Here is a 284,902-nt window from a genome sequence, read left to right on the forward strand (position 1 = left end):
GTGGAAAGTAAAACCAAAAAATGTTTAGCATCTTCTGAATATATTAAAGGATGATACAACAGTGCAAGGTCTACCTGCTTTTGAACTCAGTCTTGTGAACAATTGCTCTATTGTCACTCCTATCAGCAATAAATGATTTATTATTATTATATTTCTGTCACAAGATATTTATGACAACAATTAACATTTACTCCTATAGAATATCAAGTATCTTTTTTATGTCAGCTACTTAAAAAAAAAAAATAATCCAACAGTTTTCGGTATTTTTATTTAAATGCAATTTTAAACTACATCTGAAGAATCCCTATTGAATTCAAAAGCAAAATCTGGGAAAAGTTAGTTTTAGTGTTAACACTTTACAATAAGTTCTCATTTGTTAACATGAGTTAGTTAAAAATCCAGTTGCCCACCGATTGGTTACGTTAGTTCACAGTGCATTAACTAATGTTAAAAAATAGCTAGTAGCCCATAATATATTTGTTTAATAGCCCATAATAAATATGTATTAATCAATATTGGAATAAGGATTCTAATTCTAATCAATAGTTAATCAAACTGAAAAGGATATTTACTTAACTAAAAATGGTATACATACATATGGTATAGCATACATATAACACTGTAAAAAAAATCCAACTTATGTCTTGTATGACAAATTCAGCTTTTTAAGTTTATTCAACTATTTATACACACATTAGTTTGTAACTAATTGACCCTAAGTTGAGATAACTCAAAATATGTTCTGCAGCTGGTTGAATTAAACTTTTAAGTTTTCTCAACCTTTTTTTATGACATTTTTTGAAGGACATTGTCTGTTTATTAGTACTTATAAAGCACATATTAATGACTTATTCGGCAGCATGACCTTATTCTACATCCCTGTACAATACCTAAACTTAACAACTACATTACTAACTATTAATAAAGAGTAATTAGGAGTTTATTACTAAACCGTCATAGTTCTAATAATTGTACCCTTATGTGACCTCAAAAATAAGTATAGGCTTCTGCACTGATACAAAATATTCTGAACATAAGTAAATACTACAGAAAAATCGGATGCAATTTCTACATGAGATTAGTTAAGGCAAGAATAATAATTTAAAAAAAAGTACATTCTATAGTGCTCAATTCAAGCTTGTAAATATTAAAGCTTAAATATCAAAATTATAAAATGAAGTAAAACTACTCAACTTTTCTGATACTTCTGTTCCCATCATGCATGGGGCTTGAATTATTAATAAGGTTGATTTTGCAGTTTTCCAGCAGTATTTGCACACTGCCTTTGATGTTAAGTTTAGTCACTGACACATGGAGTTTGTTTTCTACTCAGAAAGACACATTCATACTCAAAAACAATCCATTGAATGTTACCGTCACTGTTTATCTACTGTATTATTTACTTAGATGTTTCTGAAGCATACACTTATTATGTGTTTGTTTGATTATTTCAAAGGACACTTTAAATGGGTATAAATTACTCAACATTCTAGTGGCCAAGTTAAAGCCATAATACATAATTTTTAATACATAATACTCTTATTCAAAACACAGGCGTCGTTTGATGACACCTTGATTTTGCAGAGCTATTCTGCCGCAGACGAGCGCTTCCGCTTCTTCCGCTCCTGTGTATGTTGAGTATAACATTTCTAGTGTTTTTTGTTTTGTTTGTTTGGATAATCCAAAAATCTTACATAGGCTATTGTGCCTTTAAAACGACGTATTTTCTTTGTTAATTTTACTTAACTTAGTTAAGTAGAGTTACGTAATTCCATTTTACCTCAAAAGCAGTAATATTAGGCAAAAACTTGATTGATTGATTGATTGATTGATTGATTGATTTTTTCCAAGAAGGGTTAGCTGGTCTGACTTTTTTTTTTTTTTTTTTTTTTTAAGTGAAATTTGTTTAAGGCAGTATGAAGTCAGGACAGTCCAAACTCCAGAGGCGAATGAAATCTGATTCTGGTCCGCAACCTCGTGCTCGACACAGCTATGGTCCCTCCGCGCGCAGTCTCTCTCTCTCTCTCTCTCTCTCTCTCTCTCTCTCTCTCTCTCTCTCTCTCTCTCTCTCTCTCTCTCTCTCTCTCTCTCTCTCTCACACACACACACACACACACACACACACACACACACACACACACACACACACAGAGTAACTACAGCAGACTGATGAGTGACAGAGCTTCACAGTAGCAGTGAACGCTGCTCTGGAGAGGAGGGGTGACGGGGAGCTGTCTACTATACTCAACAGTAATGAGATTAATCAACTCCTAAAGCTTCTTCTTAATAGTAGTAGTTGTGCTATTTCTCGCACGCCGCACCACATGTGCTCGCGTGTGCGCAGTCGAGGACTCTTCTGCTCTCCTGTTCTGCCAGTTCTGTTCAGCGCGGCGTTTGTTGACATTATTCTTCGGAACGAAGCTGCTTGTTGGAGCCTCTCTCGCCCTTTGCGCACATGACTTTTCTGAAGGAACGGAGGTGGTCGGTGGTTGCATTTGCTGTCGTTTGCGACTTTTAGGGCTGAACTTCTATTGAGCGAAACAGCCATGGAGAACCACACAGATTTGCAGAGCAGCACCGAGGACGTCCGTAAATGCGGTTATCTCCGCAAGCAGAAGTCCATGCACCGGCGTTACTTTGTGTTACGGACGGCTTCAGAGCGCGGCCCGGCCCGACTCGAATACTACGAGAGCGAGAAGAAATTTCGAGGTAAAGCCCCCATGCCCAAAAAGGCTCTGGCGCTGGAAACGTGCTTCAACATCAACAAACGGGCCGACTCGAAGAATAAACACATGATAGTGCTCTACACACGGGCTGAGAGTTTCGTGGTGGCGGCGGAGAACGACACGGACCAGGAGGAATGGTACCAGGCGATGGTGGAACTTCAATGCAAGAGTAAGTCTGGGAAATGCGAACCGAGTGGGGAAATTAGGTGTTAACGTGGCAAGCTTCGTTTAATTGCATCTGGCGTGCCAGCACATCCCAATTCGCCTGGGTAACAAAATAAATAGTAGCTACATGTGAAATGGTAGATAGTGCACAACGTTAATAAAAAAATGCAGAATGATGGGACTATTAAAGGTGTAGTTCACCCAAATTTGTAAGTTCTCTCATCATTTGCTCACCCTCAAGTTGTTCTAAACCTGTATGAGTTTCTTTCTTCTGCTGAACACAAATGAAGATATTTTGAAGAATATGGGTAACCAAACAGTTGATGGACCCAAATGAGTATTTTTCTGCATACTACAGTATGGAAGTAAAGGGTTCATCAACTGTTCTGGTTACCCATATTCTTCAAAACATCTTCATTTGTGTTCAGCAGAACAAAAGGAAAATCATACAGGTTTGGAACAACTTGTACGGAGCCCTGCACATGACGTGCATGAAAGAAAGAAAAAAAAAAGTAAATTGTGTGCGCAATTTACTGTTTTTCCTGCATGCCATGTGAGGGGCTCTGTAAACTTTAAGGTGGTAAATGACAGGATTTTCACTTGTCATTGGGTGAAAGTACATTATTCTACCAGACAGAAGTCAAAACAGATCCCTAGTCTTAATGTTGGTCAAACTACTTGGCTTGTATATTCACTGTTTTCTGCAGGGGCATCTACCCGGAAAAAAAAGATATATTGTTGGTTTAACTTAAAAAAGTAGCCTAATTTACCTGGTTGCCTTAAAATTGAGTTAATTGAAATAAAAAAAAAAGAGTTACAATGGAGTTTAATAAATAGAAACTCAAAATATTATGCTATCTGAACGACATGAATTATGTAACTTGATTTGACCAAAGATAACAAGTTGTGATAATAATGTTTTTTACAGGCATTTGCCTGTTGACAGTGGAGAATCTCGTACAACAATGCTAATGTATGAACAATAAAATCAAAGAAACACAAGAACTGTCTGCCAAACATAATGGCATAACGAGGACAAACTATAAATTAAACATATAGACATGTCTTATAATTCATATAATATGGATTTAAAAAAAGAATGAGTTTATATCACATCTAGTGCCATCTATTTCCATACGGTCTAATCTCTCTCTTATTTTTTCATTAATATTCAATGTATTAATATACAGGTATGAAAGCGAAGCACACCGTGTTTTCAGTGGCATATTCTGTAAAAAGCTGTATAAAAAATACTACATCACTTACATTGTTTCACACCTTACCTTTTCTGGAGTTTGTCTACTGAAATGTCTTGGTAAGATACTTTTGCAGTGTTTCATCAGCAGAACAATCCCAAAACGCATGAAATACCAGTACAACCCACTGAAGAGATTTATGTCCATCCCTCACAGCCTCACTTTTATTCCCAGTATAAAGCAAAGCTGGTGCTGATGTGAATAAGGTCTATATTAAGCAGATACATATAAAAACTATTAAGTTAACCATCCAAGAGATACAAAATCTATGAGAGTAAAAAAGAAACCTGCAGACAAATCCATATTAAACCCTGCGACTCGTGGCAACACATTGAGGTCTTAAGACACAAAACGATCTTTGCGCGAGAAACCCTAACAGCATTTATAATTTTTTTACCTCTAATAAACAACCATGTCCAACAGCCTTCAGTGCGCTATCACTTCCGGTGAGTGAGGTAAATGTACATGATATGGCATAGAGATACATGCGAGTTCACTTTCGGCGCTTGTGTAAACTACGCCAGATCGTGTACAGGCCTCAATCGCCAGAAGTGATCACGCACTGAATTCCAACAAATTTTTACTGAAGAAACAAATTCACTTACTGTATTTTTCCGGACTATTATGTCGCGACTGTTATTATGTGACTTTGTTTTATAGTTTGACTGGTCCTGCGACTTATAGTCAGGTGCGACTTATATATCAAATTTAATTCATACTGACAAGATAAAACATTTAGCTAAGTCTACAGCCGCGAGAGGGCGCTTCTCCTTTAGTAGGGCTGTGCAATATATCGAAATTATCGAAATATCGCAAATGTACATATCGCAATATGCATATCGCAGTTGCTTGCAATATCTGAATGATTTTATTAGGCTACATATACATTGTGAAAAGTGTAAGTTTTAGGTCACACATTAGGCAGAGAATAGACTGGGCACACGACTGTTATTATGTGACTTTGCTTGACATTAAAAAGAGTTATTAAACGCAATAATTTGCGAAAAACAATAATTTGCAGTCTCGCGCTGTTTGACACACACACACACACAAACGTGAACAATTTGTGACACCATTTTTTCTACAACTGTGCTGGTCACTTTCAGAAGTTGTAGCGTTGCTTTCTTTTCCCAGAAAGAATGTGAAACGCAAATTATTTCACTCTCAGTTTTTAAATATTTTTTAAAAATAAAATTTAAATTGATTTTACACACTAATTGCAATATCGTATCGCATATCGAATATCGCATTATTTAACAAGATATTGCTCACGCATTTTTCTTCAATATCGCACAGCCCTATCCTTTAGCCTACCCCTGAAGACAACAACTGAAAACTGAAAAACACTGTTAACTGAAATGCTACCTTAAAGACAACATCTGAGAAAGACTGAACACTAACAAAATGCCCCTCCATAAAGAAAATCCTATTCAGCAAATTACAAACTGCAGGTAGTAAAATATGCAACCGAGGCGAGAACGGTAAATGGTAATCGACTGGCGAAAAGCAGAGGTTACTTTAACTGTAATGAAGAAAAAAAGAAAGCTAATCGCGGACGGAAAGCAAGATGGCCAGAGCTGAAGAAACGAGTCCACAGATGTGCTTGAACAACACTCTGCCGGCGCGAGGCAAACGCTGCCCGTGTGTGAATCATAGACGGTGTGAATTCATAAAATGCTCATTATGACATTTCTGACAATTCAAATTGTTTTCAATATTTTTATGGATTTTGCAAATTGTAAATTCATAGCGAGCGAGCGCTCTCCGCGCTGCTTCTGACCTGCTGATGCTTGCGCGTGCGCTGTGAAGATGGCAATATAGTCCAGTATAATGCTATTTATATGTTTTTTCCTCTTCATGACGCATTTTTTGACTGATGCGACTTAAACTCCAGAGCGACTTATAGTCCGGGAAATACAGTATATCTTGGATGGCCTGGGGGTAAGCAGATGAACATCACAATTTCATTTTTGGGTCAACTATCCCTTTAAGTATAATTAAATACTAGACACTATTGAAATAAATACAAGTATCTAATAAATAAACACTTGAGGTAAAGGTTCTAATACCTCAAAAAATAAGCAGTAGTAGAAAATGAATAGGTACTAAAGTACTAGCAGCATGAAAATGGAGTATGTTTTAATGATTAAATGTAAAATAGCTTGCCATACATCCTCCAGACTTTCTCATTGCATTAGTAGTACAGCTGCTGGTGGTGTTGAAACGACAGTTTTTCTTCCTCTCCAGCAAAGTAGTTGCCCCCATGTTGGGTAGAGGGGCCTCCTTTGCTGTTGAAGAAGGGAAAGACTGTTACTGAAGTTCAGCTTATCCACACTACCCGAGCATGTGTTATCGTGTCTTCTCACGAGAGCCGCTAAACTTGCACAAACAGTTGAGATACACCTCGTTCATTCTGTTAACGCAATGTTACGGGGTAATGCTTTACATTTACATCTATTATTTAGAATAGGGACATGTTTTGGCCTGTATTACAGACACTGTGTGAATTATTCAATGACTTTTCTAATAGTCAGTCATTTTCAATCGGCTTGAGATTCAGTTCAACGTTTGTAATTGTTACAAATTTTAAATCGGTTGACGTTCCTCTTGTGCAACCCAAATTAACTAAACGTCATGGCGGTTTAAAGAATATTGTTGTGATATATAATCTGTTATAAATTATAAATAATGTCACAATGTCACGTGTCACAATATATTGCAATACAAAAATAGTGACAATCTGTATTGTGTATAGTTCACCCAAAATAAAAATGACTGTATGTGGGGGAAAAAAGTTTACAGTTTAAGTTTAAGCTTGCAATACTTCATTACTTCATTAAACTACCATATATACTGTTGAAACTACTATATTAAAGCTACACAATGTGATATTTTCCACCATCTAGCGGTGAACAGGTATATGACAATGCAGTGAATATTAGTTTCTGTTCCTCTCAATTCCGATTTCGTTTGAACACCTACGGTGGCCGATTTAGTCCAAGATTAACACGGCAATCACGCTCTTCACAATCGACACGGCCATGTCGAATGTCGAAAGCCGAAGCTTGAATTTACGGGTATGTCCCTCTTTGGCTAATGTACTTTCAAGATGGAGGGGCAACATGGCGACCAGCATTCGAACCCCTCACCCGTATTTTTTCAATGGCATATTAAAAACGTACTTATTACTTGAAAGAAGTATATATATATATATATATATATATATATATATATATATATATATATATATATATATATATACACCTAGTTAGGAACATATTCGTCTAAAACAATTCTGTATTTTTAGCTCATAATTTCAGAATCATATTTTAATTCTGGTTAAAATCACCAAGTACAAGCTTATTAATTTCCACCCCCCAATGAAATATCAAGCTTTTACCATGTCTTGGAGTAAACGCAATAATATTGTTTCGTGATATGTATCTATTTGTGACATAAGGGTATCATTACACCCCAAATAATCATAGTACTTAATTTTTTTTAGCAGATTTAATATTTATCTATCTCGGGTCCTGATTAGGAGACGAGCGCATGAACCATTATGCCGTGCTGCTTATATTTATCAAACTGTAAAAAGGCCCCTTCCCGCACACAAAATAAAGTGTCTGTGGATGATAGTATGTGAGGACTGATGGGAAGTAATTTCTTATTTTATTTAACAATATCAGTTCATTCCAAGCGCCATACATCATTAGGCCACTTCTACGTCAAGTAACCACATACGCAGTTGTTTCCAGTTTCGGTTTTCAATCCGATTAAGTGTTTACATGTTCTAATCACGCTCGATCGGATTAGAAAAGGAATAAACCACCCCTTTCAATCAGACCGATATTTAATTCAGATCGAGCTCATTCAGATTGATTAGGGTGTATACGCGAAGGGTTTTCAGTCCGATTGAGCAGTTAATCTGATTACTAATGGATCAGCCAGTGTATCTAGCCTATCCCAAGATCTTTCTTTGACCTCAAATGGCCTTCTTTGACCCTGCAAATAAATTAAAGACAAACCTGCAAATAGCAACGTAATGCAAACAGGTTTCTTTCTTGCTTACTATTGCAAATGATCAGCATTTCTGTATTATTCTGCTTTCGTGACACCAGGGTGGAATAACCCAAATAAATAATCTCTATTAATGCCTGCTGAAAGCTGCAAATTAAATCACATGGGCAATTGGTATTAAAAAAAAATAAAAAAAAATACTGAATATTATATAACCTGTCATTCTGAACTGGCGAAAGCAGGTACACTTGCAAAGAGTAAACAGACAAAAAGGGCAGTGACCGTGACTCCTCCAGCAATTACACAGCCCCGCATGTTCCTTGGCTGCAGGAGATACCACTAACAAACCTAACATGTGACGCAACCCTTGCAAACCAATATCAAGAGTCCAAGGTGCTATTACTGCATTACATAATGAGTGCATAATGAACGGACCAACCATATGCCATACCATATGTACAGGACAGGTCAAAAGTTTGGAAACATTCATGTTATTGAAAGTAGTGTCTTGATCTCGCCAAGGCTGCATTTATTTAATCAAAAAATAAAAACAGTAATACTGTGAGATATTATCACAATTTAAATGAACTGGTTTCTATTGTAATATTTTAAAATGTAATTTATTCCTGTGATTTCAAAGCTGCATTTTCCAGTCTTCAGTGTCACATGATCCTTCAGAAATCATTGTAAATAAAATAAATAATTTCAATTTTTTTCCCTTTTTTCCTTATTTAGCCCAAACTTTTAAATGGCAGTGTATCCAGATTTCTAAAAACAAAAAACAAAACAAAACTAAATCTTAGATTTTAGGGTGATTTTTGAATGATCATGTGACACTGAAGACTGGAGTAATGATGCTGAAAATACAGCTTTGATCACAGGAATAAAATACATTTTAAAATAAAAAGTACAACAGAAACCAAATCAGTTAAGTTAAATTGTAATAATATTTCACAGTAATATTTTAGTTCGTTTTTTACTGTGTTTTTGATCAAGTAAATGCAGCCTTTGTGAGATTATGGGCCAGATTTACTAAACAGGGCAAATTAGCATGAGAGCGCAACTCCAAAAAAACGCAGATGGAGTGGAAAGTTCAGTTCGTGATCTACTGACGTCACACAAATGACAGAAAACAGACGCAGCCGGATCATTTCCATAATGACCTGCACAATCTACCAGTTTGCGTCTTGTTTAAGACATGCTTTTTTTGGGCGGTAAATAATGGCGCAAACACCAGTAAATTGACGAGCACAAACCTTAGTAAATCACCTTGCGTGATTCATTTAAATATAGCCTGACAAGCCAGACCCTCATCAAGATGTTTGGTCTGGAAACTCACCATTGACAGTTCAATCCGAGGGGCGGGATAAACGGTTGTCTTTCAAACTCCCTCTGCACGCGATAGGATAGCGCTACACCAACCAGTGCAACGAAGGTGAAGCAGAGCTCGTTGAAAGATTAATCTTTCGCCGTATCCAGTCGGCAAAACTCCAAACACATCTTCCCTTTTTAAGAATGACTTCAGTGCCGTTCTTTGTTCTTTTCTCAGAGAAAAGCTTAACTCCAAGTCTTCCAGAGTCGCGGTCAAAGCTGATTCGAAAGACCGCCGTTCGCCAGTTTCTGCGTTTACTAGAAGCACGCAAACGCAACTCGGCCGTTGTCATTATGGCCCCGCCCGCCAACTCTATACACGATGTGATTGGCCCGGCAAGAGTTTGGCGATTACAGCTCAGAAGGGTTTTGAGAGTTACTAGACGACACTCGCAGATTAGCAAATTAGATTTGCTGCCGCTAGGGTGCGTCTAGATTTCTAGGCTAATTTAAATACCCTCCTTCCATGCATTTTGCATCTGAAAGGGAAGCAAAAATATCCCTGTTCACGCCTTTTCAGCGCTAATTTTTCACTGCATGTCTTTAGTAAATCCTGACAGAAGAGGGTTTGCACGAGCGCAAGCTGCACTGCAAAAAATGATTTTCTTACCTAGTATTTTTGTTCAGTTTCTAGTCAAAATATCTAAAAATTCTTACATTAAGAAACATTTACTAGACAAGTACAAATTATTGTCTTGTTTTGGGAAACAATAACTCAAAATTAAGAGTTAACATAATCTGCCAAATGGGGTTAGCAAAATAATCTTGTTTTCAGATTTGAATTAAGATTATTTTGCTCATTTTTAGCAAAAAATCTCTTAATTTTGAGCTATTTTGTCCCCCAAAACAAGGCAATTACTTTTGCTTGTCTATTAAATACTTCTGGTTTTAAGAATTTTTAGATGTTTGGACTAGAAACAAGACAAAAATACTAAGTAAGAAAAGCATTTTTTTGCAGTGTGTCAGTAAATCTGGCCCTAAGAGACTACTTTCAATAAAAATATCTTAATGTTTCCAAAACTATCGACTGGTACTTCTCATATTTCATACACACAGAAACGTGTGTCGATTCTGAAAAAGGTTTTGTTGCAACCAAAGGGTGGACCTTCATATATTTACTCTGAATGCAACGCAAAGCCTCTTTGACTGTACATGGGATAAGACAGTGACAGAATGTGTGTGTGTGTGTGTGTGTTAAGGCAGGGATGAAAGGTGAGTAAAGGAGATGATGCCGTAACAAGATGTCAGGGTCAGGCACCCAGGCTAGAGATGACCCTCCAGTTGTCGTCCATAAACCAGCCCGACTGGAACAAGCTAAACAAACCAGTCTACTGATTGGCTGTTAAAACATTTGACATCTGTCTTACCTCCATAACTTGCTCTCTGCTGGGGTTGACCTGTTGATGGGCATGACAACTGCAAAATGACCTGTGGGAATGTTGTCCATACTCACTTTTACACATCTTAATGCCTTTACTCCCTGTCCATATTCTTTACAGACATTAGGCATGATGATTGGGAATGTGTCCAACAGTAATCTGCACCTCCGCCCCCCTGCTGTTCAAATTACGCTGGGGATGAAATTTCAGTTGCCGCTTTCATCCGCTTTGATTCATTCATATGCTATTCATCGAATCTGGGGTCTGACCTATTCCTTTAAACATTTGTTTTCTTTCACACTGATTTATTCATTCATCAGTGTTAGTTATTAACGTATTGACATAACTTTAATTGTCACACATTAGATACTCTTTTATTACATTTTACTAGGCTTATAAAAACCTGTGCTTTGATGTTTACATACAACTGAGATTTAACTGGCAGTCATAATCTTGGATATTTACTGACAAGCACAAGAATTTGCACCCTGAACAACTATTGCACTAGGGAGTAAAGTGGGGCAAACAGCTGAATATTTTCCCTTTGGTGAAGGTTTTGGACCGGCTGTTGTCTATTTTGCCAGTATATTCCTCCTTAACCACGAGCTGAACATGGAGACCACAGTCATTAGAAGCATCAACCGTTGAACGTTTGTTGAAAACCGCAAAGAACAATGCTGAACAAACAAAGCTAAAGGCAGTTGCTGCTAACTACTTCTTCCATAAAAAGAAAATGTTTAGAAGAGTGTTTATCAGATGGGTCAAATAAACATACATTATCGTGCAAATGTTGGGGTCAGTAAGAAGCAAATTTATTCAGCAAGGATGCATTGAATTGATCAAACGTGTCAGTAATGACATTTATGCTGTTTTGAACTTTCTATTTATCAAAGAATCCTGAAAAATGTCATGGTTTCCATAAAAATATTAAAAGGGATAGTTAGATAGTTGACTCATTGGTTCCTGCTGAAGCTCAGACGTGATGCGTAACACAAGAACGAACCTCATTGGTTCTCAAACATTAAGAAAACATGTTTGATCTTCTGTTTACTACAACTACCACGCAGTTGATCAATATTTATATGTGAATAAAGGCCTAAATTCAATCTGTTCATCATATAAAGCGATCGAGTCTCTTCAGAAAATTTAGACTAAACCGCTCAATTCATATGGATTCGTTTCAGAGTGGTAGTTGTGTATAGCTGTCAATGGAGGGACAGAAATTGCTCAGATTTTATTAAAAATAATCTTAATTTGTTTTTTGAGGATGAAAGTTTTACAGGTTTGAAATGACATTATTTTCATTTTTGGGTAAACTCGCCCTTTAAGCTGCACAACTGTTTTCAACATTGACAAGAATAATCAATCATATAATAATTAATTAATAATATGCATAATAAAAAGGGTGTCTTAAGCACCAAATTAGAATGATTTAGTAATGACGCTGATCACAGGAATAAATTACATTTTACAACATTCACATAAAAAACTGTTATTTGGAATTGTAATAAAATAACTGTATATTTGATCAAATAAATGCAGCATTAGTGAGCTCAAGAGTCTTCCTTCAAAAACAACTAAAAATCCAATGCTACCCCAAACTTATATGTAGTGTATGTGTGAAAAAAAGGAGTGTCCTGGGAAACTCACCTGCATTCCTGGTGTCGTGTGGATTTTTAATGCCAAATTCAATTGAACAAATACCAAGCAGGCTCGCCGCTGTGAGCAGATATTTCATGTTTGATATTTGTGCAGCTGCAAAAAGGGAGAAGAAATCAGGTTGGAGGAACTGATTTTCTCACCATTGGCACCATATCTGACTGCAGGTGAAACCCACTTTACTATACAAGCTGGTGTTTTATAGAATCAAATGCTACTTTGTTCAATGAATCAATAAAAGGCACTTTATTCATTTAAAATACTTTGTTTAGTCAATTGCAAAGATGAAGCCATGTCACGCATGTAGCCTATTCTGACTAAATGTTGGAAACAGACATGGCCTTTGTGAAATCAAACAAATTAGGGCTGCACGATTATGACAAAAATCTGAATTGTCGATTATTCCCCTGAAATTGTAATTGCGGTTATAAAATATGATGCTCACAATTTACATTGAATGAAGTTTTGAATAGCTTGATATTTTTAGTTTGAAGCGACTGCATGCCATATTGTTATATCAAAAGAAACAAGCTGAAAACAGTCCATTGGTTTGGTTTTTTTAAATAAAAAAAAGTAAAATATGCATGGTATATTATGGTATACTAAAAATAAAAATGAAACAATGGGGAAAAAAACTTAAGATAACATGTAGGAAGGAGAAAAACTGTTTCTGTTTTCCTAGATGGCACCTGTCCGTGAACGCGTAATGCGCTGTGTTTATAAAGTATCTTCTTATTAAACTGTACTCTTACCAAGTTGTCAATGCTTCGGTTTGCATGTAGTGACCATCATTATGCTACCGTGTTAGTGTGGGGCTATTTTGAGCCTTGTTAGTGGTATTAACTAGCGATTTAATTTCACTTACCCTGTGCCCCATAGACTAGTGTTATAAGCTAATCTGTTTTTAGAGATAAAACTCTTTACATTCGATTTTCATGAAAACGCATCGCAGAGAACGATCTACTCGGTAACCATGTGTTAATCACCCCCAGGTTCATTTCTCACCGGAGTTGTCCTTTAAGTACAGAAGTGGATTTTTTGTTTTTTGTAATTGCGATTACATTTTATTGAACGATTACATAATTGAGACATCCGTAATTGTAATCACGATTACAAATTCGATTAATTGTGCAGCCCTGAAACAAATCTTTCTTTACTTTATCTCAAGAAAACACTGAGTTTGTGTATTTGTACAGTATGCGGCGGCTGTGATGCCAGTCTGGCTCGTGGCTGATGCTCAAAGGTTAAACTTCCCTAAGCCTCACTCATCTCCTTAATGTGCTGGTAATTATTGTCTCTGTGAGATCTCGGACACACATACAAACACAGCCAACGGCAGAGCTTGTTCTATTTTAATGCTAAATCTGATGTAATGAAGCAGATCACAGGGGGCTTGAGTCTGCTATACAGATGCGAGCTCACTACTGTTTGACCCTCATGCACCTCCTTAACAACTTAAAGCCTGTCCTTAAGTGCTGCTTAAACATGACCAGATCCTGAAATGTAAGCCTGTGACAAAAATATCCATTAGGCTCCTCACTGTACAGTTTATAAAGCAGTTCTCAGGACTAGCCCAGCAACAGCTTCTTTCTGGTTGTAGGCTCACTGTAAAAAAAATAAAGATAATTCGTAAAAAATAAAACATTGCCAGTGTACGTCTTACAAGAAAATACTATTTCAGTCTTTCTAATTGCAACATTTTGCATTTAATTAAATGTTGCAGTTGCCGTTTCTGTGTAATTATTTGTTAAACTTAGTAAACTTGTTAAAGTAAAAGGAAGTCCTACACAAAATTATTTTCAGTGTTGCTTTGGACACAAAGTCTGCTAAATAAATACATTGTTGTTAAAGGGCAAATGAGAAGAAGCACATTTGTGTTATCAGTGGTGCTGGTCACACAAGAGACTTAAGATTATTTAAATCATATTCATGTTAAATTATATTTTATATATATGTGTGTGTGTGTGTGTGTTTGTGTTGATATTTACATTAAAAAGTATTATATATTTAATTAGACCACATTTGAATTAATATATATATATATATATATATATATATATATATATATATATATATATATATATATATATATATATATATATATACATATATATATATATATATTTTTTTTCATTTACTCATTTTCATTTTTCCAGTAATGATAAGGACATTTATAGGCGGACATTATCATTCTCAGATTCTAGTCAGGATATGAGTCTGATACTGCTCCATTGGGCTGTGATTATGGGGTGTATTTTATCCGAAACAGGAAAGAAAATGCCTTCTGGGCTCAATTGGATAGACTTACAACCAAAAGAGCAATGGCTTTAGTGGTGTATGTTGAGCGACGCATAGTTGTCAGCAGAACTCGGCACACTGGAAGACATGTTAGAAGAAGAAGACGAGTGTAAACGATCTTTGCCAATGTTGTAAAACATGGCCGTCGGAACCATTGTGTGTCGTGTGGGACAAGACCCACCCACTTTTTAAGACCAATGATATTGGACCCACTCACTTTTATCATCTCTAATTCAACACATGTCTGTTTACCTACCCTTAAAGGACAACTCCGGTGAGAAATGAACCTAGGGGTAATTAACACATGTTTACCGAGTAGATTGTTCTCTGGGATGCGTTTTCATGAAAATCGAATGTAAAGAGTTTTATCTCTAAAAATAGATTAGCTTATAACACTAGTCTATGGGGCACAGAGTAAGTGAAATTAAATCACTAGTTAATACCACTAACAAGGCTCAAAATAGCCTCACACTAACACGGTAGCATAATGAGGGTCCCTACATGCAAACCGAAGCATTGAGAACTTTGTAAGAGTACAAACAGTTTAATAAGAAGATACTTTATAAACATAGTGCCTTACGCGTTCACGGACAGGAATTTCCATCTTGGAAAACAGTCTCAACGAATCGATCCACGAGCGCTGCTCTAAGTGAGCTGGTCGATAGGAATTAAGTTTGTGAAATGTAATAACATGGACATTTTTATTTTTATTTATTTATTTTCTCTGCTGCGTTCAGTGTTTTCTTCCGGAAACAACGGACCATATGAGATTCCAAGTCACAGTTCATCACTTAGCAGAGCGCTCGTCGCTCGACGAGTCGAGACTGTTTTCCAAGATGGCGACTGTCCGTGAACGTGTTATGTACTGTCTTTATAAAGTATCTTCTTATTAAACTGTTTGTACACTTACAAAGTTCTCAATGCTTTGGTTTGCATGTAGGGACCCTCATTATGCTACTGTGTTAGTGTGAGGCTATTTTGAGCCTTGTTAGTGGTATTAACTAGCGATTTAATTTCACTAGTGATTTAATTTCACTTACTCTGTGCCCCATAGACTAGTGTTATAAGCTAATTTGTTTTTAGAAATAAAACTCTTTACATTCGATATTCATGAAAACGCATCCCAGAGAACGATCTACCCTGCAACCATCTTTTAATTACACCTAGGTTCATTTCTCACCGGAGTTGTCCTTTAACCGAGAAACACTTTTCCACTTTTCTAATATTTTCTCCACTGTTATCAAAAACAAATGCCTTTCCGATCTGATATGTGATGGGAAAGGGAGTAGAGCGAGTGTGGCAAAAGACGGATTCGAACGTCTGATCGATTTGCTCCAAATCTTGATGACGTGCGTCTTACCCCTACACTATTGCCGCGGTAAAAAATTCAGATTTTCATAATTTTTTCTGGCCCAATCAATTGTTTAGTAAATGTCGGTATATTTGTATTTAATGTAAAAGACAAATAACGTTACTCCAGTAAAATTTTTTTTAAAAAACTATTCTGAGAGAGGGGACCCACCCACTTTTTATTTGCTTCCGACGCCATTGTTGTAAAAGGAATTTAATGATACACTGAGTACTTACCAGCACGATCATCATATTTTTTGAGAAAAATAGTAAAGGTGAATGCATATACAAACAAATTCTCTGTTTAGTATAAGAACAAATTCAATCCGAGCGCTCTTTGGTGACGTTACTGTTGATCATCTGTCCATCATCGTATAAAGCCCATCCTGACAATTTGATTGGTCCGAACAGCTCTGGTTCGAGGATAGTCGCTCCACAACAGATCAAGTCCAGACCGAACTTTCTGACCTCGAATGTTGTGGGCGGGGCTAAGTTCGACTGGCATCCAGACTAGGACATTTATATATATATTTGTCAAAAAATATAAACATTAAATATATGAGAAGACTCAAATTTGCTAACTTCTCTGTAGATTATTTAAACTATAAACCATAAATGTGTATCATTATTTTCACAGCATTATATTTGGTATAGTACGGTCTCTGTTCTGTTTTTTCCCCCATTGTTTTTCTTTAGTGAAGTTTAAAAAAGACTCACGTATGGTAAAGACAAACAATTTTGCATAGTGAAAATGTGTGTTCAACAATATCTTTTTCATGCTATTGTTTTCTTTTTTCCATTCTTATCCAATGTGTGACCACAAGCAAGAAACCAATTTGATTTCACCCTGAAGCTTAGACAGGAAACCTGTAGTTACTTTTATCCAGCTTCTGTTACAAATTAGCGGGGACCAATCATAAACCAGCTTATCCACCTGGCACACTATTGGTGGGTTTAACGCAATGACGGATAGAGAAGCGATGGATCATTGGTCTGATTGGTTGAAGGACTATCCAATTGCGTACAGAGTCATTTGAACTATGCCCATTGATCATGCCTCTTGTGCAGTAAAAATACAGCACAGACTCTGCTGACCAATGTTCAATCTTAAAAGATTGAGCTTGGTCTGGTGATAGCCATAGTCATGCAGATTGATGATAACACCATGCATCAATGATACATAAGCCTAATAAATAAGTATACAGAACTAAATGAAGATAGCTCAGGGATTCGCATGTTAGCCATTTTGGTTGGTTTTCCCACACTATATACAGACCTTCACACATATACACACAATTTGTTGACTTAATTTTCTCGTTTCCTGATTTTTTTTTTTCCTGAGTCGAGAATGTATTCTTTGTTTCATTGAGGGCTGCAAGACATGTAAGGAGTAAGGTTGTTGGGTTCACTTGTGTAGGACCAGAGAGACATTTCTTAAATATATAATTCTAGGCTGAGTCTAAAGAGAATGGATTAAGACGTGACAGCAATCACTCACCCGCGGGAAGCTCCACTTAGACTGAATAAACTTCTGGGAAATGATTGTACTTCTCCAGGCTTGACCAACAAAGCAGTTCTTTTTGTGGAAATCTGCTTATTTTTTCTATTGCTTGTTTTTTGTAAATGATGAGCGTATTGCTCAGTTCACAGTGTAGGAAACAGGAGAGTGGCATCAATCGTAGGTGTCGTTTACGGTCCATCTTCCCTCCCTTCCCTTCCCGTCCTCTTTGCATGACTGATTTTGTTGTCACACTGTAAATGTCTTGCAGCAGAAATGTATAGCATTGCTGGAATTAATTATTTTTAATGTTTTGCTGAATGATCTTCACAATTCTTATCAGTCACAGAAAGAAATTTGCCAGTAGTAAAATCACAAAACTTTAATGAAACATCCACTGATGTATAGATTATTAAAATAGAGTTAAATTAGGGTGGACTACAACACAAACCCCCTCATAGTAACAACACAACATCACCACTGACAAACAATTATAGTAGCTGCTTCTCCATGTATAGCAACTAAGTTATCAAATTAAAGGTTTTTTATGGAATTTTATGGAAAATTATAATCAGAATTGTTTAGATGTTCAGAAATAAGCTAATATAGAAATGAAAAGCTGATCTCCCTGTACCAATACATCACATAAAATATTTATTTATGGTCCAGTAAGGATTGTTATGGCCGAAAACATATTGGCTACCAATATATATATATTTTGTTGCTATCTGATTCTCAAAAGAGATGTTCAAAAGAAAAACAATACATATAATTATTATTTAAGCTTTTATCCAACTTTTTCTGCTCATGGTCACCGTGTAACTCCAGTTTTTGTTTACGAAATATTGTAGGTTGGATAGTTTGATGATCCAAATGCACAGCACAAATAAATATTTTAATACACTAACATTTGTCTATATTAGAATGCATAGGCTTCTATGGATTTATGTTAAATTGATGTTAAACTAAATTAGATTTTTAATCATGAAATAATATAATACATTGGAAATTTCCATAGGTTTTTGGGATTATTGCAGAAAATAAGCTCTCCGATTGACAAAAGCTTATGATTTATGATCACAAATTAATATATTTTATGAATCTTGAAGCTTAAATACAATCGACAGAAGTCTTTAAAAAAAGCTAAACGGTTATAAACACACTACACCACGGTCGCGTGACTTCAACGCCATGGCACCTTCAAGCTTTAACAACTCTTTCAGTCGGTTTCAGTTGTGTTTAAGTTTAAGAAATCTAAAAAAAGGTTACTTCTATACACCTACACCAGTGGAAAACACACAACTGCAATGGAAGAAACTTCACAGAAGAAGAGACAACTACTTACTCTTTAATGGTGGCTTGACTTCTGCACCAAAATATATTTTAAAACACTTACATAGACCTAAAACATGTCTTAAATCTAAAAACCAAACATTTGTCATCATAATTCCCCATTAGCGATCAAGCTGAACATGCTCAGCAGCCTGTTTTAAATTTTGTTCTTGATGTTTATTATTTTGAGTAGCTTATACCGAATTGACTTTATTTGATCTCAACTTTTGCTACATTTTACAGTATTATATGCTAGAGGTGGAATTGGCTTGTAAATGAAATCTGTTGGCGTAAGTGTGTGTGCTGACTGGCCAACATCAGCTGCTGGTGTGGACAGCAGACTCGTCCTCTCGCTTGTTCCATCTTTCATCACTCCAGCTCTAGTTTGGCTGAGTGAGAACCACTAATGTGCTTCCATGTGGCACTGAAACTGAAAACCACAAGCAGATCTGGAAAGTTCGTGATATAATGCTGACCAGCAAAGGGTTCATCTGGGTTAACATGGCAGTGCCAGCATTTGTGTGTTTTTGTGTGTGTTAATAGAAAACACATGTGTGAAAGGAACTTAGAAAGATGTTTGTGAGTAGAGGACACTTGTGAACTCCTAGTGGAAAAAACACATAAACTATTTAAAAGTTCCCCTTTTATGTTGTTTTAAAGGTTCTTAATTTTGTTTTGGAGTCTCCTACAAAAGGTTTACATGCATCCAAGGTCAATAAACACGTTCATTTTCTCATAGTATACATTTCACATCACCTCATTTCTCAAAGTCTGAAAAAGGTTAGTTCGAAGATTCTCTATAATCCCTTTTTTCCTGAGAGCCTACTCTGCTCTGATTGGTCAGATGGCCCATTCTGTTGTGCTGTAGGTATTAGGAAACGAAAAGCTCATTGCCATATCTGAATGTCAGCTCTGGATGTTCATCAGCTCTTGATACAAACAATGGCATTCTTTTATCTCATAGTGAAAACCATGTAGCCTACCAAAATTGCATTAACAGTAACAGTGAATCTGAAATCTGGGTACTGTAAACATGACAGTCAGGCAGCTCTTAGATGGTAAACTTTTCTCTGACTGTTAGCGTTTTTGTCTTTTTGTGCTGTAGAAGTCAACTCTGAATATTAGACAACTCAGTTTTTTTAGATGTATTTAGGCAAGGCAAGGCAAGGCAAGTTTATTTGTATAGCACATTTCATACCCAATGGCAATTCAAAGTGCTTTACATAGAAATTAATTAAAACAGTGGTAACAAATGCATGAGAAAAAAAGAATACCACATGGACGAATAAAGAATTAAAAACAAGCATAGTTAAAACAGTCGTAAAGATATAGTAATTAAAAAAGAAAAAAAAAAAAAAAAAATAAATAAAAAAAATAAATAAATAAATAAATAAAAAAAATAATATAAAATAAAATAAGATGGTCAGATCCACAATAATGGTCTGATATAAAAATAAACATTCTTCAGTTTACTGCTTACATACATGTACCATCTTAATTAGAACACCTCTCATTCATTTCTTTCTCAAACACGTTCATAACATCCATTTTAATCACTATTCCCTGATTTTTACTCAGAAACCTTCTTGTTAAAACCCTTACTCACTCATCATACCCTCCACAGATTTACACATACTCAAACCTTATTGTCAAACTTACTATTTCCATCAAACCCAGTTTTCACTCGTCATATTCAACTCAAAAGAACATATAAAATAAACAATAACCAGAGATAAGAACAAAGGTAAACTCAAACAATTATAAAAAGAATAAAGAGATAAGATAGGGTGCAATCAGTCGGACGTACAGCGGCTCAGAGCTCATTCAGTAAATGCACAGCTAAACAGATGTGTTTTGAGTCTGGATTTGAATGTGGCTACTGTTGGAGCAAATCTGATCTGTTCAGGAAGCTGGTTCCAACTGCGGCTGGCATAATAGCTAAAAGCAGACTCTCCTTGCTTTGAGTGAACTCTTGGTATTTCTAACTGACTTGATCCTGCTGATCTGAGTGATCTGTTGGGTTTGTATTTAATCAGCATATCTGCGATATATTGGGGTCCTAGCTCATTGAGGGATTTATAAACAAGTAATAGTACTTTAAAGTCGATCCTAAATGTAACTGGAAGCCAGTGTAAAGACCTGAGGACTGGTGTGATATGGTCATATTTTCTGGTTCTGCTCACTATCCTGGCAGCAGCGTTCTGTATGAGCTGCAGCTGTCTAATGGTCTTTTTAGGAAGGCCAGTGAGAAGGCCGTTACAATAGTCCACCCTACTGGTGATGAAAGCATGAACGAGTTTCTCTAAGTCTTGCCTGGAGACAAAACATCTAATCCTTGCAATATTTTTCAAATGATAGTATGCTGATTTAGTTATTGCTTTGACATGACTACTGAAACTCAGGTCGGACTGTAAAATCACTCCAAGATTCCTGACTTGATTTTTTGTTATCAGGCCTTTAGCCTCAAGATATGCGTTCACCTTGAGAATTTCATCTTTGTTTCCAAATGTAGTGATTTCGGTTTTGTCTTTGTTTAACTGAAGATAGTTTTGGCACATCCAGTTGTTAACTTCATCAATGCATTTGCACAGGGAGTCAATGGGGCTGTAGTCATTAGGTGACAGTGCTAAGTAGAGCTGGGTGTCATCAGCATAGCTGTGGTAAGCAATATTGTTCTTTTTCATTATTTGGCTCAGTGGCAGCATATACAGGTTAAACAGGAGTGGTGCAAGAATGGACCCTTGTGGGACTCCGCATGTCATGGATGTCCACTCAGACTTATGGTCTCCTATACTCACATAATAACCTCTCCCTTCTAAGTATGATCTGAACCATTTGAGGACCATTCCAGAAAGCCCAACCCAGTTTTCCAGCCTGTCTAGAAGTATGTTGTGGTCAACAGTGTCGAATGCGGCACTGAGATCCAGTTGTACCAGAATTGATGTTTTGCCTGTATCAGTGTTTAAGCGAATATCATTTATAATCTTTATGAGCGCTGTCTCTGTACTGTGATGTGGACGGAAACCAGATTGAAAATTGTCAAAGTATCCATTTGAGCGTAAGAATTTGTTCAACTGATTGAAAACAACTTTTTCAATGATTTTGCCTATGAAGGGGAGATTTGAGATTGGTCTGTAGTTGCTCAGTATGGAGTTATCCAGATTTCTCTTTTTCAGAAGAGGCTTAACTATTGCAGTTTTAAGGGCGGTTGGAAAAGTCCCATAGAGAAGTGAGGAGTTTACCACTTCTAGGAGATCTGCTTCTAAACAGTTAAACAAACTTTTGAAGAAAGAAGTGGGGAGTGTGTCTAGGGCACAGGTTGATGTTTTAAGATGCTGTACTGTGTCTTCTAAAATTTTGCAGTCAATAGCGTCGAAATCTGACATGGTAATTTTCCGAGGGTTTGGTATGATCTGACTGACCCCAGAGCAACTAGAGGATGTGCTGATCGCCTTTCTGATATTATTGATTTTCTCTGAGAAGTAGGAAGCAAACTCACTGCACTTACTGTCTGAGAGCATTTCACTAGGAGTCTGACTCGGGGGGTTTGTTAGTCTCTCGACAGTAGCAAAAAGAGTGCGCGTGTTGTTTATGTTTCTGTTTATAATATTTGAGAAGAAGGTCTGTCTAGCTTTGCCTAGTTCAACATTGAAAGCATGAAGGGTGTCTTTATAGATGTTATAATGGACTACAAGTTTTGTCTTCCGCCACATGCGTTCAGATTTTCTGCATTGTCTTTTCATTATTTGAACTGCTGTTGAGTTTCTCCAAGGTGCTTTTTGTTTGGTACTCTTTTTCCTGACTTTTAGAGGAGCAATATCATCAATTACACTCTTAACTTTTGAGTTAAAGGAGTCAAGGAGAAAATCAACAGAGCCTGCAGATATGCTTGGTGTTAGAGATAAAGCCTTCATAAACAGCACATTAGTGTTCTCATTTAAGCATCTCTTTTTGACAGAGACAGATCTAGCTTCAATGGCAGGAGAGATTGATATATCAAAGAAAATACAGAAATGATCAGACAGTGCCACATCCTTAATAACAATTGATGAAATGTTTAGACCCTTACTGATAAGTAAATCTAGAGTGTGTCCACGATTGTGTGTGGGTCCATTTACATGCTGTGTCAAATCAAAAGTGTTAAGAACAGTCATGAGCTCTTTTGTTGTACTGGATTCAATATTGTCTATGTGAATGTTAAAATCCCCAGCAATAGCAAAACAGTCAAACTCTGAGGAAATTATTGATAACAGTTCTGTAAAGTCCTCAGTGAAGCCTGCAGAGTATTTCGGAGGCCTATAAATAATGATAAGCAGGATGCGTGGAGAACCTTTTAACACAATACCCAGATATTCTAGAGACAAATAGTCACCAAATGATACTTGCTTACATTGATAGAAATCTTTAAAAAGAGCAGCAACACCCCCACCTCTCCTAACAGATCTGCAAACACTCATAAAAGTAAAGTTAGGAGGGGCTGCTTCATTGAGGACTGCTGCACTACAGTTTTCTTCTAGCCACGTTTCATTTAGAAGCAGAAAATCTAGGTTGTTAGTGGTTATTAAGTCATTGACTAGAAATGATTTGTTCTTAAGTGAACGGATGTTTAAAAGCGCTAACTTAACAGTAATAATTTTTTTCTCCACATTAATCCTATTTTGGCAGGTAACAGGCAGCAGATTATATTGGTTTATTAAACGGCCTGACAAGGCCTTAGACTTTCTTTCACGTAACAGAACAGAGATAGAGAAAGAGGCAGGCACACTGGGTTCCCACTTGTTTTGTAAACATTTGATAAAGTTACTGTTATCATAGCGGGGACCCAAAACACATCACTGAGAGCTGGAATCAGTTGTTTTTGGTTCACCTACAACAGATGGAGGCGGGTGTGGGCCCTGACGTTGTGACCGAAGAAATCTCACAGGAGGAGGGCGAGGACGAGCTGGGCCCACAGGCTTTGGTGTTTGTGGGGCTCCACGATTTTTGGTCGATATTTGGGGGCTCATAGCGATCGAGTGTAATAGTCTGATTCCAGCATGAACCAAGTCCTCCATTTTCTCTGAGAAGCTCAGATGCGGGGATGCTGGAGAGAGGAATGACATGTCCGGTGAGAGGGGCTGTTGCTCTGGTGTTATCGGAAGTTGAAATATGTTGTCCTGGCTTCCCTGTCCATTTTCCAGAAAATCATCCTTGGGTGCTGAATCTTGGAGCAGATCTAATCCTTCACAGTCAGTCTGTGGTGAGCTCTGTGGGCAGGGCTCAGCTGGGAGTGTGTCCGTTAGCAATTGTTGTTGTGGGGGCGTGGTCTTATCATTGTCCTTGTGGGATGTGTCAGCCACATGTCCATTCAGCTGCTGAAAAGAAGTCCTGTGGTCGTCCATACTCTGTATCAGGTTGAGTGGGTTAGAACACACAGCTGAAGGATGATGAAGGGAAAAATAAATATTGTCCTTTAACACTCTTGCACCAAGTTTGTTTGGGTGGTGGCCATTTGATGTAAACAATTGTCTCTGGCTCCAGAAGAGATTAAAGTTGTCGATGAAATTCACTCCCTTCATCATGCAGGTTTTTTGCAGCCATGTATTAAGCCCAAGCAACCGTGAGAATCTATTTGTTCCTCTTGCTGGCAGTGGTCCACTGATGAACGGCTGAACTTTCAGTTTGCTAAGTGTTTCAAAAAGTTCATTGAAATCCCTTTTAATGAGTTCTGACTGCTCTCTCTGAATATCGTTCTTTCCTACATGAATGATAAGTCGATTTGCGGTCTTATGTTTTATCAGGATGTTCTGAATTTCTCTGTTTACATCAGAAATGGTTGCTTGTGGAAGGCAGCATGTAGTTGAATCTCTGCTGCTAATGTTTCTGACTGTGGAATCACCCACTATCAGAGTCCTTGGCTCGGCTGCGCTCTGAGCTGAGGGCCGCTGTCTGCTCGACCTTGAGCGCCTGTTAGCATTAGTGTTAGCTGTGGGCTGATGCAATCCGTGTTCAATCACATTCATCACGTTTGGGGATTCATCACCCTCATTCATTAATACTTCAAATCTGTTTTCGAGATGTATCGATGGTGGTCGGAAACTAGTGTTTGCAATCCTTGTGTCTGGGGTAGAGCATGCTACTGCAGCAATATATGAAGCTCGTGACAATCTGACGTCTCGAGTGCGTTTGGGTCTTGCCCCCTGTTTGTGCCATCGATTAATGTGTTGATCAGTTACTTGTTTCTCTATCTGTTGAGTAGCACTAAATTTACGGGACTCACCAGCTGTGTGCAGAGGACGTTCGTGATGAAGCTCTGCTGTGTGATTCGTCCGGTTTGGTAGTTGCGCAAATAACTTTGTTTCAAGAACTGCAATCCGTTGTGAAAGTCTGTGGCAGTTTGTGCAGCAAGTAGATTCTTGAACTAAAAGAGGCATTTTCTTATCCTTTCGATAGTAGCCAGCTGTGTTTTCCCTTCCGGAATGTAAGCTGATGGAAGGGAGAGGCTGGTCAGATGAAGTGTTCGCTTTTTTGTAGTAATCCAGTCTCCAGAGTTTCAAGTTTTATCAAAAAAGTTAAGCTTTGTTGTTTGAGCGCTGTATTGATTTGCTGAAGTTGAAGTTATGAGATAAAATATAGAAGCGATAGAGCAAAGCGCGGAGCAGTAAGCAAGAGCGTCCGAACAGTAGCGAAGCAGGAAGCAGGAAGAAATAAGTTTTATTTATAATAAAAGCAATACGGTTTTGTACAATGTAAACTGCACAGACCCATAATGAAAACACGTTCTTTTTAGGGTTGTATCTTGTGACATCATGTCCTGTTTTTGGTTAGTTTACATGTCTTTGATCTGTGTTACGTTCATATATCATTCTAACCGCACCAGAGTTCGTTCGGAAGCAGACAGAGACCCATGTTTTCAGCGGATTTAAACATGCCAAGTGTGAACACACCCTCAGTCTTCCGGGATTGTCATCATCCCAGCACCACTCTATAGATATTTTAGCTATATTTGGTATTTTTGTAAATGTTAAGGGGGGGGGGGGGGGGTGAAATGCTGTTTCATGCATACTTTTTACACTGTTAAAGACTTGGATTCCCATCCTAAACATAGACAAAGTTTCAAAAACTAATGTTGGACGTTTGATGGAGTATTTCTGTGTCAAAAATACTCCTTCCGGAATCTCACAAGTTTCTGAGAGTTTTTTTTTCGGTTATGGCTCGGCTTGACATTAATAGACCGGAAGGTCCTTGTTTGGGCCGTACGGGCTCTTCTCCCGGAAGGGTGCGCGCGCGCGTGACTAGAGCGAGGAAATGCACGCCCATAAACACTCTCAGATGCAGATCCAGTCGTCTGTGAACACTTATGACGGGCCGTGCTCCACTTTATTCCTATGGGTGACGTCGAGCGACTTCAACGCTTCAGCACAGCATTCCGGGAAGGCAGCGCTGCATTTGAACCGATTTGAACGCAGAAATGACGGGAAGCTTCACAACATCGCTTCAGTCGCGTCGCAAAATGGATCTCCACCGTTCACTGCTGTCACAGGACTTCACCAAATCATACCAAAGAAGTGTGTTTTTGACGGAGCGGTCCCAGCGATAAAGGTTCGGTCCTGCTTTGGAAGCAGCCTGTGAGTAAATCTGCTTCAAATGTCTCTGCTGTTGGCTACCGTCGCGTGACTAAACATTAGTAAACGACGCGATTGCGTGCTTCGTCATTCAAATGCGCTAACGGTTACTCCATTGTTGTTCTATGTATAACGTTACACTAGTCTGATGTGCAAAACCGTTTTGCTTGCTACTGCTAAGGTTTAGTCGCATACAATAGTCCATAAACCGAATCATGTCCTCATAAACTGCGAGTAAAGACACACAAATGTTTTTCAGGCCACTAAATACAGTACATAACACAGAAACGGACGTCCTGCTGTTGCTGTTTCTCCTGTTCAATTTATTTCAGCCTCCGAATGATTCTGGATCATATCTATTAGCTGAGCTCGATAGCCATGAGTTTCTCCACGCTTGAGGACGTCACCGCTTTGCGCATTCGTCATTCTTTAGCTCCGCCCAAACGATACGCCTCCAGGCGCTCGTTTTTTTTCCGGAAAGACTCGGTACAGCCCATATTTATTTTATAAATATAATAAAACTAAAGACTTTTCGGAGATATGAAGGATGCAATACTACTCTATAGGTACTCAAGATTAACATGAGATTGACTGAAACTGAGTGTTTCACCCCCCCTTTAAATAGTTCTGTGTGAAGTCACTAGTGCTCCCTTTGGTGAGTGTTGAGTAATACCGGGACAAACAAAATGTGCTCGAGTTGACAGACCATCCTTACCATTGACATTCTAGTTACCAAAACATTTTCTGAAATGTCATCTTGCAGTAAGAGTCGTCTACACATAGAAGAACGCATAATGAAGTAACTTAAAACCACAACAGCTGCTTGAATTTAAGTTTGACTGAGTTGGTTTTTATATGGCAAGTTTGGCAACCAAAATATTCACAATAGTGTAACTTAGAAGTCACCTTGACATTTTCTAGAGTTTACATGTGAATACTTCTTCTGTTTGCTGAGGGAAAATGCAGTAGGGGGAGACTTGAGACAGACAGGGACACTTGGCTGCAAACCCCGGCTCTCATACACACAGCTGTTTCTGTACTTTCCTTCTGCTTATCTTTCAAAGTACTAGGACAATGAAAGATCAGGACTGAACTTTGGTCCTAAAACAATGCAATAAGGCCTTATTTTAAAACCCTTATGTGCTCACATGCACTAAAATCTCAGTTTAACAGCTGTGCTTAGAGTGGTAGTTTACGTCACTGGCTATCATACTAGTTTTAAACCTATAAGTTTACAGGATAAAAGAGTAGTGCATCTAGTTACCTCATTTCCTGACTCAACATTACTTTCATTTCAATAAATGTAGATTTATATATATATAAATTATGTATTGCTTGAATAAAACAGGTCATTTAGATTCTTAGGTTGCATTGTAAATATAGTGATTTGCTGATCCTAGCTTAGTACATTATTTGAATTTTACGTAAATATGTTCATTTATTTACAGACAGCTGCGATTTGTGCTGCATCTACGCTTCAAAACAAGGCTTATGTAACAGTTCCTGTTCCCCTCAAATCCCCTGAACCCCCCACCCCATCCCATCCCTCTGCTGGTGTAAGGTAACACGCATACCGCCAGCGCTGCTATGCCTCCTCCTCCTCCAAAATACTGAGCGATTATGATGACGGCAGACTTAAGCTCAGCTAGAGCCACAACATTGGATCAAATGTGATGCATGGTTCCAAATGAATGAAGACTTTTACTAATAAATGTGAAGCTGAATTTAAGGTCATTCCATTGATTTGTGCCATAAACTTCCACAGCTGCATTGACCTTGCCAGACTTAAGTCCATTTTTTTTGTGACCTAATTTCTTAGTGTTTGTGTGTTAAACAATTATCAGTGTGTTATTATCCATTCGGCCTGTGCAAGAAAAGACCTTACACTGCCAATAAACATTGGCGATAACAGTGTGGGTGTATGTGTGTCTGTTTCAGTGGTTGAAAGTACAGTATGTGCAGTGTTGGGGAAAGTTACTTTTAAAAGTAATGCATTAAAATGCTGTGTTACTCCCTAAAAAGATGTTACTTAGTTTTTTGATGGAAAGTAATCCATTACTTGGTGGTTTGTTTGTTTTTATGACAAAAAATAAAAAAGTCTCAAGCCTCGTGCACACTGGGACGATTATCTCACACACTTATCGCCACAATTTTTTGACACGTCTTTGACTCAAGATTTTCACTGCTGATGCGCCGTCTAAATGTACTCCCTGACAGTAGATTTAGATTTGATTGCAGATCAAATAGGATTAAATGGAAACTCACCATAAAATACTATTTAATCTGCAATTCCTCTCCATAACAACTTGCTCTTATCAAGATTTTTGTAGTTGCTGTGGTGTTTGTCATAAAGACACCAAAGAGACCAGCAGCTCTACATTCATCTTGCCTCATTGCATCTTCTTTGAATTTAGGGCATTTTTTGCGTTTCTTCGCCTGTTCATGACGGATCGCTTCCTGTACTCCTCAGTTGTAAGTCGCTTTAGATAAAAGCGTCTGCTAAATGCATAAATGTAAATGTAAATCTTCTGATTTGTCTGCTTACTTCCTCTTCATCGTCTTCTTTGGTATCAAAGACTATTTTGCGCTTGAGTGCCACCAAGTCATGTTTTATTGTCACATCAGCAGCTCCAGGCATGTGAACAAAAGCCAAGCTCAGTGGTCAGCCAGTTTTTAACACAGCACATCAAACCAAAAAAATAAACCCGAGGCTTTCACACCTGCCACTTGTTCACGTGTTGGTGTGCACACTCACATTGGCTTCCTTTGTGTAGTCGCAAGGCTTTAAACAACAAAAATTCACCTTTGCATCACAGGAATCAATGACATTTTCTGCAAAGTTACAACGATCAAAGTTTAAAGCAAAGGGAGATATTTGCTTTAAAAAATAATAATTTCTACTACAGCAAACGGCCGGCAGGGACTACAAACTTTTCCTCCAGGGTTGGTGACATCACAAGCCTCAATATCACCATAAATTATTTTTATGTTAGGCCTTTTTTTTTATTGCTGTGGAATAGTTGGCTGGAGTGTTGTGCAATGCCGACGAAACGCTGTTATTTTCATCTGGATTGCAGGTCCACTTTGTTCAGCCTTCCTAGGGACGGGGGAGTTAGGGACAATGGTTAAAACATTTTTTTACTCGGTCCCTCATAATTATTACCCAAATCTCGCTCTCTGTGCTGAACATTTTACGGAGGAAAGCTTCCGTAATCTTTGCGAATATTTCACAATATAACTGGTTTTACTCTATTTTTTTATATAAAATGTTGATTAGACATTCAGTCCCATAGTGTTTAAACTCCTTCATAAGCTCAAACTACAAATAACTTCTAGTCTGCGTATTAAGCTGAGTTAGGAGGAACCATTTTAATATTTAGGTTCTGCTTTAACTGATATACACACGCACTGAAGGTAATAGCTATTTTTAGTCTCCCCATAAGCAGATCCTGAAACTGTGTTTTTCTTCACCTGTCTTTCACAGACTCATGAAAGCTTTAGTAAAATTCTGATTTATGTATGACCCTACTGCCTTGTTTTTTGGAGACGTCACGCTAGTGTTTAGCAAGGCCCTCGTAATTGTAGATGTACTGTGAAATTCTGTTCTCATGAGATCAGCAGCCAGTTGCTGCTACAATAATGCATGCAGTCCCACCTATTCTGGCACAGGATTGCTTAAAGTTGCTATTAAAATGTTGATCGTGCTCAGATGTGATTTATTTATTTATCCCAATATCAAATGGAGGGATTCAATCAGGACGGCACGTTATGTTCAAAAGATCAAAGGTACAGGGACTAAAGCCAGCCTCATGTGGTGTGCGCTTGTGCAGAATTTGAAGCAAGTGCTGGTTATGAACTCTGAAGGGGTCTTTGAAATAATGAGGGGTGGCTGTCGAAGCACTTTCTGAGACCTTTTTTTTCTTGTTTAGTCTCATGTCAAGAAAAAGGACTGCACTGAAGGAGGGACTAAATATCTAGTAAATATCACAGAGACTTGCGGGTAAATGTTTTTTTTTTTTATCTTGTAAGTAACCATCTAGCTATCATCCAGAACAATGTAGAAGCCCACAAGCAATGGTTTAGCAACCACCCCAAACATTTGGTTATTTCTGTCGCTTTAAGCATCTTAATTTCTCTTATTTCCTTGCGTCATTTTAAAATGTAGACTGTCTACCTTTGAAAGCAGTGAGAGAGAGAGAGAGAGAGAGAGAGAGAGAGAGAGAGAGAGAGAGAGAGAGAGAGAGAGAGAGAGAGACTATCTTCATATGGATAGTCATTAAAAAGTCATGTGTGGCTTTGTCTATGACTCATCTAATGCAGGCTACCAACCTCACTTAAGTTCGCACAAGCATTTAGGGGGGCCTACATCACATAAAATCACATCAGTTTAAGTGAAAGAATGGAAGAAAGAATACACACAGTTTTTGTTACCACAACAGAAATATTCTGGAAACGGTAACGGATATGTTGGTCAGATAGAAGAGGAGAGTGATCCTTCTTATGCCTGCTCTGTGTGCTGGTTGTGCATATGGATGTAATTGTCTCATTTGTGTTGGAAGCATTGTGATTCTCAGATTCACAGCAAGAGACTGGGTACAATGATGTGTTGTTGTGTGTGTACTAGAGCTAAGTATATCCAAACAATATTTGCAAGCAGTCAAGTAGGGTTTGAACACACTCAATCATTTTCTAACATGCTCTTCTTTGCAGGGACACTAACATACTGACGCTGGTTTAGTGTCACAAACACTATGCAAAATAGCGTATTTTGCATAGTGTAGTAATGAGAGCTCCGCTATTTCCAGATCATAGTGAGGTGTTGATACAATCAGTAAAATGATTCAAACTTGTGACAAGCAAATATTATGCAAACACCGGAGAGTAATGATTTCGACAAGCAGGTTTTGGGGGGCGGGCAAGCTGCAGCAGATTAAGTCTTCAAATTTGAAACAGACTTAAAGGGTGAGTTCCTACAGGATTAAGAACATCTTGTGTGTTTTCACAGAGCTGTTGGTTGTAGGACTTCGCCAGCACTTGTATTAAAAGAGAGTGAGAGAAAGTGAACCTTTAATAACTATGAACACCTCCTCAATCTGTCAACTGATTTTCACTCTGTAACTTTCTGTTATTAACTGGGTGCTTCAGGCCTTACCTTTCAGAGAACAAACAAAGGTCTTGTTGGAAACTCATGCAGAGGAACACACTAGCCTGCAGAAAGAAGAGTTGATATATTAAAGATGGCATGCTTTCTCAGTAGGAAAAATCGAGAAGTAACCAAGCTAATTGCCTTAATGTCAAGGTTCCCTTTCAGTCGGTCACGTTCGACGTACGTCAGAACTGAACCGACGAATGGGATCTTACTTTAGAGACCAATCCTACTTCGAGCATCTAACAACGAGCCAATGAAATTTGGCATGCGATCACGCATTCCACGCTCCGCCCCGCAGCGCGGGTATAAATAGGAAGTGGAATGGTAGATCAGCGCTTTCTACTTCGGAGCCGAGCAGTGCTTACTGTTTCCTACGAAGAGTGTCTGACTACGAGTCAAAGAGTGTTGAGTGAGAGAGTCTGCCAGTGCGGGTGATACGGCGCGTCAGTGAGAGACCGTCTGATCAGTGATCAAGCGATCTAAAGGAGCTTGTTGGTTCGCTGAGCGTTTCCCATACAAACTGTTGGTTCGCTGAGCGTTTCCCATACAAACTGTTGGTTCGCTGGGCGTTACACACACAAATAGACATCACTGAGAGCTCACACAGGCTTGCGGAACGAACTGTGTGGAGCCGCGGTCATCTCCCTGAGTGCTTCAGCACACTAAAAGAGCAGCTTTCCATTCACAAAAGAGCAACACGGTTTGACCCTGCGTCTTTTTCAAGATGTCATTCAAACCGTGTATTCCTGGTATGCAACTGTTTCCTGTCCTCTTTGACGGCCACGAGCGCATGTGAGATTGCGATCGTGGGTGATTCATGTTCTGCTAAAGAACATGGTCACGTCGGCGCGTTGTTCGTCTCCCCCTTCTCATAAAGGGCTCGAGTGTTCAGCGCGCCGTGTGCCGTCGAGCGACCGGCTGACAGCGGTGGTTGTCACAACAACCGGCGCGCGTCAGTCGGCGCTCTAGATGCGCGGTCGAGACTATGAAACCTCAGATGGGGTCGAGTCCCTTCGCCTATCCCCCGATCTAGTTCATTTCTAGTGTTACTGGAAAAGGGCTACTTTGGCTGATAAGCGCTGGTGGCCTGAGGATTACAGTGGGGATTCCCCGCCGGGTAAATCCCCTCGGGCCCCCACTCCTCTATCGCATCAAAAGCATGCTGAGACTCTGTTCGTGGGTGGTACGGATTCTCTCATGAGAACACGACCACGTCAGGGCATTGTTCGCCTTGCCTTCTTCATAGAGGCTTGAGCGCTCAGTGCGCTGTGTGCCGTTCTGACGGCCACGTTCACTGTCTCGCATGCCTGCTGGTAGTTGAAGGTGGAATCGCTGATCCTAAAGAAAAAGGGCTTAGCGTTTCATTTTTGGCTCTGGCAGAGGACAGATGTCAATTGCTGCATCGGAGAGAGGGAAATATGGAGGGTCAAAAGGGCCAAAAATGAGACAAAAAAAAAAAAAAAAGTGTCATTGTTTTCCCTCTCTCACTGCCCTCTGCCCTGCACGCACGAGGGTAGTCCCAGCCCAGGGGTTGTGCAGGAACTGCGTGCGGTGTTGGACCTCGCCCTATGGGCGACGAAAATCACTGCACGCTCCCTGGGTCAGGCGATGTCCACACTAGTGGTCCAGGAATAGGGGGCTAACCTGGCAGATATGCGCAAGAAAAGCCTGTCTGTCGGGCTGGCCTCCTCGGCGGCACCATCGAGAACTTTGCCCAGCAGTTCTTGGTGGCCCTAGAGCAGACGGAGGCGTTGCACCAGGGTGCCGACGACCAGCTGCTCGGTCGTCGGTCGCAGCGCCTCTGCCGGCTCGCCGCCGAGGGCATCCCCTCCTGCGTCCGCCTCCACCCTGCTAGAGCCGAGCAGCAGCCTCCACTGGAGGAGCAGGGTGCCGGACGCGAGGGACGCCCAACCCGTCCAGGGCCCGCTAACCGGCAGGCAAGCGCAAGGGGACGCGGCCCTGAGACGGGCCGGCTAGGGAGAACAGGAGCTGCTCGGGGGAGACGATGTTCGCATCCCTCCCCCACCCCCCCGGAGGAGGACCGGGGGGCCCTGACTGGTTTCGGTTCTGCCACTGGCTCTCCGGAGTCCAGCGGTACCCACATTTTAAGAGCAGTTTCCTCTCTCTCTGGGCCCCAAGAGGGTCAGGTTGGCAGTGTGCGACGCCCACGGGCCTTGTCACTCCTTTCCTACCCTCCCGTCGCCAGGGGGCAGTTGTGTGGGCCTCGAGGACGCCCCCGGGCCTTCTCACCCACACACTTCCTCTCTCGTGAGCACTCAGTCAACACTCCGGGCCGCCCACGGGCCTCCCGGGTCGGGGCTGAGTGCTTCACTTCCCTGCCTCCGGGCAGTGGGCAGCAGAGTGGGCTCCGAGGACGCCTCCGGGCCTTCTCACCCACTCTCTGTCCAAACCAGGAGTGCTCAGGCAACACTTCGGGCCGCCTCCGGGCCTCCCGAGTCGGGCCAGAGTACTCCGCTTCGCTGCCCCACCCCGGGCACGTCTGTGGTGCGGTTGGTCCCGCTTGCACGGTCTCTGGGGGCCTGGCTAGGTCTCCCCGGGCCGTCTCGCTGGCTCATCCGTACCATCAGACTCGGCTACGCGATTCAGTTCGCGCGCCGGCCGCCCAAGTACAGGGGCATCCTCTTCACCTTCGTGCGAAGCAGCGATGCTCAGGTCTTGAGGTCAGAGATCGAGGTCCTACTGGCGAAGGACGCGATCGAGCCGGGTCCTCCAGCCGATATGAAGACGGGGTTCACAGCCCCTACTTCATTGTGCCCAAGAAGGGGGTGGGTTATGACCAATCCTGGACCTGCGAGTTCTGAATCGGGCCCTGCACAAGCTCCCGTTCAGGATGTTGACGCAGAAACGCATTTCCAATGCATCCGTCCCCAGGATTGGTTTGCAGCGATCGACCTGAAGGATGCGTACTTCCGTGTGTCTTTCTCCCTCAACACAGACCGTTCCTACGTTTGGCGTTCGAGGGGAAAGCATATCAGTACAAGGTCCTGCCCTTCGGGCTGTCCCTGTTGCCCCGCGTCTTTACGAAGGTCGCGGAGGCAGCCATTGTTCCACTCAGAGAACGCGGCGTTCGGATTCTCAACTACCTCGACGATTGGCTGATCCTAGCCCAGTCGAAGGACCAGTTGTGCGAACACAGGGACCTGGTGCTCAGTCACCTCAGCCAGTTGGGCCTTCGGGTCAACCGAGAGAAGAGCAAACTCTGTCCCACACAGAGGATCTCTTATCTCGGTATGGAGCTGGACTCGGTCAACCGGACGGCGCGCCTCACCGAGGAGCGAGTCCAGTCGGTGTTGAACTGCTTGAATATGTTCAAGAGCAGGACAGCGGTCCCACTGAAATTCTTTCAGAGGCTCCTGGGGCATATGGCATCTGCAGCCGCGGTCACGCCGCTCGGATTGCTTCATATGAGACCGCTTCAACGCTGGCTCAATGGCCGAGTCCCGAGGTGGGCGTGGCAGAGCGGTCAGTACCGGGTCCCAGTGACTCCTTACTGCCGCCAAACCTTCAGCCCGTGGTCCAGCACTTCGTTTCTCCGGGCCGGGGTGCCCCTAGAACAAGTGTCCAGGCATGCTGTGCTATTCACGGATGCCTCCACCACAGGCTGGGGGGCCACGTACAACGGGCATGCAGTTGCTGGTCTGTGGACGGGGCCGCAATTGCATTGGCATATCAATTGCCTCGAGTTACTGGCAGTACATCTGGCACTCCGCCGCCTCAAGGGGCCGCTGCGTGGCAAGCATGTACTGGTCCGTACGGACAGCACCACGGCCGTTGCGTACATCAACCGTCAGGGTGGTCTACGCTCCCGTCGTCTGCTCCAACTCGCCCGCCACCTCCTCCTGTGGAGTCAGAAGCAGCTGAGGTCGCTTCGGGCCATTCATGTCCCTGGTGTGCTGAACCAGACAGCCGACGAGCTCTCTCGTCAGCCGACACCTCCGGGAGAGTGGCGACTCCACCCCCAGGCGGTCCAGCTGATATGGGACCAGTTCGGAGCCGCACAGGTCGACCTGTTTGCCTCTCCGGACTCGACCCATTGCCAGTGGTACTATTCCCTGACCGGGGGTACCCTCGGCACAGATGCACTGGCGCACAGCTGGCCCCGGGACCTACGCAAGTATGCGTTTCCCCCAGTGAGCCTTCTTGCACAGACTCTGTGCAAGGTCAGGGAGGACGAGGAGCAGGTCTTGTTAGTTGCGCCGTATTGGCCCAACCGGACCTGGTTCCCAGAACTCACACTCCTCGCGACAGCCCCTCCTTGGCCGATTCCCCTGAGGAAGGACCTTCTTTCTCAGGGACGGGGCACGCTATGGCACCCGCGTCCAGACCTCTGGAATCTTCATGTCTGGTCCCTGGACGGGACGCGGAGGTTCTAGATGGACTACCACAAGCTGTCGTAGATACCATCGCTTCAGCTAGAGCCCCCTCTACGAGGCGCCTCTATGCTCTGAAGTGGAACCTGTTCGTTGAGTGGTGCGCTTCCCGCCGGGAAGACCCCCGAAGGTGTTCGATCAGTGTCGTGCTTTCCTTCCTGCAAGATGGGTTGGAGAGAAGGCTGTCTCCCTCCACCCTCAAGGTATATGCTGCAGCAATAGCAGCGTACCATGATGTAGTAGAAGGTAAGTCCGTGGGGAAGCACGACCTAATCGTCAGGTTCCTCAGAGGTGCGAGGAGACTAAATCCTCCTCGTCCATCCTCGATACCCTCTTGGGACTTAGCTCTAGTGCTCCGAGCACTTCAGAGCCCTCCCTTCGAGCCCTTGGCGTCTTGTGAGTTGAAAATCTTGTCAATGAAGACAGTGCTCCTGACGGCATTGGCCTCGATCAAGAGGGTAGGGGACCTGCATGCACTTTCGGTCAACGAATCGTGCCTAGAGTTCGGGCCAGGTAACTCTCACGTCGTCCTGAGACCCCGGCCCGGATATGTGCCCAAGGTTCCTACCACTCCCTTCCGGGATCAGGTGGTGAACCTGCAAGCGCTGCCTTCGGAGGAGGCAGACCCAGCCCTGGCTTTGCTGTGTCCGGTCCGCGCTCTTCGCGCTTACGTTGACCGGACCCAAAGCCTTCGGACCTCAGAGCAACTCTTCGTCTGTTACGGAGGCCAGCAGAAGGGAAAGGCTGTCTCCAAGCAGAGGTTAGCCCACTGGATAGTGGATGCTATAGTCTTGGCCTACCAGTCCCAAGACGTGCCTTGCCCGTTCGGTGTAAGAGCTCACTCCACTCGGAGTGTTGCTTCTTCCTGGGCGCTGGCTCAAGGCGCCTCGCTGACAGACATATGTAGAGCTGCGGGCTGGGCGACACCTAACACGTTTGCTAGATTCTATAGCTTACGTGTAGAGCCGGTATCTTCCCGCATCCTCGCCCCCAGGGGCCAGGAGCGCTAAGTGCCCGTTCTAAGTGTCGGCTTGCGAAACGCCACTCCCGCCCTCTGGGCCGGATACGTGCGTCTATTGTCTCCAGTTGTGTTCCCCGGGAAACCGGCTAACCCTGTCGAGCTCCTCCGTCACCCCTCCGGTGTCAGACGTTGCGGACCGTCTGACGCCAGGCCTGCACCCGTATGCTTGTGAAACGTGGCTGTAGGCTGGGTCCCATATGTAGCGGTTCCCTCACGGCAACCCCATATGTGTATTCTTCCACGGTTCCAGCTACCCTTCGGGCTAGCCCCGTGTCTTTCCCTCGACAGAGCCCGCTCTGTCGTCTCTGGGCGTGTTCTTTCCCCCCTTCAATCAGGCTGGAACCACCCCAGAGACTGCCATATGTTGCACTACCCTGCCAGGTTAGTCCTTATGTGTATTCTGCCACCTCTCCTTCCCTGAAGGACGTGGCCCCGCAGCGTACCCTCTCTCTCAAGTCGAGGTAGGCACGCTTTCCCAGCGTTATCCAATAGTCATTCTGAGTGGGTCTTGCAGAAACAGCAGTGACTGTACTCCCTGCTTGGAGCCCTGACTTCCGTACCATACTAGACGGTGCAGTGCGCTCAAGCAGGACGCTGGAAGGGCCAGCATCCTGGCGTTTTCCATAAGGGATCCCATTCGTCGGTTCAGTTCTGACGTACGTCGAACGTGACCGACTGAAAGGGAACGTCTCGGTTACGTATGTAACCCTCGTTCCCTGAAGGAGGGAACGGAGACGTACGTCCCGTCGCCAGATGCTGTGCTTCCGCTGGGAGTCCGGTCACCTTTCGGCTCCTCAGCAGAAAAAGCGCTGATCTACCATTCCACTTCCTATTTATACCCGCGCTGCGGGGCGGAGCGTGGAATGCGTGATCGCATGCCAAATTTCATTGGCTCGTTGTTAGATGCTCGAAGTAGGATTGGTCTCTAAAGTAAGATCCCATTCGTCGGTTCAGTTCTGACGTACGTCTCCGTTCCCTCCTTCAGGGAACGAGGGTTACATACGTAACCGAGACGTTTTTCTAAAGAAAATCAATGGGCCTTAAAAAAATATGGCACTGTCCACCACTTTGGTCTCATAGCAGTTTCAAGGAGGGATTGTGCATCTGTGCTGCAAACCTTTAAAGGCTTCTATGATATTTGATAGAATGTTTCCTTATCTTAAATCTTTATGACTGTACATCCCAATAGATATAGGCCCCGTCCCTGACTTGTCCACAACCTTGTATGAAGTATGCAAGCAGTTTTAATCCTAAATGTTTAGGGGTACAACATTTAAAATGCTAAAGGACCTATAAGTGTGGTGTTTGGGAGTAGATGGGTCATGTGGAGTGTTTGTTTGGCAATTTGCAGATTTGGAAAGTGTATGTACCAAGCTTGTTTGTGTGCCCAGCATGCAATATACTGTGAGTAACTACTTATTTTCACTTCATTTACTGAGGGTTATGTTACAGAGAGGACAAAATAATGCTGAGAAGAGGATGAGGAATTGACTCACGTTGGACTATGCAACTGTTCTGGCACTGTCGATACGGATAACAATATGTTCTTTTATATTGACTAATGCTGGAACTTTTCGAAAGTGAAGTTGTTTTTCTCTGCTAGCAATTTTAAAAGGCTTCTTTTGTAGCATAATTCGTTTTATTGCATGCTTCTGTTGTAGGTCACAAATTGTTAATTTTTTTATTCCTTGGGACACATTGTATACTCTGCAATATTGATTGTTGGCTGATAGGAAGTTGACAGTGCATCTCATATGAGTATCAAGTGTTCATTTGCAGTTGTATTAGTAATGGCCCATTGACTTCAGTCTTTATCAGTGACCTTTGTCCACCTTGTTTGCACTTGTTAACAAACCACTTCTAGTTTTAAAAATGAAGCTTTTTACTTACTCAGACATTTCTGGAATTTAGTATATATATTACCTAAAATGCCTTTTGGTCACATTTTAGGTCTTTGTGTTACATAATGCATAATTACAAAACCAGACTTGAGTATTTGTAGGAGTGATGCATGACTTTTTTGGTTTATTTAAACTTTATATTAAGATGTGCTTTGAGTTTATATGGTGGATTGCAAAATTTACCAGATTGTGTAAGGTTACACTGACATGTTTTTTTCTTTCTCTTTGCAGGTAAAGCACTCTGTGACAGTGCAAATGGGGGAGACTATGGAATACCATCCCCTGGCCCTGCCTTCAAGGAGGTCTGGCAGGTTAAAGTTTGGCCTAAAGGTCTTGGCCAAGCCAAGAACCTGGTTGGCATCTACAGGCTCTGTCTGACTGAAAAGACAGTCAACTTTGTCAAGCTGAACTCTGATGCAGCTGCTGTCGTTCTCCAGCTGATGAATGTGAGGCGTTGTGGTCATTCTGAAAACTTCTTCTTTGTGGAGGTGGGTCGCTCAGCAGTAACTGGCCCTGGAGAGTTTTGGATGCAAGTGGAAGATTCTGTGGTAGCACAGAATATGCATGAGACTCTGCTGGAAGCCATGAAGGCTCTCAGTGAGGAATTTCGCCAACGTAGCAAGTCACAGTCAGCTGCTGCAGGAGTTGGAGGTGGCACTACTGCATCAAATCCTATTAGTGTTCCATCTCGACGGCATCACCCTAATCCTCCACCCAGCCAAGTTGGATTCACAAGACGTTCACGGACCGAACCACCAGGGACAACTGGAGGATGTAATAACACTTCTCCATCTTCTCGCCACAGCTTCCCCCGAACTCGAACATCCAGTGATGGTGGAAAAGTTGATGATGGAGGTGGTGGATCAATTGGAGGACTTGCTTCATGCTCAAGCCCAACGACCAATGGGTCATGTTCCAATACCCCGATACTGAGATCAACATCTGTTCGTGCTGCAACCCCAGTCAAGGCACAGCATGCACTAATGAGATCCACCTCATCCCCAGCTCCTTCAGCTGCACCAAGCCTGCCTTCTGGGTCAGGACATGGGTCTGAGTTTTGTGCAATTGGAACTGCGACAAACAGCAGTGTTGGGGGTGGTAATGGTAGCGTGTACAGTCGAATACCTCTCAGACAGCCCTCTGTCTCTGGTTCTCTTAGCGACTACGGATCCTCGGATGAATACGGCTCCAGCCCTGGTGAGCACTCTCTGCTAACCCCAACAATGCAGGCAGGGTCTGCAGGTAGCTCAGGTGGCCATTCTCTTGGGGACGAAGCATCCAACTACATCCTTATGAGTCAGAGAGGAGCTTCCAAATCTCAGTCAAGCCAAACTGCATTGCCACAGACCAGGAGGGTTCTGAGGCGCTCTTCTAGCAGAGAGTGTGAAGCGGAGCGCAGGCTAATGAGCAAGCGTGCCTCCCTCCCACCCATGGCCTTAGAGAGACTTGCACCGCTCCATCGAACTGGAGAAGAAGCTGCTGAAGAGGATGACTATGCAATTATGACTCACACCACCAGTCGAGAATCCTTTGAATCAAGGCAGGATTCTGGAGCAACAGCAAGTGAAACAGGATATTTGGAAGTTGCTGCAGAGGTTAAAGGAGATGCTGGTAGCAGTGAAACGAGTGTCCCTGCGTTCATTGGAAAAGCTAATGGAGCAGTAGATAATGGCTACATGTCCATGTTACCAGGAGTTAAAGCTCCCCCATTGTCTCTTACTCACTCCCTCTCAGTAACCGTTTCTGATCCAGACTCAAAATCGGCAGATGACTACATGGCCATGACCCCCAATAATAGCATTTCACCCCCACGGCAGATTCATCCACCACCTTCTGGTACAGATGGCTACATGATGATGTCTCCCAATAGTAGCTGTTCACCAGACCAACGAGGGGTCCCTACTGCCTGGGTTGTCAGTAGTAGTGCAGACAGCCGAACGGGCAGTGACTATATGAATATGTCACCTATAAGTGCCCGCTCTGCCAATAGTACTCCACCACCACCTGAGCCCAACACTCCTTCTGACCAGCATCCTCAGCAGCCTCCACCCAAAATGGTATATTCATATTATTCTCTACCCCGCTCATACAAACATAATGCTTCAACACACTTTGAGGAAGGGCCAGGAAGAGGGAAGCATTTAGTTAATGGTGGTAGAGGTCTGGGTGGAGGTAGGGGGCTCGGTAATGACAAGTCCAAGCATCAGGAACCCCCTGTTGGCCGACATCTGTCCCTTTCGTCGTCCTCATACTCCTCCAGTTCTGCTAGCAGCGAAAGCCTGGGTGAAGGTGAAGAAAAAGTCGTCAAATTGACAGGAAGAGCAGCAGGTTCTACTGCAAAGGACACTGAGCAAGGATCCTTGCAGCAAAGACAAGGGTCTGGAAGGATAAAGCAAGGGCACCCTGGTCAGAGGGGCCGACCTCTTAGCCTGTTTGTGGATGTGTCTAAAGCCAACACTTTACCCAGAGTCCGTGAAACACCCCTTCCTCCCGAGCCCAAGAGCCCTGGGGAGTATGTCAGCATTGAGTTTAAGGGTGAGAGGAACCAAAAGGCAGGAGGTAATGGAAACAGAGGATTTCGGCAAGATCATTCTCTTCCACCCAATGCTCACCGCCTCTTACCCAGGCCTACCTCTTGTGTTGCTGGATTTTTGCCCTTCTCACATAGCTCCTCCACCCCCATTTCTCCATTAATTGCTTCAGAGTATGTCAATATGGAGCTAGGAGTCTCACCTTCCCCCTCACCTATATCTCTCGCATCACTTGGGTTTCCCCCATTCCCTACCCCTCCTGTTACACCTGCAGCAGCCCCTGAAGCTCATGATGAGCACAGATCGTCAATCCTAAATGAGGATGATGCAGAGAATGAGATGGGACATAGAAAAAGCAGGCAGGTGTCAGTACCACAGCCAGGAGACCCACCCACAGCCTGTGGTGACTACACAAAGATGGCCTTTAGCTTGAACTCAAGCAGCACGTTAAGTTCTACATCACCAAAAGCATCTTTGCCAGACGAGCCTGAGTCAGTAGTTCCCGCCCTAGGTTTGGGACTGGGACTAGACTTTCCTCTTGCCAAAGTCCTAAACCCAGATCACGGGGCTAAAGTAATCCGAGCCGATCCACAAGGTCGTCGACGCCATTGCTCGGAAACGTTCCAAGCTCCTTCCTCACTTCTACCTTGCTCTGCAACATCCTCTTCCACTGCATTCCCTGATCATGCTCAAGTTATGGGCCGTCGGCTTGGTTTTGAGAGTATGATTTGGGGGAACAGTGGTTCAGCAGACATGTCATCTCAATACATCAACCCTGGACTACCCAGTCTATCTGTTTCACAGACATCATCCATGGAGCAAGGCCTCAATTACATAGACTTAGACCTGGCGAACAAGGAAAACTCCCATGCTGCCACAGATGGGCAAGCAGCTGTCCACACACCTGCTGCCCGTATCTTTTCCTCTGTGCTGGGTGGAGGAGCTGCAGGGAGCACCGTGGGAGCTGGAGGTTCAGGCGGGAGTGCCTCAAACCTCAACATGTATGCTAGCATTGACTTTTACAAGTCAGAGGAGCTACGAACACACCAAGGTAGCAGCAGCAGTAAAGATGGTACAGGTAAGATTAGCTCTAATATCTCAAATTGAGTTTAGTCTGAAAAGTATTAAATCTCACATACAGTGTAAGGTTTATTCATATCTTCAGCAAACTAAACAGATTCAGAATACAAGTGAGTGCCTAAGTTTGCATACTTTGTCTGCTCGGTTTATAAATCTCTTGCAGATTTTATACAAATATATGAGATAACGTCTTTTGTTGTTTAGTTCTGCTTTTCAGAAGCTAAATATTTCATAGGATATTTCCCACGAGACAAAATAACATTTTACACTGATCATCATGTTCAAAAGTTTACACTCTTCTTGTTTTTTAATGAAATGTTGTCTTTTCATAAAACATACAAAACGTCACTGATCATTGCAAAAGCTTAACTCATAAGATACCTTGGATGCAGTGTAAGTTTCTGTGGATAAAAGCCTCTTCCAAACGCATAAAATGTAAAATTCATCCTCTTATTTTTTAATGACAACTCAACTGTAACTTACAGCTGAACTGTAATATATTAGCACCCTATTAACACTCCTGATGACAGAATTGTGTCTGATATCTTTTCAATGTGTCACTGTATTTATCTCATCTTCAGTTCCGCTTTAGGCAATAACAGATTGTGATGATACACTGGAAACAGTACAGCCTGTTCCATAACACAACTTTATGAGGCCATGGTTCACTTTTGTTCTTTATTCATATCCACCTGGTGTCTCTATATACAGGAGCCACCTGTCTACCAGGCATTACAATGCCCACAATACTGATCAGAGACCAATGGAAAGTTGCCTTTTGCAAATCTCATAACCATTGGTTTTGTCTGCCGCCTCTGTCATTCCCTGGGATCCCAAATTTGATTTACCATTTGAATTGTATTTTAGAGTTTTCCTGTGTTTATCTTTGAGCTAAAACATTAAAGTGTCTGCAATAGTTATGTTTATAGAAGGGTTAAAATGACAGGGTAAATGGCTAAATACAGTCTTTTCATTCTGTTTGAGTTACCGTCTTTTTTGTGTTCTCTGCGTGTTTTTTAAATGCGCATACGGGTTTGTGGCTAGATTCGGGTTTGCCATTCAGTGATGGGATGTTTGCATAAATTGTCTTTTTGTACAAATATCAGCAGAGCGGGCAAACCACATATGTCTGAATCTCCGTGTTCAGTTTATGTTATGCAAGAAAACAGTGACTCTTGTGGAATAAGAGAAAGTGTTCAGTGGTTGTGTGTAGAAATCTCTGATCTGAGAATGGCTTTCTTAGTTTTTTTAGCTGAAATGCGGATTTGCTGCCTGATCTTAAATCAGATGATAAGATTTTCACAGAGTGTGGAGTTGGATTGAAAACTAGAGAACGAAGAGAGAACGAAAGCGAGTTGGTGAGTGAACAGCATGGCATTGGCACTGGGGGGAATGTGGCATACTGGCTGTGAATGTTGAGAAGGGGCCAACGTTGTGCTGGTCCAACGTGGTCGCAACCGCAAGCCCCCCTTTTCTGCATGTAATAAATGATCCTTTTGTTTGTGGCTTTTCTCCCTGGCTGCTCTTTATGTGTGTGTGTGTGTGTGTGTGTGTGTGTGTCTATGCCCTTGCGTGTGTGTTTCAGCTCCAGTAGGCTTGAACTCATCGCTCCCTTGCTCCGTTTTTCTTTCTTTTTTTTTCAATAAAATGTTTCAGTCCGAGTAGAGTAAGAGAGCATAGACAAAAATAGATTTTTGGGAGAGAATGTGGAATGGGAAGTCCCCCCCCCCTCCTTAATTTGAGGAAGGATTAAAGCGAATGAGAGGAGGAGGGAGAGATGGTACAAGGGTGAGAAAGAAATGGCACAATGGGAGTGAAAGAGAGAACGTGTGAGACAGACAGACAGAGAGTGTGCGTATGGCAGATGGAGAGAAGATGGGAAAGAAAGTGAGAGACAGACAAAAAAAGAGAGCTGGATTGGGTTTTCAAGTTGTGGGAGTTCAGGAAATCGTATGAACATTTCAGGGTTCATTTTTCAGTGCTTTTGAGGGAACAACGATGAAAGCAGTTTCTCTGGCTGAACTCCAGATTGGGTCTCACTGGCCACATCCAAACTCCCACCAGCAGTCGAGGGAAAGAAAATAGAGAATGAGAAGAATTAGAGGTTGCGATACTGGAAGAAAATGGAAAGAAAGCAGTGAAAGTTGAGGGCGGAAGAAATGGCATCAGAATGCCTGAGAAATGTATCTTACTTAGGATGCTATATAACAAGGCTTTATTCTTGTATGTGCATGAGAGGGAAAGTATCCTTCTATTGGCAAAACCTCTTAATATATGCTTCTCAAAGTCTCTCAGACACACACCTTCACACCCATGCACATGTTGAGGCAGTTTGAAGCTCTGGCAGGACTTCATTCTTGATGTGTGGTAGTGCCACGTGTATCTGGGTGTGCTATAGAGAGCAGTGGATATAGACTAGCGCAGCCACTGGCACTGAGGGAGGTGAATTCCTCTACTGTGCCAATGTGTTAAAAAGAGAGTGAGAGAGATCATTCATCCAAACCGTTACCACAAGATAACATTTATCTAAATGGAGAGTTATGGATAAAGTGAAGCTGAGATCATTTTCAAATCTCCTAATCCCACAAAAAAAAAACAAACCTCTAGACACACACCATTTTGTAATGGTCCCCTACACTGATATAGTTGCTTCACTGTGTAATAAAGAGGGTTTTTTTACTACTCATGGGGTTTTTGCTTAACTGGATCATAGTTTAGATTTCCACCACAGTCTGCACACATGCACACTTTGGGACATCATCCATTTATTCAGAGAATGTTGTTCCTTGTGCACTCGTGCACCCTTAAACCTATGCATACTTGTAAATGCTACTCTGGGACTTAATTTACTCTTTGCAGTGCATGTGCACCCTACCACGTCTGGCTGAGGACAAGATATTTAAAGGGATATTCTGGGTTTAGTACATTAGTAAGTTAAATCAACAGCAATTGTGGTATACACGTGTGTACATATATATATATATATATATATATATATATATATATATATATATATATATATATATATATATATAGGTTAACACATGGGATTCATTTTTTTCAGTTAATGCGTTAAAAATATTTAATGCAATTAACGCAGCATCCGTTTTTTGTTATTCTTTGGCTAGCGTTACATTATGATCACGCTCTTATTCATGCAAATGATTTTAAACCATTCAAGCGTGACAAGTCAAAAGAGAATCTGCTGTCTGTGAATGTCCCGACACACACACGATGCACAAATAAGACACGGCCAGTATCGAGTGCACAGACAGCGCGCCAGAATCAAGTTTTCTTTCACACTTGAACGAACAGTAACACAGAATAATGCCAAAATAGCCCTTTTGGTGAGTGTTATCATAAGAGCTCAGTATTTAAATGAGTTAAATAACATCTCGAATTAACTTAAAGGGTTTTGTGAGAGACGTGACAGTGCGTCAGATCCGCATCATGTTTGTTGGATCTTAAAGTCACAGCAGCCTAATAAACCAGTTGCTGTGATGTCTGTCATTAATGTGAATCTTAGAACAAAGGTTACATAGAAAACTGTAGCTTTAATAAGAATTAATATTTAATTTATAATTTATGCAGTGCAGACTGTTTGATAACTTTATTCCATTTCTGTATGTCTCCTACATCCAGGCTATTCAAATCTTGCCCTGGAGGGCCAGTGCGCTGCAGAGTTTAGCTCTAACCCTGATCAAATTCACCTAAACATGCTAATCAATGTCTTCAGGATCATTAGAAAATCACAGGTGGGTGTGTTTGATCAGGGTTGGAGATAAAGTCTGCAGCGCATTGGCCCTCCAGGGCAAGATTTGAATAGCCCTGTCTATGTTAGACAGGCCACAGGTAAATATGACATTTATTATATGCTTAAAAAAAATAGAGACACCAGTAACAGTATTAAAATTAGTGATACTGGCTTTCTTTCATAAATAAATGCCATTACAATTAAATTTCGAGAATGTATGAGCACAGATCATATTTGTACATGTATTTGTGTGTTGAAAATAGTTGTAGTGCTTAATAATTTTTTTGGAAACCAAGATTTTTTCCAGGTGTCTTTGATGAATAGAAAGTTCAAAATAACCATTTTTTTTGAAAGTACATTTTTTGTAACACTTTATGTCTTTACTGTCACTTTTGGTTAATTTATTCCATTTTTTAAAACATTTTACAAACATTTGAACAGTAGTGTGTATATTTTCATAACGACACTAATGCTATTCAATTGATGTTAACTTTCCTTTGAACCTGGAATATTGCTTTAAATAATCTGATCCAACTTTCACAAACACTGAGTCTTTATATTATACAACAGACACTGCTCCAAGAATCTGTCTCTGATTTTCCCACTCACGTCTGCATTGGAAACCCGTCGATGATAGTCCAGCTAAATGTATAAATCCATGAAATGGCCAAACATTTAGATTCCTAAGACAACACAGCAATGCTTCGCTTTGAATCTTAAAAATTCCCCACTGATTCACTTAGGTCTTACCAGTATGTTTATCAATGTCAATATTTTCCACGTTTATTTATAGCATCCCTTATAAATGAATTGTGTAACTACATACAACTGATAAAATCTTCTATAATTATTGGTTTACGATATCTGTCATAAAATGAGTCATCCTCTAGTAGCTCAGTAGTCCTGAAGGACCCAAATCTGGTTGTTGCTGGTTTGATATGGTCAGCCAGAAAGCGAAAGAGAGAGATGGAAAGTGTGGGTATACATGAGAGAAAAGGAGATGGAAAGAAAGATATATCGAGAGGCTGAGAGGGATTAAAGTTGACAGTAGGTAATCTGTGGTTATTTTTGCACGTCACCGGGGCGGAGTAATGTATGGTCCCGTAGGATTCGGTGTCCCAGCACACCCTGTGGAGCTGGAGAGCGGACAAACGAACGCGCCAGCAGATCTTGTGGAACACAGAGTTCCTACTGAATAATCCGAATAGGATTATAAGCTACTCATGCAGCTGCAAATGTGCCTGTACTGCTTTGACATAAAAGCTGCGTATCGGAAAGTTGAGTTTTATACGTGATTTGAAGTGCCTGAGATGCCCTAGGTTTAGTCTGATTAATTTGAACTATAAACGCACTAAATTCTGTAGCTATAGTTGTTAAGTAGCACTGGTCCAGGAGGGCAGAAAGTAGGACAGGCCTGGTAAGGTAATATTGGATGTCCTTATAGAACAGATGTAGCTGAGAGACGAACAAAGGTGTCTGTTTCTGTGGAGAAGCCCACACCTGGGCTCTATAGCTGCTCTTTTCCTCAGGGCTGTTCTTATATCAGCGTGGGTCGGCTACCCTGAGAAAATATGGGCTAGTTGTGCAATTTGAATACTTTGAATAGCAAGGTGAATGAGAATTTGAGTATTGATGTGGGCTGTTGAATTGCTCAGGTAGCATCTTATAGAACTAGGTTTTATTTTATTTATTTTTTAAGGTGTGGTCATTTTTTCCAATGTTAAAATATTTACTCCACTCCACCAGTTTTATATGCAGGGGGGATGGCCATAAATAAGTCACTTGTAGGTAGACTTCCCTAAAGAGTGTGTGGCACTAGCAAAACATTGGCTATATTCGAAATGGAACACTAACATATAAATAGTATGTGAAAACACCCATTTTAAATACTACATACATTGCTTTAATTGTTTATTTCAACAAGTGGAATCCAGGGTAACACTTTAGTATGGAGAACACTATTAACTATGACTTTTGCCTCAATAAACTCCTAATTTACTACTTATTAATAGTTAGTAAGGTAGTTTTTGAAGCATTTAACTTTAGGTATTGAAGGGTTAGTTCACCCAAAAATGAAATTGATGTCATTAATGACTCGCCCTAATGTCGTTCCTCACCCGTAAGACCTCCGTTCATCATCAGAACACAGTTTAAGATATTTTATATTTTAGTCCCAGAGCATATGCAGTCAATGCACACTATACTGTCCATGTCCAGAAAGCTAATAAAAACATCATCAGAGTAGTCCATATGTGACATCAGTTGGTTGATTAGTCTCTTGAAGCATCGAAAATACATTTTGGTCCAAAAATATCAAAAACTACGATTTTATTCAGCATTGTCTTCTCCATGTGCCTCCAAAAAGAATCAAACGGTTCATGAATCAGTGAATCGATCAATGATTCGGGTCACCAATGTCACGTGATTTCAGAAGTTCAGTTCGCGCCAAACTGCTGAAATCACGTGACATTGGCGACCCTGAACGAAGGTCTTACGGGTGTGGAACGACATTAGAGTGAGTCATTATTGACATCAATTTCATTTTTGGGTGAACTAACCCTTTAAGGGATGTAGAATAAGGCATTAATATGTGCTTTATAAGTACTAATAAACAGCCAGTATCCTACACTGTAAAAAAAAATTGTTGGTTTAACTTAAACAAGTAAGTAACCTGGTTGCCTTAAAATTTTGAGTTTATTGAAATTAAAAATTTGAGTTGATACAATGAAGGAAATTTGTTTAATAAATAGAAACTCAAAATATTTTTGTATCTGAACCACATAAAAAATTTGATAAATCACGAAAATAGCATCTTCACTGCGTGGGTTGTTATCATGGAAATAAAACACACACAATTACACAATATGCTTACAAAATCTTTTAATAATATTTAAATAAAGGTTGTCGAATCTCAAAACATTTTCATTGTATTAACTCAAAAAATGTATTTCAATGAACTCAAAATTTTAAGGCAACCAAGGTAACTTTTTTCTAAATACATTTTTACAGTGTAGTAATATGCATGCTAATAAGCAACTAGTTAATATTTAATAACTGAACCTTAAAATAAAGTGTTACCAAATCCAGTTATCATCTCAGAAATAAATGCGGTTAATTACATTTTTGGGGAATTTTTTTAATTTATTTATTCAAAAATGAAAATTCGGACATCATGCTCACGTTGTTCCGACTTTTCGTCTGTGTAACACAAAAGGAGCGAGTAGGCAGAATATTAGGGACTGACAGCCTCAGTCACCATTCACTCTCATTGTATCTTTTTTTCCATACAGTGAAACGATTGATGACTGATGCTGTCATTTTGCATTATATCTTTTTTGTGTCCCTCAGAAGAAAGTCATCATGCAAATGGTGACAGATTTTTTTTTATCACTATGTTTTTAAAACCCTTTTATGTAAGCTTATTTCCACCACTGAATAAAAAATAAAAAATGGTAACTGCAACTTTTTTTCCTTGCAATTCTGACTTTTGAACTTGCATGTGTGTGTTATAAAGCCTAAATTGTGAGATATACCCAAGTTAAAACAATAAATATACCAAAATGTATTTTAAATACATTTATTTTGTGCTAAGTATACTACAAATACATTTACATATGTATGTGTTTAATATAAATACCCTGCAATTGTACTGTTGGTATACTAAATTGAAGTCTGCTAAATTGGAACAACTCATTTTATACTGAATGCACGTTAGTTATCCAGAAATAGTGTTGAAATTCACATAAGTATATTTGATTGTGTTAAACTATTGTGCTGGTATGCTAAACTATTTGGTTGCATGAAATAGATCAAAACTGGCCAGTTAAGACAATTATAAAGTTAGATTTCCCATTGAAATCAATGCTTCCTTTTTATCATATAATCATTGATAATTATTAGAGATGTTTCTTTAGCACCAAATCAGTATCAATATTGATTTCTGAATAATCATGTGGCATTGAAGTCTGGAGTGATGGCTGCTGAATATTCAGCTTTCCCAACACATATTAAAGTATTTTATATTAAAAACACTATACTATACTATACTATACTATACTATACTATACTATACTATACTATACTATACTATACTATACTATACTATACTATACTACAGGGGCGTAGCCACCTTTTCAGGAGTGAGGGGGACAGAAATGTCGTAATACCAATTATTTATTTTTTTGGACCGATATATTTTATAATTTCGCATCTCTTGCTTTTAATTTGGTAAGATATCAAATACACTGCTGAACAATAACCTCTAATATCTATAATATTTTTCTCCTATATTTTTTGCCAATTTTATGATTGGTTTACTACTACAAACACTTGTGCATTAAGTCTCCATAGATTTTATGCAAAGTAAAAAAAAAAAAAAAAAAAAAAAAAAAAAAATATATATATATATATATATATATATATATATATATATATATATATATATATATATATATATATATTCTGATATAAACCAGCTGTTCTCTATGTGAATATATAGTAAAGTGTAAGATGGCTTTAAAAACACAAATAATATATTGTCGCAATCGCTGCAGCTCCAGCGTGACAGTATTACTTCTACGAATCCGCTTTTGGGCTTTCTATGAGAGCGCCCTCCTCATATTTAGATGAGAATAAAATGACAGGTCATGCATAGATTTTTTTGTCTCTGAATTTAAATCTTGATGTATTCACATTGGTTTCTATGTAAATACATTTGACCGTGACGCGTGAAGCGCGCTATCAACCGAGATTAGAGAAAGCTGTCATTAGCGTCCCTGTTAAGTTGCCCGCCGCTGCGCATGGTAACGTCGGTCACAATCCCGTTCGGAGCGGGTTGACTAGGATCGGTGAGACCCAGTAAAAGTGCGGGGGACGAAAATACATTTTAGTAAAAGTGAGGGGGAAACACATCCCCCCCGTAATCTACACCCATGCTATACTATACCATACCATACTATACTTTACTAAATGGTTATTTTAAATTGTAAAACATATGATTAATTTTGATTAAGTAAATGCAGCCTTGGTGAACATAAGCATTTTTTAAAAATTACCAACCACAAACTTTTGAATGGAAGTGTGTTTGCAATTTCGTTTGTTGCTGCTATTGGTGGAAAAAACTGCACACTTCACTTTTAAGATTCAAATACTGAATTAGATGTTTGTACTGCATGTGAGTGAAGTGAAAGGGCTCAGTGCTCCTAATTCAAAAGACTAAAGCTTCAAATCTCCTTACAGTCGTTGTTGTGTGTGTGCGTGTGTGTGTGCATGTGCATGTGCGAGTGAGAGAGCGAGAGTGTGTGTGTGTGGGTGTGCGAGAGTCTGTGCGAGTGAGGGAGATTGTGTGTGTGTGTGTGTGTGTTTGTGTGTGTGTGTTTCAGCTCTATGAATGGAGCTGTTATGTTTGGGTTTTAGTGATTAGAGACTGAACACTCTGACGAAGGTTTCAGATTTAAGATCTGTTGATGTGCCTTACAAAACCTACAACGCTATCCTTCAACAGTCTATATAACATCACACAGGTGTGTGTATAATATCCAGGATCATTTACTGCAAATAACATTTTAACATTAATCCACTTTTGCACTCATGTCAGTAATATCAAAGCCACATGAAGGCAAGCCTGCAAGCTTAGCAAAAAAAAGCACATTACCTGCTTACTATTACATACATATTGTATACATACTGCTGTATGTATGCGGGGAAGAAGACAAGAGGCTGTTTTTATTAATGGATGTCAATGGAGGAGAGGCTTAATTACACTGAATTAAGTACTTCAGTCAGGTCCACTTCAGTCAAAAACACCAGACACACTTTTATTTCAACTTTTTTGTATTGGCATATTGTGTAAAATGTACATTTGCTGATATGGTTCTAAATTCCCAATCCTTTTCAAGAGCTCCATGAAAAGCCAAGACAGGGAACAGCTGGAGCTTCTGGGGACAACATCAATTATTTTATTTTTTTTAACTGGGAGGGCAGGGTAAATCCCCCATTGAGAACAGAGCATGCATCAATGACAACAATAAACTGAAGCTACGCTTAAGTCAGTCACCCTGTTTGAGAGTTGCCAATCGAGTGCATAGGAATTGGATCAGCTGATATGGGCGAGGTTGGAATTTTTCCAATCAGCTGATAGCAGAGCTTGACTACCCTGGCCTGCCTGAACTAACGCAAATGCTTGATTTTTGTAGGAAAACACCTTATCATAGGTGCACTATGTAGTATTTTTGCAGTAAAATATCCAAAAACCACTAGGCCAGTGTTATATATTGTGTTCAGTTGAGTACTTACAATATCCCAAATGTTTCCAACTATTTGTAAATTGTGAGAAAATTGCTATTTTAACCAAGGACCGGGACGTTTCAGCATAGCGTTTGAGGGAGTTGCCTGTCAATCGTGTCATATCTGCGTTACCCTCGGTTTTATTGGGCAGAAGCGCTTTACTCTTAGCTCCACAACACTCGGTCCTGCTCTGCTTTACACTACAGTAACGTTAATAAGCGCATCCATGAACATGATTTCTGCCCCGAGTCCTGTTTTCCACCGGCTGTGAGGTTAAGACCACATCCCAAGATGCTGCGCTCACACTTGGCGTCATCAAACTACGCCTTTGTTTTGAAAAGGTGCCCTCTAGAAGACGGAAAGTTGCATAGTGCACCTTTAATGAATCCACAGCCGTCGGGTAATCTTCAACATTTGTTTTGGATTGATCTAATTTTAGAGTTTACACTGGGACAAAATTGCTGTTTTATAAGAGACATGGACAGTTGCGCGACTTCTCGTTCATTTATGGTATTTGCAAACAGTTGCCTGTCGCTCTACTCGTTACGAAATTCTATAACATCAAGGCTGTAGTGTGATTGGTTATCAAAGCAGACGTGATTCAAATTAGCACACGTTACACTTTCTCGAGGCACGTATTGCCCAACAATAAGACCATCTCTGGTTATACCGACCCCATTCCACCAGCAGCTGTACCTACAATCTTTAGACGCTTTGTGCCAACGCTCTTCCCCCACCCGCACTATGGGTGCCTCCACATACGGTGGGCCTGCTTAACTCAGCAGAAGTGATTGTAGAGTTGCACTTTTATAGCATCAGGGTGTGCGGCAGAATAAAACGAACAGGGTAGAATTCAGGCCCGCACACACAGATTGTGCAGAGTGTGTTTCTGGGTGCATGCCCAGCTGTAAATGTACTGTATTATACAAGTGCCCAGCTGTGAGTTTATTGCATGGTGAGAGTGTGTGAGAGAGTGGCATCAGTAAAGAGTCCAGGGCTACTGCCTTTCAACGCTTAATCTCCCATTGACTGCACGGAGAGAGAGGAAATGGGAGGATTTCAGAGCGTCAAGGATGAATAGACCACTCAATCCCTATTTTAGACAGAGCAAGGGAGAAAGAACGGGAAAAGGAGAGCAAGACTTAGGCCCAGAACATATGTATGCAAGCATGTGATTGCAAACGCTTCCAGCTTTGCAAGCTTTATTTCATGCGTTGTTGCAAAATATGTCTCCGTTTTTTTACACAAGGAACACGGTGTCTTCTTCTGTGTCTGTTTTGTCATTTAGGGCCAAGTACTGTTGTGGTGAAGCAACAGTTTGAATTCACAGGCTGCATCCGAAATCACATACTTCCCTACCCTCCAGTAGGCGTTGTATGTCTGAATTCACAGTACTCACAGTATAAAGGAGTACCTGGATGAGGACTTCCATTGAGATTCTGAAGTATGCATACAATGGGCATTTTACTATCCCATGAGGCCACAGGAGAGGATTAATGAATGGCAGTAAAGCGACATAGCAGCTGTTGGTAGGTCACATGATAATGACAAATTTGATTACATTCATACTACACAAATTCATACTATATGGAATATACTTTTTTTAGTGATAAGTAGGTACTTATTAAAACATTGTGAGCAAGTACATAACCAGCCAGTGTTCAAAAATATCTTCTTAGCCGACTCAAACAGTAAGCTTAAGTTCTAATTTGAGAACTAGTGGTACTGTTAGGTTCTGCGTGATATACGAGCTTCCACGTTCGTCTTTGCGTCATTACTAAACATTTATTAGGGATGTGACGGTGAGGATATTTTCCCACCGGTTAATCGACGTGTTAGCCTAGAAATCTAGACGCAACCTAGCGGCAGCAGATCTAATTTGCCGCGAGTGTATTATAGCAACTCTCCATAGATTTCCAAGCTGGAAAAAACAAACTCTAGTTAGGCCAATTACATCATGTATAGAGTCGGTGGGCAGGCTTAACATAATGATGACTTGTAAATAAAGAAGCTGGCGAACAGCTGTCTTTCGAATCGGCTTTGACCGCGACTCTGGAAGACTTGGAGTTAAGCTTTTCTCTGAGAAAAGAACAAAGAACGGCACTGAAGTCATTCTTAAAAGGGAATATGTTTTCAGAGTTTTTTCGACCGGATACGGCGAAAGTTTAATTATCAACTAGCTCCGCTTCATGTTGCTCTGGTTGGTTGTAGCGCTATCCTAACGCGTGCTGAGGGAGTTTGAAAGACGGCCGTTTATCCGCCCCTCGGATTGAGCTGTCAATGGTGAGTTTCCAGACCAAACATCATGATGTGGGTCTGGCTTGTCAGGCTATCGACGTGTGACAACACAGATAAAACCAGTATCTCTGGCAGGGGCTTTCCAAAATTGCTAATTTTGAACCGAAAGTAAAATGCTTAACCCACGTAAAGAAGATAACTCTGCAAATAACTGCAATTTCAGGGTTTAGAGATGGTGACAAAGAGGTAAATCTTGTAGACTGCAGCTATAACCAACACAACATAGGTGTCGTTTTAAAGCTTAGAAGCTTGGCTTTACACGTACACAACATAAGACAATGTGTAAATCACAGAGTGACATAACATGCTGCTTGACTAAAGCTATAGGACGTCCAGGATCCAAACGCATCACGTCTTTTGAAAGTTTAACCAATGGAAAATGGAGCTCGAGTGGATTGGTTTGATCACTCAGATTGACAGGTTTCGATTTACTGTGTGCCATAGAAAAGGAGCACACAGCTGAAATAGTCCTGAAAGATCATCACTCATCAACCAGGATCTCATTACTTATTGTTTATTCCACATACTTTTATTGGTGCTGTACTTTTTTAGATTTGCTGTATGTGGATCACCGTATGTGGATTCACATATTGTGAGAGGTGTGAACAAATGTTAGTAGTTCTTATGTTCAGTAAAATCACTTGTTTGGAGGGTTTTGGACCCTTGGCCAGTTGTTTCATAATAAACAGCTAGCCTACCTAATCCGTTGACAGACACAGACGAGGACACAAATGGATTAGTGCAAGTGCAAAGTTTATTATCAGAGGTAACGGACACAGGTGATACTTAGAATGTGGGTGACACTCAGACGAAGGACGATGAAGGTGGAGACGATGATGATGGTGAAGACGAAGATGATGATGACGATGGAGACGAAGATGGTACAGGTGAAGGCTTCAACGAAGGACAGATAGTCACGGGTGGATCGGTGCAAGACCAGACAGTGACTGTGAAGGTGAGGAGTGTTTAAGTAGTGTTGACTGGTGATGGTGCACAGGTGATCAGAATGCCGGTGATGGGGAACGAGTGGGTGTGGAAGTGTCTGATGGCTGTGAGGGCGTGACATCCGTTGCATAGCTTGAAGACATTAAAGGGGTGATGAATTGAGAAATCAACTTTCCCTTGAGCTTTTGATATATAAAAGGTCATGGTAATATAAGAATATCTTGTAAGTTTCAGAGCTGTAAACGTCCTTGTTAGTCAAAGAAAAGCTTGTATTGACACCAGGCACAGAAAACGATCGTGTTCGCATCTTTACATCATCGACTGACAAAACACGCCTCTACAGCACGTCTAATTCAGTACCCCGCCCACCGACTCATGCAGCTGCGAAGAAGATAGAAAGATATTGCGCTATTCCTGGTTGTGGAAGAACGCAGTTGCTGCATAAGCTTCCTTCAGATCCTAATATTAGGAACGTGTGGTTGATCTTTATTTTTAAATAAACAGCTCACGCGGGGAAGACGTTGTGCGTGTTCGCTTCATTTCACTGCGGAATCCTTTGTAAACAAGTCTCAGGTCGATGCTGGATTTGCAGACTTATTGAGATTAAAACACAATGTTGTGCCTTCTATATTGGATCCGACAGGAATGGTGCAACACACTTATGTGAGTAAAAAGTGTTTTTTATATGTAATAGTATTGCATTGTTATAGATCGTTTTGATTATGTGTACGTGTCTAACATACCTTTAGCACACTGTCACAGGCTGAAGAATCCCTTATTTGTTGGTTTATTGTGATTCGGGGTCAGACTCAGACATGTATGGGCCAGGACTCGCAAAGCCCAACGTCCCGGGGCTGTGTGTTTTCCAGACGGGGTACCAAAACATAAACTCTCATATTCTCATATTATTCCCTTTTTGTTCTGCGTTGTTATCTCTCTCTTGACTTGACATTTGAAGAGCGTGTGCGCGCGGGGTTTCGCACTTATGTCGACCGTTTGTGCAGGCCATGTAATACAAAAATAATAGTCCTATCAATTGCGTGGGTGGATGAAAAATAAATCATTGTGTTTGTTTGATAAAGACGTTTACGAGCCCTGTGATCGAGAAAATCATTTTGGTTGCCGCTTCAAATCAATTCCTCCCTCATGTGAAATGACAGGGGAGCTGAAGCTCATTAAATATTCAAATCTTATCCAATCCTAGCCGTGGGCGTTTACTTCCAAGTCTCCAGTGTGGCACGCCCATCAAAACCCAGCGTTTTAGAGAGAGCCTTAAAACCAGTGTAGAAAATAGCCTATTACTTATTAGTCATGATGTTTTTGAATGTAAAATACACACGAACGCCATTAGTTGACCGCAGACAATAGTATAAAAATATAAAAAAGCCAGTTCATGACATGTGTAATACATAAATACATTATATATACAGTATACTGCATTTTCATATCACTGCACTCACATTAAGTGTTTTTAGAATAGTTTCAAGTGATTGAAATTCTGCATCAGGTGCTGTATATGGATTACAAGACCTAAAAACATGCCAATTGTTCATAGATTTTTGATTTTCTTCTTTTGAGCGGGGATCTAAATGTTAGTGGCTGGAACCAGATGGAAAATTCACAGGCCTGTGCTGCAGTTCTTTGGACGTCTTGCCCTCCAGTCACATGACTAAAAACTATGAATAGAATCTTGCTGAGCAAACTGGTTTACGATAATTAAACTGTCAATAACACATCCGATTTAATAAAACGGGTAACTCTATCGCCCTCTTGAGCTCTGAGGTTTGCAACCACAGTAATGCAAGGAACACGTTTTTATTTTGTGCAACAGGCCCATGTTCTTGCTGAACAAAGTGTTCACATTAAAGTGAATGAGCAAGCTACCTGTGCACAGCTGGATGAATCTTATCATATAGTCGCCATTCCATGTGTTAGTTCTGGAACCGAATAAGTCCTTTACCCATGTGATACTCATTCAGCTTTATTTCAATATAGTTCTATTGCACAACGCAGACCAAGGCCAAACAATGACTCATGATACAGGCAGCAAGGAGCCAGTATTTCGATGGGGAGCCAGAGAAAAAGAACAAGACTGAGAGTGTTGTCAAGTTTGATCTGCCATCTTATTGCGTCAAAGAAACAGAGATTCGCATGGTTTCCATAGTGACGCATAATAAGACCATGCCTCGGTTTTTTCTTCCTCTGTGACCTTACAGAGAGTTCTTCCTACAAGTTTTCACTGGTGTTTTATTGCTTTTTTTCTGAGCATCATGTCTGTTTTTGTCAACCTTTTTCTCAGGCACTTTTCTTCACCTCATTTTCCTCTTTTTTGTCATCCATCCATCCATACAAGGTCTATTTTATTATCAATTTCAGGGATTGTTTCGGCTGACCTCATGAGGTCATTAGTTCAGATTTATTTTTGCCTATATGTTCACTGGCCTCACCACAAAAATTGTAAATACACTGTATTTTTGGAGTATCTTTTTTTATGAGTCAGAATCACACTAGAGATTGTGGAAATCGTGGATCGTAGAGACTTTCTATTCTTTTTTTGTTTTGGTTCTTTCTCGTACGCACCTATCCATTACCTACAGTTGTGCGAGGGCAGGGGCGGCGTTTACGTATGGCAGAGTAGGGGAAACATAGTTTGAACATTTCGCTTTCAGTAAGGCTGTCTGAAAAGGTCACGGAAAATTATATTCAGACTCACTTTGAATTCTTTTTACATGAAATAAAGCACATAATCTGCGTTTGTCATTTGTGTGTTGTTCTTCCAGCCACAACACCGCATTACCAGCAGGTGTGGAGCGTAATTGTTTATTGATATGAGTCAGAATTAAATACATTTATATTGGGCTGTAACTAACAATTATTTTGATAGATTAATCTGTCGATAATTTCCCAGTTAATCTATGGGTAAGCCCCGATTAGTCGGTTAATCTGTCGATTATTTTCTGGTTAATCTATGGGTTTTCCCCTGATTAGTCGGTTCATTTGTCGATTATTTTTCTGTTGATCTATTTAATGTTTTCTCTGATTAGTCGATTAATCTGTCGATTATTTTCGGTTAATCCATGGGGTATTCTCCCCAATTAGTCGGTTAACCTGTCGATAATTTCCCGGTTAATCTGTGGGGTGTTTTCCCCGATTAGTCGGTTAATCTGTCGATTATTTCCCGGTTATTCTGTGGGGTGTTTTCCCCAATTGGTTGGTTAATCTGTCGTTTATTTCCCGGTTAATCTGTGGGGTGTTTTCCTCGATTAGTTGGTTAATCTGTCGATTATTTCCCAGTTAATCTGTGGGGTGTTTTCCCCGATTAGTCGGTTAATCTGTCGATTATTTCCCGGTTATTCTGTGGGGTGTTTTCCCCAATTGGGTTGGTTAATCTGTCGTTTATTTCCCGGTTAATCTGTGGGGTGTTTTCCTCGATTAGTTGGTTAATCTGTCGATTATTTTCCAGTTAATCTGTGGGGTGTTTTCCCTGATTAGTTGGTTAATCTGTCGATTATTTTCCAGTTAATCTGTGGGGTGTTTTCCTCGATTAGTTGGTTAATCTGTCGATTATTTTCCAGTTAATCTGTGGGGTGTTTTCCCCAATTGGGTTGGTTAATCTGTCGTTTATTTCCCGGTTAATCTGTGGGGTGTTTTCCCTGATTAGTCGGTTAATCTGTCGATTATTTCCCGGTTATTCTGTGGGGTGTTTTCCCCGATTAGTCGGTTAATCCGTTGATTATTTCCCGGTTAATCTGTGGGGTGTTTTCCTCGATTAGTTGGTTAATCTGTCGATTATTTCCCAGTTAATCTGTGGGGTGTTTTCCCTGATTAGTCGGTTAATCTGTCGATTATTTCCCGGTTATTCTGTGGGGTGTTTTCCCCGATTAGTCGGTTAATCCGTTGATTATTTCCCGGTTAATCTGTGGGGTGTTTTCCCCAATTAGTCGGTTAACCTGTCGATAATTTCCCGGTTAATCTGTGGGGTGTTTTCCCCGATTAGTCGGTTAATCTGTCGATTATTTCCCGGTTATTCTGTGGGGTGTTTTCCCCAACTGGGTTGGTTAATCTGTCGTTTATTTCCCGGTTAATCTGTGGGGTGTTTTCCTCGATTAGTTGGTTAATCTGTCGATTATTTCCCAGTTAATCTGTGGGGTGTTTTCCCTGATTAGTCGGTTAATCTGTCGATTATTTCCCGGTTATTCTGTGGGGTGTTTTCCCCGATTAGTCGGTCAATCCGTTGATTATTTCCCGGTTAATCTGTGGGGTGTTTTCCTCGATTAGTTGGTTCATCTGTCGATTATTTCCCAGTTAATCTGTGGGGTGTTTTCCCTGATTAGTCGGTTAATCTGTCGATTATTTCCCGGTTATTCTGTGGGGTGTTTTCCTCGATTAGTCAGTTAATCCGTCGATTATTTCCTGGTTAATCTATGGAGTTTTCCCTGATTAGTTGGTTAATTTGTCGATTATTTTTCGGTTGATCTATTCAATGTTTTCTCCGATTAGTCGATTAATCTGTCGATTATTTCCCAGTTAATCCATGGAATGCTTTCACCAATTTGTCGGTTAATCTGTCAATGATTTTCCGGTTAATCTATGGCTTGTTTTCTCCGATTAGTCGGTTAACCTGTTGATTGTTTTTACATTTGGGCGATTGGTTCATTGATTAATTTGCGACTAGATGATTAGTCTATCGCTTATTTTTGTGATTATCCGATTAATCCATCAAAAAAAAATACCCAGTTAGCCAATTAACCCATGGCTTGTTTTTCAGATTAGGTGGTTTATCTGTCAATTCTTTTTCCCTTTTTGTTTTTTTATCCTTTATTTTGCAGTCGATAAATCTGTGATTTTTTTTGTGTGTTTGTTTGTTTTTCAGTTTGTTTATCGATTAATCTATTGATATTTTACTAAAGGTCAATTAATCTGTAGACTGTTTTTGCTGTTAATCTGATTATTTTCTGTCGATTAATCTTTTACTTAACCTACCAATAAATAATAACCATAATTTCTGCCATTTAATCTTTCATTGTTTTATTGAAACATTTTCTCATAAAATAAAAAAATAAAAAATTAAGTGCCAAGAATTTAAATACATCTAGTAACACACAAGACCAATCGAGGCACGAGTAAATCAACTTTGATCACTTAAGTCCAAGTAATTTATATTTAAATTAGAGTTGGAGTAACATCTATTAATTCAGGACTGCTACAAACATACTGCATATTGAAACTGTGGCATACAGTGATTTTTTTTTTGGAGATTTCAGTCCATATCTACTGAAACATTTCTTTTGAAATGAGCAGAATTCGCAACTGTGTTCACAATGGATTCACAATATACTAATAATGTTCATAAAACTAGTGCGACATAAAATCACATGTAACTGTACAAGATCGACAGATGTTATCGCAACATCTAGTGAAAGCATCTGTCTTGAGCGTTGTTTTTAAATCAGCTGACATTTTCAAATCAACCGATCATCATAATCTCAGAGATCCACAGTACATTTCCATTATATGTGTGTGTGTGTGTGTGTGTGTGTGTGTGTGTGTGTGTGTGTGTGTGTGTGTGTGTGTGTGTGTGTGTGTGTGTGTGAGAGAGAGAGAGAGAGAATAATCTCTTTATCTTAGACCTGACAGGGCTCATTCCGTTGAGAGTGAGGGTGTCAGCTGAGACCGCAAAGACAGAACGATGACCAGATAAGAAAAGGAAAGGAGGAATAAGGGTACATGGCTCTATGAGGGTGTTTTTTCTCTCCATTTCTTTTTTGGTTTGGTGTTATGGGTACAGGAGTGCATTGGAGGGTCAATGACTGCGTTTCTCTATGACCTATGGGTATGTAGTGTAGAAAAAGCAAGTATAAGTGTGCTTGTTTCTGCTGAAGCTGGTGTACACAAAGTCTTCTTGAATTCTAGTTTCACAGGTTTAAGGCAATGAAAAGACACACTCCCATTATCCTTTCCAGGGCATTTTAGAGTGTGTGATCAGTGCCGTTCTTCTTATATTCTTAGTTATGACTCTCTTTAGGTCATGGGGTTGTTCAGTAAGCTTGGCAAGTTTCACAGACCCTGAGTGAAGAAAATACAGGAGATTAGATCTCTTACATGCTGCATTTGTAGACATAAGTGTTTTTGCATTAGGAACACATATTTTCAAAATTGACTAGTTTGGGTGTGTTGCATGCAGGATAACAAGTGAAGTTGACTACTCACTCAGGGGTTCACCTGACTACAATCAGATGTGTTTCTTCTTTACAACTGTTTTAATTATCCTTGTTTTTAATGTTTAATTCTTAAACATGGTTTTCTTATTTCTCATGCATATGTTATAACTATTTTAATTAATTTCTGTAAAGCATTTTGAATTGCCATTGGGTATGAAATGTACTATACAAATAAACGTGCCTTGCCTCGCCTTTCAGAAACAAAGTGCAATAGAAATAGAAAAGAATTGAAAGGTTTAACTATTCATTTAACTATTAATACACCGCCTTGCATATTGCATTTATGAATGATATTGTAGCAATCTCAACAGCTATGAGAACATTTAAATCACTAAAAACTATTTAGCTAGTATAAAGTAGAGCTGACCATTATAACCTATTAGTTTGTTTGTACTTAATCATTTTTTAAGTCTCTTCTGCTCACCAAGGCTGCATTTATTTGATTAAAAATACAGTAAAAACTGTAATATTGTGAAATTATTTGAATATATTTTAAAAAGGAATTTATTTCTGTGATCAAAGCTGAATTTTCAGCATCATTACTCCAGTCTTCAGTGTCACAAAAGTTAATTTCTTTAAGAGGAAAAAAGAAGTTTGACCCCAAACTTTTGGAAGGTAGTGGGCCTTTTTTGCTTTAAAGATTATGTTCTTCAGTTGAAATAGTCTTCGCAGCAACAAACTGATTCAGCAGTCAATGGGATTTCAACAGCGATCTGGACAATCGGCTCACTTATACCCTCTCTGAGATGTGCTGTCTCTCTCTTCTCTGTATATTTTCTTAATCTTGTTAAATGGCTTAGAGCATCGTTTATTCCTCCAGACTTAGATAACCTGTGCTTGTGTGTCTAGGTGTGGGTTTATAGGTCTATAAAAGAAAACTAATTCGATTATACGCACCTTCACAATTAGATTACTTTAAAAATATGCTCAAAATAATAAATTGGTTTGAGTTGGTAAACTTAAATTAAACAAATTAGCTCAATCAACTTAACTTTTATGAGTATTTAAAACTTTCTTTTTTCTTTTGAGTTAACAAAACTGACATATTTTAAGTAATCTGAATTGTTTCTTTATTTTGAGTTTAAGGACTCGTTTCTTTTTATTGTGACAAACCTAAATTTAAAAGAAACTGAGCTGGGGTTTCTATTTCCCAGCATGCTTTGCCATGACACTTGAAAAGGGGAGAGTAAATGCTAAAATTAAGTGTTATATAATGTTTTAGTGCAAGATTAATGTTAAGTTGTTTTGCTAAAGTTAGAAGGGTTTCTGATATGTTAGGTTTTTTGGGGGGTTGGGTTAAAGGTTATGTTAATGTAAATGTAAATGTTAAAGGTACTATATTGACCTATTCAGCTAGTGTTATGCTATCAAATCATTGTATTACCAATCAATTTAGCATTTACTGAATTAGCTAGTTAAAGTTTACAATACTAAAGTTGAGATTACATGTGATTTTAAGTTAAAATGTATGAATCTTCAATTAAAGAGCAATTAAAAGGTATGAGTTTAAAATAAAAACCTGCCAGTTCTGCAAACTTAAACTTTGAATTTATTAACTTATGAAATTTGTTACGAATTTGTTAAGTTTTGTCAACTTATTTGTGTTTACAGTGATACTTCTTTAAACTCAAATGTATCCTGGGAGGTTGTTATACTACTTGCTTTTGACACCTTAACTCTAGCTTGAGATGCCAATGAAAAAAAACAGCAAATCTTTTAACATTTCTGCAGTTATATTTGTCAAGCATCAGTTGTTTTTCTCATCTGAGAAGGGCATGCTGGCTTTTCAGAAACTTGCCACCTAATGCATAAAATTAGTGCTGACAAGATTTTATGATTTTTACGTTGTCTCCAAAGAGTCATGATTTGACTGACAATAAGAAATGAATATGTGCGGTTATAACATGAATACAAAGAACTACAAGCCAGTCCCTGTCGGACCTCACTGTGAGAAAGTGTTTGCCTTTATGAAACAAAAAACAGCATACACAAGTCTAGGATGCTTAGCGAGTCTCCCATCTCCACTGGTCTGTTCATATAGGGGTTTTGAGCACTTGTCAACTATCTTGGGCAAGTTTTTGTAATGAAAATCAGTATCCCATGTGCATCATGACACATGAGCGGCTCTCTTCTGCTTTAGCAGTTTTTCTGTTCTTTTGCAATGCTTGATGTTGCTTAATGTTTCTAATTTAGTTCAGTTGCTCAATTGTTTCTTTGTCTATGACTGCCCTCCTCAAACGTGTGCTTACCCTCTAGAGATGGGATCTGGCCTTCTCAGCACAAACACACAAATGTAAACACCAAACACATGAGCACACATACTAAAACACACACGCACACACTATAGACTTTTTCTTGGTGTCCAATTCCACGGCTAACTAGGCTTGTGTGTAAAGAGCTTGAAGTTACTGCGCCCTATGGGAAACAAAACTGATTAAAGTTTGCTAATTAATCATTTTTCCCACAGCTTGGAGTTCAGTGTGTGTGTGTGTGTGTGTGTGTTTGTGTGTGTGTGTGTGTGTGTGTGTGTGTGTGTGTGTGTGTGTGTGTGTGTGTGTGTGTGTGTGTGGCCTGGTAATCCCTACGTTATGGGGACAAAATGTCCCCACAAAGATGGCAATATCCGAAATCCTTGTCCTTGTGGGGACATTTTTAGGTCCCCATGAGAAAAACATCTTATAAATCACACAGGAGGAGTTTTTTTGAGAAAGTAAAAATGCAGAATGTTTCCTGTGATGGGTAGGTTTAGGGGCAGGGGCAGTGTGTGTGTGTGTGTGTGTGTGTGTGTGTGTGTGTGAGAGTGTGAGAGTGTGTGTGTGTGTGTGTGTGTGTGTGTGTGTGTGTGTGTGTGTGTGTGTGTGTGTGTGTGTGTGTGTGTGTGTGTGTGTGTGTGTGTGTGAGAGAGAGAGTCCACTATGCTCAGAGAGGAGGACATGGCAGCCAAACTAGCTGCAAAATATTCCATACACCCCATAAGAAATGGTTACTCAATTGTATTTGTTTGCTGTAGTTTACATATTCTTTTTTGTATATAATTGTAATTGTTTAGAATTAATATTAGGATAGCGATATAATCTGATGTGTTTTTCTTTCTTTTTTTCTAGAATGACTTTGGTGGTGTAATTCTATTCTGTATTACAATATTTTTAAAATGCTTTGGCAATATTATATTCCAAATGTCATACCAATAAAGCAACTTGTAGTCGAGAGAGAGAGAGAGAGAGAGAGAGAGAGAGAGAGAGAGAGAGAGAGAGAGATGCAAAAAGTACTGACGTACTATAGTATTGACACAGATTTCACAATTTGATTTCGATTCAGTTCATTTTTATAGTGATTGATTGATTAATAAACGATGCAGGAAACCCCAGTTGATAATTGAAGCCAAATTACATATAATTTATATTTTATAATAATAATAATAATAATAATAATAACATTATAATAAAAACTTTTTAATGACAAAATTATGTTTCTGCTCATTTCTTAAAATATAAACATGTAAGTTTTTGACTGTACTAAAGCAAACAAAATACCATAATATGTTTTCAGATATTTAGGAATGTCTGTTTTTGTTTTGGTCTGTGTCAGTTTACCCAGTAGTGTTTCGCCACCACGGGTTGCCAGTTGCGGGGCAAACTATTTTTTTTAATTCGGACTGCAGTACCAATTTCAACCACTAGCTGTTATACCACATTCAGCACCTTTTAATAATGGCAGTCATAACTTGACAGATTTATTCAAACATACTTTAAATATTGAAGATTATTTAATGTAAGAAGAAAACAATTATAAATATGTAATATGATGCATATATTTAGCCAAACACTCCACTCTTAAAGTTATTTTTCTAGCTGGCTAACGAGTTTATCAGGATTTTCTGAGGTAAATATAAAATTATGTGACATATTGTTCACAAGCTGTGTTATTAACGTCTTTCCGTGGTTGAAACACAGATTGAGCGATTACATGAGACATGATAGGGATTTTCGGTAAGTTGTACTCTATCTTTCAACATACCTTCTGATGTTCATTCATGTTTATTTCGTGCTGTAGGCACGTGCTTGTAGTAAAGCGAAGAGATGATCAGCTCAAGTGAAATCCACACTGGCGTTCGACTTGAACTGAGGCGCAACAGCAATCTGCCAGGCCACATTAAAGAGCGCCAAACTGTAATACAATTTGTTTTATTTGATAAGTTAAAAGTGCACTATGCAACTTTCTGTCTGCTAGAGGGCCCCTATTTAAAACAAGGCGTAGTTTGATGATGGCAAGTTTGAGCGCAGCATCTTGGGACATGTGATCTTCACCTCACAGTCGGTGGAAAAGAATCGGGATAGGACTCGGGCAGAAATCATGCTCATGAATGTGATTATTATCGTTACTGTAGTGTGAAGCCGAGTGTTGAGGAGCTGAGCAAGGCCACTGGAGCAATTGTTACACAAACACACGCATCGCGAGCAGCGGGACTTTTACTATGACGGGCCCTCATATTATATTAGATTCATTTAAGAGTGTTTAAATGATGTTATGACGTTACTCTGTGTGTACACTCAGCGGCTGCTGTGACTCTAATTCACACTGCTCAGAGTAAAGCGTTTCTGCAGAATAAAACCGTAAACTGAGAGTAACGCAGATACGACGCAATTGACAGGGGACTCCCTGCCAGTGGCCTAGTGGTTTTTGGATATTTTACTGCAAAAATACTACATAGCGCACCTTGAAATTTTTTTAAAAAGAGCTTGCGATTTATTGTATGGGAGGCACTACAAAGTTCTGTTCATTCATCAACTGAAAACAGCACAGACACACACACACAAAAATGATTCTTGGGATTTAAAGAATCGTCACTCAAAAATGAAAATGTGATGTTTATCTGCTTTCCCCCAGTGCATCCAAAATGTAGGTGTATCTGTTTCTTCAGCAGAACACAAATGAATATTTTTAACTCAAACCGTTGCAGTCTGTCAGTCGTATAATCATGTGAATTGTAACAAAATCTATGAGAGTTAAAAAATAATAAATAAATAAAAACATGCACAGACAAATCCATATTAAACCCTGAAGGCTGTTGGACATGGTGGTGTATTTGAGGTAAAAATTATATAAATACTCTTCGGTTTCTCGCACCAATTAATCGTTTTGTGCCTTAAGACATCAATGTGTCGTCAGGAGCCACAGAGTTTAATACGGATTTCTTTGTGCATGTTTTTTGATTTAACTTTCATAGATTTTGCTACCATTGACATGCATTATACGACTGGCAGACTGCAACAGTTGGAGTAAAAACCTTCATTTGTTTGACTAAAGAAACAAAGTCACCTATACAGGGCTTGACATGAACTTTTTTTTGCTCAACAGCCACTGGGGCTAGTGGTTTTTCAAAGTTACTAGCCACTCAACATTTTCACTAGCCACAACTTTGCTGATGGGAAATTACATTTTATATGTCTAAAGTTAACTTTGGCGCGCTTAAATGAGATATACTTGATTTATAAAATTTAAAACCCTTTCAACCTTTCAAATGGAGAGTGACCCCCCAAATCAAGACTACATTGTATATCAGCTGGGATGTGCAGGTGGGCAAGGGGTGGGCAATATGAGAAATCTAAAATGATATGAGTTATTTTAGTTAGGCTATAAAAAAAAACTAATAAGCAAATTACAAAAACAAATAAAATTAAATTAAAATTTAGATACTAATACATATTTATTTAATATGTATACATGTATTTAACATCTGTAGTTGTTTGATTAACATTAATGACAGACAGGTGTTTAATTGGGCTGCTGAATGCATGGACGTGATATTCTGACACATATCCAGTTATTACCCTCCTGTTTACGTACACTGAGCCATAACCGACTGTGTTCAGGCGAGATACCCCATGTGATGGATATTTTGACATCAGTGTGCGCGTGTATTTGACTATTCAGAAGCAAGGAGAATTGATCGCGCGTGCGACAGAGCGCACGAGAGAGAGAGAGAGAGAGCACGCTTTTGTTTTTTCATTCAGCGCGATTCCGCCTATCTCGCCTTCACTAACTGCAAGTGAATCGATAAAGAATTGTAGTTGAATTGTAGCGTGTGCATGCTCATTAGATCAATATGCACATTGTTCATTGTGTATTTGTGAGAGAGTTTATGTTGTGTGAGTGTGTGCCCTCGAAGACTGGTTTAAGCTTGTTGGGAGCTGATAAAAGAACAGACTGGGCCTCGGGCTGAATTATGTAACACTCTCATACATTCAATTAACTAAATCAACCTGTCTCCCCCCCCCCCCCCCCCCCCCCCCAGAGTCTCTCACACAGAAGCTGCTGTTTTCTCACAACTCGGGCTGTTTGACCTGTCAAAGACTTAAACGGATAGTTGACCCAAAAATGAATTCTGTCATCATTTACTCACCCTCAAGCCAGAACAGATTTTTCTGTGGTGTACACATCTCTCGCCTCACGGTGACAGTCCACAGAGACCAGGGGTCTGTCGTGCTACAATAAAGGAAAAGAAAGATAGAAGTATTAGTGTTTTATCAAAGGATTCGGAAATTATAGGACAACTTTGTGTGAGGAACAGACTTATTTTGGCGAATTTGCATAACACTGACAACCATGGAGCTATAGTTGCTGAAACATCTCATCATATCTCTATATTTTTCTCATAAACTATCACTATTGGTCACCCTTTACATCTCTCTGGTTTTTGCAAATATTTAACCAATGAAAAGCTTTTGACATCTAGTTTTGGACATACAAGGCTTTAGCCAAACAGTGACCACACACACACACACACACACAATAACATACATAGCCATTTAGAGTAAAGAATGAAAAATTAAGTGCTGCAAATGGTGGAAAAAGTATGAACATGGGACAGACAAGAAAGTGTTTCTTATCCTCACACACACACACACACACACACACACACACACACACACACACACACACACACACACACACACACACACACGTCGTGTTTCCATGTTTAATGGGGACTTTCCATGGGCGTAATGGATTTCATACTGTACAAACTGTACATCCTATCCCCTTACACTGTCTCTGCTCCTAAACCTACCCATCACACACACACACACACTGCCCCTGCCCCTAAACCTACCCATCACACACACACACACTGCCCCTGCCCCTAAACCTACCCATCACACACACACTGCCCCTGCCCCTAAACCTACCCATCACACACACACACACACTGCCCCTGCCCCTAAACCTACCCATCACACACACACACACACACACACTGCCCCTGCCCCTAAACCTACCCATCACACACACACACACACACACTGCCCCTGCCCCTAAACCTACCCATCACACACACACACACACTGCCCCTGCCCCTAAACCTACCCATCACACACACACACACACTGCCCCTGCCCCTAAACCTACCCATCACACACACACACACACACACACACACACACACACACACACACACACACACACAATAACAGCAAACAGTGCTTGTTTAGAATGACATGAGGGTTGGAATATAACAGATTTTTTATTTTGAGCTGAACTGTCCCTCAGTTTCGGTTCTTCACATCTTTTTCTGTGTTCTACATTCTCTTTCAACCCTCACTTCATTTCTCTGCAGCTCTTTTAATCTTCCAGCTGTCTTCGTTCCCCCTCATTCAGCGTTTTATCTCCATTTCTGTCTGTTCCTCACTTTGCTCTCTTTCCCCTTTCTCTGGTTTGAATATGCAGTGGCGGAAAGGCTTGAGGAGTGACGTACAGATGTTCAAAAACATCAGCTAGCTGCTTACCTCAACATCTGCGTCAGCATCGCTCATCCCTTCTTTCTTTCTGCGGGCTCTCCATCTTTATAATTCCCTCTACAATCACTCTCCGTGGCTTGTTTGTGTTTTTCTGTGCAAGTTTTGTTTTTTTATTTAAAAGGGAACAGGAAGGCTGGATTTTTTTCAGACTCACAAATAAACACAGGCACACACACACTGAAGCGCACGCAGGTTTAAACCTGTGAGAGGGACGCATGGCCTTGCAACATCTCATTATTGCTTGCAAAATGAAAAAAAGTGGAGATTAAACCCAGTGACCCAGAAGGTGTGTGTGTGTGTGTGTGTGTGTGTGTGTGTGTGTGTGTGTGTGTGTGTGTGTGTGTGTGTGTGTGTGTGTGTGTGTGTGTAAGCAAACCCTCAGCTTATACATATTATATTATACATGCCATAACTTGGCTGATTCTGTCCAGCGTGTTTTTAATCTGATCGATGTGACAGCGTCTCTCTTTTTGTTTCTGTGAAAGATGTCTTTGTCATTCATCAAGTGTGCATGTCTGTCTGTGTGTGTTTGTGTTTGTGTGTGTGTGTGTGTGTGTGTGTGTGTGTGTGTGTGTGTGTGTGTGTGCGTGTGTGTTGGCAGGTTAAATACTGCAGGGCTCCTATGACATGCTTTATGAGCCACCCTGACAAGACAAAAAAGGTTCTTGTATTACTTCTCAGTCTCTCTCGCTCTTTTTAGCTCAGCTTTCCGCATACAGCTGCCCCAATAGTATTTCAACACTTAAAGTCCCCCTGCAGTCAATAATTGTATCCCTAAATACTCATCTTTGATAGTCAAAATGTCATATTTAAATGTTATTTTCATGAGAAAATGTTGTTTTAGTGCCTTAAAATTGTTTGAATGTGACTTTAAATCCTTGCTTCATTTAGTATATGCGGACTCATGAATATGCTAATGAGCCCCGCCTCCACTCAATCACAGCAGGTCACAATAACTGATCCACTTGCTCAACTTTACTGTAGTAAACTGCACAAGGTCAAGTGGAAATATTGGTCATTTCAGCCATATCGTTGATGTTATTAGAATGGTAATGCGTTTTATATCACTCTCTACAAGGTCGGACACATAACGGTAATTAATATATGTATTTATGTATATATATATTTATGTATATATATATATATATATATATATATATATATATATATATATATATATATATCATATCTGAAGGATTTCTGAAGGATCATGTGACACTGAAGACTGGAGTAATGATGCTGAAAATTCAGCTTTATTTTAAAATTATATTAAAATAGAATGTTTTAAGTTTTAAATTGTAATAATTATTCACAATTTTGTTAAAGCGACTGCAAATTTGCATGAATTTAGTATTTGTACATAGCACTTGTTTAGGTAATTCGTTAATTAATGAAATTAAGTGTGACTTCAATATAATACTTTCAATTAATTCTGCATTATTTCTTATAGCCCCTTTCTCAATGACTCTTGGTTTGATTCTACGGCCATCTCATGCCATACGCGAGACTGACCATGATTTTTACAGGGTAGGTTGCCAGGTCTTTCCCAACCCTCCCCATGGTACACACACACACACATACACACATTCACACATACAGACAATTTAGCACCTCCAAATCTGCGTATTTTTCGAAATTGGAAAAACTGGAGGAAACCCATGCAGACACAATGAGAACATAGAAACTCACACAGACAGGACTCCTTATTTGCGCTGTGAGGCGACAGGGACATCAAAGACATCCATCTATTCATCCATACATTTTCTAAACCGCTTGACCTGTGTAGAGTTTCGCTGGGTTTAACACCCTGGACGCAGGGCCAGTCCATACCAGTGAAATCATGGCAGAAATACAAGATCTTTGTCTAATTGTGCAACGGCTGTTAATGTGATAGATAGGTGAAAAGAAAAGCGCAAGTGGCGGAAGGAAGTGAGTTAGTCTCGGTTGTTCGTCCTACATTTAGAGATGAGCCAGGGAGGACACAGTCTTTTCTCTTTCCTTGTCCATTTTTGGTCCCGCATGAGGAAAATGGCTTATAAATCACACTAAGTGATAATTTTTGAAAATGTAAAAATGCTGAAGGTTTTCTGTGATTGGTAGGGTTAGTGTTATAGGATGGTATAAATAGTTTGTACAGTATAAAAACAATAATGTCTATGGAAAGTCCCCATAAAACATGAAAACCCAATGTGTGTGTGTGTGTGTGTGCAACTATACATGTGAAAGCCAAATGTCCTCTTATATAGCGACAACCAACTAATGAGGACATTGTGTGTGTGTGTGTGTGTGTGTGTGTGTGTGTGTGTGTGTGTGTAAGAGAGAGAGAGAGAGAGAGAGAGTTGTGTGTGTGTGTGTGTGTGTGTGTGTGTGTGTGAGAGAGAGAGAGAGAGAGAGAGAGAGAGAGAGAGAGAGAGTTGTGTGTGTGTGTGAGAGAGAGAGAGAGAGAGAGAGTTGTGTGTGTGTGTGTGTGTGTGTGTGTGAGAGAGAGAGAGAGAGAGAGAGAGAGAGAGAGAGAGAGAGAGTTGTGTGTGTGTGTGTGTGTGTGTGTGTGTGTGTGTGTGTGTGAGAGAGAGAGAGAGAGAGAGAGAGAGAGAGTTGTGTGTGTGTGTGTGTGTGTGTGTGTGTGTGTGTGAGAGAGAGAGAGAGAGAGAGAGAGAGAGAGAGTTGTGTGTGTGTGTGAGAGAGAGAGAGGGAGAGTGTGTGTGTGTGTGCGTGAGAGAGAGAGAGAGAGAGAGAGGTGTGTGTGTGTGTGTGTGTGTGTGTGTGTGTGTGTGTGTGTGTGTGTGGTGTGTGTGTGTGAGAGAGAGAGAGAGAGAGAGTTGTGTGTGTGTGTGTGTGAGAGAGAGAGAGAGAGAGTTGTGTGTGTGTGTGTGTGAGAGAGAGAGAGAGAGAGAGAGAGTTGTGTGTGTGTGTGTGTGTGTGTGAGAGAGAGAGAGAGAGAGAGAGAGAGAGAGAGAGAGAGAGAGAGAGAGAGAGGAGAGAGAGAGAGAGAGAGAGAGAGAGAGAGAGACCTGGTAAACCCTTATGGACAAAATGTCCCCACAAAGATGGCAATATCTAAAATCCTTATCTTTTTTGGTCCCTGCATGCAGACAACTGCTTATAAATCATATTTAGTGATATATATATATATGTAAAAGTGCAGAAGGTATCTATGTAGGGTTAGTGTTACGGGATAGAATATACAGTTTGTACAGTATAAAAATCATGACACCAATGGAAAGTCCCCATAAAACATGAAATCACAAGTGTGTGTAATTGAGAGACAGTGTGTGTGTGTGTGTGTGTGTGTGTGTGTGTGTGTGTGTGTGTGTGTGTGAGCCTTTTTATGTGGTTTATGAGGACACAAATTTGTATAACTACATGGGTATTACACTGGTATTACACTATAAATGTGGTTTATGAGGACATATCAAATGTCCTCATAATTCAAATGGCCTTAAAAACATACTAAATGATGTTTTTTTGAGAAAGTAAAAATGCAGAATGTTTCCTGTGATGGGTAGGTTTAGGGGCTGGGGCAGTGTAGGGGGATAGAAAATACGGTTTGTACAGTATAAAAACCATTACGCCTATGGAGAGTAATTCATACACATAGACCAACATGTGTGTGTGTGTGTGTGTGTGTGTGTGTGTGTGTTCGTTCACCAGGCAGGCACTACACCATAAGTTCTCACTGAAGCTGTGCAGAATAGAGTTACAGAGTGTAACCTTAAACTTCCAGGGGAAAGGGGGAATGACAGTGAAAGAGAGAGAGAGGAGGATGGAGGGAAGGAAAAAATAGAGAAGTAAACTCCTATTAATAATTAGTCATTTGATCAGGCAGCATTTTGGATCTGTATTTTGGCCTGGTTTCCAAGAGTAGCTATGTGCGTGTGTGTGTTTACTTAGCTTCTTTAGGGACAGATTGAGCTAAATTAAGCTAAATCTGACAAAACCTCCCTTTCAGGGTCAACGTTTGGAGAAATGATAAACAAACTTACTCTATTATCCTAAAAATGCAAAAAGATTTATGGGTTAGTTTTTAGTCATTCAAAAGTATATTTCTTTTATTATACATAAAACAACAGTCTATGGAACTCTGTCCTTTTTAGATGGATAAGTAAACGTGTGTGTGTGTGTGTTTGTGTGTGTGTGTGTGTGTGGGGGGGGGGGGGGGGGGGGGTACATGGGTAAATTCAGTCCAAAACTGAAGCTCTGAAAGGGCTCAGTCAGCATTACTCAATAGATGTACCGCTTACTCTTGAGTCCTCTTAATATCCAGAGCAACACTTTACCTAACTGTGAGCACCCCGCACACACACACACACACGCACACACACACACACACACACACACACACACACACACACACACACACACACACACACACACACACACACACACAGGGGCGTGGGACTGGGGGGATAAAGGGTACTGAGTAACTAGGGCCCAAGGCAGGGAAGTCCGTTTTCTATACATACACATACATGGTACGGGGGCCCAGCAAGATGGTTTGTACCCAGGGCCCAAAATTTGGTGCTACGCCCCTGCACACACACACACACACACACACACACACACACACACACACACACACACACACACACACACACACACACACACACACACACACACACACACACACACACACACACACACACACACACACACACACACTTGGCTGTCTAAATAAAAACTTACAGTACCATAGACTTCTATTGTTTTTTATTTTAAGCTACTTATGTTTACTAGTTTTTAAAAAGTTATCAAGTTCAATGTATCAATGTGTAGACTACCAGTCAAAAGTTTGGTGTGTGTGAAATTTGCAAGTCTCTTATGCTCTCAAAGGTTGCCTTTATTTAATTTAAAAGGTCAAATATTATTGTAATAATTACTGTAAACGTGCACTAATCTGCAGTGACTGTCTCTGTGGATCAGCCAGGGTTAAATGTCAAGCCCAGGGGAACTGAGATCTCAGATCACTCACTTCACAAGACGCCGAATGTGCTGTATGTGATAGATCATGTCATTTCATTTTAGAGGGCTGCGTGGAATAATGTAAGATATTTTAATTATATAGTGACATTATTGCTGCTGTATATTATACTTTATTATGCCTGGAAAGAGAGATATTCAGTCTATGGTCTATGTTGCATGTTTCTGCAAGGACGAAAAAGTGGTTAATCCTGAGGAGCGAGAGAGAGCGAGAGAGAGAGAGAGAGAGAGAGAGAGAGAGAGAGAGAGAGAGAGAGAGAGAGATAGAGAGAGAAGGGTAAAGATGAGTCAGCAATGTGTGTTTGTTAGTTTAGTGCTCATTGTTGGGTTTTCACCAGGCCCTGATGGAAAATGCAGACTTTTTTTCACGTTTTCTGTGTTGATTTTGGGGGGAAATCTGCAGCATTCTGTGGCGTAGACTTAAAGAGGCCATATTATGCCCTTTAACAAAGTCTTGATTTTGTTTTTGGTCTCTACTAGAATCGGTTTTCATGCTTGAATGTTAAAAAAAAGTCCTTATTTTTTACATATTCTACATTGTTGCAGCTCCTCTCTTCCCAGTCTGTCAGTAACACTGTGTTTAGTTCCTGTCTCCTTGAAGCCCCGCCTTCTGAAAAGCACACTGTGCTCTGATTGGTCGGCTGGATCAGTGTGTTGTGGTTGGTCACCTGCTTCGAGCATGTTTCTTAAATGCCACGCCCCTTACTATAACCACAAGTTTTAACCAAGTGTTCCGCGCATGTCCTGAAAAGTAAAGCTAAAGCGCCTCGCTCGCCCCCAGGTGGTTGGTCCCAGTATAACTCATAAACCTCTCCATGTATTCTAATGGGACGCGAGACAAACTAAACCATCAAATTACACTTCAAAAAACGTTTTTCCCAAAGATGGCTTCTGTCATTTTAGGTCGTTTTTATCACGCTGATGTAAGTTCAAGTGTTCCTTGAAAAGTTCGGTTTTCGTTACACTGTAAAAAAATGTTTTGGTTTAACTTAAAAATGTAAGTAACCTGGTGGTTGCCTTAAAATGTTGTGTTTATTGAAATGAAACGTTTGAGTTGATACAATGAAGGAAATTGGTTTAATAAATAGAAACTCAAAATACTATTGTATCTGAACCACATAAATTTGATAGCACAATTTGGCATGTTTCACTGCGTCATCACAAATAAAACACACAATTACCCAACATGCTTCTTTAAAAAAATAAAATCTTTTAATAATATTTGAATAAATGTTGTTGTTGATTCTCACAAATGTTCATTGTATTAAAGGTCCTGTTCTTCGCGATCCCATCTTTCAAGCTTTAGTTAGTGTGTAATGTTGCTGTTAGAGCATAAATAATACCTGTAAAATTATAAAGCTCAAAGTTCAATGCCAAGCGAGATATTTTATTTAACAGAAGTTCCCTGTCAAAGCCTACAGCGAACGGCCGATTTGGGCTACACCCCTGCACTTCCTGCTGTAATGACGTCACTAGAACCGTTTGTTGACTAACCCTCCGCCCACAAGAACACGCAAAATAGGGGGCGTGGTCTTGTTGCTCTCCCACGTGGAGAAGAGCGCGCGTTCAGCGCTTGCATCTCCCCGTTATGGTAAGAGGCGGTATACAGATCAGTAAATTGTGTGAAAATTGTGTTTTTTTTACACGCAAAACATGAACTCATGTTATATTGCACACTGTAAACATAATCAAAGCTTCGAAAACACGCAAAGAACGGGACCTTTAACAATTTTTATTTATTTCAATGAACTAAAAGTTTTAATGCAACCAGGTAAATTATTTTTTAAATATTTTTTTACAGTGTAGTTATTTGATGCTATACAAACAGGAGTGTGACGTCATGACTGACAGCTGTGATTGACGGCTTCTCTGAGCAAAGTTGTCACTGAGGCACCAACACACTTTTTTCGGGAGGAGATTGGAGGTTTAATTTGGATTTCTACGTTTACATAACTGTTTATTTCACACCGACAGCAAGTTGTTCTGCAGTAAACTGTACAGATACTGCAGGAGTGTGGACAGGCTTTTTGATATCGTGGCTCTATTTCCTGCTCTCTACTCACAGACTCAGCTCCAAAATCAGCGCAAGATATCAGCGCCATATTCTGGCATTAGCGGCTTCACTTTTTATACAATGGAATATAGTGAAGAGACGTCGTCCATCTTTTTATACAGTCTATAAAAATTATACACACTATGGAAGAGAACTCAAAACTACAGTGGAGGTGTTCAGGGAGTTCAGAAACTCTGGCACTGATATAGAGAAGAAATCCTGCTGGAGTGACTTTGTAGATTTTTTTCATGCTCAAACAGAAATATTACACAAAGAAAGTTGGACATGTAAAAAGAAAATGCATAATAGGTCCTCTTTAAACATGGTCAGATGAGTTCAGAAGAGCTACAAGCACGACACTATTATGAACATTTGAATTTTTATTCAAAGGTATTTCAGAAATAGTGAATAAATGAACACCCATGATATGTAAATCTTTGCTCTGATGGAGTGCTTCTGATTCTTTTCATTTACTTTACATTTCCATTACACACACACACACACACACACACACACACAAAACACTGACTCAAGACGTACTTGTTACCTATTACACACATGCACTTTGATTAATAAACCCACATCACTTTCCACTTTCCTTTTTGTCACTTCATCCTGCTCTTTCTTTCAGTGAATGATGCTACATACGTTCCCTGAGGACATTCTCTATAAAGTGTGTGTGTGTGTGTGTGTGTGTGTTGAGCTCCTTACAGCTGTTGTTTTATGTCAATGTTGTAAGATCCGACTGAATGGCACATACACACTCCTGAATAAACATATCATAATGTCACTCTAAAATTTGATGTGCAGCTGGTCAGTGATTGACAACCTCCAGGATTAAAAAGACAGAACGCCACTCATATACTATCAGCAGAGGACAGATCAGTGTCACACACTCTCTCGCGACACACATAGCTGTCCATACATGCTTTCATACACAGGAGGCATTACATACTATACGCCACTGAGCTATTTAAGGCCTCTCATCAGCCTTTATTTCTTAGTCTCTTAAAAAGCATAAACACATGCTAACACACACACTGTAAAATAATTGTAATGTTAACTAAAATGCCATCTAGCAGTGCCTGAAATATTCGCACAGACACACACAAGGCCCGCAGACACTCTCCCCATGCCAACCTACTCGCACGCACGCTTAACTAATGTATGCCGACCCAGTCAGACAGACAAAACATAAAACATGTCACAGTCCAGACGCAGAGAGAGGGGGAAGAGAGGAGAGAGATGGTCCCAGAGGCATTATTAAATTGATCAGTGTACGGATGGTAGGATAAGTGATGAAATGAGAGAGATGGATGGATCTGTGGTCTCATCTCATTATAGCTCTTAGTGCAGGAAATGGGCTTCTATACCTGCAGCTCTGCAGCTGTTGTGTCTGTCAGCATGAAGCAGTTGTTGAGATTAGAAGTATTTTTTAGTTTTTTTACGGCACAATTTTCTACTTGACTGTTGCCATGCCACTGAGAAATGTATAGCAGTTTAAGACGGTTTTGTCCAAACATTTTTGTCATGAGAGCTCTTGGAGAGTTTGGCATGTAATGAGTATGAAAATGTTTAAGGCTTTGCTTAATAGATCTAGACTTCATTTTCCTTGATGATCATTTTTCTGCCGTTTTGAATTGTCCAAAAAACCTACTTAGCGCCAAAATTGGCTCATATCATCATCGGGCTGACAAAAATAATGTTTTTTTTGACAAATCTAACCATTCTTGAATAATGCATGAACTAATTTGATGAAAATCACGTCAAATTGGATCTCCCTGCAATGCTTAGCATATTTAGACGAATCTTGGTACATCACAAGCATGACCTGAGGCTACATGCAGAATTTCAACACAGCGCCACCTACTGGTCAGAAGATATTTAAAAAATTTGCCATTTGCCCAAAAATGACAAAACCGCTCTCTTTTCATTCAGTCTGGCAAACCAAGTCGGATGATAGCCAATTTTTCATATCACCCATTTAAAATTTTGTCAAAAGATACAAACGTATTAGAGCATCATTACGAAACTCGGTTTGTGTCATAAGGACCATGACCTGAAGGTACTCAAAAAGGTTTTGGAACAGCGCCATTTTCTGGTCAAAATGTATAATTTAAAAAATGATAATAGCTTTTGATACATTTTGCCTATTTTAATACAACTTGATAGACTCCTCGAGTCATAAACCAATGGACCCTTTTCACAGACTGTGATGATGCGTTTTTAACGATCATCAGTATTGCAAATCCTTCAACGTTTTTTGTATTTTAACTTTTTTAATGTACCTTTATAACACTAATAGTATGTATTATATTAACCTTTGCATAAAATTACACAAAAAAAAGTTTCTAATACAGCATCTATGGGCGTGATGGTAAAATTCACACCCTTCTCTCTTTTCACTGCCGTTATCAATATCACTCTTTTTATCCTCTTTTTGAAAGTTGTGAAATGTGAAAGTTGGGGACACAAAAAATATATATTTAATGTATTTTCGACTTCCGCTCTAAGAAACCCAGAACTGTGAAAAGGGCCTATTAAGCCATATTTGATTTAACAAACCACTCTCGAATAACGCGTCAACTAATTTGATGGCTTGGTGCCAAGCTGATTCTGAGGCTGTAGCGGTTTTGGTAACTGCGCCACCTATTGGGGAAAAGTGATAAGAAATGTAATATTACAAATGATTGCATTTGTGATTTTTTTCAGCCATTTTGACTAAAATATTCTAAAATTGTCTTACACATTGTTGCAGTTGCTTTAAAGCTCTCAGCCATGCTTGCATAACTCATTGTGCCTTTTTTGTGCTTGGCCCACTAATTGCTGCTTGTAACGTTACGGTTATCAGAACACAAATTAATCAAATAATCTCTATCAGACATACAAAAAAGTAATAGTGGGAAATCTCAATGTGTTGCTTTCCGCTCTGAAAGGACTGGCATGACTGGTCACCAGCATATATGCTATGTTTTTTGGATGCTGAATTTCCAAATGTTTGTGCATTGATGCTCAACTGATCTCTTCATCCCTTCTTCTCTCTCTCTCTCTCTCTCTCTCTCTTTCTGATTGAGTCTGTGTTCTGGTTGGAACGACTTGTTCTGACTAAATATAGCTGTGCTCAGCGAGGAGCAGAGGTGGCGGGGGCAACCTTTTTACAATTAGAGCAAAGACTAGGAAATTGAGAGCAACAACGAAAAGGAACATTGGTCAATTTTCAGGACATTAAGAATAATTTTGTTATTTCCTTCTTGTCAAACCTCTTGGTTCATGCAGACCTTTTATAATCATTATTGTTTGGGCTGCAACAGTTAAGACTAGGATTTGAGTACTGTAAACATACTCAACCGCGTATCCTTTAGACTATATTCAATTCTAGATGGAAATAGTTTTATATAATAATAATAATACATTTTATAATCACCTTTACAAATCCCAAGGACGCTTCACAGAGATAGGTTTGAGGAACAGAATCAAATAAACACAAATAACAAAGCACAATACACATACCAAGAGCTGACGTGTATAACTTAAAAAAGTTAGGTTAGGGATACAAACAAACAGCAGGAGACAAACAGGACTGAGGAATGCAAACAAATGACATTCATAACAAGGTACAATTTACAGACCGAGAGCTGAAGCGTAAAAGAAAAAAAGCTGTTTTTAAGAGGTTTTTGAAAGAACGAAGGGAGGATGCTTGATGGATGTTTTGAGGAGTAGCATTGCACAACCTGGGAGCCACAACACTAAAAAACCTGGCACACATAGTTACCAAACTAAACTTAGGAGTGACTAACAATCCCACACTAAGATCATAAGGAAAGAACAGGAGCCTAATGTTGAAGTCAGTCTGATAAATATGAAGGACCAAGGTTATGAAGAGCTTTGTAAGTGAGAATGAGTTTATACACAAGAAAACCACACGCCAGAGAGGACTAGAGTAATTTGCTCATTCTTTCTTTTGAGAGCAATCAAGCGGGCTGCAGAGTTAACATATTGTAATTTTTGTATCTTTTTATCTGAAAGGCCATAAAGAAGTGAGTTACAGTAGTCAAGGTGCGATGTGACAAAGTTTCAGCATCCTGCTGCCTAAGAGAAGAGTGAATACGGGAGATATTATGTAGGTGGCAAAAAGCTGTCTTTACTAATGTGATCATTAAACGAAAGTGTGGAAAGAAGTCATTTTGGAAACAAGAGCTGTCGTAGAGGGCATTATCAAGTCACCATTGTTTAAACTCATCAGATTTAAAGCCAATCAGTATTACCGGTCCAATCATTTTCACCCGAGTTCATTTCAAAGTGCTTTGCCTCCAGCCAAAGCTTGAGTTCCTTTCATGCAAGTTGCTAATGTAGTCTGAGGTGCTGAAAATAAATCTGTATGTCATCGGCATAACAGTGGTAATTGAACCCATAGTGTCTAATTATTTGTCCAACTGCTAACATTTTTTGGGGGGAAAAAGGGGCCAAAGACAGAACCTTGAGGGACACCAGAAATGATTGGGTGTGGTAAACTTGGGATGTTAAATATTGTGTAACATCTCCACTAGCACTATATCAGCCAGGACGATTTATATATTTGGCAGTCATGAGATTGTGTCTCCATATGGCCCATAAACAGATTGTAAAATCTACTGGCATTATCAATACTTAGTACTGTAGGTTGAATGCCAAATTAGTGCAAAAGTGTCTAGTTGGTGCAGCTCTGTGCACTGTATTTGATTTAGGATGTAGTATATTAGTTTAGAAGAACATTCAAGTGTACATTTTTTTCCATTGGCAGGCACTTTATTAAAGTAAATAGGTCCCGGTAGTGCATTTAGGGTATACATTTGATCATTTTGTGTGTTCCCTTAGAAACAGAAACGCTCATTAAATCTGCACATTTTCAAATGTTTTGTGTTCCCTCTAAGCGAGTTGTTTCTGCTGTCACTGTGTGTGCTCATCCGGATTACTTTTCACAAATTGCAGAATAATGGGTGGAAATGAAAGGATGTTGGGTAGAGGAAGAGACTGAGACTGGCTCATCTGCTTTTATGAATAAAGACAATCAATTTGCTATTCTTCAGTGATTGTTCTGTTTATACCGGGGTCCATGTTTGCAGACCGGCCGGTGACGCACACCGGATTGATTAAATGACTCAAACATGCATTTTTTGTCATATGCATGCATTAACAGGTTAACAGGCCAATATGTGAGTTAAGTGTGATCTCCAATAAACACGTTTACATTTGCAGTCTTATTGTCCCTCATTATGACATTAAGGGCATTTAACCCAGCACGACTCAATGTACAATGCATGTACAAATAGTTATTCTGATAAGAACAGCTCCAGTAGAACATATCTATTGATTTCCTTGCAATGGCACAAGTCACTGCCAATGAACAGCATGTGAAGTAAGACCTTTAAGTTGCCTTCTTACACTGCAAACGTATTCATGTTAGACCTCAAAATCTAATCAATGTATTTTATATTTATACTAGAATACATTTGCTTGGCAAAGGTTGCACTTCATTCAGGATTTTTCTGAAAAGTTTTGTTGGTTTTTGTTGGTTTAACTTAAGAAAGTAAGTAACCTGGTTGCCTTAAATTTTTAATTTCAATTAACTCAAAATTTTGAGTTGATGCAATGAAGGAAATTTGTTTAATAAATAGAAACTCAAAATATTATTGTATCTGAACCACATAAAAAAAAATATAAATCATGTTTCACTGCATCACCAGAAATAAAACACACACAACTACCCAATGTGCTTACAAAATATTTTAATAATGTTTTTAAAAAGGTTGTCGAATGTCAAAAAAATGTTCATTGTATTAACTCAAAAATTTAAGTTCAATGAACTATTGCAACCAGGTAACTTTCTTTTGCAGTGTATTGAAAACGAAAATCATTTTTTTTTTCTTTTTTGTTTTTGTTTAAAGTGCCCCTGTCATGTTTTGTTCAAATATTACATTTCATTCAGTGTGTAATATCACCGTTTGTGTATGTAAAAGGTCTGCAAATTTTTAAAGATCAAAGTGCAACCGCCTCCTAAACCCACTAAAATTCCCTGTTCTCTACATTAGTCCAACCAATAAAGGAGTGAGTGAAAACAAGTGAGTGAATTCAGACACTGTGTGCTGCCACTTTTTGCGTAGTTTTAACAAAAACTAATGGTATATCAATAGGTAGGGTTGCCACCCGTCTCGTGAAATACGGAATCGTCCCGTATTTTCAGGAAAAATGACGCGTCCCGTATCAAAGTAATACGGGAAGCGATTTGCCCCGTGTTTTACATAGGTCCACCCGCATTGTGTGAAGATACGTCCTATTCTGCCCCTAATTGGGACGCTGCCGTCGTTGGCTTGTTTGATTGGTTTGTTTCAGGTTCACGAGCCGTGAATCACGGCCAATCAGAGTCAGAAGAGGAGGGGACCCCGCCTTGCCGGTTCTTTTCTATATGGGCAGACTCCACTTGAAACGATGGCGGAGGCAGGTCCACATTCCCTATATCAAAATAATTTTTTGATTGATAACGTTAGATTTCATATGCTGCCTATTAAGAAACAATGTTAATAATGTAGGCTACATTCATGATGTTATGGTATGATTTGTTTATTAAGGTACAGTCAGACACAAGCATTACTTTAATAAGAGATAAGATATATATATATTTAATCAAAACAGGACCTTTTAAGAATAAAATAAACAACTATTTGTTATGCTTAACAAATTTAAATAATTGCATCTTCCAATACTATAGAATTAACAATAGACTGGCCTATATAAAAACGGAATAATACATAAATATATTTACTTAACTTACCAAAAATAAAAAATGTTAAGTGTTTTATTGAAATAAGAAATGATTTTATATGTAGATATTATCATTTACAGTTATTTATGTGTGGTTTCACTGTTTGGATGGTGTTACTGCAAACAATGACAAATATTTTAGTCAAATCTTTGTTCACAACACTATAAAATTACTCGAGTTAATTAGCAATTTCTTATCCTACTCCCCTCTAGGTTACAGCAGCTGAGTTTGTTTTTTATCGTCATAGCTGTGTATTATACTGAGTGCATCTGTTCACACTGATTTCAATAGCAGATATCCTATTATAATGTCCATTGGTATCAATCTTAATATATATACAAATTATGAAAACATGTTTTAAGTTATGATGTACGACCACTGCACTGGCACACCATCGGGACTGTGGTCATCGTGGCCCCGAGGGGTGTGGCCACCGCTGCGGCAGGCGTCCCTTATTTTTCTGTATTGGCTGTACTGTAGTGGCGACCCTATCAATAGGGGTGTAACAGTATAATCGCAAAACAATAATGCAACAATATGTATTGTGGACAGGGACAATCAGTATTGTGTTTAGCTCAGCCAAACTGAAAATAAATGCGAGAAACAATTCAAGTTCACTAGTCAGTACAACATTAAATGAACTAATGTATAATAATGCAATGGGGGGATATCTGTGGGTCCGGATAATGCCAGATGTCTTATGTTACCAGTAGAAAAGAGACCTACATTATTTTTAATATCTTAGTCAGTGACAGGGTGCATATTCGTCTAAATCAGGGGTGGCCAAACTTTTTCCAATGAAGGGCCAAAAATCAAACTTGATTGAGAGCCGTGGGCTGAAAGTAAAATTTTTTTAAATCATAAATCAAACTGTATTACATTAAAGTGGCTATGGGTTTATTTATTTCATAATGTTTAAAATAAATATAAAACAACTTTAATCTAATTAACTAATGCAGTTTTATTTGTAAACTGTTGCATTTTAATGTACAATTAAATGGGCAACAATCCCCAAGTGTTCAATGCCAAATACACAATGATACAGATTCATAATGACGACGGGTATTGTACTTTTTAAAAAAATGAACAGACTGTTTGCAAACTAAACACACTGATTGGACTTCTGTGAATAAAAACTCATCTTGCCAAGCTTTTTAAACATTTCTCGTCTGTGTGCCACTGCCTTGATTTCTCCATTATTGCATTTAATTTGTTGACGTTGTGTCGCAAAGCACACTTTAATTTAAACACTAAAAAGTGCTTTAATTGAATTTAAAATCATTTGAAATTAATTTACATTTAATGTAAACATTTCATTTCAGTTTACTCTGTTGTAGTTTAACAATAAAACAAAGAAAATTATGTCAAATTAGAAATGACAATCTGTGTTGAATCTCTTTGTGCCATCTTTGTGAGGACATTTTGTCCCATAAGGGTTTACCAGGTCTCTCTCTCTCTCTCTCTCTCTCTCTCTCTCTCTCTCTCTCTCTCTCTCTCTCTCTCTCTCTCTCTCTCTTTTAATAAATGTTTTATTTGGGCAAGCAAAACTGGCCATATGGCTTTCACGGAAAAATCTTTTGAGAGGTGATGGATCAACTGCTGTAGTGGCCATTTTAAAGGGTTTACTAAAATCACGGCTCAAAATAGAATTTACTTACTATAGATTGGTTAATTACCTGGATATGTTCAAATACAAATGGGGAGTAAATCACTGTATTTGTGATGTTGATGATGATGGCATATTGCAAATTTATGTTTAAATGGTTTATGTCCCTCCCCCCACCCACCCACCCTAAGAAACATTATTGTTAATGTTTAAAAATATATTATGTTTTTTTAACCTATTTTGTAAATAAAAAGACCTTTTAAAGTCAAAAGTCTCTCTCTCTCTCTCTCTCTCTCTCTGACGGTACGGTGGGGCAAATCAAAGGTTAACACGGGCCAACTTTGGCCCACGGGCCCTAGTTTGGGCATCTCTGGTCTAAATGAATTCTGTATTTTCATCTTCAGAATCATGAATATTTTTATTCTGGTGTCTCCATTGCACCAAGTTCAAGCGTATTAGTTTTTACCCCCGGTGTAACACCAAATTTAGCATTTTAATGTTTTAGAATATGGAATGTTACATCTCGTTTTTGTCTTTTTCAGAATGTTGATGCCTCAGCGGTGTGGAATTCTGGGAAGCGGAATTCTGGGAAACGGAATGCCGGCGCTCTCACTTGAACGATGCACCTGCCAGAGCAGAGAGAGAGAGAGAGAGAGAGAGAGAGAGAGAGTAAGGTGTGTGCACAAACCAAGCCAACTTCGCAAGCACTTTCGAAAGACTATTCTGCAATGATTGGCCGCTGCAATCAGTGGGAACAAGTGCCAAAAGAGACAAGCAACATCTATCTGTGCTGTTCGGACTCTCAGCAGACAAGCACAGTAACCAATCAGAGAGGAGAATGGAGCCAATGACCGTTGACCTTCAACAGAAGCTTAAGCAGCCCACAAAAAAAGACTCACAATCGTCAAACATTATATAAAAATGTGCCTCGTTGTAGCTTTCTATAGACTCTCAATTCTTCAAGCATTGACTGATGTGCTTGAAGAGAAAGGTTGCTATTATATTACATAACCGATACGGAAGGTATAATCGCCAGGAAAAGATGAGCGTTACGGCAAGACGTCAACAATGCTGGTACTGCTTCTGGTGATAGTGATGAAGATGATAGCATCACAGATGTGTTGATTGACTAGCTCATCATCCTCGCTGTCCCTTGTTCGTTTCTCCACCCTCTTTGCCCCATGCATTAGTACTTAAGTGCCTGTCTCTTTCCTGCTACTCTTTTTTCTGCTCTCTTCACAGTAGTGTCCTGAAAGGAACCAGTAACAGACATTTGGCTCAGTGACACTAAGCATCTATTTTTACTCTAAGGGTGGGGTGCTTCTGTGATGGTGTCCTGCGGTAGCTTACCTCAACTGGCACGCAAGGATGCTAGCTGACCAATCCACACTGGACTATACCAATGATAGTCCGGAATGGGGGGGTTTAAAGGATTTAATTTGGGAATCGTTCCCACACACTGTATCACAGTGACACCCTTTGCTGGCCAACAGTGGTAAAATAAAAACAGGAGTGTTTAAAACACGATTCTCTCCTATGATTTCTATGCCCTTTTTATTTATTTGAAGAAAATAAAGTGCTTTTTATTATGCTGAATATGTGTTATAAATGTTTTATAGTGATAGTTGACCCAACAATTAAAATTCTGTCATTTTCTCACCTCATTAAAGAAGATATTTTTTGTCAATACACTGTCAGAAAAAAAAGGCACATTTCTGTCCTACATGGGCGGTACCCTAAGGTACAAAACCGAAAAGGTACTAATTTAAGGTTCTACTATGTACCCTTAAGGTACTAATTTGCACTATTAAAGTACTAATATGTAACATTTAGGGGTTACTAAGGTACAAAGATGTACCTTTTCACTTTTGTACCTTAGGGTGCCGCCCCAGTGACAGAACTGTACCTAAAAATATCTTCTTTTGTGATCCACAGAAGAAACTCAATTTTGGCACAACATGAGGGTGAGCACACGGTGACAGAATTTTCATTTTTGGGTGAACTGTCCCTTTAAATAAGGACACACATTCTGCCTTGTCATGGGCCTCTGAAAGACCTCAGGCGTTGAATATTTATGATTTTCGGAGTGTGACAGTTGTGTTTGCACTAGTGTACCTGTGTTGGGTAAGTTACTCTTAAAAAAAGTAATTTATTAATAACAACGTCTAATTACATCTTAATCCGTGTAATTAGATTACTGTAATACTCTCTAAAAAGTATACTAGTTACTTTCTAAATCCCGTATCAACCTCAACTAGTTACACGATTCAAGCATAGACATTAAACTGCTGTTAATTCTTTCTAATAAATAATATAAAATTGCATAAATTATTATTAAACTGCCCAAAGTGCTTAAAGGGAGAAGATTATATTAAAACATTTACATTCAATTTAAATGTTGAATCCACTATTGTTTTAGATAGAATTGTTGTATAGTTTATACAATAATTAATGCAATTACATCAGTAGTAACTAAGTAATTACAGAGTAATCGATAACTTTTAAATGGAAAAGTAATTGAATTACAGTAATTAGATTACTTAGTAATTAAGTACACCCAGCACTGTCGTGTACACATATGTTTCTTCCTAATTTCTTGGATACAAAAATTAACAATTATTGTTCATTGGATCCAGACTGAGCTGGTCTAATACACACTGAACAGAACAAGTTCCTCCGGTCCTTTAAAAACGTATATGATCAATAAGTTATGACAGCATATGTTTAACTTTTTACTCATCAAAATAAGCAATTTTCACCTTTTTTATAAGTTATATAAGAATAAACTATTTTTTTAAGTCAGTTTAATGTAATTTAAGTTTAAAGGACTTACATTTTTAATTACAATCAACTTGAATGTTTACATTATACATTAGTATAATTAGTATACATTAGTTCACAGGCAGCAGTGTATTTTTTATTTTTTGACAGTGTAAAATCATAAGGGGAATCTTGTTCATTTAAAAGAATGATACCCAAACTCGGCTTTAAACCAAAGAACAATACTGAAAAAAATACATTCAGAACATAGAGTCGAGGTTGGAGTTACAAGGAAAAATATGGGGTGGTTCATCCAAAAAGGATAATATTTGGAAGAACATTGGGATCCAAACACCGTTGAATCTCATTCCATGGACAAAACAACACAGAGATTTCTCAAAATATCTTCTTTTGTCTCACGTCTTTCGCAGGGTCTCACGAGTGACAGCATTGTAAAAGCTCAACTTAAAAAATAAAATAAAATAAAAAAGACGAATACAATCAGAGTTATATTAAAAAATGCCCTGGCTAACCCAAGGTTTATAATGGCAGTGAATGGCAGCCCAAAAAAGTGCATCCATCCATTATAAAAGTTCTCCAGGGGGTTAATAAAGGCCTTCTGAAGAAAAGCGCTGCGTTTGTGTAAAATATCCATATTTAAAGGACTACTCCGGTGAGAAATGAACCTAGGTGTAATGAACACATGGTCACCGAGTAGATCGTTCTCTGGGATGCGTTTTCATGAAAATCGAATGTAAAGAGTTTTATTTCTAAAAACAGATTAGCTTATAACACTAGTCTATGGGGCACAGAGTAAGTGAAATTAAATCGCTAGTTAATACCACTAACAAGGCTCAAAATAGCCTCACACTAACACGGTAGCATAATAAGGGTCCCTACATGCAAACCGAAGCATAGAGAACGTTGTAAGTGTACAAACAGTTTAATAAGAAGATACTTTATAAACACAGCGCCTTAGGCGTTCACGGACAGGCACCATCTTGGAAAACAGTCTCGACTCGTCGAGCGACGAGCGCTCTGCTAAGTGATGAACTGTGACTTGGAATCTCATATGGTTCGTTGTTTCCGAAGAAAGCACTGAACGCAGCAGAGAAAATAAATAAATAAAAATAAAAATGTCCATGTTATTACATTTCACAAACTTAATTCCTATCGACCAGCTCACTTAGAACAGCGCTAGTGGATCGATTCGTCGAGACTGTTTTCCTAGATGGCGCCTGTCCGTGAACGCGTAATGCGCTGTGTTTATAAAGTATCTTCTTATTAAACTGTTTGTACACTTACAAAGTTCTCAATGCTTCGGTTTGCATGTAGGGACCCTCATTATGCTACCGTGTTAGTGTGAGGCTATTTTGAGCCTTGTTAGTGGTATTAACTAGCGATTTAATTTCACTTACTCTGTGCCCCATAGACTATGGGGCACAGAGTAACTCTTTACATTTTCATGAAAACGCATCCCAGAGAACGATCTACTCGCTGACCATGTGTTCATTACCACTAGGTTCATTTCTCACCAGAGTTGTCCTTTAAACCTTTATAAAGTAAAAAAGAAAAACGTAAAAAAAAGACTGCCTTACGTATTTCACTTTCTTTTTAAGTTGAATGTAGAAAGCGGTCCGCCTGAAGACTTGACTTTATAAAGTTTTAAATAGATATTTTTCTTACACAAACCCATCGATTCGCTTCAGAAGGCCTTTATTAACCCCCGGAGCCGTGTGGAGAACTTTTATAATGGATAGATTCACTTTTTTGGGCTGCCATTCACTGCCATTATAAAGCTTGGGTTAGCCAGGACATGTTTAATATAACTCCGAATGTATTCATCTGAAAGAAGAAAGTCATACACACTTAGGATGGCTTGAGGTTGAGTAAATCATGGGGTAATTTTCAGCTATCCCTTTAAGATGATAGAGGATGTTTCTACAGGCTTTGCTGCTGTTATATAATTTGGAAGAAACATTGAGAACTTTACTCAAGCTATTCAAATGCACTCTGTGTTTGGTTTCTGTTGACAAACTATGTATAGGCTCCATACACACACACACACACACACACACACATACACACAGATGTAAGTATATAGGCTGTAATGTTGAGAATTTCAAGCTGCTTCACAAAAGGGCAGGCAAGCCGAAGTTTATATTATGCTACTCATGTATTTGTGTTCGTGTCTGTTAAAAAAAATAGATGTATCTGAAATGTGGGGCTTATTGAAAAGTAAGGATTTGCTCTATTTTTTTGCTCCGTTTCAGGCAGTCAAGACTAAACAAAACACAAAAATTTGCACAGCAATTATACACTAATGCAAGCACATATGGCTTCTATCATTCAGCCTGTATTTCTCATAATTATGACATTTTTTCTCAGAATTTTGTCTATTTCTTGTAATTGCGGCTTTACTGTACATCTCTGACAATCTATATCTCTGGCAATCATGTAACTTTATCTCAATTACCTAAAAACCGGCTTCCATAGTGTGTGCCCTGCCATGCATTGCCTGTCCTCTCTCTATAGAGCGGCGGTGTAACAGGAGCTCGGCCTATACGTCTATGAATAGCAAGCTGTCTAGCTTTACTCAGAGCTGATACCATACAGTATATACTGAGTCTTAATGTTCATTCCACGCATTTTTCATGCACGTTTCACCGGCACAAAAGAGATCTTTATGTGGAAGGTCTGGTTTCAACTTGTTATGCGCACACACTGACATCGGTAGAGGGCTGGGCGCCTAGGACTGGAAGTGAGGGCACATATTCATGGGTGGCCTGTTACCACAGGAGTACCTGTATTATTCAGAACACACGGTGGCCCCCGGGACAGCTCTTCTCAAGGTGAATTAAACCTCAAACTCTGCAGCACTTACAAACACTTGCAATGCAGCAGCATTTCTATTCTTGCACATGCAGGAAAAACCTGATGGCCACAAACACTCTCACCTCCAGGAGAAACACAGATGTGAAGTTGTGCTCCACCCGTGACCTGATTGCGATTCACACGTGTGTGTATTTCCTCCGGGGGTCTGAGGCTCAGCACACCAATGAAGCCTACCGGGGGGAAAATACATGACTCTTTTGAACTTTTGACATGAAAAGAAGTGACAAAAACTGTCATAAAGATGCTGGCGTGTATCTGGCAGCAGATACTTGTGAATTTTATTTGATTTCTTTAATGATGTGCACGGATAAATCATTTATAATATATACCACAATATTCCATAAAAAACAAGAATTGTCCATTTCGATTTCATTGTGACATTTTTTTAATGTGAAGTATCACATGCTCATACATGCTACTGGATAATGTTAAAAAATAACCAAATATCTATATAAGCTGTGTTTTATAAAATCACATTCAGGTCTGAATCCATTCTGCTTTGTTCTGATCCAATAATTTCCCAATGTATAATTTTTAAGTCATGCACAATATATTTTTCTAATAAAAAATATGTTTCACTTAGAAATGTTGTATTACAGAAATAAAATGGGTTGTGAATGTTTGAATGTTGTCTTCATACATGTGATATGAATATATAACTAATATTTATAAATAAGCCTACATAAAATGTGCATTGTAGAAAAATACAGAAAATATAAAAAAAATACAGAAAATATAAATAAAATAGTAGCCTAAATATGTACTCAAAAAAGGATAATGTTTTTAAAAGGGTGCATTTAGCTCATCAAAAGCAAAAGCACTAATAGTCAAAGCCCTAATATTATATATATATATATATATATATATATATATATATATATATATATATATATATATATATATATATATATATATATATATATATATATATATATTCCTGTGTTGGTAAAACTGAATTTTCATTATGATATTATGATTTGATGCTCAAGAAACATTTAGTATTAGCCTTTTAGCAATGTGTGCTTCATATTATTTTTTAGGATTCTTTAATAAAAAATAAAAAAGAACAGCATTTATTTGGAATAAAAATCTTTTATAACATCGTAAACTTCTTTAGTGTCGCTTTTGATTAATTTAATGCTTTTTTGCAGAATCAAAGTATATTAATTTCCTCTTTCTTAATTAAATTCAGAAAATAGGCTACTATTATGAACGTGAATATCCCTTTACCGTCATTGCTACCCGTTGTCTGCATCATACGACCGCATACGACGCATTAGATTAAAATAATAGGTAGCCTATCTCGTTTTTAAAAAACGCTAAAACTGAGATGAAAAAAAAAATCACTTTCCATATTCAGTTAGAAATTTACATTTGCTATGTTAAACTGCCTGCTTGTGCTATCGGAATTATCGTAAATACGAGAATGAAAGCGGATAATCTAGCATCGTCTATTTTTATGGTTGTCAGTGCGTACACTACATATAATTTGGTATATAAGATTATGGTACATAAGATTTTCCTAATAAATATGCAAAAATAAACCTTGTTTCCACGATCCGTGTTCATTTCGAATGCAACAAGCTCTTGATTACGACTTCTGCAGTTCTTGAAGTATTTAATTTCCGATAGCACGCATTCACTTCCGTTATCTCATGCAGTGAAAAAAAAAAAAACATCCACAAAGAAAAAGACAAGACAGTACAGGCTACTTTTGATTTTTAACAAACTCTCAGCTTTCAAACTGTAGGTAGGCTATTACGAAATTCACATGATGAATATTGTCTTGGCGCTCTTTAATGTGGCCAGATTGAACTTCCTCAGGACCATCACTTCCGCTTGAAAGAGGTTATGTTGAAACAAAATATTGATATAAGGCTACTGAATTAGGCTATATGTCTCGTGTAATCCTCAACCAAGGAAATAATTAAATAAAACAGCTTGTAAACAATGTCACATAACCCTAGGCTACATTTATTTACCTCAGAAAACCTATTCAAGTGTCCATAAACTAAAGTGGGGGGAAAAGGCATTTTTTGCAACAAAAAACACTATATTAAACATTTATTATATTTTTACTTTTATAGCCAAGTTAAGCAAAACAAAAAATAAATCCAAAAAAAGACTAAAGTCTAGAAAAATACATTTATTTGATCAATTGCATGCTGCAAAAAAGTGCAAAGTGCAGGTGACGTATTTGCAGCATGCAATTGATAATATTGATATATATATATTTTTTTCTTCTAGATTTTCCTTTTTGGATTCAGTGTGCGGTCAGCCATTTATTTATTTTTTTCGTTGGGTTTATTTGGTTGGGTTTTTTTTTTTTTTTTTTTTTTCCAAGTTGATTTTTTTGGTTCTATGCACCTGAAGGAAAATATATTTTTTTCAACTGAGAGGCCAACAATCTTTGACCTACTCTTTTATATTTAAAACGGTCTAATATGCAATCGTATACAAATCAGTTGTTAAAGGTTCAGTGTGTAATAGTTATGTAGTCTGACAAGCCAGACCCACATCAAGATGTTTGGTCTGGAAACTCACCATTGACAGCTCAATCCGAGGGGCGGATAAACGGTTGTCTTTCAAACTCCCTCTGCACGCGATAGGATAGCGCTACACCAACCAGAGCAACGAAGGGGAAGTAGAGCTTGTTGACAGATTAAACTTTCGCCGTATCCGGTCGGCACAACTCCGAACACATCTTCCCTTTTTAAGAATGACTTCAGTGCCGTTCTTTGTTCTTTTCTCAGAGAAAAGCTTAACTCCAAGTCTTCCAGAGTCGCGGTCAAAGCTGATTCGAAAGACCGCCGTTCGCCAGCTTCTGTTTACTAGAAGCACGCAAACGCAACTTGGCATTCTGTTAAGCCCCGCCACCAACTCTATACACGATGTGATTGGCCCGACCAGAGTTTGGCGTTTACAGCTCAGAAGGGTATTGAGAGTTGCTAGACGACACTCGGGGCAGATTAGATTTGCTGCCGCTAGAGTGCGTCTAGATTTCTAGGCTAATAGTTATGAGGATATAGTGAAAGAAATGCAATACAATATGCATAACTATGTTTTCAGTGGTGTATACACAATGAACTGTTATGTTTTTAATACCTTAGAATAAGCCATTTCTATCTCCATACAGGACAGGTCCCCTTACAGTGAAGTCGCCATTTTGTGCCGCCATGTTTCTACAGTAGCCCTAAAAGGACAAACTTCTCTACAGAGCGCTAGCTACTCTCTGCTGTCTCAGAGGACATCTTTGTCCTGTGTCAGCCACCGAAGCTTCACTTTGTGCTTCGAAAGCAAAGTGAGGGATGAGCGAGGGCGGTTGCAATTCACAACCTCACCACTAGATGCTGCTAAAATTGTGCACCTTTAATTTCAGTGCACCTTTAATTTTAACCTTTAATAAAAGGTTACCTAGTTTAAAACATTGGAGGGGAAAAATCCTTGAGAATAAATAACGTACTAAGCGTATATATTTATGTAAATCTCAATATGAATCATATTGAATCGCAAGCTTATGAATCACAGGTTGGCAGCCTTGATGTCTTCCAAAAAGGTGCAATTTTTATTTAGTTAGGCCTACTTTATATAGTGTTGATATGGCAGTTAGTGAATACCTCAAATTTTGTCACAATATCATGTGTGGAAACTTTTAACTGTGTGTCACAGCTAGCCTCGCTCACCCCGGCCCAGTCCAGCCTCAAAGATGTTAACTTTAACCTTATGCTAATTTTATACGGCTGCTAATAGCTCTAGCCTTGCAACATATACCTACTCTCTCACAGCTGAGCTGCAGCAGGAAGTCTTCCTGCTTTATTACTTCCCTTTTGGCTCAGCGAGGCAGGAAGGCCAGCGAGTATGTGCACATGAGAAGGAGAGTGACAGAGACGCAGTACTAGTCTTGGTTATCACAACAAGCTAATTTAGCATTTATGTTCTTTCTTACAGCCCCCTGTTTCCTCTCCTGTCCTCACAGATTTAAATCTGACACAGTTGTAATGCGTTTAATCCATGAGCCCCATTGATTGCTCCGTCGTTTGAGTGGAAGGTCCAACCAAAGTTCAGCAGACGCAGGTCGATGGGGAACAGTAGTTTTGCTGTGTGTATTCATCGCCCACAGCATGAAGGGTAATTATGTTTTAACGCGTTTTAATACCCTGTCATTATTGCTAAACAAAAACAGCTTTCTTTTTTGACCCTTTTCTCCTGCCAGTATCTCTCCTATCTGCTAACAAGGTGGCCATATTTAGCATATCAACATGTTTATGTGCTACTCTGAGAGAAGCTAGTTTAGACAGTCAAACTGAGGACGCTCAGATGAGATTTAGAGGATGTTTCTGAATGGCTGAGACCGAAGCGTTCAGAAGTTGGCTTCACTTCTGAACAAAAAGGCTCCCTGTACCCTAAGCTGTACAGAGTGTGAATAGCCGAGCGGTGCGAGAGCGAGGAGGGGTCACGTCACCGCGGGGCCTCTATATTTTATTTTCCCCAAGAGCTGCCTGAGATCCCACAGGCACATGCTACAGAATTCCCCCTCAGAAAGAGGGAGGGACGGATGGAGGGAGGGAGACCAGAAGACTTGGGTGAGAAAACGACAGAATGCAACGTGTTCACACAGTCATTTTTGCCTTTTAGCCTGCCCTATATGTTTACTTGTTTTCAAACTGGAAAATCATTAAAAAAATATCAAACCTTGTCATACGGAAAAGCTTCAGATTCTCACTGCAAACTTCTTAAGAAAATGGAATGTTCCATTGTTGTAGCATTTTAGGGGGGAAGTGTGGTAATCCATTGTACAATGTATGTGGTCATGATTGACAGAAAACCCTTTATTTTTTTTTTTGTCCCGGGCCTCATGCTGGGCAGTTCGCATGGGGTGTAGACAAGGGGATTTTGTTTTTGCTTTGGCCCCTCTAATGGGAAAAGGTTAGGGGTCATTTTTCAAAATGTGGCTGTAAAACTTGCCATTAATGATTATGTTTGTTGATCAATCCGAAATTATAATGTTGATTGATTCCAGTAAGTAATTATAATAAAAAAATTGCATGCTAAAAAATGTTCTTCGCACATTGCAGGCTTGCTCAAATATATATGCATTTTCAGGTGCTTTAATTTTTCTTGTGTTACACAAGTCCTGATTAAAGAAGAACACACACAACCCCTCAATGAACTCCAGGAACCCTGTGAGATCATTCTGACGGCACACACATCCCATCTGGTGGCCATCTGAGGCACACGCACTGAAAAAATATTGCTGGATCAACCTAAACTTCCTGACATATTGTGGACCAAATCTAAAATATTCAGTTTAAGAAGATAAATATTCAGTTTTGATTAGCTTTGATTATCTTTGTCAACCAATCAGATTTGAGGGACACGTTTGTCAAGTTTAGGCTAAAAGGGTTACATAAACTTATGTAATTAATGACTCACCCTAATGTCGTTCCACACCCGTGAGACCTCCGTTCATCTTCAGAACACAGTTTAAGATATTTTATATTTAGTTCGAGAGCGTATGCAAGTGTATGCACACTATACTGTCCATGTCCAGAAAGGGAATAAAAACATCATCAGAGTAGTCCATACGGGACATCAGTTAGTTGATGAGAATCTCTTGAAGCAGCAAAAATACATTTTGGTCCAAAAACCACAAAAACTACGACTTTATTCAGCATTGTCTTCTCTTCTGCGTTTGTTTTCAAACCTCAAATAAAGATTCAAATGGTCATGAATCAGCGTATATTGATTCATGATTCGGATCGCGTGTCAAACTGCTGAAATCACGTGACATTGGCGATCCGAATCATGAATTAATACGCTGATTCATAACCGTTTGAATCTTTATTTGAGGATTGAAAACAAACGCGGAAGAGAAGACAATGCTGAATAAAGTCGTAGTTTTTGTGGTTTTTGGACCAAAATGTATTTTCGATGCTTCAAGAGATTCTCATCAACTAACTGATGTCCCATATGACTACTCTGATGATGTTTTTATTCCCTTTCTGGACATGGACAGTATAGTGTGCATACACTTGCATACACTCTCGGACTACATATAAAATATCTTAAACTGTGTTCTGAAGATGAACGGAGGTCTTACGGGTGTGGAGCGTGAGTCATTAATTACATAAATTTCATTTTTGGGTGAACTAACCCTTTAAAACCAGGGTTAAGTCCCTCTACATCAGTGTGATTCACCCGTCATTTCCCTCTGATTTTAGGTTTAGGTCTTAGGGTTAGGACTACATTTTTGGACAGGAATTTTGTTCCAGGATCAACATGTCTGACTTGGCCAAATCGCAATATAAAAATTAAGTGAACGTGGGAGTGAATTTTAAATATTTTCACTTAGTTTATATGTTGCATTTTTGCCAAGTATTCATTAATTCCATTTTCTCTATTCTAAATATTTCAAACAAAACATGATCACTTAAGAACACTGTTACCCAAGTCCTAATTTCAGAATTAAAGTAATAATCATACTAATACTGCAGGACTATTGTTAATTAATACTATAGTAATACTATACTATAGTAATGTATTAGTATTATAATTAATACTAATACATTACAACTTCACAAAATAGTAAGTGACCGTAAGAAAATAAAGCATTGAAAACCACCATCAGGGCAATAATTAAAATTTGAATCAACTAAAGATTTTATGAATCTGCCAGGAAGAGAATGTATATCATCCTAATGCACAGCGAGGAGGATGTTTGAGTTGACAAAGACTCTCCAGGGATCACAAATGAGTATCGCAGAGGGCTCAGAAAGCTTACAGAAAAATTATCAAACAGCCTCTACAGCACCACATGTTTTTATCAAGAAAAATCCTCCTCAATCACCCAGAAAAAAACTCCAACATATTCAGTACATATTCAGCATACAAACATCTGAAACTTCAGACACGACTGGTTCTGTGGTCAGATTAAAAATAAATAAAAAAATAAAATAAAATAAAAAGAGCTTTTTGTATGAAAAGCATTTCATAATGCGATTTACCCCCCAACTTTCAATTATTTTACTTCAATGACAGGTTAGATTTTTGTGAATGGGGGTTAACCAATGCGGAAATAAACAATTATTTGCAATGCGTGATTAAGTTTAGCTCTGCATTTGCCTAAACAACTAAAAATCATAGTTTTTCAGTACCACTCCAAGGCAACTTGGAAATTTCAAGGACATTTCCAGGAAACGGACCCCAGAGCTGGGGATTTTGGTAACTGAACTATTAATAGTAAACAGCGTGTTCGCATGAACAGTTTAAGCTATTCTCCGCATAAGTAAACTAATATGTTTAGTGACAAAAAATATATAATTTTGAAGGCCTATGTAAAGTTACTGTAGACTCATTATATTGCTATGCTTGAAAGGATCATGTGAATGAAATAACCAAATTATATTTGATAATTTTTGACAAATTATTTGACACATGTTTATCAAATGCAAGTAACGAGAAAACCGAATGAGACTCAGAACTCAAATTTAATGTAAATTAATTGATGACAGTTCTGGCGCCATCTGCCTACAGAAGAGAGAAGCAGTCTGTCGACGTCAATGACGGCTGGCGTTGGATACAGTTGAAATATGAAGGAGGCAGATGTCATTCTGAGGTAATTGTGACCAACATAGTGGTATTGGGTATCGATGTTACCTCAGAAAATGGATCAATACCCTCTGCTGTAGGTGTAGGATCCAGCTGTGGCTCAGAGGAATTGACAGTTGGTTGAGGTACAGTATATTCTTCTGTGAAGGACAGCTGAGATTCTGTGGTGAGGTCTATAGCAGCTGTTGTCATAAACTCAGGTCCACTTAAATCCACCGTACTTTCATCGGTTTTGTTTTGTAAGGCTGAGGTTATAGAGGAATTGTCTTTTGTTGAGGAGTTGTCTTTTGTCGAGTCAAAAAGCAACTCTTTAAAGCTTTCTTCCATCAGTGGGGTTGAAGTGGAGGTGTTTTGAAGACTTCCGAGATCCACTTCTTCCTTTGCCTTGCTGTTAGCAGAATGTAATTTGGTGAAGGTGGCGCTACCTGCTATATCTGAAAACCGAACTGGTTTATAATTGTTAAGACCTGTCCTTGATGAAGACATGTTGGGGTTTAGTTTGGCTTCATTAAGCGTATTAACCAACCTTCCGACAACAAAGCTGCTTGTGGGACTTGATGCCTGGGACACACCAACAGCACTGAGGTCGATATCCATTTTTGAGATTTCAGTTGTTCCATTCGTCCAGGCTGAGGGAAGGATGTTAGCTGTAATGTTTTTTACATGGTTATGTTTTTTAGTAGGTCTGTATATAATTGACGAGCTATTGGTTTTAGTACTATTAATGTCAGCAGCTCTTTGTATTGCAGACTGAGAGGTTGGGATTGAATAGATATCCTTGCTTGAATTTTCGCCTTTTTGAGTCACTTCAGCCGGCCTACCACCAGTCACAACGCTGCTTGTTGGTCTTGATTGTGTGCCACCTCGTTTTTTGTCCTTCTTACGTTTTTTTACCAGACCATTTTCCTTGAGTTTATACCTCTGAAGTGGCTGGATAACAGCAGCATTGCCAGTCATTTTGTTCATAATAGAAGACTTAAGAACCGGAAGAACAAGCTCTGATGTGGGATTCTCAGGACTGTTGCTAGATTTAGTGGACGTGGAGTACATGTCGGGTCCAACAAACCTGCCGTTTGAGGATATCACTGTTGGGATTTCACCTTGGTTCGATTCAGTCTGAGCTTGAGTGTTTTGGGCTGAAGTAAATGGTGTTTTTGACTGAACTTCATTCAATTTTAATCTGTTGTACCCCATTTTAGGATATTTCTGAATAGAATCTGCTCCATTATTTGTATCAAGACCTGCTGAAGTATTTGTGCCGGCTACTTTCATTGCTAAAGCATTTGGCATGCCAGACATGTTACTTACAACTTCAGTAGAAGAGACGGTTTCACGCTGAGGTCCATTATCAAAAGAATCTGTCTGATCCCGATCAGGTTGTTTTTCTTGGCTTGTTGCAATGTCCTTGATCTGGAAAAGTGTTTTTTCATAACTATTAAGTGTCAAGGGCTTTTGTGCACGTACACTTAGGGCGTTACGAGGATAAGGATGGGCATATTGCACATTAGATGAAGAGTTTAGGAAAGTCTTTTGGGCAAAGTGCATTTCTGTTTTTTGTAGAGATGTCTGCATTGTAGGGGCAAATATGAAACCTCTAAAAGCAAATGGCTTTTTAGAAGTCAGATAATATGGTTGGATTCGGCTACTAGACATACCTGAATTTTTAGATGTGGCTTGATTAGCAGACACAGATGGACTAATGCTGTGGACGTTCTTCATTTTGTTATCTGGCACGAGACTTGGCACTGGATAATTTTTAGTGACTAATACTTGTGCTGTACTTTGGCCGGAGGATTTCAGATCTGTCCTATTTCCTGCATTATGCTGACTCGTCTTCCTAAATGAATATGTTGTGTCTGGCAGATCAAAATGTGCATCTTGTTCCGCAAACAAGGTGTTCATTGGAAACTGCATTCGTGGGGTCAAATGTGTGCCCCGTTTTGTCTGGTTGAATAGTGCAGCCGTTGGACTTCGGATGCCAATGTTTTGATCTGATAAGAACCCTTTGTAAGAGCGGGCAGCGTTGGTCTCTAAAGGCCGGATGGCAGACATGCCTGTTGCCAAATTATCATACTTCTTTTGACTGGGGAACCTTTGAATGGGAGCAGAATTCTGACTACTTTGGTAGCCATTTTGTGTCGATTGGATGTCCTTGAATGTGTAGCTGCCCATGCCATACTTAAAGCTACTTCCCGGATTTGCTTTCACACTGGCAGCCCTTTCAGAGTTAGACTGCTTGACCTGATCATCTTGAGAAAAAAACATCTGAGATTTTATTAAGGGAAAGATGCTTTGACCTCCCTTTGAATTTGACTTCTTAATAACAGGAGTTATTCGGGGTTGAACTGCTGGAGGTTTGGACACTTTGGAAAGAGCTACGTCCCTCATATTCTCATAGGAAGTTACTTCGGTCCCATCAGAAAAGGCATGTGGCAATGATTTGCTCGCTTGCTGATTTGCTCTTACAATTGAGAGAGACGTACTTGATGGAACAACTTTTCTCAGCCCTTTCTGATGCTGGCCATTGTTTTGAAGGAAGTTATCAAACAGGACGTTTCCCCCACTCGTATCGTACTTCACGGTTGAGCTACCAGACATGAAATTAGTTGGAATTCTTTCAGCGTGTGCTGGTCTGAAGACCGGCTGGGCAAAAATGGTTTCCCTCAAATAGGGTTCATTGAGTCCTAATGGTCTTGAACTGTCTGAATACATCTCTGATTTAGATTTTGAAATATGCTGATATCCAAATGATCCAGATCTAAACTCATTTGCTGTATGCATTCCATTCGTCAGACCTTTCTTCATCAGCCATGGGGCCAGATTAATATCACTAGAGCTTTTTTGGTTCGCTGTGAAGTATAAAGGATTTGGTTCCCGTTGGACCGTTTGAAAAGCATTGCTTCTTTTGGCATCAACTCCATTATTATATTTGACAGTTAACTCAACAGGATCATTTCTACTATTGACATGGGATGAGATCATATTTGGGACTGAACGGTAATAGATATCTGCTGAAGCTCTTGCCTCAGTGGGACTGAAGCTTGATTTTTTGGCATTGGCATCATTTCTCTGGCTGAATAGAGAGGAGTTCATCCTCAGCAGCTGAGATCGGTTGTTAAATTGTTCTATGTTCCTTTGAAGATCGCTTCTTATTGAATTTTGAATGGCTGGTTTAACACTTCTGAAATTTTCCAACGCTTGTTTTTTTATCTTTGGATCATTTTCTGTGATGTCTCCTAAAGATGTGAACCAAAAATATACACAAGTTTTTTCTAAATAGATATGGCCATACATTTAAGACAGTTTATTGCAGTATGTTTTCTAAAAAACACACCCATAGTTATGTGAAATATTATGTGAAATTATTTGTTGAACTAAATCTTACCTGATGACAGTTCAGGAAAACATCCCACAACAGAGAGAATCAAACAAACCAATGGCAGTCTATAAAAAAACATTTCATTCTCAAGAATTGCAACAAATCATTACAATAATTGAAAAATAAGAAAAAAGTCTATGTTGCACTGAATGCTTACCTCAGATAGTATTGAAGACACATGTTTGAAGGACAAATGAACTTGTGCTTATGTGCCACTATAAAGTTTTTTTTAAACACACCTGCTAAAAATTACCCTACTTCTTCTTCTATTGCTTTTATTTGGCAAACATCTTTCAGGTGCATTACCGCCACCCAGTGATCTGGAGTGTGAACTAACGCTCTATATAAACAATGAGAAAAAATATAATACAAAAATAAACATACATAAATACAAATAATAATAATTAAATAAGTTATAATTCTCAAATGCTATTCATTAATCGTGTTGATCCTAAGTACTCTAGGTTTCCAAACCTTGTCACCTGCAGATGTTTTAAGAATATTACAGGTATTTTCCTCTAATTTTCTCTTAAAAACTTCACTTTGAATCAAACTTCTGGCAAAATTACACTACTGAATTTTGATCAGAATCATACTGATCACTGACGAGGCTCACCTGAATGCATTTGCATATTGCAAATGCATATTCTCACATGGGTTCAAAAAAATATGATGATATTGTAGGACTTTGTCCTTTTTTTACAAGACAAACAGTATGCTAAACTTGTCATAAAACTTATAAAAAGTTTATTTGGTACACATGTAGAAATATAACAGTAATTCCATATAGTCTCTTAATAAAATGTAAAATACTGAAAAATAAATACATAAAATTAATTTGTGGTCATGAAACATGTACAATACAAACATCATTTAGGCTCGATCATTTGATACAAATGTAACACTGAAACACTCCTTAATTACAATAATTAAAAAGGATACAACAAATACATTCATTTTAACATCCAAGTCATTTAACAATTCTTCGATAGGCTACAAATAAATTACCATTACCATTCTTTCCAAGCCATATGGCCTAACATGAATGATCTTTTGGCAATGTGGTTCATTTCAGCAACAAAAACAAAAAAAGCTTGTTGTTCTTATGTTTAGGCTATTGGTTGCTCTGGGACGGGCAACCCTAAATGTCTGTTATGGCAACAAGGCACACCCAACCACAAACAGTCCTCATGTGTCCCGCAGGCGCTGACGTTCCTCCTCTTCAAACACAAACACACAATCATGACAGCCATATAGGTTCCCACTGAGAGGTGTCAGTCATCCACAAGCTCGAGGCGGGGAACTCACAGACATTGAAGGAGCCATGTCCACACACATCTATTCAGATTAGCAGTAGGTAAACCAGTATGTTTTTCAATAGCTGATTCTTAAATGATTACATCTGGTCCCTTAAATCTTGCATGTGTGGTTTCATCTTTTGGTTTAATAAGGAGTGTCTGAGAACTCAGAACTCTTCACATCATGAGGCAGGACATCATTGCCAGGTCCCTCAAGTCCACATCAGTCAAGCAATCTGAAAACACAAATGACAATTAGTTCTTTATGCACGTTATGTAGGCTAGTATTAAAATGACAGGTTACAAAAAGCACGTTTTCCAGGTGAAATACTCACTTGTTCTCGCCACATGATCCCCGGTGACTTTTTTGCACAGGCGCCTCATCCATTTCCTCAGGTGTCCTTTTCGGGATCTTGGCGGCGGTGAAAGGTCCTCTTTTGGTGGGCTGACGGCGTCCTGCTCGGGCTTCTCGGTGTCGTCGTCATCATCCGTACATTCCCCCGAGCTTCCCGCGGTTACTAGCAGCTCAAATATGTCCTCGTCCACCGGCAGGTTATCTTGGACTCTCGCCGCCGACAGCGACGTGGGGTGACGGCACAGCGGACACGGTAACCGGGGCTCGGCGGGACTCTCCGCGGACTGCGCGAGCGTCAACAGGCAGCTCTCGCAAAACGTGTGTTTGCAGCTCAGCTGTCGAGGACACCGCCGACTGAGGTTGTAATTTCGGTAACAAATTCCGCACTCCGTTTCTGGAACCATTGTGTCCTGTTTGCTTGTTTCTTGTTGCGAGCTCTTCTTGGAGTAGGCTAATTGATAGTAAAGTGTGGTGACTCACGTTGGGGATTCTTATATAGCCTAGGCTAGTCTGTTGTGTTGGAGGCGGATGGCAGCACGTAGTAGGGAGGAGGGTTTCGGCTCCGGCTTACTGTCATGGAAACGGCCTTGTTTAGCAACCGGAAGCATGTATAAACAAAGTGATGTCATAACTCCAAGTGCATGACCTCACCTAACATTATCAAAAGTTAAGTAGCCTACGTGTCTTGCCGTGTCGTGATGTGATCATTTACTAGTATCCCTAAATAGAAATGGGGTGAATTCAGGTTGATTGTGACACATTTTCAAAGTCATCTCATGGCAAAAAGAGTCCCATTCATCCTAATTAAGTTGGCTTGAGAGAGGCAACTTACTGAAAATCAATCAATCAATCAATCTATCTATCTATCTATCTATCTATCTATCTATCTATCTATCTATCTATCTATCTATCTATCTATCTATCTATCTGTCTGTCTGTCTGTCTGTCTGTCTGTCTGTCTGTCTGTCTGTCTGTCTGTCTGTCTAGACCTTATTGCCTTCAAAATGTCAAACTTTAAGCTTTAAAAAAGTTGAAGAAGTTTTAAAACCTTGAAGTTTGAAGAAAACCTTTAAACTTCAAGGTTTTAAAACTTCTTCAAACTTTCTAGTTCGGCTTAAAGTTTGTCTTGAAGAACTTTTTTGAAATCTAGTTAAGGCTTGTATTAAGTCGGAATTCCCCATTTAAGGATTTTGCCAGGCATTTTTGATTTATGAAAACACATGTATTCCCTTCAAAGGGAAAACTGAAACCTTTCTAAAGTGTGTGTGGGTGGCATAGATCCAACTGATATAGGGTAATTCTGGTAACTCTAGTAAATCATTGTCCAAAAAACAGGGGGTGGGATAAGGTGACATTCAATCTCACACTCAGAATGATGTCATGTTGTTAAACTATATTTAAAAATATTATAAATGCCTTTATGAAATACTGTGTCCTTTTTTATTTTTTTCCCTATAGTTTACTGGAATCAATGTCTTTATGAAAAAAAGGGGTGGGATAAGGTGACATTCAATCTCACACTCAGAATTATGTCAGGTTATTAAAACTAGGCTATATGTAAAAATATCATATAGGTCTTTGTCAATTACTGTCCTTTTTTATTTTTTCCCCTATAGTTTACCGGAATCAACGTCTTTATGAAACGCTGAGTGCCACTATAGGCTACTGTCAGATTGGAGGAAACAACTGTTTCAAAAAAATAAACAAATGATTATAATAGGGGAAATACACCAGAGCTGGGAGCCTTGTCCAAACAAAGCCACTCTACCCCACTGTGTGATTTCCCAGAATGCACTACGCTCCCATTTCTTCCTCCCTCCCTCTCGGCATTCCCTTACTTGGGCTTGGGTGTGCCGCTTGGATTGTAAACTGGCTTCAGCCGGCTGTCGTTTCCTCAGGGTTTTTTTTTCTTCAGAACCCACATATGTAATCTAATGCTTTTGTGTTTAGATCGAAGTTCAGAGTTAGTTTGTCAACATTTTTTTTACAATTCCTATGAAATGTTTTGTTCTTTTCAATGTGGCCTTAATTATGCCTGAACTTTTTTTTGAACGGCATTGAAGATATGGACTTTTTCCAGACTCATAAACCCAATTTAAACACACACACACACACACACACACACACACACACACACACACACACACACACACACACACACACACACACACACACACTGGTTCACTATCTTTCTGGGGACGCGTCATAGACATAATGGTTATTATTTGTACAAACCATTCTATCCCCTTGCACTACCCCTACCCCTAAACCTAACCATCACATGAAACTTTCTGCATTTTTACATTTTCAAAAGAACTCATCTTGTATGATTTATAATCTTTAGTACTCATGGGGACATCAATTTAGGTCCCCACAATGACACGAGTCCCCATGAGTCTCGTTTCACTATCTTTGTGGGGACTCTCCATAGATGTAATGGTTTTTATACTGTGTACATCTATCCCCCTACACTGCCCCGTCACAGGAAACATTCTGAATTTTTACATTGTCAAAAAAACATAATTTAGTATGTTAATAAATCCATTTACATTGTGGGGACTGCTGGCTGTTCCCTACAATATAGGTGATCTCAGGTTATGCTCCTTATGGGGACATTTAGTCCCCACATTGTAATATAACACACACACACACACACACACACACACACACACACACACACTGTATGTACAGTAAATGAATGTATTATGCAATAATAAATTATTGTAGCAATACCCAAAAGTATACAATCTCTGTTTTCCAGTAAATCCTGAGAGAGGAGTCTTGACGTGTTATACGTGACCAAGACGGAAAAAAAAATAAAAAAATCAAAGGAAGTTGAGAAAGTCAACCATAAAAAAAGGCAGCGGAGGATATGTCACTGCCAAGTTCAACGTGCTGTTAAACACTCACTACAAAACAAGACCTGTGACTGTCTGCACAGTCTCGTGAGTTAGAAGATTCAAGGGGGAAAAGATTAATCCAATCTTAATCATTTACTTATGCAACAACACCGAAATGCCAATCAGTAATTTCCCATGGGCTTTCCATGTTACAGTGCCAGATATGATCCGTCTGTGAAAAACTTAGTGTATACTATGAAATGTTCTGTCCTTTATCAATGTATGTGGGCATAATAATGCCCCAATTTTATTTGAACAGCACTGATGAGTGAAAGTATTGACATTTAATGTCTTTGCCGATACATTAACCTTTCTCTTTTGGCTTTTGCATGACGTTATTCTATATGCTTTAAAGAAATGAGACAATAATGAAAATATTTCCTGCAGAAAAAAAGAAAAGATATTTTGAATAATGTTTCTGTCCATGTATAAGAGTTAATATAGTCAACATTGGACCCCATTGACTTAAATTGTATTGACATTTTTTTAACACGAGTTCAAGCAGTTCACTGAGGTTTAAATAAGGTGTATAGTCACTTTGAATTGTAATAAATAGGGGTCTAATAACGTTTCCCATCAAGAAATTGGCTCTTCTGTTCATCTAAGCTTCACAAATCAAGCATTACAAAATGTAAATTTGCGTTTGACATAGCTTAATTTTATGAAGTGTGCATGGTTTTTCACAGCAATCAAAAGTACATTTGAAAAGTAGAATGATGTAAAAGTAATATTTTGCATAGTGGCAAATCTATGAAAGCATCCCAGAGCAACAATAGCCCTTGTGCTTTTCTCTCTCCTAGTAACCAAGTCATCTCTTGATAATAAATGTCAGTGAAACCAGCTCCCACCCCAGCGATACGGAGCATGGCATCAGGGGACGGAGGAGAGAGGCAGCCTTCAAAAACACACACGTGCAGCGGAAAAGCAGCTCGTGTTAAACGGTGACAGAGTTTGTTTTCTGACCTGTGACTTTACACTGACTGAGAATGGACCCTGCGCTCACGTTTGAAAAGGCACAGACCGCTTCATCCTGAAAGAAAACAGAGCCGTACTGGTGAGTGAATCTTTCATCCTTCGTTCATCCACTCAGCTAATAGAACAACCAGCCCTATTTCGCAGAGTGACAGCAATCTAGTTGAGCTGTCCTATGCAAAAAAAAAACAAAAAACCTCACGGTCAAAAGAGATGAATATACTTTTTTCTTAACCAGTTTTCTTGAATAATTATCCCAAGTGTCAAATGTTCAGTGTAACTACATTTCACTCTGGCTGAAAACACTATCAGTGTGTTGTTGTGTAGTATATTTCAGCTGCAATTGTACATTGCCACTAGACTAAACAAAATACAAATAAATGCTTTTTTCATATTTAGATGTGCAGCACATTTTAATGCATGTTAAAGCCCAAGTCTGCTCATCTAAGATATTGTTGCTATAATTCTATAGAGACTTGCATTGCTAGGCAGCCCGTCCTGTGAGTGATGGTTGCTCGGACTATATTTCCCCATCGAGAGTTGGATTGAAACTGCAACACTAATAAGAAAACAGACAGGAGAGTTTATTAGAAGCTGTCTCAATAAACCCTGCTGTGTTTGTTGCTTTTCTGTATGTGCAGTTATCATACATGTGTACATATTTCATGCATAAAAATGCATCGCTTAATATTTTCCATTCTATGTGCACGATAAAGCTAAATCTGGTGAAATCATCATGGTGACACCAAAACCAAAGACGACACGACTTTTCTATTTATGTTAATGTATACATGTACGCATTTAATAATCATGAGATCTATGTGACACTTTGGTTGTGTTCTGTAATGGTGCAGACAGTCTCAGTATTTCAGCATGAATGTGATCTCATGAGCAGGAATATAGTAAGAGAAGTAACTTGTGAAACAGTATCAGTTCCACTTATTTATAAACTAGATGAGTGCTGATTGAGCAGGTTTAATCTGGTGAATAAAAAGTAAAATGGTTAAGGACATACCAACTATAGGACTTCAAAGTTAATTTTTTTAAATACATTAATAACGTTGCACTGTAAAAAAAAAAAAAAAAAAAAAATTATATATATATATATATATATATATATATATATATATATATATATATATATATATATATATATATATATATATATATACATATATATATAATTATTTTATTATTATTATTTTTTTGCAATTTTTGCAGTAAAATACTATAGAAACGCTTTAAAACGAGTTCAAAACCTGTTGGTTTACCAGTAAGTTTACTTACTAAATGTGACCCTGAACCACGAAACCAGTCGTAAGCGATTTTTTTTTTTTTTTTTTTTTTGAAAGCTGAATAAATAAGTTTTCCATTGATGTATGGTTGGTTAGGAGACAACTTATTTGAAAATCTGGAATCTGAGGATGCAAAAAAATGTAAATATTGAGAAAATCGCCTTTAAAGTTGTCCAAATGAAGTCCAACGCATATTACTACTAAACTTCTGATATATTCGCGGTAAGAAATTTACAAAATATCTTCATGGAACATGATCTTTACTTAAAGGGATAGTTCACTTTGAAATTAAATGTTGATATGTTTTAGCTTACCTCATGGGCATCCGAGATGTAGGAGTATTTGTTTCCCCAGTAGTTTCAATTTTGATCATTTTAGGTCAAACCGTTCTTGTCTGTGCCTCACATAATGCAGGTCTATGGTCACCACCTCAAAGAGCATACATAGAGAAGTCCAAATTAAACAATCCCCCATCGTAAGTACACACTGATGCCCTAAGACACGAAACCAGCGGTTTGTGTGAGAAAACCAACAGTATTTATATCGTTTTTACCTCTTGTACTACTGGGGAAACAAATACTCCTACATCTCGGATGCCCATGAGGTAAGCTAAAACATATCAACATTTAATATCAAAGTGAACTATCCCTTTATATCCTAATGATTTTTGCCATAAAAGAAAAATCGATAATTTTGACCCATACAATGCATTGTTGGCTATTGCCACAAATATACCTGAGAGACTTATGACTTTTGAGGTCCAGAGTCCCATATATGCTGAAAACTGTAAAACCGTAAAGTACAGTTAAAAGTAAAGTTTTTGAAAGTGAAAAAGAAAAAGTCATTTACATTCCCAGAATTTCCTGTATGTGTGACATTTCATATTTGATAGATTTTCATTTTTCAAATGGAAAGAGTTTCGTTTTCATCAGTTGTGTACGTGTTAAATTGATGTTTATTGCATTTGTTAGTGTTACCATGATGGTGTTTTGTGTTTGTGTGTATGTGCACCTTCTACATAATAGGATTTATATCATTTTGTGGGAAACTTAAAGTCGATTAGATTTTCTTCAAAATAATGCAAATGCCTTTCCCTTTTTGCCCATCTGCAAAAATGTTCACTGTTTCTTATGCTGTCTTCACGTGATATCAGAATGATCACCATAATTATGAATTTCCTAGTTACAAATTGGACATGAATGACCACTTAAGTCATATTTACCTCTGGGAATCGCTGAGATCATTTTGATACCCAAATTCCAGAGTTAGACGAGCCATAAAGTTTAAACATGGGAGAACAAATGCTGCTGTGACTGCTATGCTTTATTAGTTTTTTCCACAACAGCTACATGGCCTTGTCTTGTGATTAAAGTAATGCATATTTACATAGATGAAGTTTTATACACAGCAAAAATAGCCTGTATTTGACATAAATTGCAGAATTGCCTGCAAGATGATAGCACAGTGAATGTTTATATGGTTGTGAATGAGACGCTAAATATGATTTTGGCTTTAAAAAGATTTGCCCAATAAATAGGCAAGAATAAACCTGGTGTCCTCCATGATTCCTGTTCTTTCCGACAACAACAAAGCACCTGAATGCGATGAGCTTGTAATCACGACATCTGAAGTGGGAAGTATCTGATAAATATGTGAAGGCCTGCCAAATAAAAGGTGTTTTAAATTTGTATGTTTATATGAAAGTGTTTAAAGGGATACTCCACCGCTTTTCCATGTTAAACTATGTTATTCCCTTAACTAAAACGAGTTGATACATACCTCTCTCTTCTCAGTGCGTGACTCCTCAGACTTATCGATTCGTGTAAAAAGTCCCGGCTGAAAAATCTCCAGTGAACAGTGGCGTTATTTTGTTTTAAAAAGTGGGTGGGACATAAAGTGCGTATCATATGCCCGCGAAAAACTTGCGTACTATATGCACGCCAAAGCTCATTTTGACGTATTGTCGTGCATTTGGTAGGCAGTTTTTCGCGTGGATATGATATGCACTATATGGCGTATTAAGGGGGGTAGCATTGCTGATACAATGTTATATCAGATGTAAAATATGTACAATAACAATTGCAGAAAAATTAGTATTAAGATGTCCGGAAATCAATTAAATAGTTCATTTATTGATGTAGATCTCGTTTAATTATTGCATCTAAACACAATATAGCGTTGTGCCAAGATTTTTCACGTGAATAAAGGCATATAGATTTGCACACTTTGCTTATAATCCCTGGTCTAGTCTGTTAAACTTGTTAGAAATTCTCCTTTCTAATCTGGCCTTGTAGCCTATTTTTTCTCTCATCAAAACCGAATATCATCAGTACATCAAGAGCAGGGACAGTTTTTGTGCAATTTGTTTAGTGATCTGACCGGAACAAATAGAAAGTCTCTGCAACGGCGTTAAGCGTTAGATTAAAGCGCTCGTCTGTGTGAAGACTGCATGAGCCGCGAGAGAAATCTGCTCCACTGATAACAGCGGCAACGAGCGCCTGATCACCTCTTATTTAACAAACGAACTAAATGATAGTGCCTACTCTTCTAGTTAACCAGAGATGTTTTGTTTGTATTAGTTAAGTTCATCCATGAAGCAAGATGTTTTAAAAAAAAAGTGGTGGGGACATGTCCCACCCGTCCCACCCGTAAATTACGCCTATGGATGTGAGGGAGGATTTTTCAGGCATGACTTTTTACTGCGCTGAGTCGAAGTACTCTCAGAAGTGCTATTCCGCCATACATTATAGTTCTCCATTTTAATCCGCTTAGAAAAGCGCCACGTTTTATTTTATGTCACCATACTTGATCGTTCAACTATTCGTGTAACTGTATTTAAATAGGGGAAAACGTGGAGGTGTTTGGTCGCTTCTAACTTGATCTCTGTTTGGTTGGTGAATGAACTGGGCTTAGTGGGCTAAGCTAAATGCTATCAGATCGTCAGCGCGCGTCAGAGCGATTAAGTGCACGCACTAAGGCGAGAGAGGTATGTATCAACTTGGCTTAGTTAAGGGAATAACATAGTTTAATATGAAAAATCGGTGGAGTATCCCTTTAAGGACACACAAAGTATAGCACCAAAAACTAACATTCTTTCTCACTGAACAGCTGTTGAACAGCTTCTAAAATAACTTTTTTTTTCCTGGTTAAATTAGAAGACGACGACTCTGGAAGTCCCAACTGAAGTTTACAAGCTTCCTCCATCATGTCAGAGACTGCTCAAGCTGAGGTGCCTTCAGAGTCTCCAGAGGTGGAGTGTCCAGTTTGCTATCAGGAGTATGACCAGGGCTCCAAAATCCCACGCATGCTGGAATGCCTTCATGTCTTCTGCACGGAGTGTCTCCGCAAAATCCAGCTCACTCCTTTGCACCCGCCTGACCCTAACAGCGCCCCCTCAATCTCCTGCCCCCTGTGCCGCCACTCCACCCCGCTGCAGGGTGGAGACACACACTCTCTACCCTGCAACTCACGAATTCTTGCCCAGCTCCCTCCCGTAGCCTTCCGCCTGCCTGCGTCGGTGTCTGCCCGGCTGGCCACGGTGACCCAACGGTTGGTTCTGTCCCTGGGGGAGAGGGACACCCGCTTCATAATCCTGCCCACTGTTAGTCTGAGGGTGGAGCAGATGGGAGACAGCACAGAACGGGTAAATGCACCTGGGGCGCTGCATCAAGAGATGGAGGTTCTGAGGAGACACAAGAAGAGCCTGATGTGTGTGCAGGTTCTGGCTATCATCTTCTGGATTATGTTTGTGCTGACTTGTGTTTTTGGGGTTGTGTTTGGGCCAAGCTTTTTTCACAATTGAGAAATTAAGGACATGGGTGTATATATTCTATATGTACAAACCCGATTCCAAAAAAGTTGGGACACTGTACAAATTGTGAATAAAGAGAAGGAAGTTTCAAATGTCAATATTTTATTCAGAATATAATGACATCTCAAATGTTTAAACTGGGAAAATCGATACTTTTAAGAGGAAAATAAGTTGATTTAAATTTCATGGCATCAACACATCTAAAAAAAAAAGTTGGGACAAGGCCATGTTTCCCCCTGTGTGGCATCCCCTCTTCTTTTTATAACAGTCTGCAAACGTCTGGGGACTGAGGAGACAAGTTGCTCAAGTTTAGGTATAGGAATGCTGTGCCATTCTTGTCTAATACAGGCTTCTAGTTGCTCAACAGTCTTAGGTCTTCTTTGGCGCATCTTCCTCTTTATCATGAGCCAAATGTTTTCTATGGGTGAAAGATCTGGACTGCAGTCTGGATATTTCAGTAGCCAGATCCTTCTTCTACTCAGCCATGATGCTGTAATTGATGCAGGATGTGGTCTGGCATTGTCATATTGGAAAGTGCAAGGTCTTCCCTGAAAGAGACGACGTCTGGATGGGAGCATTTGTTGTTCTAGAACTTGGATATACCTTTCAGCATTGATGGGGCATCTCCAGATGTGTAAGCTGCCCATACACTCATGCAACCCTATACCATCAGAGATGCAGTCTTCTGAACTGAGCGCTGGTAACAACTTGGGATGTCCTTGTCCTATTTAGTCTGGATGACATGGCGTCCCAGTTTTTTGATTCGTCTGACCACAGAACAGTTTTCCACTTTGCCACAGTCCATTTAAAATGAGCCTTGGCCCAGAGAAAACGCCTGCGCTTCTGGATCATGTTTAGATTTGGCTTCTTTTTTGACCTATAGAGTTTTAGCCGGCAACGGCGAATGGCACAGTGAATTGTGTTTACGGCAATGTTTTCTATAAGTATTCCTGAGCCTATGTTGAGATTTCCATTACAGTAGCATTCCTGAATATGATGCAGTGCCGTCTAAGGGCCTGAAGATCGCAGGCATCCAGTCTGGTTTTCCGGCCTTGGCCCTTACGCACAGACATTGTTCCAGATTCTCTGAATCTTTGGATGATATTATGCACTGTATATGATAACTTCAAACTTGTTGCAATTTTTCTCTGAGAAACTCCTTTCTGAAATTGCTCCACTATTTTTCGCTTGGGGAATTGGTGATCCTCTGCCCATCTTGACTTCTGAGAGACACTGCCTCTAAGGCTCTTTTTGTACCCAATCATGTTGCCAATTGACCCAATAAGTTGCAAATTGGTCTAATAAGTTCCAGCTGCTCTTTATATGTACATTTAACTTTTATGGACTCTTATTGCTACTTGTCCCAACTTTTTCCAAAATGAGCCAATATTTGGCAAGACATCTCAAAATGTCTCACTTTCAACATTTGATATGTTATCTATATTCTATTGTGAATAAAATATACGTTTATGAAATTTGTAAATTATTGAATTCCTTTTTTTTATTCACAATTTGTACAGTGTCCCAACTTTTTTGGAATGGGGTTGTACATCCACTGAAAATGTACCTTTTGGTTAATTGGTTAAAGTTACATTATGTAACTTTTTGGCCTCTAGCAGTTAGAAAAAAAACAAAACCGCATGCCTTCTGCAGAAGAACATTGTTTTGTTTCTGCTTTGTATGTATAAAATTTCCCACAAAAACCCGCCTGACAGGTCTAAAATATAAACACTTATAATACGCTTACCATAGTGAATCAGACAAAAATACACTTTGGAAGAAGGATTGATGATGTATTGACTGAAGATTTAAATATAGTTCATTTTGAAGAAAAAAAAAGAAGAAGCTACATTTCAAAGAAATGCCAAAATTGTGAGGTTGGTTCTGAGAATAGCTCTACTCTTGCATCATTGAGATTTTATTTGATTTAATATTTTTGTGTTCGGTAATACTTTACAATAAGTTCTCATCTGATAGCATTAGTTCATGTATTAACATGCAATACATTTGTTAATCTTTGGTAATTTAAGTTAATAAAAATACTGTCATTCATTGTTTTTTAATGTTAGTTCACAATGCATTCACAAATAAGCCTACAACTTTTGATTTGATAAGGTATATGTAAATGTTGAAATTAATCAATCAGTGATGGAACCTTATTGTATGGGCCCATGAATTAATCTTATAATTAATCTTATAATTATACCTGTCCTTGACTGTTAAGTGAATATTTATCTACATATTTTGTAAATAATTTATTATATTCTCTCCTTTCTCTTTGTGTCGTTTTTAAGCAAACATGTAGACTAGAAAATAAAACATCATTGGTTTTGAAGAAAACAGCAACAAATAGAATTTGAATGAAAGATTTTTGAACTGGAAGTGGCTGAATGCAATGCAGCATCATTGGAGACGGTCCAGAATGGGCTGTTTCAGAAATGATATGAGTCCCTCTTGTGGATGATACACAGGGATACATCTGTGAACGGTTTTGATTGCAGGTCAGGGTGTGCTTGTACTTTATCAATTCAGATGATTTAAAATATTTGCATATAAAATCAGAGATGAATACTGTTATCCTTTTTTGTCAATTTCTGTATACAAAACTTAACATTTTGTTTAAAAATAGTGAACATTACCACCAAAATTGGCCAGAAAAAGAACATAACCCTGATATCAGGGTTTGTTGTCACACTACACGTAGCAAGTTGTAATTTTAAAAGTGTGAAACTGAAGTTTATTGACAACGATTTAAGAATAATTTGTTAGAAGATGAAATAGGCCTATCTACAGTAAACACATGTGTATTTACAATGTACTCTGTAAAAAAAAAATCAGGTCTCCAATGGACTGATCCCATCAAAAAATCTAATAATTTCTTTGAATTAAATTGCATCAATTCATAGATATTCAATTTTTTTTTTTTTTTTTTTTACAGTGTATTATAGTCTAGTAAATAGCTTTTCATTATTATTTAAATTCTAAATATAAAGGAAAAGACATCATTAAACATATAAAATAATATTTTGATGTTTTTAAAAGGATTGTTATAATTTATATTCATGCTCTGATCCATTTTTCATATTGGATTCTTATAAATTGCCTTTTTTAATTGTGACTTGCTAACCAAATAATTGTACTCTTAAATGCTCTGAACTGAAATGATTTGACAAAACTGTGCTTGGATGTATGGGGTCACCGTGATTTGGCAAGTCAACATGTTAACATATTTTGTTGATCCTGGAACCACATTCCTGTCTAAAAAACTGGTCCTAACCCTAACCCTAACCCTTACCCTTACCCTTACCCTTACCCTTACCCTTACGTTATCACTAAAACCAGAGGGAAATGAGAAGTGAATCACACTGATCTAGAAACACCTAACTCTGGTTTTAAGCCTAAACTTGACATAAACTATAAACTACCTCAACTAAATAAATATTCTGTCATCATTTTCTCACCCTCCTGTCAATCCATACCCATAATACATAATACTTTTTTTCATCTTCGGAACACAAATGAAGATCTTTCTGAATAAATCTGAGAGCTCCCCGCATTGACACACAACTATCACTTTGACACTTCAAAAAGTGTTATAAAGTCATCTCAAAAGTTATTCATATGAACTGAGCGGTTTAGTTCAAAATTTTCGGAAGAGACTCGATCACTTTGTGTGATGAACAGATTTAATTTAGGCTTTCACTTTAAAAAATGCTGTGTTAAAAACAACCCAAGTTGGGTTGAAAATGGACAAATCCAGAAATTGGGTTGTTTGAACCCAGTGAATGGACCCATTCAAACCACTCAATTTATGGGTTTGTCCATTTTCAACCCAACTTGGGTTGTTTTTAACACAGCATTTGTTTATTGAGTGTTTATTGAAATGTAAACATTCAACATAAGAATGGACCTCATTGGTTCTTGTGAAACTCAAACGTGATGCGTAACGTAAGAATAAACCGAATTGGTTCTTGCTGAAGCTCAAATGTGATGCGTAACATGAGAATGAACCTCATTGGTTCTTGTGAAGCTCAAACGTGATGCGTAACACGAGAATGAACCTCATTGGTTTGTGCAGAAACATGAAAATAACCTTCATTGGTTCTCCCACGTCAAGCGAACATGTTTGATCTTCTGTTTATTACAACTGATGTGTGAGTTGATGATTGTTTATATGAATAAAAGCCTAAATTCATTCAATCTGTTCATCATTTAAAAGACGACAGAGTCTCTTCAGAAAATGGACTAAACCGATCAATTCATAGTTTTACGATCTCTTTATGAACTTTTTATGTCAAAGTGGTAGTTGCGTAGCTGTCAATGGAGAGACAGAAATCTCTTAATTTGTGCTCCGAAGATTAACAGAAGTTTGGGATGCGAGGGGGAGAATTTACATTTTTGGGTGAACTATCTACAACAAAAACTCCAGTGTTAAATTAACTCTCCTCAGAGTTTATTTGACTCCAGACTCAAGAGTGTTAACTCTGAAGAAGTGTTAAATATAAGGAGATAATTAAGATATTAAGTGATGATTGACCATTAGTGAAGACACCTGGTGATAACCAGCAGAATCACTGAAGGAAATAGTCACCATTTTTAAATCACCATTATGGTGATCAGTGTTTGCTTTAGTTGGGCTCTTGAACCCTTGACTTCATAACATTAGTTTTTGTCTGGCTGCTTTATAGCAGTCAGACAAGTCCAGAGAATACGTGATCAGGAGTAGTTGGTTATGTTTTGACATAATCATCATGAGCTGAATCACTGATGTCAATTAGTAGGGATGGACGTATCGATATGAAGTATCGATATATTGATACTGATTTGAGCATTGAAAATTATCGATACGCAACTAAAAATAACGATACCAAGGTGTTTTTTTTTACCAGTAATTTTGGTTTATTTAAAAAGATTATATAATGCATACAATATGAATAACCTATACTGAATAGTTGTGTTCAGTAGAACAATTTTCCTGCTCATCTGAACCAGGATCTGAACACGAGACAGAACCAATCGATCACAGACAGAGCGTTCGCTCACTGATGACACTGTATTCCAACCATATACCATAAAAAAATATGGACGACGCGACATCATCCGTTTCCGCATGCCAGAGTTGAAGCTTTCAGGCGGCCTGCACGGCGCTGACATCTTGGGACTGAGTCTGCGCAGTAGCGATTTCGGGACCGGAGTTGAGCGGTATCTGCAGTAGTTGCGCAGTATCTGCAGTAGTTGAGCAGGAAGTAGCGCAGGAAGTACAGTCGCGATATCAAAAGCCAGCCCACACTCTCACAGATGCAGAACAATTAATTATGTTGGTGTGAAATAAACAGTTATGGAAATGTATAAATTAAAGCTAAAGCTTCAATCTGCTCCCAAAAATCCCGAAAAAAGTCTGTTAGTGCCTCAGTGACAACTTCACTCAGAGAAGCCGTTGATCTCAGCTGTCAATCATGACGTCACACACCCCGTTTTTATAGCATCAAATAAAGAACTAAAATTAAACTTATTTTAAAAACGAACACTTGAAATGAAATCCTCATGATGATAACTGCCTTCAGTGACATAAACTAACTTTGGGGGGGATATTTGAAGTGTAATTTTATTGTTTTGTTTGCCTCGCGTCCATTAGAAAACACAGAGGGGCGGCTATACTGGGACCGGTCACCGGGGGGCGATCGAGGCGCGAAAGCTTCAGTTTCTGAGAGGGGCACTGCAGGCTTGATTCAAACAGAGCTGCGTTTCCAAAACTTTTATCATAAAAAAGAAACCATTGATGCTTTTGGAAACGTAGCCATGAACAATGCTCATCAGAATACAGAAAAACATATATTAGAATTAATTCACAATAAACAATTAGAAATTGTAGCCTACATAGTGCAATTACACTATTTAAATGTTATGTTAAACCTTGATATTGAACTGATCATGTTCTATTCTGTAATGTTAGAATAAAAAGGATGTATTGTATGGATGGATCGTCCCATCACTGGCAGTCCGATATGAAATTGAATCATGGTTTATTTTTTATACAGTGACCGTAGTATTTGTAGATTTTCATACCACTACACGTAAACATTTTAACCATGGTGTGTAAACAAAAATATGATCTAATAAACTGCAATTAGGGCATATTGAATGTTAAAATACCTTTCAAATGTGTTAACTGGGTATCTGTACCCATTTTACTCTTAGTAAATTTAATAAATTTAATCCTTAAAATTTTCAGTTTAGAAGTATCGGTATCGTAACGGGAATAAAAAAGTGGTATCGCCCATCCCTATCAATTAAAGTTAGGCTTTATTGATTGCCGCTGCTCTGATTCTACAGCAAAATATATTGTGTTCTCAATTTAATCAGAAAGGTTTTTAAAAGTTATTCTGTTCTTAATAAAAGAAAGAAAAAGGTTTGAATCTCTCGGTCATTGACTCATTGAGGACACACAGAGACATCAAGAGTCAGCATATGAATCTTAACAATGGTGGCCATTAAAAAGCTTTTTGCAGTGTCCATTTAACCTGCAAAAAGGGGTCAGTGAATTAATATTTTTAGTGAACTGAGTCAACGGTGAATCAAAATTCCCACCACTAGAAGCTAGTCCCAAAAACACTCATGGACGAGCCCCAGTAGGCTACAAGCGGATTAGTGGGACGTACTGGGCGCCTCTCTTGCGTCACACGCCGCCGCCGCGCTGCTGACCCGAGCCGGAGAAAACTATTTCAAATCTTCCATGTGTTTTTGTAGGGGGGAATGTTGTGGATGTGTTGTTGGCTGTAGGTGTGTTTTTAACAAAGCAAATCATGAAACTTTTGAGTGCTCGGGAGACCTAAATTTAGGCACAAATAGCGCTGTTTTTCTTTGTTTGTGTTGGATGCGCGGCCAGGGCAGTGTTATTGGATAGTAGTATTGTGGTCTAGAGTAGACGACTTTCCTCAACCCCCTTTTCTCCGGAGCGCTGGCTAACATTAGCAGGATAGCCGCCGCCTTCCATACTTTCGTAGAACAACGGGAAAAGTTTGATTTGAGTGAGGAGACATGGCGGAGACCAAAATAATTTATCACATTGACGAAGAGGAGACGCCGTACTTGGTGAAGATTCCCATTGCGGCTGAGAAAATCACTCTGCTGGATTTTAAACAGGTCTTGAACAAGCCGAACTACAAATTCTTCTTCAAGTCCATGGACCAGGACTTCGGGTAGGTGAAGCGCACAAAAGATGTGCACGATAAGCCAGAACAAAAACAGTTTTCTTTCGGTTGTAGGGAATGAATGCGTATGTTGTGTCAGATGTTGTTGTAATAGCTCGTTAGGGGTTTTCCTCGTGAAGGACATTGGGTTTGGGTGGTCTAATCGTATCAAGACATCACTGTAAAGCAACTGTGTAACTTTCCAAAAGTCCCTAGTGAGTTTAGCAGTTTCTGCTGTCTGACTTAGTAAAGGCTAAATAAAACACTTTGTCCGCATTAGTTGTGTTGCATACAGCTATAACATTGCATCTAGGCTATTATCTGGATTATTTATTATTACCTTAATTTCTATTAGGCTATTTTAATTAAATATAGTCCGGTTGATGAGAATTTCTCTAAATCCTTCAGTTTTTAATGAACACCGCCGTGCTTCTTCTTTTAATATATAAAAAAAGAGTATGAATACTTTTATTCATCAAAGGCACATTAAATTGGTCAAAAGTGACATTTAAAATATTACAAAAGATTAATTTTTTTAATAAGTGCTGTATACTTGAACTTTATATTCATCTGAAAATACTGAAAACGATGTATCATGGTTTCCACAAAAATATTAAGCTGTTTTTAACTTATAATAATTGTTTCTTGAGCAACACATCATCATATTGAGTTTTGAAGGATCATGTGACACTGAAAATTCATCTTTGCGTCACAGGAATAAATTATATTTTATAATATATTCAAATAGAGAACAGTTATTTTAAATTGTAATAATATTTCACAATAATGTTGTTGTTGTTGTCCCTGTGTTTTTAATCAAATAAATGCAGCCTTGGTCAGCATAAAAAACTTTTAAAAACATTTTAAAAATCTTACCAATCCAAACTTTTGAATTGGTAGTGTATAATTTGTCTTCTACCTGAACATTAGGTAGGTCATATTCATCATGTAGTGAAATCCTCATCCTTTCCCTCATGTCTTTGCATACATGCCAAGTTTTTAGTGTCCCACTGCTGTCTTGTCAGTCTTTTTTTATATAAAGAGTGGAGTTCTTTGTCTCAGACCGCATATTTGGCCTGAATCGTCCTGCCATGGACAGAATACCAGCCAATAAATCTCAGCCACGTACTTGTCGGTTATGCATTCTCCAGATGCTACAGGAATGTCTGCGGTAATCTTAGCAAATTAGGATGTTATCATCTGACTGTAGTCCGTCAGTTGGACAGCTTACACTTATGTGTTCACATGAATATGAATCAAAGACAGTCACCTGAAGCACTGTAAATGTAAAGTCACTGACGCAAATGCACATTAATCAGTTGAAAAACTGGAGCTTAATAAAAACATTTAGAATAGACCTTAAACCCTAAATTTGAACATTTTAATTTGTTTTTTTAATTTATTAATACAAATCACATAAACTAAATGGTCCATTGCCTGCCATTAAGATTTATACAGTGTTTTATTAAGCTCTAGTTTTTTTACTTTTACTTTTTTATATGAATTAAGCAAGGCTGTGACCGGTGTTGAGGTAAGTAACTTGAGTTACGTAATCAGATTACCTTTTCAAATAACCAGTAAATTAATGCATTGCTTTTAAAATTTACAACAAACTATCTGAAGCAACGCAATTAACTTTGTTTTCCCATTTATTGACTGACAGCTCTCTTGTTCCCATGTTGAGATAAATCGTAAGTGTGGAGTCATTGGCCCTCATTTATCAAAAGTGCGTACACCAAATTTTCAGCGTACACCTTGCGTACACCCAAACCCACGGTGACTTTGAGATTTATCAATATGGACGTTGGCGTACGGCACGCTCAAATCCTACGCCAGCTCAGGAGGTGGTGTACGCACGTTTGAGTTAGTGGGAAAATGCGCAGAAAAGCAATTCCTAACACCACAAAACACACTGACAAGATATGCTATATGACCCACTGTTAAAAACCACAACAACAACATTCAGTGTTTATTTTTGTGCAACATGAACGTCAATGTTTACTTTTTGTGACTTTACCAAAGCGTTTGATTTGTAGGCAAATGTATTCCTCCAGTCGCGAGCCCGTGCGCTTTATCTGACGGTTCAGGGTTAGGCCCGGCAGCTGCGCACGGACTGGGACTAAAATAATTCAGACTGACAAAATAATAAAAATGACCTTCTTCCTTTAAATAATAATAAAATCAATAAAAACGACATTCTTCTTCTAAATAACAAGCGTCATTAAGAATAATAATCATAATAATAAAAAGAAAAATCTTACAAATTGTCATGTAGTTATTAATGTGAATGAATCTTACTCCACATCACATCATCATCATCACTATTGTACACTCCAATACATGTGCCGTGATACGAAATTAAATGCTATTTTTTTCAAAACGTGCTGTAGCCTAAAATAATGCAGTGATGGTAATTTATCATCCAAACAGCTATTTAAACTGCTGGAGTGCGCTTCTCAATCTCCACACTATTAACAGTACTCGTTATTTGTGTCCATATTTTGTTTTTGTAGGTGCCTTTAATTCCACTCTTTAAACTCCCAAATAAAACAATTTCGGGTTTTTTTTCCACTTCCCTGGTGATCTCGATGGGCGCGCGTCTCAATCATCTCAATAGGATCGTCAGTGATCAGGGAGTCAGCCCATTGACTTATGCCCTAATCAGTGCCCTGACTAGTGGAGTAGTGAGATGATTGAGTGCGCCCGATCTCCACGTCGGAGAAGTTTCGCTTCTTTGCCGTCTTCTGTTTGTCCATGGCGTAAAATGAGGGCGTGGGGGAGGCGGAGACTTGAATATATAGGGGCGTGTTATTCTAATGACGATCGTTTTCAGCCGCCGCATTTATCAAGGGCAGGTATTGCGTACACCTGGATTGCAGAGGTACGCACAGCTTCATAAATCAGGCGGTGAGAGGAGTGTAAGCATAATCTTACGCCAACATATACACCAGTTTCTACGCAAGATTGATAAATGAGGGCCATTGTGTGTAAACGTGGGTTATTCTAGGCTAAATGTGAGCGTGCATTTAATGATCTCATTTGCGCACACAAAACAAATTCTGTATTCCCCAAAATTAATAAAATCTGTGAAATGCAAAATCAGAATACTGTGCAAACCTCCAATAATTAAATATGTTAAATAAATCAAATATTTTTATGCTTTTCAACGTAACGTTCCTCAACACTGGCTGTAAGCATGTCTTTTGTGGGGGACCAAAGTATTTTTTGGTTTTTATTGCGTGGCGAGGGGGAATTGGTCTTATTGGTTTATTTAAAGGAATTCAATTATTAAAATATTAAAAGAATCTTTTAATAATTGAAGGATTTAAGAAAATAAAGAAAAGGAAATAAGAATGGTAAAAGTTCCAGTTCTATTGTAGTTCGGAAGTAACCTATTTGCATTTTATTATTGTTATATATAATAAAATGCAAAAAGTTTACTTCCGAACTACAACACAACTGGAACTTTTATTTATATATATATGTATGTACCACCATATATATACCACCATGTTAGGCAAACCAAAATAAGACTGAATTTGTGCATATATATATATATATATATATATATATATATATATATATATGCACAAATTCAGTCTTATTTTCGTTTGCCTAACATGGTGGTGGATGAGGAGATTCCCCCTTTCCATGTAAAGTGCCTAGAAAAGCGCTATAAATGTAACAAATTGATGTCATGATTTACATAGGCCTAAATAATCATAAGTCATATAATTTTATAAAAAATGTAAAATCATTTGCATCACTCGATTTTACTGAACATTTTTATCGTCAAACATTTGACAAATGTTAAAAGTTTAGCTACTTACATCTCCCACTATTCGCACTAATAGGAAGCCCCGCCTTCTTTGATTTGATTGACCATCTCGCTCATTCTGACAGTTATGAGGGCTTTTAGACCGCTGAGGCATTTTACTTTTGTCATCCTATAGCAGCAAACAGAACGGAGGTCAGCAGAGCAGCATCAAGAATATCAAATATTGGGGGTGACAATTTGGCAATTTCTAATTATTAGGAGAGACTTGTCCACCTCAATGGTGGTTATGGCCCATGATTTAAAACAAATTAAAGATAATTTCATTCAATTTGATGGAATTTTAGTATTATTAGAAATGTGTAAATTTTGATAAAGGCTTATTTTTTGAGTGTAGACTATACAGTATATAACAAGAAAACAGCAGAGAGTCTTTTTCATTGACAATAACACGTCAGAAGTGTAACTAACATGGTTTTACAGGGATTTGGAAATTATTATTTTTAATCCAGCTGCCAAAATGTCATATGTCTGCTGTATCCTCTTCTACACAGTTGGCCAAACTCAAAACAATTAAAGGTGCACTATGTAGTATTTTTGCAGTAAAATATCCAAAAACCACTAGTCCAGTGTTATATATTTTGTTCAGTTGAGTACTTACAATATCCCAAATGTTTCCAACTATTTGTAAATTGTGAGAAAATTGCTATTTTAACCAAGGACCGGGACGTGTCAGCATAGCGTTTGAGGGAGTCGCCTGTCAATCGCGTCATATCTGCGTTACCCTCGGTTTTATTCTGCAGAAGCGCTTTTCTCTTAGCAGTGTGAACATGTCACAGCAGCGCCGAGCGAACACACAGAGTAACGTCATAACATAATTTTAAACACACTTAAATGTATCTAATATGATAAACAGAGCTGCTTTACCTTATAATCATGACCGGAAAAGCGGAAGTGCGGGCGCCCGGCGACTGTCCCGTCCCGTCATAATAAAAGTCCCGGTGTTCGCGAGCCGTGTGTTTGTGTAACCATTTCTCCAGCAGCCATGCTCCGCTCCACAACACTCGGTCCTGCTCTGCTTTACACTACAGTAACGTTAATAACCGCATCCATGAACATGATTTCTGCCCGAGTCCTGTTTTACACCGGCTGTGAGGTGAAGACCACATGTCCCAAGATGTTGCGCTCATACTTGGCGTCATCAAACTACACATTTGTTTAGAATAGGCGCCCTCCAGTGGACGGAAAGTTGCATAGTGCACCTTTAAGGCAATTAGTTACATCAATTTTTTTTAAATAAAGAAATTTGAAGTGTAAGCAGAACTTGCAGATTTTTATTTTGTACTCATACATTTTAAGTGCTCTTAACTTCAAAATATTTGAGTAAGCTAATTCATACATTTTAAATTAAAATGATCAAATTAAATATTTTTAGAAGCTTGTCTAGCTTTAACTAGCCAATTCAATAAGCGCTACCTTGCTAAAAGGTAACACAGTGCTTTGGTGGCATTAGCATAGCAATGGCTGAATGAGGACAGCAATACAATACATTGCTCCACTCGTCATGATGGTAACCCAACATAACCGAAACTCTTCTAAATTAGCATTGCAAAACATTAAATGCTACTAAATCTCCCACTTCACATTAATCTTGCACTAAAAGAAATTATATAACACTTAATTTTAGCATTTTCTCTCCCTTTTGAGTGTCATGGCAAAGCCCATGGATTAAATCCCAGCCCAGTGTCTGTGAAATTTAAGTTTGTCTAAATTAATGAGACAGTTCAGATTACTTAAAGGGCTACTTCAGCGATTAGCATATGGCTTTGTATCAGTAGAAACCCTGGAGTATATTCGAATGATCGTGCTCCCCCTCCTCATATCCCCCTGAGACATGAGATTAATGCATTTTATTTTTGGAAAAAAATCCTCTGATGGCGCAAATATCGTCTATTTGCTTCATCAGAGGATTTTTTGGCCAGAGGAGCTATTGCCGCATGTTTCCGCAATTTCAAATTAATTCCTATGAAAGTTAAGCTTCCAAAGCCATAAACTGAAAACGCGGCAGACTGAACACATGACGGGAACGTCTGCCGCGCCCGCCAGGGGCGTTTCAAAGATTTTCATTTAAGGGGGGCTTAGCCCCCATTGAGGGTAGCCTATGGAACAACATTTTTCACACTTTAGTTTGGGGTCCAAATTGTGCTATTTACTAGTAGTTTGCTAACATGCATACCCATAGGATATTGGCTGTTAATTATTACGTATAAAGCTAATATTAATACCTTTTTGCATGGCCATATTGTAGCATACATGCATTAATCATACCCAATAATGTTGGCAGGTTTATAATCACCAAGATCCCAAATGTGGGGGTTCGGGGGCATGGTCCCTCAAGAAAATTGTGATTTCTATGATCTACATATGTGCATTTTAAGATGTTCTAAAGGCCAAAAAATAAGATAACAATAGCTTGAAACCATGTCACTGTGCAGTAGATTATTTGTCTCTTATCTCCACATCTCTCCTTTTCTCTGTTTTTATCTTGCCCGTCTCTTCCCCTCATAACGCGGAGCTTTGACTGATATAGGCCAGTTTTTCCATTTTCATCAGTGAAGAAAGTAAACGTATGGTTTACATATTAGCATACTGAAATTTATGTTTCATGAATAATTTTCTTTGACACTTTAATTTACTGTTTATTAAAGTTTAAGTTTATTAATTTAATTCACTATATAAACACATTTATTACTAATCTTATGCCCAATACAGGCTGAAAAAAGCAGAGTTTTTTTAAAGTTTATTTACCGAAGGTTATGGAATTATATTAATTTACAATATATACACATTCATTATCAATATGCCTAATCTGATGAAAATGGCTTTGTTAATATTTATAGTTCGTTAATTAGGCCTACATTATGAATCACATAGGCATATTTTCAACTCAAAATGACAAAATTAGACAAAAGTTTATTCATTTTCATGATTATTTTTGTCTTTTGTTCAACATTTCTAACTTAAAGCAGCAGCTGTCAAACAAGAATGTTTAATTTAGTCGCTTACATTTCTCTCACTTGATGTTGTCGATTTGCGCTGCTAAAATTCGCGCTCAGCCTCGGCCGTTAATAAAGCCCGCTGCTCTGCATGCACTCTGCTCTGCGCCGCCGTGGATTGAAGAACTAAACATAAATGCGTATAAATAGTACGAGAGTGCAATGTCGTGGAATGTTTACGCCAAAACTCATTTGGCGTGCATATGATACGCTGTTTTTCGCGTGCATATGATACGCACTTTATGCCGTATATATGACACGGTCTCTTGGGTAGGTTTAGGGTAGTGGGGTGGGGAGTTCGTATGTATAATACGCTATAAAATGCGTATCATATGCACGCGAAAATGAGTTTTGCCGTATACATTCCACGACATTGCACACTCGTACTATTTATACGCATTTTTCGTGAGATCCGGCTGAAAAGGCGGGAAGAAGCCGAAGCCTCCTGCCAGTTTCATGTGTATCAAAGGTTAATCACATATTTTTTAGGTGGGCTGAGGCATAAGTTTAGGGGGGGCCTAAAAAGGGTCTAGCGACGCCCATGGCGCCCACGCTTACCTCAGCTCTCGTGATGAATGTAATCTGACTCCTGTAGCGTTTGTGCTGTGACACTCGCCTGGCGAATCACTCATTATATTGAACACACACGTTCAGTTTTTAATTGTAGTGTCTGTTCTCTAACTGAACTGATTTTATGAAAATGAAAGCGGTGGGAAAGTGATCCGGTAGCGATGGCTTTGGGAGTGGCCTCGTAGGGCAGGAAGCAAGTGCATTCTGGGAATTGTTGTCTTTCATCCCCATGAGACAAAAATACATTTTCTGTCTTTTCTCGAAGGCCCCAAATTCAAAAATAAATTCACATTTCTACTACATTGATGACCCAGTTTAAATACAAAGCGTAATGCTAAATCACTGAAGTAACGCTTTAAAGGTCCCGTTTTTCGTGTGTTTTTGAAGCTTGGATTGTGTTTACAGTTTGCAATATAACATGAGTTCATGTTTCGCGTGTAATAAAACACAGTGTTTTTCACACAATTGACTTATCTGTACAGCGCTGTTTCCTCTGTCCTAAAAACGGCCTGATGATTTCCTTGTTCTATGAAGTCCCTCCTTCAGAAACACGTAACGAGTTCTGATTGGGCCAGCGCTTCCCGTGTTGTGATTGGACAGCAGCTTAGCGCACTTTCCCCAGAAAGGTCCCGCCTCTTACCATAACGGGGAGATGCAAGCTCTGAATACGCGCTCTTCTCCACGTGGGAGAGCAACAAAACCACGCCCCCTATTTTGCGTGTTCTTGTGGGCGGAGGGTTAGTCAACAAACGGTTCTAGTGATGTCATTACAGCAGGAAGTGCAGGGGTGTAGTCCAAACCGGCCGTTCGCTGTAGGCTTTGAAAAGGAACTTCTGTTAAATAAAATATCTCGCTTGGCATTGAACTTTGAGCTTTATAATCTTACAGGTATTATTTATGCTCTAACAGCAACATTACACACTAACTAAAGCTTGAAAGATGGGATCGCGAAGAACAGGACATGTCAGTTCTGTGAACTCGAAAGAAAAAGAAAGTTCTAAAAACTTATAAAAGTTAATTTGTCTAAACTAATTTGTTTATTTTAAGTTTATCCTACTCAAAACAATTATTTTCAGCGTTAGGTTCACAGTGAAATAGTGCTAGATTGGTGGAACTGGATTACTGAAATCTGTTTTTCTTTTTGTGTGGATTTTACTGGGAAAGCGAAATCTGAAGATTTGATCTTTTCTTCTTTCCTACCTTGGAAGAAGGGCCGTCGATGTCTCGGCAGTTTTTGTTATTGTGGAAAAGGGTGGACGTGTGTGTATTATTGTTGAACGCCGTTGGATGTGGATGTAAGCTGATACGGCAGTGGAGCGCTGTGATGCTCATGCTGCCGTGCTGATTTGCAGTGTGAAGAGCCAGCTGTCAGTCTGACTGTGTGTGGCAGTGGATTGCTGGGCCGTGTTTGGGGAGGGATATGGTTGGAGGTTGGAGACGGGCCATTTGCTTAGTGTCTGGGATAGAATCAACAGAGAGAGAGAGAGAGAGAGAGAGAGAGAGAGAGAGAGAGAGAGAGAGAGAGAGAGAGAGAGAGGAGTGGGGGACCCCTCGGTCTCTCTAGGGCCCCTCTACATTCTCTCTGCTGTTTTTACATCCCCTTAAAAGTACAGACCAAATTCCAGACTGATTTTATTCATCTTACCTTGTTTCTCAGACATTGTAAGGGCAAATCATCCAAATTAAAATAAATATCCAAGTGGTTTCTTGGCCAAATTGTAACACGGTCTGCAGACGTAACATGTCCAGAACTCATTCTCTTGTAAGAGCTTTTGTTGAAAGCAGAGAGGTTGTTGTGTGTGTGTGTGTGTGTGTGTGTGTGTGTGTGTGTGTGTGTGTGTGTGTGTGTGTGTGTGTGTGTGTTTGTGTGTGTGTGTGTTTGTGTGTTTGTGTGTTTGTGTGTGTGTGTGTGTGTTTGTGTGTGTGTGTGTGTGTGTGTGTGTGTTAGAGGTCACGGGTTGTTTTTCAAGTACAGATGTTTGGCTTAATTAGCGTCATTAGAGGGTCTGGGGGTGGGATTGTTTCACAAGCGTTAAAAGCAGGAGAGCTTTGCTTTTAGGAAGTGCTTTGTGGAATTGTTGTGGAGTTGCATCATCTAGTCAAATGTTTGTTTGGTGCGGAAGAATTGGCAATCGTTTGTGCACATAAGACAATGAAAAAGACTTGCCCTCGGTTTCCCAGACTAAAGTGCATGTTTGAGCTTTTTTAACTGAAAGCAACCTGCATGGACAGATCTTAAAATATGTCAGTGCCATTGTTTTGTCTCTTTTCTAATGCATGTTTATGAAAGCCTCTTAAATGTCCTAATTGAACTAAGGCCTAATTCTGGCTTAATCTAAGCCCTGTCTGAGAAACCAGGCCTTAGAAAAATGTCGTCATTTAATTATTATGTAATAGTGTTTTTTCCTAAGGCAAGCATCGCAATTACTACTGATGCATAGTCAGATCTTAACTCTAATTATTAAAGGTGCACTATGTAGTATTTTTGCAGTAAAATATCCAAAAACCACTAGGCCAGTGTTATATTTTTTTTTTGTTCAGTTGAGTACTTACAATATCCCAGATGTTTCCAACTATTTGTAAATTGTGAGAAAATTGCTATTTTAACCAAGGACCGGGACGTGTCAGCATAGCGTCTGAGGGAGTCACCTCAATCGTGTCATATCTGCGTTACCCTCGGTTTTATTGGGCAGAAGCGCTTTTGTCTTAGCACTGTGAACATGTCACAGCAGCGCCGAGCGAACGCACAGAGTAACGTCATAACATCATTTTAAACACACTTAAATGTATCTAATATAATAAACAGAGCTGCTTTACCTTATAATCATGACCGGAAAAGCGGAAAAGTGTTTTACACTACAGTAACGTTAATAACCGCATCCATGAACATGATTTCTGCCCGAGTCCTGTTTTCCACCGGCTGTGAGGTGAAGACCATGTGCCAAGATACTGCGCTCACACTTGGCGTCATCAAACTACACCTTTGTTTAGAATAGGCGCCCTCTAGAGGACGGAAAGTTGCATAGTGCACCTTTAAGTTGGCTTGAGCCAATTTACTAATCTACTATTTTTAAGATTATTATTATTCTTCTGAGGCAAAATGTAAACAGTATCTCCCTCTAGAGCTTTAAAGCTACAACCACCAAACTCTGCTCAAACCTTCAGACTGTTCTGACCCGGACTCTGTTCTGACAAAACAACGAAAAGTCCCATAGACTTTCATTGAGGGCAACAACTTTTAGACGATAACTAAAAGAGTATTTAAGCTTCATCCACTATGTATCTATCATTAACAATCATAACAATTAGCTTTGGACTTTGTTTACAATGTGCTAAAACATGCTAGTAACATATTAAATCATGTTAGCAACATGCTGATATATGGCCGCTAACCGTCTCGTCGTACCGTCCTATCGCACATACAATTGTCCCAACAGTTATACTGTTTTCAAGGTCTATCCACGTCATTACTGCAAGGTGGATGATTCTGATTGGCTCAAAGAAAATGAACAGTCATGGTAAATTTCCACACACGTCTCCATTGAATTTGTATTGCGTGAAGTGGTCGCCTTGTCATTTCTGTTAAAATATTTAAACATAGCAACATGTTTTCATTCATACTAGCAGTGTTAAAACATGCTAACAAAATGTTAAAACATGCTGGCAGCAGAGATGGGCATAAATACATGGAAATGTATTTAAAATACAAATACAAAATACTGTGTGGAAAAATGTATTTAAATACAAATACAGTATTTTGTATTTTGAAAATACACCAAATACATGTGAAATTGGCAATTCAGTGAAGGTATCCATATTAGGCTGTAATCTATCTGGGCCTATTCTGAATGCCAAAAAGCATTTAGATGTGTGCAACTGCTTAGAAACTTTCGTTTTCAATTTGAATTTGAATTTCCTTTAGCGGCAGTAATAATAACACAAATTACGTCAATAACTCATTCGCCCTCACTTCTTTTTCCACTCCAACATTCCAATTATTCCTGCCCACTAAAAGCTGCACAGATATATGTGCTTACCCCGATAGGCCTATCTATGTAAATGATTTAGAAAAAGTTCCATCGATTCACATTTTATATTATTGCTACGAATCTACGATATGTATTGTCATATGATATCACTCATCCCTAACATGCAGTAACGTTAATACTTCAAACACATTTGAGAAGCTACTTTAATCAACAAGTAGAATTGACCATGACATCCTCACCTTATTCCAACAATTTTGTAAAGTTGCCGATCCAAGGCTGGGTTGTACTAGCCTAGAAATCTAGACGCACCCTAGCGGCAGCAAATCTAATCTGCCACGAGTGCCGTCTAGCAACTCTCAATACCCTTCTGAGCTGTAAAAACCAAAATCTGGTCGGGCCAATCACATCGTGTATAGAGTCGGTGGGCGGGGCTTAACATAATGACGGCCGAGTTGCGTTTGTGTGCTTCTAGTCAACACAGACGCTGGCGAACGGCGGTCTTTCGAATCAGCTTTGGCCGTGACTCTGGAAGACTTGAGTTAAGCTTTTCTCTGAGAAAAGAACAAAGAACGGCACTGAAGTCATTCTTAAAAAGCGAAGATGTGATCTGAGTTTTGCCGACCGGATACGGCGAATGTTTAATCTATCAATGAGCTCCGCTTCACGTTGCTCTGGATGGTTGTAGCGCTATCCTATCGCGTGCAGAGGGAGTTTGAAAGACAACCGTTTATCCGCCCCTCGGATTGAGCTGTCAATGGTGAGTTTCCAGACCAAACATCTTGATGTGGGTCTGGCTTGTCAGGCTAGGGTTGTACAGCTGCGGCTCACCTGAATGAATGTTGGGGGGAGGGGCGTGTCTGGTCTGAACTAGTAGATGCATGAAAACAGCTCCTGATAAAGAGGTTGCCTGGCTCAAAGTATTTTGAGTATTTTGAAAATACAAAAATACTCATCTTAAATGTATTTAAATACAAATTACATTCGATTTTTTCCAAAGGCTTTAAAATACAAAATACAAAATAGTATTTTGTATTTCAAATACGTATTTTAAATACATGTATTTGAAATACTGCCCATCCCTGGCTGGCAGTATCCTGATTCATGTTAGCAACATGTTAATTTGTGTTAGAAAAGAAGCAGCAACATGCTAATCATGCCAACGACCTGCTAAACCATGCTAGGAACCCTCAAACTTTAAGCTGTTCAAAGTTATTTTAAACTTTCAAACTTGACATCAAAGTTTGTCGTTAAACTTTGGCACCCTTTGAGGGCTCAGTGGGATTCTGGCTGGTTTAGGGAGCTGTCCCTTGCCCATTCAAGCCAGTTAAAAATGTGACATTCATTGATCTTGTACATCCATTTTTATGCCTTGCAAACTTAAACATTAGTTTTTTTCTGCGCTGTATTATACATTATGGCAGTGTGTCAGATAATCTTGTAGCTGGTTAACATAGCTGAGATTTTGTCGGATTAGCAAAAGTGGCTTGTGATAAAACTTGGTAGCATCAGAATATTCATGTAACATATTTGTTATATTTATGCTAATTAGGGCTGCACGTTTTCAAGTTTTTCATTAACCGTTAAACGAGGCCCTTAGCGGTTAATACTCGGTTATCCATAGTGTGCGTCAGGGTTATTTTTAGCTTATTAATTTGACGACCACCATCTCCTTAGTGAACGCGCCTATAGAGAGAAATACACATCATGGATTACACAATCAGAGAGTAGCCTATTTCTTTTCGTTTTAAATTGTTAAAAGACATTTCAAGTTTCTTAAGATCTATTTCATGTCTGCGAGGCGTACGCTGAGTTTCGTTAAATTAGGATGAGATGCGCTCCAGTTCACGAGCAATGCGAGTGGCCGCGAGGGCGCCTGCACGATTAGAGCATGTAACGTTAGTAAAATATGCAGCCGAGAATGATTCACACAGACTCAGCGTTTGACTCGCGCGGCTGAGCCTCTCCCGGCAGAGAGTTCAAGCATCTGTGGTCTCGTCCCTTCAGCTCTGGCCATCTTGCTTTCAGTCCGCGATCAGCTTTTTTGTTTTCTTCATTACAGTTAAAGTAACGTCTGCTTTTCTCTAGTCATTCACAAGTTTCTCACTTCAAACTTTCTTTCTTCTGATCCGTTATGCACAGCGCGCGCGGCTCCCGCTCTGCTTCTGCCCTAATGCGACTTTTAGTCCAGTGCGACGTATGTTATTTTCCTCTTCATGACGCATATTTTGACTGATGCGACTCATACTCCGGAGCAACTTATAGCCTGAAAAATGCGGTAAGCACTGCATTGCAATACTTGCATTTCGCCCCGTCACTCTCATTTTTAAAGTGCTCCCACGCTTTCTTTGCCCGCTTAGAAGCTGGTCATGACTTCTTCTTGTGGATACTACCCTAACCCTATGGATACTACAAATGTCTGGGAGCGCTCTGGCGGTCTATAGGGGTGCAAACATATATTACAACTAAATTCAAGGCACGTCATTGACGCCACTTAACCGAGCAAAATGTTTCACTCGGTTACGCAATTTTTAACGGTTAATCGGTCAATCGGTTAACCATGGACACCCCTAATGCTAATATTTAATAGGAAAGGTTTGAAGGCTCTTCTGCTCATCAAGGCTGTATTTATTTGATGAACACAGTAAAAATGTTAGGGGTTAGCAGTTTAGATCCAAGATCAGTAGTAAAAAAATGAAGACCAAAAGTCAGGAGTGCAATTAATTAAAAGAAAATTTACTGAAGAATAGTTTACGCTTTCATCAGCAGAAGCCAGCTTCAAGTCTCACAAGGAGTTCGTAGGCTGCTAACCGTCTCGTCGTACCTTCCTATCACTACTAGTGTTGTCACAATACCAAAATTATGACTATGATATGATACCAGACTAAAATACCTCGATACCGATTCTAAATCAATACCGCAGTGGAAAAAAAAGAAAAGAAAAAAGATAATATAAATAAGACAACAGAACTTATTATTATTCATTATTTTATTTATTTACTAAAAATTCACGTGGCCAGCATGTTCCTTAGGGTTGGGCATCATTTTGATTTGAACAATTATTGATCAATTGATCAATTACTATTAAAATTATCTTACAAATATTTGCTAACTCAATGTATTTTTTACAACGGGGTAACTGTGTTGCAATAGCTTACACACAGCACAAGGAAGCTTGATTTCGAATGGTAAATTGAATTTAAAAACACGGGTAAACATAGGGCTGGACAATAATTCAATATCAATATATATCGCGATATAATTTTTTTCAATAACGGTGATATGATTTTTAAACACATTTCCGATATTTCGATAAATATATTACAGCATTCCTCACTGACTGACGTTCAGGGCGCAGCCGTCAGAAAGAGCAGAACATGATTGGCTACTTGCGCAATGACGTACACCACAGAAACGCAGTCAGTGCTCAGCAGTAGTAGGCTGATAGATCCAACGCAGCAAGTTTTACTTTTAGCTACAAAAAGAGTTTCCCTGACCGCAACACAAATGTGACTGAACGAACTTCCACAAGTAAGGAGAAAGAAATAGTTGATAAGAGAAGAAAGACTAACGTTAATTCAGTGGGGTGGAAGTGGTTCGGCGTGTCCCCCGCACTTTTAATAAAGTGTATTTTCATCCCCCGCACTTTTACGGGGTCTCACCGGTCCTAGTCGACCCGCTCCGAGCGGGATTCCAAACGGCGTTACCTGGAGCGAGGGCGGGCAATTTAACAGGGACGCTAAAGACCGCTTTCTCTAACCTCGGTTGATTGCGCGCTTCTTGAGGGCAATTGTATAGGCTACATAGAAACCAACGTGAATACATCAAGATTTAATTTCAGAGACAAAAAATTATCTATGCATGACGTGTCATTTTATTCGTATCTAAATATGAGGAGGACGCTCTCTCACAGAAAGTCCAAAAGCGGATTCGTAGAACTAACGTTACTGTCACGCTGGAGCTGCAGCTGAAGGACAACGTTACATATACATACAAATCGTTATGAGCTGAAAGGGGACGATCGACAGTCAGACGATTGCGACAATATATGAAAGCAATGAAGGAGCATCATGAGCAACAAAACTGTTTTCAACACTGATAATAATCATAAATGTTTGTTGAGCATCAAATCCTAATATGAGAATGATGAGTGACACTGAAGACTGGAGTAATGATTCAGCTTTGATCACAGAAATAAATGACACTTTACTATATATTCACGTAGTGAACAGATGATGTAGATCAGAATAATATTTCACTGTATTACGTTGTTTACTGCATTTTTAATTAAATTAATGCAGTATTAAATATATGCTATAATTTTGCATAAATGGAAAATAGAGCGCTATATGAATTGTTCTTCACTGAAATTTAAAACTTATTCCTTATTGAGAAAATGCTCAATAAACTGCGTCTGCGGCATAGGAGCACTGTACGCTGTGAAGCAGATCCACCATCTGAAGCAGATCCATCCGCTATATTCTGAGTCAGGCTGAATCCTGGCTGAAGCACTTTTGTTTAATCTATATTAAGAATAATATAATCAGCCTATGTTATAGTTTAAACTTAAAGATATTAATATTAATAAAGTGAGAGTCTTATGTTTATTTGATGTTGATTTCACATTTCTTTTTCATATAAAGGCTAAATACAAATAAAAGGTGAACATTAATTTATTTGTACTGGTTTTATTTCTAAAATATTATATAGTTTTATAGGAGGACTATTCATAGACTTGGCCAATACATTTTTCAGAAGTTTGTAGGTACAGACATTCTATGTGGCAGTTCTTAGTAGTTTTTTCTAAAGCTTTTATATAGTTCATATCGATATCGGAATTATATCGTATCGACCGAAATTAAGAAAAATATCGTGATATGAATTTTGGCCATATCGTCCAGCCCTAGGTAAACAGTATTAAAATAAGAACAAATAAACAGATTACAAACAATAGCACAAATAAATAAAATAGAATAAAAGATACAAATGAAATAGACTTTATTTTTTCAGGTAGGTCTAAATTCAGATAAGAAACTGAATTTAAATAAATGCAAAGTAATTACATTTAAAACAACATTGGATAATGTTCTTTGTAAAAAATTAAATAGCCTTCAGATGAAACCATTAAAGGGATAGTTCACTTTGAAATTAAATGTTGATATGTTTTAGCTTACCTCATGGGCATCCGAGATGTAGGAGTATTTGTTTCCCCAGTAGTTTCAATTTTGATCATTTTAGGTCAAACCGTTCTTGTCTGTGCCTCACATAATGCAGGTCTATGGTCACCACCTCAAAGAGCATACACAGAGAAGTCCAAATTAAACAATCCCCCATCGTAAGTACACACTGAAGGCCTAAGACACGAAACCAGCGGTTTGTGTGAGAAAACCAACAGTATTTATATCGTTTTTACCTCTTGTACACCACTACGTCCGACTGATCCGAGGGCGCACGTGCGTGTTTCCTGTTGTGACATTCGCGCGTTTTGGCTTTAGTCTGCCCAAGCGCGGAAAGTGCCGGAAGTGGATCTCTCGCGCATGTACGTCTCTCATTGTTTACACAAAACAGTTGTCTGTTAATATATCGAAATCTTCTTCCATTGCGATGTCCTGTACGTCTAAATAGGTTTAGATCTTCACAGTGAAAGGTAACATTTCCCAAATTTCTGTGTAAACAATGAGAGACGTACATAGCTGAGAGATCCACTTCCGGCGCTTTCCGCGCTTGCGCAGACTAAAGCCAGAACGTGTGAATGTGTGTACATTTGTTATATCATTGTAAGCTTATTTAAGGTGTAAAACATCAGTGTTTGCACGAGAGTGGCTATATTGAGTGCTTTTGGAAAACGTGAATGAAAAAACGTATCCAAGATGATGATGATGACAATAATAATTATTACTATACTAAGTTTTGATTACAAAATACGTTATATGGATGTGTTTGAATGTATTTTAATCCGCCGGTATGATAGAAATGACGTCATTACGTAAGGACGTAAAAGAAGCGGTGATCCGTTTTTTTTAACCGGTTCATTGAAACAAACTGTCCGAAAGAACCGGTTCGTGGAAAAGAACTGAACTTCCCATCACTGCGGTGCATGTCAACTCCCTGTCGGTCGGAGAGGAGAGGAGAGCGCAGCTGGTATCGATACTGTAGAAACTGAGAATCGTAGCAATACACATTCTCCTTTTTTTCCTAATAAATGAAAAGCTTGTCATCAATGTCTTCTCTCTTGCTGTATCAAAATATCACTTTCCTCAGAGAAGGTCAAGTTCAGTTTGTGCATGATTAGGCTATGATATAACATTTTTTTTTTTAAATACTGGATGCTAAATTGTGGATAATTAATATATCATATGCTGAAGTATTTCTGGATTAAAAGAAAAAAAACAACAAGAACCGTACGGAACGGCCAATTTATCGTCCTCGTCATCGTGACAGGCCTAATGACGTCTCTGTTTTCACAGATTGGCGTTTTTTGTTGTTTACACCGAGATGGTAATGGTGACTCAAACGTTTGGGTTTTCAGGCAGACGCAGCTGTCGGCAAATTAAAAGCCAAAACAAAGTTAACGTTTTTAGTTGAAAATGTTGTGTAAACAGCCCATTAATCCTGTGAGGTCTCAAGAAATGTATTATTATTATGACTGTTGAAAACAGTTGTGATTTATAAATTTTTCATAAAAATCATGATTAACTTTTTTCAGGATTCTTTGATGAATTTAAACAAATTGAAATAAAGTTCAAATGAATAACGTTTATATAAATTCTTTGGTAACATCCTAAATGTTTTTACTACCATGTTTAATCTTTGTTTAGTCTTTGCTGAAGACTATACATTTTTGACCCCAAACTTTTGAATGGTAGTGTATGTTGTGCATATGCCGTCATGTTTGTGCAAAAGTGTTTGTGAATTTATGGAACTACTCATTAATACTCATTAATCATTTCTTGCATATTTATTTTTGTAAAGAAAAGATAACACTTCATGAAAAAAATAATTATTTTGCGGTCTGTTCTTATGGTTTGTGACAACTACTGGCTCAGTTAGTTAACCGAAAGGAGAATACTTATTGTTGAGCCCTGTTGTTGTTCTACAGACATGAATTCTCCTCAGATTGCGTGGCTTGCGGATGAGACGTGAGTGTTATTGGTGGTCGAACTTACAATTTTCTATAAAATACACACTACATTTTCATAGTTAGTCACATAGCCAGGGATCAAAATATCATAGAGACTTAGATCATTGATATTAAAGTGCCCCTATTATTGTAAATTTTTAAAGATCAAAGTGCACAAAAAATAGTTATTTTCTCCGAAAAGGAAGAATCGATTCTTACTGTTACAAACCTGCAACAATGAAATGCATTTGCAGAATACCAGTCTTTGGTCTTCAACTTCTACTTTGACCCTCAAACACTGTAGTAGTAGCAGGGACTGGAAGAGTTTGGTTCGTGTTGTCGACATGTCTGACCAATCAGAGCAGAGTAGACTCAGAAAGGAGGGGTTTAGAGAGACTGAATCTTCAAATGAACCATTTCAGACTCTTTGAGAAATAAGGTGATGATGTGCAATGTATATTATTATATATAAGAAAATGTAAGTGTTTTTTGATCTCCAATGCATGTAAATCTACTGTAGAAGACTCCTAAACAAAAGTAGGAACCTTTAAAAATAGCATAATAAGGGCATTTTAACATTAAAAAATAATGATAATTTAAACTGCATTGTGACAGCAAGTTTTGCATGTTTAAGTACCCCTCGTGATTTCATCATAAACTATAAAAATCTAGAATATACATTCCTTCTATGGCTTAAGTCAAAATAGCTTAGGGCCTGGTTTCACAGACAGGGCTTAGATTAAGCCAGGATTAGACTTAGTTCAATTAGGATATTCAAGTAGCTTTTATTAACATGCCTTAGAAAAAGAAGAAAAAACATTGCTTTTGTGCATCTTTGGTCAAAACTATGGCATTTACATATTTTTAGATGGTAGTGCAAGTTGGTTTCAGTTTAAACAGCTCAAACATGCATTTTAGTCTGAGACTATTTTAAGCCTCGTCTGTGGAACCGGAGGTATATGTATGCATTTATCCAAGGAAATGTGTGTTCCTTCTTTTTAATTCTCTCACTTTGAAAATTGTGTCTGCTCAGGGTGGTGAAGGAGGAGATCTCAGACGACAGTGCCAAGCTGCCATGCTTCAACGGAAGAGTTGTCTCCTGGGTAAGAACTGCTCCTGTTCCCGTTCTCTCTGCCAGTCGGCAGTAGTTTCCCCCCCAAACAATATTTGTTTTACTGATCTTTTACATTGTGCCATAACAGTTCTCGGTTTTATGGCACCGTTTGACTAAGCTTTACCGAAGCTCCTCATCCCTGTAGTGACATGTAACAGGCCTGTTTTGATTTATGTCACAGTGAATCTTTAAGTGTGTGTGTCAGGCCCTTCACACGGGGACTGAAATCCAGTCTCGTCTAAAAGCCCTCAAATAAAAGCAGGTGCTTAAGTCAAAAGGCTTGGATGAAACCAGACCCTCTGTGGGATGGAAATAGTAGACCACCGTCAGGATGGCTCAAGGCCCCAGAGAGGGAGTGTACAATAACCTAGCATCCATTAGCATGAAGAAAGGAGAAGGCCATACAATGATACTGTACGTGGCCTTTTATAGCACATCTGAAGTTGCTTTCTCTTCTCAAGTATGTGACTTTGACTCCGACACTTCAGCATACTGTGTTTTGTTGCAGATTGTGAAGATTGTGGATGTATTTTCCATTCCTTGTTATCTTTTAAAAAAAGGGTTGATCTCTTCCTGTCCGCCGTCAGACACTTACCTCTCCAACTTGGTCTTCATTTAAATGTTTAGTTACGTAAAACCCAGACACCAGATATGTTTGACCTGAAGCATTGTGCGATCAGTTTTACACTTTTCCAGTGAGCTCCACGAGTATGTGTCGGGTAAAAAAATCATTTGTGGTGTGTTGTCGTCATAAGATCTTTTCCCATAGTCCTTTTTAGTTCCTTGTTTTTCATGGATCACTTTCACTCTCCTCTTACCCCAATCTTCTTTCTCTCTGTTAGCTGGTGTCCTCAGATACCCCTGCAGCCGAGCCCCCGGCCCTTCCAGTAGAGGTCCCGTCTCAGCCCTCCCCCCCTCCTCCTCCCCTGCCTCCACCTCCCGCCGAGAGGACAGGGGGGATTGGAGACTCCAGACCCCCTTCCTTCCAGTATGTTAATCTGCATCTCTGTTTCTTGCCATGAATGTCATTTTGTGGTTACTGGGAGTCTGTAACTAAGTTTACAGCTTTCCTGGAAGGAATACTCACTTTATTGTTTATTTGTTTTTCCAAGCTGTGTCAAAGATAGTCAAAAAATGTGAAACATTTTGCTTTATACTATAGCAGGGCTATTCAAATCTTACCCTGGAGGGCCAATGCGGTGCAGAGTTTAGCTCCTACCCTAATCAAACACACCTGAACTTGCTCATCAATGTCTTCAAGATCATTAGAAAATCACAGGTGTGTGTGTTTGTTCAGGGTTGGAGCTAAACTCTGCACCGCATTGGCCCTCCAGGGTAAGATTTGAATAGCCCTGTACTATAGGATAAAATGGGTGCCATTAGACGTTCTGATTAAAGGTGCAGTAAACAATTTCTGAAAAACTGCTGATATTTGAAATCAGCCCAAACACACACCTCTCCTTTCATTGTTCTGCCCCCAAAATGCACAAACACTCACGCAAGAGTGCCATGTCTCTTTATCGTAGTTGAAGCAAAGCAAGGAAGAACATTAAGTGACATAAAGTTCTGTAAACACAGAGCAAAACCAATGTTACTCACGTATGGAGCAGAAACAGGCCTTACCATTTAAAGGTAATCCCGTCTCAGTCTCTCCAGCGCTGGAAAGCTTTTCTAAAGCCCCTTTCACACTGCGATTCCGGCAAATACACGGATAATGCGACCCGGCATTTGTTCCCGGGCCGCTAGATTTGGTCCATTCTCACTGCCAGCAAAATACCGTAATATGTGCGCTTTCACACACAACGCTTAACGGTCCCGGGTCGAGTTGACACGTGATATCCTGATGTGACGTATAATGGCGAGCGATCTCAGCTTCAGCGCGGATGGTAAGGAGCTCCGTGGTCTCGACTTGTGTCCAGTTTGCGCACATTTCTGCTTGTTTAATTTTAGTTTCTTTTGTATACGAGCACTCTCTGCGTTTAAAACACCGACTAGCTCTTCTGGCTCTGCAGGGTTGCATTATTGAAAAAACAAGCTCTAGGAGTCACACGATAACTACGTACACGTTGCGGCATTAGTTTCGGCTTTTGTTCACACAGCGCTCGTCCCGGGTCGAATCCCGCAATGTTACTAGGTCCCCGACCCGGGTCGAATTCGGTAATCAATGCCAGGACGTGGTTGCTTTCACACAGAAGGCGACCCGGCAATGTTCCGGGAATATTGCGGGTCCGACGTGCAGTGTGAAAGGGGCTTAATATTAACATGGGTCCTAAAGCTCTTGCCTGATCATAACCCTTCTTTTCCCAGTGATATTCCTCTGAAAAAGATTTTGTAAAGTCTCTCAGCCATCTCTCTTTCTACAGTCTTTCTTTAAAGGGTTAATTCACCCAAAAATGAAAATGAGATGTTTATCTGCTTTCCCCCAGTGCATCCAACATGTAGGTGTGTTTGTTTCTTCAGTAGAACACAAATGAAGATGTTTAACTCCAACCGTTGCTGTGCCAGCCATATAATCATGTGAATGAGGGTAACGTTCTAGGAGAGCAAAAAAAACAACAAAACATGTTTGAATAACATGCACAAAGAGCCCTGTGACTCATGACGACATACTGATATCTTAAGACACAAAACGATCAGTTTGTGTGAGAAATCGTGCCATATTTATATAATTTTTTACCTCAACGCTATATCCAACAGCCTGGTGCGTGCTTCACTTCCGGTGAGGTCCATATCCACGCTCTAGATATGGGATATACGAGCCAGAGCGTAGATATTGACCTCACCGGAAGTGAAGCGCGCCATGAGCCACAGGGCTCTTTGTGCATGTTATCCAAACATGTTTTGTTGTCGTTTTTTTAATTATATGACTGGCCCACAGCAACGGTTGGAGTTAAAAATCTTAATTTGTGTTCTACTGAAGAAACAAACACACCTACATGTTGGATGCACTGGGGGAAAGCAGATAAACATCTCATTTTCATTTTTGGGTGAACTATCCCTTTAAATATCCCTCTGGATCTCTCTCTCTCTCCTTCCCCATCATGAGTGGATACGCCCCCTACTGTTGATTGGCTACAAAGTGTGTTGTGCTGCTCAGTCCAATCCACTTTCAACAGCACCTCTTGGAAATCACTTACTGCACCTTTAGGGATTAAAGGAATGATACAAAGAAATGCTTTTGGAATATGGCGCATACAATTTTTTGTTTATATATAGCGCTTACAGTATATACAGTATTCAGTAAAGTAGCTTCACAGGAATAAACAGAAAAATATATGTTAATGTTGCAGAATTAATCATTTTTCCAACTACTGAAATGTCAAAAGGTAGTGTAAATAAAGATCAATGTTGGCTCAGTTTAGTTCAGTAACATTCAAAAGTTTGCTGCCAGTGATAATTTATAATAATAAATAGTTTCTTCAGCAATAAATCATCATATTAGAGTGATTTCTGAAGGATCATGTGACACCGAAGACTGGAGGAGTGGCTGCATTGGTGAGCATAAGGGACTCCTTTCAAAATTTTGGGGTTGGTATGATTTACTTTTAAGTTTTTAAAGGAGTCCCTTGTGCTTTTGAAATTTTGAAATTTGAAACGTAAAAATAAATCTTACCAACCCAAACTTTTGAAAGGTAGTGTAAGGCTTTTGCATGACACCCACGAGGTAATCCAATATGTTTTTGTGTAGAAAGTGCCTAAAACCATGACGTGTTTGTGCCGTCTTGAAATGTAACCGTAAAACGTAAGCTGTTAAATGAAAATGGCTGGTAAAAAAATAAAAAAATTAAACGGTCAGATTGTTTATTGTTAAAACAAGTGAAAAAAATGATAATGAAACAAGATAATATACAGTTATATTCAAGGTGCATTCTCTAAAAATCTAAGAGCAGTTTGTCTTTTCAGGTAAATTTATCTTGTTTTAAGGATGCCCAGGTATTATTATTTTTACAGGAAATGAGGTTAAATTTACTGACTAAGAATATGATTTTGTTTTCAGTGTGACTCTCTTGCTCCTGGTTCCTTATCAGAGTTTGGTTTGCTAGAGGCAGCTGGCTTTTAAAAAATTTAAATTTCAGTCAGCTTGCAAAGATATACAGATGTGTCTTGAATGTAAAGCATTGGATGATGTTTGTGTGTGTGTGTAGTCCCAACACTGCAGGCAGCCTGGAGTCATTAGACGATCAGACCGAGACGGAGTCAGTCGTGTCTTTCAGGAGAGAGAGACCTCGACCCAGAGAGAGCATAGAGCAACATGGTCTGTCCAGTCTCTTTTGTTGTTTGTTTGACATGATCTAATTCTTGTGAATGACCTCAGCAGTATTTCAGTACATTGAAATGTTTATTGTGCCGTCCGGTTTCAGTGTCAGTGCCCCGTGTGAATGGGCAGACCCGTATGGACAGACACCTGGCTGGGTATGAGAGCGCCACCACAGTGATGAGCAGTGAGCTGGACACCACAAGCTTCTGCGATTCAGATGATGACGACACCATGAGCAGGTTAGAGCCCGCAGTCTGCTTAATTGGGGTTGGAGGAAGTTTTGTAGCATCAAAAAATGCACTCATTATCTTCAGTCACATCTGTAGTTTTTAGGTTGTGTGCAAAGTTTTATATTTCTGTACTCTGAATCAAATGATTGAACTTAACAAGTGTGTTGAAGCATCTAGTTTGGTTTTAGTCCAGTGATTCTCAACTGGCGGTTCCTGATCTTCAAGCCGAATCGAACATCGAACAAAAATTGCAGATCTATTCTTATATTGTTGTGTGCTGCACGGGAGATGACGATAAATGCAAATATTATGCATGACGAGATGCTCATAGTTAGAATAGGATAGTCAATACACTTATCTTTTGTTTGATGTTTTCAAAATCTGCACTTCCAAACTAACTCTATAATATTTTGATACAAACACATCTTGCTACCAGGACCCAGGTTACTTCAAAGGGATAGTTCACCCAAAAATGAAAATGTGATGTTTATCTGCTTACCCCCAGTGCGACCAACATGTAGGTGTGTTTGTTTCTTCAGTGAAAGACAAATGAAGATTTTTAACTCCAACCGTTGCTGTGTGTAGGTCATATAATGGGGTGAATAGGTAACAACTCTATGAGAAAAAAAAAAAACATGCTTAGGCAACGTGCACAAAAACCCTGCTGCTCCTGACGACACATTGATTTGTTAAGACACAAACTGATCGTTTTCTGTGAGAAACTGAAAAGTGGGCCTCATTCATGAAACTTTCGTAAATATATGAGCAAATTCTGAGTAATTTGCGCGTAAAATTGACCTTTACGAAATCTCTGCTCCAGATTCACAAACGCTTCGCATACCACGCATTCGTTAGTTAAATGTGTGTATGTTAGTGAATTCCAAACACGTGTAAATAGGATGCGTGTGGACGCTCATTCTTAATTAGCATATTCCCCGCCCATGAGTTACAAATGTAAATGACGTGACCAGGAATGCTGTGGACTCTTCTAGACTCCTTTCTCAGGTTTGGCTCCAGGATTTTGCATAAATGTTGAAGAGAGTAATTAGCCTAGCAATATGACTAGCAATAAATATTAAATTATCGTGTGTCCACCAAAGCATGTTTTAGCCAGCTAAACACCTGGTGCTCTTATGAAAATTGACAGCTGGTGGCGCTTGAAAGCGCTTTGCAAGGGCAACGTTTTTCCAGCTGAGATACTTTGGTAGCTATGATACAGAATATCCATGGCAGTAATGTGTTAATACTAGTATCTCATTTTGAAGAATATTACTGAATTTAAAAATGCAGTAAAAAAAGCAGTATTAACTTCTCTATTATTGTTGGTTCGTGTACAAGTGGGATGATTGATCGGTGTAGTTATTGTCCCGCCCCTCCTCCACTGTGATTGGACAGCCTGTTAAAAAAGAACAGTGACGAGCGCTGCCTTTCGCCCAACGTTAAACAGTACAAACAAAACAAAAAAGACGGGGTAAATCAACTCCTGAAATATTATTATGGTAGGCCTGCCCTACATAGTGCATTAAAATGCCATGGCATAAGTTTGCCTAAATTAGAACACAGGACGTTCAAATGTTTTATGCACCATTTACTCGTGGTAGGGAGCAAGTGTACATTTCTTTCATACCAACTAACATTTTGAAAATATTAACATTTTTGTGACTCTGAAAATTTACGTCAGAGCGGCTTTACGAACGATTTACACACAAATTCATTCTGCTCGTGTTTCATGAATGAGGCCTACCATTTGTTATTTTTTACCTCATATCCCGAGAAATCTCATCAAGTTTTCCCAACGGCTCTAACTTCTGTCTGGTAAGGTCAAACTGACGTGATCATAGATATATATATATATATAGAACCTCATTAGTGCCTGCACAGATCGACCGAATGAGGCATCTATATGGTATATTTCTATGATCGCTCCAGTTTGACCAGACGGAAGTAATAAATATTCTCCCTGCATCCCATTTTTCATGCTTTTCATCCTAAATAGTATGTAAGATTAGAATAAGTGTGTCCCAAAGCATAGTTTGGATCTATGCACACTATAACGGCTAATATATCCCACAACCCATTGAAAGGGGGATTCAGTTTAGAACTACAAACATGAGTAAAAAGTGTTCAAAAACTACAAAACATTGTGATTTTATTGCAGTGTGTTACTGGCTGTTAAGAGCATGAAACGTCAAAATTCAAGAGAGAGATTATAAACCAGTTGATAAATTTTGATGTTTTTACTATGTTGTGTTGCAACTTGATGTCCAGAATATTAAAATCTGGATCATGATAATTCATTGATTATGAATGTTTCTTTTACTGAATGTTTGTGGTCAGGTTCAGCAGCTCCACTGAGCAGAGCACAGCGTCTCGATTGCTGAAACGCCATCGCAGACGCAGGAAACAGCGCCCACGGCTGGAGAGGGTATGAAACAACCATTTGATACTATTGAGAAAGTTGTTTTATTTGACTGAGTTTTCTTTGTGTTGTATTATAGGCTTCCTCTTTCAGCAGTGTGACAGATTCAACCATGTCCCTAAACATTATTACAGTCACTCTTAACATGGGTCAGTGCCATTTTTGACCTTTTCTTCCTTTCTTTTCTTGCATTTTCTACTGTGTTTTGCATTTTTCATTAAATATGTATTCACACATGATGTATTGTGTTTAATACATAATGTGCTTCATACTCCATCTGTTTGTTGTGTCCTATAGAGAAGTATAATTTCTTGGGCATCAGTATAGTGGGTCAGAGTAACGAGAGAGGAGATGGAGGCATCTACATTGGCTCGATCATGAAGGGAGGAGCTGTAGCTGCAGACGGGCGCATTGAACCTGGAGACATGCTGCTGCAGGTGTGTGCGCGTATGTGTGTGTGTGTGTGTGTGTGTGTGTGTGTGTGTTCTGGTATATGTGGTTAATAAGGACAGAAATATGTGTAATGACATGGGAATTACAACGTAAACAAGGTTTATGATGCCACTTCCTGTGTCCCCGTAAACCGAATAGCTTTAAAAACATACTAAACAATGCTTTTATTAAAAATGTAAAAATGCAGAATGTTTTCTGTGATGGGTAGGTTTAGGGGCAGGGGCAGTGTAGGGGGATAGAAAATACAGTTTGTACAGTATAAAAGCCATCATGCCTATGGAGAGTCCCCGTAATACACATACTGTAGAAAATAAGTGCTGAAGTGTAAAATTAGTGCTGGGTAGTCGAGCACAAAGTGAGAACTGCACGTTATAACCTCTACTCGATGGCCAACCAGCCAGTCAGATGAGTGACGTGGCTGCGGTTTTAATTTCTGTCAATCTCAATGGCTTGACATTAAAATCTGAAACCATGTACTGGGGTCGCACCCAGCTTCAAGGCACAAACATCGGGACCGTTTCAGTAGTAATTACCTCTAAACAAAGGATCAGTACTTTCACCGCTGCGGGCTTCTGTTGTAAACACTGGTTCTAATGTTTCTTCTCTTTTCTGTGCAGGTGAATGACATCAACTTTGAGAACATGAGTAATGATGATGCGGTCAGGGTGCTCCGTGAGATCGTCCACAAACCAGGGTGAGAATTACCTTTTAAAGGTGCTGTATGCATATTTTAGACTGTACTAAAGCACAAAAATACCAGTTTGCAGATATTTAGGAAAGTCCACATACCTGTTTCTCAAACGGCTGTAAACAATTATTCTACGTTGAAATGTGTGTTCCTTGTCGAAATATCAGTTTTTGTTTTGGTCTCTGTGATCCCGCCCACTGCCAATTTACCCAATAATAATATAAAGAAACAACTCAGGACTGCAGTAGGGATGCACAATATTATCTGCACGACATCGGAATCGGACGATAAACGCTTAAAATATAAAAATCAGCATCGGCCGATATGAAAACATTATGCCGATATGCCTTGCCGATATGATAACATGTTGATATGCGCCTGTAATATCTCACTTGTGAAAGAGAGCTACAGCGATAAGACCATGTCAGCACTGCAGTCATTCTTCAAGTGTAAACAAGAAAATACATTGCATGTACAGTGATTTATATTGACTGTTTTTTAAATGCTGCCTTGAATTTCTGAATGCACGTACAGAAGGACCTGACCGTCAGCAGCAGATTTGCCACGTTTTCACAACAAAACGAACCCAAAACAAGCCCAATCGCGTCTCCCCACAGCAGCAGAAGCTCCTCCAGGTCCTAGTGCCCTCCAGCTACACCGCTATATATTTATACATGTAGTGGGGGCGCTGTTGTTACAGTAATACAATGAAAAGTAGAATACACAAATAAATTGAAGTTACTTCTTGTTCTGAATAAACAAACCAGTAATGATGTCATAAATCACAAGCATGACACTTGTAAATTTAATACTTTTATATACAGTGTATTAATCTGTAATAAAATTGTACGAAATGGATGATGAAAAATAATCCAAGGAGCTCTACAATAATTGTAGAATTAAAAGACAGCATCAATGGATGTCATGCCACCCCCACTTCATGTGCACAAACGTTAAATCCAAAAATACAATATTTAGGTTACAGCTGCATCTGGGGTGAAAAATTACTGACTTTATTATTGTTATTTTTAGAGCTTTTAATATACTCTTATCATAAAAATAACTTTATTAACATTTATTTATCTTCAACAAGAATCCTTTTAGTAAGGATACCTCAATAGTTTTTGCTCAAAATGGTGTTGTTTCCAAACAAAGGGAAAAAATAAACATATATCGGCATCGGTATCGGCATCGGCCAAAATGAGCTGAAAAATATCGACATATCGGATATCGGCAAAAATCCAATATCGTGCATCCCTAGACTGCAGTACCCAGTTCAACTCACTGGTTTCCCACTGGTCAATACACCATTGTAGTGCACTGCAAAAAATGCCTTTCTTACTTAGTATTTTTGTCCTGTTTTAAGTCCAAATATCTAAAAATTCTTACATTAAGAAGCATTTGCTACATAAGCAAAAGTTTTTGTCTTGTTTTGGGGGAAAATTACTCAAAATCGAGTGAGCTTTTGCTTAAAATAAGCAAAATAATCTTCCAGTGGATGATGATTATTTTTCTTACTCCATTGGCAGATTATTTTTCTCTCTTATTTTTTAGTTATTTTTTCCCAAAACAAGACAATTACTTATGCTTGTCTAGTAAATGCTTCTTGTTTTAAGATTTTTTAGATGTTTTGGACTAAAAACAGGACAAAAATACTTAGTAAGAAAAGCATTTTTTTGCAGTGTGCTGTTTATGTTTACTTGTCTCATAAATAAAAAGCTATTTTGTAAATGCACTTATTCTGAAATGACATGAAGGGAGCCTCACAGTAGGAGTACAGTTGTTTCACACTATGATACATTAGTAAACAGTAAAGGCCTGTTTACACTAAAGATGATAACTATAAAGATGTAGTTTTAAAAATCATTCTAAATATAAAGCAGCACCACACCACAACTATAATGACAACGGCACAGAGAAACAATATCACTAGAATCACTTTCGGAATGATTTTTTCTGGCTGATGAATGATAAAAGTTTTTTTTGAGAAATAATTTAAACTGTATAATAAACAAAACTATATAATCTGCTGGTGTGGACGCTAATGGAGTTATCATTATAGTTTTCGTTCTTGGTGTGAATGGGCCTTAATAAATCCTGCAATGTTAAACTATCACTTTAAATCTCTTAGACCCATCACTCTGACTGTGGCAAAATGTTGGGATCCTGCTCCTCAAGGCTATTTCACCCTGCCACGCAGTAAGTCTCACTTTATATATGTAGGCAGCTATGTATAGGTAATGTTACATAATCTCAATCCAATCGAGCTTCTGTGGGATGTGCTGAACAAACAAGTCCAATCCATGGAGGCCCCACCTCGCAACTTACAGGACTTAAACGATCTGCTGCTAACATCTTGGTGCCAGATACCACACCTGGTGCCACAGATACCAGATTGCACAACCTTAGGGGTCTAGTGGAGTCCATGCGTCGACAGGTCAGGGCTGTTTTGGCAGCAAAAGTGGGACCAACACAATATATATATATATATATATATATATATACAATAAATGGAGGCTGGCATAATTTGTGTATATATACTTTTTAAAAGAAATAAACACTTATTATTAAGGATGCTTTAAAATAAAATGTGTCAGTAAAGAAACTGTTATATAAAAAAAATCTATTTATCAAATCCATTTATCAAATAAATTTGAAACAAAGCAGCACAACTGTTTTCATCATTCATAATAAATAATAAAATCATCATATCAGAATGATTTCTGAAGGAAAAAGACCTCTTTCAAAAACATTTAAAAGTTTTGCCGCCCCCAACTTTTGAACAATGGTGTAAATGTATAATTTAGTTTTTAATGATGATGAGATGTTTGAGATCTGTTTATCTAATGTCCTGCCCATCTTCTCCGTCAGATGAGCCAATCCGGCCCATAGACCCAGCAGCATGGATCAATCATTCGGTAGCTCTCACTGGGGCATTTCCGTCCTACCCTAGCAGCACAATCACCTCCAGCTCATCCGTCACTGAAACCGAACGTAAGTATTACACTTATTTCTTCTTCTTTACTCATCCTAGACCTTTGTTTTAAATGGGTGGTTCCATGTTTTTTTCTAGGCTTGGTTGTGTTTATGGGGCGCAGTATAACAGTGTCTTAATACTTCTTCTTTTTTTCTTTTCAAACGGTGTATTCTATACATCTGCGGAGACTAGCGAGGGTTTATGATGTCACCAACCCAGGAAGAAGCTCGTTGTAGTCCAAACCGGCCGCTTTTGTAGGCAATAAACTGCCATAACTTTAAAAGACAATATCTCCGTTTGCATTGAACTTTCAACGCTGTAACTTTGCAGATACTGTTTATGCTCAAGCAGCAACATTACACACTAACTAAAGTTAAACAACTGACATCGCATGCAACCACCCCTTTAAGAGTACACACTATTTTAGCCCCATTATTTTAACAACGTTTTTTCTCTGTCTGTAGGCTTTGACGAGTTTAACCTGTCTCTTCGCTCTGACATGGCATCTGTTGCGAAGGCCATGGCATCTCCAGAGTCCGGTCTGGAGGTCAGAGACCGAATGTGGCTGAAGATCACCATTCCCAATGCTTTCCTAGGTCAGAGACTTGTCCAGTTGTACCTGACACTGTATTTACACACTTGCTGCATCCCAATTCGGCTACTTAGACTATAGCCTTTTTATGGGTTTTGTGAAGAAAAAGTACACACTTTTGACTGTCTAGCAGAAGAGTAGGCATACTACTACATCATAATTGAGTGTAACAGTTCCCGCCCCGTTTATCAGCAGCGCTGGTTCCAGAAGTATTTTATTCATACATTTTTCTTCAATCAGCTAGGAGGTGAAATACAACACTACAAACTTTGATTTGAAGCAAAAGAATCGGACAAAGCCTGTGTACTTAAAAGCTTTAGTGAGGGAAAGAACTACAGTCCCATGAAGCAGTGCGAACAGTATGATGAAATTGAAAATGATTGAGAAATATAAAATTACTCATAAATGTTGATTATATGTGGGTCAATGACATGTATTTTTTGTGTCCAAATGATTTATTTTTCTAAACATAATTTTAAAAAATACATGTCATATATCAAACTGATCTACAATATCTCCTTTATAAGAAACCTTTTTCATTTTATTGATATTCAATTGATGTTTTTGAGTTTTTGTGTTTGAAAGACCAAAAATGTCAGGCGGTGCGACCGTCCGAACCTGCAACCAGAGAACAAAACTGCAATAAAAAGGTTAATTTTGTCATTAAAATTCTTAATTAAATAGTTTGGCATGATTTTATGTTAAAGTCATTTTAAATGAGGGAAAATGGTGTATCAGTCCTATTTCAAAACTATTTTAATACTTAAAAAACTTTTGTCCGAAAAATTTACTTCTCCAAATGTCAGGGAGGGCGACCGACATAAAAACGCAATTTTAGGCAATGCTCCTTTAAGAAAACCATGTGACAGCATATGACATTACACAAAAGACCCTAGAGGACCCATTTGATGCAGTGACAAGGTTAGTCACCCTCCCATAAATATTAGATAATTTGACATTTTTGAATAATGATAAGGTTGATTCAACTTATCATGTCAGGCGGTATGACCCCTGGAAAACTTTGAAAATGTGTTGTTATTATTAAAATGTGTATTTGATTAAAAAAAATTATGTATAACCTTGAGCACATGGTCAAACATTTTTATAGGTGTCCAAATTAATGCCTGTTTGATTTTAATTGAGTTTGAAATGTCAGGTGGTGCGACCAGCATATTTTCATTTAAATGTATCAATTTACACGGCAATTGCAAAATAAAGTAAGAAATATAACTGTAAAACTTTATATAACATATACAAATCATTTTAACAATTAAAAACAAATATAAAAACTCCTTATCGAAAAATTGGTGTTTGAACACATAGAAAAGTAGCCATTTATATGAATTGGAATAAAAAAGACAACAAATAAAGAAATGAAAGGGGAATTTACAATGCAATATGCATTTAAGACACTACAAGGACTGATATTTACAAGTTCTCAGTAGTGCTAAGTACATTAAATGTATATTTATTTAAATTAATATATGGTCGCACCACCTGACATTTTCTGGGTGGTAAAATCAGAAATCTTGTTTAATAATGAATTAATGCTGCCTATAAAGCTGTAAAACCAATATGAAGAAACATCAAACATTTGTTTGGACATAAAAATGCATTTTAAAACCGTTTTGCTTAAAAAAAAAAAAAAATAATCTTGAAAACCTTATTCGTCATTGACCCACGTATAAAAATAAGCTAATTAATATTTTTGCAAAATATGCAAATATTTCTGTATAGCATCATAGGTAATGTAGTTTTTCACCAAGAAAGTACATTCTGTACAGCATTGTGGGTAATGTAGTTTTTCACCAGGAAAGTACATTATGTACAGCATCATGGGTAATGTAGTTTTTCACCAGGAAAGTACATTATGTACAGCATCATGGGTAATGTAGTTTTTCACCAGGAAAGTACATTATGTACAGCATCATGGGTAATGTAGTTTTTCACCAGGAATTCCGCTGTTAAACAATTATTTTAAAATTAAGCTGAAACAATGCTGGCTGGTGGCTTCAACAGAAGCAAATATCATTGATGAACAACCTCTTAGCTCAAAGTAGGCCTGTCTTTTAAAGGTTTCTAAGTTACCATTCAAAATCATTCTACAACATGCAAAACATTATTGGATAATTCTTATAACTGGCATTTCTCTGGGCCAATCGGAATCTTAGCTCACTTGCGTCAGAATCTTGAAAAGATTCATATATATATATATATATATATATATATATATATATATATATATATATATATATATATATATATATATATAGTCTTTCCCCCGGCCCCCGCCGGACACTGTCACCTTTTTTACTTTGAGGAGTTTGCAGGTCTTTAAATATAATCTCATGTTTGTTTTTCTCTGGCTTTGTGATTGTGTTTATATAGGTTCAGATGTGGTTGAGTGGTTGTACCATCACATTGAAGGGTTTCAGGACAGACGGGAAGCTCGTAAATATGCCAGTAACCTACTAAAGGCTGGTTTCATCAGACATACTGTTAACAAGATCACCTTCTCTGAACAGTGTTATTACATATTTGGAGACTTTAGTAACTGTGAAAATTGTAAGTAGAACCAGCTTTTCTTTTAGATAACATTTTAAAGAAAGTCTTTTTCCGTAACACAGTCCCTCACTACTTTTCCCTCTCAGACATGGCCAACCTTTCTCTTAACGATAACGATGGATCCAGTGGCGCTTCAGACCAGGACACTTTGGCCCCTCTTCCGCTGCCAGGGGCGACACCATGGCCCCTGCTCCACTCTTTCACGTACCAGTACCCTCACCCTTATTCCACCCAGCCTCCTCCCTACCACGAGCTCTCCAACTACAGCTACGGCCCAGGCAGCGCAGGCAGCCAGCACAGTGAAGGTAAAGGGCTACATTGACAAAACACTCAGACTTGTGAAACACTTCAAAGTGCCCCTATTATACTATATTAAAGGCCCACTGAAGTGCCTTGAAACGCGCCGCATTATTCAATGTGTTGACGTGATTTCCCCTGAAACGGCTCCAGCTGTTAGCAGCTCCTCCCCTTTTTTGAAACAGCCAATAGCGTTTCGTTAATATACAGTTTGACTAGAGCGCAAGAGCGGACCTTTCTCGTTCTCTGTTTGGTAAAGCCAGTTTCCTCTAACCGTTTACCATCATAATCTGGCAGTGTTCGGCAGTGTTCGCAGCTTCGGCAGTGTTTGGGGCGGGCTTTAGATTCTAGAGAGCATTTTGATTGGACAGAAGATTTGACAAGAAAGTGAAGTCTGCGATGATGTCACCAAAATCTGAGATTCGTTTTATCGGAAGTGGGAGACAGTAAATTTTGAATGCTTATCTCCTAAAATGCATAGTTTTGGAACATACCAGCTTATTCATAACTTTAAGGCTAACACAGTCATACTAAAAGCTAAAAAACTTAAATTTTGATTTCAGTGGAACTTTAAAGATTCCTGATTTTGTTTTGGAGCCTATAATAGGTTTACATGCATCAAAGGTAAAAAAGAAAACAAAACGTAGTTTCTCTTAACATTCATTGCACATTACCTAATTTCTCAAAATCTGAAAACGGTTTGTTTGAAGATTCAGTCTCTCGAAACTCCTCCTTTCCAAGAGTCTACTCTGCTCTGATTGGTCAGATGGCCCAGTCTGTTGTGATTTGATCGACAACCAGTGTTGGGAGTAACGCATTACAAAAGTAATGCATTACAGTAACTTATTACTTTTTGCTGTAACGCAGTAGTGTAAGGCATTACTAATCAATTTTCAGTAATATTTTACTCGGTACATTTTCAGTAACGCTTGCCCCCCCCCCCCCCATTACAATATAATAAAACGGAAAAGGAAAAGGGGGGAAAAGCGCGATACAATGAAAAATGCAAGTTATTACGCATTTTACAGAAGTGCCGCAGGCATGATTTCAGCCTCTGCTCACGCTGGCTAGTGGAATAGTGGCTAAAGAATTGGTTTAAAGGCTCTGTCGTTTCAAAGAATAGCATATGGGCAAGCGCGTCGAAGGACGAGGCATGCGCTGCTGAGCCAAACTAAACACTTGGGTGAAGATGACAGAATAAGACTAGCCTACTGCACACCGTGACACCGTCATTTTGATTTTTTTTTTGTAATAAAGTAATTTAGTTCAGTTAGAGAACAGACCGTTCAAATAAAACCTGAAGGTGTCTGCTAAGCATGATCCGATCGTGCCGCAGTAAACGCAGCAGGAGTCAGAGCTTGAGCTGACAGTTGATCGCGGAAGATTTGGTTTCAAAGTGAAATGTAAAAGCGTCTATTAAAGGGAGTTTTTTTATTGTGTTGTATATTTCATTAAGAATAGGGCAATTCTAAACCGAAACTATCTGCTTTGCCGCACAGAGCATTTAGGCTACTGACGAGCTGTCATTCACGGTGTGCGCGCACTGGCGCGTGTTCAGTTCATATGGAAGCATAACTTTAATAGGAATTCATTGAAAGCACTCGCTTTGCATCCGCTCCCGTTATTAATGCCCAAGCGGCGGTGCGCATGTTCCTTTCGGTTAGATAGAATTAGTGATTTAAAAGCCCAGATACCGTTATTAGCAGTGTTGTCACATCACACTTTGATTAACCGGTGGGAAAATGTCCACACCGTCACATCACATCCCTACTGTACATTCACGAGATGGATCTGCATAGAGTTTATCACAGATAAGGACAAGAACGTAAGTCAAATGCAAATGCAGTCAAATGCAACCTTTGTCTAAAACCGAAATAACTATCGATGTCGCAACAATAAGAAAAGAACAAATGCGCATATTGTCATAACGTAGAGTTTACACAGTTCTGTTGTGTCTATAAACAGACCTAAGCTATTCCCAGATACTGCCAGATAATCACATTGCCTCTTCAATACTTATAACAGAACTGGATTGTCATTATTTCTTGCATTGTCTTGAGCATTCACTTTGCCAATTCTCTATTGTTAGCCTGGATGGCCCATGTCATTATGCTTCATCATATCGCCTTCTACTGGATGTGAAATGCTCTCTGGTAGCCTACATTTGAGAATGTTAAGAGCTACTTCTGTAGTTATTTTGGTGAAAGTAACTCAAAAGTAATACAGGAGTAATGTAACGCATTACAATTCTGAGACAGTAATATTGTAATGTAAAGAATTACTTTTAAATAGCAGTAATAAGTAATCTATAATATATTACAGTTTGGAAGTAACTTGCACAACACTGTCGACAACACTAACAACGCCTATTACCATATCTGAATTTCAGCTCCAGCGACTTCCTCAGAACTTGATACACAGTGTTACAAACCGTTTCAAATCCAGCGCGAGTCCTCATTCTTTTGAAGTGCAGTAGAGTGTATTCTCAGCGATGAAAACGGCATCTTCTCGACATGTCGACAACACGAACCAAACTCTTCCAGTCTCAGCTACAACTACAGAGTTTGAGGGTCAAAGTAGACATACGTGGGCGGCCAATGAAGAGCATAGACTGGCATTAAGCAAATGTATTACATTGTTACATAGGTTTGTATCAGGAAGTGAGACTGGAATTACTGACGACTCGTTTCAGCAGTTCAGAATCAATTCTTTCTATTAGGAGACAATATTTGTTATGCACTTTAATCACTTTGACCTTTTACATTCACAAACGGCAATATTACACACTGCATGAAAGGTAATAGCATAATAGGGGCACTTTAAGCTAAAGCATACAAATAAAGTGTATTATTATTAAAGGAACTGTATGTAAGAAATGTATTTCAATTAATCATAAAATGGCCCTTTGTGCCTATTAACACCTGTTGTTTTCGTCTTTCTTTCTATCAGGGAGTCACAGTAGTGGCTCCACACGCAGTGATGGAGAGAAGAGAAGAGGAAGTAAAAGTGTATCTGGCAGTACAGTTGGCGGTAGCGTACGTGATGATAAATCTCCCAGTGGGGGCGGGGCTGACTCGCGTTCTGGCAGCGGCAGCGAATCAGATTACTCTGTTCGCAGCGGCCTGAGACGAGACCACGGCTCAGCCACGCCCAGCGAACACAGCCGCTCGAGTCAGCGCTCGCACCACCGCGTCCCGTCCGCTCACCTCACCCCATATCCCCCGGGAATCCCCATCCCTTACAACCCGATGATGGTGATGATGGTGCCCCAACACCCACACCTAGCACTTGGAGCGCCACACCCACAAACACCAACTTTGCCGCCCCATCATGCCTTGCTGCCCTCCGGCACCCCTGGTGGGCCTCCAGGAGCTCCTCCAACCCGAGACCTGGGCTCCGTCCCGCCTGAGCTTACCGCCTCCAGGCAGTCTTTCCACTTGGCCATGGGCAACCCCAGTGAGTTTTTTGTGGATGTGATGTAATGAAGGATGTAACCGTTGATGCGTGGTGAAGGAATAAATGCTGAGAGGTTTGTGATCACGTGATAACTGTGAGTTCTGCTCTGTGACTGACAGAGATGTAGTTTACTGTATCAGTGCAGCTCTTTAGAGTTAAGCTAATGATACACAGGGCAACTTTTTGAGCAATGTAGATAGAAATTTGGGTCCCATTCTCAATGGGAAAGTGCCCAAGCAACATCTTTCAGCAACATTACTCAAAAAGTTGCCTTGTGTATTATCGGCTTTAGTGTTTGTTCTTGACGGTAGGAACAGGGTTTATGGAAGGGTAGGAAGTCTTGCATAGCAGACTTCAAAATCCATTTTGTCTTTATGGTATTAACCACAACACGGTCTGGCCTTCTGAACGACTGTTTCACGGTGGAAAGAATTGGCTCATTCTTTTTCCAAGTGTTGTTAGATTCCTTAAAGAGGTAGTTCACCCAAAATGAAAGTTGTGTCATTTACTTACTCGTCCTTATGTTGTTCTTTCTTCTGTTGAGCACAAAAGATGATGTCCTGAAGGATGTTTGTAATAGAAGAGTTGACGGCACCCATTGACTTCAATAGTAGGGAGAAAAAAATACTATGAAAGTCAATGGGTGCCGTCAGCTTTCTGCTTCCCATCATTCTTCTAAATATCGTTTTTGCGTTCAACAGGAGAAAGAAACTCATTCAGGTTTGGAAAAACTTTTTGGGTGAATTATCCATTTAAACGTTTTCACAAATTGATGGAAAACCTTTGATTAAGATCTAAGAAGGCTCCTGACTTTCCAGAAAATATTTAAAAAAAGGAAATTTAAGTTTGCTTTACACACCTTTAAAATGACCATCATTAGGACATGAAATCCACTGGAACGCAAATAAATAACTCTAAATTACCATAATAAAAGCCATGCCTTCAAAAACCTTCAAAAGGATTCAAATGTTTGAAACAGTTGATCAGATGTTTCTTGTTTTTTTAAGTAGTATTTTAAAGTGTACCAAGGAATTCTGAAAGCTTTTCTCTAATGTACTGTGTACTGTGTGCTTTAAAAATTGCCTTTGTAAACTGTCTTTGTACTGCTGAATGGAGCCAGGGTTTATGGAAACAAATATTGGGTTGTCATTTTCTGAGTTTCACTAATTGTTCTGGTTCCTGGTCTTAGAAAGCAGTCTCTTTCAAAGACCCTCGCAAATAGGCAGACTATAAAATGATTGTACTAAAATGGTACACACAGAGGAAGTTTTAACCTCATAAAAGGTACTTTCTGGGTAGAATTGCTTTTTTTTTTCTCTACTCCAGAGCTTTTTTTAATCTCTTTGTATGGCTGATAATCATAGCGCCTTTTTATATGAGTTTATAGATATACAAGTCCAAGTATGCAAGTGCTATATTAAGACAGAGTCTCAATGAAATGCCATGTTCAAGTGTTACATTTTGAATATCATCAGATTCTGTCACTTTTGCATGTCCTTACTCCAAATAAATGTATGATAGAATTAACTCTGAAACTAGTCGTTTGTTCTCTAAAAATTGTCAAGTGTTTGATGATGATGTCTCATATTTGTGTTTTAGTTACAATCTTTATTTTAGGTACTACTGTTTAACACAGGAAATCATATACAGTATATCACTAGCAGACATGGAGCGGGCCGGGTGCGAGTTAGGCCCCATTTACAGCTGGTATTAAAATGCGTTTTAGTTGATTTAGTGGACCACACTTAATACCGGTGTAAATGGGGTCTATAATGCTTTGAGCTTGTCCACTTTAGACCACTTCCAGAGCCAAAAACACATTTGACTGGATTGCTTTCGTAGTGTAAACGCTCATGTGGTCGAATGTTCAAAAAGCCACAAAAGACACCTACTCTCCACCTACTGACTTAATCCATAAACATTATGAGAAGCGCGCTAGCCAGACAGGATTTAACCCTTGACGGCTGAAGACTCAAAAGGGAAAAACATACCAAGAACAATGTTCTCTCACATTCCTGATTTCTTACACACACTCAGTGTTCAGAGTGATCTTGTGGCTATCAGAGCAGAAAGGAAAGCTGATCCTCTCTGTGTGTTTTGCCATCGTCTGCTTTCGAGTTTATACGTAAATAGTGTGAGTTTGTTTTCTCCATTAGACCAAATATCTGGAAAAAAAACACGTTAGACCCTCCCCTCAAAGAAATCAGGACAGAAGTTGTTGAAAGTGGACAAAAGAGATGGATTAAAAGGTGTAAGGTGTAAACGGGAATGCGTCTCTCTTGTCAACTTAATACGATCAACCAAAACGCATCTTAATAGCAAGTATAAGCACAGCCTTAGAGGAAGCGGGCCCCTCTTGGTTTGTTTGTTCACAATCGCCTACAAGGGTGGGGTTGTCCCCCTTCAGTCAGTTTGGGATCACCTTCCATGGGGCCCCCTAATGCACGGGGCCAGATGCGGTCGCACCAGTTGCACCGCCCTACGGACGGCCTTGAACACTAATGTACCAGTGTTATACACATGTATGAACTTACACAGAGAATCCCTTCAGGTTGTTGAAATTTAATGATGGTTTTTGAATGCAAAATTTTCGCTTCCAGTGTATCCTCCATCCCGAATAATGGAGCCATTCCTTTGGGATCACTAACAACACATGCCAAAAATCAGTGGCATTGCGAATTTGTAACGTGATGTTTTCCTTTTTGTTTACCAAAAAAAACAAAAAAACAGTCCCATGCAGTTTTGGAATAACATGAGGGTGAGTAAATCATTTTCTGAATGTTTTTTTGGTAGAAGTTATAATAAAATATATAAGCTAATATAGTCATTTATGTTAGTTTAATATAGTCATCTCTGCAGACCCATCACTTCAGAGTAACATTAAATAATTCTGGATAATTATCATTTAACACCGGACCTACATGTTTCCAGGTCTGTTTTTAAAATGTTTTAAAATATTAATAACAATTTTGTTGTTTTGATATTTTTCTGTTATCTTTCTGTTCATTTTGTTCAAACTAGACAATGTTTAATATCTTTTTTCGAATTAAGACTGTATAGGTACGGGCCTATACAGAAAATGATCTACCCTAAGAAATATTAATTTAAATCAAACAAAACAATAATAAATGTTGGATTTAATTGGTTATTTGTGTTGCCATGGGTTTAGAAGTATCCGTTAAATAGGTAAAGGTTATTTATTAGGTATGTAATTGTTAGTGTATAAGGGATATGCTACTTTAGCTAATAGTTTTATTTTGAGAGTAGTAGTTGTGTGTGTGTCAATATCAATATAAATAAATATTAATAATAATTATTGTTGTATAAATCATACTTTTTTTTTCAGCTGTTGATTGGAATCATGTTTTTTTTTATGTCCCAAATAATCTTATTTAAATAAATAGCTTGAATATCTTTAAAAGTAATTCCGTATTTAAATATCAAAGATAATAATGATTATTACTAAACAAATGGGAATTAGGCTATATTAATTTTATTGAATAAAAAAAAGTAATTATCATATGCCTAATGATTTTTTTCACTTACGGAAATTAACCAGGATAAAAGTGTAGGCTTATAGGCTAACTTTTCTTCTTCTTCTTCTTCTTCTTCTTCTTCTTCTTCTTCTTCGGATTGATTACCATTTGTATAGCCACAGTTTTATTACAAATATGGTTAAACTACGGTTAGTGTAGTAAAACCATGGTTAATGTGTGGGTTACAATGGTTTAACTACAATAATGTTTTTTTTTTTGTACTAACACCATGGTTAATTTTCGTAAGAGCTATTAAATACAGCGAAAATGTTATCGCTTTCTAAAATATAAAAAATAGCTAGTTTATATTCCGTATCGTTTCACTGTGATATAAGGAAACTTGAGCCGCATTGTATCTCCTCCCACAAAGCGTCTAAAATCTGATCTGAGATCAGTGTTACGTGACTGCTGGCGCTAAAGCAAAGGACATGTACTTCCGGTAGTCAGTAAGCCGTGCAGTGAATCAGAGGACCTCGTCGTTTGACAGTGTTGTTTGATTATTTTGATCGCTATTTCAAACGTGTTTTGTAGCAGAAGTGTAGCGTCGCGTCACCGTCCTCGGGAGGAGGGTCTCTGGTCCGCGGTCAAGGGCGAAATAAAACCGGTTCTGCTACATTGTAGGACGCTCAGTCCATAACTGATCTTGCCGGACATTGTTCTTCCTTTTGTTTATTGACTTTTTAATTGGTCTTCGATTCGTAGGCAAGTTTGACACTTCCTCTTCACGGGAGATAAACAACGTTTGGCAAGAAATAATCATCATGTTGCTGCGTAAAGTTACTCAAAGTCCTGCGATCTGCAGCTCGGTCCTCCGTCTACAGCCAGCTGTTACAGGGTGAGACTGTTTTCAATCAGGTCGAGCAAGGTTATGATCGTTAACTAGAATAACATATTTTCGTTAGTTGCAACGTAGATACAAATATGCGGATAAACCCACTAACTCAATTAAACAGAGATACAATTGATTCCCAGAGGAGCTAAATACAATTTTTTTCCTTTGACCTTTGGTTAATTTACTTGAAATTCTTAAACTCGCCTTTTAGAAATAACACAATAGTGTAGGAAATTGGTTACGGCCGATTTGTCTTAAAGGGATAGTTCACCCAAAAATGAAAATTCGTCACCATTTACTCACCTTCAAGTTTTTCCAATTAACTTTGTATAAATTTCATTAATCTGCTGAACACTAAAGAAGATATTTTGAAGAATATGAGAACTAAACAGTTGATGGACCCCATTAACTTTAATTGTAGGGAAAATACTATGGAAGTCAAGGTTTGGAACAACTAGAGGGCGAGTAAATGCTGACAGAATTCTCATTTTTGGGTGAACTAACGGCTATCCCTTTAAGAATGTTACTGACCAATCAAAATCAGGTATTCCGGGACGTATTTTTCATAAATAGCCCTCAAATTATATAATTTAGCGTAAAAAGGTCTGTAACTATTACTTAACCAAGTTGAAAGTAAAATAAGTGTAAAAATAAATGTTTAAAAATGAACTTGACCTATAATAAGAAACGGTGCCATCTACATTGTATCAATTTCTGTGCTTTATATACAAGTATATTAGGTGTTATATATATATGTGTGTGTGTGTGTGTGGAGAAACATGCAGCAGATTTAAAGACAATATATGACTGAGCAACATTTTATATCACTGTTATATGATTATTTCTGATTTTCTCTGCTTCATCAGAGCGCAGCGCCAAACTGGGGCTCTCGTGGCAGTGCCGAATGCTCGTCTTTATTCAAGCCATGCAGAGGTGAGATCAATCGCAATTCATCATGATGGATCATTATCAAATGTAGGTTATGTCACAGACTGTGCTTTGTGACCAGAACAGATCATGCTGTAGTCAATCCTGTCAGGTCCCATGGAAAGAAAACAGGTGCTTGTCCTCAGACACCCATTAAATATAAATCTGGAGTAAAGTTCACGTCCAGTTCACATGACACACGGGAGCTTGGCACTCGGCGTTTCGCCATGTGGTCTTGCGTGTTATGTAAATATTGTTTGACCTATGCCAAAATGCTGTATGACGGTAGTGAAAATATGAAATGTTATTATGATTGATTCAGTATAACACTGGTTCGTTTAAGAGGAGGTTATTTGTTTGTTTGTGTGTGAGGGAAGGTTTTATAAGCAAAGGTTATCTGATCCTTGTCTTTGCTCTTTGCTCTACATGGCAGCCTTTTTTGTCACAATGTCAAGCCATGGAAATCTTTACATGTCTCTTTGTGTCATGCTGTCCTTGAATTGAATCGTCTTAAATTGAAAGGGTTTTTCAGCAGAAGAACTAGGGAATCCCTGACCATACCGACGGCAAATGTGAAGTCATTCTCATTTATCTGGTTAATTATGTTTGATTATGTAGATTTCTGTGCTATTTTCTTACATGCATATAAATAAACCGATAACTTGCTCTTATTTCATCCAAGGCTGTCCTGGACAAGAATGTAGTCGGCAGTGACGCCGCCGCGACAGCTGAGAAGGTTGATAAGACGGCCCTTGTGGTACGTGAGTGTTATACGCACACTACACAAATTTTAGCCCAGATTTTGTGAAAAACTGCGGACAAATTCCTGAAATCAGAGGCAAAGTGGTGCTCATTCACATATGTAACAATCACATAGTGTGTATGATCTCAAAGTCATGCAGTGTGAAATGTTTTGACATAATGGTTTATGATGTCGTCACCTACAGCCAATGAGAGCGCAAGATACAAGCCAAGGGAAGGTTAAGCAGGGCCACGTTGAATCTGCAGACCTTTTTTGGGGATTTTAAAAATCCGCGGAAGGGTTTTAAATGTGTTAAAAAGATCTAAGAGTATTGTTACTGAAAACATTACAATTAAAATATAAAATATTCACATCTCAACTTTTTTAAGGTTAACAATCCAAATCCTAATAGAACATCTAGTTTTTTTAACAAAGCTAGACCTCTGTTATAGTACATCCACTAAAACACTGAGAAAATATTTCTTTAGCAATTGTATTGTAAGCAAATCGTTAAATAAACAATTTCATATCATTCAACAATAGAGCAAAATAAATAAATACCTAAGTAAATAAATTAAGTGTTTTTAATAGCTATAAATAAGTAATTTTAGCAGAAAAGCGACGTTTCCTTAAAGGTGCACTATGCAACTTTCCGTCCACTGGAGGGCGCCTATTCAAAACAAAGGTGTAGTTTGATGACGCCAAGTGTGAGCGCAGCATCTTGGGACATGTGGTCTTCACCTCACAGCCGGTGGAAAACAGGACTCGGGCAGAAATCATGTTCATGGATGCGGTTATTAACGTTACTGTAGTGTGAAGCAGAGCAGGACCGAGTGTTGTGGAGCTGAGTACGGCCGCGGGAGCGATTGTTACACAAACACACGGCTCCCGCTCTTCCGGTTATGATTATGAGGTAATGCAGCTCTGTTTATCATATTAGATACATTTAAGTGTGTTGTAAAAATAAATAAAACCCTGCCAAATAAAACCCGAAACCGAGGGTAGCGCAGATATGACGCGATTGACAGGCGACTTCCTCAGACGCTATGCTGACACGTCCCGGTCCTTGGTTAAAATAGCAACTTTCTCACAATTTACAAAGAGTTGGAAACATTTGGGATATTGTAGATACTCAACTGAACAAAATATATAACACTGGACTAGTGGTTTTTGGATATTTTACTGCAAAAATACTACATAGTGCACCTTTAAATCCTCCACAGTCATTTTATTTTAAACATTTGAAAATGTCACTCTCTCACAAAAAAAAACATTACGTCAGTCAGTGCAGCCTACTCCCCTCACAATCGCATAGTTTTCTGCAGAAGGAGGTATAGTATAGTAGGTACTACATTTGGTTAAAAACATTTGAGACTTGACGAAGACCCTTTGGGTCAAAACCTTGTCTTTTTTAATAAATCTTTGGGAGCAGCAACAGCAGTGTGCAGATTTTTGTTTACTTCCATTCATGCTTTATAGAATCTGGCACCTGTAAAAGTTTCATTGGTTGTGTGCAAAATTCTTCCTTTTTGAAACTTTGTGACCATTAAAAAAAAAGCAAGTTCTATATAGTATGAATATGGTATGAATGAAATTCGGACATACTGCATCCACCTTGTTGTCATGGTCAGTTGTGTAGCTTCACCTCTCTTCATAACCCCTCTCCCGTGGCCTTATGGGATTGTAAAGTGTCCATTGAATGCGCTCTTTAAAATCTTGCCGGAAGTTTTAGGTCATCCGTGTACTTTTCACCTACTGTATTATAAATGCAATGGCTGCATCCAAAATCACATCCTTCTTTACTATATAGTAGGCGAAAAACAGTATCTGACTGACTTCTTTACATGTCGGTGTCTTAATTCAGAGTACTCATAAAAGAGTAGGCAGAATGTACCCGGATGAACTACTACTTCTTTTGAGATCTGAAGTGTGACACTTAACTATCCCATGCGGCCACAGGAGGGGATTTGTGAATGCCAGTCAAGCGACATAACTAGCACTGGTAGGTCACATGATAATGACAATATGTCGAGTGTAGTGTGTGCAGATTACATTCATCTATATAGATCATTCTTTTTAGCGGTCGTGAAGTAATTACTTAGTTAAAATAAGTACGCAATTTTTAGGCGCAGACTTCGAACTCGGATGTACTACACAGCTTTTTGATTACTATATATTAGGGAAGAAGATATATTTTGCAACTTTGATCACAAGCCTCTTGCATGCATAAAGTTTAACAGGAAGAAATCCAACTCCTGTCTGACGCTTGATCTTGCGTTTCTGTATCAATTCTCGTGCATGTTTGGGGGGGAAATGTATTGCCATGTGTGTGCCATGTGTACCGGCATTATGTGCCAGATTGAGACACATTGTGCATTTACTCTTTAACTACTTATGATAAATAAAATTCTGATATTTTCAAAAGTTATTATACATGTGATGCCACATGCTTTCATGACTTCAATATAATATAGAGATATATTATTGTTATTTATTTATTATGTGATATAGTATTATATATATTTATCATAACTCTTTTTTTTCCCCCTTCAGGAATCAAAATCTTTTGCTGTGAACATGTTTAAAGGGCAGATCAGCACTTCTCAGGTGTTCCCCTTCCCCTCAGGTGACTCCCAAGTTTTCTTTGTCTGCACCAAAAGATATTTTATATGGGTTGATATTAGGGCTGGGCGATATGGCCCAAAAAAAAAATCCCCGATTTTTTCACCAAAAATTCGATTTACGATTTAAAACGATTTTTTCCCCCTCCTACTTAAAATCAGTCTGCAGATGACAAAGAAATTGTTCAAAACAAGTTTTAACTTTATTTTGTTTAGGTAAAATTAAATATTTGCAGCTTGGTAGAAGTGCCACCTGGGGTGCAAAACTTTCCGCATGTGAATAATCCCCAACTATTCCACAGTATAAATGGGCACCATATCTTTTGCAATAAACAGTATACATATCAAATGTTTATGAATTGATATGCAGATAAAATTAACTTTTATTAACAACAGTAATGTGCAAAAAAAGTATAGGGAAAATTTAAATGTAGCCTAATGCTCTTATTAAATATAGATTAGCATTGTTCTTCAATAGTCTCACACTGAACTGATCGACAGCTTCAGTGATTATTAAAGGAGCTCTTTACTTTACTGTAATTTAGTCACAATTTGAAGAAAAGTTTAGTTTTTCCTGAGACTGTGACTTCGTACTTTTCTCCATACATTAGGGAGTGAAAATCGCTAATAAATCAATAAGTGCTCTTCTGCTGGTTATAGTGGTGGGCATTTCATATCTTTTTTAAAATAAAAATGCTACAAAATGGATTACACATTTAAAAAAAATAAACTAAAAAAAACATTCGACTATTTCTTTCACAAGACCCCTTTAAACTTTTAGTTTTACAAACCATCACATTAAAAATAACATTACAATCGGATATCTAGAGCTTTGAAGTGCTGGAAATAAGTGTGAAGCTCTTGAAAACCATTGGAAAGTGCTTGAATTTCAATCTCAAAAGGTTGTACGAATCCTGAGATAAATAATGACAACAACAACATTAAATCCATGTGGTTTTACTACAGTACAATCGTGGTAAATGTTGGTGTTTTGTGACTGAAACCCCTGACCTTCGCACAGCTCTGTTTGATCTGATATCTGTGGTTTATAACAGAATTCTGCCCCGACCGCTTCCACTAGATCACAGTAGCGATGGTGTGTTGATTTAAACGCTCTCTCACTGGATCACCAGCGCTGTGTATCGTGTCTGTCACGAGATTGGCCCGTGTGTGAGCTCGCGCTGCGTTCGTGTCAGCGCAGCTTTAAATGAGTAGCGCCTAGCGCGGTTCCGTTCAGACTTCAAACACACATATTGTTAATTGTTCTGTGTAAAACTGAACCAATTACGAATGACACTATGTTGTTAGACGCGATCCTTGTTGTTTGTGTACCTCTGTGGCAAACGCGCGCGGGGAGGGCTGAGCCATTACGGGAGCTCAGAGGGGAGCGTCGGCGGATTTGAAAGAGAAAACCGATTTTCATTCACAAAAATCGTCGTAAACTAAAAACTCGAATTAATTCATAAAATCGATTTATCGCCCAGCCCTAGTTGATATCACCGCTAGATATTATTCGCCAAAATTGTAAAATGTTGAATTAAACTGATTTTATTGTTTTCATTGCTCTTACCAATTGCTGTACTATTGTTGTTCATTATACTCACACTCTGTGTGTTTACTGTCGTTTGTGCCCTGAATCTTTTCTCATTCCCCCTTGCAGTGCTCAATGAAGAGCAATCGCAGTTCCTCCACGAGTTGGTTGGGCCATGCAGCAAGTTTTTTGAAGTAAGTTTAATTCACCTACATTTCTATAGTAATGTATTCTTTAGTATTTTCCTAAATGTGTGTATATATATATATATATATATATATATATATATATATATATATATATATATATATATATATATATTATGTGTGTGTGTGTTGTCAAAAATATCGATATTTCGATATGTATCGATACTGGAATATCTAAAACGATATGATTCTCAGTTTTTACAGTATCGATACTAGCTGCGCTCTCCTCTCTGACCGTCAGCGAGTTGACACACACACCGGCATATTCTCACTCAGCCCGTTTAACCTCTGAGCACGGCGAACGCGCGTTCTGCTGGACTTTTTCCTCATGACAGTGTGTTAGTGTTAGTGTGTGATCGGTCTGAATTTCGCGCGGGATTGCACATAAATTAATTCTACTAATCCCCGCAGATTTCGTGCTCACATCTGAAGCGCACACACATAGCCTACCGTAATAAAGCCGCCTCTGACATGATACAAGTGCAAACATTTGCTTTTTTTTCCAGCTTATTATTGGTCAAATACACTCAAAGAACTATCAGTGCACATCTGGAAGAGTATTAACGTAAACACAGTCGCAAACAGTTCAGGAAGAACGAGTAACAGGAACAGTGTTTAGGATCCATGCGTCCGTTAGTCTTAAAGGGACCGCAGTCATTTGTTATTCAAACTACAAAAAGACAAACAATCAACTGCTCTTGACCGATCAACTTGTGTAACTTTAATAGTTTCATCCGTACGCTATTGAATTTTTTACAAAGAACATTATCCAGTGTTGTTTTAATTATTTTTTTAATTCAGTTTCTTAGCTGAATGTTAGACCTACCTAAAAAAAATAAAGCAGTCTATTGAATTTGAATCTTCTATTCTATTTTTATTTGTTCTTATTTCATTACTGTTTACTCGTCTTTTTAAATTCAATTTACCATTCGAAATCAAGCTTTCTTGTGCTGTGTGTAAGCTATTGCAACAAAAAGCAAAAATTTGTGAGATAATTTTAATAGTAATTGATCAATTGATCAATAATTGTTCAAATCAAAACGATGCCCAACCCTAAGGAGCATGCTGGCCACGTGAATTTTTAGTAAAAAATATCAATGAATAATAATAAGTTCTGTTGTCATATTAAGCATTTTTTTTTACTGTGGTATCGATTTAGTATCGATATTTTAGTCTGGTATCGTATTGAAGTCATAATTTTGGTATCGTGACAACACTAATATATATATATATATATAATGAAACTCATTCATTGAAAAACGTTCAGCGGTGCAAAAATAAGTGTGGTTAAAATGATGTTATTTATTTTTTTGCGTAATTAATTAAAAATTAAATTGTTAAATTTCGTTAAATTGAAAACTCAAACACTGAGTGACAACATTAAGCACACAATAAATCTTGATGAAGTGTCCCATAACAATTCGACGCAATATTGATACAGCCCACCTTAACAAATATCTCTTTACTAAAACATTATTAGCATTACTTTAATAAACAACATTCAGCTCAGTTGTTTGTTTAACATTGATTATAGAGCTACACGATTAATCGTTAAAAGATTGCAATCTCGATTCAAACACCAATGCAATCTCATTTCTAAATAACCTGATTTACCTGTGTCTATTAAATTAATCACAATTATCACCAGATCATTCAGATCTGCATTGGTGCTGCCTCTGACCTAGAGAGAGCGGGTATCATGCATCATATGAAATAGCCTCATAAATAATCGTTTCAACCACACAATATCATTATTTCTATGTTACAAATATTCAAATCGTCACAGAAGTACTGGGATAAAAGTTGATAGTTTGGATGTAAACACTGAGGTCTATGGAAGCATAGACAAAATATAGCAAATCCTTTTGGAAATAACTCTTCGGATGAGACGTTTAACCGAGGTCCTGGCTTTCTGTGGTCAGTAAAAATCCCAGGATGTCCTTCGATAAAAAGAAGGGGTGTAACCCCGGCATCCGAGCCAGATTGGTGAGCGGTGCATTCCCAGGTGTGCGGGATCACACAACTCGCTCCTCCACTGTGAATAAATCACCAGCCGAACGCACAAGTTTTATCACTGAGGTGGCATGCAAATGAATTTTCCTGGACTTCCACGTGAGAAACAATTACCAACCGAAAAGGGTTTGAGTGATTTCTGAAGGATCATGTCACTGAAGACTGGAGTAATGATGCTGAAAATACAGTTTTACATCACCGGAATAAATTACATATGAACAAATTGTTATTAGTTGTGATTAAATGTTATTAGAAATATGAAAGAAAGAGTTTGCTATGGGAAAAACCTATACTGGAAGCTGGTGTGGAACGGATTTGAGTGGAAATACATAGGCAGTTGGCATGCGTAGAGGGTTTTACCTTTTTTGCAATGTGTCGATGTGTGTTTGCAGGAGGTGAATGACCCCATGAAGAATGATGCTCTGGAGAAAGTGGAGGATCACACAATGGAGGGCCTGAAGGAGATGGGAGCTTTTGGCCTTCAGGTGCCCGCAGATCTTGGTGGTCTCGGCCTCACCAACACACAGGTAAGATCACTGATCCATTTGGGTCGGAGGCAGATACATAAACGAGCAGAAGCCTAGAGATACACGTGAATATAATATTCTGCATCTGCCTGCTCCTTTGCAGTACGCCAGGTTGGTGGAGGTTGTTGGGATGCATGATCTGGGTGTGGGCATCACTCTTGGTGCCCATCAGTCCATTGGGTTCAAGGGCATCCTGCTTTTTGGAAACCCCCAGCAGAAAGAGAAGTACCTTCCGAAGCTGGCCACCGGTGAGTGAGATTCAGTATAGTGTAAAGAACACACATTACCACTGCTGCCATTTTTAGTTGGGACTTTAACTTGGCATATATTAGAGCTGCAAGATTAATCATTAAAAGACCACAGTCTCGATTCAAACACCAAGGCAATCTCATTTCTAAATGGCAACCTTTCACCTGCCTCTATTAAACTTTTTGAAAATCACACCAGAAGTCACATGTCTTTTCAACCACACAATATCATTATGTCTGTAATAAATATTCATATTTTACACGCATTCATATCACAGAAGTACTGGGATTAAAGTCTATAGTTTTGATATAAACACTGATGTCTATGGTAGCGATCTAAATAATTCAAATTACTTTAGTAACTTTGCCCTTCACATCAATGGCATCGTTACACCAGTAGGTGGCGACACGTGACTGTTAAAATATATATTTGGCATTTAGTCATTCTGTCAAGAGATTCATTCAAAAACGCTGGTTACGCCCACTGAGCGGCAAAAAGACCAGGTGGCACCATTTGTTTAATGTGGATGCCGTGGGAAACACACAAAACACATCTAAAACTAGGGTAAAAAAAAATATTGGGGGGTAAAATCATAGCCTGTTGTATTACTATTAAAGGGATAGTTCACCCAAAAATGAAAATGTATGGATAATTTAATGGATAATTAGAATTAGATCCCACTGACATGCATTATACAAGCAACGGTTGGAGTTAAAAATCTTCATTTGTGTTCTGCTGAAGAAACAAACACACGTTTGTCTGCTTACCCCTTTGTATGCACTGGGGGTAAGCAGATAAACATCATTTTTGGGGGAACTATCCCTTGAAGGCTGTGGATTTAACACGTTAATTAGATGAATTAGTTACTATGAATTAATAATAATAAAAAAAATTATGCATTTAACCCACTTGCCCCGCCCCTGACCTACTTAAGGCCATCTTTCATTTCATACAGTTGATTGATGAAGAATGCAGGGCGACAGCTCGACGTGTGACGAAGCCTAAAGAATGCAGTTAGAATGTCCCTAAAAATCAAGATATGAGGAAAAAATGCCTTTTTATGCCAACGTTTGCATAAACGTTTTTGCATGGTAAAATAAAACTTGCAGCTGTAGTTTGCCTTTTTTTGCCAAAAATTCTGTCAGATAAATACCTTAAGTTTAGTATTTTGTTCTTCACTCATATATAATATATTACAAAAATTAATATATACAATATTTTCCTCACATTTTGATGGTTTAATCGAACTTATAGGGTCACTTCAGTCACTTCTGGCTACTGTATTTACAAAGTTCACTGTCAATTTTGTTAGAACCTAACGGTATTAATAAGAAATTAACAAAAACTAGAAATCCAGAATTACTGTGCTTTTCACAAATGTTAAAATGTTTTTATATATACCTGACCAAATCTAAAAATGTAAGACTTTAAAATTGAAAAACTAAATGGCAACCACTAATCTGAATATTGCCTATGGTTGTTGAATCGTAACTCTGTGGTGTGTGTTTCTGGTAGGAGAGAACATTGCTGCCTTCTGTCTTACTGAACCTGCGAGCGGTTCTGATGCAGCCTCCATTAAAACCAATGCAGTCCGCTCCCCCTGCGGACAGTACTACACCCTGAATGGAAGCAAGATCTGGATCAGGTTTGTGTTATCATTAACACTCACACACAAACGGCAACTCGCATCATGTAGACACAGATGGAGATGGGGACACATCTCTTGTGGCCACTAGGTGGCATCACTGAACACAACACAGACTGGTCTATGTCCAGCTAAAAATGGTTGGATTATGTCACCTTACTATTAATCGCCTCTCTCAGATTTGTACAGTCATTCAAAACAGAGTTTCTCGTCCCTGAGCCATTTGTGTGCTTGTCAAAGGGGTTTTCTTATCTTGGTATGACAATGTAATTTCTGTATCAAAGACATCAGTATCTCTCATGTGTGTGTTGCTCATTGAAGCCTAGGAACATCCCAAGAATGTTTACACCGCATTTTAGCATATGAGTAACTAAATACACTAAGTTTAGTAGTGTGAAGAACTGTTACAATTACTGGAGCTTAGCAAGCATTGTGGTTTTATTGCTCATACTTGTGGCTGGAGGGATTTTTTTAAACCCCTACCACATATATATATATATATATATATATATATATATATATATATATGTTGTTTGATCTCAAAGTTTTTTTTTTTTTTATAAATAAATAAAAGAAATTAAAAATAATGCATTTTGGGAAAACACCAATACGAAAAGAAAAACACCCTTTTACATTAACTGTAACATCTTCTAGCTTTGGGCTTTGGTTAAAGTTCAGTTGTTGTTTTTTTAGTTATAAAATAAAATACCAAATCAAATATTCTATATAGAGTTGTGATTGGAAAATTTAGTTTAATAATTGAATAACTGATGATAGATCAGTAAAAATCCCAATCCCAAAGATTAAAAAATTAGACAAAAAAAATATGTATACAGTATATTCTCCCACACTGCTTGATCCAGATCCATTAAAATAGTTTTCCCCAATAGGAAATTTCACGTAAGTTAGTCACAAATGCTAACACACAGTAGGATTTTTCGATGCGGTAGCATGGCTATAATTTTGCTCTAAGGTAGGAAATTCTGACAAGGTAGGACAAATCGACAGAACACCGTCATTTCTCCCTTGGGTTTTAGGTTTGGAGAAGGAAAAAAATTCTAGTTCAGTTCATTGCCCTGTTTAGTTCGGTCAATTCACATGAGGGAGGGATTGATTTAAAAGCGGTAACCAGAATAATTCTCTGACAGGGCTTAGGCTCAAAATGTATTTATCAAACAAACACGATGATTTATCTCTCATCCACCCGCGATTGATTTATTTTTGGCCCGCCCGATCAGTGGATAAGCGCCTCTTCAAATATCAAGTCAAGAGAGTGAACATTAACAACGCAGATCAAGAAATGAACGTTATTTCACTATTTAAGATTCACCGGCCTGCCGATGTGCTTACATTTTGGTCTGGAAAACACATAGCCCCCTGGCCCATAACATTTGATCTGATCTGATCCTGAATCGTGTGGCCACAGGAGCAGGAGTACACAGAGGCGCCGTTTCGCCCTTCTAATACGTTAAGTCATTGATTTGAGAGCCTCGTTTTCTGGGCCTGGTGTCTATAAAAGATTTTCTTTGACTAACAAGGAAGTTTTCAGCTCTGAAACTTACAGGATATTCTTATATTACCATGACCTTTATATCAAAAGCTCGAGGGAAAGTGGATTTCTCAATTCATCACCGCTTTAATATGTATCGGTTCATTTTTATTTAATACAGTGAAAACTATAGTTTTATTTTTCCATTTGATTATTCAATTTATGTTGTATTTCTTACTACATTTTAACTAATGTTTGGTTAACTAATTCGTATGTATTTTTTTCTATTGTAGTTGTCTTATGTTTTGTAATTGCATCTTTGTTCCTATTTTTAATATCAAAAATAAACTAAAATTGTCTGCCTTGCTTTATTACAAAAGACTGCCAGTCATGTGTGTAATGATTGCAGGGACGTTTCACATTTAATTCAGTGGGATTTTTTTAACTATTAAACTGTCTACCACAGTCAAATAGGAAAAGTAACTCAAAACGGTGAACTAGAATCAAATCTATGATATCGAATCGAAAATTTGATTCAAAATTGAGAATTGATTTTTAACCCAATCATGACCTCAAGAATCGAATCATCAGGTACCAAAAGATTCCCAGCCCCAGTATCTATGTGTCTATTACACATGTGTGACCCAGCTATCTTGTTAATAATAATAATAAACCTCTTCTGTTTCTAGTAATGGAGGCATTGCTGAGATCTTCACTGTGTTTGCAAAGACTCCTGTGAAGGACGAGAAGACTGGAGAAATGAAGGACAAAATCACAGCGTTCGTTGTGGAGAGGAGCTTCGGGGGAGTCACACAGTTAGTGCTTTTCTTATTCTAACATGTGCCTCTAATCATCTTTCTAATCAGTCATGTTTTGTTTTGACATTCTCGTTGACCATTTCCTCTTTCTATCATCATCTGCTTATCTGTTGATCTTTCTCGACTCATTGCATCTTAAAGCTACACTGTGTAACTTTTTTAGTTTATTCTTAGCTAAAATCACTTAGTTCTTTCAAAAATATATGTGCTCATTAATGTATATTTACTTCTTTTAAGTAATAATGCATTCTCATAATTTTATAATATACCATTGAAAATACATAAGTGTTGAGGGTTCGGATGGCGGTCGCCATGTTGCTCCTCCATCTTGAAAGTACATCAGCCAAAGAGGGACATACCCGTAAATTCAAGCTTCGCTTTTCGCGTTTTTACACTCGATGGCACTGTGTCGCATGTGAAGAGGAGGATTGCTTGAGGCTGCTATATGATGATGGAGGATCATCACTCTTAAGCCCCTTTCACACTGCACGTCGGACCCGCAATATTCCCGGAACGTTGCCGGGTCGCCTTCTGTGTGAAAGCAACCACGTCCCGGAATTGATTACCGAATTCGACCCCGGTCGGGGACCTAGTAACATTGCGGGATATGTATCAGAGTCGCCAAGGAAGCGGAAAAGAGAATTAAGACGGCAACGCGACAGGCAAATCAACAAGACAAAAGTAAATACTGGAGTGGCCTTTCCAAGATGGAAAGAGCTCATGAGGAGCAACGATTTTAAAAAGAACGCCGACGTTGCCTGCTTTCTTCTCGACAGGTAATATTAATTCAGCCTATTTGTGTATATTGGAAGTTTTATTGTTGCTTGGTTAATTATATCATGGTGTGCTGTGCATAACACTAGAACGACGTCTAGGATAGTTTTCCTCGCGTCAATGATGAAAAAGTATTGTTTACCTTATAACATAAATCCGTGTTCTATGACGGATAACATGAGATTAATATTTTAATTGCATTATAATTTGTTTGCCTTACGCTAGTGGTGTTGTACAATATACAGAATAATGATAGCACTGATAAAAGTTACTTAACTAAGAGCTTGCATTCGTCTGGGAACCTGATAGCTGATGTTAGCAATGAACTGGTTATTATTCAGTTCTATTATTCATTTTACATAGATTAACTTGATCATAGATCATTTGGTAAATTAAATAACTGCAAATTATAATAGTTTTCAAAAATTACCTCATCACTTGAGTTGACGCAACACTCACCGAAGAGGTCGAACTGAAAGCCATGACTAAATCGGCCACCGTAGGAGTTGAAACGAAATCGAAATTGAGAGGAGCAGAAACAATTATTCACTGGATGGTCATATACCTTTTCACCACTAGATGGGAGAAAATATCACACAGTGTAGCTTTAAAGGGTTAGTTCACCCAAAAATGAAATGGATGTCACTAGCTGCGTTTCCATTACAGAGTTGCGAAAAACTTTAGCGATATTTCTTAAATGTCGATAAAAAAACTGTTGCGAAATGACAGCGTTTTCATAGCTGCAGTTATGCGACTAAAACATATTACTTTCCTCTCGCGATAGGTCATTGCAAAACGATGGCACTTGGTAGGTTTGTATATCCCATCCATCACACTAGCCATTATTTTTATTGGAAGGAGACGTGTGTGTTATCCAAGCATTAATGGCAAGGAAAGCCCCTTAGGTTACTTAAGCGGCACGGATATAAGGTCTGTGTGTGTGTGTGTGTGTGTGTGTGTGTGTGTGTGTGTGTGTGTGTGTGTGTGTGTGTGTGTGTGTGTGTGTGTGTGTGTCAGATCTGCTTCAAGGTCTTCATGATAATGTAGCATTTCTGTGTTCAGAATCCAGTATTCCTGTAATCCTATATTGTCTTTTATGAGTTTAATAAAGAACTCGGTCTCGTCTTCTCTCCAAACCGAACCCGTCATCTGTAAAGAATGATCGACTTTTAAGCGCTGCAGGTTGACGCATATAGAGTAGAGCGAAATGTTTGAATTTGCATGTTAACTCAAAGGTTTTTTTTTATTTTTACCACTTTCGTTATTTTGGCTAGATATTTAGTTTGATGGGCATATGAACTGAATTTAGAAATGCTTTGAAAAAGAAAAAATGGCATTTAATAAACGAAATAATTTTTTTGAAATGAAGACCGCGTTTGGAGTTTATAGTTTATAATTATGTCTTGAACTTATCTGTATAGCTAAAAATGACAGAGTATTGTGAATTGTTTCATCTCTCTTAAAGGAAGAAGGAAAAAATGAGAGCGTCGGCGCTTTTATCCCCCGGGGGTAAAGAAAACAGCCTATCTACGAAACTAAATAGGCTACGTTTAGGCCTAAACATTAACCTGTAATATTATTATTTTAATTTATATGTTGATTATGAAAAGTGAACAGCATGCGCAAGAATCGCAATATGTTTGAGACCTGGGGAGTCACATGATTTTGATCACTTCGAGTTTTATTTTCTAGAAAGTCTTTCTTAAAATTTTTTTTTAGTTTTGTATAAATTGTATTTTTATTTTGATCGATGTTTCATCATTTAATTGCCTGTTTATTAGATAAGAAGCAAATTAAGATCGTCTGGAATGGATTGACGTGCGTAACTGGCCTGTTCCCTCGGCCTTTGAGTAAGGCTGAAACTATAGGCTAGCTCTTTCTGCTTTAATACATTTCTTGAATATATGTCTTAATTACAGTATATATAGCCTGTAGTCCTTATTAGGAGAAAATATATGTCCTTTTAACTACATTATCTTGTTATTACGACACAATTGAGTGGAAAATATAATATATAGGCCCTATGTTGCAGCAATGCATCACCGCAACAGGTGACCTGTAAATGCGGAAAAAACGTTTCCATTGCAGTTTTGCGAAAGTTTCCTTTTTCGAATTGCCTGAAAAACCACCTCATGAGAGCGTAAAAACTTTTTTGCGATATATGGGAGTTTTTGCGAAATTGCCGCATTTCCATTGGGCGTATTTTCAAATCGCAATTTTCAATTTGCGCATTTTGAAGGGTAATGGAAACGCGGCTATTAACTCCTCACCCTAATGTCATTTCACACCCGTAAGACCTCCGTTCATCTTCAGAACACAGTTTAAGATATTTTATATTTAGTCCAAGAGCTTTTCTGTTCCTCCAATGCAAGTGTATGCACACTATACTGTCCACGTCCAGAAAGGGAATAAAACATCACCAAAGTCGTCCATATGAGACATCAGTTAGTTCATGAGAATCAAAAATACATTTTGGTCCAAAAATCACAAAAACTACGACTTTATTCAGCATTGTCTTCTCTTGCAGGTTTGTTTTCAATCTTAAAACAAAGATTCGAACGGTTATGAATCAGTGTATAGATTCATGATTCGGATCGCCAATGTCACATGGTTAAAGTCGTAGTTTTTGTTATTTTTGGAGCAAAATGTATTTTCGATGCTTCAAGAGATTCTCATTAACTAACTGATGTCTCATATGGACTACTTTGGTGATGTTTTTATTCCCTTTCTGGACATGGACAGTATAGTGTGCATACACTTGCATACACTCTCGGACTAAATATAAAATATCTTAAACTGTGTGCTGAAGATGAACGGATGTCTTACAGGTGTGGAAAAACATTAGGGCGAATCATTAATGACATAAATTTCGTTTTTGGGTGAACTAACCCTTTAACCCTCTCTTTTTTTTGTTCTCTCTCAGCGGTCCTCCTGAGAAAAAGATGGGTATCAAAGCGTCCAACACGGCAGAGGTGTATTTTGAGAACGTGCGTGTCCCTGCCGACTGTGTGCTGGGAGAGGTTGGAGGTGGATTCAAAGTGGCCATGAACATCCTCAACAACGGCCGCTTCGGGATGGCTGCCGCCCTCTCCGGCACCATGAAGGGTGTCATCGCCAAAGCGGTGCGTATGTGTGCTAAAGTGCACGTTATCAGATGATCGTTCGCTTTGTGAGCTGTTTGTTTCTGTATGCCGAATTTGTCTTGCTTTCTTTTTCGATTCCTCTTCTCTTACCTAGTTTGTCTAGTATGTTGTTTTGTGAGCACCACTGTAAGGCCACATCCTCCCATCCACCGACACCGTATCATCCTCACTTCCTCTGCTTAATATGCAGGGAAATTCCTCAGCATGTTTTGCACTCCTCGTGCTGAGCGGCATCTGAGCTGAACTTTTTCCACTTATTTTTCTTGCGCTGCTCATCACAGTTGACTCGAGCTGATTTGTGAAAGATCCTGTGCAACTGAAATATAAGATGCATGATCTCTTATTTTGTTAAAATTATTCACATTTTCACAGATTCTGCAAGCGGGTTCACACTGTTTTTTTGCGACTGTATATGTATATTTAAAAAATTGCTTTAAAAGCATCTGCCAAATGCAGAAATGCAAATGCAACTTCTGCTTCAATGCCAAAGGAATTATCAAAATTGGTTATTTCTGTTTTTAAAATATATATATATATATATATATATATATATATATATATATATATATATATATATATATATATATATATATATATATATAAAATATTCATCATAAACAGGATACTGGTACACTTATAATAGTGTGTTCTCATGAAACCTGTTGTTGCTGAGTGATTGTGGGCTACAAGAGTGTTCTCGCCAAGGGGAGGGGTAGATTTCTCAACAGCCTCGGTTCTTTCTCTTACCACAGACAGTCTCTGTTTGTGTATCCGTCTCAGACCAGGAACTTTAGAAAGTGGCAACCAAGCGTAGTCCTTATCCACTGCACTACACCACATTAGCCTCAGTTCATTTTTGTTTTTTAATTTAGGTCATATTCAAAAAAGCAAGAGTCAAGTGTCAAGGACGCATATACTGAAAAAATTACCCTAATGCTACTTATGTTCTCACATACTTGCTTAAATACTTTTAAAATGGCAGAGTAAAAATTCCAGTCACATTTGCACCATCGGTGCACTTATGAAATTTGGCCTATATACATCGATCAGGCATAACATTATGACAGGTGAAGGGAATAACACTGATTTTCTCTTTATCACGGCTCCTGTTAGTGGGTGGGATAAATTAGGCAGAAAGAGAACATTTTGTCCTCAAAGTTGGTGTGTTAGAAGTAAGGATGCACCGAATCCAGATTTTTGAGGTTCGGCCGAATACCGAATCCACTGGTTAAGATTCTGCCGAATCTGAAACTGAAAACCGAATCCAACTCCCATCCTCAGTCCATTATCACAGTAAACACATTAATGACATAAACAACGTCCACAGCAGTGTACTTTTAATTTAATTTTAATTTAAAAAAAGGCAACAATATGCCAGGATGACTGTCGTATTGCTGTCTGTAGATTCCTTCATGCACAAAAAAAACGGATCACCGCTTCTTTTACGTCCTTACGTAATGACGTCATTTCTTTAAATAAACAGATTAAATAAACTTACATTGACATAACATAAACTTACACAAATCCTTGGTTCACCCGTGCTCATATATTATCAGCATCCGATCTCAGCTCACCGGTTCTCACAGCAAAACATTGCTCAGTTCAGTGAACTGTTGGAGTTACAATTTATACTTCAAGATATTAGTTTATAGTCTGAGGGACTGTCACTCATGCCAGAAAGTGAGTAACTATGGTAACTTTTGAGATCAGCGCTGATTTGAGACGCGAGCCGTTTAGAACGATTCAGTCCGATTTGGTGAACTGGTTCGACCGGATCACTAAAAAGATCCGGTTAAAAAGAACGATTAGTTCGCGAACCGGACATCCAGCGGCTATTGTTTAGAGTTTCATGCCACCACAAGACAAATCGGCATTGCAAATTGAACATATAGCTCGACTTGAATTGCCTTCTTGTGACTGAAAGTACTGCCAAACAACACATTTTCTGTTCACAAGTTCCATTTTCACTTTCTCACAGCCTACTGCATTCGAACGGTCCACCTAGTAAACACGTTGCCATAATCAACCGCGGCATCATGTTCGACCAGTATCGCGTAGTGCAAGTGGGTTCGGTTCAGTGGAAAAAAATTCTAAGGTTCGGCAGAAACCGAACCCAGTCAAAAAGCCCAATATTCGGCCGAATCCGAACCCGATTCCTGGATTCGGTGCATCCCTAGTTAGAAGCAGGAAAAATGGGCAAGCGCAAGAATTTGAGCGAGTTTGACAAGAGCCAAATTGTGAATGGCTGGGGCAGAGCATCTCCAAAACAAGAGATGTCCAAGGACCGGCCACAGGGTCATGGGCGGCCAAGGCTCATTGATGCACGTGTGTAACGAAGGCTGGCCCGTGTGGTCCGATCAAACAGACGAACTACTGGAGCTCAAATTGCTCAAGAAGTTAATACTGGTTCTGATAGAAAGGTTTCAGTATACACAGTGCATCTCAGTTTGTTGTGTATGGGGCTGCAAAGCTGCAGATCAGTCAGAGTGCCCATGCTGACCCCTATCCACCGCCGAAACACCAACAGTGGGCATCAGAACTGGACAACGGAGCAATGGAAGAAAGTGGCCTGGTCTGATGAATCACGTTTTCTTCTACATCACACATGGGAATACATGCTTCTGTGAGAACAAGTAAGTCCGATTCTAAGGAGGCCTCACCTCGCAACTGACAGGACTTAAAGGATCTACTGCTAACATCTTGGTGCCAGATACCTCAGCACACCTTCAGCGGTCTAGGGGAGTCCATGCCTTGATGAGTCAGGGCTGTTTGGGCAACAAAAGGGAGACCAACACAATATTAGGAAGGGGGTCATAATGTTATGCTTGCTCAGTGTACATTTTTTTGCACATGCTTTTTCAGTGAAATAATTTTTCTTGCTTTTGTTTCCAAAACACCTTATTACTTTTTGTTAAATTCGCCAATTAGCTAAATTCAATCTCTAATGTCCCCTTTTTTCTCTCACACAGGTGGACCACGCTGCTAACCGGACCCAATTTGGCAACAAGATTCACAACTACGGTGCCATTCAGGAAAAGATGGCCAGAATGGCAATGCTTCACTATGTGACAGAGGTGAGCTTGCACTGTTTTTCCCTGACTTTCCCCTCAGGATGCAGAACAAAATATTTACAGTTCCTCTATTATGCGCTTTGAATATTACCCTTCATGGTTGCAGTGTGTAATGTTTTTTTGAAAAGGGTCTGCAAAGTTTTAAAGATAATTTATAAAGTAAATCTATTGCAACAAAATAGCATAACAAAAGCATACACAATCCAGAGACAAAGCATCTCTAATGTTCTCGCTCTTCATGGATTTTGCAGGTGTCAGCACTTTAGCTTTATACACTTGCAGAGCTCAGTCCAAGTCTTACTTCCACGTGACAGAGGAAGTGGAAGTTCCCCCTTGTGTTTTTAGAGTCTAAAAATACACTGGCCCTTTTCCCATCTGTTGTCTTGATATGTTTGTTTTCCATTTACATTTCCATTACATTTAAGGAGTTTGTTTGTTCTGAAGACTTTTAATAGTGTTGTCCTTTTTTCTCCTATCGTTGTATCTTTTCTCCATGGATTTAGTCAATGGCTTACATGGTTAGTGGGAACATGGACAGCGGAGCCAAAGAGTTCCAGATTGAGGCGGCCATTAGTAAAATATTTGCCTCCGTAAGTGTTCAACCCAGTACTTTTTTTTTGGTGTTTTATTTCCTATTCTGGAAATTTCCAGGATCAAATACCTGATGTGATGTTTAAAGAATAAGTGCAAATTCACCATATTGTTTGATTTTCCTCTAGGAAGCAGCTTGGTTGGTGACGGATGAATGCATTCAGATTATGGGTGGAATGGGATTCATGAAGGTTAGTGTGTGTGTGTGTGTGTGTGTGTGTGTGTGTGTGTGTGTGTGTGTGTGTGTGTGTATTGTGACTGTATTTTGACTGTATTTTTAAAACATATTCTGTGATGTCTAAGTCAAGCTTAAAGGGGGGGGTGAAATGCTGTTTCATGCATACTGAGCTTTTTACACTGTTAAAGACTTGGATTCCCATCCTAAACACAGACAAAGTTTCGAAAACTAATGTTGGACGTTTGATGGAGTATTTCTGTGTTAAAAATACTCCTTCCGGTTTCTCACAAGTTTCGGAGAGTTTTTTTCGAGTATGGGTCGGCTTGACGTTAATAGAGCGGAAGGTCCTTGTATGGGCCGTACGGGCTCTTCTCCCGGTAGGGTACGCGCGCGCGTGACCAGAGCGAGAGAGGAAATGCATGCCGTAAACACTCTCAGCTGCAGATCCAGTCGTCCGTGAACACTGTTTCTGCACTGTTTGAACACAGAAATGACGGGAAGCGTCACAACATCGCTTTAGTCGCGTCGCAAAAGTGGATCTCCACCGTTCACTGCTGTCACAGGACTTCACCAAATCATACCAAAGAAGTGTGTTTTTGACGGAGCGGTCCCAGCGATAAAGGTTCGGTCCTGTTTTGGAAGCAGCCGGCGAGTAAAACTGCTTCAAATGTCTGTGCTGTTGGCTATCGTCGCGTGAGTAAACATCAGTAAACGACACGATCGCGTGCTTCGTCATTCAAATGCGCTAACGGTTACTCCATTGTTGTTCTGTATAACGTTACACTAGTCTGACGTGCAAAACCGTTTTGCTTGCTACTGCTAAGGTTTAGTCGCATACAATAGTCCATAAACCGAATCATGTCCTCATAAACTGCGAGTAAACACACACAAATGTTGACAGACCACTAAATACAGTACATACCACAGAGACGGACGTCCTGCTGTTGCTGTTCCTCCTGTTCAATTTATTTCAGCCTCCGAATGATTCTAGATCATATCTATTAGCTGAGATCGATAGCAAGGGTTTCTCCACGCTTGAGGACGTCACCGCTTTGCGCATTCGTCATTCTTTAGCTCCGCCCACTCGATACGCCTCCAGCCGCTCTGTTTTTTCCGGAAAGACTCGGTACAGCCCATATTTCTTGTATAAATATAATAAAACTAAAGACTTTTCGGAGATATGAAGGATGCAGTACTACTCTATAGGTACTCAAGATTAACATGAGATTGACTGAAACTGAGTGTTTCACCCCCCTTTCATTTATTTGTAAAGCACTTTTCACAGTACATATCATTTTAAAGTAGCTTTACAGAAAGTCATACTGTTATGTCTATAATGCATTAATGCTTTATCAAAGTTTTAAGTGTATGCGATATTACAGTTATCATATGCAGTAAATGATCCTTCAGAAATTGAAAATGATGAATAAATGAATAGTAGTTTTGCGACATAGCCTAGTGTCTGTGAATATTAAGCAACAAACCACACACACACACACACACACACACACACACACACACACACACACACACACACACACACACACACACACACACACACACACACACACACACACACACATTTGTGGTTTTTTCAGCTTCTGCTGACATGGATGCAGGAACTTAATCTAGAGTATTTTACCCTTTCATTTGAGAAACTATCACTGTATCATAAACACACAGGGCCTGTTTACAACTGGTCACTTCATGCTTTTTCTCTGATAGCCATCCGATCGTTAAAAGATCTGGTGTAAATAACCTCTGAAATGGGATTTACCGTTTAGACGCATTTGTGTGACCAAGTGTAAATGGAATATTTTTGATAAATCAGATTACAATCAGGTGTAAACAGGCCCACAGAAACTCAAAGGTCTTCACGTCAAACCATCAAAATAAAAGTTTGGTTTAACTTGACAAATATATTAGCTATGCCTCAATATAACAATAATACTAGCAATAATACTTTAATTTAATCTCTAAAATTCTGGAAAACAGAAACATTTCCTATTAATGAAGAAAAAATGTAATTTATTAGGCATGCTTTTAAAATTGAAACAATAAAATGGAACCCAGAAAACTTAAAACACAGAATTTGGTTTAAAAAACAACAACAAAATTTGATGAAAAAATAGGCCCCTTTTAATAAATTGTGATTTAAATTTGACAAGTTTCATGATTTCAATTCATTAGACCTGCTTTTTGATTACTAAAATTAAATTTGGCCATTAAAATTCAGTCTAAAAAACTGAATCCAAAAAAAAACTGCTATGTTAATTCTAGCTATGTTGTATTTCGGTGCAATAGTGTATCCCGCACATGATTAAGAGATACATTTTAGTGGTTTTGTATGTTGTTTACGGCAGCTTTTTTCAGAAACCCGACTCTTTCAGGGTGGAAGTCTAATTTTGTCACAGTAGAGTTGCAACATAATTGTGTCTGCATGCATTGTGACTCAAAGTGTGAATGTTCAGAAACACCAATTGTGTGGGTAGTCACCCTCCTCGAGGCCTAAATGTTCTGTCCTGGGGGTGGTGGAAAAACTGGAGGTGTCTTGCAAAGGTAGACCTCTGCTGCAACATGATTGGTTAGCGAGGGGAGGACACGGCTGTGCTAACCTTCACGTCGCGACACAAAACCCATACACCGCTAAACCTGCTCTGCTGAATGTAGGTCACGTCTGCACATTGACTGTGGCTGTGTTTGTTTTCTCGTGTAAGTTGGGATGATGTCCTACACATGATGTAAAGGGGTTCTTCCAGCTTGAAGATTTTGCATGTGCAAAATGTGCAGATGCAGCTTCTAGCCATTGATCAACATCAAGCAGTCGAGCTAATTTCCAGAGAAGAGTCTCATCAGTTCCTCTAATCTATCTCTTTTGTGGGCTACTGTTCAATCTGATGCATTTCTCTGCTCCAGTTATTGTTCATTTTACACACACACACACACACACACACACACACACACACACACACACACACACACACACACACACACACGTACACACACATTCACTCGCACACTTTTTAAAAATGTTTTTGATATTACGATTTCAAAGAACTGTTCACTTTCGAATGAAAACGTGTTCCCCTTCTCAGGGTACAAGTAATCGTGACATTTTATTATGTATTTTAAAATGCAAATCTGAATTTTCAGCATCATTACTCCAGTCTTCAGTGTCACATGATCCTTCAGAAATCATTCAGATATGATGAATTGTGGCTCAAGAACATTTATTATTATTATCAATGTTGAATATAAGTGTGCTGCTTAATATTTTTGTGGAGAATTACACTTTCAGAAGGTTTAATAGATTTATTTTTTTTAATTCAGCAGGGATGTGCTAACAAAAGGTGAAACAAAACAATGTTACAAAAGATTACTGTCTATTGAACACTATTCATAAAGGAATCCTGGGGTGGGGGGAAACCATGAATAATGAATCATGGTTTCTCCATATTAAGATATTTAGCTAGTATTCAGAATATTAAACAAGTTTCGGTATTGATATAAGAACCATTATTAATAATAAAGCGGCAACAATATCGAGCCTCAAATCATCATATCTGAATGATTTCTGAAGGATCATGTGACACTGAAGACTGGAGTAATGATGATAAATTCAGCTTTGATCACAGGAATAAATTACATTTTATTGAGCAATGTCCCATCATGAAGACGTAGTTATTACTAAGTCATATTAACTACATGTACTTACAAGAGAGTTACAGTTATGGTTTGGTTTAGGGTTTAGTTACCTGTAATAGTGTCATTTATTATTGCTATATTAAGTACATGTTGTGACGTAACCGTGTCACCTTAAAATAGTGTTACTGAATAGACCCTTTTACAGCCCACGTGATCAAAGAGTTGCGCGCGCATTTTTGCAACGGAAGTGGTGTTGTTCCCTAGTGGTTCTAACGTGTGAGCAACTCCGAAAGTTTATCAAAACGGTTTCCCAGCATCAAAATGTCTGGCTGTTGCGTTTTTGGTTGCACTAATCGCTATTCCACCAATGGGCTTAAGTTTTATAGGATTCCGACAGGATCACGGCCGTTTCAGAAGAACCGGCGGTACGCAGGCGATTAAATGCATTGACTGGAACGAGGACATAAAAATGCTCGCATAAAAAAAATCATTTGTAAAACATTTACTGCACTTGAAACTTAATTATTTATAATAAACCTCCCAACATTGGCTGCCACTGGTGTGTATAATGTACCCCCCACCCCCAGATTATCATATCAATAATCACACTACTTATCAATTTCATTTGTACTGATTTTATTAATAGTTTAATTGCAAAATAACCATCTGAGAAATGTATGCAAGCAACATAGTTGCTATTAAAGTACTATAGCATTACAAAATTAAACTTTAAACAGAAGTGTGTCAACATAAAATGTAAGGAAAAGGATAAATGTATGTCGGTGTGAAGAATAAGAATAAATGTAGAAAATTGTATTGGACATTCTGTACAAGCCCACAGACAACGTATTCATAAGCATCCAGTGATTTATATGCTTGTCTCGGGTGTACACGCTCGGTTTCTCGACTAAATACGTATATATCCGACCACTAAGTTATATCTGGCCATCTGCTAACGTCTTCTATCCACTCCACTATAGTACACGGATCTGGTAGCCGAATACCATTTGATAAAGTCAACTTTTTAAAATAACTTTCTCGGTTTGTGTTCCTTAATCTGCTCACGTAGCTTGACATGCTGCTGATTCTCGCCACAGTTTGTTGCCAAAATGCGCGCGCATACGTTGCTACGTCATCATTGTATACAAACAGTAAAAGGGTCTATAAATAAATTATTTTGTGGCACTTTGACATATTGACTATATTACTGATTTGCCGGCATTGACACTATATGATAATTGAACTGAGCTGGATAACATCACCGTTTTCTCCAGAGCGGCTGTAAATCAAATTCTTTTTTGCATTATTTTCCTGTTTAACACTGTGAAGCTTCTTTAAAACAATTGGCATTGTAAAAAAGGGCTACATAAATACAGTTGACTTGACTCACTGTACAACATGTTATTGATGCAGGATGCTGGTGTGGAAAGGGTATTGAGGGACCTGCGAATCTTCAGAATCTTTGAGGGTACCAATGACATCCTGCGACTGTTTGTAGCGCTCAACGGCTTCCAGGTAAAAGGGGAAAGAAAACACTGCCAAAAACATAACTGCCTGTCTTACGCTTCCTGTACTGCAAAACCACATAAAGCTCACAACACGTGTGGTGGTTAACATCTGGCACAGCAGCTACTAATGGCTTTGGTGTTTGCCACTGAACATGTTTTATGCAAAAACTGTATTTGAGTCACTTTTGCATATGTGTGTCTTGTTTGGCAGAATGCAGGAAATCAGCTGAAGAGCTTGCAGAAAGCTCTGAAGAACCCTTTCGGTAACGCTGGACTGTTGGCGGGTGAAATCACAAAGAGAGCCAAGAGGTTAGACCTTCATATCTATTGCAAACACTCATGCGAGACATTTGTGTTGTTTAGCAGTTGCTTTGCAGCGACTTGATAAAACCTGTCTATATCTCTGTCTCTCGCAGGAAGGCAGGCATGGGCACAGGACTGACGCTGCAGGGAAATGTCCATCCAGAGCTTAACCACAGTGGAGAATTGGTGAGATTAAACTAAAGCTGCTTGGACAATAATGAGATGCTGGAATGATATGATTTACTCAAATAATACTAAGAAACCGCCAGTAAACCAGCCAGAATCCCAAAACTTAACTCTTTCCCCTCCGTTGACGGAAATTTCTGGCTTTCCATGTTTTCACTGTTATACATTGGGGGGGAGCGGCGGCTATGACGCATCTTCTGAACGAGTATTGAATCTCCTGATCAAAGCACAGGCGAAAAACAAGCAGAAACAAGCGAACGCATATGTCTCTTTGAATGGGGAAACATCAAATTCTCCAAAACTCTTTGCCAAGCTTACAATTAAATTTCATTTTTGAAATCGCCAGTGAAATTTGAAAACAACTCATCAATTTTGGTTCTAAACGCTTAAATCGTGACCAAAAAAAATTAGTTTTCAGTCTGAACAAAGCTAGAGCACATGGACATGCATCTTAGAACCAAGGGGCAACCTCCCCCAGTTTCTCTTAAAGCCAATACGGAAGTGACTTAAACGGCAATTCCTCAACTGGCCACTAGGGACAGGCTCCAGAAGGGAGCAGAATCTCATTGAGCCCCATGTTAAAATGCCCAACTTTACAGCAGAAAAAAACATGTTTACAGCCTGGTACAAATTATGGTTTTGGTCTATACGGCTAATTTTGCCCTTAATGACAACTGTGATGGGGTGAATTTTTTTATTTCTCATTCGTTTACATTGTATAAAGCCTTAAACTTCTGCATAATTAAGGGCGTGGCCACTTTGAGTGACAGGTGGATAGCCATTTATCCGCCGTCTGTTAGTCATCACGTCACCTCAGCTCCGCTCACGTCGGCTCTTTGTCCATTTTTGTTATCTGGAGTGATTTGCGATGACGTGCTGCCAAGATGGCGACGGCCAGTTGGTCTCTACTTTACGCTTCAAAACTGCTCTTCAGAATCCTATGGGTAGACTTTTTTTACGGTCTCTGCGAAACTGTGAAACACTGCCTGTTTCTATAGCATCCGGAGCTTCTAACATCTTCCTATATATAAACTGTCTAATGTTACTGAATGAGTTTCTATAGGACTGAAGCTTTGGGGGTGTTGATGGACTCGATCTACTCCATCTGTGTTTTGATCATCGCTCTGAATCCTGTCTGGGTGTAGTCTTTGAAAAAAAGCATGTTGCTTTTTTATGAAACTTACCCACATTAAAAAAAAAAGCTTGAAGGTATAATAAAACAGTCTTTTTGTTTAAAAGCAGAGGCTCTGTTCTGTCTTTTGATAAATTTCATGTTCAGTTGTTCATACAACAATATGTTCTGGGGGACAAAATTGTGAAAATGATCAAAAAGGCTGGTGGTGGCTAGCAACATTTTTCAAAAATGCTGGTGGGGAAAGAGTTAAATGAGAGTTAGATCACAGGCCTAAAACCAGTTTTTTTCCCCGCTCTTAAAGACGGTTCAAGCCATCGAGCAGTTTGGAGCAGTTATTGAAGAGCTTCTTCTGAAACACGGAAAGAGAATCATCGGTGAGCGCTGTGTTTGTATTGTGCCGCTAGATTAAATTTTAGTATGCAATTGAAAAATATTTACCTGTTAAATCTTCCCTGTTTCAGTTTTACTTCTTTATACTTTACATGCATAAATGCAGCTAAAAAGCTTTTGTCAGTCTTCCATATTAGCTTGTGCTTTTCTCATAGTGATAGTGATTCTGTATGTGTGTCTCTTCAGATGAACAATTTGTTCTGAAGCGGGTGGCAGACTGTGCCATTGATCTGTACGCCATGGTTGTGGTCTTGTCTAGGTAAGCAATTTTAAAATGCTCTGTTTTCCGTAATGTAGTCACTTAGACATGCATGCACAGGTACACACAAAGGGCCAGATTTACTAAACTGGACACATTAGTGTGAGAGCGAAAAAATAAAAAAGCATCTGGGAGTGGAAAATTCTGCACGTGATCTACTGATGATATTACAGAATTTGTCTGTATTCGCAAATTACAGAACACAGACGCAGCCGGATCATTTCAATAATGATCAACACAACATACCAAGAGCAGCGTTAGTTTAACTAATTTAAAAAAGAAACGAGTTCAACTTCTGGTTGAAGACATGCTCTTTTTTTTTGGCCATTAAAGGCACAAATACCAGTAAATTGACAAGTGCAAACCTTAGTGAATCACCTCACGTGATTAATTTAAATGCTCTCCTCCTATTAATAAACTCCTACAAATGCATATGGATCAGCCACAAAAATAACCCTGTCCACACCTTTCAGCGCTAATATTTCACTCCGTGTCTTCAGTAAATCCTGACAGTACTTTTTTAACGCCACAAGAGGGTTTGTACTGATGCAAGCTGTTAGGAAATCTGGCCCAAAAGTACTAAAGACAAAAAAAAGGCATTACTTTCAACTTTCAATAAAATGAGTTGTGCAGTTAGTAAAATAACCCATAATGTTAAGAGATCTTTTGTATGCCATGCATAGCTCTAAGGGGCAGAAAATATATGTTCAGAATGTAATAATATATTAAATGTGTCTTTAAAAGTAAATGAAGATGTGTTATATAGGCTATGTTGTTGAATGCATTACTGCATTCTCTGTAAAAAAAGACGAGTGAGCCATGTGAGAAAGTAATGCAAAAGTATAACATAATGCATTACTTTCCATAAAATGTAACTAGTACCGTAATTAGTTACTTTTTGGGGGGAGTAACACAATATTTTAACATTACTTTTAAAAGTAACTTCCCCTACACTGCAGGTTACATAAAAGTATTAATTTGCATCAGTATTATTATTGCTCATACTGAGGATAAGGGGGCTGTTTAAACCCCAAAACAGAATAAAGGCCTGAAATCGTGCAGCTTGTAAAGGAAAGGTGTGCTGTTACTTTTTTCTTGACCAGAATAACACACACTTGGTCTATTGGCACGGGCCAGTAAGCAAGCACTTAGCAACATAGCAACGCCCTGGCAACCACTCACAGTACCCCAGCATCAAAGGGGTGATTTTTAGATGGCCAACTACTAATCAGATGGCATCCTGAATATGTACAAGTCTGGTTTATGATGTATTCATTGAAAATATACACTGTATACTCATGCTTGGCTTGAAGTGCAGTTTAGAGTTGTTTTAATTGGCAAATTTTACATTTCACACATGCATATTTATGCATTTTTGACAGATACTTTTATTCAAAGCAACGTAGATTACACTCAATATTTTGTAAGGTCTTACTTTCCTTGAACCCACGACCATGCACTGTGCTTTACTCATTGAGGGGAGTTTAAAGAGGACCTATTTAGGTTTTTATTTGAGATTTTCAACTTTCTTCAGTGTGTAATGTTGCTGTTAGAGCATGAAAAATGTTCTGGAAAATTACAAAGCACCAAGTCACTCCAGCGGGAGTTCTTCTTTATATCGGTGTTTCTGAACTCCCGGAAACGCCTCCATTGTAGTTTTGAAATTTCTTCTAGGGACAAACCAGGAGAGTCACAATATTACTCATTTATATAATTCCTAGCCAAGGCATTCGCAAAATAAAGGAAACTGGGCCTGGTTGAGTTGCGTTAGTAGTGTGTTGAAACTCGAGGTTATGGTAAAAGACGAGGCATTTTCGAAACAAGCTCAAATCAGTTGACCAATCACAGCACACTGATTCAGCCGACCAATCAGAGCGCATTAAGCTTTTCAGAAGGAGGGGCTTCATAGAGACCGGAACTAAACAGAGCGTTACTGTCAGACTGGGAAAAGAGGAGCTGCAACTGTAAAATATGTGAGATTTTTTATTTGAACACTCAAGTTTAAAAGCATAAATCAAGACTTTGTAAAAGGGTGTACTTGTTCCTTTTTAACAAGGAGATAATTCAGTAATAGTGGTGCAGATTTTGATAAAATGTTAAAAAGCATGTATTTTTTATATTTTATAGTGTGTGTGTTCTGGTTTTCCTCTCTCAGAGCCTCCAGGTCTCTCAGCCAAGGCCACTCTTCTGCCCAGCATGAGAAGATGCTGTGTGAAACCTGGTGTACTGAGGTCAGTGTTTGTTCACTTTTTTTTTTTTTATGATTTCTCCTAGTCCCGTCTTTAAGCATTAATCCCTGATTTCTTTCATTTAGGCCCATGAGAGAGTCATGCAGGACATCAAGTTCCTCAGGTCAGGGACGTCCAAGCAGATCTTCAAGAACCTACGTGCCATTTCTGCTGCTGTGGTGGAAAACGGAGGGGTGGTATCTCCTCATCCACTGGGCATTTAAAGCCAATTATATCCTCTAACCAGTCGGTCACTTTACCCAGACTGCAGTCCTTGATGAGTGGAGTCTGTCACATCGTGTTCTTCAACCACAGGAGTGCTTTAATATTTCATATTAAAGTATGTAAATTAATGGAATGGATAGGATGTGTAGAGTATACAAATCTAACGTACATCTAAGGATTGTATTTGTGTTATAAGCTTGTTAAATTTGTATATGCTGAAATAATAATAAAAGAGTAACGTTAGCTATGTTTCCATCCAAAGTGTGCGCAAAATTGGAATAATGCATAAAACAAAGTATTTTCATAAAACAGATGGGTTCAAGAGAACAAAATTGTCCCTTCCTTGGACATTGGGCAAAAATATCAGTAATAAAAAAGGAGGTTGCTGCAATCAGGGAAGAAGCTGACTTTTTTTTTTCTCGCCACAGTTTCTTTTTCCTCCTCCTTTGTGACAAAATGCAGTAAACGCTGATGTTATCTTGCGTTCGGTTTGCTGTTTGTGAACGATTCTGGGAGGGAGTTAAACCAAATCATTCTGATGAGAGGCTTTGACTCGGGCATTTCAGGACCATCAAACCAACATTTGAGATGCTGCGATGTGATTGGTCTGCTGGTTAGTCCAGTTATCCAATCACAGTCATGCAAGTTTTTGGTTGCGCATTGAGGGTTTTATTCTGTAAATGTTTTCCATCATCATTTGTGCCTGTATTTCTATCATATAAAAAAATGTATCTGCCTCAATTAAGCACTTAATACGCGATTTTTGAATTTGTGTGAATCTTGGTGTTTCTATCCAGTGTTTATTTTTCATGTGATATCCCAAAATGCACATAAATATAAGTGGATGGGAACATAGCTATTGTTCAATGGGGTACAGATACACTCGGAACGAAGCTCTTGAAACTTTTCAACCTTTCCGGTCCAACATCCAGTCCAACTGCCTGCATTTTGCAAATGCTTTCAATTTATAATTCTTGGTGAACATTTTTATTTAGTGGCTTTACATATTGAACCTTAACTTCAGTTAGTTGTTTCCATGGTTTTAATCTGAAATGTTTACCCAGAGTTACCTAGAAGTGTGTTCTCGTGACTAAAATAGAAAGACGGTTGAGTTTCACATCATATCAGGCTGTCTCAGTTAGGTTTTTTTAAGGGAATTATGAACTAAACAATGATATGAACATAAATACAGAATGTCTTTATTACAAGCAGGCAATAACAATCTAAGGCCATACAAATACTGAAGTGCAGGATAAAAGCTTATTGCAACATTCTTCGCTAATGTAGAAATTTCACAGATATACAATGCCTGCAAGAGTAGATGCTACATTTGGACTCGTATGTAAAATAGTTTATCCTAAATGAGTATTTCCTTCTTCCTTTTAAAGCATGTCATTATTCCTAAAGAAAAAATAAAGACCTTCTGTTAACAATACAGCTGTGCTGATCTGACATAAATATAAATATGTGCTCTTCTTTGACAATATTTCAAATCTCCTTTCGCTGCTGCATTCGTTTCTGACTGGTTAACCATATATTGTACTTAGACCGTTTACAGGAAATGGTGAATAAACATTAGTGACCTTATTAAAACTATGATGCTGTGGTTACAAACATAGCACACCAAAGTCTACTGTCACCTGTTTAACATGGAAATGAAAGTTCAGTTAAACCTGCTTCACAGTCGTTTAATCCAAGTTTTAGTTTGTTTGCTTGGGTTATTAGCTTATACATGTTTTGCTGAAACAATGCAAGAGAAGAGATTTGGCAACGCTCTTAGGAAAATAAGCATTCAGATCCGCACCGCATAATGACATTAAGTCATTGATACTATTTACAGTTAATACTGTTAATATAAAGATCACAGTTGACTGTCTTTCGTTCTCCATTTGGCAAAAGGGATTCCCAAACGGCGTATAGCTGCTGTATTAACTCCGGGCTTGAAGAGTAGAAATCATCACAGTTTTCTAAAAGTCGTGCTTGTTTTCTCAGTTTAAAAAAATGTTGCCTGAATTTCACGGCAAACGTTTGATTCAGTGTTAGTCTCTGTCTCGTAAATATTCCATTTGAAGAAATCAACGGCAGGTAATCCAGAGATGGTCACACAGTCGTCTGTGAGATCTCTCTTGATAATAAAGTCTCTGAAGTCATTCTCCGCTCCCTGAAATAAACAGAAGTTTGGGTTAATTCAGTTCAGTAAGGTACAACTTGGTTGTCAGTACTTTTTCAGTATGGTCTCTCGGTTTACTGACCGTGCTGAAAGAAACCTGCCTAAGATGGTTTGTTGGTCTTGGCTGGTTTAAGATAGTCTACCAGCCTGTACAAGCTGGCGCTCATCTGGTTTAGTTGAGCTAAAGCCAGCTTGGGAGTCCAGCAAACCAGCTTAAAGAAGCCTAAAATGTTTAGCATTTAGTTGTCGGTAGCCGTGCAGGTTTTAAAACATGAATCAGATGTTTGTCTGTGCCTTAAGTGTGATATGTGGCTTTAGCCTTTTTAATACCACCAGATCAAAGTGACTATCTTGCACCAGTTTCCTTAAATGCACTGTTCTAAGTCTTTATCATAGGCCTACACTTCCGTTCAAACGTTTGGGATCTGTAAGATAAAAGCTGTGCTTTAACACTTTGAATTAATCAAAAAAGCCTGAAAATATGGGATGCCTAAGGGGACATAGTGGTGGGAAAAAATACGAGATGGGAGGAAAAATAGTCAATGATTTTGCGTTCTATTACAAATGTGTTACATTCTCACGAGAAACTTTAAGTTCAATCGCAAGCACAAAAGTTTTGCGAGGGAACGTGACTATTTCATCTCGTATTTTTTCTTTGCCATATCCCTTTAGGGGCTCCGTATAAAAAAATGTAACATGAATTTGACAAAAAATATGAATCAGCAAAACATCAATAATAACAAATGTAGTTTAAGCACGAATTCATCATATTAGAATGTGACACTGAAGACTGGAGTATTTACATTTTAAAAATTGCATTTCAAAATATAATAATGTACTCACTAATACTGTACTGCCCTTTTTGATCAATAAATGCAGCCTTAGGGACCATGAGATACTTCAAAAACATTACCAAACAAATCGAACCGCCCCCAAGCTTTTGAACCGAATATGGCGCTGGATTTACTAATGTTTACACTGATGTGGAAACGGATCTGTCTCTATAGGTCATATTGACCACAATATAAACAAAAAACAAACAGCATTCAAGCTTATTCTATTGTCTTTTAACATCCAGACAGAAAATGGTTATTATATTCCCATATTATGTTATGTTCATAAATCACAGTTGGCCACACCCCCGGAATTTTTTTTTTAAAATTTAAATTTAAATGACAGAAAAGCCATTTCAAAACACATTAGGACTCGATGCATTATATGATATTTTAACCTAATTTAATCGCCACTTTTTTAACCAAAAATGAACTGCTGAATCTCATGAGGATATTAATCATAATTAAGATCTGATTAATTATTCTCCCTATGTATCATTAGCGTTATAATAAAAATCTATTATTGTTATTATCTGCTATGACTAAATTGTAGACCCTATTTACAGGTTATACAGACCTATTTCATGCATGCATGAATACACAGAGAAAAGGGGCGTCAAAATTGTAACAGCCTGTCACTGGGGCTGTACCCTTTAAAAGGACATTTGTACCCTTTTTAACTACAAAAAGGTTCGTAGTAGTACCTATTTGTACTCTAGGGTGCTAATATGCTCCTTTTAGGATGTCCTTCTGTGTAGGGTGAAAACAGGTGGATTTCATTCTTAGTTCAGGGGAACAAACGCACTTTTTTTTTAAACCGAGAAGCATAGTGTTCTTGAGCTGTCTGTGTGTTTTTGGGAGTAGCTATAGTACAGACCAGCCGAATAAAAAGTGTTTTGTTTCTTCTGTGACATGATTGGAACGTTTATTTTTAATTTTTTTTTATAGTTTCTTACGTTGGAACGTTAACTCTATGAAATTCCAGTTAACAAAACCAATTCGTCGCCATTTCACAGATCATTTACAATCATCCGAACAAGCAAAAGCTGCTTGTCTTCAGCTCTGCGCCCCATATTTAAGTCCAAAATGGCATACGTCATAATTATTAGAAATATGCTGCAGATTAATACAAGTTTTACCAAATGCACCCCTATAACGCGACGCGTAATGCGCCTTCACGCCCACGCTGAGACAAATACGCGGTCATTTCTCGTTCCCTACCTTTGCTGGGGTCGCCTTGTGGGATGGGTGATGTTGACGGTCCACTCCAAAATGCGTTTTAACCGGCCGGATAAACACGGGAACCGGTGATTAAGATGTTCCAGAAGTTCCTCTTTACGCAGTCCATATACTATCGGCGCGATGCATTGCGCCAGGCTGAAGAAGGCAAAACTTATGACAGCAAAAAACTCTTTGGTGGAACTCTCGAGCAACTTTTTGCTTTTAAGGATATGCAGCAAAAACAGTATAAAATTGGGGAGGATGTAGACGGCGAGCTGCGTGCCGTGGAGAGCGATAGTCCGACACGCGGCTCGGTTGCGCCGGTTCAACACACCCAGGCGGCGTCCCTCATATAATATCCGCACGTAGCTGGACACGATAAGAATAGTACAAATGGATATTAAAAGGATTTTGTGCATTTCCCCGCCGCGCAAAGCTTTCCTTCCGCAGGCTACTGTGTCATTTGCCATTTTGTGGGGCAACGTGAGAGGAATAATCGACGCGAGTCCCCATGTAAAGATCCCGATGAGCCACGGCCATGGTCTGTAACAGAATTTGCCATAGTGGAGCGGGTAGCATATGGCGAAATAACGGTCCAGCGCCATCGCCGTGATGGTGAGGATGATATTGGAACCGCTTGTCATCAGACCTCTTATTAGCACCATGCATATGGTTGCCGTGGTCGCTGCTTTCAGGTAGTTTTGTAGGTAGAAGCTGAAACATACCGTGAAGTACACCAGCGCGGAGAACAACAGGTGGAACACGAGGACGAAGCGCGCGTGGCTCCGCAGGCGTCCCTCGCGCACTATGGTCCAGTTGATGATCAGGTTGAAAAAAGCCAAAATGATCAGAGAAACTCCCGACGCCCAAACGCGTATTTGGGGATACGGGTTGACCTCATCTGTGGCATTTGACATCCTACCGCTTCTTCAAGCCTCGCTCGTGGAGTAGAACCAAAACGCTCCGTGAAGCCGAGACGCTTTCCGCCGGTTCATTTGGATCGAAGTTTGTTCGCCGAATGTTCATGTGAATGCGTTCGCTGCTCCTGTTTCGCTCAATAACACCTGATGCGCTCCTCGCATAGAAGTCGGTCTGGTGATGAAAAGAGTCGACTTGGCGTTTACTTCCCTCTCGAGACGGGCAGAGAGAAAGAGAGGGCGTGTGCCAGCGCTTCTGTGTCTTATGCCATGATGCCGCTTAATGTCAACACGCCTCTCTCTCCGTGGTCGACTGGCGCGTTTCTTTTGTGTATGTGTGAAGCGTTGCAGGAGGATTGCGGCAGGTGTCTTACTTCATAATGGAAGCCAGAAGATTTGAATCTGTTTGATCATTGCTTGAAACTTCAAACTATTGTAGTAGGCGGCTGTAGCCTATAGGCCTATTGTATTAAGCAATTGTACGTTTTTTCATTAGGGTCCACCGCGAAGTGTCGTAACGTCTGTGTTGCATATAATCTGATTAAAACTTCTAACTCAACTAAGTGCTTACACACTTAGCCTACACTGGTGATTGCACACTGTAACACGGACACCTTACAATAAAGGGTAAGTATACATTTAAAGGGATAGTTCACCCTAAAATGAAAATGATCCCATATATCACCCTCAACCCACCCTAGGTGTACATGACTTTGCCTACTTCTTTCAGCCAAACATAATCTGAGTTATATATATTTTAAAAACCTCGCTCTTCCAAGCTTTATAATGGGAGTAAATGGTGCCATTTTGAAGCCCAGAAAAGTGCGTCCATCCATCATAAAAGTAGCCCTGCTCCAGAGTAATAAATGTCTCCTGTAGCAAAGCGATGCATTTTGTAAGAAAAATATCCATATTTTTAACTGTAATCACTTGCTTCCGGTAATGGCCGAGTAGAGTTCAGACGGATGAGTGACCTCTGACCCGACTCATGACGTTAGATGTAGAAGTAGGAGTAGCGTATAAGCTTTGACGAATAGGTCAGGGCAACCTCCGGCATTTCTCTTTAAGAAATTCTCGTTTTAGACTTCTAATTTGTGACCGGTGTTTTGCTCAATCCTCTGCACTTCCGCGTTCATCAATGTCATGCGTCGGGTCAGAGGTCACTCTTTACCAGAGACCAGAAGCTAGTGTTTATAGTTTATATGGATGTTTGAATTAATTTACCCCATTGTGCTGTATGGATTACTTTTATCACTTTTTTTGTTCTTCAAAAACTATGTTCACGCCCATTATAAAGCTTAGAAAAGACAGGATATTTATTATTATCTCTCATACACACCTAGGATGGCTTGAGGGTGAGTGAATCATGGGATAATTTTCATTGTTTTAAGGTGAACTAGCCCTTTAAGTATGGAGTAATAATATAGTACTACATGTAGCTTATTTACTATAGGGTTATAGAGTCGGGTTTGGGAATTTGAACTGTCAGAGGAAAATGAAAAGAGGTCTGGCATAACTTTGAAAGCTTACCCAATAAAAAATATTTTTACTTTTTTCCCCTCACAGAGTGGAAATATGGAAATATGGAAAACAGACTAAATACAATTTTTACAAAAAAAAATAAAATAAATAACATTTGTCTATTTACATGGCCTATGATTTTTTTTCTTTTTTTTAATTTAAAGAATGTGTTTTAATTATGAATGGCCAAACTATGCAAAAGTTCAGGATTTCTGTATTGCAGGTTCTGCTGTCAAGAAGGGTGGCACTCATGTGATTTTACCCCGCTCCTCATTGCTAATTGGCTAAAATGGTGGTTTACCGGCATAAATACATTTTATAAATTGGGCTTTTTATTGCTTCCACAGACACTTTCGTTTTAGGGGAATTCAGTACCTGCTATCCTGAGTGGGCCTGTGTGTATCAGAGAGATTAGCAGTACGTTTTGAAACATAGCACCACCCAGTGTTCAAAGACTCACAACATTTACATTTACACTTAATCATTTAGCAGACACTTTAATCCAAAGCGAATTACAAAAAGGGGGAGAGCATAGAAGCAACGAAACAAACAAGGGAAACAACACTGCAAGTGCTGTAAGAAGTCTCAGTTAGACAAGCAAGCACAGTACACACACACACATTTTTCAAACGGCATTATTTCATTCTTAAGATGTTTTTTGAAAATGGCTACAGACTCGGCTGCACCAACATCATTCAATAATCATGATAAACAAACATATGTTAACCCTCTGATAACCCTCATTTATGTGATATATATCAGTAATTATTTAGTTAATTATTTATTTATCACAGTAAATAAATCATTTACTAAATTACATTACTTAAATAATAATAATAATAATAATAATAATAAGTAACATTACTTAAATAATAAGTAATTAATTATTTATCACAGTATTTATACAGTCCTGTCTCAGAGGTCTACAGACAATCCTTTGGACTTCATGGATTGATTTGTTCTCTGACATGCACTGTTTACTGTGGGACCCTATATAGACAGGTGTTTGCTTTTCCAAATCATGTCCAAACAAACAACCTCCCCCAGTTTGTCTTTGGAAGCCAATATGGAAGTGACTCAAACTGGCCACTAGAGACTCTCACTGAGACCCATGTTAAAGTGCCCAATTTTATAGCAGGAAAAAGAAGGGGAAAAAACATGTTTACAGCCTGGAACAAATTGTGGTTTTGGTCTATACGGCTAATTTTGCCCTTCGTGACAACTGTTAGGGGGGTGATTTTTTTTTTTTAAATAACTAATTCGTTTAATTTATATAAAGCCTTTAAGTTCTGCATAATTAAGTGCGTGGCCACTTGAGTGACAGGTGGATAGCCGCTGCTGTCACTACTGGCTGTTTGTCTGCTGTGTGTTATGCTGCCTGCCTTCATGTGCTATCGGAAGTTTCCTACTTCCCACTTCAGAAGTCGTGATTACGAGCTTGTTGTGTTCAGGTGCTTTGTTGTCGGGAAGAATGGAGGACACCAGGTTCATACTTTTGTGCGTCTTTGGAAAATGTTATTTTATTACTAAAACCATTTCAGTCATTTCCCGGTCCTAGAAAATCATAGAATCACTGGCAAACATAGCAGCACAACACGAAAGCATTGTTTATAATCACATTCACAGGCATAATGTAGACAAGATAAGGCTGCAGTAGTATATTCCTGCACAACCGGAGGCTGCAGTTTCAAGACCCCAGTTTCAGGACCGCAATTCTAGGACCCTCGTTTTTTGTGACAGCGCCACCTACAGAACTGGATGATATAGCGGTGTGCTGCAGTTTCAGGACCTCAGTTCTACGACCCAGGTGGTTTAGTTAGTAGCCTACATAGTATCAAGATATTTAATCTCAGGAGTATATTTTATGTGATTTTTTTAAATTCAAAATGCATCAGAGGTTAATTACAAAGTGTGTTATACCTGCTTTGATGCACAACTTTAAATTGAAACATTTATTTACACAAAATATAATTGAAAAATGTATATCAATCTTTAAAAAAAAGTTGAGTACCTTAAAAATCTTAGTTTCTTGAATTATACTGTATATTGATTAACCTCCTTAAGTTTAACTAATTAGTTCATAATCAGGTAAAATAAATATGGAATCAGTATATGCATTCACTAAATTACAGTCAGATATTTTAAAGGTTGTATAGAGGCAAGACAAGACTCAAGAATGATTGAAGAATATATATTTATGTCGTTTTTGCAATAACAACAGCACCAAAAAGACCCCTTTTTTCATCAGTTGCTGCACAGAGGGAATGGCTGTATGTATATATATATATATATATATATATATATATATATATATATACACATATGATTTAACACTTGTGCACTGTTGGAGTTGTAGAGAGAGAAAGCCAAACAGAATATTAATGTTACTCATGTCTAATTCCAAACTCCAAATTTGTAAGTATATAAGAGCAATATCCACCAGTTGAGACCATGGTGCTATACAGTTGAAGCTGCATACAGCATGAGGCAACTATTGTAAACATTTCCTATACACCTTACTTAGCTAAATGGATGACGACTGAAAGTCATTATACTAATCTGGTGAACATGGTGATTTTGATAAATGAGCCACGGCACAAAATGAACTGTAGATGATAACATAACTGCACAATTTATAAAAAAAACAGCAAGTGTTACAGAGATGAATATACAAATATATATTGATATAATACCCTTCTATTTTGAAGCGCTCCATCAGAAGAAGACACCACCTCTTTCTAATGAAAGCCATGTCCATCTGAAAGATGTGTGACATTGAAAGATACTATATACTTGGCAAAAAAAAAAAAAAAAAAAAACAACAACAAAAAAAACACTGAGACTTTACCATTAACATGAAAATCCTGCTGTCATTTCCACAGTGATGGCGTGGCAATCCCTAAAAGCAACAAAAGGTAACATGCATGACAAAAGCCATTGCCATCTCGGTTACATTATGAACTCTACATGATAAGCAGAATGGAATATAATGTTTGGAGTAGCTAAATATGCATTTATTAATCACTGCAATGTTATGCCCAGTCTTTTCAGTCCAGCTCCAAGGATAACAAAAAAACATTTGTGCAAGATTCATACAGAATTATTATTATTTTTTTAATTAAAGGATTCATTTTAATCTTTTTAATCTTTCACAGCAAAAATATATCAGTACAGGCTATAAGAACGTAACCAAAATATAAATGGCTGAACTTGTCAAACATTATGCATCATTTAGACAGGCTAATATTGTACTGCAACCAGGCAGTCAGAGCAGTTATGTAAGAATATTTTATTCTTAACTATGGTAAAACAATGAGTATTCAGCAAGTGTGCCCTCTAGTACAGTAGCTAGGTACACACCCTTACACCAACATGCTTTTGTCATCTTTTTAAGTTTAATAATGTGCTGGCAGCTGGCTAGATGTATTATAGTCATTAAAAATCAAAAAAGGATTTAATAAATCATGGCCACGCCACGATAGAATAGAATAGAATAGAAGTTTATTGTCATTACAAATGTACAAGTACACAGCAACGAAAATACGTTTGGAGTAAGCCTCCGGGCTGCAGCCAATTGCGGCGCTGCCACACGCTCTCCGAAGAAAATAAATGCAGATTTTGCAAAGCATAGCATACGTACATAAAAGAAACACAACATAACATAACACAGCACACGTGGTCACGTGATGGGATTTTTTGTTTGGTTTGGGTAAGGGAGGAATTGAGGGAAGGAGGCAGACGGATGGAGGGGGGGATGGGATCGGGGTGGGTGTGTATGGTGCGAGTAAGAGTCTGAGTTTGTGTTGTGAGAATGTCAGCCATAACTTAAGATGTTTACAGTTCAGTTCTGTGGCTTGCCCTTGAAGGGAGATAAGGCAGTGCACGGGGAACGATAGCAGACCCAGCTGTCAAGCTGACCTCCCAACCGAGAGAAAGGGAGAAGGTGGGGGTTACAGGGTGAAATGAAGCAATTTTAATCCATTTTAGTTGATCTTCGGTAATTTGTCCGGATCATAATCAATCAATCAGTCACTGATCCTCAGCGTTCCTGGCGCACGTCCGGTTCGTGAAGTGACTTGGACATTTCGTCCAATTTCATACCCAGACCGGTCATAATCCGTAGAAGTTCACCAGTCTGTCCCCCGATGGTGTCCACTCTTTTCTGTGTCTCCACAGTCCGAGCTGAGATGTAACGGTTCAGTTCATCGATCTGTGTCACTTTCTGATCTAATACCTTCTGTCGGTCACGCACAACCCCGAAGCACCCTATAATTTCCACAGACAGCGGCTGGGTGAATTTGCTGGCAGCTGTCTTACAAATCTTCCGATATGTCAGGGCAATCCCAAGGCCGAGAAATAGGAACCCCGCTATCAAAAATACAAATATGAATATATCCTCTGCATCCTCCACGGACAGGGCTTCCAGGCACAGGACTTGCCAGTTGTTCCAGGCGTCCCGCATGTAGCCCGCAGTGAAGGTCCCGTCCGGGCAGATGGGTTCTCCCGGGGCACCCTTCCTTTGTGGGAAAATCTTGTCAATTGCGCTGAGTGACCAGTTAATCAATTCCATTTTCAGTATTTTCAGGAGTCCAGCAAGCAGGGGGTCAGAGAAAAGAAAGTTGAACAAGACCAAACAAGAGCAAACGCTAGAGCGGAGCGGGAGCAGTGGGAAAACACGTCTGCTCTGAGTGAGATCAGGAAGTGGATCAAGAACATCATAGTAATTAATAAAACTAGCACACAAATTCTTAATTTGTGTGAATTAATTCTTAATTGATAGTTAGCAGCTCACTTTAGTACATTTTGTTTCGTTTAAACGTTATAAAATAAAACTTGATTAAATATCGGTACTCACAATCTGTTCGGTGTCCATCGTCCATCTTAAATTAGTGTTTTGGTGATTCAATTCGGTAGGTGGTGCTGTCACAAAAAACGAGGGTCCTAGAACTGCGGTCTTAGAACTGGGGTCCTGAAACTGCAGCCTCCGGTTGTGCAGGAATACCCTTCTCGCTTAAAGACTAAAATGGAAATAGTTTTCAGCCATACATGATCCTATTGAAGAGCTACTTTTACCACACTATTGAGATAGTCAGCTTAAGCTTGAGCAATTGCTCACTATTCTGGAATGATGCTATTTTCGATGTGTTTAAAATACACAATGGCTTCAAATGATTATTAATTTATGTAAATATGTACTACTTTAACGACAAGACAAAACAATGAAATTGTTGTGGGACAAAAACCCAGAATAAAACGCCACAGCAGAAATTCGTCTCCCATCCGCCATTTTTAACGGTTATGCCACGCCCATCTCGGGAACTCGGGTCGCCTATCAAAGTTATTTCCGAACTTCCCAGTTATAAGCACGACATCAGAGGGCGTTCATGTGCAATTTTTACCTCGAAAACTCGTATGTAGCCTACGCTAATATCGATAGCACGTGAAGGCAGCATTAGCTCCACTCACTCCACCTGTTAGCTCCTCTTTGCTCATTTTCAGTTATCCGGGAGAGTTAGATTTACCACAGGTGGACTCCAATCAAGTTGTAGAAACATCTCAAGGATAATCAGAGTAAACAGGAGCACCTGAGTTCAGTTTTGAGTGTCATGACAAAGGCTGTGAATACTGTGAAAATGTGATTTAAAAAAATGGTATATATAAATTTGCAAAGATTTCAAACAAACTACTTTCACGTGGTCATTATTTATTGTTTGTAGAATTGAGGAAAAAATAATGAATCCATTTTTTGGAATAAGGCTGTAAAATAACAAAATGTGGAAAAAGTGAAGTGCTGTGGATAGTTTCCAGGAAGCACTGTACATGCAATGTATTGACTTAGGCTACTTCAAGTTAATATATTTTTTTAAATAAACAAATAGCCTAACATCTAAGAAATAATTTAGGTAACAGGAGAGTACGTTGAGTTAAAGCCTTCTAAGTCATAGTTACAATATCAACAAATATATAGAAATAAAAGTGAGAGGACTTACCTTTGATGCTACTTCCTGTTGAAATGTGTCGTGACTCGTGTGGCATGTTGCAAGTTTTTAGAAGGGGCAATGTGTGAGGGTAACAGGACTGAGTGAAAATCTGGGACACAAATAATATGTATTTTACATAACATATTGAGGATTTCTTATGCTTTTATTGTTTTTAAACATGGATGGTTAATGGACTCACACAACAATGCAAAGAAAAAAACCTGAAAACTTTAATAATTATATTTCATAGTTTAAAATTACATGTAACACATGCACATTTTTTAGCGTTGCCAGTAGTTTTTATTGTTAATTTAAAATTATATATGTTACATTTGCAGTTAGTATAATGTTCAGGGCACTTTGCTAAATAACATTTTCATGCAAATGTATACATACAATGCTTGGAAATGTCTATGCTAAAAAGTGATTATACAGTTAATAAATGAATCATAGCTATTACATAAATATAATTTAGAAGCATAAAATCTGCCAAAAATAGAAAGCATTAAATAAAAAACATAAAACTAAAATATAGTAGCTACATTAATTTCATTGGGGGAAAAAAATTGATCACGCGAGCAGCACCAATGAGTTAAATAGCCTATTACACAGAGGAACTGTCGCAAGAGAAGGCAAATGAATTTAAATATAGCCTTTTCCCCCCTCTCCATCTCATATTTTTAACACCATCATGTACCTTTAGCATCCCCGTAATATTTTTTACACACATGCTTGTCTCAAATGTATAATCGCGCTCTCTCCAGTCACCAGCAGAGGGCACTCTTATCGCAGTATTGATTAGCGCTATACTGGATACTGTGTGTTCATGTACATCCTACAAAGATCCAGTAGCCTATATATTGTTCATTTCCCGTTCACATTTGCAAATTGGTGTTCTCATATTTCTGAGCTTTTTTAACCTTCACATTCGTTAATTTAACAGATGCTTTTATCTTATGAACCTGCTTTTGGTCTATATGGATTTGTCATTTTTGCCTATATATTTATGCTTATTTGTTATTGCTTGTATTTTGTAGGTGGAAATCCCTCCAACACACACACACACACACACACACACACACACACACACACACACACACACACACACACACACACACACACACACACACACACACACACACACACACACACACACACACACACACACACACACACACACACACACACACACACACACACACACACACACACACAGTTATATAGTAGGCTAGGTCTACTATATACTATACAGGGGCACAGTGGTTTTAGAAAACAAACCACAAAGTATTTCAGAGGGAAACAGACAGCGTGCTTTTGTGCCCCTTCTCGTGAAACCGAATAAAAACACCTGCTCCCTCACTATCACAGGATTGTTTTCATTGTCCCACTTCTGATGAAATGAGGTGTCAGGTGTAGCATAATCCTAAACACGTGATCAGAGAGGATAATGAATGAACCTGAGGAAACTGTATGGCCTTCTGGTGGTTTTTGTATTTTGTAGGTGTGACTATATGTTTTTAATATGAAGTTTTGACTGGGACAAATGAGATGTGATTTATTACTACTATCCTACTAAAAAGAACCTTATTTTGTATTGTAGGCCTACACAGGAGGACAGGAAATCAACTGGACAGAGATATGAGTTGGAATGTATCATGTGGGTTAAACTCCAAACCCTTTTCCTTCCTCCTTTAGCTCTTCCTTCCTTCTCTGATTTTCTGAGACTTGTGATAGTTGATTACTTAATCAAATGTATTTTTTTTAGTAAAATCACGAGGTAGCCTAAGTGAGGCTTGCGCTGCCGGTGAGGCAGTCAATCGACTTTATACTGAGATTTCCTTCAGTCAGTCGGATTTTCCTGAAAAGCACGAGTCATGCAAATGTTAGACTGTAAATACTTATATTACACCTTTATTGGGTTCAACTCAAGTTTATTTATGTTCATACTGTTTACTGTAATACAATATGGTCACCAAAATGTTGCCAAGTAAAATACGTTCAGATTAATATATTTTGTTGATCCTGGAACCACATTCCAGTCTGAAAATTCAATCCTACACTGTAAAAAGTCTGTAAAAATAGAGGACATAGTACTGTATAAATATGAAGGAATTTTCCGTTTTTTACAGGTGAATTACACATTGCATTAGTTTGTGTTTTAAGGGTTAACAGAAATTTCCATAAAATTACTGGATAATGTATACTGGCAGAAAATTACCAGTACATTTTCCGTTTTTATTTTTTATAGTGTACTCAACCCGCTCCGACAGGATTCGATCCGGAGTCTCCGACATAAGAGACGGGCACAACAAGGACTCTAAAGGATGCCAAGCGGTTCGAATCCCGCTTGGAGTGCGTTAAGCAGGACCGGTTACATTTGGTGCCGTGAACCAGGTGGGAGTGAGGTTTAGGAGGGTGAGTGTAATGGACATAGGCCAGTAAGAGCTGTGAGTGTAAACATCACTTCTCTGGCCTAGGTGTGGTCTCATTGCACACCCGCCTCATTTGCTGGTTAGAGTCCCCTACCCATACATTATCCCTAAAACCAGAGGGAAATAGGTGGATCACGCTGGCGTAGAAGCACCTAACCCTGGGTTTCAGCCTAAACCGCGACATAAACTGCAAACTTGTCCCTGAAATCTGATTAGTTGGTTGGGTGTTGATTTCAAGGGATATTTTACCCAAAAAAAAAAAAAAAAAAAAATCATCATTAATTTATATACACACACACAAACGCCTGGTTCACTATCTTTGTGGGGACTCTCCATAGACGTAATGGTTTTATAATGTACAAACTGTATTTTTCTATCCCCACACTGCCCAGCTGCCCCTAAACCTACCCTACCCAAACCTACCGCTGGCTTGTCCCCACAATGTAGGTAATCTCAGGTTTTACTATCCTTATGGGGACATTTGGTTCCCACAATGTAATATAAACAAGGACACACAAATTCACACACACACATGTACAAATGGGTAACCAAACACTTGTGAAAACCAGAAAGGATGTGGCCAACATTCTTCAAAATATCTTCTTTTGTGTTCAACAGAACAAAGAAACCTGTATAGGTTTAGAGCAACTTTAAATGATGACAGAACTGAGTAAACTAACCCTTTAGGAACATTATAAATGGAGAAATCACCTCCACCAATAAAATATATAATTGTAAACAAACTATTTTACACGCATTAAAATAATATTTTTTTTTCTATAATCATTAACAGTTTTGACGCATTGAATACCTCTATCGAAATCTTATATCACGACGACTTACAGGAATTTATTACAATTTGATACGCCTTCTTTGTGTCGAGCACTAAAACAAACAGTGGATGACGCTTCATTTGCAGTAAAGAGCCTTCATAGGTTTCATTTTCCTGCAGACCACCAAGCTCTACACGTCTCCAACCTGAAAGCAAAGGTAGATGACACATTTCTTACTAATGTATCGAATGTTTAATGCTGGTTTAGAGTTCTCTCAAACAATTTAACGTTTTCATCGAATATAAATCTTCAAGGGGTCGCCTGCTAAATGCGCAATGAGATGCTCATCTCCGTGTCGTTTGATCAGAAAACTTTTACGCTTTGATCGCATCATAGCAAGCTTTTAAAAAGAAAATGTTGAATTTGTTGAATAGTATTTTATCTAGATTCACGTTTAAGTTCACTAGTCACCTACAAATCTGTAAAACTTTAAAGGGAGTTAATAACAGGTTAAATTTAACAGGAAACAAGGCTGTGTTGAATAAAAAAGTGAAATGGGAGCCCCCCCAAAGGATGTTAGCAAAAATGTGTCTGCAACTCGAAACATGTGTAGTGAATTCAGGGGGACTTTTTGCCATTGAAATTACTTTTGTGGAAAAAAAGTGTCCCAATTCAACCTGAATTCACTTAATTCTAATGAATAAAGCGTGAAAATGTAATCTCTACAGTAATTTATCCCCCACACCCCTCTCTCTCTCTCCCCTTCCATACTTTTTCTTTGCAGTCATGGCTCATTCTACTACGGTTGTGACAACCCAGCATGTCTCCTCCGGCACCTGGACTACAGGCATCTGTGACTGTTGCTCTGATATGGGCACTTGTAAGTCACCTACTGACACAATAAACTCAGTTCCCCTTTTTTTTGGTTTCAATGTGCAATCCAGTCTTCCTGTTTTAAGGTTGCATCATCAGTTTTAGAGAAACACAAAAAAAAAAAAGTTCTGGGGGAAAAAAGCTGGCACCGCTTTGCTCTTACAAAGCACTAAGTAAAAAAAAAAAAAGAACGAACGAACGGACTTGGTGAGATTATGTTGTTGGCTTCAGTGTAAAGTTTTCAATCACTGCATTCATGGTTTCTGTTCTGGTTATAGTGAAAAAATTCAGCGCTAAAATTTTAAGATCTTTTCAACCTTCACCTTTGGACCGAGATGTAGATAGTAACTAGTTGTGTGTGTGTGTGTTTGTGTGTGTGTGTTTGTGTGTGTGGGCATGTTTTTGTGACAAATGAGGACACAAATGTGTATAATGACACAGGTATGACACAGGTATTACAAGAAGAGGGTGAAATATGAGGACATTGGCCATGTCCCCACTTTTCAAAATGCTTATAAATCGCACAGAAGGAGTTTTTTTTAGAAAGTAGCAATGCAGAATGTTTCCTGTGATGGGTAGGTTTAGGGGTAGGGGCAGTGTGTGTGTGTGTGTGTGTGTGTGTGTGTGTGTGTGTGTGTGATGGGTAGGTTTAGGGGTAGGGGCAGTGTAAGGGGATAGAAAATACGGTTTGTACTTTAGCCTATAAAAACCATTACGCCAATGGAATGTGTGTGTGTGTGTGTGTGTGTGCCAGGTTGCTGTGCCCTATGGTGTTTCCCATGCATGCAGTGTCAGACTGTGTCTCAGTTCGGTTGGTGTTTCTGCATGCCATTGCTGGACTGCTGCTTGGTGGTATCCTGCTGCCTTCGCCAGAAGATGAGAGAACAATACAACATTCATGTGAGTTTACAAACACACACACAGACGCACACATGTGAAGTCAGGATATGCATGATTTATAGAAGAAAGACTAATGGATGTGGCAAGAGCTCACACGAGGAGATAACCGCTTACAACTTCCTGTTTGTTCATTTGTTGTTTGCACTCACAAATTGACCAAAAATGCCACAAACAACATCAATACAATTATTGTGAAGTAAAAGTAGCCATCTATTCTGGCGAAGAAAAGGCTTCTGCAATCTACACAGAACACATACAGGTCCTTATCAAAATTAGCATATTGTGATAAAGTTCATGATTTTCCATAATGTAAAGATAAAAATTAAACTTTCATATATTTTAGATTCATTGCACACCAACTGAAATATTTCAGGTCTTTTATTGTTTTAATACTGATGATTTTGGCATACAGCTCATGAAAACCCAAAATTACTATCTCAAAAAATTAGCATATTTCATCCGAACAATAAAAGAAAAGTGTTTTTAATACAAAAAAAGTCAACCTTCCAATAATTATGTTCAGTTATGCACTCAATACTTGGTCGGGAATCCTTTTGCAGAAATGACGCTTCAATGCGGCGTGGCATGGAGGCGATCAGCCTGTGGCACTGCTGAGGTGTGATGGAGGCCCAGGATGCTTCGATAGCGGCCTTAAGCTCATCCAGAGTGTTGGGTCTTGCGTCTCTCAACTTTCTCTTCACAATATCCCACAGATTCTCTATGGGGTTCAGGTCAGGAGAGTTGGCAGGCCAATTGAGCACAGTAATACCATGGTCAGTAAACCATTTACCAGTGGTTTTGGCACCGTGAGCAGGTGCCAGGTCGTGCTGAAAAACCAAATCTTCATCTCCATAAAGCTTTTCAGCAGATGGAAACATGAAGTGCTCCAAAATCTCCTGATAGCTAGCTGTATTGACCCTGCCCTTGATAAAACACAGTGGACCAACACCAGCAGCTGACATGGCACCCCAGACCATCACTGACTGTGGGTACTTGACACTGGACTTCAGGCATTTTGGCATTTCCTTCTCCCCAGTCTTCCTTCAGACTCTGGCACCTTGATTTCCAAATGATATGCAAAATTTGCTTTCATCCGAAAAAAGTTCTTTGGACCCCTGAGCAACAGTCCAGTGCTGCTTCTCTGTAGCCCAAAAGTGTCTTGACCTGGGGAATGCGGCACCTGTCGCCCATTTCCTGCACACGCCTGTGCACGGTGGCTCTGGATGTTTCTACTCCAGACTCAGTCCACTGCTTCCACAGGTCCCCCAAGGTCTGGAATCGGTCCTTCTCCACAATCTTCCTCAGGGTCCGGTCACCTCTTTTTGTTGTGCAGCGTTTTTTGCCACACTTTTTCCTTCCCACAGACTTCCCACTGATGTGCCTTGATACAGCACTCTGGGAACAGCCTATTCGTGCAGAAATTTCTTTCTGTGTCTTACCCTCTCGCTTGAGGGTGTCAATGATGGCCTTCTGGACAGGGTCGGGTCGGCAGTCTTACTCATGATTGCGGTTTTGAGTAATGAACCAGGCTGGGAGTTTTTAAAAGCCTCAGGAATCTTTTGCAGGTGTTTAGAGTTAATTAGTTGATTCAGATGATTAGGTTAATAGCTCGTTTAGAGAACCTTTTCATGATATGCAAATTTTTTGAGATGGGAATTTTGGGTTTTCATGAGCTGTATGCCAAAATCATCAGTTTTAAAACAATAAAAGACCTGAAATATTTCAGTTGTAGTGCAATGAATCTAAAATATATGAAAGTTTAATTTTTATCATTACATTATGACAAATAATGAACTTTATCACAATATGCTATTTTTTTTAGAAGGACCTGTACATGCTATAATATGTTGGTGTTGCTCTTCAAACAGTATGATGATGTTGTTAGTAACATTGCATTTAAAACTTAGGTATACAGTCTTAAAGGGATAGATCACCTGTAAATATAAACAAAGACGGGATAGTTTTCTCACCTGCTTCATGTTGTTTCCTGTATGACGTGTATAATGTGTGCAGTGTTGGGTAAGTTACTCTGAAAAGGGAATGAATCACTAGCTACCTATTATGATTTCTGTACTGATTACTCTCTCGCTCTCTAAAAAGTATTGCATAATTTTTTACTAGTTACTTTCTAAATCCCATTTCAACCAGTTGAACAACTCAAGTATAGAGATGAAAGTGCTCTTTTAATCATTTCACATTGATAATATAAGATACATTATTCTTAAACTGAACAAAGTATTTAAAGGGAGGTTACATTACAAAAAAAATACATTTTAACATTATTAAACATTACATTTTTGATCTTAAATATTAAAATGTTCAATAAAGTGTTTAATGCAGTTACATTAGTAACTAATTATTCAAAAATTAAGAATAATTATATTGCAGTAATTGATTACTTAGTAATGCATGACACCCAACAGTGTGTGAGAGTGTATTGCATTACTACTAAGTACTGTAATTTAATGTCAAAATGTATTTAACTTATAAATGTTAACATCTGTGGCCCTATTGTAAGGATCTGAGCACATGGTCTGAAGCGCATGGCGCAGGTGCTCTTAGGGCGTGTCTGAAAGGTAGTTTAAAAAATGAATGTTTTTAATGTAACATTCCCCCATTGAGAATAATTTATGTAAATAATCACAATTAAAAACACCAGAGTTTAAAAAATATATATATTGTAATAATGTTTACACATTTACTCTCCAAATGAATGTAGAAACAACATAGACATGTTGTAATGGCATCTGTTTCTGAATGAAGGTCAGTATCGCTGATACTAATACTGCCACTGATGTCTCTATGAAAGTGATTTTATTAAACATTAACGATAGACATTCATCATTAAGAGTAACTAATTATTAAAAAATTAAGAGTAATTATATTACAGTAATTGATTACTTAGTATAGCATTACGCCTACCGCTGTATGACAGTATTGCATTATTACTAAGTACTGTAATTTAATGTCAAAATGTATTTCACTTATAAATGTTAACATCTGTGGCCCTATTGTAAGGATCTGAGCACATGGTCTGAAGCGCATGGCGCAGGTGCTCTTAGGGCGTGTCCGAATCCACTTTTACTACTTTAAAAAATGTATGTTTTTAATGTAACTTTCCCCCTTTAAATACTTTGTTCAGTTCAAGAATAATTGATGTAATTTTATATTATACAGTTGTATTCTTAAAAAAACTAATTAATAATCACGCATTTTGTCTGTAATTAATCACAATTAAAAACACCAGAGTTAAAAAATATATATTTATAAATGTTTCACTTTCCAAATGTATGTAGAAACAACATAGACATGTTGTAATGGCATCTATTTATAAATGAAGGTCAGTATCACTGATACTAATACTGCTACTGATGTCTCTATGAAAGTGATTTTATTAAACATTAATGATAGACATTCAACATTAGAGTATGATTGAAAGCTATCAACTTCAACATTTATTATGCTTTAAAAAATATCAACTTTTAATTTAAGTGAACTTAAAACAATCTTCATATAAACCCATTATAATACATGTTATATTTACCTGTGGTCTTCCTAGCTGTTAGATATATAGAGAAATTGAATTTTCAAACGCATTAAGTGCATAAATTATAAATGAAATATAGATTAATCCTTGCTAAAGCTAAAATGTTTCTCTGTTGCCTTTCTTCTTTGATTCACATTAATGAAAGGCAACACAGCAACTGTTTTTATTAGGCTGCGGAAAGGGTTTTAAAGCATTTGCATGAATAAGAGGATGATCATAATGTAACGCTAGCCAAAGGATGATAGAAAAACGGATGCTGCTTTAATTGCATTCAATATTTTTAATGCGTTCAACTGACAAAAATAATCGCATACCTTAACTCGCTAATTTTGACAGCACTAATTGATACTATATTATTTATCTGTGATACACAAAACAAGATCATTTGAAGAATGTTTCAGCTGTTTTTGTTCATTTAAGGTGGATCCATTGGTCCAAAAACTTCAATTCTATGAACAAAGACACATTTTTTTCTATAAATATCTTTCATGTAAAAAATGAAAAGTAATGTAGATGTGGACCAACACGTCAAGGATGCATTTTTTCATATTTTATTCCAATTGCTAAAATGTTCTGAAATAGGTCTGCTAATTAAAACGAACACACACACACACACACACACACACACACACACACACACACACACACACACACACACACACACACACACACACACACACACACACATGTTTGTTTTTGTGAATTGTGGGGACATTCCATAGGCGTAATGGTTTTTATACTGTACAAACCGTACTTTCTATCCCCTTACACTGCCCCTACCCCTAAACCTACCCATCACAGGAAACATTCTGCATTTTTACTTTTTCAAAAAAACTCATCCTGTGTGATTTATAAGCATTTTGAAAAGTGGGGACATGGGGTAATGTCCTGATATGTCACCATTTTCTGTAATACCTATGTCATACACATGTTATTATACACGTTTTTGTCCTGATATGTCACAAAAACAAGCACACACACACACACACACACACACACACACACACACACACGCCAAACACACACACAAAACGACTCTACTCTTCACTTCCCCATTTGTATGCGGTTTATTACTTTCAGTTGTAATACAGAACTGAAGAACAGATGTTCATATATTTACTGGGAAAATTCAAATAGTGTGACAGTTGTTTCATAACCAACACAATCTTACATTTTCTAAAGGATTAAAAGCTCCTTTACGGATGTACGTCATGGCCACATTAAAGTCTGTGTAAATACAATAAACCCACTTAAGCATGGCATCTCTATCAGAGGCTCCATAAACCTTTATTAATGATTGAATTGTCCTATGACTTTGGTTTTAAACCATGTGCACCTCATACAGGAAGCTGATCCATCTGAACTTTGACCTACTTCACAATACATGGCTACTTTGAGTGTGTAGCTTCATGTGAATGCTATAATTTGTGCATCTAAATAACTTAAACTGTTTACTTACCAAAAACATGTCAGGAATCAAAAGGCCCACAACAATCCTCTCTTACTAGCCTAAAACCAACAGTTGATTAGCATATACAGTGGTGTGCTCAGATCTCAGTATACTGTTTTTTTTTGTAATGTTTTTTTTTCAAAGTGTGCACTAGTTTAGCATTTTAGCCTACTTTTCTTTGTAATTAAACCCTTTTTAAGTCGAAACGAGAGGCTTATTATCTTAAGCTTTACCTAAACATATATTAAAAATAGATCTTCATTAAAAGAGCATTGGAGCATTAAAAGAGCGTTTTCCAACAAAATATAAATCAGTTTAAAAAGCTTAATTTTTCATCAGGCAGTAATTTGTCAACTCTAAGCTATGCTGTTGCAGGGTCCACCTGTTTAAAGGTGCAGTTAGCGATTTCTGAAAAACATCGTTAAAAATGGATCAGACTGAGTAGCACAACATATTTGTAGTCAATCAGCAGTAGGGGGCGTGCCCATTCATGATGGGGGAGAAGAGAGTGAGCCAATCAGCAGTAGGGGGCGTGCCCATTCATGATGGGGGAGAAGAGAGTGAGCCAATCAGCAGTAGGGGTCGTGCCCATTCATGATGGGGGAGAAGAGAGTGAGCCAATCAGCAGTAGGGGCGTGCCCATTCATGATGGGGGAGAAGAGAGTGAGCCAATCAGCAGTAGGGGGTGTGTCCATTCATGATGGGGGAGAAGAGAGTGAGCCAATCAGCAGTAGGGGGCATGCCCATTCATGATGGGGGAGAAGAGAGTGAGCCAATCAGCAGTAGGGGGCGTGCCCATTCATGATGGGGGAGAAGAGAGTGAGCCAATCAGCAGTAGGGGGCGTGCCCATTCATGATGGGGGAGAAGAGAGTGAGCCAATCAGCAGTAGGGGGTGTGTCCATTCATGATGGGGGAGAAGAGAGTGAGCCAATCAGCAGTAGGGGGTGTGTCCATTCATGACGGGGGAGAAGAGAGTGAGCCAATCAGCAGTAGGGGGTGTGTCCATTCATGACGGGGGAGAAGAGAGTGAGCCAATCAGCAGTAGGGGGTGTGTCCATTCATGACGGGGGAGAAGAGAGTGAGCCAATCAGCAGTAGGGGGCGTGTCCAATCAAGATGGGGGAAAAGAGAGTAAGCCAAGAGCTTTAGGATCCACGTTAATATTAGAAAAGCTTTCCAGCACTGGAGAGACTGAAGCGGAAAGGGGTGAAAACAGACGCAGAGGTTGCGTTGTTTTTGCTCCATACGTGAGTAATGACATTTTATACCGAAAAACCGGTGCATGATATACCGATAGATGCGATTAACCTCTAGAAATTTGTTCAACCGGTAAATACTATCTTCTCTAACCCGGTTACACTCATGTGATGATGCTGTGCTGCAAGTTACATATAGTTAGATGTATCATAGTTGGTACTATGTACTATATACTCTTTTCTTCAGTAAGCTTGAGAGTTTTTTTATGTTAGTATTAGTTTTTAAAATTACGAAAATGGTGATAAGAGTGATGAAATTTCAGTGGTATCAAAACTGTTGATATCATAACCTTTTTTAAAGCAAAAATAACTGTGGGCTTCTGGCGACTGAGGGAATGGCAGCATAGTTCATCGTCTCCTCCGACGGTTTATATTAAGTCTCACTAAACCTTTAGAAAAAAAGAAAAAAAATTCTTTAAAGCAAAGTATAGTGGGACAACAATGGAAACAAGAGAGAAGAGCAGGAATACCTACTCAGAGGCTCTGGAAACTGAAGATAGACCGCAAGGAGCAGCTGGCGCAACACATGCGTTAGCACAAAAGCAAGATGCTAATCAACAGCAGTCACACCTTGATAACACACAGATCAGTCTGGAACGAATTTTGGAGGAAATTCAAAACTTTCGCAAAGAGAACAATCATCAGCAGGATGAAATCAAGACCGAATTAAACAAGACAAACCAAAGAATTGGTCACGCAGAAGATCGCATTGAAGAAATTGACACACGAATGCAAAACGTGGAAGAGACCATGCAAAAAATGATAAAAATGCTGGCGCAGCTGGAAAGCAAACAGATTGATCAAGAAGGCAGGTCAAGAAGAGATAATATAAGAATATATAATGTGCCAGAAGACGCCGAGAGAAATTCCATGACTGACTACGTTGAACAACTCCTGCAAGACACTTTGGATTTCCCTCCGGATACAGAACTGTATGTGGAGAGAGCACACCGGGCACTTGTACCCAAACCTGGGGTGAACGCGAGACCCAGGTCGATTATAGTGAAGTTCCTCAGGTACAAAATGAAAGAAGAAGTGATCCGGAAGGCCTGGGCGAAAAAGTATATTCTTGTCGGCCAACAAAAAATCTACTTCGATCATGATTATCCTCCTGCGGTTCTTCAGAGGTGAAAAAAGTGCTGAAAGAGAAGAGGATTCGATTTCAAACCCCTTATCCAGCAAGACTTCGTGTGTTTATGAGGATGGGACCTACATCTACCACACAGCTGAAGAGGCATACCTGGATATGGTAAAAAGAGGGTTCCGCGTGGAAAAACCATTGCGGATGGAATCACTAATGGAACAACTCGAACGCACGTCTTGGGAAACTGTTTCAAAGCAGAAGACAAGAGGTAAAAAGGGTCCGAGATCGACAGACATCAGGGAACGCCTACAGGCATATAGAAGATAATTTGAGACTGCAAGGAAAAAACAACAAAAAAAGAAAGAAAATGCAGTGTATTATCTACCTGTTTGGACAGTAAATCATTAGATTGACTCTGATTTAACTTCTCTCCCGGTATTACTGAATGACAGCACATTACGTCGGACACGTAAGGTATGTTCTTTTATATCTCGTGCAAAGATGGTGAACTGGAGGGCCCCGATCACCACTGTGGAAGAAGAGGTTTCCCCTCCATGCCAGACGCCACCAACAACTTGTTACAGGGTCATATGTTCGAGACCCCTATCTTGGAAGCACAATATGTTTGTCAGTTTCTTAAGAATTTTTATTTTCTTGTTCTGTTTTGTTTTTTATATTGTTTTACCAGGGACTGTGCCTCTACTATCGTTTAGATGTCGATACTATACTGAACAGACATAACAAATAACGAAGTAAAAGTAATTTTCTTCAACGTGAATGGTTTACTTAACCCAGTTAAAAGGAAAAAAATCTTAAGCAAAATGAAAAAAGAAAACGCTCATATAGTGTATCTACAAGAGACACACCTGAATAATACGGAGCATGAAAAATTAAAAAGAATGGGATTTACTCAGATCTATTTCTCATCATACCATAAACGGCATAGGAGAGGAGTTGTTATTTTGATTTCCCATAAGGTTATTTTTGAAAAGAAATATGAATATGCTGATAAAGAGGGTCAGTTTATTTCTATCCATGGAGTGATGAATGGAACATATGTTACTTTGTTTAATATCTATGCTCCACCGAGTAGTAATGTTACTTTTTTCAAAAGATTTTTCAAATTATGACCTGCGAAACAAAGGGCATATTGATTTGTGGAGGTGATTTAAATGTACATCTACAACCTGAACTTGACTCCTCAAACAAAAAAAACAACTTATAAACTCATCCAACGTAAGATTAACACATTGATGAATGATATTGGCATAATTGATGTATGGAGAGACATATACCCGAATACTAAAGATTATACACATTTTTCTCATCCACATAATGCCTACACCAGGATAGATTATTTCCTGATGTTTAATAAAGACAGGACCAGAGTAAAAAGATGTGATATTGGAATAATAGATATAAGTGACCATGCCCCAATTTATCTAATAATAAACCTAGATTATAAACCTAAGGATACCCTATGGAAATTTAACCTGAACCTTCTTAACAATACCTCCTTTAAAAATAAATATTAAGAATGAGATCCACTGCTATTTAGAAAATAATGATAATGAAGAGGTCACACCTCCCATATGCTGCAAAAGCAGTATTAAGAGGTAAAATTATAGCATTGGCTTCACTAAGAAAGAAAATTCAACAACAGGAGTTAACCAAATTACAACATCAATTAAAATTATTAGAAAGAGAACATAAAGATAGGCTGGACCCAAAACTATTACAACAGATAAAAAAAGAGAAATGAAATGAATATGATGTGTACTCAAGAAATAGAGAAAACAATTATTTTCTCCAGGCAAAGATATTATGAAAATGGATCTAAATTTATAAAAGTATTGGCATGGAAATTAAGAAAACAACAAACAGATCAAACAATATACAAAATCAGGGATCCTATGACCAATACTATACAAACCAAACAAGAAAACATTCAAGATGTTTTTGAAAGATTTTATAAAAAATTATACTCTAAAATGCCTGAAGATAGAACCCACGAGATTGACAGTTTTTTAGGTAATCTGGAGTTACCTACCCTTACTGAAGAGCAAAATAAAACACTGATATCAGACATAACAGCAGATGAAGTAAAAGGGGCTATTACTAAATTAAAATCTAACAAGTCCCCAGGACCGGATGGATTTACTGGGGAATGGTATAAAGCATTTCAAAAAGAACTAATACCTAGTCCAAACTTTTAATTAGGTTTTAAAGAATGCAGCAGTTCCCCCATCTTGGAAGGATGCCATTATATCTGTTATACCAAAAGAAGGCAAAGATAAGTTAGAATGTGGATCGTATAGACCTTTATCAATATTAAATGTCGATTATAGACTATTTACAGCAATTATGGCCAGAAGAATGGAATAATTTTTACCCAACCTCAAATCAAGATCAATCAGGTTTTATTCGTCAATGCCAGACACAGGACAATATTAGGCGCACACTGCAAGTTATGAACCATATCAAGAGAAACAAATTAAAAGCAATGGTTTTAAGTTTAGACGCTGAAAAGGCCTTTGATTCAGTTAAGTGGACCTATCTCTATAAGGTTCTACACAAATTTGGCTTTCACGAAATTATAATTAGAAGTATACAAGCACTTTACGATACACCGACTGCCAAAATAAAGATCAATGGTTATTTATCAAAGTCACTTATACTGGAAAGGGGTACCAGGCAAGGATGCCCATGTTCACCTCAGGTATTTGCGCTCTATCTGGAACCATTAGTACAAAGCATCAGACAGGATGAAACAATTCACTGTATTCGTATAAAAGGAATAGAACACAAAATAGCCTGCTATGCAGATGACATACTAACCCAACCGAATCTTTACCCAAACTTATAAAACAATTTCAGAATTCTGGCCCGCTTTCTGGATACAAATTAAATATTGATAAAACAGAAATAATCTTATACAATTATAATCCCCCTACTAAAATTAAAAACATTTACTCGTTAAAATGGCATACAAAATCATTTAAATACTTAGGTTCCACTTAACAAAAGACATAAAAAAAACACATAAAAAGAATTTTGAACCACTAACTGTAAGATTCAGAGAGGACCTAACCAGATGGAACTTAATTCCCTTTTTTTGGTTTTAGTTCAAGGATTGAAGCTATTAAAATGAACGTACATGATAAATTGGTGTGATACACATTATCATGCTCCTTGGAAAGATATGAAAAGTTATATTACAAAGAATATTCCCGTACAAGCAATATTAACAGATAACAAGTTACGACAATATATAGATAAGTTAGAAGACCCTTGGACAAAACTTACTTTAAATGTCTGGGCAGCAGTGATAAAATAATTAAATTTATCAGAGCACATTACAGTCTTGAAATGGTTTGCTTATGACTCAGACTTCACCCCAAATCAGTCTGATAACAGATTTAAAATGTGGGCAAAAAGGGGAATTACTTCCTTTTGCACCATCATTGAAAAGGGGGAAAATTTAAGCTTTGATATATATATAAGAAAAAGTTTTTGCTAGAAAATCAAGACTTTTACAGATACCTTCAGGTTCGAAATTATTATGACCAAAAAATTAAAATTAAAGACTTGCTTAAGAAGACATACACATCAGGTACTAGATATAAGATAGTTTCTCAGATATATAAGAGTTTAGTAAATATGAAAACACTCTACAATTTACATAAAAGAGAAATGGATGACAGAAAGTAAAACAGTCTTTACTGATGAAGAGTGGTCAACTGTATGACAATTTCATTGGAAGTCAACTAATTCACTAAATTCAACTAATTTAACTACTGTTGGAAAAATATTATTAGATATTTTATAACACCAATACAAACAGCCAAATACAGTAATAACACTCCAAAATGTTGGCAAAACTGCGGATGTAATGAAGCAAATCATTATCATATATTTTGGGAATGTCTACATATTCAAGAATATTGGAAAGAAGTACAAGAGGCTCTTGAGCATATTTTAAGATATACCCTTAGAGAGCAAGTTATTGTATTTTGGTTGTGTATGTCCAGATATATTATCAACAGATAATAAATATCTGATGGGTGTACTTTTAGCAGCCAGTAAGAAGGCAATCACAAGCAAATGGTTAAAACAGGAGAGACCGACATTAGATAACTGGATAGATGCGACTATAGAGATTTATATGATGGAAAAGATCACTTTTATTGTTAATTTAGGATATGTTTTTGGAAAAATGGAGGAAGTGGGTGGAATATATATCAGAAAGAAGGCCTGATTTTGCTGCATAAATAGAAGACTGATATGTGGATGTACATGGGTATATGTGTATAAATAATCAGATTTAAAATCCAAATACAGGTAGATATATGTATATGTTCAAATAACAAGCCAGCTGAAGTTATAATAAGACATTTGATATTATTCTGGATGGAATTTAACTAAGACACATGTTTTCTCCCTGGATGTACATAGATTTTTTTTTTTTAATTATTTTTAATACATCACTAGAAAACAAGTATTTGAACACCCTGCTATTTTACAAGTTCTCCCACTTAGAAATCATGGAGGGGTCTGAAATAGTCATCGTAGGTGTATGTCCACTGTGAGAGACATAATCTAAAAAAAAAATCAGAAATCACAATATCTGATTTTTTAACAATTCATTTGTATGATACAGCTGCCAATAAGTATTTGAACACCTGAGAAAATCAATGTTAATATTTGGTACAGTAGCCTTTGTTTGCAATTACAGAGGTCAAACGTTTCCTGTAGTTTTTCACCAGGTTTGCACACAGATTTTGGGCCGGTCAACCGATGCATCCCTAATTATGACCAACAAGTTCTATTTTGGTCTCATCTGACCACAAGACTTTCTCCCATGACTCCTCTGGATTATCCAAATTGTCATTGGCAAACTTTAGACGGGCCTGGACATGTGCTGGTTTAAGCAGGGAACCCTCCGTGCCATGCATGATTTCAAACCATGACATCTTAGTGTATTACCAACAGTAACCTTGGAAACGGTGGTCCCAGCTGTTTTCAGATCATTGATCAGTTCCTCCCGTGTAGTTCTGGGCTGATTTCTCACCTTTCTTAGGATCATTGAGACCCCACGAGGTGTGATCTTGCATGGAGCCCCAGTCCGAGGGAGATTGACAGTCATGTTTAGCTTCTTCCATTTACTAATGATTGCTCCAACAATGGACCTTTTTTCTCCAAGCTGCTTGGCAATTTCCCCGTAGCCCTTTCCAGCCTTGTGGAGGTGTACAATTTTGTCTCTAGTGTCTTTGGACAGCTCTATGGTCTTGGCCATGTTAGTATTTGGATTCTTACTGATTGTATGGGGTGGACAGGTGTCTTTGTGCAGCTAACGACCTCAAACAGGTGCATCTAATTAAGGATAATAAATGTAGTGGAGGTGGACATTTTAAAGGGTTAGAATTCTAGAAAAAAAAAAAATCATACATTGTGATTTCTGAATTATTTTTCAGATTATGTCTCTCACAGTGGACATGCATCGTAGGGATGACTATTTCAGACCCTCAATGATTTCTAATTGGGAGAACTTGCAAAATTGCAGGGTGTTCAAAGACTTATTTTCCTCACTGTATATTGTTATTGTGAAATACAGTTACTCATATCGTGATATAAGATTTTAGTTTTATATGTACTAAATGCTGTTGGCTAAAATGGGACACACCGTTGGTTAGGATGCTCCATCCTAACTTCCTGTTTGGAAATATACAGGAGAGAAAACGTTTTTTTTTTTAGCCATTATGGAATTTAAAGTTATGAATTGATTTGTGTTATTGTAACTCTTTCTTTCTTCCTCAGGGTTCATGCTGCGATGACTTTTGCACCATCTGCTGCTGTTATCCTTGCGCCTGGTGTCAGATGTCTCGAGAAATCAAGACCCGTGCTCGTTCTGGCACCAGCACTGTGGTCACCCAACAAATTATGCATAGTTAGAGATGAGTTTTTCTGTGAGTTCTGGTAGTATGGCCAAAAATTAATGCAAAACTAGTGCCTTCTACCGAGTTTTGACATCTAGTCTATATATTACATTTCTGCCTTTTTTATAAGTTGTGTTATGCTGCTATCCTGTTATCCTGCTATTTTCTGCGACTCACTTTCTGTTTAACTGTTCTCAAGATTACGAATTACAAAACATAGACACAACATTTAGTATGTGTACAACAATTTGTTATCAAAACAACATATATCAATACAAATAAAAATCCATACTGAATTAACATAATTGTAGTACAAATATATTAGTTTACTCTGTTGGTTTTCTGCCAGTTCACTGTGTATTAGTTCTTTTCAGTGATAAAAACGCAAGAAAAAAAACCCTGTTATGGCATCTTTATATTTGTAGCCTGTGGTGTATTTGCTTACAAATTTTTATCTCGGGTGTGAGAAAAAAAGAATGGTGATGCTTACAGGATGATGCTTTCCCGCTCCACTACCCACACAACAACTTTTGATGTGACACCATCTATATATGTATACATTACAAAAGTGACCATAATCCTTTGTGAAAGTGTTATTTCCATTTACTGGTGGTGCTCACAAAAATGCAAACTCCCTCTGCACGCGATAGGATAGCGCTACAACCAACCAGAGCAACGAAGGTGAAACAGAGCTCGTTGATAGCATAGATAGACGGTTGATAGATTAAATAATCGCCGTATCCGGTCGGCAAAACTCTGAATACATCTTCCCTTTTTAAGAATGACTTCAGTGCCGTTCTTTGTTCTTTTCTCAGAGAAAAGCTTAACTCCAAGCCTTCCAGAGTCGCGGTCAAAGCTGATTCGAAAGACCGCCGTTCGCCAGTTTCTGTTAACTAGAACCACGCAAGCAACTCGGCCGTCGTCATTATGTTAAGCCCCCCCCACCGACTCTATACACAATGTGATTGGCCCGACCAGAATTTGGCGTTTACAGCTAGGAAGGGTATTGAGAGTTGCTAGACGACACTCGCGGGCAGATTAGATTTGCTGCCGCTAGGGTGCGTCTAGATTTCTAGGCTATCAAAGTGTATTCTCAGCGCTGAAAACAGCGCCTTCTCAACATGTCGACAACACGGACCAAACTCTTCCAGTCTCAGCTACAACTACAGAGTTTGAGGGTCACATTGTTCACACACAGCAAAAACGTCAGTGTTATTTCAACTCCCATAGTGTTAAATTTAACACTTTTCCAGAGTTTATATAATTCTCACCAGTTTAGAGTTAAAATAACACTTTGGATAGTGTTAATATTTTAACTCCATAATAGTGTTAAAAATTTAACACCTAGAGTGTTGTTTCATAACACCATTAAGAGTATTTTTTACACTAAACATGTGTTGCTCCCTTACTCTTAAAGTGTTAATTTAAATCATTCAGTGTTATTTTATAACACTTTATACAGTATTTTTAACTCTGAATTGTGTTACTCCCTTACTCTTAAAGTGTTAATTTAAATCAGTGTTATATTATAACACTTTAAATAGTATTTCTAACTCTGAATCGTGTTACTCCCTTACTCTTAAAGTGTTATTTAAATCATTCAGTGTTATTTTATGACACTTTAAAGTGTATTCATGACAGTTTTCTTACATGCAATGTTCTGAAAATGCTTTTTTACAGGAAAAAATAAATAAACATATGAAGAATAACTTTTTTTTTAATAGACAAAAATATCTAAGCACAACTGAACTCTGCACATTCACAGAGAAAATAATGGTACAACAAAGGTCTGTTCATTGTAAAGTTACAAAATAAAGAATGCAAAGAGTTGTTTTAACAAACTAGTTCTTTATTAACGAGCAAGACCCTTTACATCACGGAAGGTTAACTTTTAAAATAAATGAATAAGGCACAGTATAGGCATTTCTATCATCGGAATTATATTAAAGCTGCTTATCAAGCAGTGTGTAATACTTCAAGTCCTGCATGTCAGTGAATATATGTCCTGTGTCAGTGAAGTTGGTTCAGTACCTTCAACTTTGCAACAGAACAGCAGTACTTGAGTCAACACAACATTCAGCAGATGAAAAACAGTTGCAGGATATCTGTGGATCAGGTTGTGTCCAGTTGCTAACAGTACAGTTCAGTGCATAGTTGTTGTTTCACCAGCAGAGCAGGAAAGGTTGTGCAGATCCAACTCTCTCGAAAAATCCTGAAATGCTGGTTCCCTAGCCTAGCCTAGACAACACAAAACCAGACCAATTACAATTAATATTATTTGTATTTTATAAATACAGCAAGTTTATGGTGGAAAACTTGCTGTATTTAAAGGGTTAGTTAGTTCACCCAAAAATGAAATGTCTGTCATTAACTCCTCTCCCTAATGTCGTTCCACACCCGTAAGACCTCCGTTCATCTTCAGAACACAGTTTAAGATATTTTATATTTAGTCCGACGGCGTATCTAAGTGTATGCACACTATACTGTCCATGTCCAGAAAGGTCATAAAAACATCATCACAGTAGTCCATATGAGACATTGGTTAGTTGATTAGAATCTCTTGATTAAAATACATTTTGATCCAAAAATAACAAAAACTACGAATTTATTCGGCATTGTCTTCTCTTCCAAGTTTGTTTTCAAACCTCAAATAAAGATTCAACCGGTCATGAATCAGCGTATTGATTTATGATTCGGATTGTGTGTCAAACTGCTGAAATCACGTGACATTGACAACATGAGGGCGAGTAAATGATGACAGAATTTTAAATTTTTGTGTGAACTATCCCTTTAAGAAATCTCACTTACTAGTCAGCTGCTGGAATGATTTTTGTTCCCTTCTTCCTGACTTTGTGATAGGCCGAGATTTCCCAATCTGCTGAGTATAAAATCAAACAGAAAACATCTACCTGTCAAATCATGAAAACAATTTGTTTGACTTTTTTTGTATTTGTAATTATGTTAGCCAAATACCAACAAAGCTATGATTATTTTTGATTTTTGTGCCCATGATTCTTTCATAAGTTCTCTGTTAAATCTTACCATATCCAGGGAGGTTCTAGTCTGTAGTCTTCAAGCACCAACCCCGGGCCATACTTGATGCATTATAGAAACACTCCTAAAAACACAAATAGAAAAAACAATTAAATTTAAACATGAAGGCATATCCAAACATTAACCAAAAGTTAAAATGATAAATACATTTTGCATAAATATTTAAAATGAAAGAATTACTTACCCATTCTAAAAGTATTAGTCCTACAAATAAAGAAATTGATTGAGGAGTTGTTCTTCTGTTTTTCAGTCATATGGTAGGTGTGCTGGCAAACAAGAATAAAAGATAGTTTGAGGATAAAGAAATACTTTAAACAGTCTTAAAGAATACATTTTTCATTAATTTTAAACAGACCCCATAATGAATCAATTATATTAAAATTCCTACCTATGTACTTCAATCATTTCAGCAACAAGTAGGATAAAGGGATAGTTCACCTAAAAAGGAAAATTATCCTATGATTTACTCACCCTAAAGTCATCCTAGGTGTATATGACATTCTTCTTTCAGACAAATACAATAAGAGTTATATTAAAAACCGTCCTGGCTCTTCCAAGCTTTATAATGGCAGTGAATGGCTGTTTCTGTTTTGAATCCATAAAAGTGCATCTATCCATCATAAAAGTGCATCCATCCATCCATCATAATAGTGCATCCATCCTTTAAAAAAGTGCATCTGTCAATCATAAAGTTATGTATAAGTCTCTGGGGGTTTAATAAAGGCCTTCTAAAGCAATGGGATGGGTTTGTGTAAGAAATATTTCCATATTTTAAACTTTATAAACTAAAATAACTAGCTTCCAAAAGTACGGCCGTATGCAACGATTTACTTAAAGAGGAACCCTTGACTCAAGCAATGTGGGTATCTTTTATGATGATAGATGCACTTTTATGGACTTTAAAGCATAAACAGACATTCACTGCCATTATAAAGCTTGGAAGAGACAGGACATTTTTAATATAACTGATTATATTAGTCTGAAATAAAGTCATATACACTTAAGATGACTTTTGGGGTGAGGAAATCATGGGCTAATTTTCATTTTAAGGTGAACTATCACTTTAAAGCATTAGTTCCCCCCAAATTTTAAATTCTGTCATCATTTACTTACTTTTTTCTATTCTTATATGATAATTTTCTAACTACCATGCTGTCATAACTATAAAACCTGTCAATAAGTGATTTGAATTGGTATGCACAGAGGTCATATTTGTGCTTTATTATAAATAAATAGTTTTGGACCAATAATCTTCCTAGACAAGAACTACACCTGTTTTCTATACCACATACATACCTATTTTGCTGCAGAACAGAAAGAACTGTCACCTGTCAGCCTTGGTTTCATTCTAGAGGATTGTTAAAAATCATGTTGATGCAGCTGTTGAAGACAGAGACATCAGACAGGTCACATTATCTGTGCAAAACAAATGAGGTCAACATTTTCAGAAAAAAGGGTTCATGAAACAATCGTGTCTTTGAATCTGGATTACTACCCAATACAAATCAGACACAACGATTAAGTAGTGCAATAAGATTACAGTTTGGTGAATGAACAATTAATTAACGAAGGGAAGAGAAAGCGTTAACGTTAACGTTACTCCGTCTGATGCTGCTTCCTCAGGGAGAGGTCACTGCAGCTCGTCTGTATAAAACTCTTAAGCTTTCAATCAGCATAGCTACTGAATGTGTTTTTCAAGACACAACTACATAATTATACAGTAAAAATACATATTAATATAGGTGTGGGACACTTACTTTCTCGGTGTTTTCTCTGTTCTCCGTTTCTCTGTCCCGGTGTTCCCTTTCGAGAGAGGTTCCTCGTATTACGTATGGGAAAAACTCCTTTTCTCGAGAATGTGAAGCAAAATTTTTAATAAAGGTATCTATGTAAAGCGCAGTGAGCTGCACGGCCATAGCCCAGCGCGAGGAGCGCTCTGATTGGCCGGGCTGCGGCAACTGCAGGAACCTATGGTGAGGCGGCTGAGAGGAACGAACCAATGGGGGGCGTTTCAGAAGCCCGCCGAAAAAGGTGCTTATATTTGCATACAGGGACAGAGAATACTAGAGTGAATAGGCGAACTCGAGCCTAAGCTCTCGTCACTATACCGTCGCGCTGAGGAGGCGCCGCGGACAGACGGAGTTTTTCCTCGCTCTTCCTCTTCTCTAGTTCGGTCGCGATATCGCCGCGGACAGAGAATACTAGAGTGAATAAACTAACTCGAGCCGAAGCTCTCGCCGTGCTAGAAGCGCCGCGGACAGAGTTTTTCCTCACGCTTCCAATTCTCGTTCTGTCGCTCTATCGCCGCGGACAGAGAATACTAGAGTGAATAAACTAACTCGAGCCGAAGCTCTCGCCGTGCTAGAAGCGCCGCGGACAGAGTTTTAACTCACGCTTCCAATTCTCTCGTTCTGTCGCTCTATCGCCGCGGACAGAGAATACTAGAGTGAATAAACTAACTCGAGCCGAAGCTCTCGCCGTGCTAGAAGCGCCGCGGACAGAGTTTTTCCTCACGCTTCCAATTCTCGTTCAGTCGCGCTGTCGCCGCGGACAGAGAATACTAGAGTGAATAAACAAACTCGAGCCGAAGCTCTCGCCGTGCTAGAAGCGCCGCGGACAGAGTTTTTCCTCACGCTTCCAATTCTCTCGTTCTGTCGCTCTATCGCCGCGGACAGAGAATACTAGAGTGAATAAACAAACTCGAGCCGAAGCTCTCGCCGTGCTAGAAGCGCTGCGGACAGAGTTTTTCCTCACGCTTCCTATTCCCTCGTTCAGTCGCACTATCGCCGCGGACAGAGAATACTAGAGTGAATAAACAAACTCGAGCCGAAGCTCTCGCCGTGCTAGAAGCGCCGCGGACAGAGTTTTTCCTCACGCTTCCAATTCTCTCGTTCTGTCGCTCTATCGCCGCGGACAGAGAATACTAGAGTGAATAAACAAACTCGAGCCGAAGCTCTCGCCGTGCTAGAAGCGCTGCGGACAGAGTTTTTCCTCACGCTTCCTATTCCCTCGTTCAGTCGCACTATCGCCGCGGACAGAGAATACTAGAGTGAATAAACTAACTCGAGCTGAAGCTCTCGCCGTGCTAGAAGCGCCGCGGACAGAGTTTTTCCTCACACTTCCAATTCTCGTTCAGTCGCGCTGTCGCCGCGGACAGAGAATACTAGAGTGAATAAACAAACTCGAGCCGAAGCTCTCGCCGTGCTCATTCTACCGTTAGACGAGCGAGCTCGGGCTGTTGGGTATGTCAAGAACAATGTCGCTGCAGCGCTCGCTTACTGCCAAGGAAGTTGTAATGGCTGCCTTGTCATGATAGCGCGCGCCCCTTCCACAGCGCGTTGCTGACTAGAGCGCGACTTACGTCATAGCACGTGCTCACTGTCAGAGCATAAGGGCGTCGGAAAATTGCTGCCAAGCTAAGCCCTTTTTTCACTCTATCACTTCCAGTCCCCTTTATTCAGGCGGCTGGAAAGGTTTTTACACTGTAGACAAAGTGTCCACTACACAGTGTGCACCCCTACATAAGCACTGTTAATTCAGCCTCACAAAATCACAAATAAATCCCGCCGCGGCCGGATTACACCATATAAAGTCAACTAGCCTTATTGCAGTCAACTAGCCTGTGGTCAAACACGCTTGTCTGCATGCGTGCTTTCAGTCTAGACTAGAACATAACGGCATTGTGGAATGGCTCACATACCACCTGCACTTCCTTACATTCTCCCAGTTCCCTTAAGTTAAGTGACTGGAGATGAAATATTGCAGTCAACTAGCCTGTGTTAAACACGCTCGTCTGCACACTAATGCTGTGTGCGTTTACCCCTGTGGATTTGCTCACTGGTTTGCACCGTGGGTATTCTACGTAGGTTGTGCGCCACTGCACATTGTTTACACTACACACAAAAGAGCTTTCTATGTAGGAAATGTGCCCACTTTACAGTCTGCACTCCTGCACCCAAGCACTTTTCACAAAGTTCACTCTCGCACACACAATATAAATGTGAGGCGCGCGCCCACTGCAAAGCCTGCACCGCCAAAACTAACACTATCCCCACAGTGTTACAAGCAGTGTTACAGCACAAGCAACCCGGCTAACAGGCCCCTATTACTAAGCGGCCAGCCCCCGAATCTAATTCAACCCCTGGCTTTACGAGCCCAGGCCTGGCAGGCCATTGCTGGTATATAATATTGGGTGTTGAACATATAAAACGAGGTTCTCGCTACAGTTTTGCTCGCAGACCCCGCGATTCAAGCCGTGGTCGAGCCCTCTGTAAGAAGCAGTGTCAGTCACGTGCTTCTCGCTGAGGCATTGAGACTGTTAAAGGAGAGAGCGGCGGAAACAGTACACCCGACGCTAGCGAGTCAGGTTTTTACTGTCGCTAATTCCTCATGCCGAAAATGGGTGGCGGTCTCAGGCCCATTTTCCAGGCATCTGAACAAAGCACTTATGACACGCTCGCTTCAAGGTGCTGACGGTGAAACAAATCCTCGCGCACATTCGCCCCGGGGATTGGGTTTTCTCAATAGATCTGAAAAACGCATACTTCACGTTACGATAACCCCCCACCCCCACTACAGGCCATTCTTGAGATTCGCCTTCGAGGGGCAGGCTTATCAGTACAGTCATTGTCATAGACTTAAGACTCAACGAGCGTCTTACGGCATAAGATCCACCACGTCTTGATAATGTACATAAAATCGCTAGGGCAGCCGAGATCAGACTCTCTTCACTGCATGGCTAAGCATCTCCTTTTATGGGCAGAGCACAATCTGAGCTCCCTAAGGGCGGCTTACGTGCCAGGTATTCTGAATCAGGGTCCGGACATGTTATCCAGAGGACCCATGTCCCCAGGGGGATGGTCCCTTTACCCGCAAACGAGTCAGCTCGCACAGCACACGCTGCCCAATATTTTTTCTGCAAACGCAGGGATGCCCTGGCCCATGTTGGCCCAGACTCCCTCTATATGTTCCCTCCGATTGCGATCCAGCTGCAAGCCTGTGCTTTTTAATAGCCCCACTTTGGAAGAACCGCACATGGTTCTCCAAACTGTTTCAGCTGTCAGACACAGCCCCATGGCCTATTCTGCCAATGAAAGGGAAGGTCTGGCATCCCAATCCCGAGCTGTGGGCCCTCCACGTATGGCCCATCAACGGTATCCGGGAACCTCTCTGACAAGTTATGAACACTATTTCGGAAGCTAGAGCCCCTGCTATCTGGCAGCTCTGCTTTGAAGTGGTCAGTGGTTTTCTAACCAATGTGCTACGCGAAACATCGATGCACACTCATGCGAACTGGCGGAACTGCTCGCTTTCTCCAAGAGCTAATGGATGCGGGTCGTCCCCCCTCCATACTCGGGGTGTGTGTCTCCGCCATAGCAGCTAGCCACGCTCTGATCGCGGCACATTCACTAGGGAAAAGTGATCTTATTGTGTGTTTTCTTAAAGGGGCCAGGAGATTCAGCCCGCCTTGCCCCTACCTCGGTCCCTATTTGGGACCTCGCCATGGTTTTGGAGGCCGTGAAGGGTTCCCCCTCCTAACCACTTCAGAACACGAGCTTGAAGCACATATCACTCAAAACCGTTTTTCTGCTGGCTGTGGCCTCGGTTAACCGAGTGGGTGGCTTACCTGCACTCTCCGTGAGCCCTTCCTGTCTTGAGTTTGGGTCCAGCAACTTCAAGGTTGTGCTCAAACCGAGGCATGGTTTTATGCTGAAAGTGCTATCAACCCCTTCAGTATGCAGGTCTTTTCACTGCTTAACCCGCGTCTCAGAGAGAATAAGATGCAAACCTATTCTGCCCAGTCAGAGCATTGAGATTGTATCTAGAGCGCTCCGCCCCCTTCAGGCAGTCGGATCAGCTCTTCATTGCTTCGGTGGCCGCACTAAAGTTTGTGCTGTCATGAAACAGTCTCTCACACTGGATAGTGGATGCAGTCCCACTAGCATATAGGTCTAAGACCTAACCTGTCCTACAGGCATTTAAGCCCACTCCTCTAGAGGCATGGCCTCATCTTGGGCTTGGTCGTGTGACATTTCTTTGGAAGATATCTGTGCGGCGGCAGGCTGGGCCTCTCCGTCCACTTTTATCAGATTCTACAAGTTGGAGGTTCCAGCTCTACAAGCAGGGCTTCTCTCCATCTAGGCTCTATCTTGACCCTGGCAAACAGATTGCCTTACGTTTTGGCCTGTACACATTAGTCCTTAGCACTATTCATTCATCATAAGATCCGACTATGTCCGATCAGCTGTTCAAACGAACCGACTCTTCCGGTTCTTCATTCCCCTTATAAGCCGCCTCTGTCGGTGTCTCGGGGGTTTATAACATGTGCTTTGGGTATACTGGGTCAGTCAGCACACACGGCGCTTTACATTGTGTTCCCATACGTAATACGAGGAACCTCTCTCGAAAGGGAACGTACTCGGTTACTTTCGTAACCTCGGTTCCCTGAGAGAGAGGAACGAGTATTACGTTCCGTGCCGTGTTTATGCTTCTCAGGTATCGCTTCAGTCGATCTTAAAACCTGACACCTATGGCGAATTAGGGTCTTATATAGCCTCCTGTATGCAAATATAAGCACCTTTTTCGGCGGGCTTCTGGAACGCCCCCCATTGGTTCGTTCCTCTCAGCCGCCTCACCATAGGTTCCTGCAGTTGCCGCAGCCCGGCCAATCAGAGCGCTCCTCGCGCTGGGCTATGGCCGTGCAGCTCACTGCGCTTTACATAGATACCTTTATTAAAAATTTTGCTTCACATTCTCGAGAAAAGGAGTTTTTCCCATACGTAATACTCGTTCCTCTCTCTCAGGGAACCGAGGTTACGAAAGTAACCGAGTACGTTTTCTCTGTTCTCTGTGATGCGGTGAAAACTCCGCGTGCACCACGAGTGACTCTAACGTTAGTCTGAGAAAGTTTTAGGCGCGTTATTAAAGCGTCAAGTTATATATCGTTATAAAACAATGTCATTAAAAAAACGTTGCAAATTAGGCTAAAAACACTTACTTTCGGTGTTTCCTATAACGTTATGCAAGCAACCCTCCTCGTCGTCCGCTCCGTGTCACGAGTCAAAGTAGATGCCGCATGTGAGAAAAAGATGTCTCGTTTAAGCGCGCAGAGCATTTAAATATCGCTTTAAATCAATGTTATAAAATACATATTGTAAATGAGGTAAAACACTTACTCACTGCGTTTCCCTGTTAAAAAGCAACCGCCTCAGGTGTGCTCGAATCACGCGTCAACGAAAATGCCTCTACAGGAGCTGTTTAGCGGTGCACAGCACATTAATAGTTATAAAACAATATGATGTAACAAAATGCATATGTAAATACGATGAAACCAGGATAAAACATGCAATATCAGCGTTATCCCTCGTTACACGGCGCGAGTCAAAGAAAATGGCGTCTGTGAGAAAAGTTTAAAAGCTTGTTTCACCGAAATGCCCCGGATGTAATTTTACTCTCTCTCTCTCAGTGTTGATATTTAACTCTACTTATGTTCACCAGTCAGAGAGTGCGGTTTACACTAGTAGTGTTAATTCAACACCAGAAATGTAACACTTTACTCTAAAAGTCCTTAACACCAGGATTTCAACCTATTTCAACACTGGAGATTTTGCTGTGCAGGCTGCCAATGAAGATCACAGACAGGCATTATGCAAATTTGTTACATTGTTACGAAGAATTGTAACAGGAAGTGAAACTAGAATTAAACTAAAGACTATAAATATAGACAGATGGTTCACTCCTATTACTTATAAATGGGCAAAACTGCCAGGTGCAATATGGCGGAATAGTCCCGCCTTCTAAAGTAAAAGAGCCAATAGCTGATTGGTAAAGTCATTGCGTCACTGCAGCTGCAGTTAGAAGCTCTGTTAGAAACCAGAGACTCGTACTTTGGACTGCACATGCGCATTGGCTTGTCAAACCAGAGGTAAATAATAGGTGGATAACGATGGTGTAGAAGCACCTAACCCTAGGTTTTAGCCTAAACTGCGACAAACTGCACATTTTTCCCTGAAATCTGATTAGTTACTTGGGTATTGATTTTCTGCATTTTTACTTTCTCAAAAAAACTCATCCTGTATGATTTATAAGCCTTTTGAAAAGTGGGGACCGCTGGCTTGTCCCCACAATGCAGGTAATCTCAGGTTTTACTATACTCATGGGGACATTTGGTCCACTAAATGTAATATAAACAAGGACACACACATTCACACACACAAAGATAGTTTGAAGAATATGGGAAACCAAACACTTGTGAAAACGCCTTCTTTGTGTTCAGCACTAAAACAAACAGACAAACAATTTATTGCTCAGTGGATGAAGCTTCATTTGCAGTAAAGAGCCTTCATAGGTTTCATTTTCCTGCAGACCACCAAGCTCTACACTTCTCCAACCTGAAAGCAAAGGTAGATAACACATTTCTTACTAATGTATCGAATGTTTAATGCTGGTTTAGAGTTCTCTCAAACAATTTAACGTTTTCATCGAATATAAATCTTCAAGGGGTCGCCTGCTAAATGCGCAATGAGATGCTCATCTCCGTGTCGTTTGATCAGAAAACTTTTACGCTTTGATCGCATCATAGCAAGCTTTTAAAAAGAAAATGTTGAATTTGTTGAATAGTATTTTAGATTCACGTTTAAGTTCACTAGTCACCTACAAATCTGTAAAACTTTATAAGGGAGTTAATAACTGGTTAAATTTAACAGGAAACAGGGCTCACTGTAAAAAAAAATTCTAGTGCTTTCAACTAATTATTATTTAGTAACTAGTTCCAGATTTTTTATGTTCACTCAATTTCATTCTAGAAATTGTTACCTGATTTAATATTTTTTAATTGGCTCAAACTTGACTTCAACATTAAAATGTACATTTGCTCAATTCTTTTTAAAGTTAATTGAATTAAGAATTTTCAGTTGGCTCTTCAACTTTAAAATGTACGTTTACTCAACCTGTTTTTATAATGAATTCAACTAAAACGTTTTAATTAGGGGTTTAATTTTTAAATGGTTTTAATTGTTACTAGAAATTGCAGTGGTGGAACTAGTTACAACATGTTATAGTGAGGATAAAAACAAATTAAAGCACATTGTATCATCTGCATTTATAACTGTCACAGGTTAACCTGTTGACCATATAAAGTTGGACTTGCAAACATTCACCCATTTCACTTGTACTATGCATTGCCGGCAATATTTACATCTGTGTACACATTAGGAAGGTGTTATGGAGTTTTTGTTTTGTTCAGTCTAAAATTTGTTTCTGCTGTGTTTTGTTCTAGTTTTCAATTTGTATAGTTTCTTAAGTTTTTCATTATGTATCTACATAACAAAATGCCAGAACACAATATCTCATGTTATAATTACCTTTTATTTACCCTACAATATTTTTACAAACCTTGTTGCAGTTAAACTTCCCGGTTCACCAATACACTCTGTACAATCAAACCTTTTGTTTAGGTCAAACTGTCTTTTAAAGCTGCAGCCACATCACTTCCTGTGGAAGCTACCATTTTGGTGTGATGTCAGAGGGGTAGGATTTGGGAATAGATGTTTTGCCCTTTAATTGGATGTTAAACTCCTTAATGGCTGCTGTATAAGCGGTTTGGTAGATTGTCTAGGTAAAATGGGTAACTACAGTATTTAATTGTATTGTTACAAACATTTACATTTGTTTTTATTACTTGGTATGCCCTGTAGGTGGGGCTTCAGCCTATAAATAGGCTTGCTGATTGAGAGGATTTCAGTTCTGATTATGGACTCAGTGGAAGCACATACTGAGCAGTGGTGCAAATTTGGGCCTTTTGGTGTAGCCAGATTAGCACATTGTTGCTGTTTTGTTTTCTTTTTGTACAGTTTTTATTTATTCTTGTTTTCTCCTGCACTGTAAATATTTTTGCACCTTCCAATAAAATACCCTTTTTGGATTTCGCAACTTTTTGTACAGCACGTCATTTCCTTTTCCACTCCAACTGGTTGGCCTCCCTACAATAACCTTTGTCATACAAACAATACATTTTCAGAAGAATTAATTTCAAATTTCTTTAAATAATAAAAAAATGACCAAAGCCCTTGTCACTTTTCTATAATGTCTTTAATGCACCTTTAGTTTTGAAAATACACACACAGTCAAAGTTGATACAGTGGAGCATTCTTGCTACTTGCCAGTGTTTCAGCTGGAAAAGGGATAGTTCAAATCCTGTATACATTTCTTTGTTCTGCTGAACACAAAATAAGATATTTGGATGTTTGTAACAAAGCAGATAGAGCAACCATTACCATAGTATTTTCCCCACTACTATGGTAGTGAACGGTTGCTCCATCTGCTTGGTTACAAACATTCTTACAAATATCTTATTTTGTGTTCTGCAGAACAAAGAAACTCATACAGGTTTGGAACAACATGAGGGTAAATGACAGAATTTTCATTTTTGGGTGAACTATCCCTTTAAGAAGAACTGACTGGCTTTGCAACAATGATAGAGCATCAATGGATATCTTGGTCACACCCTGTTGGAGAAAGAAAGAGATAATTTAATAAAAAATCTAATTATACATATCTTTATACATATCTTTATACATTTTATCAATATTAAGAATTTACTTGCATGTGTGAATAAACTAAAGTTTTTTTTTTTTACCCTATATGGCAACATAGGCTACATGGCGTGCTTTCTTTTTTACGCTGTTTAGAATTCGTCCCACTTGTGAGGACGAGCGCCATTTTATCATAGTATGCTAAAATGATAAAAAATTTGAAATACAATTTCATAAGTTGGAACGCGAAAAAAATCACATTCAACACAACCACATAACCCTAAATAGCGTACATTATTTGGCCTACATTAAGTTACACGTTTAACATGTTTCAGTAAATTTGCTCGTATAAAAATCAACAAGGCACCTTAGCCTTTGAGAATGAGGACATTTGTCATGGTAGCTTGCTGTCACGTGACAAATTGGGCGGTGTTTGGGCCCGTCCACCATTTTGGGATCCGACGCTATCGGTTGCCAGGGGCAACACTGAGAGCGATACAGAGATCGGAGCAGGAAAGACGGCTCAAGGAATTATCACGTCGTTTAAACAGAGATATTTTAAAATGGAAAATAAAAAGAAATGGAGGTTAACTACAGGGAGAAATTGCTACCAGCGGCAGGCAGAGGTATTTAGAGGAGCTGGATGATATCAAAAACGTCAATCCATACGAGCTGCCTGCAGCAGAATGGAACAGAGACCTAACGTTAGACGCTTTAACTTACTACCTTGCACGTTCCTGAAATGTTTATATATATATATATATATATATATATATATATATATATATATATATATATATTTTTTTTTTTTTTTTTTTTTTTTTTTTTTGTGCATTTTGAATAATAAATAAATATATCTCCTCACTATCCTGCAACAGTCTAATGCTCGTCCTCTCATTAACAGTGTTTTTCTCATATTGACAATATTTTATACCTGATGACAAGTTTACATTTCAAAATGAATTTAACTAATAAAAAGGAACACTTGTGTGCGCTGGTGCCTTTAGTCCAGTCTCGCACATGTAACGTTAGAGGAAAATGACAGTCAACTAGCAGGCCTAAGTTACTTTGAATATTAATCATTTTGGCATTAACATGTAAATTACAAAGAATAAAATTATTGACAAAGAAAAATGACGGAATAGTTTTCAAAATGTTTAATACAAATAAATAAAGGATCGTGTTCATCAGATGTCAACACACTCTAGCATCGCGGCACTAGAAAAACGATGACTGACAGCGTGTGGTAGGGTTGCCACCCGTCTCGTGAAATACGGAATCGTCCCGTATTTTAAGGAAAAATGACCTGTCCCGTATCAAAGTAATACGGGATGTGATTTGTCCCGTATTTTACATAGGTCCACCCGCATTGTGTGAAGATACGTCCTATTCTGCCCCTAATTGGGTCGCTGCCGTCGTTGGTTTGTTTGATTGGTTTGTTTCAGGTTCACGGGCCGTGAATCACGGCCAATCAGAGTCAGAAGAGGAGGGGACCCCGCCTCGCCGGTTCTTTTCTATATGGGCAGAATCCATTTGAAACGATGGCGGAGGCAGGTCCACATTCCCTATATCAAAATAATTTTTTGATTGATAACGTTAGATTTCATATGCTGCCTATTAAGAAATAATGTTAATAATGTAGGCTACATTCATGATGTTATGGTATGATTCGTTTATTAAGGTACAGTCAGACACAAGCATTACTTTAATAAGAGATAATATATATATATATATATATATATATATATATATATATATATATATATATATATATATATATATATATATATATATATTAATCAAAATAGGACCTTTTAGGAATAAAATAAACAACTATTTGTTATGCTTAACAAATTTAAATAATTGCATCATCCAATACTATAGAATTAACAATAGACTAGCCTATATAAAAACGGAATAATACATAAATATATTTACTTAACTTACCAAAAATAAAAATGTTGTTATGTGTTTTATTAAAATAAGAAATGATTTTATATGTAGATGTGTGGTTTCACTGTTTGGATGGTGTTACTGCAAACAATGACAAATATTTTAGTCAAATCTTTGTTCACAACACTATAAAATTACTCGAGTTAATTAGCAATTTCTTATCCTACTCCCCTCTAGGTTACAGCGGCTGAGTTTGTTTTTTATCGTCATAGCTGTGTATTATACTGAGTGCATCTGTTCACACTGATTTCAATAGCAGATATCCTATTATAATGTCCATTGGTATCTATTTTAATATATATACAAATTATGAAAACATGTTTTAGGTTATGATATACGACCACTGCACTGGCACACCATCGGGACTGTGGTCATCGTGGCCCCGAGGGGTGTGGCCACCGCTGCGTCAGGCGTCCCTTATTTTTCTGTATTGAAGGTGGCAACCCTATCGTGTGGTGAAATAATGGCGTATGTTTACCAGCAGCTGCTTTCTCAGATCGGCTGGGGTGGATTAAAACTTCATGTTCCATCGAGTTTGGAAAATTATGAACATGGTAATCATCAGAATATCTCTTCTTCAGTATCTGTCCGAATCCAATACCTGGCGGACCATCCTCCCTAAATGGCGGAAGGGGGCGGGGCGCGGTGTCGTGACGACATCTCATTCTCGATAACTAATGAGAGAAAGTTTGTCTGACACAAAAATAGCACACAACACGCTGAGATTAAATCTAAAATACATTATATAGTATTATAGTTTAAAACAAAATGATGTATTATTACTTAAACATGGTTAAAGACCATTGACGTACCGTAAATCATTTATTCAATGACTTGACGTAGACATCAATTAGGCCTAAATAATCCCTATTTCCCTTGGATATATTTACTTCTAATTTACTTCTTACTTCACTTCTAACGTTAAATATCCACACAAACCTAATATGCTCGACATATTTGTCTGCAATTTAATCATTAATGCTTACCTGACACATGAACTGCATCCTCAAATTGCTGCTGCTGCCTCGTGAAACTCCTCGCGAAGTCCTTTGATCTCAATCCTTCCGCGAAATCAAACGAGCAATAGAGATCCTTCCGCGTAGTCAAACAAGCTCTTGTATGTATTCATTAAATTTAGGCAGATTAAATGCCACAATTGTTCATGAATAGCCTATATGTAATATGTAAGTGTTGTAGGATCACTCTTCTCATCATAATGCATACCATCATAAACAAAACATTGAAAATACATTAATTTCACAAATATTGTTCTGATATAGGCTATCATCAATTGTTTCTAACAGCCCATTTCAACAGCACAAACAAAAATCTATTTACCATATCAAATATTGTGTGTAAAATAGCCTAATTTTATAAAATATTGACTGGATTCGCATTTTTTAGTCCAGTCAACATTTGCAATTCTAAATGTTAACTGGATTTGAAAATATCAATTAATTTAATGTTTTTCAAATATATTTCTGCAGACTTAATATAATGTCTTTCTTAACTAAGCACAAGTAAGACAATTAGTTCAACATATATTTTTTTGCTCTTCTAACATTTTATGAATTGGAGTTTTTAGAGTGCTGTGTTGAATAAAAAAGTGAAATGGGAGCCCCCCCAAAGAATTTTAGCAAAAATGTGTCTGCAACTCGAAACGTGTAGTGAATTCAGGGGGACTTTTTGCCATTGAAATTAATTTTGTGGGGGAAAAAAGTGTCCCAATTCAACCTGAATTCAGTTAATTTATCCCCCACACCCCTCTCTCTCTCTCCCCTTCCATACTTTTTCTTTGCAGTCATGGCTCATTCTACTACGGTTGTGACAACCCAGCATGTCTCCTCCGGCACCTGGACTACAGGCATCTTTGACTGTTGCTCTGATATGGGCACTTGTAAGTCACCTACTGACACATTAAACTCAGATTTTATGACATATATGAGGACACAGAGACACAGGTATTACAAGGAGAGGGTGAAATATGAGGACATTACCCATGTCCCCACTTTTCAAAAGGCTTATAAATCATACAAGAGGAGTTTTTTTTAGAAAGTAAAAATGCAGATTGTTTCCTGTAATGGGTAGGTTTAGGGGTAGGGGCAGTGTGTGTGTGTGTGTGTGTGTGTGTGTGATGGGTAGGTTTAGGGGTAGGGGCAGTGTAAGGGGATAGAAAATATGGTTTGTACAGTATAAAAACCATTATGCCTATGGAATGTGTGTGTGCCAGGTTGCTGTGCCCTATGGTGTTTCCCATGCATGCAGTGTCAGACTGTGTCTCAGTTCGGTTGGTGTTTCTGCATGCCATTGCTGGACTGCTGCTTGGTGGTATCCTGCTGTCTTCGCATGAAGATGAGAGAACGATACAACATTCATGTGAGTTTACAAAAACACACATATGTGAAGTCAGGATATGCATGATTTATAGAAGAAAGACTAATGGATGTGGCCAGAGCTCACACCGAGATAAGAGGGCATCTTAACAGCTTACAGCTTCCTGTTTGTTCATTTGTTTTTTGCACTCACAAATTGACCAAATATGCCACAAACAACATCAAAACAATTGTGAAGTAAAAGTAGCCATCTATTCTGGCGAAGAAAAGGCTTCTGCGATCTACACAGAACACATACATGCTCCAATATGTTGGTGTCGCTCTTCAAACAGTATGATGATGTTGTTAGTAACATTGCATTTAAAACTTAGGTATACAGTCTTAAAGGGATAGATCACCTGTAAATAGACAAAGACGTGATAGTTTTCTCACCTGCTTCATGTTGTTTCCTGTATGACGTGTATAATGTGTGCAATGTTGGGTAAGTTACTCTGAAAAGGGAATGAATCACTAGCTACCCATTATGATTTCTGTACTGATTACTCTCTCGCTCTCTAAAAAGTATTGCATAATTTTTTACTAGTTACTTTCTAAATCCCATTTCAACCAGTTGAACAACTCAAGTATAGACATGAAAGTGCTCTTTTAATCATTTCACGTTGATAATATAAGATACATTATTCTTAAACTGAACAAAGTATTTAAAGGGAGGTTACATTACAAAAAAATACATTTTAACATTATTAAACATTACATTTTTGATGTTAAATATTAAAATGTTCAATAAAGTGTTTAATGCAGTTACATTAGTAACTAATTATTCAAAAATTAAGAATAATTATATTGCAGTAATTGATTACTTAGTAACGCATTACACCCAACAGTGTGTGAGAGTATATTGCATTACTACTAAGTACTGTAATTTAATGTCAAAATGTATTTAACTTATAAATGTTAACATCTGTGGCCCTATTGTAAGGATCTGAGCACATGGTCTGAAGCGCATGGCGCAGGTGCTCTTAGGGCGTGTCTGAAAGGTAGTTTAAAAAATGAATGTTTTTAATGTAACATTCCCCCATTGAGAATAATTTATGTAAATAATCGCAATTAAAAACACCAGAGTTTAAAAAATATATATATTGTAATAATTTTACACATTTACTCTCCAAATGAATGTGGAAACAACATAGACATGTTGTAATGGCATCTGTTTCTGAATGAAGGTCAGTATCGCTGATACTAATACTGCCACTGATGTCTCTATGAAAGTGATTTTATTAAACATTAACGATAGACATTCAACATTAAGAGTAACTAATTATTAAAAAATGAAGAGTAATTATATTACAGTAATTGATTACTTAGTAAAGCATTACGCCTACCGCTGTATGAAAGTATTGCATTACTAAGTACTGTAATTTAATGTCAATGTCAAGGATCTGAGCACATGGTCTGAAGCGCATGGCGCAGGTGCTCTTAGGGCGTGTCCGAATCCACTTTTGAATGTTTTTAATGTAACTTTCCCCCTTTGAATACTTTGTTCAATTCAAGAATAATTGATGTAATTTTATATTATACAGTTGTATTCTTAAAAAAACTAATTAATAATCACACATTTTGTCTGTAATTAATCACAATTAAAAACACCAGAGTTAAAAAAAAATATATTTATAATAATTTCACTCTCCAAATGAATGTGGAAACAACATAGACATGTTGTAATGGCATCTATTTATAAATGAAGGTCCCCATAGGCTGAATGCAGAAGCAGTTCGTCTCTCGAGACTTCTCGTTCCAGTCGTTCTTTGGGTCTGACTCTGAGTCTCGTTATTTTGTCACATGACCGCGCCGGTTTGTTGTCTCACAAGTCACAACATATACAACAGTCATATTATTGACTGCATGTTGTAATATATTTATTATTATAAAATCATCAGAAGATATGGGCAATATAAACTCTTATCCATTCTGACCAACCCAACGTGTCTAGGATTCATAGGACAATCATTATTATAGGCCTACTAGCTAAAAAAATCTGTGGAAAAAAAAAAAACCCTACTCACTTGTTTGTGAGAAAGGTTGTGAATGAATTATTTCTGTATCCAACATGGCTGTCATGTCACGTGACAAAAGAACGAGACTCAGACAGAAGACTCAAAAGAACAAATCTTTTATGTTTCCGGTACAGACTGGATAGCCTTGTCTATGGGGCTGGGACTTGATGAACGAATGACTGACTCGAAAAATGAACTAATCAGTTCTGTTTCCTGTACAGAACATATTGGATGTTGCGCATGCACGGTCAACAAAAAATGAACGAATCGCTCACTGAGAAAACCTGTCGTTCTTGAGTCATATTAAAGATTCGTTCAAAATGAACGAATCGCTCATGAACGTCACATCACTAGAAAATAAGTATTTGAACACCCTGCTATTTTGCAAATACTCCCACTTAGAAATTATGGAGGGGTCTGAAATTGTCATTGTAGGTGCATGTCCACTGTGAGAGACATATAAAACATCTAAAAACAAAAATTTGGAAATCACAATGTCTGATTTTTTAACAATTTATTTGTATGATAGCTGCAAAAAAGTATTTGGACACCTGAGAAAATCAATGTTAATATTTGGTACAGTAGCCTTTTTTGCATATACAGAGGTCAAACGTTTCCTGTAGTTTTTCACCAGGTTTGCACACTGTGGCAAGGGGGGCGTGGTTCAGCGAGGTCTGCAGCGGGAGAGAGAGCCGCGGGACGAGCGGTAAGTGAGTGGGTTGGAAGCAGATTAATAACACCTGTCTCTCGTTCCAGTAATGAGCGGGGAGAGGGTATAAGACATCGGTGGAACCGGAGACCGAGGAGAGAGAGAGGGACTGCTGACGCGACACACACACACATCCACGGACATTGAGTTGTGAGACACGTTGACCCGGAAGCGGAACGTTTAACCGGAACCCGGAAGTGACTGAGAGAATTACACACTGGCAAAACAGTGTGAAGAGACTGAGTTTTTGTTACAAATAAAGAGAGCGTCAGCAGTCAAACCGACCCCCTTGTCCTCTTCCTTCCTTCCACAAACGAACTTTATCACACTGGTGCCGAAACCCGGGAAGGAAGTAGGACCGAGCCGCCGCCATGCAGACGCCCTCCGCCTCGCCGTTTGCGGACATCATCACCTCCCTCGCGGCCCTCCACCAAGACCAACATCAGGCAATGCTGGACCTGCGGGCAGACCAAGAGCGCCGCTTCGAGGCGATTGTCCGCGGCCAGCAAGAGGACCGCGAGAGGTTCCGGAGCTGGATGGATCGGGAGGTTCGCGCCAAAGCCGCCGGGCTGGCTAGCGCACCGGTCCACGTGCCCCTCCACAAGATGGGGCCAGAGGACGATCCGGAGGCCTTCATAGACCTCTTCCAGAAGACCGCGGAGACCTCCGGCTGGCCCCGGGCACAGTGGCCGGTGCGACTTATACCACTACTAACAGGAGAAGCCCAGGCGGCCGCCCAACACCTGCCGGTAGCGAACCTCCTGAAATATGAAGATCTCAAGAGGGCCATCCTACAGCGGGTCGGTCGGACCCCGGAGCAACACCGCCAGAGGTTCCGCTCCCTGGAATGGGGCGAGGCCGGCCGACCCTTCGCAATGGCCCAACAGCTCCGGGACTCGTGCCGCAGATGGCTCCTGGCCGGCGGAAGCGATGTGGACCATATCGTCGATCTGGTGGTGCTGGAGCAGTTCATCACTCGGCTCCCCAGAAAGACCGCCGAGTGGGTCCAGTGCCACCGGCCCACGTCGCTGGAGACGGCCATCCATCTGGCGGAGGACCACCTGGTGGCGTGCCCAGGGGTCGGCGAGCCCTCACTAACCTCTCACTCTCTCTCTCCCCCCTCTGTCTCTCCCTCTCGCCCTGTCCCTCTCCCCAGGTCCCGTCCTCCAGGCCCTCCTCGCGTTCCCCCCAGAGGCCGGGGTGGGATGGGCCCAGGACCGTCCGGGAGTTCGCGGGCTCCGCCCAGGGGGGCGGGGCCGCTGGGGGCGGGTGGCGACAATGGCTCCGGTTTCACACCCTCCTCGCGCTCATTTTCCAACCCACTCCCCGCCGCAGGGGCGGCGGGCAGGCCTGGGCTGGCCTGTTGGCGGTGTGGTGATCCGGATCCTTTTGTGGACCGGTGTCCGATGATGGACATCGGAACAATGATCCGGATCCCGAACGTCCCACGGGCCACCCCCGATCAAGCAGGAGAGTACCAAATTCCTGTGAGTATCAAGGGGGGTACATATCAGGCTTTGGTGGATTCAGGATGTAACCAAACCTCGATCCATCAAAGCCTGATGCAACCTGGGGCATTGGATACAAGCCGCATGGTTAAGGTGCGGTGTGTGCACGGGGATGTGGTGGAATATCCGGTTGTCCCAGTCACGATTCAGTTTAGGGGGAAAAAGCATAGTGTGGAGGTGGCGGTTAGTCCCCACCTCCGGCATCCGCTAATTCTGGGGACGAATTGGCCCGCCTTTCCGGCGTTATTGGGGTCGTTATGCGCGGATGCCGCTTGGGAGAACAAGGCTAGGAACGGGGCGGCGCGAGTGCAGGTTGGCGAGACTGATACGGGACCCTTGGGAACAGCTTCAGAGGAACCGAGCGGGGTCGAGAGACTGATTCTCTCGGACCGCAATGACTTCCCTCTGGAGCAGTCTCAAGATGAGACCCTAAAACATGCATTTCAGCAGGTCCGCTCTATCGACGGTCGGTCTCTCCAACCCGCATTGCCCGTCACGTATCCTTATTTTGCCATAATTAAGGATCGGTTGTATCGAGTGACCCAAGACACTCAGACAAAAATGGATACAACCCAGTTATTAGTACCAAAGAGCCGCCGGGAAATGCTTTTCCAGGCGGCTCACTCAAACCCGATGGCGGGCCACCTGGGGCAGGCGTCCACACTGAATCGCTTAATGACCCGATTTTTTTGGCCAGGCATTCATGACAATGTGCGCAGGTGGTGCGCGTCTTGCCCTGAATGTCAGTTGGTGAATCCACTGGCCGCCCCAAAAGCGCCATTGCGCCCCCTTCCATTAATGCAGGTCCCCTTCGAGAGAATTGCGATGGACCTCATCGGGCCATTAGAGCGATCCGCACGCGGACATCGTTTTGCGTTAGTCATCGTGGGCCAGCGGCATATGCAGCATGTCAGGGCGGTCTTGAGGTCGCTGAGGGGAGCGGGGCTCACGGCCAACCCGAAGAAGTGTGCAATTGGGCGGGTGGAAGTAAGGTATCTGGGCTTCCACTTGGGTCATGGACAGGTGCGTCCCCAAATTGATAAGACCGCCGCAATTGCAACCTGTCCGAGACCCAAGACCAAAAAGGAGGTAAGGCAGTTCTTGGGGCTGGCGGGATATTATAGACGGTTTATACCAAATTATTCGGACCTCACCAGCCCTTTGACTGACCTTACTAGAAAGGGGAATGGCTCCACCACATGAAGGATACCAACGCGCGGATCACCCGTTGGTATCTAGCTCTTCAGCCTTTTAAGTTCCAGGTGGTCCACAGGCCGGGTGCTCAGATGGCTGTGGCCGACTTCCTCTCCAGAAATAGGGGGGGGGGGGGGGGGGGGGGTGCTGCAGGCCGGACGGCTCCCCGGCCTGAGTCGGGCGGTGGGGGTATGTGGCAAGGGGGGCGTGGTTCAGCGAGGTCTGCAGCGGGAGAGAGAGCCGCGGGACGAGCGGTAAGTGAGTGGGTTGGAAGCAGATTAATAACACCTGTCTCTCGTTCCAGTAATGAGCGCGGAGAGGGTATAAGACATCGGTGGAACCGGAGACCGAGGAGAGAGAGAGGGACTGCTGACGCGACACACACACACATCCACGGACATTGAGTTGTGAGACACGTTGACCCGGAAGCGGAACGTTTAACCGGAACCCAGAAGTGACTGAGAGAATTACACACTGGCAAAACAGTGTGAAGAGACTGAGTTTTTGTTACAAATAAAGAGAGCGTCAGCAGTCAAACCGACCCCCTTGTCCTCTTCCTTCCTTCCACAAACGAACTTTATCACACACACACTGCAGGAGGGATTTTCAGAACCTTGATATGCTTCTTACAGAGCCACTCCTTGGTTATCCTGGCTGTGTGCTTCGGGTCATTGTCATGTTGGAAGTCCCAGCCTCAACCCATCTTCAATGCTCTAACTGAGGGAAGGAGGTCGTTCCCCAAAATCTCGCAATACATGGCCCCGGTCATCCTCTCCTTAATACAGTGCAGTCGCTCTGTCCCATGTGCAGAAAACCACCCCCAAAGCAGGATGCTACCACCCCCATGCTTTACAGAAGGGATGGTACTCATCATTCTTCTTCCTCCAAACACGTTTAGTGGAATTATGACCAAAAAGTTCTATTTTTGTCTACATGACTTTCTCCCATGACTCCTCTGGATTATCCAAATGGTCATTGGCAAACTTTAGACGGGCCTGGACATGTGCTGGTTTAAGCAGGGGAACCTTCCGTGCCATGCATGATTTCAAACCAAGATGTCTTAGTGTATTACCAACAGTAACCTTGGAAACGGTGGTCCCAGCTGTTTTCAGGTCATTGATCAGTTCCTCCCGTGTAGTTCTGGGCTGATTTCTCACCTTTCTTAGGATCATTGAGACCCCACGAGGTGTGATCTTGCATGGAGCCCCAGTCCGAGGGAGATTGACAGTCATGTTTAGCTTCTTACTTTTTTTAATGATTGCTTCAACAGTGGACCTTTTTTCATCAAGCTGCTTGACAATTTCCCCGTAGCCCTTTCCAGCCCGGTGGAGGTGTACAATTTTGTCTCTAGTGTCTTTGGACAGCTCTATGGTCTTGGCCATGTTAGTAGTTGGATTCTTACTGATTGTATGGGGTGGACAGGTGTCTTTGTGCAGCTAACGACCTCAAACAGGTGCATCTAATTTAGGATAATAAATGTAGTGGAGGTGGACATTTTAAAGGGTCAGCATTCTAGCTGATAGACAGGTGTTCAAATACTTATTGGCAGCTGTATCATACAAATAAATAGGTAAAAAATCATACATTGTGATTTCTGGATTTTTTTCCAGATTATGTCTCTCACAGTGGACATGCATCGTAGGGATGACTATTTCAGACCCTCAATGATTTCTAATTGGGAGAACTTGCAAAATAGCAGGGTGTTCAAAGACTTATTTTCCTCACTGTATATTATTATTGTGAAATACAGTTACTCATATCGTGTTATAAGATTTTGGTTTTATCCGTACTAAATGCTGTTGGCTAAAATGGGACACACTGTTAGTTAGGATGCTCCATCCTAACTTCCTGTTTGGAAATATACAGGAGAGAAAACTGTTTTTTGAGCCACTATGGAATTTACAATTATGAACTGATTTGTGTTATTTTAACTCTTTCTTTCTTCCTCAGGGTTCATGCTGCGATGATGTTTGCACCGTCTGCTGCTGTTATCCTTGCGCCTGGTGTCAGATGTCTCGAGAAATCAAGACCCGTGCTCGTTCTGGCACTGTGGTCACCCAAATTATGCATTGTTAGAGACGAGTTTTGCTGTGAGTTCTGGTAGTATAGCCAAAAATTAATGCAAAACTAGTGCCTTCTACTGAGTTTTGACATCTAGTCTATATATTACCTTTCTGCCTTTTTAATAAGTTGTGTTATGCTGTTATCCTGCTATTTTCTGGGACTCACTTTTGTTTAACTGTTCTCAAGATTACGAATTACAAAACATAGACACAACATTATATGCACAACAATTTATTATCAAAACAACATATATCAATACAAATAAAAATCCATACTGAATTAACATAATTGTAGTACAAATATTATATATTAGTTTACTCTGTTGGTTTTCTGCCAGTTCACTGTGTATTAGTTCTTTTCAGTGATAAAAACGCAAAAAAAAACCTGTATTGGCATCTTTATATTTGTAGCCTGTGGTGTATTTGCTTACAAATTTTTATCTCGGGTGTGAGAAAAAAAGAATGGTGATGCTTACAGGATGATGCTTTCCCGCTCCACTACCCACACAACAACTTTCGATGTGACACCATCTATATATGTATACATTACAAAAGTGACCATAGTCCTTTGTGAAAGTGTTATTTCCATTTACTGGTGGTGCTCACAAAAATGCAAATAAAAGTAAGAATTTTGCATATGGTATTTCACAGTCCCAAAATACTTTGCATATTCAATACAATACACAGCATAGTCACAAACCTTGATCTTGTTCCATAACTGCATAATCTTTAAACGTTCAAACATATGAAGTCAATTATATTCTAGACTTGCCCAAACCCCTGAGGCCTACTGTATTTGTACAAGTAGTATTGTGAAAATTACTTTCTTTTGGTGATATTTGATTTTGGATTACTCAGCTTTTTTTCTGTTGTTTTTGCAAACAATGTAATAACGTTCTTTACTCCCATGGGGTTACTCCCAAAGGTCTTTTATGTCAAACTACATTTGACATTAGCCGCAGTCACACCTTTGTTTTTAAAGTCTTTCTTTCTGACCTTTTCCTTCGATATCTTCCCTGCAGGACATTGTTTAGACAGAAAAGGTATATTATGCTATTTTATACTACAGGGCTGTTGAATGCTTGAATCTGATTAAAGAACGTTCTAAGGTTGGCAATTGTTTTCAGGGACACACACGAGTAGTTCATATACTATAGCAAGTGTCAAAATGATTGATGGTGACCTTTGACCTACCACGCCCCCTTCGTTCCCCTCCCCCCACGGACCACCCAGGTTGTTCCCCTCCCCCACAGACCACCCAAGTTGTCGTCACCTTTGACCTTATGTATACTCTGGGGGTCAATATGACCTTTGAGGTTACATGTTTGAAATTCCGGTGATGACTTCTGACCTGTGATTGTTTTCGGTAGTCGTCAAATGAAAGACTGATGGTTTTGAACTTTGACTCTGCAATTTGAGCTTTGATTTCAGGGAGGTCCAGACCACGTGAGGTGCTTTTGCATTCCATGGCAAGTGACAAAATAAGATTGTATAGGCCAATATGCATTGTCTCTCTTTCTGACACACACACACACACACACACACACACACACACACACACACACACACACACACACACACACACACACACACACACACACACACACACACACGAAATTGGTTTTATAAAGGGAGGTGCACTTCCATTTTAAATGTAATGGAAACAAAATATATATTATTTATAATACCATTTATTTTACTAAAATATAAAACAACTTTCAGAGAGCGGACAAAAACTGGTCCTTTTACATTCATGTATATACATTAGATGTTTTACAAGAGAAAAACAAACATTATTTTACTAAAATGTGCTGAAACATTGTGAATCAAATATTAGTGTAGCTGTATGAATATATAAAAAAAATTCAGAGAGCGGACAAAAGTGGTACTTTTACATTCATGTACATTAAATGATTGTATTACAAAGAAAAAATACAGGTTTTAAAGTTGAAAAATCATTCTCTCCCTCTCACTGACCAAGACGTGTTGAGGGAGGTGTCACAGCCACAGCAGACGGGGGAGGTAGCATTCTATGGACAAGACAAAGTCTAAGACTTCAGAAATGCTTGTTTCAGTCAAAGCATTATATGGCCACAGTCTATGTAAGGCTTTAACTTTAAAATTCAACATATTTTCACAACAGTTTAAATTAGATCTTTAAAATTTAAAGTTTTAAATAAATTCATATTTTTCATCTAACAGTTGTAATCATTTAGATGATTACATTCATTATGGATACAGACACCTGTATAAAGAAATACAACCCTTTATAAATGGTTTTATAAAGCTTAAACCTAAAGTCTATCGATTACACCGTCTGTTCCATTTTTTACTTTTACATTTATACAAAACCTTCAAGCAAGATTTTAAATACATCTTTATATATGGTTTTAGATCAAATATCTTTGACAACAACATTGCTTTAGTCTAGGAAAATCATCACACTCAATAACAATGATAAACACATCACTAAAATTCGCTGAAACATTGTGAATCAAATATTGATTCTATATATATTTTGTGTATAAAAGTGGTCCTTTTACATACATGTACATTGAATGAATATATTACAAAGAAAAAATACAGTTTAAAGTTGAAAATCATTCTCTCTCGTAGATGTAAAAACGCTGGTGAAATTGGAGCAAACTCTGGGGCACTTCCACATGTTTGGTTTCCTACATGTTTTATGGAGGCTTTCCATGGACATGATGACTTTTTTACTGTAACTGTGCATCCCAGACATCTAAACACAGGGCATTTTTGACATTTTCAAAAATGTAATAATAAATCATTTCATGTAATTTATAAGCTGTTTTGTACATGGGTCAAATTTTATTAGGGGAATACCTGCACACACACACACACACGCGCACGCGCACACGCACACGCACACACACGCACACGGTAATTGGTTCTAAAAAAGGAACTTATCTCTATTTTAAATGAATTGTTTATAAATAAAATTAAATACACAATGAATAATAACAAATATGTTACTACAATTATTTGAACACTTTATAGTTCTAGTTTTAGCTAAATATAAAAATAAAAATACCTTACATTTTCAAAGAGTTGAAGAAGATAAAAAGCAAATAGTTTAAGTTGAAACCCCCTGAGATCCTCCAGGGTACTCCAGTATGAAATGAATGCTTCAGACCCTCTCTGGACGGGAGGGGTTACAGCTGAGACTCTGAGCATCATGTCGCAGCACATGTTAAGTTAGTCGGCCAATGCCTTTCCAGAGCCATTATTTTGTTCATACTCATTTTTTTTTTTTTCAAAGTATAATCTTCAAAGTTTAAATTACATCTAAATCAAATCTTAAAAGTTTGAATAAAGTCTTCTAAAGTAATCTTCTTAACCTTCCTATAAGACAACTGTGTAACATCTGATGCCACATTGTAGGGATGATTTCCTTAAATTCCACCTAAAGTATATTCTTACTAAAATCGTCTGTTCTAAAACTTTAGCTGGTTTAAAATTTAAAATCTTAGATCTTATTTTTACAAATATTCAAGTATGTCTTGATTAATAACCATTAACAATGGATGAACCCGTGCAATGAAACATGTTTGTCACAAATCTGTTGTTTAAAGATAAAAATAAAGTAGAAATATGTCATTTGTTTTAAATAGATTCCTATTATGAAGGAATTTGAACGACACACAGTCATTAATGGCAGCTTCAGGCTGTAGGTGATGTGGTGATTTGAAGACCAGATGTTTCTCTTTGGTCAATGGAAACTTGAGTAAAGTCCGTCTTGAGTAAATATTTGACTCTAATGCTTTTGCATGGTGTTAAAGACCCTACAAGGTTTGTTTTGTTGTTGTTTTTTGTTTTCAACCAGAATGATTCAAAAATGTGAGGTCTTCAGAAATCGTGACTTCTGGGGTCAATGGGTCTCCTGGGAATACTTATTTGACCTTAAAACCAAATATTTAGCTGGTGGCTTCTGACACAGTTATTCGGTACTTTTATAAATGTCATAGGTTCATGCTACTTTTATCAGCCTGATAAACCTGCAGTTAATACATTATGACTATCATGCTACCAAATACGTTTGACTCAATGATTTTAAGAAAAAGCGATGTTTTAAAAATACAACTAAACCAGATTATTTTCTCTTTCGACATTTTAGAAAATCAAGAATAAGATCTGTTAAGAAAAAATATTTTCTCTGTGGTGTTGGAATAGGCCTAGGTATTTTTTAACTATCATATCAGGCATGTTACAATCATGCAGTACAAGGATTCAGATGAAGCTTCTTATCAAACAAAGAAAATAATATTTATTTTTCACTTGTGAATATGTTTCAACATGAGTTATACATTTGCACGCTAGTATCACACTTGCCGTTTTAATAGTCTTTACTATAATTGCCTTATGCATCCCAATCCCACTAAGTTATCAGTTGTTTCAGCTGTTTATCACCAATGTCTTTTTACTTCGTTTTCCTTTATTATTATCGTCTCAATTAAATAGATATCGATTAAAGCTCATTGGCATTGCTTCTTCCCTATACAGATACAATCCAAACATGTTCTTTGTAGGAATTATGTGGGCACACAACTCTGCGTAAATTCAAGGAAGAAAGCAGTGACATTGGATAAGAAAAAGTGTCCACTTTATTGTTGTATGCATTTTCCTCCCATTGCCTATTCTTAGTCGTATGATCAAGATTACTGTTTACACTTTATTCATCCATCTGTATATGTTTTTAGGTAAAGAGTCCTATCTGGTTGTTGTCAGTGCAAGTCTGTGCAAATCATTTTAAGCTTCTTTATTAAATGTAAGACCAAACTTATTTGATTTATTTTGAAAAACCTACATTTCAAACGATTTACCTCCAATGTTCCACAACCACAGGGAAAACACATTGTTTGTAGTACTCATGAAGCCTAGTCGTGGGTGTTCTAGACTTACAAACACACTTGGGGACACTAAAATTATGATCCAAGTTATTCAACTTAATGTACAAACAAAATGTATTACTTAGGTCTTGTTTAATTCTATAAACTATAATACTGATCTGCCAACATTGACGCTATATAATAAATTAAAATAAGCTGATAACATCACTGTTTACTCCACAACGACTGTACAGCCGAATCAGATTTTGTTGCAAAATTGTCCTGTATGACACTGTGGAGCTGCTTTGACACAATCGTGATTGTAAAAGCGCGATATAAATTAAGGTGATTGATTGATTGATTGATTGTTCTGCAGCTGAACCATATACGCCTGTTACATTCATTAAAGTTTGCTCTTGTTAAACCAAGTTACACTCCTCTCGTACAGGTTATAAATACATTTTGAACATTAGCCTTATACTTAGCATATTATCTAGGCAAAAAATCAAGAAGTACATTTACGAAAGTAGCATTTTATAATCAATTTAGGAAAAAACATTCACAAGCAACTGTGAAAATGTGCCAATTTTGGATTTGTAAATAATGATTTTTACTACTCCACTGGATAGTCAACAAATTTAGATGATTTCAAATGTGTGACCAAACTCTTCTTTTGACAAACCAACATTTAACGAATCGTTTCTTTCAACAGCCCACCTGACATTAAAGATTGTGACATGTTGTCAACTATCATTAACAACTGAGCCTGACGTACTACACATTGGTTGTAGTAAACAAGATCTGTTCGATTTGTTAGTGGGATTGTACCACATCAACATAACCTGCTCCTTGTTTTAGGTTATAGGTACATTCAAGCATAATCTTTATGCAACAATTAGTACACGTGTACAATTTACAACAAATATTTACCACGGATAACATTTAGCTATAATGAAATCATAATACAGAAATCCTTTCTTCTGATCTATTGTAAAAGTTTGTAAAGTAGATTTTTTCCCTGCCAGTAGATGACAGTTTTATATGTTGTTTCTTTGTACAGTTTTTAGATGAAGACTCTTTGAGCACAGTCAAACAGAAATATGATGATCGCAAGCCTCATAATGCGTCAACATGAAAAGCGAGTCTTGATGTTTTTCTGACATTTACACTTATTGCACTTAAATCATGTCCATCTATTACACTGTTACAACATGTTGCATTTGATAATGCGTCTCTAAATGCATTTCTGATAAAAAATAAACAATTTCAGTAGTTATTTTAAGTGAGTAGTTGGTTGATTCAGGCCGTTTTATTTTCCCCCGTGCCAGTCTTTTAGGCATCTGCCTTTTCGTTTGAATCCATGAAACAATGTGTCGTCATGTTTGTCTCAATAATTTGTTCTACATTTAGGAAACGGTTTTTGTCCTTCATCACCATCTCTTAATTTATGTTTGTTTGTTTTTTAACAATTTTAAATATTTGTTCAACTTAAATATTAGTCATTTAAAATGCTGTCAGGCAGGATATCTTATTATGATACTGGTACACGTCCTTGGTAGTCGGTTATCTGTAAAAACAGTAAATGAGCAACGTGATTAGATCGTTGTCCATTAATAAAACATTACATCGTCATTAGGACAAACTCAGTTTGTTTTCATACTGTGAAACGGATGTAGCCATGCAAAACTTTGTGGTAATGACTAGGCTAAATAAACACAAATGATCATTCTAACTCTTTCAAACACCAGACTGATCCCAGGTTAGTAAACCTCAAATCGCAAAATAGTTATCTTGACTTTAACGGCGCTACTGTTTTTGTTCTTGTGCACATATGCACCGCAAAAATTTTCATCGCGGTAGACTGACCAAACCAATTTTATACTTCTTTGATTTTGTTAAAAGTGTTTCACCATGGTTACAATTTTTTTTTTTTTTTTTAAACATCACCATTCTTTTTCGTCTGTAATTTTAATTATGTGCATGTTTGTTTTTCTTTTGTTTTTCCACTTTGTCTGAACACCAAGCGAACGCTATGTGCTCACGACATCTCTTTGTTCGCATACAGCATTTGGTTGATTTAATAAAACAATGCATTATACCACATTATTCACTTGAATAATTTACAATCTATATTATCCTATTTTATACTACCATAATTATGTTTTTGGAGGGGGAAAGAATGCGCCTCAAGGTTCTTTTAAACATGTTATTTTACACGTTTTACCATTAAGAATACTAAAAACTGTGACATGATTAATCTCATGTTTTTATGACTATTGAAGGCGTCACATTATCTTTAGTCACCTCAAAGCTACAGGCCCTACCTACTGAATTTGGTATTTAACCTTTTGCCCGTCACCCCAACTTTGGCAAGTTGGGCCCATAAAGGCTGCTGCTCACAAGTTATTCTGAATAGACGCATGTCCAATATATTTCTAAAAAGCCATTAAAGTCTTATAAACAACTTAAAAAAGCGCAAATTTCAGAGCATGTCAAAGCTTATAAAGGGGCCCCAAAACAGCAGAGTTGAGTTTAATTAATTTTAAGTCGTGGTGATATGCCTCAATTTGTGTTGAATAGGAACATAGCAAAAACTAACTCTATTTCCGTAATATCGTAATGAGCCCTTCTGTTTTCATCTTACTAGACATTATCATTATTTTGTTTAATACGAACTGCATCTGAAAACTAGAATCTGTATGTTACCGCCATTATTTTGATGGTAGAATATTGTTTGTATGTTTAGAAAAATTATTATTAATGTGTTTTGTGCAATACATTGTGTTTTAATCATACATAAGATATTGACATCAACTTTATCTAAACATCTTAACATTATCTTAAGTATAGAAGTTACCTTTAAATCATTTTATTATCAAGAATTACAATAAAATAAAATCTACTCTCTATATATTATGGAACAAATTCATTTCATTATGAACAATTCACCCGTTTTTGTTTTTGATCTCGTAAGCTTTAATGACAAAGTCACCAACTGGATTGAGTGATAATATATATATTAAATAATAATAAATAATATGTATATAAAATAATAGTGTTGACATATGCAGACGTATTCATGTAGCTTCTGGTTCATTGTGAGTATTAGCTATTTAGAGATTGGAAAAGGAGAGCAGTGTGCTTAACTTCATTCCACTTGTGAAGAGTGAGGCATAATTATTCTAAGGGTTAATGGTACAAGTCGTCGCTGACAGCGTCGCAACGTGCTAAAGGCATGGGTAAAATGGTAGCAGACCGTGTAAAGAAGCGGACTCAAGAAAGAGGAAGCCCTGCAGGCATAGGTCATATCCCCTACTGGAGGCCGTCCTTGACCGTAAGGTCCAGGAGACATTGCGAACTTGCTCCACCTCAGATAGGGGTATGTACATATATATATATATATATATATATATATATATATATATATATATATATATATATATATATATATATATATATTAATTCTTACACACGGTATTCTTATTTCTTATGCATATGTTATCATTATTTTAATTGATTTCTATTAATTAACATTATGTATGAAATGTGCTATATAAATAAACTTGCTTTGCCTTGATTTTATTACTTTCTGAAGAGTATCCCATACACCCACACAGCAGGGGGTGGGGGCGGTCCCCAATCGGTCGTCTTGATAAACTCTGTGCAGAGCTCAGTTATGGCAACAAACCTGGGTACCTAAAGGAAGGGACCAAGAGCAACTCTCATATCAGGTTGGACGACTGCATCGGTGCGAGCGGTTGAGCTACTGCAATGTCAAAAGTTGAAGGAATACAATCTACTGATCTACAAAGTCAACATTCCTGTTTGTCTGAGCCTGATGAATACTGTTCTTCTTCGATTTTACAGTTTGAGGAATCAGACCCAGAACCCAAACTTGAGAGCATTGAAGCGCAAGGCCTGGACAATTGTGGACAGAAGACTCAATCAGAGGAGATTCCAGGAACTATTAAAATCTTTCAGCATCAAATAGGGAACAAAGTTTATACCGTGCACAAAGTTGAATTCTGAAGAGGGCGTTTACAACACAGTGGATTTCTGAAATGGCTGCACAAAAGCTTTTGGACTGTAACCAAGACCCCAATAATATGGGGACTGTATGCAGTCAAAAGAACTCCATTGATTCAATGTTTAAAGACCTTTACAGAGGCCAGATGGTCGGATTGATGCAAAAGATTATCGAATCCGTACGTGAACCGGATAATGACTGCTCAAGGTACACTAAACGTGTAAAAAATCTCAAACATAAAATGGAAAACATAAGAGACCTGACAAATTCATGGCCTGATATGACTAGTGTGTGTCATAATACTAAAGAGCCTCTCTGTGTATTCCTCAGAAAAGTTTTCGATGTGATGTGTGATTGTAGCGACGAGCTAGGAGTAACAGAAATACTCTGTATGTGTACATATGTATCAGATGTATGTATGTCACTGGTGTTAAAAAATGAGAAAACTGTCATTGATGAAATAGTTGAAATGATGGTCAACTACATACTAGACCAAAACATGATAGCATGCAGAGATTTTCTTTTCTGGTTGGACCACCTGTAATGGCATATTTATTGTTTTGCTTTATGGATGCTATGTCATTTTATCTTTTTTTTTCACTACTTCAATGTATATTTAACAACATATTGATGAAATAAAAGACTGAATCACTTAACCTGATGTTGTTTTATTGTTGTGTCTGAGCTAGTTAAAAATAGTATTACTACCCAAAATAAAATGTTTAAAAGAACCTTGAGGCGCATTCTTTTTCCCCCTCCAAAAACATAATTATGGTACTATAAAATAGGATAATATACATTGTAAATTATTCAAGTGAATAATGTGGTATAATGCATTGTTTTATTAAATCAACCAAATGCTGTATGCGAACAAAGAGATGTCGTGAGCACATAGCGTTCACTTGGTGTTCAGACAAAGTGGAAAAACAAAAGGAAAAACAAAAGAAAAACAAACATCCACATAATTAAAATTACAGACGAAAAAGAATGGCGATATTTAAAAAAAAACTGTAACCATGGTGAAACACTTTTAACAAAATCAAGCATAAAATTGGTTTGGTCAGTCTACTGCGATGAAATTTTTTACGGCGCATGTGTGCACGAAGACAAAAACAGTAGCGCCGTTAAAGTCAAGATAACTATTGTGCGATTTGAAGTTTACTAACCTGGGATCAGTCTGGTGTTTGAAAGAGTTAGAATGATCATTTGTGTTTATTTAGCCTGTTCATTACCATAAAGTTTTGCATGGCTACATCTGTTTGACAGTATGAAAACAAACTGAGTTTGTCCTAATGACGATGTAATGTTTTATTAACAGACAACGATCTAATCACGTTGCTCATTTACTGTTTTTACAGATAACCGACTACCAAGGACGTGTACCAGTATCATAATAAGATATCCTGCCTGAAAGCTTTGTTAATGACTAATATTTAAGTTGAACAAATATTTAAAATTGTTAAAAAAAAAAAAAAAACATAAATTAAGAGATGGTGATGAAGGACAAAAACCGTTTCCTAAATGTAGAACAAATTATTGAGACAAACATGACGACACATTGTTTCATGGATTCAAATGAAAAGGCAGATGCCTAAAAGACTGGCACGGGGGAAAATAAAACGGCCTGAATCAACCAACTACTCACTTAAAATAACTACTAAAATTGTTTATTTTTTATCAGAAATGCATTTAGAGACGCATTATCAAATGCAACATGTTGTAACAGTGTAATAGATGGACATGATTTAAGTGCAATAAGTGTAAATGTCAGAAAAAACATCAAGACTCGCTTTTCATGTTGACGCATTATGAGGCTTGCGATCATCATATTTCTGTTTGACTGTGCTCAAAGAGTCTTCATCTAAAAACTGTACAAAGAAACAACATATAAAACTGGCAGGGAAAAAATCGACTTTACAAACTTTTACAATAGATCAGAAGAAAGGATTTCTGTATTATGATTTCATTATAGCTAAATGTTATCCGTGGTAAATATTTGTTGTAAATTGTACACGTGTACTAATTGTTGCATAAAGATTATGCTTGAATTTACCTATAACCTAAAACAAGGAGCAGGTTATGTTGATGTGGTACAATCCCACTAACAAATCGGACAGATCTTGTTTACTACAACCGATGTGTGGTACGTCGGGCTCAGTTGTTGATGATAGTTGACAACATGTCACAATCGTTAATGTCAGGTGGGGTATTGAAAGAAACGATTCGTTAAATGTTGGTTTGTCAAAAGAAGAGTTTGGTCACACATTTGAAATCATCTAAATTTGTTGACTATCCAGTGGAGTAGTAAAAATCATTTTTTACAAATCCAAAATTGGCACATTTTCACAGTTGCTTGTGAATGTTTTTTCCTGAATTGATTATAAAATGCTACTTTCGTAAATGTACTTCTTGATTTTTTTGCCTAGATAATAGGCTAAGTATAAGGCTAATGTTCAAAATGTATTTATAACCTGTACGAGAGGAGTGTAACTTGGTTTAACAAGAGCAAACTTTAATGAAAGTAACAAGCGTGTATGGTTCAGCTGCAGAACAATCAATCAATCAATCAATCAATCAATCAATCAATCAATCAATCAATCAATCAATCAATCAATCAATCAATCAATCAATCAATCAATCAATCAATCAATCAATCACCTTCATTTATTTCGCTTTTACAATCACCACTGTGTCAAAGCAGCTTCACAGTGTCAAACAGGATAATATTGCAACAAAATTAGATTTGGCTGTACAGTCATTCTAGAGAAAACAGTGATGTTATCAGCTTATTTTAATTTATTATATAGCGACAACGTTGGCAGATCAGTATTATAGTTTATAGAATAAAAGAAGACCTAATTCATAAATTTTGTTTGTATATTTAGTTGAATAACTTGGATCATAATTTTAGTGTCCCCAAGTGTGTTTGTAAGTCTAGAACAGCAAGACTTACTTTTCATGTTGATGGTTCATGTGATTCCTCATCGCAGATGAGACCGAAACTGTAGTGACACTAAAAGAAATATTACTTTAGTCAAACACTCTCAAATAGAAAGACTGTCATGTCATTTCTTAAGTTTCATTTATTCCTAATGTTGATGGTTCTCAAACAAAAGTCCAACAAACAGTATGGTCATCTGAAATCTGACTAAATACGAACAATCTGGAGTAGTAAAATATACTTTTGTTATATACATAATTACAAACATTGTGATTCTGGTGTATTATATTTTAGTAAATCCTTTAAAATTACATGATACTTACAAAAATAGTCAAAATGTAGAAAAACAGCACTTGTTTGGTAAGCACAAAGTTTTGTGTTCTTGGTGAGAAAAATTCACCACGACTAGGCTTCATGAGTACTACAAACAATGTGTTTTCCCTGTGGTTGTGGAACATTGGAGGTAAATCGTTTGAAATGTAGGTTTTTCAAAATAAATCAAATAAGTTTGGTCTTACATTTAATAAAGAAGCTTAAAATGATTTGCACAGACTTGCACTGACAAGAACCAGATAGGACTCTTTACCTCAAAAAATATACAGACGGATGAATAAAATGTAAACATTAATCTTGATCATACGACTAAGAATAGGCAATGGGAGGAAAATGCATATAACAATAAAGTGGACACTTTTTCTTATCCAATGTCGCTGCTTTCTTCGTTGAATTTACGCAGAGTTGTGTGCCCACATAATTCCTACAAAGAACATGTTTGGATTGTATCTGTATAGGGAAGAAGCAATGCCAATGAGCTTTAATCGATATCTATTTAACTGAGACGATAATAATAAAGGAAAACTAAGTAAAAAGACATTGGTGATAAACAGCTGAAACAACTGATAACTTAGTGGGATTGGGATGCATAAGGCAATTATAGTAAAGACTATTAAAACGGCAAGTGTGATACTAGCGTGCAAATGTATAACTCATGTTGAAACATATTCACAAGTGAAAAATAAATATTATTTTCTTTGTTTGATAAGAAGCTTCATCTGAATCCTTGTACTGCATGATTGTAACATGCCTGATATGATAGTTAAAAAATACCTAGGCCTATTCCAACACCACAGAGAAAATATTTTTTCTTAACAGATCTTATTCTTGATTTTCTAAAATGTCGAAAGAGAAAATAATCTGGTTTAGTTGTATTTTTAAAACATCGCTTTTTCTTAAAATCATTGAGTCAAACGTATTTGGTAGCATGATAGTCATAATGTATTAACTGCAGGTTTATCAGGCTGATAAAAGTAGCATGAACCTATGACATTTATAAAAGTACCGAATAACTGTGTCAGAAGCCACCAGCTAAATATTTGGTTTTAAGGTCAAATAAGTATCCCCAGGAGACCCATTGACCCCGGAAGTCACGACTTCTGAAGACCTCACATTTTTGAATCATTCTGGTTGAAAACAAAAAACAACAACAAAACAAACCTTGTAGGGTCTTTAACACCATGCAAAAGCATTAGAGTCAAATATTTACTCAAGACGGACTTTACTCAAGTTTCCATTGACCAAAGAGAAACATCTGGTCTTCAAATCACCACATCACCTACAGCCTGAAGCTGCCATTAATGACTGTGTGTCGTTCAAATTCCTTCATAATAGGAATCTATTTAAAACAAATGACATATTTCTACTTTATTTTTATCTTTAAACAACAGATTTGTGACAAACATGTTTCATTGCACGGGTTCATCCATTGTTAATGGTTATTAATCAAGACATACTTGAATATTTGTAAAAATAAGATCTAAGATTTACAATTTTAAACGAGCTAAAGTTTTAGAACAGACGATTTTAGTAAGAATATACTTTAGGTGGAATTTAAGGAAATCATCCCTACAATGTGGCATCAGATGTTACACAGTTGTCTTATAGGAAGGTTAAGAAGATTACTTTAGAAGACTTTATTCAAACTTTTAAGATTTGATTTAGATGTAATTTAAACTTTGAAGATTATACTTTGAAAAAAAAAAATGAGTATGAACAAAATAATGGCTCTGGAAAGGCATTGGCCGACTAACTTAACATGTGCTGCGACATGATGCTCAGAGTCTCAGCTGTAACCCCTCCCGTCCAGAGAGGGTCTGAAGCATTCATTTCATACTGGAGTACCCTGGAGGATCTCAGGGGGTTTCAACTTAAACTATTTGCTTTTTATCTTCTTCAACTCTTTGAAAATGTAAGGTATTTTTATTTTTATTTTTAGCTAAAACTAGAACTATAAAGTGTTCAAATAATTGTAGTAACATATTTGTTATTATTCATTGTGTATTTCATTTTATTTATAAACAATTCATTTAAAATAGAGATAAGTTCCTTTTTTAGAACCAATTACCGTGTGTGTGTGTGTGTGTGTGTGTGTGTGTGTGTGGTTCAGGTATTCCCCTGATACAATTTGACCCATGTACAAAACAGCTTATAAATTACATGAAATGATTTATTATTACATTTTTGAAAATGTCAAAAATGCCCCGTGTTTAGATGTCTGCCTGGGATGCACAGTTACAGTACAAAAGTCATCATGTCCATGGAAAGCCTCCATAAAACATGTAGGAAACCAAACATGTGGAAGTGCCCCAGAGTTTGCTCCAATTTCACCAGCGTTTTACGAGAGAGAATGATTTTCAACTTTAACTGTATTTTTTCTTTGTAATATATTCATTCAATGTACATGTACGTAAAAGGACCACTTTTGTACACAAAATGTATATAGAATCAATATTTGTAATGTTTATAAATATTCACAAATTGAATTTTAGTGATGTGTTTATCATTGTTATTGAGTGTGATGATTTTCCTAGACTAAAGCAATGTTGTTGTCAAAGATATTTGATCTAAAACCATATATAAAGATGTATTTAAAATCTTGCTTGAAGGTTTTGTATAAATGTAAAAGTAAAAAATGGAACAAACGGTGTAATCGATAGACTTTAGGTTTAAGCTTTATAAAACCATTTATAAAGGGTTGTATTTCTTTATACAGGTGTCTGTATCCATAATGAATGTAATCATCTAAATGATTACAACTGTTAGATGAAAAATATGAATTTATTTAAAACTTTAAATTTTAAAGATCTAATTTAAACTGTTGTGAAAATATGTTGAATTTTAAAGTTAAAGCCTTACATAGACTGTGGCCATATAATGCTTTGACTGAAACAAGCATTTCTGAAGTCTTAGACTTTGTCTTGTCCATAGAATGCTACCTCCCCCGTCTGCTGTGGCTGTGACACCTCCCTCAACACGTCTTGGTCAGTGAGAGGGAGAGAATGATTTTCAACTTTATAACCTGTATTTTTTCTTTGTAATACGTTAATTTAATGTACATGAATGTAAAAGTACCACTTTTGTCCGCTCTCTGAATTTTTTTTATATATTCATACAGCTACACTAATATTTGATTCACAATGTTTCAGCACATTTTAGTAAAATAATGTTTGTTTTTCTCTTGTAAAACATCTAATGTATATACATGAATGTAAAAGGACCAGTTTTTGTCCGCTCTCTGAAAGTTGTTTTATATTTTAGTAAAATAAATGGTATTATAAATAATATATATTTTGTTTCCATTACATTTAAAATAGAAATGCATTTCCCTTTATAAAACCAATTTCGTGTGTGTGTGTGTGTGTGTGTGTGTGTGTGTGTGTGTGTGTGTGTGTGTGTGTGTGTGTGTGTGTGTGTGTGTGTGTGTGTGTGTCAGGAAGAGAGACAAGGCATATTGGCCTATACAATCTTATTTTGTCACTTGCCATGGAATGCAAAAGCACCCCTCACGTGGTCTGGACCTCCCTGAAATCAAAGCTCAAATTGCAGAGTCAAAGTTCAAAACCATCAGTCTTTCATTTGATCACTACCGAAAACAATCACAGGTCAGAAGTCATCACCGGAATTTCAAACATTTAACCTCAAAGGTCATATTGACCCCCAGAGTATACATAAGGTCAAAGGTGACGACAACGTGGGTGGTCGGTGGGGGAGGGGAACAACCTGGGTGGTCCGTGGGGGGAGGGGAACGAAGGGGGCGTGGTAGGTCAAAGGTCACCATCAATCATTTTGACACTTGCTATAGTATATGAACTACTCACACGGCTAAAGTAATTACAGGCAGGTTTTGACCACATTACATGTCCATATCACTTCGCCAAAAGATTTCAGGGTAACTCTTTAGTTTAGGTTCCAATTCTCACTGTTGAAATGAATTAAAATAGTGATAACATATGCATAAGAAATAAGAACAGCATGTGTAAGAATTAAAATAAAAACAAGGAAAATTAAAATAGTTGTAAAGAGAATTTAAAAAATAAAAATAAAATGGTGAGGAATATAGATCCCTATCTGCCTGATTCTACATTCGGGTACCCCTATCTGAGATGGAGCAGGTTTGCAATGTCTCCTGGACAAGACGGGCTCCTCTAGAGGACGTTACCTTTGCCCCGCAGGGCCTCCCCTTTCTTGAGTCCGCTTCTTTTAAAGACCATATTAATGCCTTAATCTCCATATTCTACATCCCTGTCCAATACCTAAAGTTAACTACCTTACTAACTATTAATAAACCGTTATTAGGAGTTAATGAGGCAAACGTTGTAGGTAATAGTGAAGTAATAAGTGTATATATATATATATATATATATACAGGTCCTTCTCAACATATTAGCATATTGTGATAAAGTTCATTATTTTCCATAATGTAATGATAAAAAATTTACTTTCATATATTTTAGATTCATTGCACACCAACTGAAATATTTCAGGTCTTTTATTGTTTTAAAACTGATGATTTTGGCATACAGCTCATGAAAACCCAAAATTCCCATCTCAAAAAATGAGCATATCATGAAAAGGTTCTCTGAAGGAGCTATTAACCTAATCATCTGAATCAACTAATTAACTCTAAACACCTGCAAAAGATTCCTGAGGCTTTTAAAAACTCCCAGCCTGGTTCATTACTCAAAACCGCAATCATGGGTAAGACTGCCGACCTGACTGCTGTCCAGAAGGCCATCATTGACACCCTCAAGCGAGAGGGTAAGACACAGAAAGAAATTTCTGCACGAATAGGCTGTTCCCAGAGTGCTGTATCAAGGCACCTCAGTGGGAAGTCTGTGGGAAGGAAAAAGTGTGGCAAAAAACGCTGCACAACGAGAAGAGGTGACCGGACCCTGAGGAAGATTGTGGAGAAGGACCGATTCCAGACCTTGGGGGACCTGCGGAAGCAGTGGACTGAGTCTGGAGTAGAAACATCCAGAGCCACCGAGCACAGGCGTGGGCAGGAAATGGGCTACAGGTGCCGCATTCCCCAGGTCAAGACACTTTTGGGCTACAGAGAAGCAGCACTGGACTGTTGCTCAGGGGTCCAAAGTACTTTTTTCGGATGAAAGCAAATTTTGCATGTCATTCGGAAATCAAGGTACCAGAGTCTGGAGGAAGACTGGGGAGAAGGAAATGCCAAAATGCCTGAAGTCCAGTGTCAAGTACCCACAGTCAGTGATGGTCTGGGGTGCCATGTCAGCTGCTGGTGTTGGTCCGCTGTGTTTTATCAAGGGCAGGGTCAATGCAGCTCGCTATCAGGAGATTTTGGAGCACTTCATGTTTCCATCTGCTGAAAAGCTTTATGGAGATGAAGATTTGGTTTTTCAGCACGACCTGGCACCTGCTCACGGTGCCAAAACCACTGGTAAATGGTTTACTGACCATGGTATTACTGTGCTCAATTGGCCTGCCATCTCTCCTGACCTGAACCCCATAGAGAATCTGTGGGATATTGTGAAGAGAAAGTTGAGAGACGCAAGACCCAACACTCTGGATGAGCTTAAGGCCGCTATCGAAGCATCCTGGGCCTCCATAACACCTCAGCAGTGCCACAGGCTGATCGCCTCCATGCCACGCCGCATTGAAGCAGTCATTTCTGCAAAAGGATTCCCGACCAAGTATTGAGTGCATAACTGAACATAATTATTTGAAGGTTGACTTTTTTGTATTAAAAACACTTTTCTTTTATTGGTCGGATGAAATATGCTAATTTTTTGAGATAGGAATTTTGGGCTTTCATGAGCTGTATGCCAAAATCATCAGTATTAAAACAATAAAAGACCTGAAATATTTCAGTTGGTGTGCAATGAATCTAAAATATATGAAAGTTAAATTTTTATCATTACATTATGGAAAATAATAAACTTTATCACAATATATATATATATTAAAATGTAATGCCAATTAATGATCTTTTAACATTTAATTGCTAACACTTATGACAAACTTTTAATTGTGTTGATATAATGCCTCTATATTTGTGACAATATCCAATAATTGACCATGCTTGAGTCACAGACAGACTTCAATATTCAGCATGCAAAACACAACAATGGTAACATTTTTTTTACACTTAACTTAAAAGCTATATGACAATTCTCACTAGAGACACTGCTGCTGAATGCTGTTGTGAGACGGACATATTAAGGTGATTCTCTTATTACCCACTTGGGTGTGCATTATTTTCCAATAATTCAACGGCCAGTTGTCAATTATTGCTTATTTAAAGGTTCCTAATTTTGTTTTGGGAGTCTCCTACAAAAGGTTTAGATGCATCCAAGGTAAAAAAAAAATCCCCACTTTTCTCAAGTCTGAAAATAGTTTGTGGGAAAATTCAGTTTCTCAGTTTCCCTCCTTTCCAATTGTCTGCTCTGATTGGTCAGACAGTCCACTCTGTTGTGATTTGTTGACCACTTACATTTTGTGTAAATAGCCATTACCATGCCTGAATTTCAGCTCTGGATCGTCCTCAGCTTGATACACATTGATACAAAGTTACGAATGATGGCGTTGGATTTCCATATAATTTCCAGCACGAGTACTTGTTCTTTTGTAGTGCATCAAAGTGTATTCTCAGCGCTAAAAACAGCGTCTTCTCGACATGTCGACGACACAAACCAAACTCTTCTAGTCTCATCTACAACTACAGAGTTCGAGGGTCACATTGTTCACAGGCTGCCAATGAAGATCACAGACTGGCATTTTTTGCAAATTTGTTGCATTGTTACTAGAATTGAACTAAAGACTATAAATATAGACAGACAGTTCACTCCTATTACTAATGAATGGGCGAAACTGCCAGGTGCAATATGGCGGAATAGTCCCGCCTTCTAAAGTAAAAGAGCCAATCGCTGATTGGTAAAGTCATTGCATCACTGCAGCTGCCGTTAGAAGCTCCGGTTCCCATATAAACCAGAGACTCGTGCTTTTGGACTGCACATGCGCATTGGCTTGTCTAGCCTGAAAAATACGATTTTAACACTATATTATATTAGGAAACAACATTTATAGGACAGTTCATTTTAGATTTTTTTGCTGATATAATGAAATAATTTGAATATTTATATTAACTTTATTTTAGGTGGCCTAAAGTGCTATGTACTTACATCAAAAAATGAGTACAATTTACTTACTGTGTTCAAATTGTATTGCAAAGCACTTTTGCTAATATTGAGGTGGGAAAGGGGATAGTTAGAGACAGGTGTGGTTTGTGGGTCAGTTTAAGGGTAAAGTTAGGTGTAAGGGAAGTGCCAAGTATGTAATAACAAATGTAACTACAGAAATTAATTACAGACGTAATTACATGCAGGTCATTTTGAAAATGTACAATGTAAAAACATTGCATTGTATCAAATGATTAATTACAATGTTAGTACATAGTAGTTAAGGCAGCCTAATATAAAGTGGGTCTGAAATAATTTCTTTAATTGCGAGTTCGGCAAAGCAGATTTTGAGATTGCAGGATTCCCCAATTCAAATACATAGGACTTGGTCTTGTCTGCCTAAATTAGCTGCCTTGAGGAGCTGCAAATATGCCCGCCGAGAGAACAGACTTTCCTGGAAAGGGACTTTGATTGAACGTAATGACTCATTTCAGCAGCTAAAACACAATCTACTGGAATAATTAACATCTGCTTTTTGTCATGTGCTGGCAACCTTTCCATTAAAAACAGCCAATACATGGTGTACACAACACACCAAAATATGCATTAACAATAACAAAAAGGAACAAAACTATTTAAATAAAATATAATCAAATCTGACTTCACACAGACACTTCCGGGACATGTCCTTTTACAGTTTTCACCATAAATTAAATATTAATTTATTCATAGTTCTTACATAGTTTCATAGTTCTTACTATTATAAATACTTGCACTTAACCAATTAACAGGTTTTTAATAGTTACAGCACAGGAATGCACCTGAAACTTAATACGTGTCTTTTCCCAAAACATTTCTCTCTCAGGGAGCATCGAAACCTCCTCATGCATGTAATAGTCCAAGGAACGTGCAATGACAAGAACAGCACGTACACACACCCTCTGTTAGATATGTGGGTTTGTTGGCAATTTGGGAACAAAACATTAATTTCATCACAAAAATTAAGAAAGCTTGACTGATGCAAGCTAAGAACAGCCACTGTCCTCGATCTAAATGCATTCAGCAATAACAGTTTCAGGAAATGGTTTCGTTTCATGCTAAACAGAAGTTTGAATTGTTGGACAGCTTCCTGTCTGTCTACTGACCTTGAGGCTGTGGGAGGAGTTACTGCTGTTAGTTTTAGTACAAGACACTGTAGTTTTATATCTTCCTTTTCTTGTTTAACCCAGAATTAATTTTTATGTCAGACTATTTTTTAGACTTCAAGCTAAATTAGCCCAAGCAGCATCACTGTAACTTCACATGTACAGTTTGTGTTCCCAGGCTAATAAAGGACACCAGTGTTTGTGCCTCTTCTTTTCTCTTATTCGATTGGATGTGTGCCATCAGACCTCCATTATTCTCGGGAACTGGATAATCATTTGAGTCTGTTCCTCCCACGGCTCCTTGCGCAAGCTCTTCACCGCTCCCCAAGAGAGAGAGAGAGAGAGAGAGAGAGAGAGAGAGAGAGAGAGAGAGAGAGAGAGAGAGAGAGAGAGAGAGAGAGAGAGAGAGAGAGAGAGAGAGAGAGAGAGAGAGAGAGAGGAGGTTGAGGCGAGAAATGTGGGTACTGCGTAGGAGAAGTTAGATAAATAGAACGATAAGCTCTGATAGTGAAAAAAAACATTCAACACCCAAACTCGCTGGGTAGTAATTTCCCACAGGCTACATTCAAATGAAGACCAGTGTTACTTTCTTTTAAAGGGCATAGTTCACCCAAAAATGTCTCATTTTTGTTTGCTCATCCTCATGTTGCTCCAAATCACTGTACACTGTAAAAAAAAAAAGTCAGCCTAAAATTTTTAACATAATAGTTGAAAGTTATTTCAACTTGGATTATGTTAAACTGACTTTAAAAAATGAGTTGCATCTTGTACAACTTAAAAAAAAGTTTAACATTTCTTAACCTATTTTGATGAGTTAAAACAATGTAAAAACACATGTAGTCATAACTTATTTAACGTATATTTTTTTACAGTGTAAACCCTAAAGCTCAAAATAACTCATTGCTTTGAGTAGAGCCAACTCAAATTAAACAAATTAGTTCAATCAAATTAAATGATTAGTTCAAAATTAAATAAACTTTTACTGATAATTCACTCACCCCCATGTCATCCAAGATGTCCACCTCTTTCTTCAGTCGAAAAGAAATTAAGGTTTTTGACATTCCAGGATGATTTTTCTCCATATAGTGGACTTCATTGGGCGCCAAACGGTTCAAGGTCCAAATGAGAGTTTCAGTGCAGCTTCAAAGGGCTTTACGATCCCAGATGATGAATAACGGTCTTATCGAAGTAAATTATCAGCAAACCTTTATTGAAAAGTCCTTTAACTTCCATGAGGTTTTATTATTATATTTCTTTAAGTTCATAAAACTGACACATTTAAGTGTTTAAAATACTTTATATAATACCGGAATTGTTTTATTGTTTTGAGTTTTATTGACTTGTTTCGTTTGATGTAGACTAACTTAAATTGAACTGAAACTGCTGGGATTTCTATTTCCTGGCATGCTTTGCTAGAGCACTCTAAAGGGAAAGTAAATGCTCGAATTAAGTGTTATGTAATGCTTTTTTTTTGTGCAAGATTAATGTTAAGGTGGAGATTTAATAGTGCTTAATGTTTTGTCAGAGTTTCCGTTATCTTTGGTTTTGGTGGGTTATCATCATAATGATGAGCAGAAGTTAGTTTGAGAACAGATACATGTTAAATGTACTATTGCTGCAAGTGCTAATGCTAATGCCATCAACACATTGTGTTATAAGGTGTCACTATACTGAATTAGCAAGTTAAGGCTAGTTTCTACTACTAAAATATTTAAATTGAGATTACATGATCATTTTAAGTTGAATGTATATGAATTAGCTTACTCAAATATCTCAAGTTAAGGGCAATCAAAATGTATCTGCAAGTTCTGCTAACTTAAATTGAGATTTTCTTAACTTAAAAAAGTGAATGTAACTGATTACCTTTTTCTGCGGAACATAAAATAGTATATTTTGACTTCCATGTGAACAACATATTTTGTGTGAACAGTCATATTTGGATTGACATGATGGTGAGTGAGCTGCTTCTTCCATCATTCAAGCATTGTATGAAAAATGCCCACATCATCATTATTACGATTGTTTGAATTAGAGAAATAACTGGTTATTCGATTACTTATTTGCAGGCAACAAGTTCAAACACACTGGGGAATGATTCCAAGTGTGTCAACAAAGCGCGGTTATGTTTGCGGTTATGCGGCCTGGTATTGTGGTTGTAGACCATGAATAAAAACATGCTTCCGCTCAGCTTTCCCATGTCAGTGCATGCTTTACATAAAAACTGCATCCAGCATCAATGCAATGCTAAATTACAGAGTATTTGAGATTTGATTGAGGCTGATACTGTACAGCCTGTGGCATAATACATGTTCTACATTTCATACATACATTTTCTTTTTTGAAGTTGTAACAATGTTACAAAGTTGTACATGTCAGTTCATGAGTCTGAATACTCAAATTCTGAGGCTGGAAGTTGTGCAATAAAACCACACACACACACACACACACACACTTGTTTTTGTGATAGATGTAGGGACATTCCATAGGCCTAATGTTTTTTATACTGTACAAACTGTATTTTCAATCCCCCTGCCCCACCCATCACAGGAAACATTCTGCATTTTTACTTTAAGAAAAAAAAAACTCATTGTTTTTTTTATCTATGTCCTCATATTTCACCCTCTCCTTGTAATACCTGTCATACCCATGTCATTATAAACATTTGTGTCCTTGTATTTAACAAAAACAAGCACACACACACACACACACACATGTTTGTTTTTGTGAATTGTGAGGACATTCCATAGGCGTAATGTGTTTTATACTGTACAAACCGTATTGTCTATCCCCTTACACTGCCCCTACCCCTAAACCTACCCATCACAGGAAACATTCTGCATTTTTACTTTTTCAAAAAAACTCCTCCTGTATGATTTATAAGCATTTTGAAAAGTGGGGACATGGGGTAATGTCCTGATATGTCACCATTTTCTGTAATACCTGTGTCATACACATGTTATTATACACATTTTTGTCCTGATATGTCACAAAAACAAGCACACACACACACACACACACACACACACACACACACACACACACACACACACACACACACACACACACACACACACACACACACACACACACACACTAATGCTGCGTCCCAATTTGCCTACTTATGCAACGACCTAAAAGTATACACTTTTTTTTTGAAGAAAAAGTGTATCCAAGCTTTATGTGTATCCATATTTCATCAAACTACGATTTGGACATACCAATTCTATTTTGGTGACGTTCGCCATGGCCAAGTCTTCGGAGCCATGGTCTGGTGGACAGCCGCGCCAGCTCTCTGCCATCTCCAAGTGTACCACTGACATTCAGCACGTGGCCGGAAAAGACAACTTTGCTGAAGTGGTCCATCCACTTGGGCCTCGACTCCGCAGCCATGGCTGAGGATCAGACTGCAGACTCTGAGGTACAAGAGGTACAAGCCTACAGGACGGCCCCCACGGCGCAGCTCATGAAAGAAAAAAATTGACACGGCCAACGCTACACTCCTCTGCGAAATCTCCACTAGCCAACTGTGCATGGTACCTGCTGGCTGGAGACAAAATCCACTTTTTGACGGCTTCCACAGCCTTTCCCACCACGGGGTGAAGGCCTCTACCAAGCTGGTGGGGGCCAAGTTCGTCTGGCCAGGCCTGAGGAGGGACTTTAGGGCCTGGGCTATTGCCTATGTGGCGCACCAGCGTGCAAATTTGACTCGTCATACTAAAATTCGCACAGGATTAGTATTATCTATGGACCTCTGTGATTTAGAAATTACTCCCCCACATCTGAGTTTTGCGTGGTACATTCGCCCGGGGTAAGCAAAGCCTGCAGATTTTACTCGAATTTACTGACTTCTCCCGGATATGATGTCAAGACTTGTAAATGTTTTTTCGTTATAGATATAGCTGTATGAAATCATAAACAGGCATTGATATAGTTTTTATTATTTTATAGTAATAAACATCATTTTGTTCATTTAGAGAACAGACGCTACAATTAAAAACTGAACTGAGCTCAGACCAGCGGCTGGAGTCAGATTTCATTTATCATGAGTGAGAAGCTGACAATATACGCCGGAAGATTTAGTTTCAAAGTTAAATGTAAAAGCACACATTTAAACAAGCTTGTCATTGCTCTGTTCTGTAATGTTTTCATTAAGCATTTTTCATAATATTATTGATGTTAATAAACTCACCATTCAAGCTGATTCGAAAGACCACCGCCGCTCGCCAGTTTCTGTGTTTACTAGAAGCACGCAAACGCAACTCGGCCGTCGTCATTATGGCCCCGCCCGCCGACTCTATACACGATGTGATTGGCCCATCCAGATTGTGAGGAATACAGCTCAGAAGGGTATTGAGAGTTCCTAGACGACTTGCGGGCAGATTAAATTTGCTGCCGCTAGGGTGCGTCTAGATTTCTAGGCTAGGCTTCTTCCCATTTTTCCCCCTTGACTTTATCGGACTTTATGCTTTCACATCCCCCCGACTGCCTCATAGACAGTAAAAGATTGCCTGTCCTCCTGTCTGTGCTACTGGGCGACACAGTCACGTTGGTTATGACGCAATCGCTATCTTATTTTCAGTGATGCCAGTAACGTGTTACTCTAATCTACTTTTTTCCAGTAACGAGTAATCTAACGTGTTACTATTTCCAAACCAGTAATCAGATTAAAGTAACTTATTCAATCAGTGTGAGTTACTATTTTAGTCATTTGTCTTAGCAAAAAATTAAAAATATATATTTTTGCTTTCTTCTTGCGTCTCGGGGAGAGTATTTATTCAGGAAATATTTTTTAATTTTAACTTAAAAATTTCAGGAGATACATTGTTGACGTTACTGTTAAAAATGCACTTCCAGTAAAGTGAGTGTTGGTAAAAACGGTTGTCATTTCTATGTTGAGGCGGCAGGGGTGTTGTCGGCAACTGCTGAATATAACTAATAAAGTAACTTGTAATCTTACTTGTTACTTTTAAAATTAAGTAATCTGTCAAGTAACTAAGTTACTTTTTAAAGGAGTAATCAGTAATAAGACAACACTACTTATTTTTACAAAAACGGCTTCTACTGGGCGATAGTGTAAGATACAATGTAATGGAGCCTTTTATATATTTGTCGTGTTTCTTTATAAATAAACAATGGACAAATGGAGTCTTTACACGCCTCAGATGTAAAATTATTCACCATCAAAGTGACGGCAAAATGAATGTGAGTCAATGGGATGCTAACAGCAGGTGATGGCTTGATACCTCTGCGTGTCCAGGGGGAGTTTCTTGCGGATGCCGTGGCCCCGTGATTGGTTGACTCCCACTGCGCTGTGTCCCGGAAAATTGCAGACACTTTTGTTCTTATTACAACGTCTCAACATGGCCTCCCCCAGTCCTACGTGCCAAGGATTTACCATGAGCCAAGTATGTTTTCATCCACCACGATGGTCGCCGTAGCCCGCTGCAGCCCCCTTAAGATGGGCCCTTCCGTGCCCTGGCCGGAGGGTCTAAGTCACAGGGGTCTCCAACCTTTTTTCATTTGAAAGCTACTTTAAAAAAATAAAAGTTGGCGAGAGCTACTCATGTTATACAATACTTAAAATGATAAGTATCTTAAATAATGATCTTAAATAATGAAAATAATTCTGATATTAACAACTATATAAACTGTTTTACACCTGAAAGAGTGTAGTAAAATTTTTACGGTACTCAGTACCAATTTTGGTACCACATCAAAATGTTTTTTATTTTTTAAATTTTATTTGATATAAATTATATTTTATTTACTATTTAATAAAAATTCAATTCAATAGGTTTATTATTTATGATAATAATAATTATAAGTAATACATAAACATTTAAAGGCTGTGCGCTGTTTGTTTATAAATAATAAGATCAAGTGAAAACCATCTAGGCATAATTATTATTATTAGTAGAGAGGAATTATTATTAGATATAGACGTAGTTAAATCTACTGTAGGCTACAACAGTAGCCTAATATCTTCTAATAATTTCTTCACGTTTAACCAAACTTTTATTTTGCCCTTTGCCCCTCTCCTGTTAAGTGCAGCCGGTATGTCCGCCTGGTCCGCCCCCTGTACGTTGACTCTTAGGAACGGTAATGGACTGATCTGTTTAAGGAAGCAGCTTTCTGAGTTGAGCATTTTCAGGTTAACATTGTGTGACTGTTGCTGTACAGTTGTGTTAATTATTATAGTGGAGAATAAAGCTGACCCGTCTCCTGTCTCCTCGCTTATTACACTCCACAGTCAGATACATACCTTAAAGGAACTGTAAGAAATGTATTTTAATTCATCATAAAATGGCACTGATATGTCACTAGACATTAAAGGTGCACTATGTAGTATTTTTGCAGTAAAATATCCAAAAACCATTAGGCCAGTGTTATATATTTTGTTCAGATGAGTACTTACAATATCCCAAATGTTTCCAACTATTTGTAAATTGTGAGAAAATTGCTATTTTAACTAAGGACCGGGACGTGTCAGCATAACGCTTGAGCGAGTCGCCTGTCAATCGCGTCATATCTGCGCTACCCTCGGTTTTATTCTGCAGAAGCGCTTTACTCTTAGCAGTGTGAATATGTCACAGCAGCGCCGAGTGAACGCACAGAGTAACGTCATAACATCATTTTAAACACACTTAAATGTATCTAAAATGATAAACAGAGCTGCTTTACCTTATAATCATGACCGGAAACAGTGCAGGCGCCCGGCGAATGTATCCCGTCCCGTCATAATAAAAGTCCCGGTCCTCGCGAGCCGTGTGTTTGTGTAACCATTTCTCCAGGCCGTACTCAGCTCCACAACACTCGGTCCTGCTCTGCTTCACACTACAGTAACGTTAATAACCGCATCCATCAACATGATTTCTGCCCGAGTCCTGTTTTCCACCGGCTGTGAGGTGAAGACCACATGTCCCAAGATACTGCGCTCACACTTGGCGTCATCAAACTACACCTTTGTTTAGAATCGGCGCCCTCCAGTTGACGGAAAGTTGCATAGTGCACCTTTAAGAAAACATGTTAATTTCAAATACTTATTTCACTGACAACAGTGGTCCGGCCAGGATATTGTCATGTAAAAGTTGTTGTTGCAGCCCTCAACTGATGTTGATGTTGACATGTTGTGTTTTGGCCAGAAGCTCCGCCCTCCACCTATCGACCAATCATAAAGTCAGTAGTGTTTGGGCATCCGGGTTGCCAGATCTGCTCTAGTTACCACAGCTGCAGATCTACAAACGTCCCTGCTGGGTCCAATCTGGCAACCTCCAGTCAGGGGGAGGGGGAGCTATATATGTTACTTACTACACATATTGGACACTTTTATCCAAAGAAGTTTGCATTTCATGTAAATGCAAATGCTTGCGTTCTCTTTTGAAATTTAACCAGAGAACTTGGCGATTTTCGCATTATTCTGCTAAAGGAACTTTATGCAAGTAGGACATTTGCAACACAGTATTTTGCCCGCGTCCCCCAAACACTTGGGTTCTTCATACGAGTCTGCACTTTATAATGCTGCTTTGACTGTAAAGTCTGCGGGGAAAACTCGATGTGCCCACATCGACTTGTGATCACACTTCTGAAACCTTAAAGGCCCTTTACTCACCCTCAAGTTTTTTCTAACCTGCATGAATGTCTTTCTTCAGCTGAACACAAAGGAAGATATTTTGAAGAATGTCATAACCAATAGTATTTATTTTCATACTATGGAAGTCAATGGTTCCAGTTCCAGATGACTGACATTCTTCAAGATATCTTCCCTTGTGTTCAGCTGAAGAAAGATATTCATACAGGTTTGAAACAACTTGAGGGTGAGTAAAGGATGACAGGATTTTCATTTTAAAGTGAACTATCCCTTTAAGATTGAGAAGTCCAGTTGGTACAATGCTTTTTGATGCCTTTTATTGAAATAAAACACGAAAGAAACGAATGGTTACTCTCTCTCAGGCCAGTGCTGGCCACATGTGAAGAGGAATGCGTGGGGTGCTGACACAGGTCTCAGAGAACACGTGACTGCTGCTGGTTAAAGGCTACAGGGGTTGGACTTGTACGAAGTGTTTGTGGTGTATGTGTCAAAGTAACAGCAGAGAAATGGAGTTTGCAGCACTAGTCTTGTTTGAATTGACATGGTGGAAAATGAGCTAAAAGCATTCTCAACTATTCTTAGCGGTGCCGAAGGAGAAAAACACATCTAAGATTTAAAGATGTCCTCCCTGCAGAAGTATGTCTTTCATTAAAGGGGTTATGTAAGAATTTTCATCTAATGACGTTTTTGCCTGGAAAATTAAAAGGATGTGACGTTTACGAAACTGTCTCAAATATACTTTATGATCAAACAGTAACACTTTAGCTTAGGATCCAGTTATCACTGTTAACTAGGTGTTTATAGCGTGCATATTACCAGGGGCGTAGCACCAAATTTTGGGCCCTGGGTACAAACCATCTTGCTGGGCCCCCGTACCATGTATGTGTATGTATAGAAAACGGACTTCCCTGCCTTGGGCCCTGGTTACTCAGTACCCTTTATCCCCCCAGTCCCACGCCCCTGCATATTACTAAAATATGTTTATTAGTACGTATATAGCACACATTAATTCCTTAATCTGCATGATAATACTCTACGTCCCTTATACATACACATAAAAACTACCTTATTATTAATAAGCAGTAATTAGATGTTTATTGAGGCAAAAGTCATAGTTATTAGTTTGGGGGTTTTTTCAACCAAAGGGCTGGGTAAATATAGGACACATATTGGGTTAATTTTACCCAGAAAATTTAGTTATTCAACCCAGCATAATGGGTTGATTTAACTTTTTGAACAAAATCATGCATCAGGCCATCACACAAAAGGACCGACACAACACTTGTTTAGGTGACTCACATCGAGCCCCTGCCCTGTTGGTTGCTTTGCATAAAATTAAATTATCCAGCTGCCTCTATTGACTTTGTATTGTGTGAACCTCCTTGTCATTTCTGATTTATAACAAAAAAAAGAACATTGTCTAAAAGCTGATATGTGACAAGGTGTACCAGAAAACCAGAACTTAGTTTTTACAAGCTACTGAACCGTAAACACCAGCCTTTAAGCAGAAAAAACACGACACAGACAATAAGACGTGACGCTTCAGCAGGAAGAATGGGTACATTTTGGCATCCTTACACTCAGTATGCCTCAGTATACCTACAGTGAACATTTTGACACTGTTAAGTCAAATATCCAAATGTCAGTTTTATAAATTTCAGTGTAATACAGTGTAATAGTGTAATGTTGTGCTCTGTCTCTAATGCCTGTATCCACTTTTTGTCCTTAAAAGCTCGTTTTTTGGGTCAACAGCTTATAAAAACGTTGGGTTTTGGGATCTGTGTTTTTAGCTTGTTTGCTGTACACCTTGTCACATATCAGGTTTTAGTCTTTGTTGTACAGAAATGACAAGGGAGCAGCCTCACACAATACAAAGTCAATGGAGAGGGTTGGTTTGTCCGTCCCCATCCCGGGGCGTGGTTTTCAGATTATGATGCTTGTCTCTCTGTCTCTAAAGTGCTGACCCTAATCTAAAGTGTGAACGCTCAAACTATCTAACTGTGTAATTTGAATGATCTGATCTGTCGACATGATGCCTGTGAATTACAGAGCTTGCACAAATATATATCCAAATCATATGATCAGATGCTTTCTGCTGTTCTCTCTCTCTCTCTCTCTCTCTCTCTCTCTCTCTCTCTCTCTCTCTCTCTCTCTCTCTCTCTCTCTCTCTCTCTCTCTCTCTCTCTCTCTCTCTCTCTCTCTCTCTCTCTCTCTCTCTTTGTTATGTATTTATTTTATTGGATGTTCATTAAACAGTAAATCATTCAAAATGATTTCCAACTTCTTAGTGACGAACAAACAAGAACTTGTTGGCCGTGAGTATCCATCTTTTTCTGACAACTGTGTGAAGGCTTATGGGAGGCACACTTCCTGTTTGGGGAACTTCCACTCAAGACAGAAACAAAACCTTTCACATGATAAGGGTGAGCTAAAAATAGCCTAATCCTTATCCATCAGTTTGACTGAAGGAGCTGTCAATCTTCCTTCATCTTATATTTTCAGATGTAAGAATAACTTAACGCTTAATTGGTATTTGAATGTACTAAAATATCTGTAGCAATAATAACTCTTTAAGTTGCTGCATTCTATTTTCTTTTTCTCTTTCTTTTTCTTTTTGTATTTCCCCATAAAAATAAGAAAAAAGACAACATACAGTGTATTTGTGTTCTGCTCTCCCAATTTAATTTACGATGTCCCATTAATAATTAACTGGAATGCTAAGAATCTCTCTTTATCTTCCCAAATCCTCATGTCACTTCCAGGCTTAGGGAAAGGGAGAGTCGAATAATGTCTCTTCATTGTATCTAGTTTAAAAAAAAACAAAGCTTATTATTGTGTTCATAGAGTAAGCCTGTCACTGTTTGTTCAACGTTTAATGGATTTTACTTCTATAATTTGTGTGAAGCGTCATGGAAAACTGTGGATATCGGGGTCTTGATCTGGTTCAGTTTTGTTAGATGGCAAGCTGCTTTAACATTTGAATATTTAATATGTTCTAACATCCTTTTTCACAATACTAGTAGGCCTACTTATTTTTAGATGTTAAATAACCAGTAGAGAACCGTGAATCTCAAGCCCTTTCACCCCCTTCCCCCATCTGGAAAAAAGTAAAATCAGCCTAGCCTGGCCACAAAACCAACCAATTTGCACATTAGAAAAATAAACTTCTGCATCATAGACAGTGAACAGTGACTGTGGCATTTTGGAATTCCTCACCACAAACAAGCACCTGATCACAGCCCAACTCCACCCACTGGCAATATTTGAAAACAACCTGTCCTCCAAAAAAAATATGACTCTAGGTCTTTTTTTCAAGCACCTTATTACGACCTATATTTACATTTTAAAGTCATGCGCCCTCTTGCTGGCGTAAAAATAATTACATTGTTGTGTTACGTCTGACGTCATGAACTGACGTATGACTGTCGCTACCAACCAAAAAACGTGTTCATTTTAATGCAATGTCTGGAATTTTTACCACCATTTGTCATATTTTAGAGGTGGACAAAGTACACAACTTCATTACTTGAGTAAAAGTAAAATTACTATTAGTCAAATATAAAAAAGTATTTGTTTTTATAAGTACTTAAGTATTAAAAGTAGATTTCCTTTTGTCAACTCATTATTTTATTTTTGTTGTATAAATGCACATTATGCCATCATGGTTTAAGCCAGTCAGTGATGCTCCATCTAACATACTAGTATACGACTAACTTAAACTCATTTAAATACTTTTACTTTTAAAAGTTACAAAGCTCTTTATATAGCTGCTGTTACTTTAAGGCTGAATGCACGGATCCAATACACTGATACACATCTGATATTCTCCAACTGTTTACCTTTACTTAAGACATAATCAACTTTATTTATGTGAATACTCACCAAAATAAACATTTTGACATCTGTCTTTTTCCATTTTGCTTTAAACTGATCAGTGTTAAAAAATGCTGTGAAATTTTAAACTTTTGAACATTGAACTTCACGAGACTCTACAAGAGTGATTCCTGAATGCTTTCTGCAAAAACCCAAACACCCTTAAAGAAAAAAAAAATCCTCCACTGACTTTCAAAGCTGGTACAGAAACGACTTTCGACTTCGAGGACCTTGACAGAAATGTAGTGGAGTAAAAAATGTAGTGGAGTAAAAAGTAAGAAAGAAATTAGTCTTTCAAATGTAGTAAAGTCAAAGTAACAAGTTTCCAGAAAAAATAATACTCAAGTAAATGTACTTAGTTACTGTCCACCCCTGGTCATATTTCCATTTAGCAAAAATATTTTTTTTAATTTACAACTACACCCACCCCATCCCTAAACCTACCCAGTGATTTACAGTGCATACACACTTTATGAGCACGTGTTCTCTGCGATCGAACTCTTTTTTGAGTTAATACAATTAACATTTTTTGAGATTCGGCAACCTTTATTAAAATATAATTAAAAGATTTTGTACACTTTTACATTTTTGTAAAAGATTTTGGTTTTTGTTGGTTTAACTTAAAAAAGTAAGTAACCTGGTTGCCTTTAAATTTTGAGTTTATTGAAATTAAAAAATTGAGATGATACAATAAAGGAAATTTGTTTAATAAATAGAAACTCAAAATATTTTTGTATCTGAACCACATAATAAATGTGATAAATCATGAAAATAGCACAATTTGGCATGTACTGCGTCATCACAAATAAAACACACACAATTGCCCAATATGCTTGCTTACAAAATCTTTTAATAATATTTTAATAAAGGTTTTCAAAGCTCAAACAATGTTCATTGTATTAATTCAACATTTTAATTTCAATGAACTCAAAATTTTAAGGCAACCAGGTAACTTTTTTCCTAAATAATTTTTTAAAGTGTAAGCATATTGGGTAATTGTGTGTGTTTTATTTCTGAAGACGCAGTACATGCCAAATAGTGATATTTTCATGATTTATTTTTTATGTGGTTCAGATACAATAATATTTTGAGTTTCTATTTATTAAACAAATTTCCTTCATTGTATCAACTCACATTTTTAATTTCAATAAACTCAAAATTTTAAGGCAACCAGGTTACTTACTTTTTTAAGTTAAACCAACAAAAACCAACACACATTTTTTACAGTGCATGATCACATGGTGTTGTCATATAGTGTAATGCTTTACCAACTGAAATATGCAATACCTGAAATATTAAGCAGATAAAAGGGAAAAATGCTTTAAAATGACCGTGTCCTGCTGTCAATAGGAGCACAACTTTAAAAAACGCTCCTGTGCGTCATATTTAATTAATTAAAATATTGTTGATAGGGGCGCAACATTAGTAAACGCTGCTATGGGCCGTATTTAAAGGAAGTGACAAACGACCTATATAGGCGTATTGGTTGGAGGACATGTTGTTTGAAAAATACTGTAATAGTGGGCTGAGCCTGGCAGAGACCCACAGTGACAGATAGATTGACAGCTGTCTTAGCTCTCTATATAGGACAGTACCTTACGGTATTGTTGTTTGTTACCACGGCAACCACTTGTGTGTCAAGGCTTGAAAGCGTGACATAATAGACAACAAAAATATTGCAAACTAATAGTAGCGTTATCATCTGAGAATTATAGTAACAATAATAGTACTGGTAGTAGTTGTTGTAATAGAGGTAGTAATAACAGCAATAGTATTCATGATGATAATAGTAGCAGTAGTGGTAGCACTAGTAATATATAATAACAGTAATATTATTAGTAATAAAAATAAGAATAATAACTTTAGACTAGTCAATAAAGTTATTGTAGATATACACTATTTTTAATTTTACTTTTATTTTGACATGACTCACATTCTCAGACACAGATTAATATGCATTATTTTTTTATTTTAAGGAATTATAACCTCTCTCTAAAAAGGCAATCTCAAAAGAAGTGCCGGTACTCTATTAATTTTATTATTATTTTTACTGACTCCTCTCCTCCCCTGAAGTAACAACAACTATATTGAAGGGGTTTTATACGTAGGGTTGCCAACTTCTGGAAAAGAAAATAAGGGACAATCGTGGTTCTTTAAGAAAATAAGGGACATAATAAGGGGCACTCAAAATATGTGTACTGTACCACACAGTGTAGTTATTTCAGTGTCTGCAGTTAAGTGTGTGTATAAAGGCTAAACACATTTGAGTCATTCGGTCTCAAAATCTGCCAAATTTCTGAAAATTTCCCAGATTTTGTTAATTTTGTTTCTGAAGAAAGACAGTCATAAATTAAGAAAAAAAAAAATATTTAATGTGATGGATGTATATTTACTGAGTAATTCAATATTTTGTAGTGGGGGTCAGAATGACAATTTTCACAGGGGTGTAAAAATGACTTTAGAAAGATGGCATCATTATTTTATTTTCACACAAGAGATTGGTAGGTCTATTAGTGAAATCTGTTGACTTTAGAAATCTTTGTTGCATTATAAGCCAACGGTGACATTTAAAAAAAAGGGAAAAAGCACTTGTGTTTTTTTTAAAGTTTGCACGCCTGTAATTAATTTTGAAGATACCTTAATATCCTTTTAGATCCTTTTAAGATTCCAATTCTTAAAACACTTTTTTACTTTTGGTTCTTTAATTTTAAGACCCATTAATTTCCAGAGATATAGGGATCTCAGTGTGGCTCCATGGGTTAATTGGTAACCATTTTCAATGGTCTCATATTTTCTGAAAAACAAATAAACTAGAAATGTATCTATTTTTTAGATACTTTTCTTTTAGATAACAAATTGAACATTGCTGTCTGAGTGCCATCAATATTTTTCCCATACTGTGCGTGTTAACTCTTTAGTTTCATACTAAAGTATTAAATATATCTCAATATACTTCTATATTCTCGTTCTTAATACAATTTTCTTTTGTATCCTTAATTTTAATGGCCCTATGGTTCAGTCCAGTAGGCATAATGTGACTCTAAGCTCAAATTACTGAATATTTATTTTCTACACTAAAGGGATATTAAATACCATCAACCTCTATTCAAAATTATAAAACGTAAAAGTTTTTTTTTTTCCTCAGGAAGATACATAGATGGCATACAATTTGAAAGCATAATAACTGGACTTTGAAATTTCAGCCAATAAAACATTTTATAAAACAATGGCATTTAAAATGTTGAACTAAATGTTGTTGCAACCATATATGAATAAATGTAAATGCATATTTTTGCATTAAAGAGAACTTAGAGGATTGCTTTTGCTGCTTGAGACTTTATTAGTTATTTTGTGTTTGAATAGCCTAACGAGTTTATGAATACGACAAGTTACTTAAATATTACATATTTAAAATACTGCATTAACTTACAATTATAAGCCCACTTAAAGCACTGGGCTATTGTGGTTGTTTGGGTGTACAAACATTAAATGTCAAATTAAACGCATATATTTCCTTGTGTTTTCATGTTAACCAATTAGCAAGTTATACAATAAAACAATCAATTTCATTTTTAACATGGGTATTGAGGAGTGTTGAAATCAGGTTAGCTTTACGGTGATATGAGATCTGAATGAAAATCTGAACCAATCTGAATGTCCTCCATTTAAGTGGATTTTCAGAACGCAGTCCTGTGAACTTTGGTTTCCGACCACATTAGTTCCCAAGCAAAATGGAGGAGACGTTGATCATTGCTGTGGTGGGTTTGATAAGAAGCGCACATATACTTTCACATTTAAAAGATTTCATGAGGTCAACTTATACCCTACTTGTGGTCATGTGCACAGATGCCGATCGACATTCTTGTTCACTTTGCAGCCCCTTTAAGTAAAGTTAAAAAAAGACCAAGCATTCGATCTACGTCAGAGTCCGCAAATCTTTCTACAGCATTGCTGGCAGGGCAGCCAGAGCGAATTTTGATGGTCTCACCGGTGGCAGTGTGAACGCACAGTAATGAATGAGTACCAGCATCTGATAAATAAAAGTTAGTATCAAATAAAAAAGTACTTGTATCTTTTAAAAGGTACTAGAACCTAAATAATAAGCACTATAGCAAATGAATAAATACGAGTATTTCATGGAATAGATAGTTTAAAAAAAAATACTAGTAGCATGAACATAAATATAGTATATTTTAAGGATTAAATGTTAAACTGGCTTGCCATACTTGAGGAGGAGCAATATATTTCTGGCTGCAGTTCACTTAACGGCCACCAGCATCCCTAATGACAAGGGTTTCAGGATTTTCTACATACTATAGCCCAGACAAACAAATAAATAAATAAAGACTAATTTCCAGAATATACAAATATGGACCAATTTGATTAACAAACAAGAAATGAAAATTAAAGTGATTTTTTTTTTTTAAAGGAAGCCAAAATGAAAAGG

The 284,902-nt window shown here is 38.6% G+C and overlaps 8 protein-coding genes and 3 long non-coding RNA genes across 18 annotated transcripts; 5 read left to right on the forward strand and 6 right to left on the reverse strand.

Annotated features, from left to right (window-relative positions):
• The first annotated feature begins 2,145 nt into the window (after window positions 1–2,145).
• On the forward strand, window positions 2,146–86,309 carry si:ch73-335l21.1 (insulin receptor substrate 1-B). Its single transcript, XM_067446051.1, has 3 exons — window positions 2,146–2,895; window positions 39,352–42,729; window positions 86,008–86,309. The coding sequence occupies exons 1-3, from the start codon at window positions 2,547–2,549 to the stop codon at window positions 86,013–86,015; spliced, it is 3,735 nt and encodes a 1,244-aa protein (XP_067302152.1). The 5' UTR covers window positions 2,146–2,546; the 3' UTR covers window positions 86,016–86,309.
• On the reverse strand, window positions 60,609–91,664 carry LOC137078604 (uncharacterized). The gene is made up of 3 exons (XR_010905317.1): window positions 91,183–91,664; window positions 68,638–68,720; window positions 60,609–62,079 (listed from the first exon to the last, which is right to left on the reverse strand). It is a non-coding gene; the product is annotated as an uncharacterized lncRNA (long non-coding RNA).
• Window positions 91,665–98,588: 6,924 nt separating this feature from the next.
• On the reverse strand, window positions 98,589–102,361 carry LOC137078608 (uncharacterized). Its single transcript, XM_067446072.1, has 3 exons — window positions 102,265–102,361; window positions 102,114–102,172; window positions 98,589–101,964 (listed from the first exon to the last, which is right to left on the reverse strand). The coding sequence occupies exons 1-3, from the start codon at window positions 102,285–102,287 to the stop codon at window positions 98,726–98,728; spliced, it is 3,321 nt and encodes a 1,106-aa protein (XP_067302173.1). The 5' UTR covers window positions 102,288–102,361; the 3' UTR covers window positions 98,589–98,725.
• Window positions 102,362–102,831: 470 nt separating this feature from the next.
• si:ch73-335l21.4 (E3 ubiquitin-protein ligase-like) lies at window positions 102,832–104,319 on the reverse strand. The gene is made up of 2 exons (XM_067446108.1): window positions 103,741–104,319; window positions 102,832–103,641 (listed from the first exon to the last, which is right to left on the reverse strand). Exons 1-2 carry the CDS (start codon window positions 104,162–104,164, stop codon window positions 103,583–103,585), a joined length of 483 nt encoding a protein of 160 aa, XP_067302209.1. The 5' UTR covers window positions 104,165–104,319; the 3' UTR covers window positions 102,832–103,582.
• Window positions 103,984–115,514, forward strand: si:ch73-335l21.2 (RING finger domain-containing protein). Of its 2 annotated transcripts, XM_067446094.1 has the most exons (4): window positions 103,984–104,119; window positions 107,461–107,714; window positions 110,465–110,601; window positions 112,083–115,514. In XM_067446094.1, exon 4 carries the CDS (start codon window positions 112,133–112,135, stop codon window positions 112,727–112,729), a length of 597 nt encoding a protein of 198 aa, XP_067302195.1. In that variant the 5' UTR covers window positions 103,984–104,119; window positions 107,461–107,714; window positions 110,465–110,601; window positions 112,083–112,132; the 3' UTR covers window positions 112,730–115,514. The 2 variants fall into 2 exon arrangements, with proteins under 2 accessions (XP_067302195.1, XP_067302187.1); XM_067446086.1 differs by lacking the exon at window positions 110,465–110,601.
• A 3,888-nt stretch (window positions 115,515–119,402) lies between these two features.
• On the forward strand, window positions 119,403–159,011 carry dvl2 (dishevelled segment polarity protein 2). Of its 2 annotated transcripts, none has more exons than XM_067446122.1 (15): window positions 119,403–119,937; window positions 139,469–139,538; window positions 140,392–140,537; window positions 143,695–143,804; window positions 143,911–144,046; window positions 146,375–146,462; window positions 146,536–146,605; window positions 146,754–146,893; window positions 147,527–147,603; window positions 149,729–149,796; window positions 150,469–150,591; window positions 151,039–151,170; window positions 153,555–153,731; window positions 153,818–154,036; window positions 156,978–159,011. In XM_067446122.1, exons 1-15 carry the CDS (start codon window positions 119,777–119,779, stop codon window positions 157,508–157,510), a joined length of 2,250 nt encoding a protein of 749 aa, XP_067302223.1. In that variant the 5' UTR covers window positions 119,403–119,776; the 3' UTR covers window positions 157,511–159,011. The 2 variants fall into 2 exon arrangements, with proteins under 2 accessions (XP_067302223.1, XP_067302231.1); XM_067446130.1 differs by having other exon boundaries at window positions 143,917–144,046.
• Window positions 159,012–161,447: 2,436 nt separating this feature from the next.
• Window positions 161,448–193,691, forward strand: acadvl (acyl-CoA dehydrogenase very long chain). 3 transcript variants are annotated; one of them, XM_067446147.1, is made up of 21 exons: window positions 161,448–161,637; window positions 161,723–161,855; window positions 162,719–162,785; window positions 163,462–163,536; window positions 166,075–166,147; window positions 167,803–167,867; window positions 170,285–170,419; window positions 170,523–170,667; window positions 172,184–172,313; window positions 174,492–174,617; window positions 178,318–178,516; window positions 181,507–181,611; window positions 182,112–182,198; window positions 182,328–182,390; window positions 187,436–187,537; window positions 187,742–187,839; window positions 187,947–188,019; window positions 189,456–189,528; window positions 189,731–189,803; window positions 191,959–192,034; window positions 192,118–193,691. In XM_067446147.1, exons 2-21 carry the CDS (start codon window positions 161,782–161,784, stop codon window positions 192,253–192,255), a joined length of 1,977 nt encoding a protein of 658 aa, XP_067302248.1. In that variant the 5' UTR covers window positions 161,448–161,637; window positions 161,723–161,781; the 3' UTR covers window positions 192,256–193,691. The 3 variants fall into 3 exon arrangements, with proteins under 3 accessions (XP_067302248.1, XP_067302254.1, XP_067302242.1); XM_067446153.1 differs by having other exon boundaries at window positions 161,448–161,624; XM_067446141.1 differs by having other exon boundaries at window positions 161,448–161,855.
• zgc:194312 (uncharacterized protein LOC794943 homolog) lies at window positions 193,434–198,906 on the reverse strand. Its single transcript, XM_067446169.1, has 2 exons — window positions 196,481–198,906; window positions 193,434–194,417 (listed from the first exon to the last, which is right to left on the reverse strand). The coding sequence occupies exons 1-2, from the start codon at window positions 197,395–197,397 to the stop codon at window positions 194,357–194,359; spliced, it is 978 nt and encodes a 325-aa protein (XP_067302270.1). The 5' UTR covers window positions 197,398–198,906; the 3' UTR covers window positions 193,434–194,356.
• A 2,362-nt stretch (window positions 198,907–201,268) lies between these two features.
• LOC137086413 (uncharacterized) lies at window positions 201,269–204,014 on the reverse strand. Its single transcript, XR_010907511.1, has 3 exons — window positions 203,774–204,014; window positions 201,767–201,817; window positions 201,269–201,676 (listed from the first exon to the last, which is right to left on the reverse strand). It is a non-coding gene; the product is annotated as an uncharacterized lncRNA (long non-coding RNA).
• Window positions 204,015–208,181: 4,167 nt separating this feature from the next.
• On the forward strand, window positions 208,182–224,708 carry ponzr1 (plac8 onzin related protein 1). Its single transcript, XM_067446182.1, has 4 exons — window positions 208,182–208,321; window positions 208,889–208,984; window positions 209,732–209,877; window positions 223,032–224,708. The coding sequence occupies exons 2-4, from the start codon at window positions 208,891–208,893 to the stop codon at window positions 223,164–223,166; spliced, it is 375 nt and encodes a 124-aa protein (XP_067302283.1). The 5' UTR covers window positions 208,182–208,321; window positions 208,889–208,890; the 3' UTR covers window positions 223,167–224,708.
• A 295-nt stretch (window positions 224,709–225,003) lies between these two features.
• LOC137086424 (uncharacterized) lies at window positions 225,004–228,005 on the reverse strand. 4 transcript variants are annotated; one of them, XR_010907514.1, is made up of 6 exons: window positions 227,962–228,005; window positions 227,501–227,584; window positions 226,389–226,470; window positions 226,193–226,268; window positions 225,955–226,025; window positions 225,004–225,388 (listed from the first exon to the last, which is right to left on the reverse strand). It is a non-coding gene; the product is annotated as an uncharacterized lncRNA (long non-coding RNA). The 4 variants fall into 4 exon arrangements; XR_010907513.1 differs by having other exon boundaries at window positions 225,004–225,383; window positions 225,959–226,028; XR_010907512.1 differs by having other exon boundaries at window positions 225,955–226,028.
• Between the last annotated feature and the right edge of the window lie 56,897 nt (window positions 228,006–284,902).

The sequence above is a fragment of the Pseudorasbora parva genome, chromosome 1, assembly GCF_024679245.1.
Source record: "Pseudorasbora parva isolate DD20220531a chromosome 1, ASM2467924v1, whole genome shotgun sequence".
NCBI lineage: Eukaryota > Metazoa > Chordata > Actinopteri > Cypriniformes > Gobionidae > Pseudorasbora > Pseudorasbora parva.

Bases quoted from the DNA above. Each gene is read 5' to 3' on its own strand.
- zgc:194312 (XM_067446169.1), bottom strand. From the start codon at position 197,397: ATGTCAAATGCCACAGATGAGGTCAACCCGTATCCCCAAATACGCGTT. The intron at 194,418-196,480 runs GTAGGGAACGAG...TGTTTATTTCAG, and splicing joins ACAAGGCGACCCCAGCAAAG to GGAGCGGAGAATGACTTCAG.
- si:ch73-335l21.4 (XM_067446108.1), bottom strand. From the start codon at position 104,164: ATGGTTCCAGAAACGGAGTGCGGAATTTGTTACCGAAATTACAACCTC. The intron at 103,642-103,740 runs GTGAGTATTTCA...TTGTGTTTTCAG, and splicing joins GGATCATGTGGCGAGAACAA to ATTGCTTGACTGATGTGGAC.
- dvl2 (XM_067446122.1), top strand. From the start codon at position 119,777: ATGGCGGAGACCAAAATAATTTATCACATTGACGAAGAGGAGACGCCG. The intron at 119,938-139,468 runs GTAGGTGAAGCG...GTGTCTGCTCAG, and splicing joins TCCATGGACCAGGACTTCGG to GGTGGTGAAGGAGGAGATCT. The intron at 146,463-146,535 runs GTATGAAACAAC...GTTGTATTATAG, and splicing joins AGCGCCCACGGCTGGAGAGG to GCTTCCTCTTTCAGCAGTGT.
- si:ch73-335l21.1 (XM_067446051.1), top strand. From the start codon at position 2,547: ATGGAGAACCACACAGATTTGCAGAGCAGCACCGAGGACGTCCGTAAA. The intron at 2,896-39,351 runs GTAAGTCTGGGA...TTCTCTTTGCAG, and splicing joins GGTGGAACTTCAATGCAAGA to GTAAAGCACTCTGTGACAGT.
- ponzr1 (XM_067446182.1), top strand. From the start codon at position 208,891: ATGGCTCATTCTACTACGGTTGTGACAACCCAGCATGTCTCCTCCGGC. The intron at 208,985-209,731 runs GTAAGTCACCTA...TGTGTGTGCCAG, and splicing joins TTGCTCTGATATGGGCACTT to GTTGCTGTGCCCTATGGTGT. The intron at 209,878-223,031 runs GTGAGTTTACAA...TTTCTTCCTCAG, and splicing joins GAGAACAATACAACATTCAT to GGTTCATGCTGCGATGACTT.
- LOC137078608 (XM_067446072.1), bottom strand. From the start codon at position 102,287: ATGTGTCTTCAATACTATCTGAG. The intron at 102,173-102,264 runs GTAAGCATTCAG...GTTTTTTTATAG, and splicing joins TGTCTTCAATACTATCTGAG to ACTGCCATTGGTTTGTTTGA. The intron at 101,965-102,113 runs GTAAGATTTAGT...TCACATCTTTAG, and splicing joins TTTTCCTGAACTGTCATCAG to GAGACATCACAGAAAATGAT.
- acadvl (XM_067446141.1), top strand. From the start codon at position 161,782: ATGTTGCTGCGTAAAGTTACTCAAAGTCCTGCGATCTGCAGCTCGGTC. The intron at 188,020-189,455 runs GTGAGATTAAAC...CCGCTCTTAAAG, and splicing joins TTAACCACAGTGGAGAATTG to ACGGTTCAAGCCATCGAGCA. The intron at 192,035-192,117 runs GTCAGTGTTTGT...TCTTTCATTTAG, and splicing joins GTGAAACCTGGTGTACTGAG to GCCCATGAGAGAGTCATGCA.
- si:ch73-335l21.2 (XM_067446094.1), top strand. From the start codon at position 112,133: ATGTCAGAGACTGCTCAAGCTGAGGTGCCTTCAGAGTCTCCAGAGGTG.